General features: G+C 38.0%; 4 protein-coding genes across 9 annotated transcripts in view; all 4 read right to left on the minus strand.

Annotated features, from left to right (window-relative positions):
• Positions 1–640: 640 nt before the first annotated feature.
• On the minus strand, positions 641–180,021 carry SPTBN1 (spectrin beta, non-erythrocytic 1). Of its 4 annotated transcripts, XM_087717524.1 has the most exons (37): positions 179,688–180,020; positions 158,701–158,795; positions 126,918–127,110; positions 78,119–78,270; positions 63,998–64,171; positions 63,131–63,222; positions 61,946–62,026; positions 57,553–57,668; positions 54,982–55,094; positions 54,450–54,637; positions 53,256–53,373; positions 50,088–50,246; positions 48,994–49,296; positions 48,339–48,492; positions 46,549–47,419; positions 46,313–46,450; positions 45,084–45,840; positions 43,866–44,068; positions 40,731–40,821; positions 36,905–37,051; positions 36,470–36,733; positions 34,775–34,999; positions 34,556–34,645; positions 33,634–33,912; positions 32,541–32,671; positions 25,786–25,990; positions 24,873–25,247; positions 22,668–22,912; positions 21,174–21,312; positions 18,888–18,972; positions 18,105–18,301; positions 15,937–16,037; positions 14,806–14,869; positions 7,130–7,368; positions 4,435–4,608; positions 3,339–3,381; positions 641–1,973 (listed from the first exon to the last, which is right to left on the minus strand). In XM_087717524.1, the coding sequence occupies exons 3-37, from the start codon at positions 127,060–127,062 to the stop codon at positions 1,770–1,772; spliced, it is 7,062 nt and encodes a 2,353-aa protein (XP_087573650.1). In that variant the 5' UTR covers positions 127,063–127,110; positions 158,701–158,795; positions 179,688–180,020; the 3' UTR covers positions 641–1,769. The 4 variants fall into 4 exon arrangements, 3 of the variants coding, with proteins under 3 accessions (XP_087573650.1, XP_087573649.1, XP_087573651.1); XM_087717523.1 differs by lacking the exon at positions 158,701–158,795; XR_015696915.1 differs by lacking the exon at positions 158,701–158,795 and having other exon boundaries at positions 1,878–1,973; positions 4,435–4,570; positions 179,688–180,021.
• LOC148044934 (uncharacterized) lies at positions 65,576–72,422 on the minus strand. Its single transcript, XM_087717495.1, has 3 exons — positions 71,005–72,422; positions 69,294–70,922; positions 65,576–65,749 (listed from the first exon to the last, which is right to left on the minus strand). The coding sequence occupies exons 1-3, from the start codon at positions 72,205–72,207 to the stop codon at positions 65,576–65,578; spliced, it is 3,006 nt and encodes a 1,001-aa protein (XP_087573621.1). The 5' UTR covers positions 72,208–72,422.
• A 37,676-nt stretch (positions 180,022–217,697) lies between the features above and the next one.
• CIMIP6 (ciliary microtubule inner protein 6) lies at positions 217,698–229,410 on the minus strand. The gene is made up of 5 exons (XM_087718278.1): positions 229,352–229,410; positions 226,787–226,997; positions 226,005–226,158; positions 220,693–220,808; positions 217,698–218,216 (listed from the first exon to the last, which is right to left on the minus strand). Exons 1-5 carry the CDS (start codon positions 229,408–229,410, stop codon positions 217,833–217,835), a joined length of 924 nt encoding a protein of 307 aa, XP_087574404.1. The 3' UTR covers positions 217,698–217,832.
• A 14,161-nt stretch (positions 229,411–243,571) lies between these two features.
• Positions 243,572–288,358, minus strand: part of ACYP2 (acylphosphatase 2) — a 48,803-nt gene continuing 4,016 nt past the window's right edge. The window contains exons 3-4 of one of the 3 annotated variants that reach the window (XM_087717526.1): positions 284,894–285,003; positions 243,572–245,802 (exon numbers count right to left, since the gene is read on the minus strand). In XM_087717526.1, coding sequence (XP_087573652.1) covers positions 245,688–245,802; positions 284,894–285,003 — 225 coding nt within the window. In that variant the 3' untranslated portion in view covers positions 243,572–245,687. Of the gene's footprint in view, positions 245,803–266,899; positions 267,468–282,582; positions 283,464–284,893; positions 285,004–288,358 lie in introns of those variants that run through there. The other 2 variants (XM_087717527.1, XM_014072266.2) reach the window with 2 other exon arrangements.

Raw genomic sequence — 288,358 nt, forward strand, 5'->3', positions numbered from 1 at the left:
GCCTCCAATAATTACAGCAACAAGGAAGATCCTCTTTTCTGGAGAACTTTGCAGCATGCCAGCAGCAGCTGTGTCCAAAGTGACTAAGGCTTTGAATCAGACATAATATGCAGTTACACACATCATGGGAAGGGGATATGTTGGTTAGCAACTCAGTTATAATTAGAGGAATTTTTGTGGAGTTTTCAAGGACATGTACGGAAGCCAGTTGCTATTGCTATCAATCTTCTATTATTTTTACTGCTCTTCAATAAAACAATCACTTATTTACTGTTATTGTGTCTTAGTTGATAAGGTTTGTCAGTTAGGGATCCCTTCTTAGCCTTGCAGCTGACCTCAAGATTAGACTTCCCCTGTTGGAAAGGGAAATTAGGAACCCCAATGATAGCATGATCTAGGGAACTTTTTCAGAAGTTGGCGACTCAAGCTGTTGGAAAGCCTGATTAAAAAAATAAAATAAAATAGAAAGATACCAGGTATTCAGGAAAGCGGACAAGTGATTCACAAGACAGAGTAAGTCAGCAGCAGCTCAGGACTATTGCAAACAGATATCAAAAAGTTACTTCTTCATTCTGAAGATGGTATTATTGATAGAACAATTTATTTTTCAAATAACAAGAAAAAACCCAGCATATATATGTTAGTTTTAAAAGCATTTAATGACATAGCATATATTTAACAGATAGGGTAAAAGTCTAGAGGTACAGTTCCATATAACCGAAAGCCAGTTCCAGTACTATCCTGTCTACAGGCCCAGTCATTGAGAATTCATTCCTATTAAATGTAATTTTTTTCGATTGTGCAGTAAGATGAAAATTGTTCATTACAATAGTTACAGGTGACAGAGAAATGCACACTATGTATCAAAGAGCAAAGGTAATGGAGCAAAATTATAACACAGTGCAGCAGCTGACAAGCAAGTTAACCATTGGAATAACATTACTTTTTCCAGTAAATGCTTTAATTCCACTTTTACACTTAGTCAATGATTTTAAAAGGTTTTTTTTAATTATACATCTAGTCTTATACTTTTACTAGAATTATCTGAAACGTACAATATAATGTATTTCAGCAAAAAAAAAATTACAGATTATTTAAAACCATTATCAGTATGTGAAGTCCTTCTGGTTCAACATTCTTAACTGTCATTGCCAGATGCGGGTGGGGAGGTGGGGAGGGGGGCAAGGAAGCGTCACAATCGTGTTAATAATAGCCAGATGCCTGTATACAAATGGTATTGACTGGTAAGTTAATGCCAAGCTGCACTCTATTAGGGTAAAGAGAATACACTACCATTAGATTCGCAGTGGGAAGAATCAAGGAGTGAAGACTCAGCGCAACCGTCTCAGATGGAAGTGACAACTAAAACCAGCAAATTGTCTCCAAGGGGCAAGTGAACTTTATTAGCTCTGCTGCCTTGCATACCAATAACACAAAGTAGGAGTATTTTTTGTTTTGTTTTGAAGACAGCCTCAAAAAATTGAGGAACGGTTTCAATACTAAAGCCTAATCTATATTAACTTCACTTTAAGAAAAAAAAAAGGAAAATGTGGTTCTCTTACTCAACAGTTGCCCAATGCACCTCAGGTATTTATAACTTTAGAATTTTTTGAGTATGTTTTTTTAAAAAAAATGCTGTATAAATAAAAAAAATTAAATCATATTGAGGAACATTAGGCACGGAGAGTAATGTATTGGTTCTGAGCTTGCATGCTGGAATTCCACTGGAACGATCAGAGAAGTGCAGCGTGGACAAATAAGCAAGGAGTTCACTTCTTTTTTCCAAAAAGGCTGAACCTCTTCTCTTTGTCTTTCTCCCGTTTGCCAGGACTAGACTCACTGGTTACTGTCACGCTGGCTGGCAAGGTCTGGGCACGGTTTGAAGCTGGGGTGCTCTGTGTGCTTGTGGACAACTCAATTTTGTCTGAGGAGATGGCAGATGTGATGGCCTGGATCCATGTGTTCATTTCCTCCTTAAAATAAATGTTCAGGTTAACAAGTTTTCTAGGAATCTTAACTCAGTTTGCAGAGCAGTGGCCTTAACTGCTTCCAAGTCCCCATAAGATCCTTGGCCTTTTTTTTTGGGGGGGGGGGGTACAACCAGAAATAGCAAACACATCTTTCCTGGTAGCTCTATTGCAGAATTATCTTACTGACGTTACAATGATGCATCCACCTTCTAAATAGTTTTCCTTTTTTGCATCCTGAATCACTGCTTCCTCTCCCCCCTCCCCCCCTTTTATTCCCAGGTCAGCCTGATGACTTCCCTCTGCACTGCTGGCAGGGCAAACTAAAAAGCTAATTCTGCTGAGCAAAGCTCAGGCTCAGGAAGAATTCCCCATCTCAGGATCTGAGCTGCAGCCAAGACAGCTTGGTTTGGAGTTCTCCTCTGCCAAGTCAAAGGGAGCCTGGCAGAAAACTGACTTCCCCTCTCAGCTGCTACATCTAACTGGCTGTAGTTTAGTCTCTCAATTCCCACACTGGATTTACTGTACATGCCTCCATTGTTGGTGGAGAGGGAACTGAAGTTAACACCACTCCGAGGTAGTCTCCAGCTTGAGGAGAAACCCTCTCATAATTTCAAAGCTGCTAGCATAGCTGGGAGTTTGTTCAATGGAGAAACTGCAATTAACTTGATCGTGGGCTTTGCCTAGGGATAAACCCCAACAGGCTGCTTTCTGTAGCCATGTGGTGCAGTTTTTCACACATGCTCCTTTTTCTAGCTTCTGAACATGTCATGTCAAACAGATAGCTATAGCTATGGCTATATTTGCAACTGGGATGAACTAAAAGCCCAGAGGCAACTGCTCAAGATGGCAGAGCAGTCATCCCTAGAGGCTTGCACTTCCTTTAACTTAACACAGGATAGCTTTTGCATGTAGGGACAGCTTTGGGATGATCTGATGTATGACTTGCTTACCTTTCTGGACAAGAGCAATTCATGGCTGCTCAGTTCTGTAAAAGGCCCTGGCTCTAACCTGATGAGCACTGTTCATTTCCAGGCTTCCTCTGTTCCCAGATTTATCCAGGCAGAGGACTTATTTCTGGCAATAATTTGGTTTTTATTGTAGGATTGCAAATTTTAAAATGCCTGCATAAGCTGAGAGGTTTGCCAATGACCTCAGACTGCTTGAAACTGATTTGTCTGGGCAGAGCAGCACTAAATTTTCACCAAATGCAGAATTCTCTGGGCTTTCCCATAACAAACTTTGTGTCTTCCTAGTCACAAAACCCAGGGGAAATGAACCTACAGTTTGAGAACACCTGCATAGAGAAACAAAATATTGGTTACACCTTTATTTTTTTTTAAAAGGAATGAATGAAAGGAAAATACTTACTTCATCTTTGGCTTGGAAAAGGTATTCATTGCCATCAGTTAACCTGTAGTTCAGAATAAATTCACATTTGAATAGAGCAAATGTTTCTGTTATCAAAACAAGAGTTATACGAGATCTGGACCTTGTTCTTGTATCAATAGGCTAGACCCATGATGGCGAACCTATGGCATGCGTGCCACAGGTGGCACGTGGAGCCATTTGTCAGGGCACACAAGGCGTTGCCCTGTTAGCTGATTTTGGCCTTCTTTTGAGGCTGTTTTTCGCCCTCTGGAGGCTTCCCGGAAGCCTCCAAGACGCAAAAAACCAGCCCTACCAGCAAACCGGAAGCTCGGGAATGGACTTCCGGTTTGCTCTTAGGACCGTTTTTCGCCCTCCAGAGCCTTCAGGAGGCTTCCCTGAAGGTTCTGGGGGGTGAAAAACATCCCTATGGACAAACTGGAAACCACTTCTGGTTTGGCCATAGGGCCGTTTTTCACCCTCCAGAGCCTTCAGGGAAGCTTCCTGAAGGCGAAAAACGGCCCTACAGACAAACTGGAAGTCACCATTCCCAAACTTCCGGGTTCCCTGTAGATCCGTTTTTCACCCTCCAGGGGGTTCAGGGAAGCTCCTGAGGCCTCTGAAGGGTGGGGGAGGCTGTTTTCGCCCTTCCCAGGCTCCAGAGGCTTTCTAGAAAAAACCATGCCAAAAGCAAGAGGGGGGGGGGTATTGCTCATCACGCGCATACATGTGCTGGGGGATCAAAAGCATAGCATTATGGGTGTGGCACGCCGGCGCACAATCCCCCTGTGACCCCCCCCCCCGCTTTTGGCATGACAGCCAAAAAAGGTTTGCCATCACTAGGCTAGACTCACTGATGCATGTACCATCTGCAAAATTCACAGTCTTCACAAACATATACAATATATTCTTGCTATTGTGTGATGGAGGAACCTCCAGCATCCTGATCTGAGATATGCACACAATGAATATCATAACGTTCAGTTTAACCAAGTACATTAAACTTTGGAAGATAAAAGATTTTTAGACTGAATGTATGAATGTAGGCTGGAAGTAACTGCTTCACTTAATCTTTTGTCATAGAAATAAAGATTTTTACCTTAACTTGAATACGTGCTTCCTCTTCTTGTACTCCACTGCCACTTCACATACTGCTTCTTTCAGGCTCACAGGGACCTCACTGTGGTATGGAATGCCTGAGGACGCTGCTTTTGCATCTTTGTAGAAACCCATTTCTTGGTTGTTAATAACACAGTAAACATTATGCCATGATCTTGAGAGACAAAAGAAAAAGCAAAGCAAGCATTAAAATCATTGTCACAAACAAGCCCAATTTTCCTCTGTCTTCCTACAATTAAAGGCATTGAGTTATAGGTGTTTAGCAGAGAAAAAAGCAGCTTCATATCTAGGAACAATGGGTAGCATAATTTGGACAAATAGTAATTCTACAGTTTTCCAATATTTTGGCACTTTGGAAAGGGATGCTTTTGGAATGCAAATTGTCATGCATCTCAGAATTTAAAATTTTGAAACATGTTTTATTTGAAACACTGGTCACCCAAGTAAATGCAGTTAAAAATTTATATCCTATTGAACATTTCATATTTTCAGTTCAAATATCATTACTAATCACTGCTATAAGTGATTAAAAGAGAAAGCATATCAGTTAAAACTCGCTTATCGTAAGACAGTATATCAGCTGGTTGGCTACCAATTTTGAATGAATAAAATCCCTTCATTAGCGTAATGGCAAACAAAGAGTGGCAGCATATAGGATTGTTTTGGGCATATGAGCATCTGCATAGGTGTGAGTGAAATAATGCAATATGAATGATATTGCACAATAATGAAGGGCTGCAAATAACTAATAACAGCAGTTGTATGATACGCACAAGCCATTATTTTGATGTCACTATGGCTTGTCTCAGAGAGTGCTGCTTGGACAATGAAAAGGTGCTTCTCCAATATAATGACTTAAGAGTTCCTAAACCAAATTAATATTTAGAATGTAGATGTCTACTAGCAAGATTTGGGGAACCTTTCTATTCTTCAATAAAGTCTATGGGATCTGAAAGATGACATATATAGTTGCTAGGCTAAATCAGCTTTATACAATGTATGATCAATGTTGTGATTTAAGGCCAGCATATAGCCTCTTTGGTGATCAGGACAGGAGAGGCAAAAGGACATGAGTAGCAATCCTTTTAATAAGCTCTGCATAACTTGCAGAAAATTGATGTTATTGAAAATGATAATAAATTTTTGTTTTGATTGCCTGTTCCAGCAATCTCTATTACAGTTAGCCTATTTCTTATTCTGACTTAAACTTCAATCGAAGGCTCTATTTGTTATCAGAACCAAGGAAACATGATGTAACAAAGGTTTTTCTGCTGAAAGGAGGGAATTGTTGGCACAGAATCATAAATGATATTGCTATATCCCTGAGCAGGTAAGTGAAAAGCTTGGTAAACATCTGAAATTGACAAGCTTATTGCCATCAGAAAAATGTATTTTCTCTTCCTCCTGTCTGGAGGAGATCTAAACAAATTATAACCCAGAATTGCATATCTTCCTCTTTTATTAACATTCAGCCACTTTCTGAGGAAGTCATAGCAATGTTAGAAATCAACCTGCAACATGCTATCATAAGCCATATTGGCACTAAATAAGGACCCCACTTGGAGGTCAATGTGGTTCATTTGACACACACATTCGCCCATTTGTGCTGCTTACCAAAATAAATAATCACATTGCTGTCTTTTCTTGCCTCATTCTGATACCTTCTTTGCATGACACATATTGTGCATGTGTTATGCTATTTAATAATTTTGCTCACCAAAGTCTTACTATTTTAGAAGAAATATCACCTGAGATATGAAGAATATCTCTATACGTTGCACATGTATCTTAAATATAGTTAAACAACCAAATGAACTCTAATAATAATTGCCTTTAATTAATTTTTTCTCTCTGTTTAATCTTTGTATGTAGCCTTTTATAGTGCAGTCCCAAATGGGTCACTTGAAGGTACAGACCTCAGTCCAACAAAAACTGGGCATCAATTATGCTGGATTTTACATTGTGTTAGCAATTTTGACTCGCAATAATAGTTTAGTTCAGATTTGTTACACCTTTTTAAATGTTGAAGTCTCAAAGCTGGCACCTTGAATATGAAAGGCAAGTGCTCAATGCTACCATCTTTAAAGTAATTGCCCCTGTTGATTCTTTCACATGCTTAACTAGTCAGTTATCAACTTTGTGTTAGGGAAATACTGTTGTTTCCGTGAAGCTCATGGCAGTTTGACAAACAGTGATCTTGAACAAGACTGCTGGAAGGAAGACTACAAATACTTCTCTGCTATTAGAAGTAGAATGCTGATTTGGAGCGGGATTCCTGGGCGAGAGAGGGAAGGCTTTACAGAAAGTAATGAATGCTTCTATGTTGCATGTGCATCAGTAATGGCTTCCTCTTATCTTTGCTACCAGTTCAGAACTGGGAGTGTGTGTGTGCACTTGCTTCTCTTCTGCGCAGAGCGCCCATGTTGACCTCTGGGTGGGTGGGCGGAGCCTCCCACCGCTACTGGTTCACCCAAACTGGGGCGAACCGGCAGAATACCACTCCTGGTGTGCATATGTAGGAGTGTGTTGTGCCCACCTCTGGCACCACACAAGATTAAAGGGCCGAATAATCTACCTACATATATACTCCCATATGGAGAGCACCTGATTTGAGATGCTTGGTCAAAATAAAATCCAAAATGTTTAAAATTTCTCTCTTAATTGCAATACAATACCTGTTTGAGGCTTTCTTGCTATGTGATTCCCATTCATGCTTACGATTTAAGAAGCCCTCCATCTGGGCGGAAGGTATTTCTTGCGTTTTGGCTGGAAGGGTGGCAGCGGTTTGAGCCTGGAGGCTGCTCTTGGCTTTGCGATCAGCTGTCGGTGAAGGAACTGGACTTGTCTCTTTGGAACTTGTCCTCTGGTCTGCTGCACCATTGACCATTTCATTGGTTTCTCTTCCGTCTCCCATCTAAGAAACAAGAGGGAGACTATAACTGTCGCTCAATAAAAAGATATCACAAAAGTTTCTTTAAAAAAAAAAAAGCCTTAAATGTTGTTGCAAAACTTGCACACTTGGTGTCCCAAAGCCTAGATTGCTCAATAAAACTGTTCTCACATTCAGCTGGAGCAACAAGAGGCCAAAGGAATTAGAAGGTATCAATAGATTAGTACCCAATTGGTAGAAGTGAAGCAATGAAGAATGAGAGGGGGAGAACCCATCTGTGAGAGTTTTACTGCACTTAGCGCTACTGATCAGATCCTTTAGTTCGATCCAGCAAATGCAAACTGTAATCCAACAAGGATTTTTTCACTACTGACTACAGAGAATGTTCTTTGCCATCCCACAACTGGTAATGAGAGATAACTGGTAAATGTGTCATTCCCTGAATTGTTGCCACTTTGTTTAGTATTTTTACTTCTTTGAAACAGTAAGAATCTCACTTTTTTAAAGTTGGGAGAGAGCAGAAGAAACAGAAGCTCAAACTGATTTGCATCAGCTGTCTTTCAGGCATTAAAAAGTTCTGTAGCTGAATCAATGCAGTAACTCTTATATTAAACCAGTGAAGTAACATAGTCAGCAACATTGATAAAATACTTTGATTTAGCATTGAACTCTGTTTTAGTTTCTGCATATAAGCCACCCGCTGTCTCCTACTATTTCTGTCTTCCCCAAGACAGTATCTGCTATATATATTGGGGTTCCAACTCCCATAGGCCCCAACTACTATTTCTAATAACATTTAGGAAATCTGGAGACCATCAGTTTAAGGAATGCTGTCCTACCGCATCCCCAAATTGCCAACATAATCAGAAAGCAACATGCAGAAATTGGGAAGAGGATAGCATGCAATTTCATTATGTCCACCATTCTAAGGAACTTGGATTTTCAAAGATAGACAAGCTTAAAGGAAAGAAGGTGGAATGTAATCAGTCAAAAGTTACAATGTTAATTTTTTTCAAAGTCACAATCGCTGGACTTTGGAATTGGGTGGATTGGGTGCTAAAGGAGCCAGAAAAAAAACACTACAATCACTCAACATCACACTTCTATTTACCCCCAAACAAAGACAGAACCAAGGCTGTGGCCATCACTCGCTTTGTCGGTCATGTTGCCCGTTGTGTTGCAATTGAGTTGCCTAGGAGGGGCCAGCTCTGACTGGTCACTTCTTGAGGTCTTCATCAGCCATTTCATTCCCCTAAATCATTTATATCGGAATCCTGAAAGCTTTAATCTTTCACAGTGGTGGTTTGGTTCCAGTTGGGATAAATAACATTTATTGAGGTTTAGGGATTTTCAGTTCTGTGCCACAAAAAAGCCATTGGTAGCAGCCCAAAAAGGATTACAATACTGCAATGTGGGGATAATTATTAGCAAGTTAAAGCCTAGCACTGCTCAATGCTCTAGTAGTAGATTATGAACACTCTGTGTCATTTGTATATTGGAAACAAGCAAAGAATCATAAAGGGCATAATTACTACAAACATGTTTGCTGCTTTAGCCAGGCCTGGGATAATACAGAAGCAGCGGAATCATTAGGCAGCAAGCTATACATTTGCCAGTTTAGCTACAATTGTTTGATTAGATTTTTCTAAAGATGGCTATCAACTTTCCTGTAACTTCCATCATGGTTTATTTTCTAGTTACAAAGATTAACAGGGTTTTACCTCACACAAGAATTGAAAACCCTCAATTCTTTCCTCCTAGGTTTTATATTTACAGTAAAATTATGCTCTATATAAGGGTGTCTTAGTCTATCTGATCCCCCTACTAGAGGCTTAAGCAAATTAGTTGCTTTTAAAACCCTGTATTAGTACAGGTAGTCCTCAATCTACGACCCTAATTGAGCCCAAAATTACGTTGTGAAAAATTTGTTAAGTGAGTTTTGACCCATTATATGACTTTTTTTGCCACATTTGTTAAAGAGAATCACCGTAGCTGTTAAATTAATAACATAATTTTAAGTAAATCTGGTTTCCCCATTGACTTTGTTTGTCAGAAGGTTGCAAAAGGAGATCACATGTCTCTGGGACATTGCAACCATCATAAATGTGATTAGTTGCTAGGCATCTGAATATAAATAACGACCATGGGGATGCTACAATGGTCACACATCACTTTTTTTTAGTGTTGTTGTAACTTCCAACTATCACTAATGAACTGTTGTAAGTCAAGGACTACCTGTATTTCTATACTTTTGAGCCATTTGGAGGATCCTGCTTGGAATATTAATATTTATTTAAATATTGTATCTCTTTTCATCCCAATACCAACACCTACTGTTTTCATTCAGAAAACATACTGATTCCAATACAGTTTGCAAATTATACTGGGTTGCATTACTTTAGTTTAAGAACTTGGCAACATATGTGTTCTTTTCAAAAGACTTGAAACTTTTGAGGTTAAATACAAACACAAATGGACTAATTTGAAAAGGCCAACTAGACTCCCATCTGATTCAGCTGTGCTATTTTAGCTGTAAATTATCTCTCTATATTTGTACATCTCACAAAGTTCCACTAGAAATAATGGATCCTCATTTGGAGTACACATAGAATAATATAAAGTTGTAACTTTTCCAAGATTACAATCACACCCTGTTGGGATAAATGCTACTGAACGGCAAGCTTGTTCAGGATTGCATTGTAAACCATTTCAAAGCTTTTTACACCTAGCTTTTATCAAAGATCTTTTCCCAAAAGCTTCCAAATTCATAAATAGAGCAACTTACTAGTTTTAAACAGAACTCTAATTTCTGAAACTCAGCCGGGCTCCAATATTGAATTTTATCTCTAAAATTTTAAATCTTTCCTTAAAAGAGCTTATTACTTGTAGTCTATAATCAATCTATTGAACTAAACAAAAATATGGATAAATATAAATGCTTTTTAATATACGATTACTCCCCCATATTTATGTCTATTTCTCTGAATATGAGAAAGAGGCTTTTTTTGTTTTTTTGACGAATTAGGAAAACTTAATATGAATTTTTCTAGCATTAAGGAATGGAACAAATGCTCCATTGAGAATATGTGATTATTTAATTTACTTGCTTGCAGATTTTGAATATAATTGTCAATTAAATCAGAGTAGGCAATAAAAGCAGAGAAAATTATAGAAACTGTCCCAATTAGATTCCATAAAGTGGGAAGAGTTAAAATGTTTGTAAAAGAAAGAAAATAAAATACTTTTTTCATTTATCATAGTACTGTTAGCCTCTTAACCCTTTATCTACATCACAGGCAGTGAAACTGGGAGTGTTGCATGCCTATTAAATCAACAGCTGCTCCCCAGTTTGTGACAGTTCTGCCATTTAAATGATCATCACTATAGATCTTACTCTTGAACTATAGTTACTGGCAAAGTAGCTTAATTGTCTGTGCAGTCATACCCCAAGGCAGTGAAGAAATTTTCTTGGGATAGATGAGGCTACTGCAGGAACGCCTTGGAGTTTTGAGGCACTGAAAAAGCTTTCTAACTGCTTTTTGGTGGGAAAAAAATTATGGTCTATTTTTTTTATTAAATGCTTTAAACCATAAATAGAATAAAAACCCCTCCCCAAACGAATAAACATGTAGGCAAACTATGCATAACAACAAAAAGGTGGAGGGTAAAGAATGGGGCTAAATAAACTTTTAATTGAAACATGCTCTGAGCATGCAAAGACAATATCATGGTTGCTAAAGGTTAACAACAACAATGAAACAGATGGGACATAGGCATGTTATGAAAACACATTTTCATCACTGGAAGGTTAATCGCAAGTCAATTTAGTGGTCAGCTTCTTCTTCAGGTTTGCAAATTCTGACTATAAGTTGCAGTGGGAGGGGGGAGAGTGATATCCCTTCCTTGCTTTCAAAGTGCATGAACAAATATAGCATTGTCTTTTTCCTCCTGAGCCTCTGTCTCATTAGATGATGAATAATGAAGAGATTTGTGGAAATGAAAGGCAACCCATACATTCTTACAATCAACATAATTTTGAATGTAATTTTTAAAAAAAACCAGATTATAACCCATGATTATTGGAGAGAACTGCAGCATCTCTCTCTGAGATTAAGATCAGATATACTTTGTATTAGTTTTCTATTGATTATATAGCCAATTATTTTGAAGCTAAACGCTTCTTAGTCCCTTGTGACTGGAATGCACTTCTAGTTACTGCATTCTTTAATGCACTTTGAGGGGCAGAGACCAAACAGTAAGTACAACAGAAGACCAAAATATTAAAAAAAACATTGAATTACATAAAAAATTAAGAAGCTTTATGCCGATATCCTGATAAGAGAAAAGAAGAAATGTGCATGATAATAAAAACAAAAGTGTATTAAAGTATACATCCAAGCTTTCTTGCTTTTCACAAATTCCGCCAGATATTATTTTAATCCTTCCATATGACAAACGAAAACCAGATTTACTAACTGTAGTTTTTAAAGATAATTGTTGGAAACTACTCTATAGTTACAAATAAAATGCTTCCTGCAATAAAGGCGACTGAAAGGGAATACATTATGACAATCTTTCTTAATGTTCCAACTATCATCTATTATAGAAACCACCAGTCTACTATGTCATAATCTGGTTTACAAAATGAAATATTTTAATACACTAGTTGCACATTATTAATAAGTCTTAACTATCTTTAACTAATTTTGTTAACTGTTTTCAGCCTTGTCATTAAGGATAGTGAAACAAATACCTCTAAGAGAAGATTTAGAAGTCATCAAAAGATAGAAAATCATTCATATTATTATTTTATTTCAATACAGTGGATGGAGAATAGAGTAAATTTTTTCAGCCTCACATGCCAAAATAATGTGGTTGGGTTTGGCTACAATATACTTTGAATTGAGAAGGAAGTTGCTCTATCATGGGCAGTAAAATGTTTTTGACTGGCTTTCAGTAAAATCAGTTGTGTTCACTAAGAAAATGAAACACAGTTTAAACAAAATAAATAGGTGAATAAAACAAATAGAATTACTTTGCATTTTTAGCATGTGTATGTAGTTTTCTGATGTTAAGTTAAAGCAATAATTGGATTCCAGTGGGACCTTCTACTGCAGGTTTCACAAAGACGTAGATGGGACTACTATGGATAATTCCAAGTTTCTGAAGTAGCAATATAATACTCATACAATATTCCACTGCTTTCTTTTAAAAATAATTTAGGGGCACTTGGAGAGGTTACCTAAAATTTTTGGTTGCTGTCTAAGAACATTGCCTCACTCTCTCTAATGCTGGAGCCAGCTCCAAATTATTTTTTTCTTCCCCAATTCCACCCTGGGAGTCCCACATAAGTTCAACAGTATAAAATTTCATTCTCTACACATCTTACTTCTTCCCGCTATTCTTCATAATAGTCTTCTTATATGTCACACTTTGTGACATATAAGAAGAATATAGATTAAGTGCTAAAGTGTCAATCTTATTCTAGTCTTTTATCCTTTCCATATGAATATGACCATGCATATAGCTAAGGCCTCCTTCAACTAAAAACAAGTTGGGCATCAAGGATTACTATTTCATTTGAACATATGAAAAGAAATGTCATGTTCGTTCCCTTGGCCTAACTTACGTGGAACAAGGAGAAATAAAAACCGAGTGCAGAAATATAAAGATATATGCAGCTAAACATTGAAAAAAGGATAATTTAAAATGTTTTTTAATAGTTGCACAAAGCATCAATCTTAAAAGACCAATCACTATACTTGTTTTCTCAGATAAAAGTCCTGCTTTCACTGCTCATGATTTCAGCTTGAAAGACCTCTTGATCTGAGTGATAAGGCATAAGCAGCTCTGATTTTTCTGGTAGTAGTCACTGCTCTCTTGAGTCAAAACTTTTGATTTAATCACTTCTGATATACACTAGTGTAACATGATCACCTACATTTTGAGAATGCATAAAAGTTAAGCCATAAACAAAGATAGGTTTAATCACATCCAATCCTGAGATGGTAAGAGAATGCAAACAAGATTTGTAAACCAGCTTTTCATCAGGGATTTCTAGCCAATATGTCCTAGCAGATGATGTTGCCTAGCTTGGTATAAAACATGTACAAGAAAACCATCAAGCCCATGGAACACCAAAAATCCTAGCCTGTACACATGCATGTAAGAATGATCTCAGGTTTAGATGTCATAAAACCTTTCCTTCCTGGTCTCTATATGCAGCAGGTCATTCATACGATGGTTCATTAAGCTGGATGTTTGGTCTGAAAATAAAATGTGAAAGTAGCTCCTGGCTGTTACCTTGTTACTGGCTGTTATCTGCAGGCCCATTTTCCCTTGAATATGAATATGAATATGAATATGAATATGAATATATATATATATATATATATATATATATATATATATATATATATATATATATATATATATATATATATATATATATATATATATATATATAAATAAAAACAAGTAATGAGAGAGAAATCTTTTGTGTAACCGTACTGACTGTAACAGAATTTAGGATCAAGTCTGACATTTCTATACCTCGAAGCTTAATTCCATTTCTATATAAAGCATTCTGAAAGCAACTGAAGCATTCTGATCTCAAGGAATCCTTGTAGAGGTAAATCAAAATCAATCCAGTTGTTAGATAATTAGTTACTGCTAATTTCAGAACAATCTGTTGTTTAGCTTGTATTGTTGATTCATGATATCATTTGCTTGGAATGTCAATTGATATTAACCTCTAGATCATGGGTGTCAAACTCGTGGCATCATGTTTCTCATCACATGATGTTTTGCAATGTTTTTCACCTTCGCAGAGCTGGGGTGGGTGTGGTCTACATGTGATGCCAATTTGACACTCCTGCTCTAGATAGTATACCCATAGCCAGGTGGGTATCATACTGTTTGGGGACAATGCTGTTGTTTTGCTAGCATTTTGCTCTCAAACCTGTTAGTATAGCTAGAAGCATCATACCTGTCAGATTCTACTTCTTGTCTTCCATTTTGATGAGATTTCATTACATTTCAATTACTCACATAAAGAAGTGGCTTGAACTGCAAAAATTCTCAAGGCTATTAACAAAGTGAAAATCTCACAGTAAGAGATAATGAAATAAAAACAATGAAGCAATGCAACCAAACATCTGACAGCATCTAAAATATTAAATTCAAGGAATGAATGTATATATATATATATATATGTACGTATATATCCAGTATATGTGGTGGCTATTGGTTAAATAAAGCTTGGTAGCTTGAAGATATGGGAGAGAGAGGCAGTGAAAGGAACTTGAAAGTAAATAAAACAAGGAGAAACAGAAGAAAAAGCAGCCAACTGTCTTTCCCAAACTGCTTTGCACCTCAGAGTCCAGATTGTGGTTGGTCACTAGTTGTCCATCTACTATTAAAGTTTTTGTACTTTTGGTAGGTTTGGGAACGGTAACTAACCCGGGGAGATTCCTGGTCTGGTGGCAAACCATTCTGGGCAACCTGTTCTCCTTTTGTGCCATCCCTGTAGAAAGCAAAAGTGAATGGTAATACAAACGACAAGTTACTTTTAATTAAACAAGATATCTGTTTAAATCTGTCAAGAGCTCAAAATGTAATGTAACACACTTGGATTACCACTTTATTAAATCTTTGGAAGGTGAACTTTTACTTTGAATTCTTTCATCTTGATCTTCCAAACAGATTTTATTTTATTCCCTTTTTAACTTTTCTTTTCATATACTGATTTGTACAGTAGATGGAAAGCAGAATATAATTTTTTCAGAGAAGAACTTGCCTTCCTGAGAACAACATTGTGAAGACCTGAATTGTCTTTTCCTGAATGGCTGAATGCATCACATGCAAACTTCCCATTTCAATGTCTTTCATACACATAGCTAGTCCTAGCAAGTTTGAATTTCTAGCACCAAACACAGATATATCCAAAAGTTTTAACTTTCAATAGATGGATATTATTTCTATGCTAATGCAAGGTAATAGCTATTTACTGTCCCAATGACTTTCAAAACAGACTGAGAATGAACTACATCTATACTTAAATTTACCTTTTTTTAAAAATCTTTTTTTTTCCTTTTGGGTTTGTATGGCCTACACTGAAATTAAGCCAGCATGCAAACACAAAAGTGTGTGTGCTTGCTATATTACATGTGGCTTTTAATTCTTTTTGTAGCATTCAAAAAGAATGCACTCATTAACCACAATTACTGACAACTAATATAAGTTTATTTTATTCTGATATGAGGAGTATTTGAAAATTGTAGCGTAAATACTAAATTAGGTCTTCACTGTGGAAAATAACCGAAAGAGAGTTCCCTACTTAGATGTATGATATTGAACCATCAACTTTGTTGCCTAAGGTCTCCTGATTAGTATGGCTCTTGGTCACGTAAAGATTGCTTAACTCTGCATTGAAATATTTGTGATGAAACGGCATATAGCTCTGATCAATTAATATATATTTATTAAAAATATTCACCTACGGCTGGCTATCAGAAAAAACCTTAACTGAGCTTTTATATGAGGTTTTAGGTTTGCCTTTGTGTTACATCGTATCATTTTCCAGATACTCACCACTGAGACTCGTCCCCAGTTCTGGGGCTTGGCTCTGGAGAAGGAGGCTGTCTCTTCCGCTCCTCTTCCTCTTGCAGTCTACGTACTTCCAACAATTCCAACTGAACGGGAGGGAAGGGAATGAGATTGCAGGAGCAGAGAAGATTCAAGAAAGCAATAAATTAGGGTTCTTTCATTCACAAATTTAATTTCTTATCCTATTAAGCCCAGGTAGTGCGAGCCTCCTCATCTCCCATATCAGACATAATAGCTAGGCCAGTGTTTTTCAACCTTTTTTGTGCAAAGGCACACTTTTTTCATGAAAAAAAATCACGAGGCACACCACCATTAGAAAATGTTAAATTTTTTTAACTCTGTGCCTATATTGACTATATATAAAGTGTTTTTCCCACGGCACACCTTACACTATGTCACGGCACACTAGTGTGCCACGGCACAGTGGTTGAAAAACACTGAGCTAGGCTGTAGTAGGCTATTCTCAGTTGCAATTCATTGTATTCCAACTGAATAATCAAATTTCCCCTAGATCAAGGCTGTCAAACTCCCGGCCTTTGGCTGGATGCGCCATGCGCTGGCCATGCTCACACTGGGTTTAAGCGAAGGGGGGGAGGGAGTCCTGATATGTCATGTGATGCTGCTGTGACACTCCTGCCCAAATACTTCAAGTACGGGGAAACTACATTTCCCACAATCCATTAGACTGTATTTCCTGACATGTAAAGTACCCTAGCTCCTTTTTTTTCTCCTCAGGAAAAAGTCACTGGAAGAAATGGAATGGGATGGAATAAGAATCAAGCATTCTGCATAGGAAGGACAGCAACTGCTGTTGCTTTCACACCTCCAGCTGAGGTTTTAATCTGAGCTAGAAGTAGAGTTTTAGAAACCTCATTGCTCTTCTTTTTTGGCAGTGTGAGAGGAGGCAAAGATTATGAGCCACCTAAGCTTATTTACCCAATCTTTGCAATGCTGTTTGATCCTGACAGCGCTATCATTCCAACATCAGGTTCAAGCTTATTGACTTAGCAAGACATTTTAAAGTTTCAAAGCTGGTTTAAATCTTAATCATTTTGTAAAAGAAATATGCAATTGATTTGTATTAATGATGAAGTTTCATTGTTTATAGTACTGTATTAATAATGTTCATAACTCTTTTCATAACTCTTATATACCTTAGGATCAATTAGGATGAAGGCTATTTATTGCAGTATAAAAGATATTTTAAAAATTTACCCACAGGTGCTAATTTAAAATCAATGCAATTTCAGTGTCTTAATTAACATTTATAAACTTTTTAAAAAACTGTTATTAACACGAATATTTTAAACAGGGTATTACTAAAAAAAATTCAACAAGAAGGAATGCTTATTTTAATATACAGGTAGTCCTTGACTTACAATAGTTCATTTAGTGACCGTTCAATTACAGCGGTATTGAAAAAAGTGATTTATGATTGTTTTTCACTTACAACCATTGTAGCATCCCCATAGTCATGTGATCAAAATTCAGATGTGTGGCAACTGATTCATACTTACAATATTTGCCGTGTCTCAGAGTCATGTGATTCCCTTTTGTAATCTTCTGACAAACAAAGTCAATGGGGAAGCCAGATTCACTTAACAACCGTGTTACTAACTTAACTGCAGTGATTCACCTAACTGTAGCAAGAAAAGTCGTAAAATGGGGCAAAGTTCACTTAACAACTGTCTCACTTAATGACAGACATTTTGGGCTTAATAGGGGTCTTAGGTTGAGGACTACCTGTAGTCCTCAACTATACTACTGGCAAAAATCTTAAGAGATTGCCAGATGCCAGGATCTCTTCCGTAAAACTATTATGAGCTTGCCTGCAATAACACTGTAATAATTACACTGCCATTTTGCAAGATTCCAGCCATTTTAACTTGAATTTATATAAAGATTAGGATTCTGTGGGTGCCCTTTTGGGGCAATGTGATTTCTGCTGCTCCTTCTAATGCAATGTAAATATTTGATACTTCAAAGCGCTAACTATACTCACTTCAGACATATTGATTTTATTCTTTGATTAATGTAATTATGTTCAAAAAATATTGCTGATTCTTGATTAATGATTCATGTGATTAATTAGAGAATTTAATCAGATCAGGTAATAATCATGAAAAACATCTGATTTGGGTCTTATGACCTACCGTGGTAAGTCTTTCAAGTGCTGAAAATCTTTCATCCCAAGTTGCGGCTGATTTTTCAAAGGCTTCATGCCTCTTGATGAGCTTCTCCACTTCATCCACGCTTTGCCCTATTTCACGACTTGATAAATACGGCTCCTGTCCCAACAGCCAGGCCTCGGCAACACTGGCATCCCTTGAAAACTGGTGTACTTCCAGAACTACGTTAAAGTCAAAAACATACCATGTTCAGAGCTAGTACATGTTTTATAATTTATACTGTACTACAGGGATGGGGAAACCTGTCATCTTCCACATAGTGCTGAATTATAACCCCCAGCAGTTCCGGATAACACGGCCAATCCCAAGAGTAGATTTTTTAAAAACTCTTGCTGTGCTATGACATGTACATATCTCTTTTCTCTTTTAGGACCTTTGGTACAACTGCCACAAAAAAATAGAGTAAATATGAAAATATTTGGAAAATCTTTCCTTTGTCCTATATGTTTTTCATTCTTGTTTTAATATACATATTTACTTACTTATACTATGAATGTTTTTCTACTGTTTATCCTTCAACCTGCTGAAATAGGCTCTGACTAACAGGAACATCTGCCACAATACTTGTTTTAATCATAAACCTTCCAACATTAATAAATATTTTTACAGAGGGAGGGAGGGAGGAAGGAAGGAGAGAATGGAACAATCACTTGTAATCGTGCGATATGAAATACAATTCAAGGAAACTACAATTCTTAAAAAAAAAAAGATCATGCCATTATAAAAAGGCAGACATGGGATTCTTACTCAATCTCAGCCATTCCCATCTGTCTTCCCACTTGTCAATCATTTCTTTTCTTTTTTCTGTCAATTGCAGTAACTTCTCTTTTATCTAAAAGAAATGTTTAAAATGGAAATCAGTATCATGTACAGGCTTTGTAACTACTTATAACACAGTTGCTAAGCAACATAATAAATTAGACAGCATTACTGCCACAGCACTCTTGTGATAATATTTAGAACCCAGACCCAACAATAATGACCAATACATTTAATAAATGAATAAATAAAATAATGAATCAATTTTTCTTTTAACAGTAGGAAGAGGGAAAATGGCCTTCGACATTCATTAGTACATTTTTGAAATACTCTTCCATATGGAAATTTACTTACAACCTTCTAGCAATAAAGCTTAAAATGTATTATTTCACCAGGTACATTAACTGTGTGGATTGGATTATGTTTAAATTATATTTAAATTCTTACAACAGCAACAAGGATTGAAATTTTTGTTGCTAAGTAGTGCAGTCATAAATTGTGACATTAACTGTTGCTGTTAACTGAATCCCATGGCTGTCAGGTGAGACAATTTTTTGCTGGCTTCCAACAACCAAAGTCAGTGGGGAAGCTAGCAGGAAATGGCAAGTCCTAGACTGGCAGGCAGGTATGTGGCTTTTGCCGGGTGGGAGAGGAAGCAAAGGGGTGCATGGGGTGAGAGGGCCAAGGAGGCTGTACAAGGACGTGAGGGAAGGTCATGGACAGGGTATGAAGTTGCAGAATGTGAGCAGGTACATGAGAGTATGGAATGAGTTAAGACACACTGTCAGACTTGGAAGCCATCTTTTACATTGGGTCTTGAGGCCTGTCCCATTTTCCCACAGTAGAAAATGTGGCAGGCCTGAAGGCGCAATGTGAAAGATGGCTTCCAGGTCTGACACTGTGTCTCACACCCTTCTTAACAAGTCAGAGGGAAGTGTACAGAGGTGGGAGGGTCAAGTAGAGGTTTGGAATGGGGAGTGTGCACCAGAAGAGTGGCGCAGGTCAGGGAGGGTACATGAGAAGTATAGCATGGGTTGGGGGGCATGCACCAGTGGCTGGTGCTGCAGAAACTCGGTGTACAGGTGGGGGAGACTTGATTTTGTGGGGAAACTGGGAGGAAAGATTGCAATGGCAATAATAGGATCACAGGACACTGCAACTGGTTGTAGGTATGATGTGACCCAACCGGCAAACACTCAGATCATGATCACATGCCTGCAGAGGATGCTGGGATGAGCAGAACTCTGGGGACCAACCGTAACTACCATTCATTTGGCATGGTCCTAATTTCGAATGGTCACTATAACAAGCTGAGGACTACCAGTATTCTAAAGGTATAAGGACATACTGTATTTTACTTGTACTTCAGCACTAGTTTCTAATTAAGCATGAGCTTAATTCAAACCACAGGTAATCTTTGCTTAGAGAATGCCCAGTTAAAGTTACAGCAGTGCTGAAAAAGTAACTTTATGAATAGTTCTCCCACGTACAACAGTTGCAGCATCTCTGCAGTCTGTGACTGAGATTTGGATCTTTGCAACCAGTAGGCATTTGTGAGTTACAGCATCCCAGTCACATGAGCGCCATTTGCATTCCTCACAGCCAGCTTCTGATAATCAGAATCAATAAAGAAGCTGGCAATAAAATTGCAACACAGTCATGAGATATCTCCCTTAATGACTGCATCGTTTAGTGACAGAGTTGCCAGTCCCAGTTGTGGTTGTTAAGGGCTACTGGTACTTATTATCTGCAAATGCAAATTTAAAAATTCACCTATTCCTAGAAAGATGGATGGATGATAGATATGGACAGATGGACGGATGGATGGATGATAATGTCTTAGCAAGCAAAAAATATTTTACATTGGTAAAATCTGGTTTGAAGCATCTTGTGTTGCTGCTGTTGCTGTATTGTTATGTTATTACTGTTTGCTATTTTAGATAGTTTTTACTGTTGAGTTTCCATTATTAGCTGAAAATATTTTCATTGATGGTTGGGATGAAAACCTGGAAGCTTTTTTCCACAATTTAGTTATTATTTTTAATTTTTATTCTTTGTAAACAAATTTGATAAACTCTGGGAATATGAGATATACATTCATAGTTAGATGAATTGAGGCACAATTCAGTACAAGCCTACATAATGTCAAAGGTGAAGGTGAATGATATAAGTAATTGGAGTTTCAATGAGCAAAGGTAGTTCTTGAGTTTGACATAGCAATTTTTATGTATTCTTGGCAAAGTTGTCTCTCCGTAGTCAGAAAGAACACAGTACCTCTTCTGAAGCATAGTGTTTTCTTGCCAGCAATGATTTACCAAGCTCAATGCAGGTTGTAAAGCTATCATTTCGGGCGTCTATTTCTGCTTTGATTCCTTGATGATTATTCATCAGCAGTTCTACAGAAGAAACATCCCTAAAATAAAATATTGGTAATTTTAAATCCAAATACCAAATGTGTTTTAAAATCTATAAAAAGCACTGAAGCTAATCCACATTGGAGGCCTCAATCTTTCTTTCAGATAACAGCAATCCATTTTCTGAGTTGTGCCTGCTTGGCTCTACTTAATCCTATTTTGCTTTAACAGCCATATATGTTAAAAGCTAACTATCTCATTTTAAATGTGGAACTCACTGTTGCACAATTTCGCACCCTCCCTCCATTTTGGACAACATCCACCCAGAATTGGCACAACAATCTCTAATGATGGCAACATGGACTGCAGGGATTGCTGGTGCTAAGCAACACAATCATTGACATTGTGCTTTATGACTGCATTGCTTAGCGATGGATGGGATTCCAGTCCCAATTGCTGTCATTGAGTGAGAATTAACTGCAGTCCTAACTCTGATTCTGTATCCTGCAGTTGAGTTCGAAAAACTATGAAAGAACCAAATCTATTCCAGTCAAATAGAAAAGGTGCAATTATTGTTGAAGCAATAGGCAAAATTGTGAACCTAGAAATCTTGTTGGCCTCTTATAGCTGTAAAAGTACTTGTTTGTCCATGTGAAAAAATTGTACAATCTTTGATTGTATGGCACACTCAGTGGTATATTTGTCTCAACTGTCACTTTACACTTAGAAACCTAATGCTGTGAGCCACGTTTCAGTATCTGACTCTGATCTTGACTTCTACAATGTTGCTCCAGTTAATCTTGTGGATTGTCAGTTTCAGGACTGCCACCCTCAGGAATCATTAAACCAGAATTCATTTGAGGCTGATCAGCTACAGCTGGAACAATCAATGACAAGCATGACCTCTAAGCCCCAGGTCTAGCAGGGAGTGAACAACACTCCTCAATAAGAATCGTTGCTCAAAGGGTGAGACATGAGTATTTGTAGTTAGTTGTCTACAAACAGATTTAGTTTCTTTTGCTTTCAAGTCTTTGTGATTCTTGTTCCTGCTTCTTGCTCATCACTCTATGACTCTTTGATTGGCTTACTACCTAAATTCGCATTTTGTGACTCTTACTTCTTAGACTGTAATTGGCACTTTTTACCCAAGTGTGCTCTGTAGGGACTTGAATTACAATCCTGACTACCTAAACTGTAGTGAATACTTCAGTTCTTTAGAACTATGTCAACATGTTGATACCTGCAACCTTGAAACAGAACCCTTAGATCAATAAGTGCCCCATTATGTTCTTCATTAAATTTAGATTTGAATTCATCTAATTAAACCTGAATACTAACGATTTCAGAATGCAAGATAGATGTCATCTATACTGCTATGAAACACTTATAGCCTCTGCGTGTTAGACCTGCTTACCTTGGCTTTTCTTGGGCTTCAATTTGACGAATTACATCTTCCATCCAAAGCATGAGGTCACGGACCATACTGAAGAAACGGAATTTGTCACCAGTATCCACTAGCCTGACCCTGCGTCCTTCGCAGGCATCTAGCAAGGTTTTCCATGCCTCCAAAACCTCATTTTCCCGCTTCTGGATATCATCAGCTTTGTCCCCAGCATAGGCAGACTGAAGGCGGGTAGCATCCTCTTGGAGTTGCCTCACCTGATGTGAAAAAATGGAAATAAATCAGCCAAAACAATTATGTAGGCAAATACTTAAGATTATTTATACTTCTTTTATCAGCATGCTTTGCTGCAATAGATTTGTAACTGGGGCTTTATTTATACTGCAACCACTGAGGACACAGGAAAGCTGGAGAATCTGATAATTAATACCTCCTTTTATTTAAAAAAAAGATTTGAATCTAAACACCAAGTTTCATATATATTTTGAAATTATGCAGCCACACAGGCAATATATAAATTAAAACCTGGATGGTATACTGAACTGATGATTTCTAATGACTGAGTGCAAAGTTACAATGTCCCCATTCAGTGAAAATAGGTAAATGTGTTAGAGTTAAACAATCCATGAAATTATATGAGTTGAGTCCCTCTGAGCAGTACAGTAATTCAATTTCCTTGACATTGTGCTTTGGGGTTTAAAAGAAGGTTTCCACTGTACTATTTAATTACATACAAATAAATACATTCTGGCCCCATTTAGACATTGTACTGACAGAGGCAGAACTAAAAGTCTCCCTCTATAAGTTCTGAAATACCATCACCACTGCCAATACTACCAAACCTTGGTCCCCCATGCCAAACATGCACACATTAATGGGTGTGTGTATGTGTGTGTCTAATTTCTAACTTCTTAGGATATTTTAGGAAAATGTTTGGAGGTAGATATTGGAGTCCTTCCCCCTTCCTATCTATAGTTATGGTCTCTTTTTAAAAATTAAAATCCTCAACCAAAAAGCAGTTTAAAATCATACAGGGCTCTTCTATAATTTTTGATAGTCATAAGAGTATGTTAAAGGGGAAAAAGTTTTTTAAAAAATCAAAAAAAGTTCTAGAGAATGCCCGGCCACTTTATGAAAGTTACAACTAACAATCCTCATTGAAGGATTTCATAGAATTTATTTTCTATAGAAGAGCTTTTTTCACCACCCATCAACAAATCAAATCCCTATTCTAGCATGAACATTTTCCATGTACCAAAAAAGACAACGAATAGGTAAATTATGGAGTTTGCTGCCATCGAAATAGGCCTAATCAAATGCATGAATTATGGTTCTATCAGTGGCTGCTAGTTTTAATAGCTTTGTATAACCTGCCAAAATGTAAGTAGGACACCTTACATATTAATTGCTGGGAAGCAATGGTAGAAGTGGCCTAATAATCTTCTTGTGTTTGTGAGCTTCCCAAATGCATCCATAGACAACTGAGTGATACAAAATACTTGATAATGTGGGTTTTGCTTTAATTCAGCAGGGATCCTCTTATGTACTTTAAGCCGCCCAGAGTCACTTTGGATGAGACATGGAAGGCATAGAAGATAAATAAATCTGTAATATAGTGGAAACAAATGCCTCCCCAGTGTGTTTCTTTATTAATATATTATAATTCTTATTGTTTCTAATTGCTTGCAAATTTCCCAGAGTCCTTGAAGAGTGGGTAGCCTTAGGAATCAACCAAATAATATACATAAAATAATAAGACTGAGTCTACCCAAAACTCCATCAATTCCAGGCGTTTATAAAGGCTAGTTAAATGAATTCCTTCATGCTGCCAGAGAGTTTGAAAACAATGGCTATTTCTAACTATTCCTCTTTAGCAGCTGGTATTTATTTGAATTTTCTAAATGGATCAATTTAAATATTAGGCTGATCAATCTGTCTGTTCTCTATTACTGATCTCTTGATAATCACTGTTAACATCTTTTGGCAATAAGTTCTCTGATAATAATTATACAAAGAAACGAAGATTCCATATTATTATAAGGCTTTGAACTGCAGAAAAACACATGGAGGATATAACAATCAAGAAGAGAAAATAATGAAGAGAACTTTAACAAATTTGAAAAACCTGAACTCTTCTTTCCTGAATCCAAAGCCATGCAAGCTACAGGCTCTTCAATTTTAAAGCAATACAATAACATGTTTATTTAACATGCATACCTGTGTTCCTAAGGCCTGAATGTCATGTTCAAATGTTGTATGCATCCTTTGCAAGGTTTCTACTGTGTTCTGATCCCGCCCAAGTTCCTCAGGAAGCTTCTTATGTTTATCCTGTATTCGGCCAAAGATCTCCTTAGCATCATGGTAAAATTTGTGTAGTTCATAAGAGGCTGCAAGGATCTGTGTTCTTGTGTCAATGAGTTCCAAGAGGTCAGCCCAGGCCTCATTGAGACCATCTTTCCACTCAGCAATAGTAGCAGCATCAGAATGTCCAGAATTAATGAGTTCATCAGCCATGCGATTGACGGTATCAACACGTTCCTGTCCAATATTCCCCGTGTCTCGAGCAAATTCACGAAATCTCTCTTGCAACATCTGGGAGAAAAAGGATGTATGTGTAAATAAGCCTTGGATCAAGATGATAAATTGGAGGAAGATACAGCATGAAGACACATAGCTTACTGCTCAACTAATAATATACTGGATAAAGTTATATTCAAAAGGAAATGGACATTAATAAAGCAAAACTGCTGGCAATCCTGAAACTTCAAAATGGCTCGGGTCAGTTGGAACCCTGACAACTGTATCATATGTAATATATATTCTGACTCCTGAATTAATTTCTGTAACGTACCCAGCACATTTTTCTGTTTTTCATTACATATGATATTCAAAGCAATTAACAGAAGAAGATATTCTTCTTGTGGAAAGCAAAAATAATCATAGATAGGCTTTGGGCATTAGTGCTGGAAAACTGTTTCAATTTATCAGAGTGCTTTTAATATTTTTACATTAGCATTTTTATTGCATTTATGTTTTGGTTACAATTTTGTACATATCAACTATATTTTCCAATCTTGCACATTATCATAAAGGTGAATAAAAAAGGAACCTAAGAATCAAGGTTACTTACTGTCACATGCTCATAATCTTGTCCCAGTTCGTGAGACCCAGCTACCACTTCCCTTTCTGCTATCCACTGCTCCAAGTCATCCACCTCACGGTTCAGCTGGAATAGCCGGTGTCTCTCGTCCAACTTGCCCCTCCTCTCCTCAGAAAGGTCTTTCAGGCCTGCATAGAGTTTATCCACTTTCGATTGCCTCATGCTGATACGTTCACTGTGGAGACAAAAGATAAAAAACAAACTCCATCTAGACCTAGTTTAAATAAGTTCATATAAATATAGTCAATTATATAGTAACAACCCCCAAACTCTGCTAGACCAGAATTAATCTAATCAATCTAATAATAATCTTATAGCCCAAAGCACATATTCCAGTAGAAAGAAGTTCCCTAAAGATGGGCTTCAGCATGAGTCCAAAAGCTTGGAAGAGTAAATCTCTGGTCCCAGTGACCAACCCAGATTCGATCTTACAAGACCAATCTAACTTAATACTCTGCTGCCATAGTGACCAACCGAAAGCATTTTTTTTAATTTAAGAAGATATTTACTTAGCAAAAGCAAAACATCAAAGCCTCTCTTAAATAGATATATGTTTTGCATTGAGAGAGGGGCAACATATACATTTAATTTATTAGTGTTGTTGTTGTTGTTGTTATTATTATTGTAGTTGGTTGTAGTCAGCCAGACATTTAGACTGGACTTGACATTTTTATCCGCCTTGACAGTCCTTCCTAAGAACCTGGGATAGAGAGATATTATTTAAACGTGTTAAAGGCATTGTTGCAGCAGGTATCATCATCATCATCATCATCATCATCATCATCATCATCATCATCATCACAACAACAAAAGAATTGTATCACAGCGGCCAGTTGTTTCGCCGGATTTGGCATTGATTACTAGTCGGGCCCCACCCAGGAGCCTAGGACATTGTAACATATTTTCGTAATATGCGTGCAGATCCAAGCAGTGCGGCTTTTTGCATTTGACGGATGGTGGTTTTGTCAATTTTTAACTGTTTTAAATGTAATTCCTGTGCTTTTGGAATAGACCCAGTGTGCCGATTACCACTGGAATTATCACTGCTGTTTTGTGCCATAATTGTTGAATTTCGATTTTTAAGTCCTGGTATTTCGCGATTTTTTCATGTTCCTTCTCGGCGACCCTGCTATCACCTGGTATTGCGATGTCTATGACTGGTTCTCAACCAGTATGATGTCTGGTGTATTATGCGCCAGTATTTTGTCTGTTTGTATACGGAAATCCCATAAGATCTTGGCCATCTGATTTTCGGTGACTTTTTCAGGCTTTCCAGGTTCCCACCAGTTTGTTGTTGTTTTAATATTATAATTTTTGCACAAATTCCAGTGGATCATTTGTGCTACTGAATTGTGCCGCAATTTATAATCAGTCTGCGTGATTTTTTTACAGCAGCTGAGTATGTGATCAACAGTTTCATCAACTTCTTTGCAAAGTCTGCATTTGGCATCATCAGAGGATTTTTCAATTTTGGCCTTAATGGCATTTGTGCGGATAGCTTGTTCTTATGCAGACAGGATTAGTGACTCTGTTTCTTTCTTTAATGTACCTGTTGTTAACCATGACCAATTTGTTCACTGTCCACTTTATCTTTTATTTTTTCCAGAAATTGGCCATGCAGTGGTTTGTTCTGCCAACTCTCCATTCTTTATTTTATCACATCTTTTCTGTATTCTTGTTTCATCTGTTGGGCCTTCAGTAGATTTTTGTTCTTTACTTCGATTAATAGATGTTCTTGACCGGCGCAGTGGTTAAATGCAGCACTGCAGGCTACTGCTAGATCAGCAGTTCAGCGGTTCAAATCTCACCGGCTCAGGGTTGACTCAGCCTTCCATCCTTCCGAGGTGGGTAAAATGAGGACCCAGATTGTTGGGGGCAATATGCTGACTCTCTGTAAACCGCTTAGAGAGGGCTGAAAGCCCTATGAAGCGGTATATAAGTCTACTGCTATTGCTATTGCTCTTGGGCCTTCAGTAGATTTTTGTTTACTTTGATTAATAGATGTTCTTGACTTTCTTTTAAATAGTCAGCCAGTGCATGTTTTTCTTCTTCAATTGTTTGCTTCACTTGTAATAATCCTCTGCCACCTGATTTTCGGGGCAGGTATAATCTATCAGTATCACCACGTGGATGTAAACTGTAGTGCATTGTCATTAGTTTCCTGGTTTTTCGGTCCAAAAGGTCCAAATCAGCTTGTGTCCAGTTAACTATACCAGCTGTGTATCTTATAACTGGTATTGCCCAGGTATTTATGGCCTTGATTGTATTTCCACCATTCAATTTAGATTTCAAAATTTTCCTAACTCTGTTGGTGTACTCTCTCCTGACAATAGTTTTTACTTCTCCATGTTTGATGTTATCCAACTGCAGAATGCCTAAGTACTTGTAGGCTTCATTTTCATTGCATTTAATTAGTTGGCCATTGGGCATTTCAATTCCCTCACATGTAGTGATTTTGCCCCTTTTTATGTATACAGTGGCACATTTTTCCATGCCAAACTGCATTGAAATATCGGTGCTGAATACTCGGACTGTGTTTGTCAATGATTGGATTTCTACTTCTGACTTTCCATAGAGTTTCAAATCATCCATATATAGTAAATGCGAAATTTTTTCAGCTTCTTTGGCTGTTTGGTAGCCTAATTTCATTTTTTTAAAGATTACTGATAGTGGGATCATCGCGATGGTGAAGAGAAGAGGTGAAAGTGAAATGCCCTGGAAAATTCCTCGCTTGATATTAACCATTCCGTAAATCTCATTCCCTACTGCCAACTCAGTTCTCCATTGTTTCATCGCCTTTTCAGTAAAGGATGTAATATTTTTGCTAATGCCAGTTGTTTCTAAGCATTTTATGATCCAACTATGTGGCAATGAGTCAAATGCCTTTTTGTAATCAATCCAGACCATATTCAAGTTCGTTTTCTGTTCTTACAATTTTCTAATATCATTTTATCAATTAGGAGCTGATCATTTGTGCCCCTGCTCCTTCTTTTGTTGTCTTTTTGCTCTACTGACAAGATGTTGATAGTTTCCAAATAATCCATAATGTTATCTGCAATAATGCCTGTGAGTAATTTGAAGGTTGTTGGCAAGCATGTTATTGGTCTGTAGTTTTCAGGTATTGTTCCTTTAGTTGCATCCTTCTGAATCAGGTATGTTTTTCCAGTTGTCAAGCACTCATCAATTTGACAATTTTGTAAAATTTCATTCAGTTGCCTGGCCAATATTGCATGTAAACTGGTCAGATATATGAGCCAGAAACCATGTAATTGGTCATTTCCAGGTGATGTCCAATTCTTTCCTTTTTTTACTTGATTTTTGACCATCTCAGTTGTTATTTCTAATACTTGCATTTGTTTGTTGCCAATGCTTTTCTCAAAGTCATGTATCCACTTTGCTTCCTTATTGTAGTCCTTTGCATTTTCCCACAATTCTTTCCAGAATATTATTATTATTATTGTACAATTGTATCACAGCGGCCAGTTGTTTCGCCGGATTTGGCATTGGTTACTAGTCGGGCCCCACCCAGGGGCCTAGGACGTCGTAACGTATTTTCGTAATATGCGTGCAGATCCAAGCAGTGCGGCTTTTTTGCATTTGACTGATGGTGATTTTGTCAATTTTTAACTGTTTTAAATGTAATTCCAGTGCTTTTGGAATAGCACCCAGTGTGCCAATTACCACTGGAATTACCACTGCTGGTTTGTGCCATAGTCGTTGAATTTCGATTTTTAAGTCCTGGTATCTTGCGATTTTTTCATGTTCCTTCTCGGCGACCCTGCTATCACCTGGTATTGCGATGTCTATGATTGTGACCTTATTTTTCTCAACCAGTGTGATGTCTGGTGTATTATGCGCCAGTATTTTGTCGGTTTGTATACGGAAATCCCACAAGATCTTGACCATCTGATTTTCGGTGACTTTTTCAGGCTGATGTTCCCACCAGTTTTTTGCTGTTTTAATATTATAATTTTTGCACAAATTCCAATGGATCATTTGTGCTACTGAATTGTGCCGCAATTTATAATCAGTCTGCGTGATTTTTTTACAGCAGCTGAGTATGTGATCAACAGTTTCATCAGCTTCTTTGCAAAGTCTGCATTTGGCATCATCAGAGGATTTTTCGATTTTGGCCTTAATGGCATTTGTGCGGATAGCTTGTTCTTGCGCAGCCAGGATTAGTGACTCTGTTTCTTTCTTTAATGTACCTGTTTTTAACCATAACCAAGTTTGTTCACTGTCTACTTTATTATTATTTATTATTTTATTATTATTATTATTATTATTATTATTATTATTATTATTATTATTATTATTTACCAAACAATGAGTAATCACAGCTGCCAGCTCTTCAACTGTAGTTGTTATTTTTGTTATTATTATTTCTTCCACTGCTTTTACTCGGGAAATTGAGCTAGTTTTATTTTTTATTGTTTTTGTTAAAAATCAACATCTAAGCATTAATAGCATTTTAAAATGTTTCTGGCAATTCAGGCTGTAGCTTTATAAAAAAATAATTATAATAACAATTGGTATGCATGTATGTACTTAATGGAATTTCTGGGCTGTCCCACTTTACCTCTACACCACAGCTCTCATAATTCCACCAGGGAGCGCCCAGTTCCAACCTGCCTCGGGAGCCAAATCAGAACTGTGCGCAATTAATTAACTTATCTCATTAGCTCTAACAGAATGGGGTGACTATACTTTTAAGTTAACTTGTAATACAGCTGCTGGCTGTGGAAAAATAGTCACAAACACCCCCCTCCCACCCAGTCTCATAGCTTCATGTTCTGTTTTGCTAAAAGACAATATGAGAGAATGTTAAGATACATTCCAGATCTAACAATCTAATCCTATGACTTTTCACATGACCTAGAGGAAGGATATGAACTTGGCTTGGGTTGCTTGGATTTCTGCCAGTGCTGAATGCTCTTGATAAACAAATGGTCCACATTAATAAAAGGCACCTCCCAGCTTGTGACTTTAAACTTTCCAGAGGAAATTAATCAGATTCTATTAGATGGATAATTTCTTTCCCAACCAATGAACAATTAGAAGCATATACAAAAGGGGAATTTGCCAGAATTCAGACAGTATGAAGAATTGCAGAGGAAATTAAAACTGTTCTATTTCTCTGCTAGACTTTTCCATTTTTCTCTGACCCACTTGTCCTATGTGAATACTGATATGTTCTGTTAAATATGTGTACCCATGAATTATACAGTACACAGTTTCTTTTGTTTTATTTGATTTTTCTATTATATATTTAGCATTTGATTTTCCAATTCCAATTGCCTATTTCAGAAGAAGTAATTTTTGAAGGGTGAATAATTCTGCAGTTTGAAATTCTGATAAAAAAAATTGCAGGTTTTGAAGAAGAAATCAATATTTCCATCCTACTCTGCTTAGAAAACTTTAAACATCTACCTGACAGGCCAGTATATAATGTCAAGAAGTAATTACTTATTTTATACATACACACATCTCCAAAAGGAGTTTAGTTGTGGTGCCATTCAATCATAAAATGAAAGTACAATTCTAATAGCATTTAGAAAAAGACTGTAAGTATTGAGCAATTTTTTTTAGCAGATGTTCCATCACATCAAGAGAAATGAAGAAAGTCCATTACATTGGTTCTTCTCTCTCTGATAGTAAGCAATAATTTTTAATTACATCACAGTATGATAGCTACATTACAGTTAGAGAAACTGTAGGTTAAGAATCCATGCCTGATTTTTTTTGTCTTGCTTTCTTTTCTTTCCCCATTCCATCTCCCATTTATGTTACTTCTCTTTAGAACAAGATTTTTATTTCTTGTTTTTATTGGTCTCTATTCCTGGCAGCCTGTCCTACTGAAGAACGTGATATTTACTAGAGTGGAGGAATGAATAATTTTGCCAAAAGGATTCAGTGAATGATGAACTGGTAGTCCCTAACTTACGATTATAATTGAGCCTAGAATTATGGTCACAAGTCTTATCAGTTAAGCAGGTTATCATGTGACCATGACCGATGTTATGACCTTGTTTGCGGCAGTCAAGTGAAGCACCATGGTTGGTTGTTAAGCAAATGTAATATTAAAGTAATACTGGTTTCTGGCAAAAGGTCATAAATCACAATCTCATTACTGTGGAACACTGCAAACGGCTGTAAAGGTGGGATGGTTGCTGAGCACCCAAAATGAGATCACATGATTGGGAAGGGATGACCACCAGCACTTTGAATCTGTTCATAAATAGCTCTGTGGAGATCTTTTGTAATTTGAATGGACATAAGTTGAGGACTACATCTTGTAACCTATGCTAATTTGTTCATAGATAAGAGTAAACAATGAGGAAAATGCAATGCAATGAAGAAACAAACAGAGTTTCCTGGATTGTTCCAAAACTGCAGCTCAAAATTCCTTGAATACAGTTAATCACGGAAAACCATGGTTTATTTAAAACTGAAAGCACAAGCTTTCTAAGTCTCCCTCTGAATCCAAAAGAGTGAGAAAGTACCTAAGTGGAATACTTGAGCAGAACAGGAAATCTGCAGCTTGTTAGATCTAAATCGGCTAATTTTGCTGTTTGTTTTTTTAACCCAGAATAATTGTAAGTTTAGAAGAGCTTAAAAACAGAAAGCATGCTAATCTTAATGAATCACTCATCAGATCCAGCAGAGCAGTTCTTATAAGGCCTAAGAACAAAAGCAAATTATAAAGGCAGAACAGTAGGAGCCACCTCTCTGGATGATTATCTGCTACCAAAGTTCTGCTGGTCTTGGAAAGTTGGTGGACTGTCTCAGCATAGTCTTCTACAGCTTGTTCCAAAATCTGGTGTTTCTTCAACATAGAAACTGCACTTTGTTCATCCTAAAGTTTCAAGAGAAAACAAATCATGTTTATTAAATGGCAAATTATCCTAATTTGCAAATTTAGCAAAGCCTTTTCCTGGCCATTTGGTATGAGGGTTGTCCACTATTTGTGTTATATGATGTTAGGACATCTAAAAATATGCTTCTAAAGTATGCTAAATAGGAAATTGTTAACTCAAGGTTTACAGTTTCCAATGCTGCTAACTGTTACCTATGGAAAGTCAACCTACATCAAAAGTGCTGGATTATAGAGGACAGATTCAATCCTGGGCAGATTGGCTGTATTTAACCTATGATTGGACTTTCCAGAGCAGCACCCAGGAAAACTGACTAGTTATCTGTTTTGTAAATGATCGGAATGATTTAAAATACAGCTGTAGTACACCACAACATTTCTAATGAAAGTAAGTTAACTGAATGATACAGCAATAATGATGGTCACAAGATGGCATAGGTATGATGGGGCATAAACTACAATCCCAGTGACATGCCACAATAAGATGTATGTCAGGCCTGTTGCTCTTTTTCCTTGTGCTGCTTTTTATTTCTAGTTCAATAATTTTAAAATATTTTTATTGCTTTAAATGTGGGTTATTCAAATCCAAATACAAGAATCCTATCCTGAGTTTATGAAATCTGAAACAGAATAGTTCACCTTTTCTAGAAACATATATGTGTCCTTCATCAAAAAAGAAATAAACACAGCGAACTGAACTCAAGTCAAAAGATAGCAAGGTCAGGACTTCTACCTACCTATCTTTAATTCTATATTTAACATCCATATAGTTTTTAGGAACAAAAGTAAAGTATTTATACCTTATATGCATGATAGTTTTAATATCATGCTGATTGGGGAATTCTGGGAGTTGAAGTGCACACATCTTAAAGTTGGAAAAACATTGATTTAGCTCAATGACTGCTGATGAGCTCAGCTTCCTATATAGCAGGAAGCTGCCTTACCTTGGCCTTCTCTTCTGACATCATGTAGAGCTCCTGTTCACTCATCCAGGCTTCAGCTTCCGCAGCATCAAAATAATATTGTTGGGCTTTGTGGGATTCCTCAAGGCGCTTGTGGCGTTTCTCTGTCTCCTCAATCAGGAGGTTCCACAGCTGCTGCAAATCTGCGAGCCGCTGCTGGATTGCTTCGGCATTAAGGCTGCTGTCTGTAAGGATGTTTTGGCTCCTCTCAAAAATGTCATCGATACGAGGCTGGTGTCCACTGATTTCTTTCTGAAGTGTCTAAAGGGGTAGGGGGAATTTAATACTCATACTAAGAATAGTTTAACAAATGCTTAAAAGGAAAGATAATGAGAAGTCCGTTTCTAGACCAGCATTCTAACCATTACACAAAACTACTCTCATCTTGAGAACAAGAGATTGGGTAAAGATTAATTCATTGGATAAGTCAACACATATTTATGATTTAAACAAGTAATGCCCAAAGCACCTACATCTGATATCCATGTCAGAAGATTTTGTTGCAGAGAATCATGATGTGTGCAAAATGGGAGACTCAATCAGACATAAGAAATAAACCAGCTCACTGTGGTAAGTGGAGTAGATTCAAACAACTGTGCCATTTATTATCTTTGTAGTGGTCATAAAATAGTGTTGGTTTCTGTCACAGAAACTAAGATAGATTAGTTTCTATCAGTTGCATATAAAATATAGGAGCTATCTTATACAGATGATTAAAATACCTTTGTGTAAATGATGCTTTTCATTCATTAAAAAGTTAATATAAAAATATGACAGTGCAAAGGAAAAGGGGAAAAAAACCCAAGAGTATTCATCCACAAACTTCCCCCAAGATATTTAAGAAAAGAATCTACATTTTGAATATTTTGCCTATCTGAAGGTTGCTAACAGGCTAGCCTCTTACCTGGTTTTTCTTAATTAACAACTGAACAGTCTGAAGGTTGTGCCCATGATCTGTGGATGTGGCAATAGGCATCCTCTCTCCAACCCACAACTAGAGAGATAAAATATACAGATCAATATGGAATACAGACATGGGAAGGAAGTGTAACAAGAATTAAGAGATTGGGTAATAGCATTGTGTGCTATCCAAGCTGCAACTGAGAATAACGTTTAAACTCACAATTTCATCCTCGACATCCCGGTTGAACTGATGGATCTCCTTAGAGGCCAGTAGGTGAGCCTTCCTTTCATTCAAGGGCTCCAGCAGTTCCGTGAATTTCTTTTCCACTGTGTAGCGTTTACCATCAACTTCATCAGTATTCTTGCCTTCCTGACTCAGTGCCTGGGCTTGACTCTGCAGCTCCTCAACCTCTTTCTTACGGACATCCATTTGATTTTCAAGCATCTACAATGCAAATGAAAATGTAGATATTAATCCATTACTAAAGTGGTATTACTATCTAAGGATCATTAGCAAGACCATGAAACAAAAAGGTTCAGCCACTAATTGCTACTTATTTTTATACTATCCAGTGAGATTACAGCTCACTTCTATTTGGGTCATTCTAATGGTTTTTAAACAGCTTTCTTTTTTCTTCAAAAACCATATTCTAAGTGTTTTAGTTTGCCTTTCTGTGCAACATATTATTTACAAGGGAACCATTTCTGCTTGAATTTGGTTAGACTTAGACTACAAATATATATAGTCTGTTTTTCCATTGCTGTGCATTCTCAGATTTTAGTCTTCCAAACTTGTATTATTGGAAGGGTTTCTCTTTCCCAATGTTGTGTTACATTGGTTCTTACTGCTGTCAGCCACCTCTTAATAAATTGTGGTGCTTTTCATTTACGTTCTTTGGGATCCTGCCCAATACAAATATTTGTAGTTTAAATTCAAATTTTCTTTTCAAATTTTCTGGATGTTCTGTGTCATTCTTTCCAGTACTTTTGAAACTTTTTGCAAAGGTTCTGACATAGTTTTTTGTGATTTATAGAAATGTATGAGAGGAGAAATTCCCCAATAGCTTGGATGTTCATTTTGTCAAGCCCTTTTAGTCAAACTATTCAAAACACAATTTTGCAAAAAAGAAAAGAAAAGAAAAGGATGCACAAGTTTATCAAGGTTAAATATGTACCAGTGCCTATTTCAACTCTTGTTGTGAAAATCAACCCCAATTAACACCTTACATATTTGTCAGACAAATCTCTAGAATATGGAGGAAACCTATAGCAATGAATCAACCAAGGACAACAGTGCTATTTCTGTCCTCATCAAATGGACATAGTGTGAAAAAGATATTTTATAGACTTTTAGAGATTGTCACGAACTGTTGAAAATGAGCCCTCCGATATTTTTTTTCCTTGCTTTAGAAGGCAGGTGAAGAGATTTGTATTCAGATTACATCTGGGAAGCAAAGATAGCTAAATGCTATGGCTATGCAGGCTACAGAGTTGCAAACATAAATAATAGTTGGAACAGGTATGGTACGTATGTAGCATCTGGCTACAACTGCAGAGGGCAGCCCAACAAACTCCGGTGAAAAAAGATCTGCTTTAAATTGCCAGATACATTAGTTCCTTGAACATTATGAAACATTTCTGAATTCAAAGCATTGCACTGCACCACTAAATACCACTCAGCTTAGTAATATTTGATATATTTCATGTGATACATTTGCTTTTCTTAACAGAAGTATCTCAAATACCTAAAAATGATATAATAATGGAATACCGTGGTCAGCTTGAATACTATCCAACTGGAAAGGCATTCAGATAAATGTTTATCATAAAAATAAATTCATATGTATTTCACCATTTTTGCCCCCCTTTCTGTCCATTACCAAAGTGGCAAAGTTTACTACTCCAATGGCTTTACCTGTTGTTTTTTCAGCAAGATGTTGACACTTGTGAGATCTTTGCCATAATCATCTGATTGTATCTGGCTCTCCAGGCCATTCAGCCATTTATCTAAATCAGCACAGCTCTGTGTGAACAGCTCAGCCTTATTGGCATCAAAAAGCCGCTGAGCTTTTGTTTGGGTGGTGCTTTCCAGTTCTTGCCACATTTGGTGCAGGCTTGTCAACTTCTCTTTCACAATTGCTTCTGTTTCAGGCTTTTCGGCAATCAGCTGCATCCCTTCCTAAAATTAAACAAAATGGTCAACCAAGAAGAGTTAACTCAAGTTTGCCATAACCTGGTAATTCCACATGCATAGGACTAATTCACATGATTCTATGCTAGCATGTTCCTGAAGGGGCATGACAAGTAAGCCCAAATGCCTTTCCCAGAGCACCCTTCCTGTGTACCATACCTTTTGGATTTTGTCAAGCCATTCTTTGTTGGAGCCAAGCTCAGCCATGAAGGCTTGGTGTTTCAGCCACTTGCTATGAAGGTTCCGTGCTTCATCATAAGACATATCTTGTGCTGTAAGCATCTTCTCATTAATCCAGAGAGACAGCTGAAAAACGATGGAAATGTTTAACTTTAAATAGGGTGTATCCACAGCCATTAAAAACTTTCTGACAATTTCAATCAGCTGACTAAGTCCAGATGTTGGCACTCACATAATGGAAATACTGGTTTCCAATAGGATCTAATCTAGGCTCCAGGACTACAGGACATTATTCTGAGAAAAGCTTATATGTCTCATTTTATTGTAAACAGATAAAACTCCTTCTACTCTGAAATGTCTCTAAGAGTTGACTGAATCCCATCATGCTTTTCTCACCTATTTTAATAATTTTGTAATGATTATATTTTAGGATTTTTTTAATACTGATCTTAATAAAAACTGTAAACTATTTTGAAAATTGAAATTATACCATATGCTTTGCAAAAGAAATGATTCTGTAAAATCCCTTAAATCAAGAGCCGAGGTGGCGCAGTGGTTAAATGCAGCACTGCAGGCTACTTCAGCTGACTGCAGATCTGCAGTTCAGCTGTTCAAATCTCACCGGCTCAGGGTTAACTCAGCCTTCCATCCTTCCGAGCTGGGTAAAATGAAGACCCGGATTGTTGTTGGGGGCAATATGCTGACTCTCTAAACCGCTTAGAGAGGGCTGAAAGCCCTATGAAGCGGTATATAAGTCGAACTGCTTTTGCTATTGCTATTGTTATAAAATTCTTAATTCTACGACTGGAGGGTAAGAAAGAAAGCAAAAGACATTGGCTTTGAAAATGTCCAAAGTGAGGATATTTAAAGTACCAGTTCAGCATTAACTTACAGAGATCTATATTTTCAAACACCAATGTGGTCTTGGTTTCAACAGGAAAGCAGAACTGCTGCTTTCCCCTGCCAAAATTTCTCCCTTAGGCCATTTCACTTATGTATACCTTTATTTCATAACTCATGAAAAATAGTAAGGGGAAGACTTCCAAAAGAGAAGATGGAAATGGGAGTGAATTTAGGTCTCTTCCCATCTGTTACTTCTCAGCATGAAGTTACCCTCAGCCACTTTGCAGCTGGCTGGACCATCCCATACCCAAAGCTCTGCTGGTGCCACAATGTCTAGCTTAGCCTAAAAGCACATTTATAAGATTGAAACACAGTCACACATGGATTAAAAAAAGTCACAGACAGCTTAACCCAGTGTCAGCAACAGAAAAATCATTGAAGGCTCTATGCAAATTATTCAGAATTAATTCTGGTGGAACTAAATTCCTGATATACAGTGTGTGTGTGTGTGTGTGTGTGCCTGTACACACAGTTTAAAAGACCTTATGTCAACCTGATTAGAAAAAAACTTTTGCAGAAATCTTTGCTATGCAGAATTGTGGGGAGGACTGTAATGAGAATGGGACTCTTGCTTATTCAATGGTTGGTTGAAAAAAGAGTTTGACATAAAAGCCTTTTCTACTGAAATTCCCACCATTAATAACCTGCTTTTCATATGGACACCTTTGTCAGAAGAGACAACATTGGATGGTGTACAGTGTGGTCTGTGCACATTCAATTGTCAACACAGTGCCCTTATGCTAGCTGGATTTTAGAATGTTAACTGTGGCACAACTTTTCTCTCTGCCTTAGGCTAATAATCAAAGGCTTCATCTATGGGAATGGAATTTTGTAAATTCCATATAACAGGAAGTTGCTTTGACTTCTTCTTTCTGAATTCTCTAAATCTCTGGAAAAAAATTGGGAGTATGTGTAAAGGAGACCTATCACTTCTCTTCTACAGGCAAATAAAGAGGATTGGTTAGCAGTTCAATCTCTTGTTATTAACAAGAGACTTCTCCCAAGTAACTACTTCCAAATCTTGCTAACTCTTTTTCTGTAAGGTTAAGAAAAGTAGTACATTTTGAAGCTGCACATTCTGCATTTTTTTCAGCTAATCACCCCCAAGAGGAAAGTATGTCAACAGATCTGATTCATAGCCTGCAACAAATCTCTCCCACATATAAAGTCTTATCCAAGCAAAGGGAGTGGAGCAGAATGGGACAGCTAGGCCAGCCACCCTCTATTTTTGGTTGACAAAGACCATTTTTCATTCATTCATGAACATTTCCAAAGGTCACTTCATAAAAGGCTCGTTAAAGATGGAAATAAAAGGAAAATCTGCAATTGCGGGAATTTAGAAGAATCTGCCTTTCAGCGGGAGATAACAAAGAGGCCGTTCATGGCTTTGGGAAGGGTTCTTTTTGAGCCTTCAACTGGACAATAGCTGGTCTGCTCCCAAAGCAGCACCAAGTTCACTTTGAAGCTATATTATCCTGACTTACAGAAAGGGATGTTCTCAGGCTCCAGAAGTGGCAAAACATAGGTTGGGATGTGGGTGTCGATTCTATTTATGAGCAAAACTTTTGGAACAAAAGGAAGGGCCAGGAAGGTAGACAGAATAGTTCTTGCTATAAGCTACTCATGTTATGAGAAGCTAGGCTTTGCTGTGCTTGGTGCCAGGGTTGTTTGCTTCAACCTCACACAGTCAATCAAAACACAGAGATGTGAGGCACTTCTTTTATGTCCATCCCTGGTGACTCTTAAGTTCCATTTTTATCAATAGTTCTTGATCATGAATAATATTCTTGCGCTTTGATTACCATGCTCTCTGCCTCAGATCCTTGGTTCTCCGAAGCTGAAATCTACAGATTTCATTTAACTCGTTTATATCTGTCACATCTAAATTGAATGAGTGTGTGCACAAAATTCCCTTATATCTTATCAAGCCACAAGTCTAATAGTCTTAGAACTATTTATCTTGACTTGTAGCAGCTCTCCAATGTCCCAAGAAAATGAGAGTTTTTCTCATAAGAGATTAATGTGTGGACAGAATGGGTTCTCTTTTGGAGGGCTGCCTTCTTTTAATTTTCATTATTATTTCTCTGTAGGAAAAATATGATGGTTGCATCTGACTGCAAAATGTATGTAATTGTTAAGCAATGGAGGCAAGAATAATCTAGGAACTTATGATTTTGCATTTTAGTTTAAGTGATGTATGTATGTACGTACATAAATGGTGGGTTGCTGTGGGTACGGCCTAGTACGACCATACCGGTAGTGGCCGGGAGCAGCTGAGAGGCATACTGGTATGGTGGCTCGTTTGGCCCACCCACCCACCTGTGCTCTATAGGCTGTTTTTATGTCAAAAGGCACACTGCACATGCATGCACAGCGTGCAGTGCCTGTGCACCCCCCATGAAGCCGGTGGGTATAACAGGGGTAGTGGATTGCGCATGCATATGCAGTGCATGTCATGCACGTGCACAGCACATGTCAGGCTCGTGCACGGACAGACAGTGATTAACGTACTGGTAGCGACGGTAAGAGCAACCCATCACTGGTACATACTCACTCCATCCATCAATCCATCCATCTATCTAACTTTTTAACCACCCATTTCCCCTCACAGAGGGGCTCTAGAGGAAGGAAAACATAAGAGATCTTTTTAGAAGGCTTTTGGTTATTTAAATAAAATGGTACACTGTTGCTGGTTTAGCAAAACAAAAACAGGAATAATGAAAGCTATTAAGGACTGTCTGCCATTAGAGGTTAATCAATTGGTCTAGAGGTGATAGCTATCATCTGTTATTAATTAATGTACTGGACCTAAAAGACAGACTGACACACACACACACACAGAAGTACCTTCTGTTTAAGGGAAACAGAGGAATCATTTTCTCAATGGGTTAAGAAAACATACCTCTTGGCAATCTTGAAGAAACTTTTGAAGATCTCTGTTGTCTTTTAATCTCATCAGAAGTTCACTGGCTACTTCACGATTCTTTTTATGTCTGTATAAAAACAAACAAGACATTTTCAGTGCTGGAACTTTGAGCAAATTGAACACAGTCAGAATAGAAGCTGCACTTTTTGTTATTTTCTAACATTTAGAAGCTAGACTTTTTCTAAACACGCATAAAATCCCTTGAAACACGGGACATAGTGACAAGTCTTAAAATTTCCCTGCACACCAGAGGTGGATTGCTTCCAGTTTGGCCAAACTGGTAGTAGAATTCAGGCCTGGGTCGCAGAACCGGCAGCAGCCCCGACTTGCCACATCCCCGAACTGGTTCCCTTGTCACTGCCGGGCCGCTACCATTTTGGTTTTTAGTGACTGCTCGTGCGTGAAGAACAATTAACATTAAATATTAAACACACACATGAAGAGAGCACGTAGGTTGCAAACCGGTAGTAAAACCGGCAGCAATCCACCCCTGCTGAAGGTGGGGTGTTTCAAGAGTAACATGAAACACCTTCAAAATCATTTGTACAGTCATGATGGTGCTGGGGATTCAAACAGAGAATGCTGCTCATTTAAATAGAATGACAATTGAATTATATAAAAATATATCAAGTAGTTTCATTTCAAGCATATAACTATGTATATTTTGTTTGAGAATAAACTCAGTTTTAGCAATTAAAGAGAAGAAAATTAGGAAACACGAATAACTTATTAATATTTATGAATAATAAATAGCATATTGAGATGAGTGGCTTAAGAAATCTAAACAAACAAATAAATGTATGAATTAATTCAGATATATTGTTGGATCAGAGTTCCCATTATGGGGCTAATCTCACCCAATGTGCCAGTGCCACAGCAGAAAAGGTTTGCCTCCTGGTTCTGTCAGATGGAACTCCTTAGCTGATGGGACCTATAACATGCCTCTACCACTGGACTTGATGGGATCAGAGGTGGGTTGCTGCCAGTTTGGCCCATATCGGCGGAACTGGTAGTGGTGGTGGTGGTGGGAGGCTCCATCCACCCACCCAGTAGTGCGCCCAAACCAGTAGTGCAAAAATTAGCAACCCACCTCTGGATGGGATGGAGAGAGATGGTCTTTCAGATAATCTGACCTCATGCCATATAGGGCTTTAAAGGTAAAATCCAGTATCTTGAATTGGATCTAGAATTAAAATGGTAACTGTGCAACATATGGAGCAGAGTGTAACCTGTCTCCTTCTAAGGGCACACATTATTATCCATGCCACTACATTTTGCACCAGGTGAAGCTACCAGACACCTGTCAAGCTCAGGCTACGTGGAACATGTTACAGTAGCACATTTGAGCTGACCAGAAGAGGTGACAGTTCAAGAAACCCTGGGGAGCTACATGTGAATTAGTTTGAAAAATTAATTTTGTATTACATAGTTTCTAAAGAATGAATTTTAATACACAGAAATACAGATGGTTTACAGAAATTTTATAAAATTTGATTTTTTTCCAGTCTTCACTGGCTTCATAATATTTGTTTCATAACAAATTAATATTATGAATATTAATTATTCTTAAGTTAGATCTTCCTCCTCCTCTCACCCTCCCCCCCATGCATATCAAACAGGCAAGGAGAAGGTGGCTCACTTAAAATCATCTTTTGAATTCAAAATTCTGGGGTGGTGGTGGATCTGAACCAGGTACATTATATGTTTTAGTTGATTACTGTAGCAAGTGTATAACATCAGTTGGAAAGGAAAAAAAATCTTGCCAAAGACTCTTAATGAGAAAGAACCAACTGAAAAGCTATTTAATCTAGATGGCAAAATTCCATTAGGGGGCAGCAAACAAAGAAAACTACTGCTTTCTAGTGATTATCCAGATTTTTGCAGTGCAAATAATGGTATGGTTAGTTTTATGCTGTTCACTAAATAGCAAAGAAATGAAAAGAATATTTAAAATAAAATTACCATAGTAGCCCTTGTTCTTTAAAAATAAAATATTTTTATGGTGTTAGCTCTTAATAGTTTTTTCATCAAAACTCATACATAATGTAAATTTAAAATGATACTGGTTATAGATAATAGCATTTTTATTTCCTGTAAAAATTAATAACTGAAACTGGACCAATTTTTTTTCACTCAGCAATGAGATTTGTCACTAGGGCAAAACTTGTCCATTCCCCCCCCCCCAAAAAAAAAACCTGCATGAAAATTAAAATGCTTTGTCAAAATGTTCTGTTAATAATTCAATTGCATATTACAAATTTTTCTCACGCAAGGCATAGTTCCTCAAAAGCTCTTTCATAATCCTTGGCTATGAGTCAATATTCTATAAACCAACTCTCTTACCAAGTCAAGCACTCTGGTGGTTTTCATAATCCTTAAATAAAGTATAAGGCTTAAAATAACTTTGCAAGTGATTGTACCTATGTATTCTAGAAAAAGGAAGTTGTGGTATGTACTTTTAAGGGTTCCCTAATTGCAAGCAACGTTTGTTTTTGAAAGAGATGATTGCAGAATTAAACAAAAACAATTCAGATTGCTGAACATTAAAACAAATAACGAAGCCATCAAATATCAGTGATTCTTTAAGTCTATACTGGATTTAAAGAAAATGAGAAACATCAACTCAGTTTTTTAAAGGTTTGATTATTATATCTTGGTTCAATAAACTGAAATATGAACAAACGTTTAAAGCTATAAACACAATCTCTTCACGGTGAAGAAGAAAATTAAACAGAACATCTTCACTATGTTTTCTCTATCATGAAAAGTGGGAAACTACTACTAAGTTCTCTAACTGTCCTACAAAAAACAATGTCTTTTGTATGTCATCCTTTGCTTGTCTGGATTTAGTCATTAGGTTCTATTATTATTATGTACATTATAACTATATAATGTACATAATACATTATAGAGTGATTCAAAATAGAGTGGATCCAGGCTACATTTAATACCTTTAAAACATTTAAGATTAAATGGGTTTCTAATTGGAGATACACAACTGAATCAGAGACTGTCTATATTTAAACTACATACTCTGCTATTGTATTGTATTAAGTCATATTGTGCAATTGGCAAGCACACAGCTCTCCCAAATATTATTAATGAGTGTACCTGTCATCAATGGAGTCCACTTTCTCTTGGATTTTGTCTGAGTTGATATTGCCATCACTAACCAGTCTTCTTCCTGTCTCTACAACTGCGTTGATCTTCTCCTCGTTAGCATCCATTGTGGTCATGAAATCCTCCTGTTTTTTGATAGCAGCTTCTGCTCCTTCCAAAGTGGTGGGCATTTCAGTATGTGCCAAAACATATTCCTGTAATTAAAAAAGAGATAAAGTAAGATATAACTTATTCTACAACTTATGGCTGTTTAGTCTACGATTGACATTATCTAGGTTAACATAATACATTCAACCAAAGTAGTAGACTGATTTGCATATCTCTAGTGCAAATGACTTCTGTTGACCCAAACATACTCCCTGTGAATTTTTAAACATGTTTCTATATCTAAACAAACTGATTTCTAGATACTTGTTAATCTTGTTGAGCCAAAAGCGAATCTTCACAAATGTAAATCTGTTGGACCATTTACAAGACCATGCCACATATTTATAGTCACCTTCAATAGATATAGATAAATATAGATCCCAACATCATGATTTGGGGGATTGTGAATGAATGGCAAGCTCAACCAGATGACTTCCTTTTTTCTCTTCAACTGTGGCTTGAAGAATTCTTCCAGTACAAGATTATAAAGATTTGGGAAAACCAGAAAGCCTTTTATTCAGATACCCAATAAATGACAAGGGGAAAAAAACAGGGCAAGATATGCAAGATGAACATGAGTTTGTCACTCCTTCTTGATCCATCAGGTATCTGTTATCTGACTATAGTCGATAAGCTTGGGTAGCTTATCATAGCTTTGTTATATAAAACCTTTTTCAAAACACTTTTTGTCCATTCAGAAAATGGTTTCTTGAGAATAAGGATGACTACCTCATAGGCAAATATCTCAAATTTATTTTCTATCAATACAAAAATGTGCTTATTTTTTCATGTGGCTGGCTAAAATTTCGTCAGTTTAATCAGTTCACCAGAAGTGGAAAAAAGCTACCAATGTGTCTCAGAAGTTATCCTCCAAAAAGACAGTCAGTTTAATATCAATATTTTGGCATTTTAAAGCAAGAATGGGCATTGAGTGATCCCCCCCCCCCCGATATTGTTGAACTTCAGTTCAACAGAGAGGGATGAATGAACATTTGGAGAATCACAAGTTGCTCGAATCTACTTTCTGAGAATTAAAGCATCCTCGTCATGATAACTGCTCACCTGGTTGTTAAGAAATGCCTCTGCTTGCTTTGTGTCTCTAAGGAACAACTGGTAGGCATGGGACTGGGAGAGAAGATTCTGCCGATTTTCCCACATTTTGTGAAGCTCATTCCATCCAGTATCCAAGGCCTGCAGACGCTGGTGTAAGAACATGTACTGAGCATCAGTCTGACCTTGGGTCACCATCTCACCAATATCTCTCATTTTCTGATAGTCTTCCTCATAATTATTGATTTCATTCTTAATGTTTTCATGCTGTGTAAGCAGCTTTTCTGCTTCCATCAATGTATTGGGCATGTCTTCTGAGGCAATGGCTGTTTGGGTCCGGGAAAGCCAGGACTGGAAATCATCTAAGTCACGCAAAAATTGCTGCAGTTTGCTTGCCTCTCCCAAGGACTCTTCACGGTTCTTCAGAGTTGTTTTCATTTCTTCCCAAACATCATTGATTTCAGCAAGCCTAGATAGAATGGCTCGAGCCTGGTCAGGATGCTCCGATTCTAACTTTTCAGCCTCTTTCTGGAGATCAGTGAGCTTGGCTTCAATAGCTACCAAGTCACGTTCCATTCCAGTTAGCTTCCTCTGAAGAGCTATAACGCCAGCCAAGTCATTACCAAGCTCTTGGGTGGATTCAATAACTTTAGTTTTCTCCCTGATCCAAGATTTGGTTTCATTACATTCAAGATGATAGTTCTGGATACTGAGAGCTGAGATAAGAGCATCTTTCTTTATGTCCACCAGTTCCCTGAATTGGCTCCATCTAAAACAAAGATGTAGAGAGGAGGGGAAAAAACACTGAACTTCACATTTTCATCAGTGCTTCTCTATTCCACGTTTCAAAATGTAATATCCTTTTTGCCTCTTTATTTGTAGTTTTCAATATAATACTTTAAAATTTAACAACTATATTACTCTATCACATTCTAAAATACTTTAGAATCTATAAGAAGCGGGTGCAAATAACATTTGTTTAATTAATGTTGGCAAATAATTAGAAACTCTGAATAAAGAAAGTAGGCAAGCTTAACTAGGGTAGGGAGTGCAGTTTGGCTGACAAAAATAAATGCCAATTGATTATTAGTATTTTTCAGGAGCAAATGCATCTATTCTATTTTGAATGAACAACATGAACTATAAATAATAAAAGATACAACATCTGTCTGGCCCTAGATAAAATATGCCTTTAAAGCTTAAAAAATTAGATAAAAGGAGACCAGAAGCAAATACATTACCTTGTATTGAGCTTATCTTGCTGTGCCTTGATCTCTTTTTCATTTGGATGGCCATTGTGTATCAGCTGCCTTGCTATCTGATTGACCACAGCAACACGTGATGCTTGACTATTCATTTCTGGTTCTAAACTTTCAAATCTAGAAAAGGGGAAAAGAAAAGAAAGACCCAACAAGCATTAATGATTAAGCTCACAGCTCCGTGAACGTGGAATTGAAAAAGTTACAAGACCTCTTACCTGTGCTGTATCACTTCCAGATCTTCCAGTTTCTCAGGTATCTCCATGTTATTCAGCCATTGTTCCTTCTCATCAATCCAAAGTTCACAAGCATCTGCTTCGCTGAACATCTTATACAAAGCCAAAGTGTCTTGCAATGCCTGCTTACGAAGCCGGGTGAGTTCTGCAACCTCTTTGTACCGTTCCTCTATGCCAGACAATCTGCTCTGTACATCTATGGACTCTGCATACTCCTCTGGTAAGGCTTTAGCTTGTTCGTGCAGAGAATCAATTATTGACCTGTAGCTCGCAATCTCTTCAGCCACATCTTTGTGTTTCTTAACCAAGGATTGAGTTGAATATTCATCATGGCCAACATCATTGCTTGAGACAATTTTGAGGATATCCAACATCCACGTGTCAATGTCATCAGCATCAGCCTGGAACTGGTGAAGTAGGGAAGCTTCTTCCAGTCGTTTCTTCCGTATGGAAGAGAGCTGCTCCAAATTAGCCCACTGATTCTGGATATCTGAAATCCTCTCTCTGATCTTCTCAGACCCAAAGTGATTCTCAGCTATCATATCTTCCCCTTCTTTCACTGCTTGTTGGAAGTGACCACTCCGACCACTCATCTCATCTTCAAATGCCTTGTGTTTGCTAAGAAGTCGGACAATGCTGGTTAAGTCTTTTCCATAATCATCTGATGACAAGATCTGTTCCTTCTCTCTTATCCATCCCTCCTCTTCAGCCATTTCCCAGAAGAATTTCCAAAGACGTCGTGACTCTTCCAAACGAGCACGACGTAGTGCTGACAGCTGACATAGCTCTTGGTAACAGAATTCCATGTGAGCCACACGGTCTCGAATAACTTGTGGATCGCAGGGTTTGTAACCTTTCCCCATGCAGAAAGAGTACATAGAAAATTAGTTGCAAGAGAATATTACATTACTTACACCAACAGACATAGAGAATGCTAGTTCCTTAAAATCTGGTCATAGATTTTTCAATCTAAATGATTTCAATTTAATACAAACTTCAGAAACATCTCCAAGTACAAGTTAAAGCAACTCTCTGGTGGAACTTCAGTCATCACTCTTCATTCCTCCACCACTTACTAAGATGCAAATAGACAGTCCAAGTTCTATGCATCCAAAATCTTTTCAAAACAGGGAGCAAAATAATCTATTCTTCTAAAGGGTCCTTTAAAATTTCCTTCTGTGATGTGATGAAATAAATCAGCAAACTGTAGGAAATTCTGAAGAAACCCATGTAGGGTACTTAATTATCCACAACAGTTTTTTTTTTCTTATATAAGCCAGAAAGAAAAAATGGAAAGGAAAATTTGTGAAAAATGCTGGAACTGGGGCTGGGTCACCATAATTATTAAAACTGTTTTAACACATATTTTACTGGCCAAGAAATTAAATGCTGCTCTGTAACCAGTGGTGCCAACTTTGATTAAATACATATGGTTTCATGACTGTACACATCTTATCTACATGTGTTGTTTCTGCAAATGAACATCTTATTTAAATATTGCTGTGCTTGCAGCACAGTTATAAGATGGAATAGGCATGTCCAGAAAATCTGGGTGTGTATATGTTCCCTTCCACTTGACAGTTAGCTTTTATGTACTCACTGATCTAATTTATGTGGCTGCCCAACTCACAAAAGGTGACTTATAAAGGGTGGTTATAATAACCTAATAATTGGTATCATTTACCACTTTGAACACCTAACATACATGGGGTGACAACTGGCATCTATCAATAGGTCAAGTGCACATATAAGAGTGAACCCAAGTATCTTACCTTCCCCATCTGTAGCAAATTTCTGAGCAGATGCATTAACCCCTTTCACTCGCTCAGCCTGTATGGCAATGTCGGCTTCCACAAGAGCATGTTTCTGCAACAGGTCTTCTACCCCCAAGAGATGTTTGCCATAATCTTGAGACACTAGCAACACCTGGTTATAAATAATCAATTGGGGAAAGCATAAATTCCTAATTGTTTATTTTTTTAAAAAATGCATGATATTTTTCTGATTACTGTTTCATAAATATCCCTTCTTAGATCTTTTGTGCTTGCCTAGCATGTTCCATAAAATACAAATACTTTTGCAAATGTAGAACTGAGCACTTGACCAGGTTGTAAAATAGGGCATGAGTCACTTAACAATTTCACTGCTTAGCAATAAGAGTTCCGATTCCAACTGAGTTCATAAATCAATGATTAGCTTTAGGCCCAAAGATTTAATCCAAATGTACTCTACATTCTATATACTCTATATTCTAGCCTCCTTGTCAACTCAGAGTTGAAATAATGGGAACAGTTATAACCATAGAATCTGCATATCCTTTGTGGCTACTTTTATCTCATTGGAAAATGTGAGCAGCTGCCTAAGAAATGTATAATGAAAGCTTGCTTATTTTTCTGAACACAGTTGGCATACAGTTCTGCCATTTACCTTCATCTCATCCATCCAATCCATAATATAGAGCATTTCTTGGAAGATCTTTTGCAGACCAAGATTCATCTCTAGTCGTTGCCTGCGTGCCCTTAGTAACTCCAGGAGATATTCCCACAGGCGAATCACATTATCCTTCCTTGCAGTGATGCGTTTAATATCATGATAGTTCTCTGCTTCAAGTTCCCTGGCAACAGCAACCACTGCCTGGACTCTTTCTTCATAGGCTGCAATATCTGTCTCAATAGCTTCATGTTTCTTTGTTGCAGCCTCTACAGCTGGAAGATCAAATCCAAAATTGTCCTACAAGAGGAAGCATTAAGTAGATTAGCACAATGGTATTGAGATAGTTTACCATAAAGCCTCTTATTACACTTCTGCAGTTGTCATAGGTCTACCACTGGCTTAGGATCAAGTGGCCTTGGGAGGTAGAACTTGATCAGCAACTTATTTAAAAGATTTGGTTGACCTGTGATGTTTCCCCTATCTTGTTCCTCCAATTCTCCAACTGTGGCTTATTCAATCAGGCCTTGGTGATCAAACATGGCGTAGCCATAGTATGAACCCAGTCAGTGGTGTGCCTGTATTTTTGATAGGCCAATTGACTAATCAATGATGTTAAACCACAATCTTATACCATATTTTGCATTTGAAAAATGCAAGCACAAATCCTGATCATGTGGAACGGCGGACTTGCACTCATTTTTATTAGTAAACTTTAGTCCAGTTTCTTACTTAGTCATAATTCCCTGCCCTTTATGACAAGGCTATTAACATTTCTGACATGATGATGCCACTGTAGAGTTGTCTCTCTAAATGGTCTATGATGAAGAGTTAGAATTCAGTAAGGATTGCCATTTCTGGTAGAATCTTGCATTAACATCATTTTAGACTTAATTTTCTGTAGACAAACTGCATTCTCTGATTAATAGACACTAGTGCAAGGAAGTCGTTCATAAGTAATTCAGTGTAGGTTTGTTCACAATCCTGAAGGAAATGCAGAGAAACATGTCCATCCCCCTAATGCAAGTGAGAATTATCCCTGGAGGTTAGATAGTGCGGCTTTATTTGCTTAAATTCTTTAAAAGTGTCACCTGAGAAACCAGCCGTTGGTTTTCACTTAGCCAAGTCTCCCGCATAGCTGCCTTACGGTCGAATCTGCGAGCAAGTTGTTCCAGTTTCTCCTGTCGGATGAGCTCATTACGCAATGCCAGTTCTCTTTCATGTTCAGCTTTTTCCAGTCTTTCCCAGGCCTGAGTAAATAATTAAAAAATGTGTAGTTTACACAAAGGAAAAAAATTGGGAAATGTAAATGTTTATTTCAACACTGAATCAATATTACACAATAAAGTAATAAGGCAGTTTTGGATTGCTGGTATTATTTAGGAAACCTAAGAGGCCAAGCCCTTAATGCTGATGAAAGCATTAGAAGTATCAGTTGTACCATTTACGCTCCTATAAAATAGAATAAAATCTTATTGTTTTACCTGGGAGTTTTCCTCTCTGTGGTTCATTTGAAGGGTCCTAGATTCTGCATAGCAATAGTCAGATGCTGAATGACAAAACCTTATGGCTGACTCAGAAAAAGATAGGTTTCACTTTATAAAAGGAAACCTTTCAAGGACTCATGGCTACAGTGAAAAATCTGAAAAACTGCTAAGGGAGAAAAAATTGGATAGGACATCCTTTAGTCAGGATGCTATTCTTATCTTAGCAACATATGTACTTTCCCAAGAAATGAAGAAATGCATCCTGAAAACTTTCCACACAATTACAGCAGCAAATGCCATCATAGCAATATTGCAATAAAGCAAACTGATCCAGCAGAGGAAAAACAGGACATCACATCACAAGTTCCCTGTGCAGTTAATGCTCAGCACCCTTTAATCCAAAACGTTTGGTCAAATGTCTGTTTGAAGGAAAGGCCATATAAGATATTGCATGTTTTAACAGAATGCAAACAAGAGAATCAGTCTGTTTATCAGATCTTCCTTATAAAAATAAAATAAAACAATTCTCAATTCCTAATCAGCCATCTTGGGTTCAATCTTCAGATGTCCTGCTGTTTGGAACCTAAGGATATTTAAGAACTTACAAGCAATTTCACACATGAGAAATTTACTGCTGCAATTACGCATGAAAGCAACAGCTGCCCTGAGAATTCCAGCCAGGATGAAAAGGAAATTATAAAGTGTTATCCTTCTAAAAGTACATTATCTCTACTAGATCTTGTCAAACTAGTTGCTGTTCATCTGGTTGAACCAGTAAAGTGATTAATTGTCTTCTTTTCTAGCATCTTTGTTGCAGGGCAATAAGTTTCAGTAGTTTCATTATGTACTTTTTTCCCTTTGAACATCCTTTCTCTTGTTCCTACTTGAATGGGGAGTTTGCCTGGGCAAGGGAAGTCATGTAGGAGCATATTCTTCCTATTCATCCCAACACTCTTTTTCCATAACAGCCTTCCTGAAAACTATTCTCTGCAGCAGGTGATAGAGTACAGGCCAATTTTCATTTTTAAATTATAAATGGCTTCATTTTGATAAAGCTAAACGTGCATAGACTCAAGGAAACCAAATGATAATTTTAAAATAATGCATATTCAGTGTCCTGTATTTATAGCAATAGCACTTAGGCTTATATACCGCTTTATAGTGCTTTATAGTCCTCTCTAAGTGGTTTACAAGTCAGCATATTGCCCCCAACAATCTGGCTCCTCGTTTTACCCAATTTAACCTTGTGGAAGACAGACTAGAGTACATGATAATATCCAGAAGCAAGGCCAGGACAAGTCACATAAACACTTCTATAGTTCACAAAAATGACTTCCATTTTGTGATTAGGTTCTTGCATTCTCCATAAAAATCTAAGTCAGATATTTACTCCCTAGTGGCCTGTGTATGACAGACATCCTCTAGGGCAGTGTTTTGCAACCTCATCTGCTTTAAGATGTGTGGACTTCAATTCCTAGAATTCCCCAGATAGCATGGGGAATTCTGGGAGTTGGAAGTCCACATATCTTAAAGCTGCTGAGATTGGAAAAACGCTGTTCTAGGAATACCTCCTTTCTTCCATATTAAGTAAGAATACTGGGAAACTCAGTGGGAAGGGATGTGTGAAGAAGCAGAGATGAATCAGGACAGCTAATCCCAATAGTGGTTGCTAGAAAAGTCACTTTGAAAAGAAGACTGTGAGGTTGGGCTATCGCCTTATATTGATCTCCCCCCCAAAAATGTGGATCGAGAAACAAGAATTTCATTATACCATTCCTCTATTTTTGGTTTTGTTCGCCTACCACTATGTCTGGCTCCATTTTGTCTCAGGAAAAAAAATCATTTTAGCATGCACTTAATTTGGTTTTGCATTACTGAAAAAAAAAGACTGCCCTGGCAATTGGATACTTTGTTTCTTATTCCTCTTCTAACAACCAGGATATGTCATATTTTTTGCTCCATAAGATGCATTCCCTCCCTCCCAAGTGGGTGGAAATGTCTGTGTATCTTTGGTGAATAGCCGCCGTGCTGCAGTAATGGGGTCCTTTTACAGTGCTGAATCCTGCCTCTTCTGCCTTTGTCATTGCCCGCCTCGTCTGTCTCTTTTCTGCAGTACAGGAGTCAATAGGCAGAGCTGGCACATGAGAAGATACCTATCTGTAGTCTCTCAGGCTCTGCCTGATATTTTTTTTCTTGTTTTCCTCCTCTAAACGTAGTGTGCCTTATGGTCATGTGCATATTATGGAACAAAAAATATGGTATATGCTAACCTGGTACACTGCAGATGTGGTGAACTAATTCCTACTATATTTAAAAAAAAATATTTTAGATTAAAAAAATGGTTTGTTTATTCATATTCTGCCTTTATTATTTTTCTAAATAATTCAAGGCAGCAAACATGCTAATACTCCTATTTTCCTCAAAACAACAACAACCATGGAAGATGAGTTGTGCTGAGAGCGTGACTGACCCTAGTCACCCACAGCTGGTTTTCATTCACAGGTAAGACAAGAACTCAGAACTTCACCGTTTCCAGCCTGGTGATCAAAACCAAACTGGCTTAATTAATAGACAAGAATTAAATAGCCTGTGCTATCTAAGGATTTTTGATAGTTTAAGTCCAAACCATTTGGAAGTCACAATATGTTGTTGCGTTATATACTAGAAGTCCTATCCAGGATTACTGTTAAGTCTTCAAAGTCCTGATCATCCCACAGTTCAGTTAGTAGCACTGGGAGAACAAATCGATTAAAATTTTATATAAGTATTTACCTTGTTGATATCTGAGATGAGTTTTCCTTCTCTGGGCATATACACTTTTTGATTGTTAGCCCTCATTTTACTCTGGATGGTGAAAAGCAATACTTCCAGATTTCCTTTTTCTGTGAATCTGAAAAGAAAGCAGTGTGGGTAAAATCCAGGGGCATATATTAACTCTGCAAAGAAACAATAGGGTATTTCCATCTATATATGTGGATGCTTCAGATGAACAGTTATTGTAACCATATTAATCTATTCTGGCAAAATAAATAAATAAGGAATTGGTAACAAGGCACATGATGCATAAAACTACTAACAACTAGTTCAAATGACACTTCACATATTTATCTACCTGCTCTTGAAAGAAGCAAACCAAATTCTTTTCATATTTTCTTGCAACACTCAAATTTTTAATATTTTTTCTCTTGAATTAAAGAGTTAGCAAATTTGCAACCTAAATACCTTCTTACTATGTTAATGGTGAAGTCCCCAGTTAGCAGAATCAGGTACTTTAAGCATTTCAAAAGTGAAAATAATAGAAAGTGAAATAGATTGCTAAGATGATTTATTGCTATTATATGAATTATTTTGGATTAGACATAGTTATATGTTTTTATATTCCTTCCTGCAATTGGCAGTCACTTTTGGTTGTACATCTGCTCGTAGTCTGTGTTGCTTATACATTGCAATAGAGGCAAACACCCTTATTTCTAAGATAAAATCATGCATGCTCATGGCTCAGGTCGCTTACAGCCCTGGGGTCTTAGCTGCAGTCATACCAAGTGGATGGAGAAGGACTTTTACACTTAACTAACATGAAATGAGCAAAATACTTAGTTTAATGTAATTCTTCCCAAAAGAAAACAAAAAAGACAGTGGTACAGTGGTTAAGGCATTGGATTAGACACAGAGAGACTTAGTTCACCCTTAGCTATGGAAACTCACTGGGTGACTTTGGCCCAAGTCACTCTCTCTCAGCCCAATCCCACCAATGGGGTTGCTTCTGTGGGGAAAATAGGAGGGAGCACGTTGAGTTCCTGGATGAACAGTATAAATCTAGTATTTCACCAGGAAAACATCACTAGATTCTAATTGTCTAAGATTAACACATACAAATTGCCAGATGATTCCTGTTGTTTATTACACTGGGATTAATTAATTCTTCTCTCCCAACCCAAAAATAATGATATGGTAAATAAATCGTACTTGGACGGTTTTTCCACTGTGCGGTAGGTATTGAATGCTTGTAGCTGTTGCTGCACACCTATCAGTGAGTTAGCAAACTTGCGATTGTTCAGAATGATAATGGTTTGTTCAATCCACTCAAGGAGATCAGAGGCAAGAGACTCATATTTCTCAATCATCTTCTCGGTTTCAATTGCATTGTCAAGCACCTGTAACAAGCAGTTCAAGGCAGAGAGATAAGGGTCAGACTTCTTCAGACAAAAACTGTGGCAATATAAAGATATGGTGTTTACGTCTACGAGTTTGTATGTTCATGCAATGTATTTCACAGCAATCCAAAACAAGTGGGCAAATGAAATTTTAAAAATTGGGACTGCAGAGATAATGGATAACAAAAATGCACCTGCCCAAATAAAATGGTAGCATTCTTAAGAGTATTTAAAAGGGAATAACTAAATTGTGGCATTAAAATTTGCATAATGAAACTAAGTAAGCCTGCAAGAAAAACAGATAAGCATGCTACATTCCATTTTTAAACCCTTAAGATGAGTACCTTTCCAATTCGCTTTCCTTCAACAGCTAAGGCTTTCATCTTAGAAAAATAGTGGTAATATGTTACCACATAGGTGATAATGGACTTTTCATCTGGATGGTCAACACTAATATCTGAAAAGCAAACAAGAATCATTTTAATTCAGAGCTGGATAACCATAGGATCGTGTTGAAGATTCACTGATGCAAGGATCAGGAATTCAATCAGACAAGGCACTGAGAATAAATCAAATACAGAGTTTCATACAACCCATTTTCATACTGCAATGTCACGATATTCAGAATTTCTCATATACTGATATTCTAGCCGTGGTGGCGCAGAGGTTAAATGCAGCACTGCAGGCTACTTCAGCTGACTGCAGTTCTGCAGTTCGGCTGTTCAAATCTCACCGGCTCAGGGTTGACTCAGCCTTCCATCCTTCCAAGGTGGGTAAAATGAGGACCCGGATTGTTGGGGGCAATATGCTGACTCTGTAAACCGCTTAGAGAGGGCTGAAAGCCCTATGAAGCGGTATATAAGTCTAACTGCTATTGCTAGCCTTTGCTCCCATGTTTTTTTCTCTCATATTTTATATTTACAAGCATATAAAGTTGGTGAGACAGAAGAAGTGACAAGATTAATGACTTGGAATACAAATACCACACTTCCCAATCCGGACTCCAATACTTAAGCACCATTAAGTGTGTTTTCTTGCCCTTCTCCAGAGTATTAATAGCAGAAGATAAAGGTAGGGAAACACAAATCACAGTCTTATCAAAAAACAAAATGTATTTTTACAGATATGATGGGCTGAGAGTCTGAGCTAAACTTAAACCGCTGACTTTGGCTGGTGTAATGTTTAGTATAATGTTCTGTTTTAGCTTTCATTACGAGTGCTGGAGTTGAAAATTTAAAATTAAATCTTGACTGATTCCTTGGTTTGATATTTACTTGGACTCTATGATTTGCCTGAAAAAGCAGTTGATCATCTTACACACAGATAACAGAATGAAAGGCAGACTTCCATCAGGATATAGGTCCGTGATGGTGAACCTATGGCACGCACGCCCAAGTGGCATGCGAAGCCATGTCGCCCAGCACGTGCGGCCTTGCCTGCTTGTCTTCCAGGTTTCCTGATGCCCCTGCGTGCACGACAATCAGCTGTCCTTCGTGAGCGCAGCAGTGCTGAAAACCAGTATGCACATGCACACTGGCCAGGTGATTATTGGATGTGCATGCGCGCCAGAACCCAGGAGTTTGGCTTTTCTGGAGTGTGATCCCTTTGCATGTGCATCAATGCCGAAAACCAGCCTGTGCATCAGTGGTGGGTTTCAATTTTTTTTAGAACCTCTTCTGTGGGTGTGGCCTGCTTGTGTGAATGCTTGCTGGCCCATGTGACTGGGTAGGAATGGCTTGCTGGCCATGTGACTGGGTGGGAGGGTCTTGGCAGTCATGTGACTGGATGGGCGTGGGCAACTTGTAAAATGTGGTGAAACTCACTTAACAACGCTCTTGCTTAGCAACCAAAATGTTGGCTCAGGAACTCTGGCATTGAAGTGTGCAAGTCTTAAAGCTGTCAAGTTACAAGACCCCGTCATCCCTAACCCTTTAGAAAAAAAAACCCAGGGGTGTTCAAACTTAAAAGCTTTAAGACTTGTGGACTTCAACTCTCAGAATTCCTCTTCTCGCTCTTCATCTTGATTATGTGCGGACAGGCGGGGGGAGGGAGCTGGAACTGGTTCTAAATGGCACTGTAGATTTGTGGAACCTCTTCTATAGAAGAGGTTAGAACTGGCAGGAACCCGCCCCTGCTGTGCATGCACGCTGGTCAGCTGATTGTCAGGCGTACATGTGTGCTAGAACCAGGAAGTTTGGCTTTTCTGGAGCATGGCCCTGACGAGCGCAAATGTGATATTTCTGTGCGACCTTTTCGGCACTTTGTGCAGAAAAAATTCGCCATCACTGATATAGGTAATCCTCAATTTACAACCTTTCATTAACAGTCAAAATTATAACACCTTGGAAAAAATGATTCATGATCTGTACTCACTCTATCACACCATCTCTGATGTTACATGAACTCAATACAGGTGCTTGGCAACCAATTTGCATTTAGGTCCGGTTGCAATGTCCTATGGTTCCGGGATCACTATTTGCTACCTTTTTTGCTGCTTTCCAGCAAAAAATATGACACTGGGGAAGCTGGATTTGCTTAATAATTACATGATTAGTTTAATGACTATGGTAATTCACTTAACAACTACTATAAAATTGTTATATAATCAGATCCGATTCAACCTATGATTGCAATGATTTATAGTGGAAATTCTGGTCTCAACTGTGGTTATAAGTTAAGGATTACTAGTAAGGCAATCTGTGTAACTCAGTGAATGTAACAGAAAAATGGATTTGTTATCTGCCTCTAAAAATTATATTACCTTCCAATGAGCTCTCCCTCTGAGTTTTGTCACATTTTGTTAAACACATTTGGTTTAGAGATTAAAGAATTTGGAAATGAGGTTTTGCTGGCTACAAATGAGGCAGTGGATACAGGAAAACTAACATAACAGTGTTACTGTGAAAAGTTCTTACCTTCAGGATCCAGGAGTTTAGTAAGGCCAAGGTGTTGCTCTGCCAGGTTAAAAGCATTCTGCAGATTGTAGTGTGCATTTGATTTCTTCAGCTTATCAAAATCAATTAAATCAGGCCTAAGAATGTAAAATATATTTACCTAAATTTGTCCTGTATTATGCAGGAATATTAGCAAAGGAATCAGACAGATAAAGAATCAAAGTCAGTAAGAAATGAGACACGGAATACACTTTTAAACAGAGGCAGACTCATCTATATCACCTCTGGGGCAGAGAAAAGTACCCCAATACATACTAATCAAGAAGAATAATTCCACAAATGGAGAGGGTGGGGGATATGATACTGTGACATGAGAGAAAAATGACTTGTGAAAGATAAAATGCATGTATATACAGGCTGGAGCATGCAACTGAAGCAAACGAGCAAGGATGAAGTCTAAAATCAATCATTTGCCTCTGAACTATCTTAGGAGCAGACAGCAAAAGGGTTTTATATATGCAATTTCTCAGCCAAATTACCGATTGCAGTCTTTTAACGTTATTTCAATCATATTGCTTTTGTTTTTATTTTTAAATAATTACCTTATTATACAGGCCAAAACTGAACACAGCAAAAAAGATATGATGATGTACGGACTACTATTACATGAGAATCAAAAGCACCAAAAAGGCACCCCTCAAATATACGATAGCTCCTTGAGATGGGGAGTACGGTCAGTTCTTGGCGGACAAAGTTGCTCGGTTTCGATCGGAACTGGACTCCACCCCCGCAGATCCAGCCGAGACACAGGGGAATGACTTGGTAGACCATCTCTGGGTTGAGTTTCAGGATGTTGCCTCCGGGGATGTGGACAAGGCTATGCGAGCTGTGAGTTCCTCCACCTGCATACTGGACCCGTGTCCCTCTTGGCTGACTGCCAACAGCAGAGAGGTGACACGAGGCTGGATCCAGGCGGTTGTTACCGCCTCTCTTCGGGAGGGACACCTCCCCACCGCGCTTAAGGCGGCGGTGGTGAGGCCCCTCCTGAAGAAACCGTCCTTGGATCCAGCAGTTCTTAATAACTATCGTCCAGTCTCCAACCTCCCCTTTGTGGGGAAGGTTGTTGAGAAGGTGGTGGCCTTACAGCTTCAGCGTACCTTGGAGGAAGCTAACTATCTTGACCCCTTCCAGTCTGGCTTCAGGCCCGGTTACAGCACTGAAACCGCTTTGGTCGCATTGACCGATGATCTCTGGAGAGCCAGAGATGGAGGCTATGCGTCCATCCTGGTTCTCCTTGACCTCTCAGCGGCTTTCGATACCATCGACCATGGTATCCTTCTGCGACGACTGCGGGAGGTGGGGGTGGGCGGCACTGTTTTACAGTGGTTCTCCTCCTACCTCTCGGACAGGTCGCAGTCGGTGTTGGTGGGGAGGGAGAGATCGTCCCCGAGGCCCCTAACCTGTGGGGTGCCGCAGGGCTCGGTCCTGTCCCCCCTGCTATTTAACATATACATGAAACCGCTGGGCGAGATCATTCGGAGGCACGGGATTAAGTACCACCAATATGCGGACGATACACAGCTGTATCTGTCCGCCCCATGCCAACTCAATGAAGCGGTGGACGTGATGAACCGGGGCCTTGAGGCTGTTAAAGACTGGATGAGAGCTAACAAACTGGTGCTCAACCCAGAAAAGACCGAGTGGCTGTTGTGTTTTCCTCCCAAAAATTCGGCTAACGTTCCATCAATCAGGCTGGGGGGGGGCAAAATTTATACCCCTCAGACAGGGTCCGCAACTTGGGAGTCCTCCTGGATCCACAGCTGAGTTTTTGACCACCATTTGTCGGCTGTGACCAGGGGGGCATTTGCCCAGGTTCGCCTGGTGCGCCAGTTGCGGCCCTACCTGAACCGGGAGGCTCTCACAACAATCACTCGAGCCCTTGTGATCTCTAGGCTGGAATACTGCAATGTGCTCTACATGGGGCTGCCCTTGAAGAGCATCCGGCGACTTCAGCTAGTTCAGAACGCGGCCGCGCGAGTGATCATGGGCGCACCACGGTTCGCCCATATAACACCGATCCTCCGTGAGCTGCGCTGGCTACCTGTTGATCGTCGGGTGCACTTCAAGGTCTTACTTACCACCTATAAAGCGCTCCATGGTAGTGGATCTGGCTATTTGAGAGACCGCCTCCTGCCAATTACCTCCCTGCGTTCCATCAGATCGCACAGGGTAGGCCTCCTCCGAATTCCATCCGCCAGTCAGTGCCGACTGGCGACTACGCGGAGGAGAGCCTTCTCAGTTGCAGCTCCGACGCTATGGAACACCCTCCCCGTGGAGATCCGCACCCTCACCACAGTCCAGGCCTTCCGCACAGCCCTCAAGATCTGGCTATCCCGTCAGGCCTGGGGATAGGATTTATTCTCACCCCGCTCGAATGTTGAGTGAATGTTGTGTTTTTATGGTTAATTTCTTTATTCACATTTTTTTTTCTTTTAAGTCTTGTCTTGCACTCCCTTCCCCCCATTGTTGTAAGCCGCCCTGAGTCCCCTCAGGGAAAAGGGCGGCATATAAATGCTCATTAAAATCTAAATCTAAATCTAAATGGGCTCTGACTCTTTTATGCTTGCATAAACATGTGATTATAAGGTATATATATTGATATATACTGAGACCTCATCTATCAAACAGGGTCTGGGTGTACAAAGGGTAGCTCTGCCTGTTTTGGTGTAGCAGACTGCTAGTTACTGGTGTATCACCTGTTTTCCAGGACAGAATGGCAGCTATTACACAATTGCTGGTATTTGGAAAAAGGATTCACACTACCACAACCCATGTTGTTTTTACTGATAAACTCTGGTAAGAAAGATCGATTTTAAAAAATTTATAGCCATCTCCTGGTAAAGCACATGTCTATGGGAATTTTTCCTTCTCCCCTTTTGAGAGAGAGAAATCAACCTGACAATTAGATAAATAAAATCTAATTTCATTTTTTTAAAAAGAGAAAAATATATTTAAAAATTAGCTTTATGTAGTCATAAGCTAAACTTTCAATGATAAAGATTAAAAAAATGCAATGATTTAAATCTCAAACAGCACCTTAAAAGGCAATCTCTTATAGAAAAAAGTGAAGGAAAATATAAGCCTCTGGAGTAAATGCTGGTCTGCTAGTAATTTGAATGTGACTTTGCTCTAATCAGGTTTCAAGTTGCAGAAAACAAACAATTCCTGGGCATTTACAGAGAAAATAAATACCAGGACAGAATATTCAACTTTAAGCATACTGGACAAAGAGAAAGTAAAAATTAATTTTATGAATTTATGAATAGCTAACAGGTTTTTATGTAAGCTTTCAAAGATGGCAATTTTCCTGAAAAAGATTTTCCTCTATTTCAATTAGTCCTGAAGATCTTTTTCAACTCCTTGAGAGTCCACAACTAAGTCTGATGCTGTTGGGGAGATATAATGAACCTTGTTTCTCTTCTCAGCCTGTTTCCAATTTCTGCCTTTCTTTTTTTTAAAAAACAGAAATCGTTTTTCTCTCCAACAAAAAGGGGTGTGTCCGTGTGAATTGCTCTGTATATGTGATCTCTAGCTCTGTCTCATTCAGACTTCAGTATGCTTAAAGCAGTGGTGGTTTGCTCTTACCATTGTTACCGGTACACTAGTCGTGGTCTGTTGGTGCACACATCGGACGTGTGCTGTTCATGTGCCTGATGTGTGCTGCCCACCCATCCACCGCTTCTGCAACAACCAGCTGCTTGTTGGGGCTCCCGCAGGTGCCACACACTGTGCGCACTTTGACGTTTGCCATAGAAACAGCTATAGAGCGCGGGCGAGCGGGCCAAACGAGCCACCACACCTTTACACTCTCAGCTGCTCCCAGCCACTACCAGTACTGCCATACCGGGCCATACCCGCAGCAACCACCTCTGGCTTAAAGGCATATCAATTCTGAAGGACTGAGAATTGTATCAAAGAACGTGAGGTGGATACTTGCTTGCCCATACAACGTATACCTATTTCATATATATTTACAGAGTAGCTTGATCAAAAACACACAGTACATGTTCCAATAAGATCAAGGGAAAAGGACAGAAGTGCCAAATTGCAGCAGATAGGATACATCTCTGCAATACAATCCTAAGCACCTGAATGTAAGCCTCACTAAATATAGGTTTATTTCCATGTTTTCATGCACAAGATGGGGCTATTAGCATTTGTTCCAGGGTAAGGAAAATTACAGAATTAAGTTTTCAAAAAAGTGGTCTGGAATGAAGTCTGAAGAGGCAGACAGAGATGGAGAAATGCAGATTTCTCAGAAAGGAGATCTAGAACTTTCGGTTTCCATGAAATAGAATTCTGCATCATTGGTTCAGTGCTTAAAACTCTCGCAAACATTTCATCAAATGCCCACCTGTGTTTATGGATTAGTGCGTTGAAAGCCATGCCGTCCCTCCAGCTGGTGGTGAAGTTGTGAATGTTGACGTTGGGATAGCTGACACAACAAAGGACCAAAGGAAAAACAAAAGAAAACTCAATCAGTATAGGTTTAATGCTTGGAGACATGAAAAATGATAATAACCAGCTGCTTAAGGTACCAGATGTACTACTCAAGCACTCCCAAAGTATCTGCAGTCTTTTTCAAGTCAAGTCCTAAAAATGAAAACAGTATTTGTCCTCCCGGATAATGTCCAAGCCATCCTGTTTAAATATATCAATTAAAAGTCAGGAAGGATTCTGTTGCTGAATTTATTATGAACTTATTGACCACAAAGAAAATTGAATTATCATGAACCAGGAAATGCTCTGAAGCACTGATATCATTGTATATGAAAAGAGGATGAGCAGGGGATTACTGAAGTTTGCAGGAGCGTGAGGAGCCAGGTGAGAAAGGAGATCCCACAGAGAGGGACGCAAGCAAATGCCAGGACCAACACCATAAGTCTTTGGTGAGCTGCCAACTTGTGCAGCCTAGACAAGATGACTGATTCATGCCAAACTAGAAGCAAGAGGTTGGAACAAGGTTCTAGAACAAAACACCAAGAGAAGTAAGTGCAGCAGTTTTTCCTAAAACTGCCCATGTAGTGACACCTGCCCCATGGTTATCATACTTTAAGCATTAGTCTAATTAATCCCAATTGCCTTTAATACTGGCCATATTAAAGTCAATTGGAACTTCAGAAGATAGGTCTCATCCCAATCAGGGTACCAAGTGCCTCATAAGAAACCTGTGCTTCCAAAATTGCAAAATGTGGCAGGCTGAGGGAGATATAATGTGCAACTATCTAAATTATGTACCTCATAATTGTTGCTTGAGCAATAGCAGTAGCATTAACCATAGTACCTACAAAATATCGTGGGTCAGTTCACAGTGCTGCCAAAACATCACAAGATATGACATTCCATTGGATCATAATATATTATTATAAAAATATTAGCACATGCTTTTAAGTGGAATCCTTTACTTAATCGGGTCACTCTTTTCCAGAAAAGATATATGCACATAACTGCACACGTGCACACTCATTCACTCACACACACCTCCATTGCTACAGAATGCTGTATGGAAAATCTAGATGATCATTCAGTTCAAACTCACCCAGCTGTCTTCATCTGGCACCACAGGAGTAAGGCATCTTTAGCAGATTTCTTTTCTTTGTTATCTTCTGTTTCAACACTGATGTCCTGAATCTGGAAAGTCACAGGACAGTTATGACAGTGATGAAAAAGTAATTTTGCAATAACCAATCTCCACAAGTTTTTAAAGAAAAGTAAAGCTGAATTATGACCATAAGCACAGTTGCAGTTTTATTTAATGACCATATCACTCAACAAGAAGTTGCCTGTCCCAACTATGGTAAATAAATAAGGACTACCTCTATGGAGCAACAAGACAGATTTTGTTGCAAACAGGATCTATTAAATATTAAACGCCATGTATTTATGTTGTTTGGAGTGACATGACAAACTGAGATTTGTCAAAAACTGAAACAAAGGTTTCTGAATTCTTCCTCCCAGTTGCTGAAGGGAAGGAATGTAACACAAGAAGGTACACAACATTAGCTCATTTTCATCGCAACTGAAGCAATATTTTATCCAAAGACTTTTGTGAGACTTTTGACTGAGAATGATTCAGTTACCATGGAAATACCATTGATTTCCATGTGGTCTCATTTGATTTAAGATGCTGAATTTTGTTGGGTGGTACCCATGCCTTTCCAACAGGTTTAAACCCTTGACCTGATTTATATAACTCTAAAATAAAATGGCAAGAATAAACATGGTTGCTCTTATCCAAAAGGAGATGAGAAATGTTCAAAATAGAAAGGTAAATAACTAAATATAAACACTGTACATTTACAAAAAGTGATACATTAGAGCTTTGTATGTGAAGAAGTAGACGGGAAACAACGCAGCTAGAAACATAAGCCAAATGCCATTACAGTATAGATGATTCTGCATTTACCTGGAATCTCAGTATAATTGTCCAAATAAGTCCAAGGGTTAGCCTGTGATTTCCATCCACAATATCATGAGATCCCATGTTTTCAAGATGCACTCGCTGTTCTTTCAGAAACTGGAGAGCTTTGTCAACGTTTTCCAAGCAATGGATTCGCATCCTTCCCTTTGTTGGTTTGGGCTACATGGGACATTTTTAAAAATGAGGAAAAGAAGTAATAATGAAAAGGTAGTAAAGGCTTCATTATTTTAAGGAGATGTTATTATCAACTCTATCTCCCAGTGATTGTCAGACTTGGCAATTTTAAGATGAATGGACTTCAATTCCCAGAATTCCACAACCAGCACGCTATGATGTAGCAGGCTTCCCTATTCACTATTACAGATAAAACCATTTAGTTGCTGGCCATTAGAACAAGGGCCTTCTCAGTATTGGCATCCCAGCTAGGAACACCCTTCCTGAAGAGGCTAACCTGGAATATATTTTTCAGTAGCTGGTAAAGTATTGTTCGTTCTCCCAGTTAATGTATGGTGTTCAAAAATTGTTCTGAAACAATTACAAAGAAACGCTAAGAATTTCAGTGTTATTATTGCTAATTTTGTTCAACTATTTAGCTGGCTGTGTGGTACAGAGAATAAAATATTAATTCATTCAAGGGGCCATGTTTTATTATATTAAATTTTATTAAATGACTAAACCATAATGTTGAATGGACAAAACTTCAGCCCCCCCAAAAGATAAATAATGCCAAATCAAACTTTTTGTTCTGTGGGCTCACCAAACACTGAATGGGTGCATATGATGCTGGTTACGTTTAAGGAAAACATCCTGTTTTTATGTTTCTGTACTCACATTCCTTGCAGTGGTGAGAAAGTGCTAAACAAGCAAATAGAGCTTTGCATGCATGCAGTAATGAGAACTGGTAAGAGTCCAAGGAACACTGTCTGCCAAAATGTAAACTCTTTTTAAAAAGGTCAATCAGAGCTGCCGCCATGACTGATTGAGGAGACCTCAGGATTAAGAAACTTTACAACTTTTTTTGGAGTCTTTATAAAAATAAGACAGATGTTAGGAAGAAGAAATTAGTTACAGCTCACTTCCATAAAGGAACACAAAGGAGCAAGCAATGCTCCAGGAAGATAGTTAAGAGAAAATGTAAATTGTACACAACCACCTTAAGAGCATATGTCAAGTTGTTGCATTAAGAGGCTCTTATGTAGCTCATAAAAAGAAAAGGGGGATGATTCACTTACATGCAGTAAAAACTACAATTCACAACACTGCAGCTAATTAAAATGAGAACTATCGGGAGTTTATCTAGAACAGGGGTGTCAAACTTGCGGCCTGCGGGCCGGATTCCATGCTCACACCCAGTTTGGCAAAGGGGGAAAAGTTGTGATGTGTCACGTGACGAAGCCATAACAATGCGAGTTTGACACCCCTGATATAAAACATTTCTTCAAATGAGGCAGGATTATTTCTAGCCATTCCTTTCTTTTATACAGACAGATAGGCCAACAGTTCTCAATTCTGCTAGATGAGAGCATGGAAAGGTGATTGAAAACCAAAAGCTTCTCAACTGTTTTAGCAGATTATTTGGAGCAATTTCAAGCTAACTGAAAACTGATGGAGCCAAGATTTGCTTGGTTGGCCTGATAAATCAATCCTCTGTGTAGACAGACAGAAAGAGTGTTGGTTTTTGATGGCTCTGTTGCTTTCAATATCTTCAAACATGGCATCTTCTGTATCCATGGTATCCTTTTGAGAGATATGGGAATACAGTGGTACCTCAGTACTCGTTAATTGGTTCCAGGAGGCACAATGAGTAATAAAAATGGGATAAAATGATAAAAAGATGAAACAGAATCCCAACAAGACAAGAGATGCTCATTGTGTGGGTGAATTACTCCAGAATGGCAATAAATTTTCCTATTCTAAATGAGCTAACACTCTTCCAGAAAAGCAAATATACAGTTTGGAGATGTTTCTAAATCCAAAGGTTTCTCTTGTTTCTCAAATAATACAATAGCCAAGAATATATATGCCAATTGTTCCAGTTTCTGGACAATAATGCCTTTAAGATTATGGTGCACATACACTGACAACCTACATGCTTAACCATAAAAATGTACTCTATTTGGAGGTACCTTTGTGTCTAATCCAGAACTTTCAACTGCTTTAAACCTCAGCAGCCAATTTAGTTTTATAAAGAATAGAAATTGTATTACAACTCTACTTACAGTACTGGGCTGGCTACACATTTCCACACAAAATAGAAAGTGCTGGTCATTACCACTGAAGCTATTGGTGAGAATAGCTCAGTAACAAAACTCTAACTGAAGAGGTTTGCACAGAGTTGCCACAAGTTCATTTAAGTTGCCATCACAGCTTTATGGAACATACTTTGGATAGAGATGACATCTTTATTAGCTTTTATAAAGACCCTTAAAAACAACCTTTTGCTCAGGCCTTTACACTGGACAACTTTTCTAAGTTTTAAGTTTAATTATATGTGCAACTTGTTTTATTTATTTAACTTATATTCCAATTGTTCTTTGTGTTTTTATTTTACATTTGTTTTTAGTGTAAATTGTTGAGAGACTAATTGTGATTTATTAATTTATAGATCCCTATCTGCTCAGTCCTACTTACTTTGAGGGCTAAAAAGGGGCTGGGGAGGGCTGCTAAATGCCTGCCATTGTTTTTAAGATAACATCTTTGTTCATGTGAAGTTACAACATTACCAAGTAAGATTAGCCAGCATTTAGTATAAAAGAATCATATCCAAAATGCAGAGTTACTGAGCAAAAACCCTAATATTGACAATTAAAATAAGCTATTGGCAAAGGCACATCCATTAATTCTTCAAGGCACAGAGAATTAGTGTAGGGTGAATGAATAAAAGCAAGGAGATAGAGAAAGGCTTTGGTACTCAGTGTTGTCCACTACTCACTTAATAAACTAGTGGGTTAAAAAAAAGCAGGTCTGAGGCAATAACAGGGGTAAAATAGAATGGAAAAGGGCGTTGGTACTTACCTGATACGCCTCTTCTCATAGTGGGGGGAGGAGTATCCAGGATGGGTTTGACCTTATCCTCTCGTGATTGGTTTGAGTCAGATAAGCTCTTTGGGCTCCGCCCCCTGGCAGTGAGCATGCCCAGTTTTATGACGAAGAACTCCGACTCGTTGCATCATTCACTCCAGACTCTTGATTCAGTTTTTTTGCTTTTATTGTCTTCCAACATCAATAATTAAATAACAATATAAACACTGAACATAACACTTAGTTGTACAAACATAGTCAGGGAGGGACTGGATACTCCTCCCCCCACTATGAGAAGAGGCGTATCAGGTAAGTACCAACGCCCTTTCTCCATAGTGAGGGGGGAGGAGTATCCAGGATGGGACGTACCAAAGCCTGCACGTCCCTAGGGAGGGAGATCCCTGAGGCCATATGTCCCCCTCTCAGGCCTGTTGAGGCACGGGTCCTGCCCTGTGAACCGCCTGCAACACCCTGCGGCCGAACGAGGCCTCTGCCGAGGCAAAGGAGTCCAACTTATAGTTCCTAACAAAGGGAGAGGGGGAAGCCCACGTGGCTGCCCTGCAGATTTCGGCCAGGGATGCTTGTGTGGCCCAGGCCGTGGATGTGGCAGCACTCCGTGTGGAGTGGGCTGTGATATGATTTGGTGTCTGTAACCCCTGCGATTGGTAAGCAGTGGCAATGCAGGTTCGCAACCACCTGCCGATAGTGGTGGAAGTTACCTTATTACCCAGGGATCCTGGTTGGAAGGAGACAAACAGGGCTTCGGATTTCCTGTTTGGCCTGGTTCTCCTGAGGTAAATCCTCAGAGCCCTCCTAACGTCCAGAGTGTGCCACTTCCTCTCCAATGGGTGAGAAGGGTCTGGACAGAAGTTGGGCAAAATCAGTTCCTGGGCCCGATGGAAGCAGGAGCACACCTTGGGAATGAAGGATGGATCCAGCCGTAACACCACCCTATCTTGGTGAAAGACACAGAGATCCTCCCTGGTGGACAGCGCCTGCAGTTCGGATATCCGCCTGGCGGAAGTGATGGCCACCAGGAAAGCCACCTTCAGGGTCAGGAACTTAAGGGAAACTGTTTGTAATGGCTCAAATGGGGCGCCCGTTAGAGCGTCCAATACCCTGTGTAAATCCCAGGAAGGGTACCTGTGTACCGTAGGTGGTCTGAGGTTGGAGGCCCCCTTAAGGAATTGCCTGACCATGGGGTGGTGCGTCAGGCTCTGGTTTCTGCCACACAGGAGAACTGATGAGATGGCTGAGACCTGTCTCCTAATTGTGTTAGGAGCTAACCCTCTATCCAGGCCCGCCTGGAGGAAGTCCAGAACCTGAGGCGCCGTAGCCTGGATGGGGTTGAACCCCCGGGAGTTGCACCAAGAGTCAAAGGCCCGCCAAGTGGAGCCATAGATGCGCTCTGTGGAGGGCCTGCGGGCGGCCTGGATAGTCCTTATCACCCTGGGGGAGAAGAGGTCTTTCCTCAGGATGCTCCGCTCAACCGCCAAGCGGTCAACTGGAGCCATTGAGGATCCGGGTGCTCCAGCGCCCCCTGGCTGAGGGAGATCCTCTCCTGGGGAATTCTCCAGGGCCTCTCCACTGACAGAGACTGGAGATCTGCAAACCAAGGCCTCCGGGGCCAATGAGGAGCCAACAGAACCACTTCCACCCCCTCCTGAAGGATCTTCCGTATGACCCTGGGAATCAGGGGCAAGGGAGGAAAGGCATACAAAAGACCCCTGGGCCATGAGCTCCGCAGAGCGTCCGTCCCTTCCGCCCCCCGTGTCCGGTACCTGGAGAAGAACCTCGGGAGCTGAGTGTTGAGGGGAGTGGCGAACAGATCGACTTCCGGGCGCCCGAAGCGCTCGGCCACCTCCTCGAATATCGCAGGCTGTAGCCTCCACTCTGAGTTGTCCACCTCGGCCCGGCTGAGCCAGTCGGCCCTGGTGTTGTCCACCCCCGCTATGTGTTCTGCCCTCAAAGACCGGAGGTTCCTTTCGGCCCACTGACCCAGACGTTTGGCCTCCTTCATGAGGGCCCTTGATCTTGTCCCCCCCTGTCTGTTTATGTGAGCCTTGGTGGTGATATTGTCTGTGAGGACTAATATGTGCTGGCCCCTGACCGAATTCTGGAACCGTAACAGAGCCAGGCGGACCGCCCTGAGCTCCAACCAGTTTATGTTGTGAGTCCCTTCCGCCTGAGTCCACTCTCCTTGCGCCATCTGAGCCAGCAGATGGGCACCCCACCCACTCAGACTGGCGTCCGTCGTTACCGTCAAGCGGTCTGGTGTCCAGAAGGTTTCGCCCTTTGTGATCGCTGGGGATGTCCACCAAGCCAGGGAGCGGGAGACGTCTAGCGGGAGAAGTACCTTGGTCTGCGAACAGCTCGTGCGTCTTCGCTGGAACGGCAAGAGGAACCATTGGAGATCTCTGGTGTGGAGGCGAGCCCCCGGGACGATGCCAATGGCGGAGACCATGGTGCCTAGTAGTTTAGACAGAGTGGCTAGGGACACCTTGCGCTTTCTGGCTATCGAGGAGGCTAGCTGTCTAAGCGCTATCTGTCTGTCGGGTGACAGGAAGACCATGCCCGCCTGGGTGTCTATTCTGGCTCCTAGGTGAATCAGACTAGTAGAGGGGTGGAGGTGACTCTTGGCTAGGTTCACTGTAAACCCATGGTCCCTCAGGACTGTCATGGTGATGTCTAGGTCTTGCAGAGCGCCCCTAAAGGAAGATGACTGCAGGAGCAGATCATCCAGGTAACATTGGATGCGCACCGGGACCTGTCTCAGGTGCGCTGCCAGCGCTGCCATTACCTTTGTGAATACCCTCGGGGCCGAAGACAGCCCGAAGGGGAGGGCCCGGTACTGATAGTGATGACCCATGTAGCAGAACCTGAGGTACCTACGGTGATCCTGGGCAATGGGGATGTGCAGATAGGCCTCAGTGAGGTCTATGGAAGTGAGAAAGTCTCCTTGTCTAACCCCCTCCAAGATAGAGTGTAGGGAGTGCATCTTGAACCTCCTATAGCGAATGGAACGGTTCAGGCGTTTCAAGTCAAGGATCGCTCTCCAGCCCCCAGAGGCCTTGGGGATGACAAACAGGATGGAATAGTGCCCCTGACCCTGTTGCTCTGGAGGCACTGGCTGGATCGCCCGGATCTCCAACAGGTGTTGGATGGCTTCCTGCATCAGCAGCCTCCGGGTCGGGTTCTTAGAAACCGGACATATCCGGAAGAAGCTCGGGGGACTGGAAAGAAATTCGAGTGAAAGGCCATGCCTGATGGTCTTCTGCACCCATCTGTCAGAGGAGGTGAGGTCCCAGCGGTCAGCGAAGTGCGCTAAGCACCCCCCAATGGGGAGAGTGCTGGACCTAGCTTTAATATTTGCGGAAGGAGCGCCCCCCTCCGCCTCCTCCGCCCCCTCGAAAGGGCCGCTTCTGTTGCCTGCCTCTTTGCTGTCTGTCTGGGTACCTCTGTCTAGCAGGGAATCCCCCTTGATACTGCCTGCCTCCTGAGAAACCTGCCTCTGACCCCCTAAGGAAGTCCTGACCCCGAAAGAAGGAACCAGAGTCCTGACCCCGGGAGTAGGAGCGTCTGGGGTATGGAGTTGACCTGAAGCTGCCTTTCTTCTGGGCAGTGGCGAGGACCTTCCTCTTGTCCTTGTTCTCAACCAGGAACCGGTCCAGAGCCGAGCCAAAGAGGGAGTCCCCTGTGAAGGGGGCTGAAGCCAGGCGCCACTTGTGACGAACCTCCACCTGCCACTGTCGAAGCCACAGCAGCCTGCGTGATGCCACCGACGATGCGATCGCCCTGGAAGCGAATCTGGCTGCAGCCAGGGTGGCATCCGATGAGAACTGGATGGCCGCTGCCAGCCTGTTGATGTCCTGATGTGACCGGGCATCTGCTATGGGGGTGCGTTGCTGTAGCTCCTGCAGCCACAGCAAGGAAGATCTGATGATGAAAGAGGCTGTGGTGGATGCTTTCACCGCCCAGGCCGCTGCTAAATGGCCCCTCTGCAAGGTGAGGTCTGCCTTCTTGTCCTCCGCCTTCAAGGCATCCTCTGGCTCCCCAGGCATGTTGGTGGATGTATGAAGAGCCACAATTGGATCATCTATGGTGGGCTGTGCAAGTAGCTTAGCCAGCTCTTGGTCCACATTGAAGAACATCCTGTCTGAAGAGGAGGGTGATGGGCCCTTTGTAGGAGATGCCCATTGGCGCCTTATCAGGCCTAGGAAGGTCTTGGGCGTAGGAACAGTGTCTGCCTCGATGGACTGCTCATCAAAGATGTTCTCTGCTGAGAGGCCCTGGCGTTGGGGTGTGGCCTCCGCTGCTCTGTTGCCTAGCTTGACCGTTGCCTTGGCCTTGAAGAGCAGGGACTCAAACAGTGAGGGCTGGAACAACCCAGTGAATGTGGGTTTAGGAGGAGGCATGCCTTCATCCTCTGATAGCTTGAGTTCTCTGATCTCGCCTTCCTCACTTTCATTGTCACTGTCCTCCTGGGATGAATCTGAGGAGCTGTGAATCTCTTCCTCCTGGGCCTCTGGGAATTCAGGGGCCCTGGGGGTGGGGGGGAGGGGGGCCCCCTGAGGCTGTGGCTGCTGGAATGCTGCAGCCATGTATTGCTGAAAAGCCTGCATCATTAATTCTTGGAAGTTGGGGGCTCCTGTGGGAGGCGCTGGGTTGGGGCTGAAGCCCCCCTGAGCAGGGGGGGGGCTGCCCAAAAGGGGAAAGCCAGTAGGCAAGGCTGCCCCCACAGTAGGGGTGATAGGGGATTGCCACCCCTGAGTGGAGCCCCAAAGCCCCGAGGTGTCTATAGGGATCCTTGTTGGCAGGGCTGGATTCTCCCCTGAGCCTCCGCTGGATAAGGGAGTGCCTGAATTTTCCCCCCCTTTGCCTGGGGCGTTCTGATGGCTGGCTGCTTGGTTGCAAAGTCTCTCTAAAGCCTTATGCCTCCTCCGCTCGTATTTAGAGGGCTTGGGGGGCTTGTGACCCCTCCCTTCCTCTGGATCTGCCCTGGGGGAAAGGTGCTTGGTTTTGCATTTAGCCTTTCCTCTTCCCCCCCCTCCTCGGGCAGTCTCTGGGGAAGCCACTGACCTGGGTGCTTGTTCTTCTGCCCCTCCGGTGGGGCTGCAGTCCCTGCTTGCAACTGCCTGGGATTCTCCTTCCTGGTAGTTGCTGGGCGCCGCCATTTTGGACCACGTGGGTCCTCCCGGCTTCAAAATGGCGCCGACCGGCTTGCAAAGGGGCGCGAAATTTAAAAGTGCCTGAAGCGAGGCTTGAGCTCCTGAGAGCTTGCCACGTGCGCTCCCAGCCGGATTCTCTTCCTCCTGCCTCTCCTCCGATGCCGCTGTGGCCAGGAACAGCTTCTTCGGCTTCCTCACGATCCTCTGGCCACGTGGAGGCAGCGCGGGCGCTCCCGGGCGTTTGAAAGCCCTGGTTCCTCGCTCAACCCTTGAGGGGAGCAACGGAGCGCTCCAGCGACTTACAAGCCTCAGCGGTTGGGGCTGCCTGCTAGAGGCTTTTGCCCTTTCTCCTGCTGCCTGGTCAAGCTCCTCACTGAGAGACTTCGGATCTCCTCAGTGTCCAGGGCAGCCTGCCGCCCCAGGGGGGCTAGTGGCAGTTCCAATCTTGCAGGAGGAGGCTGTGTATAAAGCAGGGAGGCAAACTCGACGGATCCAAATGAATTTTCCTAGTAAATTCCTGGAGCTCTCGAATGAGCAACTTCTCACGAAGGTTTTGAGTCAGAAAACTGGGCATGCTCACTGCCAGGGGGCGGAGCCCAAAGAGCTTATCTGACTCAAACCAATCACGAGAGGATAAGGTCAAACCCATCCTGGATACTCCTCCCCCCTCACTATGGAGAACCTGAAGTTTTTTTTATTAGGAATTATGTTGGTGAAATACAAAAGAAAAATCCAGTATTTAATACTACATATACTTACAGCGGCAAGGATTGCCTTTGCCCAGAAATGAAAAAACATATTAATCCCAAGCGAAGATGAAATAATAAGAAAGATTATGGACTGTGCCAAAATGGATAAACTAACTAAAGAAATCCAGGGAAAGGAAGAATCAGAATTCTACCAGATATGGGATAAATGGTATAGGTGGATGGAGGAAAAAAACAAAAATCAATGAAAGAACAAAACTCAAAAATAATAGTTATGAGTAAAATAAGAGGGTTAAGAATGGTGAAATCCAAATGAAATACAATAGAAGGGGAAATAATATAAGGTGAGCGGTATCGATTGATGATTGCTATTATAAAGAACAGGAAGTTCCTGTTCGTATTGTATTGTATAAATGCGGTGTATGCCTAATTTGTGTGTGTGTGTATTTTACATGTTTGTTAATAAAAATCTTTTTTAAAAAAGCAGGTCTGATACTTGTGGGACTATTTATGTAAGAAAACATGAAACATCTTTGTATTTATAATATCTGATCCAACATTTTTGTCTTTAGCAATAAAATGAAATATTATTGGTAGCAGTTTGATTGTGGGTATATTATGTATTCATGCAGAATGGAGTGAAGCTCTTAGTTTGGGAGAAAGACAGTATGATGACCCTGGACTTGGAAAAGTAACATTCAATTCCTAGTCCAGAAAAATAGTCACACAAGTAATAATAAATAAATTCCAATGCCTGAAGTCAGATTATGAAACCAGTAACCTGGGATAAGAAAGCTGGATGGCAAGGAATGCAAACCTCCTCCTTGATCCACTATTGTATGTTTGTTTAAGATTTTGAGTTAGGAACTGGGCACACATAAACAAGGCAACTAAATGCTTTTTAATCTCCACCCCACACTGACATCACACACATACTCTTCATGCTGTAAAGGGCAAAATTCATCAGAGATTCTGTTTGTGTGAGCTGACCTTTGGGCTCACACAAATTATAAAGCAATTATTGTTAAAGGTTCAGTCATTTTTATGCAACAGCTCATTGTGTGTTGGTGTATGTGGTTGGAAAGGAAAATGCTATAGTCATTTTACATTCACAGAGTATTTTTACATTTTATATCCATTTGTCTTTTGATCCAATGACTTTATGAGCCAGATTTCTAATTTAAAATGTGCTTATTTCTCCAATTCATCTTTCCCCCTCCAGGCCTCCCAGGCTGCACTGAAATAATGATATTGGCTTGGCTGTCTGGAAATTCTTGAAAGTATAATCCTAACATATCTAAATGACACTAGTTTGGGGAAGGCTGGCCCAATGTCTTTACTAGATATTTTATTAAGTGAAAATAATCTCTCTCATTTTTCTCTGCTCTCTTAAAATACTCTGGATTGAGTGTACAAGTAAAGGTATGCAGAATAACAGAGTTGGGAAAGGACCTTGGAAGTCTTCTAAAATGATCCCATAATAAAAAAATAAAAAACCTCCACAACAAAAAAGTAATAACATCACTGGAGTTGTTCAGCAACATGACATAAAAATGATGGGCCCACTGAGTAGGTACAACTTGCTGAACACCAGACAACAAATAACTAGATTTTGAACCAACTTCGATTTTTGGCTGGTCTTCAAAATCAGCTCCATGTAGAAGCACTGCATAGTCTAACTGTGTGATGAGTAGAATGTCTCTCTCTATTAAGGCCTCCTGTACTCCAGGTAGGTCCACAAGTGGTGTGTACCAGTTGCAGGCATGCAAAGGACCTTCTGGATATGGTCTCCGCCTATGACCTGAGGACTAGTCGTGAGACTAGGAGAGCGCCAAGTCACAGACCTACTTCCTCAGGGAATGTGCTTTGCCTTCAAGATCATACACTGGAACCAATACAGGGTGGCAGCCCTGAAGATCCAAAGAAAAAGATGACCACCAATATACGATCTTTAAGGCAAAGCACAATTCCTGTGATGGATAAAAAATTCCATCTGGTTAGGATTCAATTTTAGTCTCTGTTCCATCCAAATCCCTGTGACTTTCAGAATTTACCCTCAAAATGGATGAGTTATATTTGCATTCATTTAGTCCAGTATTCTGAAGCCTTGTGACATATTTCCAAAAAAGCAAGGAAGGAAATGCAATATTGGAAATAGTTCTTAGTGATAGCTTATCTAAATTCTAGATTGCAAAATGGAGAAGCCCTTAGTTCCAAACATGCTTATATTGTACAGTATGTGTTATTTCCTGGTATATGCAATACAAAATAAATATTAGAATAAGGAAAAAAATAAGCAAAAAAGTTTCAAAAATGGAGTTTTTAAACAGAGAAATGTTAGCAAACTGCCTTATTTTGATGTTTATTTGTAGTTGAAGGTATGTTATATTTTTAAAGAATGGATTACTTAAAGGAATTGTGCTGAAAAAGACTTGCTGTATAAATTGTTAATTTTAAGATTTGCTCTTTTCATCCTTGAATGAAAATATGCTCACATTTTATCAGAGGGTTGTCATTTAAATGTACTTCTGTGCTACTTGGTATTTATGTTTGTTTAGTTAACTGTAGACTTTTAAAATGTTTATCATGAATGTTTTAGGATGAAGTGCTTTATAAACTACTTAGAGTCTGTTGACTGTAATACAACTAACACATGATTAAATCAATAATAAATAAGCTAAACTAAATGAGTATGTATTTATTTGATTCATACCTCACCAAATTGGTTATCAAAAAATAAAAAAACAATGCAAAAATAAGAAATATAGTGAAAATCAGTAATACACATTATTAAAAGCTGTTAAATGCATTCCATATCCTGGGAACTCGTCTTAGGAGCCCAGGAAAAAGGTATCTAAGAACAGAGGTATTTTCCTATTTTATTTTATTGCAATTTGGCTATTTTTTAAAGTTCAATATGGTAAATCTTCTGATGAAAGGTAGCTTATAAATATTTACATAACTAAGTATGTAAGTTACTCAGCACAGTAAAAGTCATATAGTAAGCAAATAACTGACAACAATACTAAGTACAATCAAAATCATTACTATAAAATAAAATTGTTGGAAGTTGAGAAAACAATGTACTTCATCCACAAATTAAAGATTCTTGGTTCACATCACAAAAATATTGTTGTTTTATTATATCCAATTCTTGGAGACTATCTAGACAAGTCCCTGCAATTTTTTAAAAGTGGTTTGTCATTCTTAGGGCTGAGAGAAAGCGAGTGGCCCAGGGTGGCTTTATGCCAAAAGCAGGACTAGAATTCAATCTCCCAGTTTCTAGCATGATGCCTTAAACATTACATCAAACTGGTTTTCAAGAAAGGAGTTAATCTGGAATAAAAGAATGTTTAGTTATTTTTTGCCTTGAATATGGGTAGCTCCAAGGCAAAAACAGATTTCTCACTATGTAGCTACTGTTTTATTCCATGTTGCAAAATGGCTGTTACTGAGTTTTTGTGGCTGTGAGTTCGGCCACCTCTGCTGTGAGCCATGTCCTTACTGATTGTTTAAGGCATATAGTTGCGTTCAAGTAATGCCTCTTTGCATGAAAGGGTGGTACACACTTTTAAGAGGCCAGCCTTGAATCTAACCAAGTTATAAAACTTTTGCTCAATCTCTTCTTTCGGAGGAAGGTTGTTAAGGTGGAAGTTCGCATTCAGAGGACTCTGCATGAAGTGGATTATTTAGATCCTTTTTAGCACTTAGCACTTATATACCACTTTACAGTGCTTTATAGCCCTCTCTAAGCGGTTCACAGAGTCAGCATACTGCCCCCAATAATTTGGGTCCTCATTTTACCGACCTCACAAGGATGGAACGCTGAGTCAACCTTGAGCCTGGTGAGATTTGAACTGCCAAATTGCAGTCAGCCAGCTGTCAGCCTGCAGTACTGCAGTCTAACCACTGCATCATTGTGGCTCAGTGGTTAGACTCAGGGACCTTTAGTCCAGGTTCAGGTCACAGTACTAAGATGTGCATGATAATGATCTTTGGACAGTGTGGTATGTGATGCTACAAATATCCTGGGTCTCTCAATGGCTTTCAATATTATCACCCACTGTATCCTTCTGGACTAATTTAGAGAATTAGGACTGAGAGGTACAGTTTTGGAGAGGTTGTCCTCCTTTTTCCATTGATGTTTCCAATCAATATTGGGGGTGGGGGCAGTGCAGGGAAAAGGGAAAGAGGTAAAAGAAGCTTACAGAAGGAATATATAACGTTCCTCTTTTTCTTCACGATAGCCACCTGTGAAGCAGGTTGGGCTGGAAAATAATGTCTGGCCCCAAGGGCTAAGAGTGAGCTAATTCTTGGCTGTCCCCACTTCTCGTCCAACACTTTAACCACTATCCTACTGCACATGCATTAGGACACATTTAGGAGTTGGTTTTTGCCTAAAACAAATCTATTATTTTATTTCTTGCTGTAGATATTTTTCTCAGATGCTGATGATAAAGGATAGGAAAGAATGCACTTTCTTTTGGAAAATATATAAAATAGTTTGGCAGCTTTTAAGATTTTCAACAGACCGGTGGTTATGCCACTTTTTATTATACTTCTGGAATAAATAGCAAGACACTCCCTCTAAATATATTTTATTAGGATTTTAAAAATGGGAAATGCATTTACTATACCATGAAGAAGGTAGGTTAGGAGAAATTACTCAAGATTCAAAGAACTTTCTTCAATTTTGCATAATTTCATAACCTCTTATTTCTAGTGGGGGACCTATGTTATGAAACACTCTATTGAGATGAAACTAGTCTCCCTAAGAACAGTTTGAAAGGGGATCAAGGATATTTATTCATCCAACTATTTTAGCATTCAAATGTTTTAAAGTTTAAAGTATCGGGTTTTTATTCTTATTTCAATTGCAGTTTTATGCTTATGACTGATGGGATTTACATAGGTCATCCAGTACTGTTAACTCTTTTTTCTAAAGAACTCTATAAATAAATAGAGGCTCCTTTAAAAACATCTTAGACCACTGAACAAGGCTCAGAAAATATGAAAATATTGTCAAATATTTCAACCAGTTATAAGTAGTGTAATAAAAACTTTTAAAAGGAGTGGTCTACACATCTAAATTAGCCCATAAAATATATTTAGTAAATATTTCAATTTTGTACTTTGGTTTATAAAAGGAAATTGCAAAAGGCTTAAGAGAACCAAGAGTTGGCATTGTAGTATCTAGAACAGAAACTTACAAGTCTCTCGCCTGAAAGAACTTCCAACAGTTTGATAAGCATTCGTCCATCACGAAGATCCGTGTACAAGTCTGTAATTCTACAGGATACACGTGCCAAGTGAGAGTTAACCCACTTAGTGAATGTCTTTTTCTGTACTGCCTCTCGCTCATCTAGTGAAGAAGAAAATATACAGTAAGGCTTAGTCATAAGAAACTATATTTAAAACACAAACAGCATCTGGACAAGACATATGTCTGATCATATTTCATAGCCTATACCGATTATGCTACTCATTCAGGTAGCTCAGTACCTTCAATTCCAACTAGAAGCAATTAACCAAGAATGACCCTTGACCCTTGATAATCTATATGCATGTGTTGCCACTTATTTGTTACCCTATAATTCTTAAACAAATTTCCAGACTCCAGAGGCAAAGATTTATCACAGATCATGATGAAAGCACAAGGTGAGTATAGTATGTGGTTCATCTCCCTCCTACAACCCAAAACTAACCTCATGTATTGTTAAAATTTTCTCCAATTTGCTGGCCTGGGTAATGATTGGGAAGGTAGTAAGCTTTGATCTAGTTACTTTCTCTCAGCCCAAGTCATATGGGCAAATGTGTGGCTGAGTGAGATTTGTTCAGATTTTTCAGAACAAGTTTTAGTTTGGCTACTTCAATCACTTACAACACGTCCAATATACAATGTTGTTGGCTCTGCACAAGCAGCAGCAAAGAGCAAAACCTTTTTAGTAATACTGCAGGGTACTTAACAATGGCTTGAAGATATAAAACTTCAGACTACTGTCACAACGTAATATATGAAAGACACATCCATCAGTCCCACAATCCATTATCCGCACTGCTTGCTCACTATATTTTTCAGTTGTGTATACAATAAGTGGCCATGTTCCAGTAAACAGATGGAGGGCTTTTTTTTATACTAGGAGCAATCCTGGGCCAATGCAAGTAGTCCTCAATTTACAACCATTTATTTAGTGATCAAAGTTATGACATTGTTGGGAAAAATTATTTAAAACCAACAGTCTGTGGTCGCATGATTGTGATCTGAGTGCTTGGTAGTCCCTGTGCATTTATGACAAAAACAACAAAAAATGCCAGTAAATCTCTGTAAGATAACTACCGTACCAATAAAACTTGAAAGAATTTTGTCCTTTGCAGATTTAGCTCATGTAACTAAAAGCTAAAAGGGGTAAAAGAAAACTAAGAATAGGTGTGAATTGCTTTCAAAACTGTACCAGGCTTGAAATTAATCAAATTGAACAGAAAGCCAAAAGCAAGCAGAATCCACTTAATTTTCAGGAATGTTTTCATGACTGTTTGTTCAGTCAACTTATCAATTATAATTGAGCTCCAACACCAGACAGGTCCATCATCTGACCATTTAATGTCTTTTATTTTACACACAAAATGACATACATTGTACATGGTGATAAAAGCATTTTGAAGTAGCTTCTAAGAAGGATTTGAAATTATGTCCTGTGTGAGCCCTTTTCAGATATATTTAATACCCTTTCAGAGCTTTTTATTACACTGTCATTATATCTGGAGGGAACGGTTTTGAAGGCACAGTTACCTTGTGGCAACAGGCAGAGTGATTAAATTTCTAATCTCTTTGTTCTTTCCAGTTTAAATATTTAATTGCTCTCCTCTAATATAGATTGCTGCAACATCATGGGCAGGTAACAGTCTAGGTCAAAGAAATGTAACCTGTGGCACTCCAAGTATTACAACATTACAATAGTCCCAGGGAGCATTCTGATGGGAGAATGATACTCAGAATTTTACTTCAGCAATATTTGGAGGGCCACAGGGCAGTGTGTCCCTCTAATCAACATAATGCCTCCAGGTAAATCAAGGCAGCAATTCCTGACAAAACTATAAGCCTCAGGGAAAGGATCACTTCTAAGGTTTTTTTTACCTTCTCCATAACCTTTATAGGTGGAAGCCAATTCTATATGTTACCTTCCATATATAGATATTTCTCTCTTATTTCCCAATGTTTTAAAATCTTGACCACACCAGGATAAATGTTCCTCTTTTTCCATACCATAAGGTAAGGTTGCTGAAGCTGATATAATTCACAGGCTGAAGAAGGAAGTACTTCATTACCAAGTGGAAACCACATTGCTAGCACTACCTTATTGAGAAATACAAATGAACTGATTCATGAAAATTGAGCTGCTCTTCACTGTTAATACCGTGTTTCCTCAAAAATAAGACAGGGTCTTATTTTCTTTTGACCCCCGAAATAAGCGCTTGGCCTTATTTTTGGGGAGGTCTTATTATTTTTGAGGTGCAGGAGGTAGCGAACGTATTGCAATATTTTCGGGGAGTGCTTATTATCCAGGGAGGTCTTATTTTCAGGGAAACAGGGTAGATATTTTCCTATGTGACTTAATAAGTATATACTAATTCCCCATGCATAGTGACTTAATAATTATAACTCTGTTTGGTGGCTGGTAACAAATCAACAAATCAATAGTTTATAAATATACTATGCTAATTATTATGTTATATTGTGAGCTCCCCTAATTGTTTGGAATCAGGAAGGACCTAAATTGAATAAATAAATACATCAAAAACATTATTTTTTAACTGCTCAGTAATAAAAGTTATTCTATCATATTGCAGAAATCTAAAAAATATTGCATATGAAAGTCTACATTGTTTAATATCTTTATATCCCACCTGGATACCTCTAAGTTAAAGTACATCTAAACCTGTTTAGCTTCAGCAAAATGATTAAATCAGACACTGGCATATTGTACAAGCAATCATGATGTCACTACACAAAAGATACAAATTATGTAACTTGCATCATTTGGATAGAGATATCATGACATATTATTTATTTCCTCTGGCTTTCCTTGCATATCTCTATAATGTTAGAGCATGTTCTGACATCAACAGAACTTTCAATATCCATAGAGAGGAGCCTTTCACAACCTGGCGACTTTTATCAATTGGGATTCTCCCAGTTTAAGAACAAATGAATGGACAAGGTATCTGTAAAGTCAAGCCGCCTTCGCCTTTTAAAGCCGTTACGCCCTGAGAGGGCTCAGAGGCAGAGACCTACAAAGGCTCTTTTGCCCCTGCAAGGAGCTTTAGCCAGCCAGGGTCACTCCCAGCATGATGGAATCAATTCAATCAAAGTACTCACAAAACCCAATATCACAATTATTCCTCTCAGCCTGGAACAAAGCAATGATGCATCTATCTGCATTGAGGGACTGAGTCGGAACTGGGCTTTGCCTAGCAAAAGGGGCGTGGTTTCAACAACGGTCAGGCTCAGTCCTCGCAATGAGTGGATGAAGATCAACCCAGTCTGGATGCTACCTCCACTGCTATGGAGAAAAGCTATATGTATTAGGTTTTCTTTTGTGACAGGTGATTTTGAGATCTCTCTGCAATCAGTGTGAACTGATGTAATTTGTACTGGAAACAGGAAGTTATCTGATCATCTCATAACTATGGAAGCTGATTGAAAGTGAAAAGGACAGTATGATGAATTATTCTAAGAGACAGTGATTGGAGAGGCAAATTGAATTGTTCAATAACTAAATTTCCTCATTTTTTCTCATTCCTCCTCATTTTTCTTTCTTCAATTTCTCTTTTAAGTTGGGCAAGAATAGATTTGTTTTAATTATGTAAGCCATTCTGGAAGTATGCTAGCCATTCAAGATAACCAATGATAATAACCGATGTGAGATCATTTCACAGATGGACAAAAGTATCATACGGAATAGGCGTGGCAGAAGACTATAAATGAAAATTTCTGAAGATTTCTAATTAAAGCCACAGGATATGGGTGGTGCAGCAAATATCTAGTACTTTGCAATAACATTTATCTCCCTGAATGTGCACAGGGAAAGAAAAGGGAAGGAGACAATATGTGCATCATGAAAGTGCACACAGCAGGAAAAGGGAAGTAGCTCTCAAAAGTTTACACTGATAACACAAACTTATCTCCAAGCAACACTAAGGACAGACATTTCCGTTGGACGGAAACCCCAAAGGACACAATGTTGTCCAAATAAAGGATTGGCATTTGAGATTTCTGGTTAAGGTTTGAAGAATGGAGGGAGAGGTCTCTCTAATGGATGTTTGATAACAAGTATTCCATATCTAAACAAATTAAGATCCAATACAGTGTATACCAGTAGTACCCATGCTAGCTGAGGGAATTCTGGGAGTTGAAGTCCATAAATCTTAAACTCACTTAAGTTGGGCACCCCTAATGCAGTTTATAAACTAGTAGAAGGTTTTTGACTGCTAATACTTTTGTGCAAATAAAACTGAAATAGGAAAGCAAAGAAGAAAAATCTCTAAGCTTTAGTATTTGTCATCCGTAAAAGAGGAGTGTTGGCTGTACCCAAAAAGATATTTGACATATTCTACTGAAAATTTTAAGACAGACTTCTCATAGTACACTAAAATATGGCTTGCTAATTAACTAAATTAGGATCTACTCAGAATTTTGAGATTTTTTGTGTGCTCTCACAAAACTGTTTCTGGTTGGGTTGCCCATTCACAACATAATTGCCAAGCAGGACATAACCTCCAATTCCTCTCCTCCTTTCCTCATTGCAGGACAGTTTCCATTGCCCCAGTTTATTTTGTATTTCTTTATATTTTCTAAGTAGGTAGCATATTTGGGGAGGATATTGTTTACACAGAATAAAGAGTGCCACTTTGAGGCCACATGGTCTTCTCAATGGTAGCGCCTGCTCTATGAAATTATCTTCCATGTAAAATATGTCATGCTCCACTGCTGCTGTGTTCAGAGATATTTTAAAAGTCCAGGTTCTATTATCAGTTACCCCTGGATGTTAACTACTCCTAATATGTTTTAATGGGTTATTTTTATTCTGGCTTCCAATTTGAAATATTATTTCATAATAAAATAAATTACAGGATTGTTTATACTGTCGAATGATACCAAAATATTAAGTGCTATTGGTGTTGAAGAATATACCTCTGTGCTGGGAAGAGCATGTCTCCCACACTGGCTGCAGAAAAAGAATACTTCAGAAGGATCTTTCTTTGTCTCTTCCTTGGGAGCCGTTGACTAATGTGAGAAATAGAAAGCTGGACTAAGACAAGCCCTGGACTGAGCTAGCAGACTGTTCTGAATGTGCATTTTGTGTTGGGATGTAAAAAGTGAGCCAAATTTTAATGAGTTATGGACAATAAATGCTTGCAGCTGTTGATGGACTTTAGTCCCATTTTATTTGTGTATTGTAATTCCCACCTGTTATCAAGAAAGGATTTATACTTTAACATGCTTTGAAACATCTTCTAAAATAATTGAATTAGCACAGAAAATACAATTATTATAGAGTAATGATGACTCTAGCCAACACATTTCCCAACTATTCAATTATCAGTTACCTGGCATTTGTATTGAGTTTTATAATTCCTTCTCTTATGTTCCCATAACCACAATAGGGTGAAGGTCACACTTTTATTCCAGAAGTAATGAATGATGCCAGCACTGACTTGCTCATATCTGTTCAATGATCTCAGAGCTGATGGAGAAGTTGAGCTGAAGTCCTAATCTGCTTCTCTGGTGGAATTTATGTGCTCATATTACAGATTAATACACACACAAGTCCTTGCATATGCAATTTCTTCTCAATACATCATGGTTAGCCCAGAGACAATTGAGTGAAACCATATTTTGAAGCTGAGTTATAACCCTGAATTGTTCAGAAACTTACAATCATAATTTCCTGTTTTAAATTTTAAAAAGACACCAATTTGATTGACAGCATACAGAATATTTTGACAGAATTGAGAGAAAGATCTATATATATTCAACTGATGTTTTATGGGCTTCTATTTCTTAAGATAGTCCTTGCTAGCCAAGTCCAAAAGCAGGTTTCTGAAATCTCACTTTGTGGGAAAGGTTTGAATTAAATCAGCTTATGTTTGCATAAATCAAACCTTTATCCTGGCCATCAAAGAGAGCAGGATTACATCAATGAGTACTGTAGTCACTGACTCACCCTGGCCACCTGATAAAAAGTAAGGTCAGCATTGTAAGAGAAGGAGGAACATAGGGCAAGCAACTAATTAGTTTTGAAGAAGCAGAATATTCCTTGGCGGTGCCATTTTCTCTCAAGAAGTGGAAGTATGCCTTCCATAAATTCCAGCAATTCCTAAAGATTTTCTTTACAAGAAGGCTGCCCTGCAAGGGTCAACAGCTTCTGTTGCACCTTTTCAAGTGGCTATGAAACAACTGTACCATATAAAGTTTTTATATGAAAACCAGTGTAAGTGCTGGCTGAGCAATATTTAGCTAGCAAATAGTCCAGGGATGAAAATCAGCAGGTTCTGACAGGTTCTAGAGAACCGGTAGCGGAAATTTTGAGTAGTCCAGAGAACCTGCAAACACCACCTCTGGCTGGCCCCCGAGTGGGGTGAGAATGGAGATTTTGCAATAACCTTCCCTCAGGAGTGGGGAGGGAATGGGGATTTTGCAGTATCTTGCCATGCCCACCAAGCCAGACCCAAGGAACCGGTAGTAAAAAAAAATCAATATCACCAGTGAAATAGTCCCACTATTTATAAAACCCAAAGTATAGCCAAAGTTACTGTATTTTTTATTGGGAAAGTCCAGCTTTAAAAATAAAAGGAGCTCTCTGAACAGCAATGATTCAAGCATCATTATACATAGCCACAGTGTGGTTTGTTATAGTTTGGTAAGCACAATAGGTGAATCAGACTTTGTGGTTTTAAAAAAACATAGTTTATGCTTAACAAATTTTGTGGAATTGGAGCAGAATGAATTATTCAATAAATTATGGTTAAGTAATTACTATAATTACCAAATTTGATTACTGATATCTCAAATGTGGCATTACACATATCAGAAGCAGACAACTTTTCTATAACTAGTTGCTTGTTGCTATGTACAATATTATTATTTTGCATTGAGGGCTATAGACATCATTATGATATGAAGAAGGCAGCATCATAGCAGTGCAGAATTTTCTATTTACAATACAATACAATGGAAGGGACCTTGGAGGTCTTCTAGTCCGTGACCAGACAAAACCGCGTCGCTAAAACCGCGACATCATGAACACGCCAACAACAGCGCGGAGACAACAGCGCGGAGACAGAAGGGCGATTTCAGTCGACAGAGGGGCGATTTAAGATAAGGTAAGGGTTAGGGTTAGGTTTAGGGTTAGGGTTAGCGTTACGTTTAGTTTTACAGCGTGCTTCTGTCGCCACGCTGTTGTCGGCGTGATTCTGCGCTAATTCATCGGAGCGCTTTAGAACACACGGTTTTGTCGGGCGTGGTTTTGTCGTTTGCCCTTTTGTCGGTGAACCCTTCTAGTCCAACCCCCTGCCAGAGGCAGGAAACCCTATACAGTTTCAGACAAATGGCTATCCAACATCTTCTTAAAGACTTCCAATGTTGGGGCATTCACAACTTCTGGAGGCAAGCTGTTCCACTGATTAATTGTTCTAGCTGTCAGGAAATTTCTCCTCAGTTCTAAGTTGCTTCTTTCCTTGATTAGTTTCCACCCATTGCTTCTTGTTCTACCTTCAGGTGCTTTGGAGAATAGTTTGACTCTCTCTTCTTTGTGGTAACACCTGAGATATTGGAATACTGCTATCATGTCTCCCCTAGTCTTTCTTTTCATTAAACTAGACATACCCAATTCCTGCAACCGTTCTTCATATGTTTTAGTCTCCAGTCCCCTAATCATCTTTGTTGCTCTTCTCTGCACTCTTTCTACAGTCTCCACATCTTTTCTACATCGTGGCGACCAAAACTGAATGCAGTATTCCAAGTGTGGTCTTACCAAGGCATTATAAAGTGGTATTAACATTTCACGTGATTTTGATTCTATCTCTCTGTTTATGTAGCCTAGAACTGTGTTGGCTTTTTTGGCAGCTGCTGCACACTGCTGGCTCATATTTAAATGGTTGTCCACTAGGACTCCAAGTTCCCTCTCACAGTTACTACTTATTTATTTTGCTTTTTTGCATATAACCTTTTCCTATATTACATTGCTTCATTTGATCAAATGCCAAATTGCCATCAATTTTAATGGAAAACCATCAAATGTGGTGGAACCATCAGAAGATCTGTGAGTCTGAAGTCCATATATGATCAAGGCAATGTGGACTGCCCATTTTTGGTCACATTCTGAGGTGTAAGAATTTAACTTTTTCAGCCTATCTTCCCAATTCCAAATCCCAAGTTTTTTATCACATAAGGTATTTTATCCATGACTTCCAGTTTTCCTAAAAGTTCCTAGGTTATTTTTTTTCCTACTGTGTTTCCCCAAAAATAAGACAGTGTCTTATTTTCTTTTAACCCCTGAAATAAGTACTTGGCCTTATTTTCGGGGCAGTCTTATTATTTCTGAGGTGCAGGAACTCCTTAACCGCGGCCTGCAGATCAGCTGATCCAGAGAGAGACGGAAGTTCTGTCTGTTTCTGGCACACTCTTGCCAGCCCTAGTGTCGTTGGGCCTGCTGCTCTTTTTGTGGCTGCCACTAAGAGAAGGGGCGCAGTAGCTAGGGTTTGTGGGAGTGATCTCTGTGAAGCCATTCCGCGTGGATGGCAGGTGCATGTGGTGCCATGGGACATGTTTCCCCCTTCCCCCCAGAAAATGGCGGGGACCTGCTGCTCATTGCTTAAATATTTTGGGGGAGGGCTTATTTTGGGGGCAGGGCTTATTTTAGCGCATGCGCTCAAAAGTCCGATTGGGCTTATTATCTGGGGAGGTCTTATTTTCAGGGAAACAGCGTACATTAAAAGGTTCAGGATTGCAATACAAACTGATTTGATTCAAGGAAGCCTTTACCAGCTAGTTCTGTTGATACTACAAAATAGCTCATGGCTACTACTCATCAACTGAAAAACCAAGCACAGCTGAAAGCAAAATTAAGAACTAAAAATTCGCCTAAACCAAACTTCCCCAACATAATGAGCTTCTTTCAATGGCTACTATTCTCATAATCCCCATCTAATTTCACCAAGGCTGATTGAGGATTATTGTAGTTAAATTCAATGCATTTCCAAACTGTTTGGAAGATTGTTTGGTCTGATCTAGACTTCAGAGTATTTATAGTAACAAGCCATGTACCACCCTTCCTGAATGCTCTCTTCACAAAGGATACATGGATTAATGCCACCCATATTGCATGGCCAGGAGAGGGGAAGTTTGCCAACTTTGTTTATTCAAAAAATACAACACAAATTCAAACTTTAGTCTGGGAGCAGCATCACAAGAAAACAACACACAATGTTTTGCCATGAGCTACAATCTGGGGAATGCTAAATTACAGGGTAGATTTTCAAAGGGAAGCAGCATGCTTATGGATACCCATATGTTAACAACAGCTATAAAAAAAGCCTTTTAATATCTGGTAATATATGTGATTTAAAATCAGTTTATATTGCCCCTATTCTCCACAGGGATAGCCAGACCCAAGTTCTGTGCCTATGAAAAATGAACTGAAATAATTATACAACACTTTTGTAAAATGTTTTGGAAATGACTGAATATTCAAATATTCAATAGAATTTTTAAAATCACTGTGATTGATTGATTCATGCACAGAACTGGGGCCTGACATGAGCAGAAATATAAGAATTCCCCAGAGCTACTTCCTTGAACATTACACCTTCTAAAATCATGATTGCAGAATTACAGGACACACATTTGTATTACAATCCATTTTTTAATTTTGTAAATGTGGAGAAATAATGGGGGAGGGGGAATGTTTCCTCCAGAGTAATTTATTGAGACAGAAGAGTTCACATAGACCTTTTGGTCCTGACCAAACTGGCCCTTAAAGAGAAATTTTAGAATTTAATCAGTGCCCAAAAGAACTGGGTTATAGGTATTATTCAAATAATGACCGGAATTGGGACTGGAATTTCCATTATAAGTCACTGTGGTCATGAATAAACTACCTATATTTTTGTTCTGATTCCTCTAAAGCTTTATAGCAATGTTAAAAACATTAGTAGTGGCTCATACTTTTTTTCTTTTAGAAAATAATGACTTTTTTCTCCCTTGGGCTACTTGATGCCATAATACAGGAGATTGGGCATGAGATAAAAATATTGCAGCATTTTAATTTTTTTAAAGAAGGGGGGAAACATCAGATTTCTAGGCAGCGGAACACCAAAATTTATTTTTAAGGGTCTCTTTGTACTTTTGAATTGTTCAATAAGATCACTAAAAGTTTGTGTTACAGCGGAAAGCAATGCTGTATAAGAGGTTATTCCCCCCATTAGCAAGCATATGAAATTGCGAAAATTAATTGTGCAGGGTGTAAATTATTCTTCTCAATGGTAAGAGCAGTTTGATAGCAGAACCAACTCCTTGGGGAAGTGGTTGTTTCATGATTGTTTGATGTGTTCAAATAGAGGCAAGATATGTATTTACCAGCAATAAATTTTGATTCCTATAAAAAAACAAGGAAGTGGAGCTCAATCTTATGCATGTTATTTATAAGTAATTCAATAGAACTGCAATCTTTGATAAGGCTACAATCTAGTGTGTTTGCTTTCCTGTATTATTGTACTTTGCCGAATTTATTTCTCTGGAATGATGCCAGGATTTCATTACAATATTAGCCAATTATCTTAATTACAATTGAAATAATTGAAAATGTTGCTTGGTTCTACTTTCATTATTTTCAGTAGGAATGATTCTATGTGATGAGATACGTCAAGTATGCCCCCACAAATTGACCTAGGATAGACTGTACCACTTTCTCACTTGAACTTTAGTACTACTACCTTGGAAGAAATAAATTATTTTCCATGTTTCATTTTCTCCATACAACAAATTAAACCAATATTTGGTCCTATCTGTTTATATCTTTATCTTCAAATGTTCTTTATAACCTGGGGTTAATGCCACAATCAAGAGGAATAAATAGAAAACATCACTGCAACTGCCACAAACTGCAAAAAAATCTGCTTTCTGCAAAAAGGAGCGATCTTAAGGCTGCCTACTTGCGCTCCAGACTGTTACTCCTCTTAAGCAGACTGCAAGGTTTTTGCAATTGGCTAATATGTTGGGTGGTTGGGAGTTGCGGGTTTTCAACCAAGCTCACAGCCATAACTGCAGCCTATTATAAAGACGCAAAGTTCAGCCAAATCTCATTTTTAATCATTTTTGGATATAATTAATTTAAAGATAAAGATAACTCAAGAGATCTGTGCAGTCTTCAAGAATCAGACGCAATTAAACAGGGGGGTGGGGGAGATTTTGATAGTGGGAATTTATGTCCCCAATGAGGGTAAGTATGCTTTATAAATGACTTGTGGAAAATTTAATGTTATTTTTAAGGAAAATTGGTGGTTGATGAGATAGAGAGATTTCCCACACCTGGATAAACTTCAGGGTGAAAAAATTAGAATCATTCATGGTAAATTACCAAGAATTGAAGGTTTTTTGTTTGGATGGACAAAATAGGGCTAGTTGAAATATGAAGACAGAAAATTTATAATTAGAAATGACACTGTTTTTAAAAAATGATACAGATCTTTTTCAAGAATACGTATGATTTGGATTTCAAAGAATTTGGCCACTAATGTTTCTAAAGTAGAAATATTTCCAAAGACTTTTTTAGATCATAATCCTGTGAGTTTGATTTATAAAAGAAATATAATTGTTTCAGATGGAGACTGAATGAAATACTGAAATTAAAGAATGTTTTAAAAATAAGCACTGATTCAAGAATGGTTTGGGATGCAAATAAAGCTTTTATTAGAGATCATTTTATACACTAATAGTGAACTTATAAAGAGTTAAGGGAAAACCTAAATTATAAGGAAGAGAAATGTTTCTCAACAAGTTGAAATTATCTAATAGAAATTATCAATGCTAACAGTAAGAAAAATTGAAATTAAAGATAAGTTATGAAAACCAAAAAAGAGTTTGCAAATAAACCAAGAAAGTGGCTAGCTTACAAAATGCAAAAAAAAAAGAAAAGATAATTATATTGAAATTACAAGAGGAAGATAATTATTAATAGGCAGTAAGGCAATACAAAAAGCATTCAATTAATATTATTACTATCTATATCTATCCACACAAAGTGACATCTCATTAAAGAAAATAATGAATGTATAAAGAAACAAAACTTATTGAGTATTAACAAGGAGCAAAGACAGATTATGAATGGATCTATAACAATAAGGGAGATTTCCAAAAACTACAAAAATATTACTAGGAATGATGCCTGGATAAGATGAATTATCAGATTCTTTATTATAAATGCTATAAGGATTAACTTTTGCAATCTGTACAAAATACCATGAATTGTCTCTTACAGGAAAGATGCCAGAGAGTAGGAAAGAAGCCAGTATAGCATAAATACCTAAAAATTTGACTTTAACAGGAAATTTATAAGCCAATATCATAACTGAATAATGACTACCTGTTGTTTACAACTATTTTAGCTGACAGACTGAAAATACTTTTTCAAGGAGTTATTCACGTGGAACAGTGTGGTTTTTACTTAAAAGACAGTTAAACGATAATGTTAGCAATGTGTTGGAAATTTTGGAATATTTGGAGCAACATAATGAAAAACAAGCTGCATCAATCTAAATATGCAGAAAAAGGTATTTGACTGTTTGAACTGGGCTTTTCTTGTTTACGTTTCTGGAAGATATAAATTTGATAGAATTCAATAAAATATAGATGATATTTTTTGGCATTTCACAGAAAGCACCATGTTAATGGGAATATAACAAAACCCGGTGATATAAAGCTTTGGGAGTTAGAAGGGGATGACCTGGATACTGTACAATGGTATCACACCAGTCATGCTATGTCTGAAATACCAGAGAAAGTGCACCATTTTAAGTCCCAGCATTGACTGGGAAAGAGGTAACTGAATACTTTCCTGCTGAAATAGACTTCTCCTACTATTTTTTTTTTACCAGGTTCCTCCTTATATAAAGATTGCTTTCAGACTGGAATTGATAATACGTTTGTGCAAAACACAGCTGGATAATTTGACATACAGTGTGCTATACAAATCCAGTACTGTACGCTTATAGGGCTTTGTGCACACAACCCTAAAAACAACAGGGGTAATTGCTTAAACCATGAATTAGCATACTGGGAGGGTAATGCTTAGTTTTACAGGACTAAATATAGCTTGGAGTGATTTTGGAATCTTGGAATAGGAGAAACCAAGAGGAGGGCTAAGAACAAGTCAGAATCAAAATATAATAATAGTTGCATATTTGTTATACAAGAAAGATTCACTGTACTACTTCATGCCCACAAGAAGGATCCAATGATGACCTTGATTCCAAGTCAGGACAAACTTGGAAGAAATTCAAGAAGGGAGAAGTTGTCATTTGCAGTTCATCACATGGAGCAGTTATAGTTCCAGCAATTTATGATACAGTTGTTGGATCAAACAGATTAAGAAATGGTTTAACTAGGATAGAGATGAGAAGAAGACTAGAAAAAGTAATTCAACTTTTTCATCCCATTTTTCATGAGGGAATCAGTACAACTTGCTTGCTTGTTTATTTATATTAAATTTATGTGCAACTCCTCTCATTAATAACATAACTCTGGGCAGCTGTTATGTTGTTGTTACATGTGGCCACACTCGATATTCAATGCTACATTAACAGACAAAAGACTTTATTATGGTCTTACAATAGTACCAATAGAACAATAAAAACAATGGACCTATTTTGCCCAAGTTGGAGTTAAATGGTGCTAAAAATGCCAGACCTGTATGTCCAACCATGAGCTAAAACACAAATAATAGAAAACATCCAGAAATGGATAATCTGTAACAGTAAAAAGGGAATGAGGCTAAAATTAATATAGTAACGTAAGAAAGAAGTAAGCATCAAATGAATACATTTAAGTAGTGCTACGTTCAGTATGTGCCTGCTGAATTTTGCAAGCAGCTATACAGAATCCTCAACCCCAGAAATGATCAACCTCTAATACAAATTGAACCCAGGCTGAGTCTGAGGTATGAAGGTATCTCTAATCAGGGCAAAAATAAGTTTATACCTTATAGAACGGACAATTTAGGATGACATTCTTGAGTTTCTATTTCTTCCATGTCATGAGGACAAAACCTTTCAGGCATTGGGTCCTTTTTACACTTGCCCTCCAGTACAACAGAGGGTAGTACTTAACAACTTTCCAGGGTAAAAGGATTTCTGTAGCTTGGTGTTTCTGTGAGAGGAATCCTGCAGGAGCCACTAAGAATTTGACCCTAACAAACCTAGTACCTTCCCGTATCTTTCTGATGTTCTATAACAATGTTTTGTCGTTTAATGGCTAGCCCTTTTGTGCTCCACCACTAGGAGAAGGGCAGAAGACTTAATTAACCAAATAAAGGACATCATTTATATATGTACACCAGGAAAAGTACCATAGTTGTTGATGAATAAAAGCTCAATTTCATTCCTAATCGCATCATTTCAAAGTTTTGTTGTAATTTTATTTTTGCAGTAAAGCTAGTAGTATTGCAAGACCTTTCACATGCCATGTTCTCTATATGCTTATTGTAAAGGACCTTGAAGTCTTTTAATTCAGCATTATCTTTTTTTAAAATCTCTTTTTAAGAGTGAGGGAGAACAGTAGTGTATTCAGAGTGTTTGTAGAGACAGATTGTTTAGTATTAGTTTAGCTACAGTAATTTTCTTTCACAAAGAATGCTTTCAACGTAGGACTGTCCTTATGTTGGGGACTGGACAAGGCCCTTTGTACTAGCACATATTTTATCAACTATTGTGACTTTAGTTTGCACTTCAAAAATCAGAAGCATGAGCAATAATCATCCATACAGGAGCAAACAGGGGGGGGGGAGGAGGCATTTTGCATTGTCTTTTTTTGGCAGAAGTGATAAGGCTTTTGAGATTTAAGAAAAGCTATTTCTAAAATACTTGATTTATAGATATCTTAAAACCTTCTTCCTAGCTTTTTGTCGCATGTCCATGGTCCATTTCTCAGGTCAACGAATGCCATTTAATGAAGTGAAATGCAGAATTGGGCCCAACTGGATAATCTTCATGTTCATGTCAATTGTGTCATGCCAGCTTTGCTTTGGTCTCCTGTATGAGTGTCTTCTGTATGGGTTAAAGTGGTAGCAGTGCAGGTAGTGTGGGATGCTGCTCATATCACCATAGGCATTTCTCATGCATTTTCTCTGTTATAAATGCAACCATCTTTTAGAGTGTTCAAAGTATTTTTAATTTTATTGAATGTTAATTGGGTCTTTTTAATTTTCCAAGGACTCCAGACAACAACCAAAAATGTTCCTAAATGAATTTCACTTCTGAACTTTTATAAAAGTTAGGGAGGCAAGCACAGTAAAATACTGTATATGCACTGATTTATCTCCTTGTTTTTGTGTCTAATTATGCAGAAAGCATGAGTTAATAAGATCAGCATATCAAGAAATCACTGGCCCTGTATAAGATGCTCACACAGAGTTGGGCCCATTGACACATCTGGGTTACATCGAAGACTGCAGGCTGTGCAACAGAAATAAGCCATCTTATGCCCTCCAGAATACAGTTTGCAGTTCAAGTAAGTCCTATTCATATATCCAAAGGTCAGAGATAATGGCTGAATTGCACTATAGATCAGTCTTTGCACACAGCAGCACACATACTCACAACCTTTGACTCCTCCCTTTCTCTTATGTATATAAACAGAACAGCCAATATCAAATACTCAGTCGTTTAAATATGGAAACAGACAACAAAGACACACACTGAGCAAAAGCACCTGCTGCTCAGATAAGCAGTATCTGTGAGTGAGCCTTCCAACATCCAAATCAAGGTCTACATTTTATGTTGATAAATATTTTAATGCTTTTTTTCCGACACCTTGACAGCTGTGCAATGAAATAATATATTTTCTCTACACCTAGAGCTAGAAAAAGTAATGAATGCTTTTGTATTCGATTAACCACAATTTACTATGGCATGAATCTTAAAACTGGTCGTCTTAATTATGTACAATTAAAGTAAGACAATATCAATAAATAAGACTGGATTTGTTCTACTAATAACAGATAAAATTAACCAAAACTTGATTGAGTTCAAACTTTACAGTATGGTACTATTAATCAAAAATGAAATTATATCTTTGAATTGCTACACATTCATATATTGGAGAAAGTGAATACATACATGAGACAGACTCATCTAATTGTAGTTTAGAGTTATGCTTGAACTAGCACAATATGAAAAAAAAAATCTAAGTGGAAGAGAAAAGATTCAGCTACTACTCAAAAGCCTGTTTCTTATTCTGCTCACTAATGGCTAAATATCAACCTTGATTTAATACGTATCCATGAACAGGAAGATATTTTTTCTCCTTTTGAGATCCACGTTATCTTTTGGAATTAATAAACCAGTTTATTGTGATGTTTTACCATAGATTTTTAGGCTTCCCTGGAGCATTGTTCAATGTTGCTTCTTGAGTTAAACACACCTTCTTTGCATTTCTCTTCCTGGTTGCACTTCACTTCTGTGTCTTCGCTACCTGGAATTATCCCCATCCTCCACTTTACACTTAACCAAAACAGAATCTTTGTTTTCACCTGGCACAAACTGCTTACAGTTGCATTATCAGAGCTGTAAGAGTAGGAATTCTTGAATTGTGGGTTAAGAGCAAAATGTTACAGGGGAGGGAGGGACAAGTGGGATCTTAACAATATAGCATTGCATGTTCCTATTCTGCTTTGTAGTTACAATTTTCAATTGGGAATAAATTACAAATTGAATCTCTTCTCTATCCCACTTTTCATTTGGCTGTATTTATTTCACACTGCTGATCTTTCTGCATCTCCAAAGTCATCAGATCACATTTGCTCTCAACATTTTGGCTTGACTGTATGTAAGTATTGTGCTAAGGCATGTTGCTAAATCTGTTTCATCCAACTCCTCCCACCAAAGCCAGGAACAAACCACACCATAGAAGCTCCTTCTATGTTTTGATTTATATCATGCCCATCTAGGGTTTATATCCCCAAACAAATCAGCATGAGAGAAATTAATACAGGCTTTGGGCTCATTAAGAAAACTAGACAGAGCTCCTTATTTGGAGATCAGGATTAAAAACAAACCAGTAAGCAAACCAAAGAAAGAGTCCCATGATTTGTTTATATGCTCTTGTAGGAAAAGAGTTTGTTTGATTAGAAGATTTGTTTGATAAGAAGAGAGCGAAAGTTTGGTGTAGTGGTTAAAGCATCATGCTAAAGGGGACTCTGGTTTCTGGTCATCTTAAAGCTACAGGACATGAAATTAATTTTGAAGGAACCAAATTAATCTCCAAAACTGAACACTTCAACAAGAGAAAAATTATGGAAGCTATCGAAATAGAGAAACACCCCCACATCATGAATAAATGTGATGATACGTCCCACATATCAGACATCTGGAAATCACCCCTAGTCAACCAGCGAGCCCCACCCACCACACAAAACAACAATGGGGACACAGCCAGCACCAATCTACCAATCATGATACAACTACACAGCCAATCAATCCACTTACTGAAACAAAACCAGCACTCCACACCCCACCAAGATTGATAGAAAGATGGCAACTCCGACCACGCTTTAAGCTGAAAACACCAGCCTGAAGATGGCGAGTGAGACCTCGCCGAAACTTTGCCAAGACAATCTCAATCTTACACAGAAAAAGACCTGAATGCAACAAGACCAGCAGATAGATAGATAGATAGATAGATAGATAGATAGATAGATAGATAGATAGATAGATAGATAGATAGATAGATAGATAGATAGTTAGTTAGTTAGTTAGTTAGTTAGTTGGGGGAGGTGATGTCCTCATTTTTTTTAAATCTTTCTACCTTTTTCTGTTTATTGTTATTGATAAATCAAAACAAGTTAACTAACTGCTTGCCCGCAACTAGGGGCTGAAATCATGCCGCCTCTGCAACTTTTGGGAAAAGCGCCTTCTATTAACTTCTAGACAAAGCTGGTATTTTTGTCTTTGCTTCTCCCTTACTGCATTTTATTTCCTTTCTTTGTTTCTTATTTGTTCAGTTGAAAGAAAGTGGACATTTCTAGGGCATATCACTCTTCTTCACCAATGGCACTAGAAATGAGAAATTATGGCACTTATGGCAGGATTCCCTAAATAATAGCAAACTTTGTAGCTTTTGAGCTGAGAATAGCATTGAGAAGACAGGTGACCATTGCCACTACTTCTTCCCTCCCTTCCGTGCTGGGAGGGAGGGAGGGAGGGATAGAAGAAAGGTCTGGAAATAATTGAAATGGTGGCAGAATGATCAAAATCAGCTTTCCTTCTCTTCTTCATGGTTGACACCATGACAGTCGATTATTAATAATTGAATCTATAAAAGATGGGGTAATGGCCTCAGGAGGAAGTCAGAAAATATCATTGGGAATATGGTAAGAGCACTGATGGATACTACCAAAGATCAGCCGCAAGAAAAAGAGGATTGCAACCATTGCAAAGACTTCAGTTAAGATCAAAGGACGTGTACGGTACTTATCTGTGATACTACTTGTAGTAGTAAAGATATAAGAGGAAAATTCTCCTTTTATAAGAGTGATTCTGGTCAGAACTCTGGGATTCTACAGTGAATGTCCAGGATTTAAAACCAAAGTGTTTCCAACTCTTCTAGGAGATACTAAACCTCAGATCTTTTGCAGAAAACTCTCTCCTGCCAAGCTACACCCCCTTTTTCTGTTGTATCATAAACAATAAAATTCTGAAATAATTATGTTGATGTTTTCATATAAAGGAAAAGCTATCTGAAATGAATTTACTCTAGTAAATGGCTTTAATTTCCCCTTTCTTTATTCAGCACAGTGGGATTTTCTGATACAGTCTAGTTACATTAGGAGCCAAAACATTATTTTAACTGTTTTGTATGCTTAAGCAGAGAAGGGTTAGAGATAGGCAGAGAAGCTCCTATTCTTTTTAAGCCAACTTTTTAGAGCAATATTAGATGACTGGGCTCTTTTATTTTGCTAGAACTGTGTTAACATCCTATGCTGAAACTGAATAACAGACATTTAATCCTTTCCAATTCAATTTTAAATGGGAACCAAAGGGTGATGGAGATGGAAACAAAAGGCTTTTGAAGGAAGTACAGTAATTAAATACCTATGCCAGAATCTTGTTCAGATTTGGCTGAGGGCAACAGCAGGACAAAGGTATACCATGAATACATTTGCAGATTCAGGCCACAGTATCTGGGCAAAGGAATACATGAGTAAATCTAATAAACTGGCCAATGTCAAGAAAGCAAGCTAGATACGAAAGGAAGGAGTTTCTGTAAATCCGTAATTTTTTTCTGCAACATTACAGTTTTCTGTTTCATAACACCTCTTCAGTATTTTCAAATAGGATATCTTTTAAAGGTGATCAGGATATAAATCCCAGGGTTAATAATCAAAAAAATATTATTATATAAAATTATTAATAAAAAAATAGGGACATGGTGGCTCAGTGGCTAAGATGCTGAGCTTGTCGATCAGAAAGGTTGGCAATTCGGCGGTTCAATCCCTAGCGCCGCCTAATGGAATGAGCTCCTGTTACTTGTCCCAGCTTCTGCCAACCTAGCAGTTTGAAAGCATGTAAAAATGCAAGTAGAAAAATAGGGACCTCCTTTAATGGGAAGGTAATAGAGTTCCGTGTGCCTTCGGTGTTTAGTTATGCTAGCTGCATGACCATGGAGACATCTTCGGACAGTGCTGGCTCATCAGTTTTGAAACGGAGATGAGCACTGTCTCCTAGAGTCGGGAACGACTAGCACATATGTGTGAGGCAGTGACGTGCGGTGAGGTTTATACCTGGTGAGGCTCAGCTGGGCATCCTTTTGCGAAACAGCTCAGCAGGGCAGTGGTCCGCCTCGGTTGGGGGGGGGGAATTTGCATCGCGGGAGCAACCAAGCGCCCGGGTCTGCAGCAAAGGCGCTTGGTGGCTCCCGCGATGCAAAGTGCCCTGCTGCCCCCCCCCCGCTGTCCCGCCCTGCATCCGCTGCTTCTCCAAGCTCCGCCGCTGGAAGTCCCGGATCGCCTCTGGGGGAAGGCTGAGTGAGAAACGGAGCGAAGCTTCTCCACGGCCTCCCAGCACTACGCAGAGGCTCTCACAGGAGCGCGTGCCAGCGGCCGGTGGCCCGGAGCAGCCCCGGCTGTGAGACAAGGGAGCGCTTAAAGTAGCCGCTGCCGCCGCCACCGCCCCACCGGGCGAAGGAGGGGTGGTGGCGGCGGCAGCTTTAAGCGCTCCCTTGTCTCACAGTCGGGGCCGTTCCGGGCCACCGGCCGCTGACACGTGCTCCTGCAAGAGCCTCTGCGCAGCGCCGGGAGGCCACAGAGAAGCTTCGCTCCGCTTCTCACCCAGCCTTCCCCCAGAGGCGATCCGGGACTTCCAGCGGCGGAACCTGGAGAAGCAGGCCGGGGCAGCGGGCGGCAGCAGCGGGGATGGTGGGGCACTTTGCATCGTGGGAGCCGCCAAGAGCCCAGGTCTGCAGCAAAGAGCCAGCCTCCTCCTTCTCTCCCACTCTTCTCTCCTCTGAAGCACGCCCCGCCCAACACAAGCGTGCTCAAGAAGACATGATTGGCTGCTTCCAGATCAGGAGGCGGGAGAATTAGTGCCTCTTTTCCATCTGAACTTCTTTGCTTTTTAACTCTTTCTTAACTTTTAGAAGGCGAAAAATACCTTATGGAAAAGAGGCCCCGAGTTCTCTTGCCTCCTGCTTTGGTTAACACTAAGCAGACACCAAGCCACTGTGAGCTGGAATCTGGTAGCAACTATCTTGGCTTTAATTATTTAAAAAAATATATTTAAATTTCTTTCTTTTTCCTGAGGAGACTGGTGAGGCTCCGCCTCCCTTGCCTCTAGTGACTGCACGTCCCTGGTGTGAGGGGAACCTTTACCTTTACCTTAATAATAAAAATGATATATAAACATATAAGGTTTATAAGATAAACCTTTCAACATTATTTGTGCAAGCTACTGAAAGGTTTGGAATGCTATTAAAAAATCAGGTTGACTGAAAGATACATATAAGCTTTAAAGGTTATAGATACTACTTGCACTTTTTTTGGAATACTTTCAAAATATGCTACACTACGTGTAGACCAATCCTGTGTGTGCTGTACTTTAGATGTGATGAACTATAACTTCCATTACTCATAGACAGCATGGGAATTATGCTGGAATACATTTGTAAGGATAATGTTGTAAAGAGAGAATAGAGAATATTCTTCATTGGTGGTAGAGAATAATAGGCAGCTTTCCGCCAGTTTTTGAAGAGCAAATTATCAATAAATGGAGGCTATATGAAAATAATTCATACCTTTGGACTGCTAAGAAGTTACATATGTGCTGTTTCTTCATTTATAACAAGACTGATCTCCTTCTAACTTAGGGAAGATCGTCATAGAAGTCCATATCTTGAAGTATGTTAAATGAACAACCTATAACCATGATGGTCGGTTAAAAGTTCTAGGAAATCTATGGCTGTTTCTGAAGTAACGAAGTAGAACAATGATTTTTGAAATTTGGAAAAGGAACAGGCAAGAGGCCAAAATAAACCATGAACTTGTGAGGAAACTGGCTGACAAACAAATGCTGGTGTGAGAAAACCAATTAAAAATGGAGGAGAGAAATGGAAGGGAATGCTTGGAATATTGAACTGGAAAAGGTCCTGTTGCTGGTCCCATTTCTTTATTATAGTCTGTTTTCTTTTTGCCAAGAATCATTTAAGCAACTTCACAACACAGTACCATTATACATAATAATAGTATCAAAGGTAGTTAACATGAAATAAAAACATGAAAAAAATCAAGATGAAGCAACAAACCAATAATTCAGAGAATTCAACAGACAATTACTGTGTTTTGTGGAATTGTGTTTCTTTTAGAAAACAAACAAAACTTCACTGTTTTTCTGAAACTTCCAAGTAGCTACTTCTTGCTGAAAATTGAACCTTAAAAGCCCCAGTACATTCTGGAAGAACCAACCAGATTAGGGACATTCTAATGTACCCAAGGGGTGAACTGGAAGAATTCAAATCCCAAAATATTCTAGTCAGAATGTAAGATACAAGATACCATTTGTATTAAATATTTTAGGCTCCTAAGGCAGTTCAGGATAAGGATGTTGCTGTGAAGTCAATAAGAGGCAATATGATGCTCAGCTAGAGACAGTATTTGCCTTTTCTCACTCATTTGAAATAAAGGGAAAACAATGAGTTCCAGTTTCAAAATTAGATGTAATTATAAGCTCTGTTGCTCATACAATACAGGTGGTCTTCGACTTACAACAGTTCATTTAGTGACCGTTCAAAATTACAACACACTGAAAAAAGTGGCCTATGACCATTTCGCGCACTTACAACCTTTGCAGCAGCCCCATGATCATGTGATCAAAATTCAGATGCTTGACAAGTAGTCCATACTTATGACCATTGCTGTCTCCGGCAGTCATGTGATCACCTTTTGTAACCTTTTAACAAGCAAAAATCAATGAGGAAGCCAGATTCATTTAACAATCACATTACAAACATATCAACTGCAGTGATTCACTTAACAAACGTTGGAAGCAAAATCATAAAATGACAGGCAAACATAACAAATGTCTCATTTAACAACAGAAATTTTGGGCTTAATTATGCTCATAAATTGAGGACTACCTATAAATGGATACATCAATTTCTCTGAATTAAATCTCCATTAGATTCCTGCAGCAAATGTCTTTCTTTCAAACGTGTCTTCTTTAAATGCGTTGCTGTGTTGGTATTGTAAAGCACCATTTTATATAATATTTCCAGTATTTTTCAACCTTTTGATCTTCTAGGACAGACATGTTCAAGGTAAAATATGTCATACTGAAATGTGTCAACACTCATCTGTTTTGTCTTGTAACCACAACTTATCTACCTACAACTTTCCATATACTTTCCATATATATGGCAACTTTCCATATATATGGCACTTTACAGAGAATCATAAGGTAAAGAAGATGTGGTTGACTAATTATTATACAGATAAAAGGTAACAGGACAAAACTAGTTTTTAAATGTTCCATGTATTCTACACTGCCAACCATGAATAACTAGCATGTAATCAAGTTAACGTTCAGAATACACTCTGCTTGACCCTTAAACTCTGGAAGGTAGGTGATCCAGTAAAACCTGAGATGCCAATCATATAAAATGTATAAGAAAAGGCTTCTTCAGATATATAGCGGGTGGGAGATAAATGGAATTTGAGGAAAAAAATAGCAAATGAAAATTTCTGAGTGATAAAATCCAAAATGATTAAAGAATATATTGTGGGTTTACTCAGTAATACTTTTCATAAATATGATATTTAGTGAAGCATGATATTTTCCCCAATTATGCTAACTATCAATTTTTGTCTATTTATCTAATAAAAATAAATTGAAATTTATTTATTTTCAACTCCCACAACTTAATTGCTTTATCTTGGAGTCAGATGCTTCTTTCCAAAGAGGAAACAGAAAGTCACACCTACTCATCTGTTTCACAAAGCCAAGCATAAAAATCCTGATCGTTCAAATGTATGAGAATAGCCAATTTCATTCCCAGTGTACAAATCAACATATCTGAATTATCAACTTATCCAGTCCACTATCAAACAAAGGAATTTTCTTCAAAAAAAAGTTTTAGCATTATCTTAGGATCTCATAATACCAATGGCAATGTTGTCAGCATCTTCTCAAGCAGCCCTCCTGAACCTTTTAAAGATGGTCCTTTCCATATCTGTAGAACTAAAAAGCCAAAAATGGAAAGGGACCCTAAACCTGTAACTCAAAATCATAATTTGGTGTTCACCAATTTATTTTCATTAATACACTATTATTTTTCTTAAATGTACTACTGAATGTAATACATTTATGTAAATGTATTACTGAAAAAACATTTATCACCAAGAGTAACTTGTGGATATTGACTTTTCATGGAATATATCACATTTGCAAAAAACTCCCAACCTCTACTCTTCTTCAACCAAACCAAGATCATGGCAAATGGATTTTCAAATAAATGTCAAATGGTCTCCTCCAAGAAAGCCCAGGAAATAATATTTTTATAGGGGAGGAAAGAGACAGAAATGAAAACTGAAATCTTTGCAACCAGGAAAAAAAAGTACTGTATATAACGTCAGTGAAAAAATAATGGTGAGAAGAAAACAGCTTGACCATATGGAAGATTTTTTTTAAAAAAAGAAACTGCATTTCAAAGCAATTTTAACAAATCATGTGCTTTATGAGTACACAGTATGCATGTATCTCAACTGAAGAATATCATGAGATTACATATTGTCTTCACGTTGCTAGGAAAATTCCTGATTGCATGTGATATTGCTGTTGAGAAACAAATAGTATACTTTAGGCTGTACTAAACATATGCTCTCAAAACAGTTTCAAATTCAATGCTTTCCACAAAATATTTTGAAATATGATGCAGACATCAACATTTATAGGTTGCTTCTAATGTTAAGGGTTTAGTATGTGGAGTCGGTTATTTCATGTTTTGTTAGGTTCTTTTATGCAATTCATTTTAAAAAGGTTTCTTAACGGCTGCAAAATCAATATAAAGGGATTTTATGAATAAAAGTCAGATACAAATTCAAGTGTTTGTAATTCAAACAGTTTGTTATTTTATCTTCACTTCACAATAAAGGCTAGTGAGTGTTTGGTAGGGAGTTAATTGGAGCTTTCTGCTAAGAACTGGAGTTGCTAAGGAAACAACTAGCAGCTAAGACATGTCTTATAATTACTTGATAGAGGTTGCATTTTTTTAGGGCCATCAAACCTTAAAATTAGCAGAATGTATTTAACTGAATGGACTCACTTAAGAAAACAACAGCCTTCAGATCCTGGGAGATTTGGAGTGCAAGTTGGGATGCGTTTTCAAAAGATCTTTTTGAAATTATGCACAAAATTAAGTTGATGGAGGGAGGGAGGGCTCCAATTCTTCCTTCAGATAGATACAGTTCATATGTAGTGTGTTGCGGCAATCATTCTCTCAACATAACATATTTATAGGAAGATATGTCTGAAAGTACAGTTGAAATCCCACCCCCCACCACTTCCAACATAGGCTTTCTTACAAAGATTAGTACAAATGTTTTGTAAAGTACAGAACTCATTTCCCCACCTACATTAGTCTATTAGCTAGGAACAAGGGGAAAAAAACTGGAAATATTCAAATTAATAGCAGTTTAGCCTTCATGCTGCTCCAGAGCATTAACATACAGACGGTTTTCCACCAGGTGGGGCTGGGAGTTTAAAAAGAAAAGAAAAACAAGCATCTTCCCACTTCCTGAGATCTAAAAGTTCAGGATAAGAAATTAAACGAGGGGTCCCAGACCCCCATGGATAAGCACTCGTCCACGGCATGCCAGAACTGGGCCATGCAAACAAGCAAAGCCCCATCTGTGGGATGCAGGCAGCACATGAAATCATGCTCCCTCTGGTCCACAGAAAAACTCTCTCCACAAAACCCAAAAGGTTGGGGGCTGCTGGTTTAAACTAAAGAAGGTTCTTTTCCTCAGAATTCATTAAATTGTGAAAAGGAGACATCTCCTAATTCTCTCCAACTTATCCAAATTAATGGAACAAATTGTTCTTCAGATGTTTGGAAGCAAAGCAATACTCTCTTCCAAATTATTTTCACATCCAAGGACAAAAAATATATCATTGCTTTTCACTTTAATTATAATCAGATATTACAGAGTCAACAGCAGAAATATAATTAGCCCTGGATTGATTGGCTCTACTCTAAGAACAGTCCTATTCAGCCATGAAGTTCAGTGGCATTGCTGAGAAAATAATTTTATTATTGCCCTAACTTACAGGACAGTTGTTACAAATACAGGGAACAGAAACAATCTGAAGAAAAATAAATGTGAGGGCTATAAATAAAATAAATTTATTCAAGCAATGTTATATACGATTATCAGAACATAAATTGAAGCTTAAAAGTATAATCTAGTACTGTAAATTAAATTTGTAATCAGAAACTAGGATCTTAATGAAGTATCAATTTGTTCATAGATGAAGAACCATAGAGTTTAGCTGTAGGACTAGTTTTCCATTTTTGAGTTGAAGGATATTAGTTTTCTGTTTTTATACAAAATAAATGACTGGAGGAAGTGTTCTTTCTGAACAATTGATCCAATTAAACAAGCTCCAAACAATGTACTGTTGGCTTTGGAAAGTTTGGTAGTTGTCAGCAATGACTTTGCAAAAGTATACTATAATTTATTCTAACCTTTGGTATGATGTGCATTCTTCAAAGATTTCCTGTATTTAAATCCTACTCCAAACATAATCTTTCAGCACCATTCCCCCCACATTCCAAAAGCCTCCACTGAAGTATGAAGAAACAATGATTTAACCCTTCTTCTCCCTACCACATTGTATTGGATTTGCAGATGAAATAACCTTCAATACTTTTCACAAAGAAAGAATTACAGAGAATTTCAATTTACTGTAATTTTGCTAGATAAACTGATACTTAGGAGTATAACTTAAATACATGTGTAATCAATGCCTTATTAAAAACACAAATCACATTCTTGAACCACAACATAATTGAAAATAGATAAGTCTGATTTTAGGACCACTTAGGAAGTGATTTCCTGACCACTTTTTAAACCAGATTTTTCACAGTGTCTGTTGATCCCAATTAGCCAAATCTCTACCACTTTTAGCCAACAAAACTAATCAAATATTAAGGAACTGAAATCCAAAATTCTTGGAGAGCAGTAATTAGGGAAGGCTGCCTAATGTCAAAATTTCAGTACTCCTTTCAGTAACAGGTTCAAAGCCACAATAGAAGTCAGTGAGAAATTAGAACAAGTTCCATGTGGTTAAAAGGTTGTGGATGTGGTTCATTTTCTAAACAGTCTTTCTACCTCCCCTCCCCCTACAACAGCCTCAATATAACAAGGGCATCCCAGTTTTCTAATTGGATGAACTTTCAAAATTTGAGTTGTGTTCTGGAATGGAAGCCATTTCCTACAAAGCATGGGGAAGGGGAGTAAAGGGGAAGGGATGACCTTGAGATTGCCACAAATCTTAATAAGCAGTTATTTCAACTCTTGTCATTTCTTGGTATTTCAATTTTTCAAGCAGAAACAGGAATCCTAAATACAAGAAACAGAAAATCTGCTTCACTTCACTGATTATGGGACTCCCCTATTTGTTCACCTAACACACTAACCATTGGAGAGTTTACGCAACACACTAATGATATTTCTGAATTAAGATGTTCTGGTTCCATTCAAATGCACCGAATCGTTGATTCTGCAATGAATCTGGTACTGTAGAATAGGTTTATGTAAAGCATTAAGTCACAAAAAACTACCCTAGATTACAACTGACCATCCTTAGCATGTTGCGGAAATTCAGCACATAGGAATGTGATGGTGAACCTATGGCACACAGGCCCGAAGTGACACATGGAGCCATGTTGCTTGGCATGCACGGCGTCACCCATTCCTCTTCCAGGTTTCTGGCACACATGCGCACTCGACGATCAGCTGGACTTTATAAGTGCGGCAGTGGCGGAACTGGAAGAGCTGGTCTTCTGTTTCCCGGCATGATCATGTGCACCGGCCAGCTGATTGGCATGCGCAGCAGTAACCAAAAGACTTGCTGGCCAGTGTGCCGGAAACCAAAAATTCCTCTTCCTTGTCGCGGCCCAGACAAACTATCCATCATTAAAATATGGAAAGCCACTCTTGTTTTTACTGGGTCAGGCAGCTTTTTTTTAAAAACACCCAAAGGCTGCTTATGTTGCTAGTTAGACAGCAACATTTTGAAGTTACTGGAGAGAAGGAAGGTACATTTTCTCCACTTGATTTTGTTGGGGAAGGAGGCTACATTTAAAGGTCTATAGAGATTGCTTACTGTATCAGCTTCATTTCTCAAAATTGTGGAAAATCATGCCACCATCTAACATTTTGCAACAAATTTCAGGAGCTTTGCAGATGACATGGGAAATGCTATACACATATGTACAGTACAAGCTGCACCCTCATTGCTATAGAATAACAATCCACCCCAGATAGGGATCTATCTCTTGGCAGTCAAAAGGCACCATGGTTGCACATTTTCAAAATAACGCGAGTATGAGGTGAAATAAGACTCAAATATAAAAATCTTATGTTCCATTATCATAGAATACAGCACTGACTGATTAGCAAAGAGAAAATAAAAAATGAGGGGCCGGAAAGAATTGAATTGATGTATCTCAGCACAAGGCAATATTTTGTTGCAGATATACTTGTATTTATCAAATTCCTATCTTTTTTACATTTACCTCAATTTCCACTTCCTTTATATTTAACTTTGGAACAATTTTATCAATTTGCATCTGGCACTGCAGTTATTTTCACAAACCTTTGCACAAGGATGAACTCAATACAGCGAATAAGAACACTAAAACAAACACCAATATAGAATCCTAACAACATAATTCTGTAACAAACCCAGAGTTGGGTGGTTTTTTTTAGTTCCTTTCTGTTTCTGGAGGAAACCGCAGTTCCCTGTCTGTGGGATGGTAGAGATTAAAAATAAGAAATATATTCTGTGTGGTTTGAACTTTTGACTTCCTTGGATAGATTTTGATTCCAGAAACAATGAGTGTATCTGTGAAGGAGCTACTGTCATTTGGAGCTAAGTCAGATAATACATTAAGTTGAGATTCCATCAAGGGCTGGTTTCATTGGTAACTAGAATTCTCCCCGGCTCCCCAGTACCATATTAACACAGAAACCAGACTCCATTGCTTCCAATATACTAAGGATTGAACTGTAAAATGATCAAAAATACTCTAATCAATCATGTAGAATTTCATTTCAAAACAGCAAATTTTCTTCCTGTCACTGTTTCATTTTGAATGGGGGAAAAATTAATGAGCACTGGGAAAGATCCTTCCCTGCTCTGGCTCCAAGATATTAGCTTAATCCAAATAGATGTGTTGTTGACTGCAACTCCTCCTAATCATGATGGGTCAGTTTTAGGAACTGCCCTGGAGCTGGAGGGCACTCGATTGAGGAAGACTGCCACAATCAATGGAATGCTAAGAATGGGATTACCCAAGTAGGCGGAAGATGTCTTGAAACACTGCATAATGGACCCCAATGGTGTTTTGAGGGCATGGAAGGATAGATAGATAGGCTTACATATTATCTAAGCAGAATCAGAGAGGAATCTTCTGATTAGTACCTGAAGGCTGTAAATCGCCAGAAGGGATTCAAACAAAAAGACCACTCCCTCTTCCCCATTTCCCTTGTCCTATTGTTCTAGATGGCAAGGTCCGAGTTAGCCTTTATCATGTTCCGATGGTTGAACCAAGAGAAGCTTACAATACCAGAAGACAGGAAAACAAGGTAATCCACTTCAATTTAAAGAAATACAACCCAATATCTATTATTTTGCAACCAATGCTTCTTCTGTCTTATCAGCCTTCATACTAAGGAGCATCAAAAATCACCTCATCGTGTTAGTGAGCAACATTTCATAGCAACGCCCCTTATGAGAGAGAGAGAGAGAGAGAGAGATGGCGCTTACCTTGCAACTGCTTGAATCTTCCTTCTAATTGATTATAATTATATGGCACTGAAGAAGTATAACCAGGGGACATGGATCCGGGCATGCTAGCTGGGTTCTGTAATTCCATTTAGAAGGGACGTGGTAGGATATTAAAATTCCAGCATACAAATAAATAATCTTTGGTGTTTCGTTAAAAATCGGATAGCAACCCTCACTGGGTGCTTTTAACACAAAATCTAAGCAGATCCCAGATTTTTTTAAAAATGTTTTATTTGTCCAGCTTGAATATCACATTCAAATTAAAAGCAATCCACGGACAGATGGTTTATCAAGGCATGCAGTTTGAAATGAGCACGATGTTTGGATTGCAGTCTCGCCACCCGCAATCTTAAGGCTTCAAATTGACTTCGGTTGCCAACCTTAATGAAATTAATCAATTAAGAAAAAACCAAACAAAAAATTCCAAGTCTCCCCTTCCTAGTTTCCAAATCGGAATCAAAGCCAACGCAGAGGTAGCATGGAGCCATCGGCGGCCCCTCTTCCCTCCTGCCTGCCTAACGCTTCCAGTAGCTCACACACACCTCAGACCTTCCTGTTCGTTTGTAATTTCTAGTAGCCACTCACTGTGTATTTAGTGATGATGTCACATATTAGCATAAAGCATTGTAGAGAGGAAGGGAAACCAAGACTGTACCAAAGACTGAAGGCGGTGGGTGGAGAACGGGGCGGGGTTATTAAGGAGGCACAAAGTTCCTGGAAACCAAAACCTCACTGCAAAAGGGACATGTCCCCACGTCCAACCCGGAGGCTAGGAATTTTGGAATGAGCACGTCCTTCCTGGCCAATCTAAATACTTGGGGGGGGGGGGAATGAATCACCTATGAAAGTGCACACGGTAAAGAGGCAATGGTACCTCCCGACACAACGCTGGTGGAATTACATCTTTTGTTAACAGCTTATTGTAACGGAAAAGTCTCAGATTACTATCGTTTCGAAAAGAGGACGCTGTTCCTCCCCTGCACTAGAAGGAAAGGGAAATTGAACACAAAATAGCAAACTCTTTGGAATGTTGTTCAGTATTTAGCATCATGCACGAGAAGAACTACTAGAAATGTAGACGTTGCAACTTGCAAGACTTGCAAATGGCATTTGGGGGGAAAGAAGAAAAAGGGTCCTCTTCACCTTGAAGTGTAGCTTTGATTTAATTGAGGATGCTAAATGTTTTGACATTTGGAAACAGGAGATGAAGCTTTCTGTGCAGTTGCATGCATGCGTTTTCATTAGAAAAACAAAGCTTTGACAAAATGCATTTGGAATATAATAAGTGTTTGTTCTGGTGTATTTATCAGGAAGAGTTAAGATGGCAACTTCCAAGATTCCAGGCTGCCAAAGAAAATCCTGATATATTCAGAGGGGAGGGGGGAGGCGGAGAGAGGGGAAGGATGGAAGGAAGGAGCTAAAACATTGTCAATACAGGGCAGGAGTTTCTTGTCAGAGTTCTTATTTCTTTTTAAATGCACGTTCTAATTAGCAGAATTGATTTTCTAAATTTGGAATAGAGTTGCAATGCTGTTCCTATGTTTATGTATTTTGATCCTGCATTTTCAGCATTTAAGTTAGGTTACAGTATTGGACTGTAAAGATTTCAAATTATCTTGTAACTGTTGCTTTGTGTGTGTGGTTAATAAAGTACTGTCATTGGGGAAAATGTATGTATTCCTGGGCTGAGCAGCACAATATAACAGCAGTTTATAATTTTCTCACCAGCAGAGATGGGGAGGTGGAATAATAATATATCTGGATTTTGTAAAAAATGTGGGAGAAACCTTTCTTCCCTAGAATCTATGCCAATATGGCCAAATGTTTTTTATTCCAATATTGGAGAGAGACAGAGCCAAATATGGACGAGTTAGAACCAAAACTTTCACAATAATAGAATTCTAGTTACATTATGGGGTGGGGGTGGGGATCAAAACAAGTGGGCTTTGAAATGTACAATGGCCTTTCAGTATCTTCTGAAGTCCATGTAAAATAAAGTCAAGTTTGCATCAGAACTTCGGGCCCCAGATTTTCCAAGATTGATGTATAACAAATGAGAAATAATTTTGAAACATTGTCTTGTATGGTTTACTATACATTATTAGGTTAAATGTTTCCTTATACTGGGTTAAGCTATCATGTTTGTCTAGTTCATTTCTCTATTGTGATCGATAAGTGTTTCCAGATGACTTTCATCATTCTATTGTCTATTTGTTGAAAATAAAATAAATTAAATCTGGAATGTCTGTTATAATGTGCATATGTTCCACCACTAAACTTTTATTTAATGTTATTTCAGTACATTTATGCCAAAATTTTCTACACAGTATAATATTATCACAGTTGTGAAAGAATTCAATCAATAATGAAGTGTTGTGTTATCTAAACTGGGATAATTTATTCCCAATTTTGGACCCTAGAATTAAAGACAATAATTATTTTATCTTAGATTACTTCCTGCTACACAAATATCCAGGCTTAAATTTGCCTCTTATCACAAAATTCGCATGTTCTGTTTTCACCAGCATACATTTTTGCAAACCCAAATTGCTTTTGTTTTAATCAAGACTTGCCTCGACTCAGCCTCTTTCCTATGCATGCAAAATGTCTGCTGCAATGCTACCATTTTTAAATAATACATTAAATGTGCAACTGCTTTGACAGATTGGCATGCAACATTAGGCACTTGGAATCAGGAGTACTTAATTGGTTTAAAAAATGGAGAAAGCCCATCATAAGCATTTTTTCTGGGAAAATAGGCAGGTTCATACGTTGTGTCAAGCCATAAACTGATGTATTTTTGGATTAGCATGTTATGATTTATACAACATGTTATATAGCTCAAAATGTTGTGCCAAGCTTACAAATTGTAATTGGGTACATTATCCAATGGTCATGGGCATCTGTTAGGAATGAGTGCTGGGTGAGGGGAAATGTAAATTGCATGCCTCTTTGTCAGGAGAGGGGTACTTTTCTTGCCAGATTCCTCAATGCTTTCAACAATGGCAGAGCTTCCAATGTACTTCCTGCACTGGAAAAGTTCTTAAAAATCCAGGAAGATATTCAAAAATATACCTGTCTTGAAACAGCCCATGTTGAACTGTATAGTGCATTTAAACATAAGGAGTTGTATTATGACACAAAATGCTTTAATGTGATTTTTATATCATAAAATGTTTTATAAAATTAACCAAATTTCAATTCCATTGAAGTCATGGATTTTGGATTTTAAATGCATTCTGTAAGGTAGCCCATTTTAGGTACCTTGGCTGAAAAACCTAAAGGTGCTTTTTCAAAAGGTAACTAGCCTTTTAGAAAATTGCCTTTGGAACAATCATTACCCTGGATGATTGAGAAGCTCCAAAGACATTTGGTTGAAAAAGTGTTGCCCTATGATATAAAGTTTCGTTCAGTTAAAGGTTGCAGACATTAGAGTTTTAGTAGTATATAGGTGATAGTTTGATCTGGGGGGAAGGGTAATACAGGTCTTTGATATGAGTCATTGGAGGGACTTGCATAAAAAGCTGAAAACCATTGCTTCAAGCTATAGTTTAATATCATAAGAATGAGCCACAGCAAACATCCATGTAGCACCTACCCGTTGCCTTTTTGATTCTCCAATGAAGCTACAAGGAGGAATTTCAATAGGCTGAGCTTGGAGCTTTTTCTAAACCCTAAGTGTAGTTAATGTTAATATGATGTGTATGGTACAAGCCAGTTTCATAAACCGTGGCATGAAAATGTTTGTCTGATGAAAGAAATCATGAATCTAAACAGAGAGCAAAAATCTCTCTCCTATGGCCAAAGTGGAAAATGCCTGTTGTGTGGTTGCTGTTTCAGTGGTCAGATGAGCCTTTCATTTTATTAAAGCTAACAGCCATGACCAGAGTTCTCATCCAGTTTTAAAGCCATTATCACATCTTGAGGCAGTGAATTTCAAAGGTGGCTTCTGCAACACCACGTTCCTTGGTGTTCTGGATTTACAACCCATTTTATTCTCCTATGGTAAGAGAATAGAGCTTAGGTTTCTCCTGTACAATTTCTTTCTTGTCCTCCTTATCTAGATGGATTTTTTTGCATTGTGGTTTAAGCAGGATGCCAGGAAAATCTAGCTAGCACATGCAATGATACATTTGTCACTCTTGAAATTGTAGTGAAAATGATTGGTTCTTTTGATCATCTCTGTATATCTGTATTACCATGCTGTTCAGTTGTAATAGCTGCTACTTTTTTTATACTACACTCAGTCAAGATTTCTACAGGACCCAGCAGCACATAACACCTGCAGGTATATTCATTGAAATGTCACTGCCCCACCCTTCACAAACAGGTGTTGCTATGCACCTTTGAACCACAAAACACTAAGTGCCAGTTAATATGCAGAGAGATGAATTAGGCTTAGACTTCTATCAGGACTCAAATTGCAGTTCTTTAATAGGTAGTTATGCCCTTGGCTAGATGCATAAAATAAATATCTGAAAGATTTGCTTATAAAGAAGTTGGGTAATAGTTTAAAATAAGGAAAACAGGTTGAAAAGTGGTTGAGTTCCAGGTTCTCTTCATATATTGTTATAAAAAGGTAGGAAAAGGCCTCCAACACTCGAAAAGTTAACAGTTAGTTAACAAAAAGTTAACAAAACTGCCAGAGATGGGCAGATGGTTTGCTCAGCTTCAGATGACAACTTGATATGAGAGCAAGAAAAGAGTTCTTCAATGTTTGATAGACCCAACTACACTACTATCTTGGTAAAAGTGCAGTAGTGAATTGCCATTATCTTCTTCCATAATTTCTTTCCAATCTGGAGATGGCCAATGAAATAATAAGTATATACTGTCTTTGGCATTTTTAAGATCAATGGGAACGATTAGGTACTGTCACCTCTGATGTGATGTAAGAGGTAGCACTGGCAGTCTGCATGCTGTATCTATGCCACATAAATGAGCTACTGCATGGCAACCAGACAGAACTATGTAGAAGGAGAGCATGAAACCATGATATGAACTTAATTCACAACTGAAACCTTTGCCAACTTACATTCAGAGGAAGGATCCAAAGGGCGGATGGGGAAACATATTCCAGCAAAGTTCATTCAGTTCAAAATTTTGAAATGCACAATTGTACATACATACACACACAAACACATGCATTCTTTTCTTCCCTATTGAATAAAAGGGAGGCGGGGGAACCCCTGCAGGGCAGAGCTGAAGAATATGCCCAATTCTTGGCGGACAAAATTGCTCGGTTTCGGTCGGACTTGGACTCCACACCTGCAGTTCCAGCCGAGGCACAGGGGGACCAAGTAGAACAGCTCTGGGTTGAGTTCCAGGACGTTACCCCCGGGGATGTGGACAAGGCCATGAGAGCTGTAAGTTCCTCCACCTGTGTTCTGGATCCGTGTCCCTCATGGCTGGTTGCTAACTGCAGTGAGGTGACACGAGGCTGGATCCAGGCGGTTGTAACCGCCTCCCTTCGGGAGGGGAACTTCCCCGCCGCACTGAAAGCGGCGGTGGTGAGACCCCTCCTGAAGAAACCATCCTTGGATCCAGCTGTTCTTAACAGCTATCGCCCGGTCTCCAACCTTCCCTTCCTGGGGAAGGTTGTTGAGAAGGTGGTGGCCTTCCAGCTCCAACGGTCCTTGGAGGAAGCAAACTATCTAGACCCCTTCCAGTCAGGCTTCAGACCCGGCTACAGCACTGAAACCGCCTTGGTCGCGTTGATGGATGATCTTTGGAGAGCCAGAGATGAAGGACATTCCTCCATCCTGGTCCTCCTCGACCTCTCAGCGGCTTTCGATACCATCGACCATGGTATCCTTCTGCGACGACTGCGGGAGGTGGGAGTGGGAGGCACCGTGCTACGGTGGTTCTCCTCCTACCTCTCGGACAGGTCGCAGTCGGTGTTAGTGGGAGGGCAGAGATCGTCCCCAAGGCCCCTAAATTATGGGGTGCCGCAGGGTTCGGTCTTATCCCCCCTACTATTCAACATCTACATGAAACCGCTGGGAGAGATCATCCGCAGGCACGGGATTAGATACCATCAATATGCGGACGATACTCAATTGTATCTGTCCGCCCCGTGCCAAATCAATGAAGCGGTTGACGTGATGAGCCGGGGTCTTGAGGCGGTTATGGACTGGATGAGGGTTAACAAGCTTGTGCTCAACCCAGAAAAGACCGAGTGGCTGTTGTGTTTCCCTCCCAAAGATTTGGCCAATATTCCAACACTCAGGCTGGGGGGTCAAATTTTACACCCCTCAGAGAGGGTCCGCAACTTGGGAGTCCTCCTGGACCCACAGCTGTCATTTGACCACCACTTAACGGCTGTGACCAGGGGGGCATTCGCCCAGGTACGCCTGGTGCGCCAGTTGCGGCCCTACCTGAATCGGGAGGCCCTCACAACAGTCACCCGGGCCCTTGTGACCTCTAGGCTGGAATACTGCAATGTGCTCTACATGGGGCTGCCCTTGAGGAGCATCCGGCGACTTCAGCTAGTGCAGAACGCAGCCGCGCGAGTGATTGCGGGTGCACCTCGATTCACCCGCATAACACCTATCCTCCGCGAGCTGCGCTGGCTGCCTGTCGATCTCCGGATGCGCTTCAAGGTGCTATTAATCACCCATAAAGCCCTACATGGCAGTGGATCTGGATACTTGAGAGACCGCCTTCTGCCAATTTCCTCCCTACGACCTATAAGATCTCATAGACTAGGCCTCCTCCGCATTCCATCGGCCAGCCAGTGTCGGCTGGCAACTACAAGGAGGAGGGCCTTCTCAGCAGTAGCCCCGACCCTTTGGAACGAGCTCCCCGTGGAGATTCGTACCCTCTCCACCGTCCGGGCCTTCCGCATAGCCTTGAAGAACTGGCTCGCCCGTCAGGCCTGGGGATAAGGATCGCCACCCCGCCCGAATGATGAATGTATGTTGCTTATTATTTTATTATATGTTGTTATCTTAATGTTGTATTCCCCCTTCCCTGGTTTTCTGTGAGCCGCCCTGAGTCCCCTCAGGGAAAAGGGCGGCCTACAAATGCTAATAAACCACTAAACCACTAAACCACAATTGTACATACATACACACACAAACACATGCATTCTTTTTCAGCAATGCCTTGAAATAATCATGAGATGCTCATGTGGCCTATGTTTTTCTTTTTCTTGGACTTGTCTGAAAAATGTGCATTTGGCTACAATTAGGTTAATTGATAACTTATATTTCCTCAACTTAAAAAAACTATTAGCATAATACTAGGCCTTGGGGTTCTAGATGGTTCTCCCTATTCCCATTTTATTATACCTTCACAAGAAAGCTATTAGGTAACTAAACTGAGAGACTGGCAAAGATCTACTAAGTCATCTACTAAGTTCAGTGCTGGATGAATTGGGATTTGAAATTGGAACTCTACTAGGCTACCCATCAGTATCACATACAGGCTCACTCAGAATGAAAAAGTTGACAGGGACTTTATAGATCACCTAGTTCACTTCCCAACCAAGCCCATAATGCCATGTCAACTATTCTCTAAAAATAACCAATATTAATTCTTAGTGTAGGTGAAAGCACCTGTGGCATTATAATCTATCTTACTAAAGTTGGGAGAATCTATTTTTCCAAAGTCGAGTACATAAACATTCAAAACTACTGATTTCATGTGGAATCATCATGAAAATAGAAAAAAAAAGAGGTGGTGATTAATATAAGCAGTTAATAATGTGCAAATCAGCCAGATATTTACATTTCTGGTGGTATAACAATGCAACAATATTGTAATTTCAGATTGCTTTCCAATAATATTTCCAGTTTTCAAAACAAATTGCAGGTAGCCCTTGACTTATGACCACAATTGAGCCCCAAATTTTTATTAAGTGAGAAAATTGCTAAGTGAATTTTGCCCGATTTGCCATAGTTAATGGAATAACTCAAATTGTTATTGCATAAAATAATAAATTGCAAAGTGTCTGAATTTTGATCACACAATTGAGATGATGCAATGATTATAAGTGTGAAAAATGGTCATAAGTTAGTGCTGTTGTAATTTTGAATGGTCACTAAATGAACTGTTGAAGTGAAGGACTACTTGTATTTGTTAATATATTTTCAACAACAATTTATCACTGAGATATTATAACACAGATACTTTCTGAGAATGTTATTAAAAAGTTCATCAACAGAGCACTCCACTAAGAGTCCCGAGAAAACCAATAAAACCCAGCCTTCTGTTGGAATTCAAAACTGCTAAGATTGGAAATTATACCATAAATGTGCAACAAAATGGCACTTAATGCTTGTAAAAAGTTGGAGAAAAGAGATGTTAAAAGAATAATCTGATGTATTTCAACATTTATAATCCCAAATGTAATACATTCCTTTCTGAAACAAATAAAACATGTATTTCCTAAATATTCCAATCCGCCCACACAATTTCATATATTTGCATTTGGGGTATTGTCTGTAATGTAAGTATAATGCTGAGATATTTGATGAAATATGGCACATACATTGTACAAACTGAAGAGCTGGAAAAATCCTAGATAAACTGTTAGCTAGACAGAAATATTTCAGCAGCTTTCTCCCCGCAATTTCTTTATATTTTTTGCATAGGAGAATATGATTTCAGTTTTTAAAAAGGCAGAATATTGCCCAGTACTGAGACATCAAATTATTATTTTTATAGCAGTACTGGTATAAAAAATGAAGTCACTTTAAGCAATGTATAACTGAATGATACACAATTTGAAGACCTTGTTTTATACATCCAATAAATGAAGTTCAGATAGGCAGCCTTCTAAAGGGAGAATACATTTCTGTTTTGAAGTAATATTCTTTTTCCAACCATATTGTTGGAAGAGAAACAAATAAGGATTGTGAGTGGATTGACAAAGAGATCACCTAGTACTCAATGGTAGGATTAAACCCTTGCTTCACAGTTTTATTTTCCTCACCATTACAACATCAGTTAATCTCTCGCAAAAAAGCCGGTTTGGAAGTAAGAAAAAGGAAGCACTTTTCTAATTTGAGTTTGGAACAAGCTCAGCTACCAATTACACTCTTGATACAGTATCCAAGCAACAGGCAAGAGGCTGAAAGGAATGGAATTCAAATAATAACTTTTTGCTCAATAAAAACAAAAGGTAAAACACCCAGAAAAAAGTTGTAGGCCAATCTCTTTTGGAAATAAATCCATTGCATATTTCACTTATGTGAAAATGTCTGATAAAGCTGCCCGCTGGCAATAACATAAAAAGATTAATTTGGCCTTTAAGTAAAGCTTGGCAAAGGAAAATCAACTTTTAAAACGATAAAGTGAAAGGGTATTTTTCTCCAAAATATTTAGCACTGGCTAGGTACTACACAATCGTGATCTGTGATTCCTTCACACATTCAGTGACTGACTTTATTTCTGAAGGTGAGTAAGTCCAAATTAAGTATGTCAAATTGTGAATAGCCACGTAGGTATCCTGAAGTAATCGAGGATCAGGTAGAAAAATTTATGCCTCTACATTTTACACTTCTCTGTTGTAAGGTCCATTTGTGAACTTGTGTTTTCCCTAAGAAAGCGATTCTTGAATTTCTGTTCTATAGATAGATCTTCTCATCCTTGTTTGCTTTTCATTGGCATCCAATTTGTCACTTTAGGAGTGCTAGATCAGATGGGGCAACGATCTGCTCCAGCAGGTTCTATCTATATATGGGTGTGCAATAACCTATTAACTGTTTCAAGAAAGTAAGTAACAAAAAGCCTCCTTAAACTACTTACTCCTCCGCTGTAAAAGGGCCCAGTGAAGTATTTGCTAAACTAAATGTCATGTTTCACATTTTTCATTATCTATTGAAGAACACACTAATATCAAAACAGTAGTTTAGCTTATTGTACTCACTGGTACCCATGTCTTCCAATCATATAACTGAGGTGACTATAGTGAACCTCAAAATCAAAATAATGATTTACTCCCACTTAGATAAGCTAATTGAGAAGCTCAAGATCCCCCTTTGTCTTCTCTGAATGAAAATCCTTTCTCCAGCCTTCAGATCTCCATAGTTGCTAATAACCCATTACAAAGATAAGCATGCCTGCTCTTATATCACCACTATAGTAAGTGCTTTTCCTCTCTCCTGATCAGCAGAGCTGGGCTAAGGTTAATGGTCTCCTTTTGAAGCAGACAGTGTTTTTCTCCTATTCAGCTGGTGTTCAAGCAGATATAAAATGCCCCATCCACTCAGTTTGGCAAATATCAACCAGCCTATTACTACTATACACTACTCTCTCTAAATGCCAAGGGACGCACAGATGTACACTTAAATAATATGCATCAGACTGATGGCTCTTGTAGCACTAGCTTTTGTCTTTCTCTTGATAAAAAGCTTCACTAATGCAAAAAAGGTGTGTGTGGGGCATACTAGTTGTTTGCAATTGCATCAGCTTTTGTGATTTCAAAATAGGCACGTGGATATAATTAATAGTGATGTTTTGAGTTCCTTCCTCCCCTATTCAAAATTTAGTTCCATCTTGAGGTAATTTGATTTCCTATTTTCATAGTTTTGCCAACTGCAATTTATGATATGAGATTAAAAACATTAGAATAAAACTTCAATTGTACTACAGCCTGGGACTGCCCATAAGTATTTTGTCAGTACATCTGTTCTATGTCTGGCCAAAAATATGGCCTCTAAATTGCTTTTTTAAATGTCTTTATAAGGCTAACTGGGGTTGTAAGATTATGAGTGCTTAAGGCAGTGTTTTTCAACCACTGTGCCGTGGCACACTAGTGTGCCGTGACATAGTATAAGGCAGTGTTTTTCAACCACTGTGCCGTGGCACACTAGTGTGCCGTGACATAGTATAAGGTGTGCCGTGGGAAAAACACTTTATATATAGTCAATATAGGCACAGAGTTAAATTTTTTAAACATTTTCTAATGGTGGTGTGCCTCGTGATTTTTTTCATGAAAAAAGTGTGCCTTTGCACAAAAAAGGTTGAAAAACACTGGCTTAAGGTATTATTTTAACCACATAAAACCCCTTCCCCAAATTCCAAAGATGGCTTTCAAAAGGCAACTGGACTGTCTTTGTTTTTTCCTTGAAGATGTTTCACTTTTTGTCCAAGAAACATCTTCAAATACATGTCATAGTACACTGAATTTTAAAGATCAACATTCAACTGAAACCACAATTTTTCTTGATTGGATTAATGCACATGTGTCAAACTCGATTGTGTCATGTGACATATCAGGATGTATCACAACATTTTTTGCCTTTGCGGAGCTGGTGTGGAAGGGTGGCCCATGCGTGACGCATCCAGCGCGCAGGCTGCCAGTTTGACATTCCTGAATCATTAATGAATAATCAATTAGAAAAGAGCCAAGGAATGTTGTTTTTATACATAATTACTGCTGCAAGACTATTACTATATATGTGAAGAAAGGGAAATATTGAAATACCCACATTGGAGAATTGGTTGGTGAAGATAACAAAACTATCAGAAATGAACCTGAGGAGCCGAGGTGGCACAATAGTTAGAGTGCTACTTCAGCTGACTGCTAGCTGCAGTTTGGCAATTCAAATCTCACCAGTTCAAGGTTGACTCAGACTTCCATTCTTCCGAGGTGGGTAAAATGAGGACCCAGATGGTTGCGGGCAATATGCTGACTCTGTAAACCGCATAGAGAGGGCTACAAAAGCACTATAAAGCGGTATACAAGTTTAAGTGCTATTGCTATTAGACAAAAATCAATAGCTACATTTACTAGTGACTGAAAACCCTTATGGAATTTTATTGAAAAAAAAGAGAAAAATTAATTTGTAATTTATGAGTTTGAAGATTAGAAAGCATAGCTTATGGAAAGGAGGAAATAATGATGTAGAGACACAGAGTAAAATGTAAACGTATTTGTCAAGATCAGAACCTGCTTCTTTAGTATCTTTTTATTTTCTTTTATTTCTTTTTCTATATTTCTTTTTCATTACTTGTCTTTATTCTTTCTTAATTAAAAATGTGTATTGTGTTTAACTTCAATAACAATTATTTTTTTTAAAAAAAAGCAGAATGTTTTTCCAATATTATCCAATAATGGAGTAATAGAGAAATAATTCATTTTTCAAACTAGGAATTCCCAACAATGATTTTTTTTAAAAAAGGGGAGGACATAATCCTTTTATTATTGGCAACCTCTTCTGTATTGTCATGGTTCTCCCAGTTACAATGTATCATTTTGTTCCTACCAATCATAAGCAAGCCAAAACATAAAGAATAGTTCTTTAACACTTTCAGAATTAATAGCCAGCTACATCTACATATTTCATTTGGATGAATTCAAACATCTATCCTCCTAATCCCATTTATCAAATCCTGGGCAAAATATGTATATGCTTCTGCTTATTTATTTGTTCAGTTCTCAATCAGCTCTTTTCCATGCGTTCTTTTTTTTACATCTTTCTCCATTCAAATAGGCATTCTGAAAGCTGAACAAGCTGGTAAATGTAGCTCTCTTCTCTTGCATGTGCATTTCACATGTACACATACAAACCAATCACTATATCTTATTAGATGGCAGGTAAGTTAGCATGTACAGTGGTGCTTAAAAGTTTGTGAACCCTTTTGAATTGTCAATATGTCTGCATAAATATGATCTATATGATCTGGGGGAGAGATGGACAGCAGCTTGGGTATGTCCCTGTTGTAGCCCCTCCCGCCGAGCTGCAGGAAAAACAACGTTGGTCCTTATATGAACGTTTCTTTTCTGCAGCAAAGGCGGGCGGGGCTACATCCCGCCCAAGATAGAGCAGAAAGGCCCGGCGAGGGGTGGTTGGGGTTGGGGAGGATGTGTGTATGATCTGTATGTGTTTTCCAGTTATTGCCTTACACAAGATTACAGTTTTTCAATTTGACCTTGAGGAAATTGGGAACCAATAAGGAAGGATGGTGACTTTAAGAAAATTCCCTCAGTCTCTGAACCAATCAGGCTGTGACTTAACCCTGTTGTAGCCCCTCCCGCCTTTGCTGCAGAAAAGAAACGTTCAAGTAAGGACCAACGTTATTTCGCCACACAAGTCATAAAATTAGATAAAGAGAATCCACTTAAACAAACGAGTTAAAAACAGTACACGTTTGTGTATGAAAATGTTCCAAAGTCAATTCCCCCAGGATCCTTTCCTCCCTCCTTTCCTTTCTTAACTTTCTAAATCTCTTCATCCTATTTATTTCTTTCAGACACTTTTTTAAAAAAGTTTTGGCTGTAGTACTCATTTCTATATCTGTTTTCTTCAATCAAATCTATTCTTTTACCATGACATCATCTGTAACAGTCCTGAGATAAATGTAAAATGTATCCCCAAACTTCTCTTGGCTTTGTTAGATTCATGCTAAATGATCAAGCACAAAGGTAAATGTTATTTACTAAGGTTAGATCCCATTTTATCAGAGCCCCAGTTCATTTTCTAATCTAGTGAGGGTTTTTTTCTTTTTTTAGAAGGAATTGTTCCAATTGGATAATGAACCTATTTTCCTCTATTAAATCTTGGAAATATGGATTATAATGCGTGGTGTAATGCTGGCAAGTGACTGGGAGTTAAAAAAAAACCTGAACAGGCCATTTTTCAAATTCCTCTTAGCCAACTGGCGGTATTTCCACAAAACTCAAAAATTTAGGCCAGTTTCAGAAAGCTCAAGAGTAAAATGGAATTTCTTGACTAATAAAAAGCAACAATGATTATATGCAGTCAAACATTGTAATTCATTTGGATATATATTAAATCCCAGAACCACAATAAAGGTGAAATATTCACATGTATAGTTATTTATTTTCTTTATTTTCACCTGGATTTTACCATGAATTCAAAACTACTCCAGATTATCTGGAGAGATTGTTTTGTTTATTCTGATCAAAATCGTTCTAGTATAGTTTCACCTTGAGACTGAAGAGGCCAGCTGGCCCTAGGATACCAGCCCTCGATTAAACAAGAGAAAATCTCAATCAGGCACTTTTCATTTTATGTTTCCATCTGCTACTAAGCAATTCCTTCAGATTCTCTTTGCATAACTTGACCTCTGGTTGTCTCTACTGCCTCTGCAGTCTTCTAAACTTTTATAGTACAAATATTACCGGTATTTAATTTAGTCTTGCAGATGTTTCACAGCATTTATATAAGAAAGTGCGGAAAATGACATGTCCCAGAACAACATGTTATAAAATGGGAAGGAAATTATAGTATAGTAAAAGACTAAGGCATTGCTGGTAGGCTCAAATTTCAAACTCAACTCTTAAACCAAAAGATTACTTCCTATATATTATTTACTGTTCAACCAGAGTCTGAAGTAAGCAATTAAAACCAATTAAGATATTTAAGTAATGGGATGTCTGTGAGCTTCCAGTGTTACTAACCTGATGCTGTCCAACTGCAGTTCTAAAATATTTGGAGAACATTACTCTGATGAAAGATTAACATGTCCTATTTGACCTAGGCTTTGTATAGACCTCATCCATGCTGGACATAGGCTGGGTTACACTTTGTGGCAAACTATGATGTGTTTTGGTTTATTTGCCACCATATTTTGAGAAGCTTAGTCAGTGTCGTATAAATCATGATGTATAGCTTAGCATGTGGTACAAATTTACCCAATTTGTTTTATTCAATAAATTAGGGATGAAGAACGCATGGGTTGTTCATATGTGAATTAAGTATTATATGTGACTGCTTTCATTAGCTAACTCAGGTCCTGGACCCAATTTTTTAGGGCTTGGGTAGCAATCTGCTCCTTAGCCATTCCATAGAATAATTTCCTCTCATTCCCCAAGAGCTCTTTAATTTGCTTCACCAATGTCTGTCTGTCTGTCTCTGTCTCTCTTTCAGAGGGAGAGGGAGAAAAAAATAACTTGGAGATCATGGCTGGCCATTTTGTGTTGTAAGCACGCAAGAAAAAATTCCAGCATCTTCCCAACTGGCATAGCCCCACCTTGCAGTATGTCTCATGCTGCTGAGGCATTTTGTTCAGAGGTCAGGAATGTTGGCAAGCTACCATGGGATTTAGGAAATCATTTACAGAGTGTGTTGAAATGACTATGCAGGGCATTGCCTCAAAAAGTCAGAGGAGCCTTACGTCACAATGACCCAGTACTCCTCACCTATTCCAATCTGTACTCCAACTATACAAAAACTCTTGGATCATGTGTGGACTCTCCCACATTGGATGAATTTAATATATCAAGGGCAGCAATTTGTTTGGAAGTGACAACCAGCTTAGAGCACTGCAAACTTCTTGACTTTTAGAAAGTAACACTGAAAGGTTGAAATTTTAGTTTCTATTTTCTTTCTTTGAGAGCTGAGTAACAATCATCAAAAGATTAGTATAGAGAGGACATTATACTGCCCTCTAGCTTTAGTAGGATTCACAACTACTATTATTGGCACTGTAGTTAGATACTTATATCCAAATGATACAAAATGACTGGACTGTTGTAGACATTGGTTATAGCCTGTGATAGTTCCAAGCTGATTTATGCATCTGAAGAAGTGTTCTAAATATACATCTATATACAGGCCAAAACAGTACTTTAAACTCAAGCCAGTGTGTTTACCAACCCACTGAGTTTTTCAGTTGTCACAAAATGTCCATAAATGTTGATCCTTTTAGAAGTGTTGAACCAAATTAGAATTCTTTTCTTTATGGTTTAAGAGAGTTGCTAAACCATTTGGCTTCCAACTTAGATTTATATTGATTTGAAACATGATCTCTTCTGATGCATTAAGCAATGTAACATAAAAATAATGGGATAATGATTTTTTCTTATCTCCCACTTTTTTTATGAATATGGTTTTCTGCAACCCTTATGTACATTACATTTAAGACAAATCCATTTTTGCCTGCTGAAAGTGAGAATGTCTCCTGTTATTTTGAACAGCTAAGTTTCAAAGTGTTAGTCAACTCTTTTTCAGTTTAATACAAATATTCACAATAGCTTCATTCTTTTCTTTTGACAAGCAAGAATAAACCAGGAGCTCTTCAATTATCTATGATTTCCTACTGGTTCTGGAATAAGGCAAAATGTTAAACTTCAATTTTGCCCTCTTCCCCCATTTTCAGAGGCAATAATGTGTCCTTTATGCATTCCTTTGTCCCTGCCAAGGTTCCTATCTAAACAATTATTTCAAGATTCTTTTAATTAAGAAAATGAAAGAGAAAATGAAAGAGAAGTTAGTATGATAGAGAGCAAAGACCATGTTCCGAGGTCTCCTATAGATCTAAAAGCATTAATAAAAATGAAGAATTGGTTGCTACTACTCAGTTCTTTTCCTTCTGACTACAGCAACCATTTTGTGAGAGTATCTATATTTCACTTTTAATACTTCTTACTGACCTCAAAAGATTAAGGAGCCTAGCCTACATTTCTTTTAAACTGAAACCATATAACTACAAAGCATAGCTGTAAATAGGTAAAAGATAATCCTGATCATCTTCTGCTTTATTCTGATTCTATGCTTGATCATAGTTGTTCAATACCTGAAAAGCATTTGCTGAAATCAACAGGTTGAATACAGGCAATGAAAACCATGTATAGTAATGTTCATGTCAGAGACTTTATAATAATAAGAGTTTTACTGTGAGAAGCAGGATTAACTATATCATTTATTAGGTGAAAGAAATAGCAGCTTTAAGCACTGTAATGGAATAGAATATAAATCAGAGCCAAACCAATGAAAGAACCTCTGTGGTGGGGTGATTTAAGTATTGGGTTAGAACAGTGATGATGAACCAGTGATGGGAAACCTGATGGTGTGTGCACTCATCGGGGCTGCAAACCCGGAAGAGGAGCTGCCCAGGAGGCATGTGCACATTGGAAAATGAACTTCCAGTTTCACTGCACACATGTGTGCCGGCCATCTAGTCTTCTGGTTACTGGCATGCATGTGCGCATGACGATCAGCTGGCCAGCACACATGTTCATGCCGGAAAATGGAAGACCAGCTCTTCCAGTTTCCAGCACTGCTGCATCCAACGAAGGTCAGCTGATTGTCACACACTCATGAGTGCCAGAAACCTAGAAGAGGAATGGGCAATGCTGCATGTTCCACGCATGGTTCCACATGCCACAGGTTTGCCATCATGGGGTTAGAACCAGGTTCATGTCCAGCCTTAAACATGAAAATTCACTAAGAGACTTGAGTTAGCCACTGATTCTCGATTCAATTTACTAAAGTTGCTTCTTATGAGGACAACATAATGCGAGCCTCATATTGCACCTTTCAAGAAAAGATGGGATCTAAATCTAACAATCATTTGTTCCCCCCCGCCCTTCTTTCATTCACTTATGTCCATTTCTCAGAGACTACCTGACAAATCCCTGCAATTTTCTTGGCAAGGTTTTTCAAAAGTGGTTTGCCATTGCTTCCTTCCTAGGACTGAGAGAGATTAGTCTAAGATCACCCAACTAGCTTTGTGTTCAAGGCAGGACTAGAATTCATGATCTCCCAGTTTCTAGCTTGATGCCTTAACCGCTACATCATACTGGCTCATATAACATATAATATTCATATTCACTCACTATCTATGCCATTTGCTGCCAGCATTATAATGTCTTTGAGTTATTCTCAGTGATGTTTATAGAGTGACCAGCAATGTAATTGGCTATTGAGTGAGTGAGGTTGTGATTTTGCCTCTAAGGAGGAGATCCATATAAAGATCAGCTATGGGAAAGGCGGCTGAAACACTGTATCTTTCTCTCATCTCAGTCAGCAGTTTATTAAACTACAGTGGTGGTGGGGAAAAAACTTTAATCCCCATTTAATTATTTGAAAATAGATTACATCTCCTAAAGAGTTCAAGGTCATCTCTTCTGTGTTCAAATTGATCTCTATGTTCTTTGTTGAAGCATGGCAGCAGTGAAGTTAGCTGGTATTAGAATATAATTGCTGCTGATATCAGAATTATGTCCATTTATTCTTTTGTACAGTTTCTCCAGTGCAAATTGCCATAAGGGACAACAGACACAGATTTGCATTACATGGGAATATAGGAAGGTATATATATCCCTGATGTGGAGATTATTGTTCCCATTAAAGTCACCCACAGCATCAAAAATGAATATTTCTAAATTTTTTGCCACATGATGACTCTTTCCCCTTACTGTTACAAATGCCTGAAAGTGCATAGTGAGAATAATACTTTATCTTGAAACGTATTTCTTCTGCTGAAACCCAGTATTTCTCAAATATTCAAGTAATTAAAGGTAGGAATTTGCCTTATGAAAGTCATACTGTTAGTTTTCTTAGTTCACTAATGTCAACATCGATTGATAGTAATTCTCTAGATCAGTGGCCTCCAATCTTTTGGGCACCAGGACCAGTTCCATGGAGATGTTTTTTCAGAGACCGGAGGGGACGTGGTTTTGCATACTGCCTGCATCCGTGGATGGGGCTTCACCTGTTTGCACGGCCTAGTTTCTGGCCTGCCACGGACCAGGTCTGGTCCATGGACTGGGGGTTGGGGACCTCTGCTCTAGATTTCAAGCAAGCTTGTATTCCAGGACTGAATTTAAAACTTTCTATATGTAAAGTTGATGCTTTATCACAGATACAAGATAAATTCTCTGAAATCAGCATTTCATTATTCTTTCTGGATTGAAATGTGTAAGGAATGTATTGCAGTACAAATACTTACACTGTGTTTTCCTATTATTTATAAATTGCACAGCACACTAAATTATATCCTGTTACATACATTATAATTATTTAATTCAATTTTCCCCAGCAGCATTCAAATTAATTAAAGTAGCTTAAAATTAAGAATCTCTGCTTGCATTATTTTTTTTCATTTGGTTTTAACACCGAATCACATTGCAGGTTATAAGGCATCAGGCTTTCAGGTCATGATTTGGGCCCTAAAACAAAACCAGTTCATTAAACCAGGATGTTTAAACCATGGTTTAAGTCATAATGGACAGATTCAAATATTGCCCCAAGCCAAGTGCAAACAAGCAGGCCACTTGGCGTTTATTTCATAAACTGAGATCATATAAACCTAAAAATGAAGTCTTTTTAAAAGATCATTCTTGATCTTTTTTGATCCACTTCCAGAAAGTTGTCTTTTGGTTTGAAATGTGCAATAATCAACATTATCTATTTATAATCAATCTTAGGCTGCACAGTTAACCCATTGCAGCAATAGCAATCAAAGCAAAATTTCTACCTGCTAAGGCTTTAATGCGAGACCTCTCAAACAGCCGAGCAGAACTATTCTCATTGTCCCATTCATCGTCCCAGCGGTTATTAACATCGCTATATTGCTGTTGGATTTCAATGTTGTCATAGTCTGTTGCCACTGTTGCTGTCATCTTGAATCTTCTCAAGCTGGTCTCAGCATCAGCTACTCCTTAGGAAATCTGCAATAAGGAAACAGGGGATTGAGGGTAAATAATTACTGGCATCATTTGGAAGCCTTTAAAAAGAGATAAATGCTTCATAAATAACATCAGCACTATCACTATCAGAATCCTCAGTACTTTCATGGCTGTGCACTTTCAAAGCAGTATTTAGCTGGGGCAGATCACTGCTGTGTTCCCAAACAGAGTGTGAATCATGGAGCTTCGACTTCTAGTGTAATTCTCCAGCTGCAAGTTTGGAGGCAAGCAGCTGGTTTTCACATCCTTAGAATTGAAGATGAGCTGATATTGTTTTTCTCTTCTCCCTTTACAGTATCAATGCCAGATAATAGTTAAAAAGAATTCAGTAACATTAAGGACTGATATCTGAGTTTATTTCCTTTCTGCCTCCCTATCCCTAAGGAAGCATAAAGAAGAGTAGCGAAGCAACTAAGGTTGTTGACTGAACATGGCAATTCTAAAATTCTTTATTAATTGCACATAGTTTGATGAGACTTAGTCATTGCAGGCAGTCTCCATAAAAATAGGGGTTTGGGCCTGTGCAAGTGAGAAGATGAGACACAAGTGATAAGGAGGAAAAGGCAACCTAATGTGTCCTGAGTAGAACACTTATAAATGCTGCTTGCAAAGGAAATAAAAGTGGTGAAGTAGAATGGTAGCAAGAATGGATGGGGAGTGCATTCCAAGTTCTCCCCCATCCCACAAAAACCATACAAATCCCTGAAGAACTCTAAGAGTTCTATGCAACCCAGTTTAAAAAACTCCAGTATAGAGATTCTTAGGATCACTGTGGTTTTGGCTGGCAAAATCAGTCACTCCTATCTCAGCTTGCACTTACTACACTTATACAATAGGCTCCATTTTTAATCATCCATTTTTAAATTGATCTTTCAAAATGCTAAGAACTCTTAAGAGTTTTCTGCATTTTTTATTTTTAGTGATCATCCATATTTTTGCAGTCCTAATTTTCATCTTCATACTGCAGGTGCTTGTATTCTCTGTATTACTTTTACAGCCATATTAGCAGAGGGAGTAACTTAGGATCGCCTATCATTCTTAGCAACTTCTTTTTGACTGAGAAATGTCCCCACAGCATTAGTAATTTGGTCAAAAATTCCTTCCTATAATTCTACTTTCAGTCTGCAGGCCTAAAAGCTTATGTAGCCAACATTTTCCCCACAGCCAACATTTCTCATGAGATGTTGCATCTGTTCTCATGCAGAAGTTCTCTGCATGAAAAATATCAGCAAATGTAGAAAAACACCAAAGGTTGCAGTTGTACAAACATCACCATGTTCTGAATCTACAGAATAGCAACTATGTATGCAGATTAACACAAAACTAGATGAAGGAATGAAGTTCCTTGCATAAGGGCATGGCTCATGACTGAAACTTTCTATGATGCAAGTCTTTAATGCAAGTATCATGTTTTTCATACTAAGACTATTATATAATTTGAGGACGTTCAATTGTCTGATGGTACTTTAAATGTACATTAGAATAAATTGTTCATGCAGCAAACAGAAAAGAAAGACTTTAGATTTCTTCTTGTTCCCTAATTAAGTATTTTCCTTTAGGGAAAAGGCCCAAATCAAAATGCAGTCAACTGCTAAACAAATGTATTTCAAGATATTTTAAAGAAGCAAGTCTACTCAAGAAATGTACATTAGGAATATGTTAGGTTTAGGGTTTTGTTTTGTTTTGGCAAGGTGAGATGGAAATTTTCCTGATAATTTCAGATTGAGATTTCATTTTCAAATGCATATCTTGTGTAAGAGGGGGGGGGGGGGAATCCAAAAATCTAAAGGAATAGAGAAAACTCAGCTCTCCGTTAGTAGTGGAAAGAATATATTTTCCCCTAATGCAAGAACTTTATACTTATAAATAGAATATGCGTACATAAATATAATATAATAAATATAATTTTATTTCTGCATAAGGGAGCACTATAAAAATGTTATCTGGATTTGGTCTAAAGTTCTGCAATACTTCCAATTTAATTGGAAAGAACAACTTCAGAACACAAATTTAGAATGCAAAAACTATACCTGCTGCAATTTGTTAATGCAATCATATGATTTTTCAAGATTGTAGAGATGCTATGAGACTGAATCCTGAAAACAGATGCAGCTACTTTAATGAGTTCCAGGCAGCACTGAGTTTATACTCTCCTGATCTTCAAATCATTTCCCCCCAAATAATCTGAAGTATTGCACTGCTCACTGTTCTTTCTAGCACCTTATTTTGTCCCATTTATAGAACAAGCCTGGGTATTTGGCTACTTCTCCTTTCTGTTTCCTGAAATGGTCAACATGAATCAGGAAGATTAGGAAAACCTTCATTGTCTGGAGGGCAATGGTGAAATATTGACCATAAAAACTACAAAACCAAACTGCTGTTGAGTGATCCGTTGTGCAGTATAAACATCATTCTGAATTACCAAATGTCCTTTCTTTTCCAGACACAATCAGAAATCTTTGTTTAGTTTTCTGACTAAAAAGCTCTCTCTCTCTCTCTTTTTAAATGAGCAGATAGTCTTCAGCCTTTATGACCTTGGGGAGGGAGAAAAAATTCTAAATATAGGGTACTCCTGTCTCTTGCCCTTTGCTGCAGAGAGCATTTCTCTTTCTAAATTAAAGCAGTGCTCAACAGTTCACCCATTTTAGTTTTATCAAGTTACTCCAATTCAGTGCTGCATCTCGATTAAATCCCCCATTAAATCATCCCTAGAGGTTGTCCCAAAGGTGCTTTTTCAAAAGCAACTGGACTTTCTTTGTTTTTCTTTAAGATATTTCGCTTCTCATCCAAGAAGCTCCTTCTTCTCCTCCCCCTTCCCCCGTCCTCCAGAACTGAAGAAGCTTTCGTGGATGAGAAGCAAAATGTCTTCAGGCAAAACAAAGAGGTCCCACTTGCCTTTTGAAAAAGCACCTGTGGGACAACCATGACCCGGATGACTGAGAAATTCCCTAGACATTACTAGTGATATGTTCAGTGGCAGGTCCCTTCCGACTATGGTACTGTGTCTCTAGAATTCTCTTCTCACCAGTGATGTCCTTTTGGCACAAACTAAATATGTTTTTGATTTTTAATGACCCTTGTATGACCTTGTGCCATAATATTCCCAAGCAACAACTATGCTAGTAGGGGATTCTGGGACTTCCAGCTCCAACATTCCTGCAGTCTACCAGGTTCAGGAAGGTTAGAGCATTCTGTTCTGCTCTGATTTGTTTGATTTTATTTTATTGTTTCATCTGACCGGTACTCCAGAGAGCTTTGGCAGCAAAAAAGCAATTCAGGCAAAACCATGTCAATAGGAATCCTTTTATTTTAATACCACACTTGCTTGTTCAGAACATTCAAGATTTGTCATGAGTGCTGCAATGTGCAAGCTGGCAAATCTAAACACTTTCTTTTTTTGCTCTAGCTAACTGATGCCACCTACTGACAACTGGATTATGTCACACCAGAAAGCAGGTACAATTTGCCTAGGGAAAAAATCCTTATGGAAGGTCAAGTGAGGTGAAGGAGCCATTGGATCAAGAAATATTCCTAGATTTTAATGGTTTGTTTTAATGCAGAAGAAAAAATTTAATTGCTACTATATCTTATTTTTTACTTTCTGCTGTTGCTATTTTATATCTCAAGTAATAAGAAGGAAAAGATCAGTTCATTTGCTTGCCAGCTATTTTTGTTTTTGCTTGCATTCATTTATAATGCAAACTCTTACCTAGCATAACATTCTTCAGGAGATAGTAATATCTACCTAACCAAAGGCCAACATGGAAAGCTGGATCTGGTGTAGTTGCCATTTGGATTGAATGGAATACATGTCCAGAGTTGTAGGTTAGACTGGGAAGTTGGGAGAAAAGAGTTTCTGTTGTTACCAAGAAAATTTCATGGACACATTTGCGTATTCATTAGGAACTGAATTTGATAATCTGGACAGTAAAAAAAGCTTAAAATTCCTTGTACTGTATTCCAGTTTTATCTGATCTGGAAATTTCTAATGAAGCACCTTGTTCTTTCCTCTGAAATACGATTTGCTTTAAACTGCAATTTTACACTACAGGATTGAAATTTCCCACAGAAAATACTTCACTGTCAGTATCTTCAGCCTGTATGTTGTTCTTTGGCTGGGAAAGAGAAGGCAACAATGGGAGAGGATTATGTAATTGCGATTAAACCACCTGATAAGAAGGTTGCTGAGCAACCCTGGCGATTCAACTGTTTGCCTAGGGCCTTATGTAAAGCCGATTGCATCAGTGGCACTTCCTTAGGCTGCACTGAATCTCCAGCAAGGAATTTCATGAATTAAAAACAAAACTCAAAGTGACTGTCTTCAACTTGTTACTCAAACAATGTTACTTGTATAATATGAATAAAAGCCATATCTTCATTTAACTCAAATGAACAATCAGCTGCATCAATTTAACACATTCTGATCAAACTGCACAACCCAGTGTTCACTATGGTATTCTCAGGACCAATCCTTACCTCACAATATTAAGTATTCAGTTTTTACCCTGGCCTTCCCGCTCATACAACGCTCAAAAAGGAAAGAATGGCACATTTGCCAACATTCCACACTGGCATCGTTTGAATTTCACATTGCCTAGTAACCAGCTTGTCTTACCATTAGATGGCATGAGACAGTTGTCTCAAGCAGCTGTGACTGGGAAATAACTGGCAGGGAGCAGCTAATTCCCCTATGCAAACTTGCTACTCTCCAGTAGGTGGAAAAAGCTGTTTCATCCCCAAACCAAAATTCAATTGTTAGCCTGATTTCAAAGCATGCCAGATCTTCTTGACACTCTTTCAGATGGGTAGGGAACACAGCTCTCAGGAATGTAAACCAAAAACTCCTTGTGTTGGCTGAGAATATGGTCTCAGGACATCTAGAGGGCTGCAGGAGGTCATTTTATGTACATTCTACATAAAGTTTGGACCAGTTTAACCTACGGCCACCATATTGTGGCCTTTATCCCTTTATTTCTCCATTTTTTGATGAAAGAGTCATATTTACTGTGATTGATGCATAATTCCAGATGCTGTATGATTGAAAATAAAACAATTTGCTATGCAACAATTTACCAGTTGTTCGTTTAAAAAAAAGGCAGTGTGGGAGGGATCCAAGGGTTAACTGCATGTCAGGCCTATCTAGTTTGTTCTCCGGAATGAGATAAACCCAAGGAGCCTTATATGAGTATTTCTCCCCCAAGTCAGCCATAATTTTATTTCTCTTGCAGTTTTTATAGCTCAGAAGACTATACACTATAATAAATTACATTATATATATCTTGAGGAATGTTTTCACTGTATGCCTAGCTTTCACAGCAGACATAGGGGAAAACCCATTTCAGCACTGTAGCCTAACAATATAGACTTACATCACTTACATAGGTGTTTCTGCACCCAAAAGAATCCATGCACAGAGAATAGCAAATAGCAAGGAGGAAATGGTTTGTCCAGCCTGCTATCTAAAATGCTGAATTCTCCATCTTAGATCAAGAAAGTTAGTGCATTTTAAATCAATAGCAGCACTAAATGTGTTAATTACAATTCGGAATCCTGAAGCACCACCAAATAGCAAACCTATTCTTTTGGAGGCAGACTGATTAGGTACTGTAAGTGAGTCCATGTAGGTGAGGTTATGTTTTCCCTACTCAACCAGGTTCCTCACCATCAATAATTGCCTTCTTCAGAACAGATGCCATAGCACTGTGTGTATGTATGTAAGTACAATTTAATATCTGTAGTTTCCATAATAAGTACTATATATTTCAAAGATAGAGAAGCAGTGATTTAAAGTCGCTTGCTTTAAAAACATATTTTGTCTGACATTTGTTTTCTGTTGGATGATTTTATTCTCATTCAGTGGGTGCTGTGTTTGCATATAACAACAGGAATTTGGCAGACCCTAGAATGCTACATAAAGGCATGCAGTTCATTTACTCTTTCCTTCACATTAGAAAAACAAAACAAACAAAGCAGGATCATAAACCAGAAATATATCAGGGATTATCATTGACTTATTTATTGTTTGGATATATAGTCAAACTAAATGAATTTGCCCTAAATAGCGAGAAGGGCATTATATAAATTTAATAAATACAAATAATAAATAATTTTGCAATCTTGTGTCTACTTAATACTTATTCAATGTCCTACATTTAATTCATTATTTGGACTCATATTATTTACAGATAGAGAGCTGTTTGAGGAATTCTACTGATTCTGAATTAGAAATGAAACTATTCTCACTTTTTTTTTTAATAAAACCATCTTGTTTTTAGCAGTATCATAATAGTACTGGTTAGAGAAATTTTCTACATTTCTTTTGCAAGATAATTAAATTCTCTATTCTTGGGAGACTCATCCATTTCTTCCATTTGGACAAATTTCAGAGATGGGAATGTTATGTTTTAAATGCATATAGTTATGCTAAAGGGAATTAACCTTTAGATGACCCTGACTGTTAGATTGTGCTAAAGTGAAACTAACCTTTACATGATTCCAACTGTTGGAAGGTAGTTCAGAACAATTATATGGGGAGTAGGTTTTTTCTAGTTCATGATTGATTAAGGCCCTGTTAGCCTAGAGTACCGCATAACGGTGTGAGCTCCCGTTACTTGTCCCAGCTTCTGCCAACCTAGCAGTTCGAAAGCATGTAAAAATGCAAGTAGAAAAATAGGAACCACCTTGGTAACAGCGTTCCGTGGACCTTCGGTGTTTAGTCATGCCAGCCAAATGACCACGGAGATGTCTTCCGACAGCGCTGGCTCTTTGGGTTTGAAATGGAGATGAGCACCATCCCCTAGAGTCAGGAACGACTAGCACATATGTGCATGGGGAACTTTTACCTTTGCCTTTTAGGTCAGGAGACAGACACCATAAGGATTACAGGAAAGCTATCTTATGATTGTGAGGTATAACAAACAACAGAATTTTGGATTACCCATCCTACCTTTATCAAGGTAGTAAGCCCCTAAATTTGAATTACAGAGACTGAATTAAATATTTAATATCACCAACTCATTAGTGTGTTTTTACAAAAACAAGGGCATACGTATAAAGATTTCCCTTGATATGAACGCAGACAGGGAGTATGGGCACATGGAAGCAATAAATCATTGGCATCGTCTATGTTTTAGTTGTTTATTTAGTTGTTCAGTGCCCAACCTGCTGATATCAGCAAGTGCTTTGTGGTAACTGGTCAGCTCTGATCAAACACAGCATCAGAATAAAGCAGGAGGCAGACTGAATTACCCCTCATCTGCCTAGAGATGCACTTTCCAGATATGTTAAGAGGACCTATTTCTGGAAAAAAAGGGGCTTTAACTGAACTATGTGGTAAACATTTTTCCCTGCATTTTTACAAGGTTATATACAGTAAATATGGAAACCATTATTTCCTTGTTTAGCTTCCTTTCTATGTGTTCGTTATTATCCCCCTTTTACAGTGAGAGGATGGAGTGAAGCACACAGACTCATTCATATACCTGAGGTACCTAGTAAACCCACTGGCAGAAGCCTACAGCTTCAGAGGCATTTATTTTTAGCCTGATTAGCCTGAGAGGATTTAAAATCCCACCTAACTGTCAAGTAGATATTACAGTTGTAATGGGCCTGTCACCAAAAGCAGCATCTTTATGACAAGCAAAATCCATATGAGGCTCTGTAGCTGCAAACTTTTACTGTGTGACCAATTTTCTTCTGTTGTAGGCCTATGAGATCATGATAGCAGCCATGGGACAGGAATTCTGGAGAAAGATCATTCTAGAGTAAGAAATGTCTGTCAGTTGAGATTGACAGCTGTGGTATTCAAGCTAATTTTTTTCAATGATGACACAACACTGTGGATCACTTTGTCCTAAATCTACTCTAGGTCTCCTCATGTATAAAGTTTAGATGCCTCCTGAAGTCTTACATTAGTTCTGTGATTATACTGCATTAATTTACTATGTCCAGATTATTATTTATTTCTTTAGTTTTAATCTTATGCCATTTTATGGTTAAATTGTTTCTAGTGTTTCCTCTGGTATGTCATCTTCTTTTTTTTAAGGCTCATAGGTCTTTTATCAACAATATTCTCTTCCTTAGTCTCCTGAGTCCAGTGGATATTGATTTAAGAGAGGTAACTGAGTGAACAGGAAACATTTGCTTTACAGACACCTTCCTGATTTCTATTTTTTTTTAAATATACACATAATTATCACAAATGCTGATTCAGTTTTCGGATCTGAAAATAGTAATTTTATATCTTCCGGAAGAGTATAATGGAATAGGGATGTCTGCAGATGTCGTTAAAAAAAATCAATTTGGTGGCCATGACGCTGATGAAAGTTCCAGCCATAATTGTGAGTTACACACAAAAATGGGTGGAGCTTTGATTGCACAATTACAGTTGCCATCTTGATTCTGTAGATAAACTTGAATTGGATGGTGTGCAGATACCTGAAATCGAGCCTGGTATCTTTGAATATATTGCGGTCATCATAATTAATATGCAATTCACTTCCTATTCTCAGGCTCAGCTGGTCTTGTCTGGCAAATGCTAGGCTTGTAAGTACAGTATTAACTGTGATGATATGCTGAGATTGTCACTGAACTGTAATTTTTAAAGTGACAGAGGATAAATTTCTGAAATACGTGAGGGCAATTATCAGTTTACTAAAATTAATATTAGCAATATTAATATGAATTAAGTAATTTTGTTTTATTTTTGTCCAGGTTCTGCTAACTTTTTGGAGTGTGGCTTTCATGCCATTCAAAGGCAGACTCTGGTCCTTATAAAACAAATCAGTAATGAAATTGTTCCACTTTTTTGCTTCTGCCAGAATTAGTATTAGCTAAATGCTGCACTTTGAGATACCTTGTGACACAAGAAGAGAAAATTCATAAGAAAGACATTTCTAAACCCATATACTTCGAAGTCTGTGTCAAATAATGAAACAGTCTCCTTTCTCTTGGCATCTCAAAACAAAATGAGAGAAATAGTAAAAAAAAATATAAGAAGAGATTGAGAGCAATGGTTTTTTTTCCCCACACAGCTTTCAAAGGCTATTCCCAAAGGGTGTGACGTGTATTTACTTCCACAAATAAGCCAAACTTTAGTGAATTTTATCTGATAAGAAAATAAGCAATTTAATATAAACCATCTGAGAATATGTTGAAGAAAAACACACAAATGTATACTTAAAACTTTCACTGGATAACTTTGGTGAATCAAGCAGCTGGTGTTTCAAAAGGAAAAGGTTATAGTTCCCGTAATTCAGCCTCAACCACATCTGGATTTATTTCACAATGCTCATACTAGCTGGGATTATCAATGTTGAAGGAGACAATGGGGCAGCCAAGTAGCTGCTGAGTATCAAAACTAAAAGACTTCAGTTCTATGTAAATTATCTGTTTCTTAATAAATCTATCACTCAGCCAATTGCACTTTCTTGAGTTGTGGAATAGATAACATACAGACATCGGAGGACAAAGGAGCTTCCCTCTAACTACAAACAGCTACAGTTAAAAAAGGGCAAAAGATAGCTGAGTTCTAAACTAAAGACATAAGAATGTAATATAATCCAATCTCCAGTGTTATCCACTGGAATTAATTGGTATTGCCCCAGAAGATACAACCAAAAGCAATAGCTTTCCACCCAAGATAACAGGTTCAGCAAAATATTAGGTAGATATCATGACCGTACAAGCTGTCAGCTAGTGAACCAGGCTGCACATGAAGAGGTGACTTTTTCTTTCACTGGAAATATTCATGGTTTACTAAGAGATGACATGGATCTTTTCCTGGGCTGAAGGAAATTGGACTAGATCACTTCTATCATCTCTGTGATTCTATGACCGGCTGAAGTTGTCTGATCTTCTAAGTATTATGTAAATTTATGTGGATCTACCTTACTTACTAAGAAAATGTTATCAACTTACAACTTGTTATTATGCAAACAAATGTGCACCAATTAATTGGTTCAATATTTTCTGAAATGTATTCTACAAATATGTTGACTTCTAAATTCCTAGGAATTCCTTTGATAATGCTCATCTGTGATCTAATTCCAATTAAGAAAGTTGAAGTCTGAATAGAGGGTACTATTCTAGTTTTGTGAAAGATTGGTTAGAGAAACTGATTTTTTATAAATAAAGAAAAAATAAATATGTGCTGGAGTATAAGGAACTTGCTAAATTCCATTCTGCTGCGATTCCTCAAGTCTCTGAAACTCCCTCCTGAAGAACTGGAAGGAACCTCAGAAATTGAGAAGGAAATGGAACTGGAAGATTCAGAGGGAGAAGAAAATTGCCTATGTGTCACTAGGAATCAACACCAGATATCATATAATCATTAAATTTTGAGGTAGCAACAAAAAAAATAAAAAGGTAATAGAAAATACAATAGTATTAATTATTTAAGAAGTAGAGAGAAAGAAATTAAAAGAAGATAAGCCTCATTGACAATAATAATAGCAATTAAAAATCTCCTAGGATGAGATTAGTTGATCTTAAGAATTTCTGATCTGCTAAATATTACCTCCTTCCTGTAGTGACACTGCCAAATAAACAGGCCAAGAATGTGTATACTTCTAATGAATCTGGCTCCCACTCTTAAATTCTCACTCTTTTTCCAGCCTAACCTTGTTAGGTTTTCTTCCAAATTCTTCTTTAATGGTTAGTAATAATGGGCGGCGGCAGCTGTGTTCCTTAAGTTGTGATGAGAAATGGAAAGACAGAAAAGATGATGTTTATATAAGAAGCAGATTGCTACAAATTGAGAATTATGTTAGTCTGCAATATTATAGTAAGTAATCTGGGAAATGATAGAAATATTTTAGTAATATAAGGTTTTCTTCCCCAGAAATAATGTGAATACTGCTTTAGGGAAATAAAATAGTCTTCCCAAGCTATTGCTCCCAGTCCCTGATCATCTTTAATGCCCTTCTCTAAATATGTTCCATATTCAGTTTGTAATTAAAATTATTCCAAGAAGTATTTCTTTATGGAAATGAACCACTTTATTATATTTTATAACTTTCTATTACATTTTATTTCCTAAATAAATATTATCACCAATTCATCTATGGATTGGTCCTGTGCTTCAACATCTGATTTGTGTTGCCTTAGATCTTCATCTTTCTTAAATTTCTTTTGGTTACTTATAGCTCATTTTCCAGCTTATCAAGATCATGTTGTCTTCTACGACATTAATTATCGCACAATTTTATATCATCTGCAAATCTGAAAAACATTACAGTCTTAGATTGGTCTGCAATTTGTTGGATTTTCTTTCCCCCCATTTTTGACTATATGTAATTTTGTCATCTTCTAGTCATCTGGCATTTCACCAGTTTTGCAGGATTTTAAAAAAGATATTATGTAATGGTTCAGCGAGCCCATCATCTAGTTCCATTGGAACCCTAAATAATCTGACCCTGGAAATCTAATATTATTCAAAGTAATACAGCAACAATCTCAATTTTGCTCCTTCATTCTGCTCTTCACAATTTCCTACTATGTGTAGGAAATATATAGTAGGAAACACCATGCACATACATTTCCTCTTCCCTGCCCCCACTTGCATGCCTCACATTTCTTTCCAGCCAGCTCCCACCACAATTATTATCTCTTCACCTTCTACTTTCCCTTGGAGACAAAAGATATTGCAGGCTATACCAGTTAAAGAAATACCATTCACAAATTTCATATTCTATAATGCCACTATCTTTACTTTCTTATCCACCACAACCTGGCCTTTTTGTTTCTCATAGTGGCCACCCAGATGCAGGAGAGAGAGAGACAGGCCATTCTTCTGTCATTGTTGCATTGCAACTATATTTGGAGATTTGCTGGCCTTAATTGAGAGGTTCAAGATTAATAACCCTTGATAGATCTGTCCTCCATGAACACACCTGTTTCCCATTTAAAGATCATGTAATGAATACCACAGCTTAACTGTTCACCGTCTTAAATACATATCTATGGAAATTCTCGATCATCCAGGTCATGGTTGTCCCAAAGATGCTTTTTTCAAAAGGCAATTGAGCATTCTCAGTGTTTTCTTTGAAAACATTTCACTTCTCATCCAAAAAGATTCTTCAAGAAAATCCAGATGCTTTTTGGAAGCAGCACCTTGGGGATGTCTTAAATACAGTGCTTGCTTTTGCTTGTTCTAAATCTTCCAATCAGCTTCACTGAATGGCAAAGCCCTACTTTTAAAAAAAAAATTGAGAAATGGAAAAAAATGATTTCCTGTCCACTTTTTCCATGTCATGCAGAATTTTATGTCTCAACACCCTAACTTTTTGAGGTAAGAAATGCATTATTTTCTCTCTAAAAATTCTGGATGTACTACCCTGCACATAGTTGACCTTACACTAGTTACCATTCTGCCAATGATACTAAATTTGAACCTATACTTCTGATAGTGAGATTTATTGTTACCATAATGATTGAAAATTTAATGAAAGTGAAGTTCCTGAGATACTGGTGAACTTCATCTGGATCACACTTCACTAGAGTTGGAAGTTCTCAGCAGGTTGCAATGCCTGATCTATTTTGTTGATGCCTAAAAGGCAAATAAAGTTAGTCCTGCTTAATGCTTGGATGAAAGATTAGCACGGTATATTAGGGCCATAGCTAGACAGAGAAATCAGCAAAGATCCTGGAAGAAAAAAAGGGTAAACCACTTCCATATTGTTGGAAGTACAGTCATCTGAAGTTAATTAAAGTTTGAAGCAGACATTTACTTTACGACTGAAAGAAAAAATTAACCAATCCAAGTTTCTATTCCAATTTATTCAGTTTTCAACTTCTACATGCATCTAGGAACTGGAATGAATTTTTATGAAAATATCTGCACTTTGCGGAATATTGTGGTACAATTTGCAACTTAAAAAATGGGCACAAAAATGTATTGTTTATGTCTCAAGGCACAAACAATACACTTAGTGTGAACTGAAATGAACAGATGCATTTCTGAGATGCAAAATATCTGCTTATTTCTGATTTAAAGAATGGATATTTGGAGGGGTGAGCAATGATATCTTTTATTGGAAGGTATCCAATTCAACAGCTGCATTACTTTGTGTCTTCTACAAACATGCTTGGAGTTAGCCAAAATGTCTATTTATGCTGGCTGACATCCAAGGTTTTATTATTATGTACTCTTAGTTCATAGTGAGAAATGTGAGCCAAGAAGAAAAATACACCCACTGAAGTTTCATAATTGGGGACATATGTTGTGGTTTCTGTAGCTTTATCCACCAGCCAGGTTATCACATATCACTTCAATCACCTGTTTGCATTTCAAGGGCTTTTTTTTTCTTTAATAACTGAGCTATGTCAGCTATGCTCTGCAAACATTCTAGACTGTCTCATTCAATAGATAAAGCGGCAACTCATTTTCCCTCTACAGGCCTGATTGCCCATTAGATTCAGACTGACAACTCTAATAAAAGCCCCCTTTCCCAGATAAATGGTTGGCTGAAACAGTGAAGAAATGTTCATCAGAAAATAGTTTAGGTCAGAACTACTTCAGAAAATGTTCTCTCTCCATTGTAAAGTGGAGGAGGAGGAAAAGAAAAGAGTGGGGAGAGTACAGGTTAACTCTTGAAATAATAATATCTGCTAAATATATTTTCATGGCATCTCTTTTTAATGATATCTGGATAGACCCAGAAGATATTCCAACATTTTAGATCGATCAAGGTGCAGCACTTCCTTTTTTTATTGTAAAAAATTATTCCTATATGGGGGGTGGGGGTGGGGAGAACAAACTTAGGTGCTAGTTCCAGTACTGCTTCAAAAAGTTGGAAACATCTTGTTTTCACAAAGAACTCAGCTATAAAAGGGCACTGTAGGACGACAATGTATTATTAAAGAACCTAACATAAAAGGGCTCTCAATATTGATTGCTGAAGGAATAAAAGTAGGAGGTAGCAATTATGCTCATTTATTGCTTACAGACTTCCCATGGACATCTTGAAGGGACAAAGTGCTGCAGGAAACTATGTTTGGTATCATACAGTTTGGCTCTTATGTCATCTTAATAGCAATATCACTAAATGGACAACTAGCACCTACTTATAAAGTAAAACAATGCAACATCCTCTAGTATTCAGTAACATTAATGAAAGCAGCTACACAGTACATAATATAAAATATCCCCAAATCTAATCACTGCAGCTCCAGAATCTCTAATTCCCAAGGGTCCAATGGGACAAGACCATTTTATTACCTTCCTAACTGAGTAAGGAAAAATTGATAAAGTGTCTTGCTTTTTACTTAAAGGTAAAGGTTCCCCTTACATTTATGTGTTAGATGTTCCTGACTCTAGGAGACGGTGCTGATCTCTGTTTCAAAGCCAAAGAGCCAGCACTGTCCAAAGACATCTTGGTGGTCATGTGGCTGGCATGACTAAATGCCGAAGATGCACAGAACGCTGTTATCTTTTTACTTATAGTAGTTTTATTGCAATTACAATTACTAAAAACTATAATTCAACATTTTTTTCTCTCCTTCCAATTTGATCAGAAATATACCGTATTTTGGGGAATATAAGTCACACTGGAATATAAGATGTACCAAGATTTTGAAGAGGCTCTCTGCAGACCTCCCAAAAATGGCCCGTTTTTCATGAAAATGGGCCCGTTTTTTTGTCAAAAAAGGTCATGCATAGCCTTTAGGAAGCTTATAGAGTGCTCCTGGGGGTTGGGGGGGGGTAAAATTGAGCAAACAAAACGCCCAGTATTCGCTCATTTCTGCCCTCCCCAGCCCTCAGCAGCACTCTGGAAGCCTCCTAAAGGCTATGCACAGCCAGTTTGGTGAAGGGGCGGGGTTTCGGGAGGCCAAAAATGCTGTATTCAGTGCATAAGACGCACCCAAATGTTCACCCTCTTTTTTGAGGGGGAAAAAGGTCCCTCTTATACTCTGAAAAATACGGTAACTGATGAGAGAAGAGATCAGAAAAGCTTTAACATCTTTTCCCTGTGTCAAAGCCTCATGTGTATTCTTTAGTTTTTAAATGGGTTTTCTGCAACTGCCAATTGCAACTCATCTAGCATGGTTAGTCTCTTAGTGTTCCATGTTGTGTTACAATGACATCATGAAAACCCCTTTCCTTAAAACAAGGTTACTTAACAATGGAGACTCAAACATGAACACTATCTATAGTAAATCTTTCTACTTATGTGTTCCTTCTGCATTTGTTCAATTACAAATAGGAATTTGATTAATAGAAAAGTCATCGCAAGCCACACATCAAAGACCTTATATAGGTACAGTCCTAGAAAATAATGAAGATGCAATTTACTTTGCATGAGGACCAAAAAAAAAACCAATTTCCAAATATTTCAGCACAGTTGGAAGGTGCAATTCTGAACTATTTTCCAGCAGATTCCAATTAGCTTCAGTGCACTTTCACATTTCTGGCAGGGCCCCCTCCCTTCCTCCTACACAACACCACTCCCAGAAAGTTGTTTGGATGGCGGGGAAAAACCTCAGGGGAATGGATGTTGTATTGGCAGCCTTTTTAGGATTTGAATTTTATATTGATTTCCTGGATCCACACCCCCACACTCCCAAAAAGAGTAATGGAAATATCAAATAAGCCAGAGCTGTCCAAGCCCCATAGCTCTTTGACCCCAAGATCAACTTCCTTCCTCTGCTCACAGTTAAATGCAAAGTCAAAAACAGATTTAGAGATATAAGCCAATCTCACAAAGTCCTTTTTCGCCTGTGAGCTCCAAATCAACGGACCTCCAGTGTCAGGATTTATCTTTAAAAAATAATATATATATATGAGTTTTACAACCCCTGGTAAGCCCCAATTATGGGAGGAAGCTAACTGCTTCCATCATCTGTCAATCGGCTCGTCACAAGAGTCCATCACAACAGAAACCCAATATTTTTACTGTTGCCTTTGTTATATTTATGTTTATATATATAAATAAACACACACACACACACACACACACACATGCTTTATTTACCTGCAAATCACACTGTACACTTGAACATGCATACTTACCCATCATGATATACTCATTTGTTATGCAAAACACTAAAAAGCTGCATGAAATTGTAAGAAATTAAATATTAATATTAAGAGATAAGAAAAAGAAAAGGACAAGCAATTTGTGCATTTCTCCATACCTTCCTTATTATGCAAACTATCATTACCTCCATCACTTTCAATTGCCATTTCATAATTTTCCTTTTGTTCTTTAAAATTCTCACTCCTCTCTTTTTTCAGAATCTAATCAACTCTACCCTACCCAAACTTTCTCAATCTTCTTCTTAACAATGTAATAATATGATAGTGTTAAATGATACTACTGTAATGAAAACATCCACACAATACAAAATCAAAATCACTTTTCATTTGTATATTTGTTCTGCAATTCAATCCTCATTCATTCTCGCTATATGACCAAGTCACTGCATACTGTTTCCATACTGCTGCTGAGTGCTGAGTCACTCCCCATTCATTTAGCATCTAGGCACTCTTCACTCTTTTTCTCTTTGTTTTAATGCTCATACTTTAATGCACATTAAGTAACCATTTCTGGTGTATTTGATTGATTTTGGGTTTTCTTGACATATCCCACTCTTATTTCTAGTTAACAAAATAGCCATAAGTATATTCTTATGCAGTCATCTTTATTTCTTTCAAAACTCATTCAAATCTTACAATAAAATAGGCCACATGCTAGCCACCTTCCTACAATATTTACATATCTTAAAATTACTCTATCCATTTCCCGATCTGTAGTAAATATTCTACCAAATTGATCTAGTTGAGGTGTGTCACAGAATTTATTATTTCTTTTGCATCAATTTGTTCTTGGAAATTAACATTTAAAGCGTTAATTCCAATTTAATTTCTTAAAACATTACTATACTTCCCACCCAAATTTCCAAAATATTCCTTCAAACATTTTAGTTTCATCCCAAATTATTTCCTCAGTCAAAATGATCCTTTTTAATCCTTTTCACCCACTTGCAAAATATTTTATGTTTATCAAAAATGCTGCCTCTTTTAACTTTAATGGTTGCCTTTCTTAACAATTTAATTCCTTGTATCTGTCTTTTTCTCTACATTATGCAATATTTTTCATCATTTGTAAAACATTCCACCTCTAATATGCTTGTCTCCCCCAGATCTTTTTCATTTCAACATTTTACCAACCATCCCTTTTATATTACCCCAACCACACTCATTAATCTATACAAGCGAGGTTCTCTAAAATGGACAGTGTCTTGCAAACCAACAAACTCTTGCCCATATTGCACAAACCATGAAATATGTATACAATATAGTGCCATATACTTAGGAAGCAAATAATTTAATGACTGCTAATAGCCAATATTTTATTACAATACTGTATGGCTGGACTTCCATATGGTACTGTGTTAATTATGATTTCTTGACTAATAGAAATGGCCTGGTTCAGCCATAAACTATGCTTTGAAACCACAACAGCACTATTCACACAGCATACCAACCACAACCAGAGAAATCATATAATGGTTTAATATGTTGTGTGAACCAGACAGACTCACTATGGTGATTAGAATATTGGAAAAAGAAAGTTGTATACTTTATTACCAAATTTCAATCCCAGTGCATTTTGAACAACAACAAAAAACCTTCAGGAAACAGTGAAAATAATATTAAAAAGGAGTTTTTCCTCCCCTTGAAATTAGGCACCATTGAAGTTGGGTAATAAAATTTATGTTTATTATACAACTGACTTTTTTATTTTCTTGGTTTGATGTGTGTTCTTCTGTTATCTCCCGTTTTAGATACAATACAAAAGGTTTCCCCTCCTATGGAAGTACTGACCTATGAGCATCAACAAGAACAAACAAAATGTTAAATTAAGGTCAAAGTCATATTTAATTTCAAACTCTGCTCTTATACTGGACAGCTTGATGTTTCAAAAAGCCCATAGGCAGGAAATGAGCATAAATGCTTCCTACTCAAGGATCCAAGCACCTTTTAGTTGCTTGATTCCAGAATACCATGATTAATAATAATCATGGCATTCATATATTTGTTTATTTTTTTCTAAAAGTTTTTAATTTTTAACATATATGTAATATAATCCAAAGTATACCAATACATCTTAACAAACATTTTTTGAATATTCAATAATATATCAATTCCTCTTGCCAATAAGCCTCTTCAATTTTTATTTGCTCTTCTGCTTTCCATACACCATATTATAGTCTATTTCATCTTCAACTCTCCTCCTCTCCCTCTCTCCTCCTCTCTACCTTCTTTCTTCCCATGCCCACTCTCTCTTCTCTACTTCCCCTTGCTCTTTCCCTCTTCTCTCTTTCCATACCTTCTCTCTCTCATCTTTCCCTCCCTTCTACTCCCCTCCTATCTCCTTTCTCTCTCTTTATCTCCCTTCCATTCTCTATTTTATATAGTGTATTTCTGCCTTTTAGCAAACCACATTTAATGTCAGTAGCATTAATAATTATATTCCCAAAGAAAAAAGAGAAAAAGGATATTTTCCGTATTGCTAGTTTTTCTTTTCCTTTTCTTTTACCTTTATACGAATTCCATTTGTTTCTCCCCCCCCCCCCACAACAACCTCTTTTTTGGATGCAGTGCAAGACAGATTCAAATTTCCCGCTATCCTCATAATACTGTTGCATACTTAAACATCATTAAGCACCCATATTTTGTCTCATCTTGTAATTTTAACTATATATTATTAGAAGTATTTCCAAATTTTCCCTCCATTTTCCCCCTCTTCTGATAACTTTTCCAACTAATATTTTTCTTATTTGTAACCCGGCATAATCATAATCGTGCTCTACATGGGGCTGCCCTTGAAGAGCATCCGGAGACTTCAGCTAGTCCAGAATGCAGCCGCGCGAGTGATTGTGGGCGCACCACGGTTCGCCCACATAACACCGATCCTCCGTGAGCTGCGCTGGCTACCTGTTGATCTCCGGGTGCACTTCAAGGTCCTACTTACCATTCATAAAGCGCTCCATGGTAGTGGATCTGGCTATTTGAGAGACCGCCTTCTGCCAATTACCTCCCTTCGTCCCATCAGATCGCATAGAGTAGGCCTCCTCCGAATTCCATCCGCCAGTCAGTGCCGACTGGCGACTACGCGGAGGAGAGCCTTCTCAGTTGCAGCTCCGACGCTATGGAACAATCTCACCGTGGAGATCCGCACCCTCACCACCGTCCAGGCCTTCCGCACAGCCCTCAAGATCTGGCTATCCCGTCAGGCCTGGGGATAAGACTTTACTCTCGCCCCTCCCGAATGTTGAGTGAATGTTGTGTTTTATCGCTAATTATTTTTACTCACATTTTCTTTTTGTGTTTTGTCCTGCACTCCCCTCCCCTATTATTGTAAGCCGCCCTGAGTCCCCTCAGGGAAAAGGGCGGCCTATAAATGTTTAATAAAAAAAAAATTCACCTTCCATTATTAATACATATCAGCTAGCTTACTATTTTTATTCACCTTAGTTAATTTACTTTTAATTCCTTTTTGCTTGCAATCCTTTCTATATCATACACACATATTACATTTCAGTGTTACAGTTAATTAAAGTTCACAATAGCATATGTTTTACAAATGTTTGTTTAATTTTCATATAAGTCATCCTAGTGGACATTCTTTGCTGCATTTTATCACTGCAAATTCTACAGACCTATCTACAGGAAGCCCTTATGACCACGATTGAGCCCAAAATTTCTCCACTAAGCATGAGAATTCACAATTCATGGTCAAGTGAATTTTGCTCCATTGTATGAGCAAACACAGTTGCCACAGTTGTTAAATGAATCACCACAGTTGTTAAGTTAGTTAAATGAATCTGGCTTCCTCGCTGAATTTGCTTGTCAGAAAGTCGCAAAAGGTGAGAGCACATGACCCAGGACATATAAATGCATACCGGTTGCCAAACATCTGAATTTTGATCATGTGACTGTAACAGCCCTAACTGTCAAAAACAGTCATAAATCACTTTTTTTCAGAGCTGCTGCAACTTTCTGACCTGGTTGAAAAGAATTTGTATCTATTTGTCCATATCCAGGCCCTGGCAGTCTACAAGGAATCAGGATTTCTATTCCCTTCCCTACTTGGTCCAAGATAAGCATAATCTGCATATTGATACTTTACTTTGAATAACCAGAGATATATTGTGGGTGGGACAGCTTTAATTATATGTAGTCATAAAGTATATTTTCTCCCCACCACCACCAAAAAAATAAATAGGTTCTATTTATTCCTATGGACAAAAAATAATGTTCTTTAGAACTCTGCACAAGTCAAATCCATTCGTAGAAGTTCAACGCAATTTGTACCTGTCAAATATAAATGTGAACATTAAAGTGCCAACCTGTCTACAGCTTCCAAGAGACCATTTAAGGTAAGAGAACAAGCATTCAAGAGGATCCGTCTCCAATTCTATATGTGCTAATCAATACTATACAGCATCAGTACAACTGAACCAAGGCCATTTGGCAATTTATCAGGAATAAAAAGGCTGTCTACCAAACCCTGTAGATAAGTGCACTACTTTAAAATCAATAAACAAAACATAGCATCATGATTTATCATCCATAACCTCATAAATGACCTGAAAGTTGCAGAGCCATATACAAGACCAGCATATCTTGATATTAAGATGAATGTCCAACTTTTATATCCATGTTTATATTGTACATTATGATGTACATTTGGCATGATAGTGCTAATTCCATTTCTATTTTGCTCTGCTTCTTTCAGAACATCTGCATTCAATCACACACAAACACAGAACAGTCTGACTAAAGCTAGTTTGCCACAGTTTGTTAGACAGTCTCTTGCCTAATGACAAATAAATTGCATATGACTCTCCCAAATGTAAGTTCAATTCTTGATTCATTGTACTAAACTAATGTTTGTTGTTTTGGCAACAATTCAGCAAGGGAATTTTAAAAAATAAAATTATTTTAAAAATGAGCTACTCCTTTTGACCTCCAGAACTGTATTACTTTACAACATAAATGGGACTTCATAGAATTAAGGCCTCCTGCCTGTCAAAACAAACCACGGCATGTATACGAAGGCAAAACCTGTCTTTCAGAAGTAAGAAAATAGTAATAAGGCTGGAACTTCACAAATGCTGAAGGGTTTATGTCTGCACTACCTAACATGGTAGATATTCCATTTGGATATGTGATTATCCATCACTGAATAAAAAAAACATGTTTGAAAAATATTTGAAAGACTCGAGACATGTGAACTTCAAACTTCCAGAATTCTCATCAATGGACAAGCTGGGTGAAGAATTCTGGAAGTTGAAATTCACACATCTGGCAAACCCCCAGGAAGGTGAACTCTAAAGTACAAGATTGCAGGCTATGATTGCTTCCAGTTGAGAACCACCTGCACTAGCAATGAAAACTGTATTTTTCTTTCCTTAATATATTTTTTCTGAAAAGAAAAAAGTGGAAGACATGGTGAGAAAAGACAAGAGAATAACAAAAGGGGATGGTGTCTGCATCCCATTAAAGCTCTGGAACTGTGGCTAAGCAAGACAAATCTTTATAATACTGCCTCATCTGGAAGGATCTTATGCTAATTAATTCCCAGTAATATTAGTAACTGTCATCTCTGAAGAAATGTTCCTCAGCCTCTGTCACGTAGCAGAGCCTGTCTCATCTCCAAAGGTCTTGGTGGAATCTTTTAGATATATTAAATTGTTGGGCTAGTTTAATAAGGGGCATCTTTTTAAACTATTGTGATTTTTGAAAATAAAGCTAACTGATCAACTAAATGTCACAGCTCTGATCATACCCATCCAATTTAACGACATTACTCTAGTTCAGAATTAGATTATTCTATTGGAAAAAAAATAGGATTGTGCTTATTTTAGACTATAAGTTACACATGTCTAGATTTGCCCCTACCCAGCCACAGAATTGCCTAAACCCCTGTGGACATAAGGAAAATGATTGGCTGTTTCAGGAGCCAATCATGAGAAGCAAATGCAGATGGCCCCTGTTAGAGGGGTACTTTGGACCTATGGAAGCCCTGGCCTAGCTGAGCCAAAGAGAATCTGTATTTGAATGGAATATAACCTCTTTGCAGGCTTGGCCAGCAAATGATCTTTTCTAGTGATCATTATGGATACTGAACTTAATGAACGATATGATGAATATTCAAGACTAAAGAAGTATATGCAGTCCACCTGAACACACAGGTGCATGCAACAGCATGCTACAGTGAATTAAAACAATGAACTGCCAAGAACCAGGAGAAGATCAAAGTATGACTGATGGATAAAAGAGTCAGGACATGAACTTCTATGATCATTAACTTCTCAAGAACAGCTAGCCTCTTCCCAAATTGACCTAAGATTGCAACAATATTCTATGACATGACTGAAGAAAACCAACTTCAGTTTATGAAATAGTAAATGAAGAGGATCTTAGAGGGTAATGTGGGAGAAGCATGTGAAACACATAAGGGTGTGCGAATAGTTTGTGAGCGCTTTTTCAGTCAATAACTTCCTGATTTATATGCTGTTTTTTGCTTGTTGCTTCTTGTTGTGGCTTTCTTCATGCTGAGAAATCTTTCTGAAATCTGCTAGCTACAAAACAATTTATGTTAATTAACTAATTAATAATTTAGAGAGCTTCTCTGCTTACATTAAATGGGAAAATTGTGTTGATCAGTGATCTGCACTTCTCATTAATTGTGCTAGAACTGAGAAATTAAAAGGACTACTGTATTCAAATTTCTGTTCAATAAACCATTACAGTCAATACATCGTGTACTGTTGCCTTTTGTGGTGATTATCCCCACTATCAACAAATATCCTGAGACGGGATGAAATAAATTCTCTTCCCCAAACCTTCCCAAGAGCCCTCTACTGGAGTTGTTTTACTGGAAGACAGTTTTCTTGTTACATCAAGTTGTGGACTATTTACATTAAAATGAAAATTTATCACTTAAAGTTGGCTACTATTTAAGCAGACTACATGCATAAATAGTTATTTTTATTTTATATCATAAATATTGTATGTTAATTTCTATGATGATTGGTTTGTTTCCATAGTTTGGAAATGAAAGATTTAGAGTTTCCTAAGTTGTTATGTCTGCCTTTAAAAAAAATGTCCTGCAAAGTTTCTCCAATGTCCAGGAAAGCATGCATACATCTAAAAGAAGCTGTTTGGAGCTAACAATAACATATTATTTCAATATGGGTTTCTAAAGAGTTACACAATTGATAGAAATCCCAGGCACAGATATAAGGATTTACAACCAACGAAAGAACAACAGAAAAGAAGCTTCCGGAAATATCTGGATTTCTACAGCTCTTTTCAATCTATTGTTTCAATTATGCTGACAAGATTTTTTCCCCACTGTCCATTGCCCAGTTTCACCCAGGACTAGGCTTATTGTTGCAAAAGTACTATAAGAAAGCAGCTCAGTTAAACAAAACTTTGACTTCAAAAGATGTGTACTTGCTTCAAAAGAAATGTATGTGTGAGACAATTTTCTGACAAGGAAATGGGGAGAGAAATCAAGACCTTTAAAATCGTCCAGCATGATCCACCCAAAAAAACCTTGCCAAGAAAAAAATGGAGTGGTAGGAAATAAACAATATTCTAGAAATGAAATATAGTTTGTACACAGATGTTTCACTGGCAGGGAGTTCTTGTGTAAGAAGACACAAGGCAAATCAACTCCATGAATCACAGCATTATTTCTTTAAGTCATCCAGAGGTATACTAAATATAAAAATAATAAAAAAGTTAATGACATGCCACATTCATTTGCGTAAGAGAGTTGAAATGAAAAGTGAAGTAGAAAATTTGGAATAGCTTCAGGGCAAAGAAATCCTGAGGGTTTTGCACAGAAGTGATCTAATTTGTGAAGAGGAAATTTAAATGGATTGGAGATGTTTTTTCATTTAAGAACAAGAAACTAATTGGGAAGAGGATCGCAGTTACAATAAAAGAAAGAAAACATGCATGAGGAAAAAGGGAGACAGACAGATAGGACTGAGAGACTTTGACCAATTTTATTTCTACCTGGAAACCATCTTAGACTTTTTGTGAGAAATAAAATAAATGAAATTATGCTTTTGGGATTTCATAAGAATTACATGGGATTATAGAAATAATGTGAGCGTTAGTTAATTTTAGAATAACAGTTTGATGTATTTTTTAAATCTATATCAGTACCAAAGAAAGCCAAAAGTCATTATTTTTATTTAGCTTCCTTCTTGACTTCTTTCTCTCTCTTTGCTTGTCTATTTTTCATCCTTGTTTTTTTAAAAATAAATAAGCCAGTAGAGAGAATGCTATGTACCAAGTGACACAATAGAGTGTAGATGGGTGATTAATAGCAATATTTGACCACATTGAGCAATATTTATGTTCTTCAGTTTCAGATGACTTGAAGGCAAAGATTACTAATTTCCAATTACAATCAATAAGAATAAAGGCCTTTACAACCTTAATTGACACATTTTTAGATTTTTCTGTTTGAATGTAATGTTGAGTTCTATTGCCAATGAATAAGGATACTTCAGTATTTTTTAACTGATGGGATAGAATATTGAATAGGTCTCAAGCACTCACATAAATAGTTCCTTAATGGTCATGCCAAACATTTAGATCTGTCATTTACTACTTTAACAGTAGTAATTGTGACTGGGTTACAATTGGACTAATGGAGAAAGAGATGGTTGGAAAGAATTGGCCATATCTATTTATATACTCTTTGAATTCCCAAAGAACATATGATCTTTTCCAACCTTTTTGAAGCATAGAGAGCTATTAAAAGAAGGATGGAGAATTAACAAACCTGGGGGAATGAATACAGAGCTCCAGTTTTTTTTTTTTTTCCATTCGATGGCATCAGTTTTTCCAATCAACCACTACTGACTACTACCTCTGAAACATTTGACTTAAAAGAACGAAAAGGTTTATACACACCTTTCTCTCATCATCATTCTTAGAAAGAGGTAAAATAAATCAGATGGAAAGGCACAGGAAAAAATAGAATAGAAAGAAATAGAAGCAAAATCTAGATTAAAGAAAGATAAAGAAGGGGGAGAGGAACTGGAAAGTAAGAGTTCAAAGATATTCTGATGATCTAGAGAAAGCACAATTTGAGTTACAAAGTGTGACTACTTTAAAAAAAAACCACAATAGCTATACACTCATCATGAGTGATTTTCAGCTAATGAAACCACCTAATCTCTCTCAGGATAGATACTGGGAGCATTCTTTCTTGTCTCAACCACGTAGGGTCGACAGATTCTACTCAAAGCAGATGGTCCCATAGGTAACAACAAACCAAGACATAAAGGGTTATATTAGTAATAGGACCTTGAACTGGGCACAGAAATCCATTGGTAACTTCTACAAAATAGCACTCCAGAAAGGGCATACCTGATCAATTTGTCCAACAGATAGACATCACTAGCTAGTAGATACCAACACATGGATACCAATGTTTAGTGATGGATGTGAGTTTCAATGCAGTCAGACACTGGTCTGGTCAGGACATGAGATATTAACTTCAGATCAGATATTGTTTCTAAATGAAAACCACATCCAGTGGTTACTTGGGAGAAACCTATGGTTGTCACAGCAGCTGGCTCTTTTCCAATTATGGAATTAGTGTCACATGTCTGGAAAGCATTAAATTTGGGAGGCTACGCTAAATAGTCTGGATTTTCTCTCCCTTATAGTCATTTTCTGAAAATATTTGTCCCAAAATATTTGTATAACTGCACTGGATTTCATGGCTTGAAAGCCCAAATATTTCAGCTTTTTAGCAGAGCAGTAACTCATTACTGTCTTTCAAAAAAAACCTTTGAATATTTCAAATATAACATATTTCATATACAGTAGAATGTAAAGTATAAGGCCAGGATTTGCAAATAAAACTGCTGAAGTCCTCACAACGAATGCCACAGGCCCCTCCATTCGTAAACCATGTTTTATTTAAGACTTAAAGTAGAAGCAGCTGCATGAAGCAATGCTGAAAAAAAATGCTGGCCAGTTGGAAGAAGTACAAGTCTAGGTCAAGTGTTGGCACCAGACCATCTGGAGAGAAAGAACTGAGTCCTCTAGCAGTGAGTGCTGACGTATGTCATATTAAGCTAGGATTTAAACCTTGGTTGAATAAGCCATGGAATCTACTTTGCATATAACATCATGCCACAGTTGCTAGGACAAATTTCATGCTAAACTAAAAACAATCAAATGATTTATCACCATGCCTGAACCCATCCACTGAACCCATTGCTAAACAAATGGGAGCATCCCCCTTAAGGATCATGTTACAGATGTAATATTCCCAAATCTCTTGAAGTAAATGGGGAAAAGCATTTGTCCTTTGTTTCCTAGAAAAATATATCTTAAGAGTGGGGAGCATACTTTTTCTTAGCATCCTTTGTTGACATCAGGTCAATTTGTTATTTCATAATGTATATTACATATAACTTGTTTTACTCCTAAAATAATGTTGGTTATATCAAATTACATATTTCATGTAATTTACTGAGATAATAATTAAACTACATTACTTTTGTTGATGTTATTGCAAATGAACTTGAAGCTGCTGAGGTTTAAGCACTGATGTTTATCTTCATTTTTCCTACTTTTGGGGGGCTTCTTTGTATCAACCATTTCCATTTCTTCTGATTCTTTTTAAATATGTTCATCTTTATGAACTTGTGAAAACTGATCGTTGATCAGCCCTTTCACATATAATTTTCGATATGTGAATTTCTTGATATAAATAAATTTCTTATATATTTTTACAATTCTGTGTATCTTTTAAAAATGTTTCCAAATCTATCTTTTGCTTTACTTTTCTAAGAAACAAACAAATGTACTAGTGAGGGATTTTTTTTCTCATTCTTTTCTAGGACCTTTTTCTTCAGATCATGCAATATAATTCCTAGGCTCTTCTTGGGAATAAATTGTTCATGCAGTGCTGATCCATGGTTAACCATTGTTATCATCAGTGATGATAAACAACCCAAAATATGAGTAACCTGTTAAATGTCAAATATGTTATTGATTTAATTTGAGCAAAAATGTTATGTTAGTAAGTAATGCTATAGTAAAAGAAGAATGGATGAAATTACAATTAAAACAAGACAGCAGTAGAAATAATACTTATGTTGCAGTTAATTGGTATTCTGAAAAGAAAAACTGAGCATAGCCAGATGGTTTAATTTGGCAGCTTGTTGCTCAGTAATGGAGAATAATAGTCTTTATTAATGTTAGATGGGTAAACAGACCAGCTTGATCTTCGACTCCACTCAAATGAATTACAATCTGGCTAAATAGTTGGTTCCTACTCCATTTGAAAGTACTGTCACCAAGTTTTAATTTTATCTGGAGAAAAATGGCTTCTCTTCTAGAACACACACAAATAAAACAGAATAAATCAAATAGATTAAGAGATCATAGCAGCAAAAATCCAGGTGACCTCCATATGGTAGCAAAAAACACAATTCTTTGCAATCAAGTGTCATGCATGTGGTCAAGGTTTAATCTGCTGCTTTAAAATTGAATTTATATATGTCTATGTGCTTTTGTGTGTGTGAACATGTTTTCTTTTTCCTCCCTCTTTAGCTTTTGTTACATTTCATAAGCAATAATTTTTTTTAATGTAGTGGTCAAAACTCAAATGTGAAAGGCTTACAGACTTTCCGAAAATATTTGGCTAACTCTGACAGAAGCAAATGCTTGTCTCAAAGACAAAACCATGCGTGCTAAGTACATACAGGCGTTATAGAGAAACTGCAAAAGACATACATGTTTCCTTTTCCAGATATCTTTATAAATTCTGTGCACTCTCCAGATTACAAGGAGTTGAATGTAGTTCCACTCTGTTTTGCTTGGATTTCTGTCTGGGCACCGTGCCACAATAATATTTTGAAAACGAAATTCTGTTCTGCATCAGAAAAGCCTTGGATTGGAGTAATAAAGAGAGTTGTGAAAATCAAATCTCTGTTGTACATCAGAAAAACACTGCTTTGCACAAATGGCCCTCTTTTGGAAATATAGTCCTGCCAACATCTCTGTACTATAGTACAACTGAGGCATTTTTCAGGGATAGGAAGGGGCATCCATTATACAGTGTTTTTCCATGCTTAAAAAAAATGCAGTAATCCAGAAGCATGGTACACAAACTCTTTCATGGGCTACTTTTCTTCTTGCAGGCCACCTGCAGTCTGAAGTAAGACAGTGCACTGTTGCAGCATGACATTTATTGTAACCAATTCATTGTGTCGCATTAAATAGACCGGCCTAAAAAGTGGAAAGATGATTGCAAAAGAACAACAGGTTGCTAGGTGAGATCTAGTCCTAAAATAATGGGAATGAATCTGAATATACACTCCTATTCCCATCCCACTGGTCAGGTTTATTTTAGTCTAAGTCAGGGCTTTACTGAAAATGAACCTGTTGATCAGTCAGGCAACCTACCAGGAAATACCACAACTGTGAACAATAAACTCTATCTGGATTCTTCCCCTTTGCAAAATGACCTCAGGAAAGGACCATCTGCAGTGCAAAATGCAGAGGGGAAGGGAGAGAGAAAAAATGCCTATTTCACCCTTTCCCCTCCAGACAGTTTTCCCTCTTCAAATCTTAAACTAGGCAAGGGAGGTAAACCTAAATCCAAAGCAGTAAGTTGAGTTTCAGAGAAAAAAATATTGGTGAGGGGGAAAGATTTAAGATCAGTCCTCTCATCCTTTTAAGATGTGAACAGCCCAATTCTAAAAGTCCTTTTTAAGAATGGGGAGACTCCAATTAAATTACACAGGTAGCATCAATTTGCCCAGTATGCTTCAACAGGATTTCTCCAACAGATTATGCTGGCCCTTTTCAATCTTATTTCTTATGTGTGTGTTGGCCTACAACCTCCACCATCTCCAGTCAAGAACTGTAAGTCCTACATGGCATAATAGCATACAGAGAGGCAAGTGTGTGCTACATATTATCATACAACATCATCGTAGAAGAAAACACTTCAACTACAGGCTGGCTAACCTCACTGGATCAGGGTGGGGATTATGGAAGGAAATCCAAAACTTGTAGGAAATTACTTAGTCACATAAATATGCATAATAATTCCTTTACAAAGAACTGCCAAGCAACACTGCAATTGTCTATTATGTTCAATAGGTTAGATAATGGGAACTAAGCTTGTAAAACTACTGGAGACAATGTGACTTGTCCTTTTCTACTTTATTTTGTTCATTTATACATCAAATGTATAAAGTTGTACATCTTACAAAAAGTGACTCTGGGCAGCATGCACACACACACACGTACGTCAAAGGCAGTCAAATAAAAAAAATTAAAAAGCACAAAACACACAAGAAGTTGGATCAGCAAGGGAGTCACTTCAAGATTTCAATAGTTCCCTGAGACTCCCAAGCCAGAAGATACAGACAGTTCTTGAGGGACTTCCAGAAAATAAGTAGAATAAAGATTATCTCACTTTTGGGAAGGGAGGGGGGATAGAATGTTCCATAGGCCACAACAGAGAAGTTCAGACTCCTGGGGTCCACCTAGTTCCCTAACAGATGGGACCTATAGCATGCCTCTTCTGCCAGATCTGATGGGACAGGCAGATGTAATCAGGCACAGGCCGTCCCACAAATAATTTTTAGGGATTTATCTCCAAGTAAGTCTTGGATGATATTTAAACTGCCTAAAGGGAGAGGCATTAAGTTGTTCAAAGCAAAAAACCAAAAAAGAAGTCATTATGTTATATTTACTAAGTTACACCTTTTCTCTTCCTTACAAACCAAGTTAATTAGAGTAGACTCATTTGCCAATTTTATTTATATTGCAAAATAATTTCTTTTTAAGACGTCTTATTGTGAAATCTGTGGGAAACTGGGGCTCCAGGGAAGGTCAGAGCTCATGAACCAAAACCAAGTGAGCAACATGTATGCTTTTATTTTTTTTACTAAAACCTCTCATTTCATTGGCTTGACACTTTTCTGCAGGCTTACTCAATCAAATCCAAAGATGAGAAACAAGGACAGAGACTGTCCATTTTCCTTTAGTAAGATAAAATGGCTAGTTTTGGTGCAATCAGGTAGCTTTTTCAAGCCCTTTCTCTAAAATCCTTTTTTCCCACACTATCCTTTTCCCTCCTTGCTCAAATATTAAAGTCAGCAGAAAAGACATAAAATGGAGTGGAAAAATAAGTGAGAAGTGTCTCTTCATATCTCTTCATTTCCCTTCTTTGGATGGAAAAAGTAGCCTGCACCTTATTCATTATCCACAGGAACTGGGGGAAGCATGGATAAAAAAACTGACTGCTGTCACCACTCATAACTTGACTCTCAAATATCTCACATTTTTTAGCTGGTACACATTTCAGAATGAATAGGTTTGAGAATCTAAGTGTTGATGAACAAAGATATCAACTCACCCCTGAAGAGAAGTGTGAAAATCCTCATAAGAAATATTATTCTATTAAATATTTGACATAAGCAGTCTGTAAGAAATGCTTGCTCTTATAAAGTTCAGCTGTAATAACAAATTCAATATTAGCTTCTAGTAAATTTAAGAAAAAATGAAAATCAACAATAGCAATTTAAAAAGATGTGGAGACTGCAGAAAGAGTGCAGAGAAGAGCAACAAAGATGATTAGGGGACTGGAGATTAAAACATATGAAGACTGGTTGAAGGAACTGAATCAGTAGTGGGTTCCTACCAGTTTGGCTGAAGCGGTAGTAGTTTGGCATCCTAGGTCGCTGGAACTGGCAGTGACCCAGGCCTGTCACACCCCCGAACTGGTTTTCCCAGTGGTGCCATATGCACCACCATCTTTTTTTTTTGCCTCTGCGCAGAGCAATTTTATTGCTCTGCATATCAAGCGTGCGCGCACAGTGCGCCTACAAGCAAACCTGCAGTAGTGACTGTCAGAACCCACCCCTGAACTGGGCATGTCTACTTTAATGAAAAGAAGGAGGGGGAGACATGATAGCAATGTTCCAATATCTCAGGGGTTGCCACAAAGAAAAGGGGTCAAGCTATTCTCCAAAGCACTTGAGGGTAAGACAACAAGCAACTGATGGAAACTAATCAAGAGAGAGAAGCAACTGAGAACTAAGGAGAAATTTCAATTAATTCCACAATTAATCAGTGGAACACCTTGCCTCCAGAAGTTGTGAATGCTCAAACACTGGAAGTTTTAAAGAAGATATTGATAACCATTTATCTGAAGTAGTATAGGGTTTCCTGCCTAAGCAGGGAATTGGACTAGAAAACTTCCAAGTCCCTTCCAACTCTGTTATTCTATTCTATTCTATTCTATTCTATTCTATTCTATTCTATTTTTTATATATTTGTAAAAGTCCAAAAGTCCAGTAGTAGTATATTTATTAGGAAACTTCCAAGCTTTTAAATTCCATTCACTCTTCATTTTTTAATCTCAAACAGTTATCCATTCCAATTGAAGTGAAATAGTTACAATAACACATTGTTATTGATATAAAACAAGCTGTGTCTGGACCTATAGATTTAATGAGACCTTTCAAGCATCCTTTTTGTGTGTATTTGTACCATACCACAGGGGCTTTGTTTCTGCTTGTGCAGCATGACATCATCCAAGTAGGAAGCAGTCAATGTGGTGTCCGTACTGGAATATAGTATGTAATATTTCCTATCAAAACAGGAAGCATATGTTACATTGCAATTTCTTCTACTTCTGTCTAAAAAAGTCTTAAAATCCGATTCATTTATCCTATATCATTATATAAATCAAAGTGGCTAATAACAAAGGACATTGGAACAACGTGATCATTAAAATGCCCTAATGGTATAGAAATATAATATTCCAAGACAAAAGTGATTGGAATTTACTTTTATGGGCTCAACCTAGCTTATTTTTAACTGGGTGTCCAAAACCTACTAAAAGAATCACTTGAAGAATACAAGCAGAATATAAACAAGAGAGGACAATCATTTAAAAATTAGAGAATGCATGCCTTCTGTAAAACAATACTCTTAGGCAGGGGTGTCAAACTCGCGGCCCGTAGGCCAGATGCATCATATGCTAGCCCCACCCTGCCCGGTTTAACAAAGAGGGGAAAGTCCTGATGTGTCACGTGACGCCACCGTGACAACACGAGTGACGCCCCTGCTCTTAGGGATTAATATCTTATATAGAAGGGGTAATCACACGCACACACACACAAACACAAACACACACATACAGCAATACTGTTGCCAAGAAAAATGCATGGACATATTGATAAAGTCACCAAAAATCAATTATATACCAAAGGAAATTATTTTTAATTTTCATATTACACTAGAATCATTCAGCATCAGGATTGAATAATTCCTTGGAGATCATCCACTACTTTAGCATTTTTGATTGATGACTATTCTGATTACGCCCTGCAGTAAGTATGGGAATAGCAGGCTGCTTATTTTTTACAAGCTAGTAAAACAAAGAAAGATCAATGTAGTAATATTTGGGAGCTGATTAGCAAGGCCATAGTAGAATCCAGATCATATTATATAGACTCACAGAATAACTCACACTATAAGATTCCTAGATTAATACTGGAACAAAGCACAAAAATACTATTTTATTATACTATTCTTTTAATCTACTATAGAAATTTTAGCATTTACCCCACTTAAATGTTTAAGGTTAATACCTATTGGTTTTATCATATTCTTCATTATAATTATAAATTAACACTATTAAGCAACTTCCATAAATTCACTAATATAATAAAAATCCTAAAATATCTTTATCTAAGTTGGATGATCCTGTGGGATCTCAGTGTTTGGCAGAATCTTGTTCCTTGTCATGTAAATTTTGGATATTTACATACATACCATGCGGAACATTCAGAATGTTTTGCATCAATGGCAGAGGTGGTATTCAGCAGGTTCTGACCATTTCTGGAGAACCGATAGCGGAAATTTTGAGTAGTTCAGAGAATTGGTAAATACCACCTCTGGCTGGCCCCGCCCCATCTATCCTCTGGCACCTGAGTCCAGCTGATTGGGAGGGAATGAGGATTTTATAATATCCTTCCACTGGAGTGGGGAGGGAATGGAGATTTTACAGTATCCTTCCCCTGCCATGCCCACCATGCCATGCCACGCCCACAGAACCGGTAGTAAAACAATTTGAATCCCACCACTGATCAAGTGGGCTAGCAAGTGTTGCAAGCATCTGTGTACAGGTGACATCCAGAAGAACATGGGCAAGCATTTTCTCATTCTCCATCCTAGCAAGTGAAAAGTATTTTCCCTTCTACCTGCAGGCAGCAATTGCTGATGGGAAGATAGCAAAGTGGGCAACCAAATGTCTCCAATATTTTGGGAGAACAAGTGGTTTAAAGCAATGTGTGGTTTGCAGATGAGCACTAAGTTGCTAGCAACTACCTTTGCAGAAATTCTGCTTTGATCTTTCTATCTCCCCATTTCAATTATTCTCCATTTCAGAATATATTGATGTGGTCACAGCCAATTCCCAAGAACCCATATCATGCCATTTTCTGCTCTACCCTAACATGCAAGGGCACATGGTAAAAGTCTGTCAACATCAGCAGGGACTAGCCTTCTGGCAGAAATTTCAACCTTAACTATCATTACCTATCCTTACTCAAGATCTGGTAGCAACTGTAGGTAGCCCTATCTCAAAGGAATGCATTGGTTTTGTCATGTTGAAGACTTATACTCAAACAGGGATGTCTGTCTTTCTAGTCCTAATTCCACTCCATAAAGAGATGGATTAGGGATTTGGCCATAAAATGCTTAATGGCAGCAAGAAAGTATTGTGCTCTTTTTAGAGAAAAATGAAACAATTACTGCACTGTTTGAGCCTTTTAGAAGGCCCTTATATAAGAAGGAAGAGTTCCAATATCTAAGTAACGACCAGAAAGAAGAGGAAGTCAACCTATTTTCCAAAGCACCTGAAGCAGAAGAAGAAAAAGAAACAGATGGGAACTAATCAACGATAGTACCAACCTAGAAATAAGGAGAGGGAACAATTAATTCAGGGGTGGGTTGCTGTCGGTTTTACTACCGGTTCCCAAACCCATGCTGTTCAATGGAAATTGTTCTGCGTGCATATGCAGAACAATTTACAGTAAACTGCACATGCGCAGTCACTAAAATCCAACATGTCAGCGACACCAATTGCGTCGAGCAAACCAGTTCGGGATGTGTGTGTCAGGCTTGGGTCACTGCCGGTTCTTGCGACCCAGGCCTGAATTCCACTACCAGTTTGGCTGAACCAGGTCGAACTGGCAGCAACCCACCTATGGATTAATCAGTAGAATGACTTGCATCCAGAAATTGTGGGTGCTCCAACACTGGAGGTTTTAAAGAAAATATTGGACAACCATTGGTCTGAAATGTTATAGGGTTTTCTGCTTGGGCTAGAAGACTTCCAAGGTTCTTTCCAGTGCTGTTATTCTGTAAGGTCTCTTCCTTTTAATTGAAAAACAAGTCATCTCAAGAAAGTTAAAATAGGCCATCTTATCAAATTATTGTCCAATTATAGTCTACTTTATGCTTTTTCAGAACATTATAGTCTGTTTAGTTATAGTTCAGTGCTACCTAATGATACAAACAGAGTGGGGCAGAGAATAAAAAGGCCTCCTTTTAGTTCTTGGGGACATGATAAAATCCAGAGTCATCCACAGAGTACGGCTGCTTCCTGTCTACCTAAGATGTCCCATGGAAGTGTCAGAAAATGGTGGTGAAATTAATATAAAAGTGAAAAAGGAGGCAAGCTTATTTGACCTCTTTCCTGGTGGGGATATACTCAGAAACTTTTCAGCTTGATATTTTTATGCATTTTATAGATCAGGATAAGCAACTATTAGTCAACTAATGTACCTCTAAATTCGTCCCATAGTTTATTTCTGGAATTACTGAAGGCCTGTTTGAAATTAATAGATGTGACATGTAGGGTAGTGTGGCAGTGGCTAGAATGCAGTATTGCAGGCTAATCCAGCCAACTGTCAACGGTTCAAGTTTGACTCAGCCTACCATCCTTCCAAGGTCAGTAAAATGAGGACCCAAACTGTTAGGGCAATATGCTGACTCTGTAAACCGCTTAGAGAGGACTATAAAGCACTGTGAAGCACTATATAATTCTAAATGCTATTGCTATCTGCTATTGCTATCTTGGGTGTTGCTATGTATTTTTCAAGAGGGTGACCCAACACCAGTTCCACTTACAAGAACAAGAATATTTTTAATCTCCATTCAATCCAATGCACTTTACAGTATAAATGTTTCACGTACAGTTTGTGCATAACACTGAATAAACTGTTCAAAAAGTTCAAGTGGACCTTCTTAAAGATTGGCACTATTATGATCAAACTCAGTCTGTGAACTCTGTTTTTTGGTTTTTTGGTCAATATAGCTAAATACTTATTACTAACTTCATAACAAATTCTCATTTTTATTATATTCTGTAGTTCTCAGTAAACTTTGTCAATGTAATTTATTATTTTTAAAGAATTTGCAAGATGCTACTAATAATATATTATGTATGCATTTCCCCATACTTGTTAACAGCACATTTTTTACTCTTTTCATGGTAAGCATTACTTTATTGTAGTTTAAATTATAATCTTAAATAATAATTTCATGGTTAATTTAAACCATTAGAGAAGAAAATTATTTAAAATATTTCTAACTTTTTTACTATTAAAATAAGTGTCATTTTTAATTGTATGCTATCTACAGTCAGTGCTGAATCTGATCTTTTTAATTGAAATTAATAAAATCCCTAATGACAGCTTCTTAATACTATTAATTATGCAAGTTTTAAGATCTAATGGGCTTGTAGCAAAGGTAAAACAGTACATTTTAGCACCTTGTCATCACTATGTAATGGAAATAATACCTGCAGTTTTGTTTTCTATGTTTTAATTAAATTAAGTAATTATGTAATTCAGTTATTCAAATTAAAATTCCAAAGCTCCCAAACATTTTTATAATGTTGAAAAAAAGGCATTCCTTAGTATATTTGTGTAAAATTACTTTCTCCCCCAAATTCCTTCTCTGACCCTGGACTGACTTTCTCTCTCTTCTGAAAGTTTTAAATGTGTAACAGTTGTATGGCCTTGAAAACCTGAATAACATCGAAGAAAAGATAAACAAGGTTCCTCCTCCAAATTGCCCACTAGGTGACAAGCAAGGAAACTGAGATTACTCTATCTGCATTTACTTATATGTGTTGATGGAAGTGCAATTCCCTTTCATTTATATTTGGTCTAACAAGGTAACGTACCTTCAAGCGACTTGCCTCATAGGTTGGCCAAGAAATATTAGGAACCTCTATGGCAACATCCAGACAAAAGTTGCCTGTAGTTACACAAGAACAGCTGAAGGAACAGGAAAAGTGTGGGAGAAACATCTTTGATAAATCCAGGGAGTGGGTTTCTAAAACCAAAGGATGGTGGGTGAAAGTAGGATGATTCATCTTCTGCAATTCCAAGAATGCATATTCAGTTTCAAGACACTCTAATTTCTTATTGTGAGTCCTTGTGCATGTCTGTGTGTAGACCTACCCACCCCAACATTCCAGTCATCATGGTCTCAAGACTCAAGTATATCTTTCAAAGCATGCAATAAATGCCTTTCAAAGTTTTTGACTTTAGCTTCTGAATGCAGCATCTTGCCCATGGAAAAAAAAAAGCTAGACAGTTTCAGAGTTGGGTAGGAGACCAACAGTAATTTCATGCTGCTCATTATTTTTACTCTATGTGTGTCTACGTCATTGTTTGTATTCCCCTCTCCTGATTTTATGTAAGCCGCCCTGAGTCCCCTCAGGGAAAAGGGCGGCCTATAAATGTTAATAAACTACAAACTACAACTACAAACTTCATGACTATGGATTAAGCTGGGCAAATGAAACATTAATTACTATTTTAAAGATGAACTGCAAAAAAATAAGAACAGTAAAGAAACCTACCATATATAAAAGTACTTATTGTATCATGTTCATCCTCCAATTACAATTATTGAATAAATCATAACCATTCACACAATACACTAAGCCATAAAACCTAATTTACAAAAGAAATGGATCAATCACCAATAACTGAGTTTAAACATGCTTGGGATAAACATATGTCCATCATCTGACAAAAATAAAAAATACATAAATTAAAAAGAAAATAAAAAAACAAAAACTCAAAGGGCAGGCTTGGTCTTTTTCTGCCATCAGTTTTCTTATATTTCTATTTATTGGCTAATCTGGTAGTGATCTTCCTTGTTTTCAGTTTTTTCCCAACACTAGTACTTCCACTACACATGGAAGCCATTTATATACAAAATTCAGGCTCTTAAATAAGCACCAATAGAATGTACAATTGGCTATGGACGAGAAGCACTAGAATGAATTGGATAATTGATGTAATTAATATAGAAAACTTCACAGATTTGTGCAATTATGTCCTAAATGTCTGTTTTAGGAATAATTACACAATATACATTTCTGCCTATAATTTTACAATTATTTATTTGGAGTTATTGGTGTTCTCTGGGCTAAGTTGTTTGCATGTTTCATTACTTGACTAGGTAACATCATCAGTGCTGATGATGTTATCTAGGTAGATTATGAAACATCTACAAGCAATCAAGCTCAGAGATAATATTTTTTATTGAAATAACTATTTATTCCAATGACTAATGTATTTTCCTATCAAGTGAAAACATACTATGTTTAACAAGGTGCAATATTCACAAGTGCTGAAAAAGAGGCTAAACACATTTATGACACTTGTTAAAATGGCCTAAAACAGGCATTTGCAACTAGTACAGGAGAGAAAAACAGCTTCAGGCCATCTAATCGCTTGTCAAAAAATAATCTGTGCTAGAAGACAGACAATTGTCCAATTATTTTGCCAACCTGACAGGTCACTAATCTAAGACAAAGCAGCACTGCATTGGTGTCCTCTAAGGTTCACAGAGAAAATATGGCACATTGTCATTAATACATGGTTTTGGGGAATTAGGTCCCACAGATCACCAAGATGTGCACGCACGCACACACACGCACACAAAGGTTTTCTCACATTACAAAGTAGCTCACCTTTCCATAACATAAGATCATAGTGTAGAAATCCCTACTTAAAAGTGAGAAAAACATTTGGAACCTGCTCCCCTTGAGAATACAGGTCACAAAGAGAGCAATTAAGTAAGTTCACATCAAATAAATAAACAATTCCCATTATTAGTGCCAAGGCAAGTAAAAATGATGGGCTGTTTTTTGAACTGGCATATATCAGTAAGCTATTTCTTTATCAGCACTGCTGAGGTTATGAGACTTCCCTACATAAGAGGGAAAATAACAGGGAACAGGTTGCCATGGTAGGCTCAGATTTGTTTTCAACTTATCTTTTGGCAATTAAATTTAGCATCCCTGGAATTGAGGCAGATGTTCATGTCAAAAGAACCAACCCACCAAAAAAGTCAAATGAGAGAAGAGTCAAGTCATTTTTAAGGAGGTTCCCTCCCTAAGTAATTTTTGAAAAATCTTTCTATTTGCCCCACCCATACCCCTCTAATCTTCATTAGAGCACAAGGAAGCCGCATTGGAAACTCTTTTACTTGTAAAGAAAATAATCACGATTCAACAGTATATTCTTAACATATTAGCTATACATACAATATGAAGCCCTGAGGCAAAAAAAACCCCTTGAAAATGGCCCCTATAAAACTCCTGAGATGTAAAGAATAATAGTTTTACTTAAGTGGCTCTATTCAATCAAAATATTAGGGCACATTTTACTAGCAATTGCTTGTGGACAAAACATTTCAAATATTTGAAGTTAAGAAAATTTTTGTAGCATTCCAGAAGTGTTTCAAACTCCAAACACTACTTCCCTGAGTTTGAAAAATCTGTTTTGAATTTAAAACAGGGTTGTTTCAATCTGACTAGAACATCTCCTGGAACATCAGAACACTCCATTTTGATCACAACTGTTTTTTAAGCTTGTATGGTTATAATATGAAATGTTTTGCATAACCCTAATAAAGATTATATTATGCAAAAACAAATACACGGGCATTCCGTCACACATCAAAAAATAAGTCCAGTTAGATCTGAATATGCTCAACAGACAATGAATGTTGAGTGCAGAAGAGAAAGAAGTGGACAGGTGACAGGAGAATGGCTTTCTAGAGAAGGTCAATACTTCACAGAGCAGATGCCATATCTGGAGGCTCTTATTAAAGCATAAAATGACATTAAAATATTTTGCCGCCACTCTTGCCAACAAGACTTATCATTAGATCGCCTTAATGGATCTGGGGAGATGGGCTAGCGTTCCTAGAATCAGGATTTATTGTTCTCTCTCCAGTTTTGGGGAGAGGGGAGAGGGGCTTGTGCTTGGTGTTCACCCAGGAATAAAATGCCTCCGCAAGCCCTAGAGACAGGTACAATGTCAGTGGAGATGTTATGGTAAGAAGTACCAAACCAGTGAGAATGATTTGATGGGCTGGAGGTAAGCAACTGATGAAGTGATGAGCCTTATTTTCCATTAAAAGATTCCTTCACTGAAGCAGCTCACAGCTTTCTACAGAAAGAAAGGCAAAAGACGCCTTTCAAACCTCAGGGTGATCATTAGATTTCAAGGTCATCTTCTGTTCTTGTTGCACAAAGAAGTCAGTCCTCCTAAACTCAGGCTGCATTCCACTGGCACTATAAATGCAGTGCTTAATTAGAAGGGTTGATTCCTGTCCACTCCACATAGCTACTCGGAATTCCTTCTGCCAAGAATCGCAACCAATCCTCTTCAAATGCTTTAATTAGATAGCTATGTATTGGCAAAAAAAAAAAAGTCAAGAAAAAGTGGGCGGAGGGAGAAGGGGGGGTGCCACAGTAAGTGTTCATTTTTAAGATTCCATGAAGATGGTAGTTCAACAATCACTGGGTTCACACACTAAGTGTTAATCTAAGTTGATTTAAATTTATTTTGCCAGCTACTCTGGTTTGTAAATCCTGGTTTCAACCACTGAATTCAATCAGTGATTTATTTCTGAACACTTAACAAAAGTTACATTTTTAACTTTGTTAAGGCCAACCTCTTTCTTATTAAAGAAGGGGAGGGCTTCTTTGGCACTGCATTAGTGGTAAAATTCATACAATATCTGTCTACTATTAATGTAATATTTTTCAGCTAAAAAAGAGCCATTCGTTGAATTATATTTGTCATCCTGCATTAATAGCTGGTCCAAAGTACACGTAAGTGTCCAGTCCACTTGTGTCTCTTTGTATGTGCAGTATTGAATGAATGTATTTGTATTCATCCTTTCACCTGAAGGATTCAAGGTGACATATGGAGTTCTCTTCAAAACATGTCACCCGCCCAGTGCTACTTCTTCTGTCAAAGATCTCCTAGCATCAGAGGTTAGAGAAGACAAGATAGATAACTCTTTGCCTTCATTTCAAACATCCAGGCAGTGTTTCTCAATCTTGACAGTGTGGACTTCAACTCCCAGAATTCCCCAGCCACACATCTTCAAGCTGCCAAGATTGAGATACAGGCTTCTTAGGGACATCTGCTTGCCAAGTGTGGAAAATACTGTGCTGGCCCATATAAGATAACCCAGCATGAATCTTCTCCTATTGCTAAAAATTGAATTTAGGCATATACAGATAACATGGCATGTCTCAAATTAATAAACCAGGACAGAACTGCTTAAATACAGCTAACGGGAATTTGTGGAATTTATATCGATGAAGATGTGGGTGAAATTATCAGTAACTCACTTTCCTTATTATGTCAATAGGGATTTTCTGACACTTGATTAATTTTGTTACTTTAATTGCTCTAAAACAAACTACTTCTCCTATTACTACTGCTAGCAGCAGAAGCAACCATTCTACTTCTGGCAGTTAATATAGAAAAGTTGGGGTTGCTTAATTGGCAACAGGTTGCGGGGACAATTCTATTTATTGGTGATAAAATTTAAAGATATACTTAAAGGTAAAGGTAGAAGTTCCCCTCGCACACACATGCTAGTCGTTTCCGACTCAAGGGGGCAGTGCTCATCTCTGTTTCAAAGCCGAAGAGCCAGCACTGTCCGAAGACATCTCTGTGGTCATGTGGCCAGCATGACTCAATGCTGAAGGCACATGGAACGTTGTTACCTTCCCACCAAAGGTGGTTCCTATTTTTCTACTTGCATTTTTACCTGCTTTCGAACTGCTAGATTGGCAGAAGCTGGAACAAATATTGGGAGGGATTCAAACAGCCGATCTGCCAACCTTTCTGATCAACAAACTCAGCATTTTAGCCATTGAGAGACAGCGTCCCAATACTTACTATATCTCTATTCTTCAATGCATTATAATTGGTAATGAAAAAGCTATTTAAAGCCAGATCAGTTTAAGGTGTTTACACAGTAACCATATAAAAAGTTAAAATTTTCTAAACAGTGAAAAGTTTCACCAGCCAATTTTTGTAAAAAAAAAGGAGGGGGGGAGACACAAAAGGAAAACCCAAACTATTGATTCATTTTCTTGTTGTTCCTATCTCCCTCTTTACAGGGTTAACTTTGCTAGAAACAAAATTTAATTTTGTATTTAATCCCAGCACGTAAAGGCTAAACAACATGCTGTTGTTTTATAAATGTAATAGCCTATGAAACTACAATGCATTCTTCATCTTCTCTATTGCAAAATAAATAAACCAAAGTATTTTTTTTTAAATTGTAACTATGCTAAATGTTAAGATGTTGCATACCATTTTGAAACATTTAAGGAAATTTCCAAATTAATATCTCAGGTTTGTACTGCATGTATAAATGAATTAATTACAATCAACCTAAGCATTCTTATTTAGAAGCCTCTAACCTCTGTATTTATGACCGACTACCCACATTGTACAAAGATGTTTTCCTTAACTCTGGTTATGGAATAAATCATATTGACTAGATCTGTACAATTTACTAAGCCATAAACCACAAATAACAAACCACAGTGGCCTGATCGCAGCTTAGCCTTACAGCTTGAATTAACTATTAGAAACCAGATATGTTAAATTATGTAATCTTTTGAAAAAAATAAATGGCTGACAGCTCTTCAATTTGTTTGTTATATTAATGGAATTGGCTAGTTTAAATGAGAATTTAACATACTAGCAATATTAGTCATCAAACACATCTGGATGTTCTTCACAGTAACTGAATGTCAGTGGTTTCTAAAGAAATTGTTCAGATATAGCAATAGCAATAGCAGTAGACTTATATACCGCTTCATAGGCCTTTCAGGCCTCTCTAAGCGGTTTACAGAGAGTCAGCATATTGCCCCCAACAATCTGGGTCCTCATGCAAATATAATTTGCATCCATTAAAAATCTCCACTGAGGATCTTGCCTCCCTCAAGCACGTCCTCTGTTTAGTTTCTTTCCCCTCATACCTAACTAAAATCTATTTACTCAAGGTGTCTCCTTCCTCAGTTTTACAGAAGTATTTTTATACTGCTGTCAAACCACTTTCTATTGTAGCTTTAATAAATGAATTTCTTCATACATACAATGATAATCACATTATAAACCATGCCATGAAATTTTAGTCAGAAGACCGTGACAAACATTCTGACTATACCTTTCTTTTATATCAAAATAAAATATAATGCATTGGAACTAATATTGGAACACTAAGAATTGAGTAAATTCTAATGTACTGTAGTTTCAATTGTATTTTGGGGTATCTTGACTTATCTTTAATAAACTTGGTTTTCCGTATGAATGTCCGGAAGAAATTATGTCATTGAAAAGAATACAACATTCTTTTTGTTTGGAAAATCAAGTGCACTGATTAAAAAAACAGATGTTGTTTTTTTGGAAAAGGAATAGATAATAGATCCTAGGGAGTGCAGAAAGCAGCCCTCTCTGATTTTGCCATGGTTTGTGTATTTTACAATAGGACGGATTCACAGAACACGCCCTACCATAAACCATGGTTTACAAATAACTTCTAGAAGATATCAGAAAATATCTAATTTGCCCTAAAAGAGAGTTTAAGGAATTCATCAAGAGTAAAGTTGTGAAAGACTTCTAAAACTGGGGAACGCTGAATGACAGCCTTTAATTATTTTTAATAAATGTTTGTCTGTCTACTCACCAGAATCCATCATTATAATAGATTGAAGTTGAAGATAAGAAAACAGAAGAGATAAATTCTTCCTCCATGAGCATTTCATGTTAAACAGGTGCAGTCATTGCCCTAAGGAACATCAGTGACTGAAGCAAGCTTGTTAATGTAGGACACTGATGTTGGTTTCTGACAATCCTAAACTACTCTCTTCTGGTTCTCTCAAAAGTGTTTTTTTTTCCCAAAAGGCAACTGGACTCGTTTTTTGAGGAAGAAGAAATTGTTTCACTTCTCATCCAAGAAGCTTCATCTCTTCTGGTTATATGCATTATTAAACCACGGTGATACATTCTCATGTATTACACAAAGCATTATGATTTAGGGATTTTTTTTATTTCATAATAATGCATTGCCTATTTAAAATAGTCTTTATTTTCCAGGATTTCTATGGCAACTTACATAAATAAAAACAAAATCAGAGACTATTGTAACAATAACAACAAACTCAAAGATAATGACAAAAAAATAACTGAATATTTTAAAATGCGCAATGTAGCATATTCTCAGGCAGTGAATAAAGATAGATCTAATCAAAAATAAGGTCTACTGATTTATGTAATTTATTCAATACATATTCAATAAAATCTGTTAAGTGGTTGAAAAAATAAACTGGGGGAGAGCAAGCCACTTTCACAAAATAATTTTTCCTGGATCATTTTTAGACTGGATCACTTTCAGGATTTTTTTCTTCTAATTGAACCACTTTCTCTCTGCAGCATTAGTAACTGCTGATCATGACAGCTATTTATAACCTCTAAGATAAAGGCAGCCCTCCTCTAAATACTCCTTGTTGAAACAATAATAGGAAATGCTTTGTGATTTGTAGGACTTTCCATAGGCATTTTCGTGTCAGTCACAATGAAATAAATCAGAATTCTCGGAATTGAAGTACATACATCTTCAAATTGCCCAGGTTTAGAAACACTGAATTAAACAAACCTTTGCTTTAATCCAAATGGGTCTTCTTTAAATACATAAGAATATTGATTTGCCCAGGTCCCAGATTGTACATTGTAACATTCGGGCAATAGCTTTGTGTAACTTAAAAGCCCGACTCAAAAATGCCTCCAGCCTTAGTTTGCCCTTGGGAAGACTGAGTTGTAATTGCCTAGCCTACAGGTGGCTAGCAATAACTTTTTCATAATTAAAACTCAAAATATGAATCACTTCCTTCATCACCAGTAGAACTCCCACAATTTCCAACATGTTCCCCCCCCCCCAAGCTTTACACAAAGGAATTGTGTCGTTCTTGTCCAATTCAAGATTGAGCTCCTGATTTACAGCAGACAGATTCTTACCTTAAGGGGTAGGCCTTTCAGGAAACCAGGAAGCATTTCCAGCTTCTAGAAGACCTGCTGTTGTACGGTTAGTTATTTCACACTCCAGAAGCACCACTGAAAAATCTCACCACCTTGACCAATTTAACTTCTAATGACTGCATGTAAAACTGTACAATGACCTTGGCACATAGTTTCCAAACATCATAATTTCAGATCTAAATGAAAATGCTTCAAATTCAATTACAAACAGGTGATTTGGAGTTTGTGTATGCATGTAGAATGCCTGTAGCATGTAGCATGTAGCATGCATGTCTAATGCTAGGTTAGGCAGCAGTATATTTTCCTGGAACCATATGGCAAGCCCTGGAAAAAAGATGGATTCTTTAACAGTTAAAAAGGGATGATATTGTTTCTTCTCTCTTGTGCTCCAAAGCATGTTTTGGGAATCAAATCACTGAACAACCTTATTGATAAATTTAGATCTCTGTTCCTGTTATTAAATTTAATAAGACTGAAAATAAAAGTGCATGTGGGCATGTTAAGGCATTCTCCAGTCCTTTAAAAATACTTAAATGCATATATCCCAGTGACATCAATTGCACTTTGGTTCCTCTAGAAATTTGATTTTTCACTTAAAATCCTGACTTAATTTCTGAGATCTAGGTAAATAGAACACCTTATAAGGCAGCCATGGCCCAGGAATTCTGGGAGTTGAAATTCACAGGTTATAAAAGGGTTATAGTCCCCCCCCCCCCCGTAATAAGGGCTGGAGGTAATTTACTAGGGTTATGTAAAATCAATAGGGATGCAAATAAAATATAATAAGTAAAATATTTTAAATATTTGTTACATTTAAAAAATATTTTTAAATTTTTGTTACAATCTACTGGCCATCAAGATTTTTGAAACTCACATATGGATTATGTAAGGCTTGGGGGGTGTCGTTTGTGAGAAATAATGTATATAGTAGGCCCCTTGTAATTTTACCATTTCAAAATTAAAAATAAATTTCCATTGGCTATTTTGCAGCAAAAGTGGAATAAAGATTGGCAGATCACACCCTGGAGCCCTGAGGACATTCTGAAAAGGAAAACTAATTGAGAAATATTGTTCTGCACTGAGTTGTCTTGTGGAATGAGTTTCATGTGCATCTAGCTCACTGAATTGCTATGCCAGTGAGTTGTGGAACATATTGTAAAATACAGAACACTCATGAATAACCTGCAGTTTATAGTATAGAGTAGCTGATTGAAGCACTGTACTATATATCCACACTGTAATTTCACTATCACAAACAAATGTTTTGCAGGTTTATATAAAGAATATGATGTAAACAGAGTTTGGGGATTCTTGAATTAACTTTTAAGAAAGAGTAAGCTACAAATATGGCTCTCCTAAAGTAAGCGGAAGGATTTTTGAGAGCTTGGCTTAGTGGTATATTCTTTGTGGGGCTGCTTGAGATTTCTGCTAATTAAATCTCTGGAATCTCCAGGGAAGAAGTGATGGGAAGTTCTCTGCCCAAGTCTCCAGGGAATCTACTGCATATCAGAGTAGATTTGCTTTGTCTGAAACCATGATCTAGGTCAGTATTTCTCAATCTTAGCAATTTTAAGATGCCGTGGACTTCAATTTGTAGCCAGCAGAGTTGAAGTTGAAGTCCACACATCTTAAAGTTCTTGAGGTTAAGACAGACCAAGGTGTTATAGTCCCACACATCTAAAAAGATGATCAAATCAGAAAAATGGCATAAAACAGCTTGCTAGGTTCTATTAGGATGTAGATGTATATAGATAAAATTAGATGGTTAAATTAAGAGCAAAAAAAAAAATTCTATTTCATCCCAAAACTATTATTCTCCAATCCAATTCAAGTGATTTTGAAACTTTTACTATGATATGGAAAAATTGTCTTTCATTTGTTTCAGGCAGCCATATTCTGATTGCCTTTGCCTATACCATTGCCTTTGAAAATGGAAAGTCAGCTAATTTAACTAATAGCACCTGGGACTGCCATAAAATCTTCTGTGGAATTATATAACAAGGGAAAAATATTCTGGCTTTCACAATATTACTTGATATGCTGGATTAAGTATCACATTCAGACCCAGTTTAAATTTCATTTTGGCAAACTGCATCATTTCCTGACCTATGAATGCAAATAAGAGTTATTCAAGAACATTCTGCCAATACAGAAAGTTACAGAGAAATAAGTAAGTGAAGAAGGAATTTAGGACTGTGGAGCAAATGAGTGGTTTCCTATCCTGCATCCTGATAAAATCTTAAAGTTTCTAAATGCTTCCATTGATGACTTGGGTCAGTAACTCTCTCAGCCCAACCCACCTGAGAGGATTGTTATTGAAGGGAAAATAAGAGGAAGAAGTTATATTGGATATGTTCATCCCTTGAGTTATTTGTAAAAATAATAAAGAGGGAATACAAATAAATTAAATATCCCACATTTCATCAATGATTGTTATAAGGAATTCTATTCCATAGGTAGGGATATGGTATGGTAGATGCAGAAAAAAGTCTTTGTAGATCAACTTTCCCCATCCTAGTGCAATCCATATTAATTATGGTTACGGAATTCTGAAAGTTGAAGTCTCAATATACCTCTTCAAGTTGCAGGTATGGATGTTGAAATACACATATAATCTGCATAACCTGGATTATTTTGATATTATTTTTTCTGATTAGAACTGAGGGTTTTTTTCCAACAATTTTGCAACTTCAAACAAATCCTTCTACAATAAGAATAGTGAATTTAAACTCTAAAGAATCATTAGATTATTCCTCTTAAAAGCGCAAAGGCTGTTCCCCAAGGAAGGGTATATATTTGAATGAATGTCTGTGTTGTAAATCTTAATTCTTCTCTGTGCCTGTGGGAAAGAGAATGAGATAAAGTATGTATGCTGTGTCACTCATGGGTCTTCCGCTGAATTTTCCATAACCTCATTAAGTGATTTTCCAAACAAATCTGCAAAGGAAAGTGACTTTCTCATAAGGTTCCAAGAAGAAAACAGCCAATGATTATCTAATCCTCCTGATCCTGAAATCACAATATCATTTGCAGATTATATGAACATTCAGTTTACTGGTTGCAATCAAGCAATGAATGAATTTGGAGACTTTTGTTGAACACAACATTAATTTTAACTAATTGGAGGCTGCAGCTTTTCATAGGGTAGTTTGTTTGTGGCTGAAGGCTACACTGATTAAATTCATTTCATCAAAACATTTGAACGTATTTAAAATGTATTTTTTTTTAAAAATCAATTTTTAAAGTACCAAAAAGTACTGAAATGATTAGGTCTGTATCCTAAAAGTAGATAGGACCACAATTTTGTGTTTTCCAAAATTGTTTATTTGTTTTCTTCTGTGGAGACTAGGTTAGTTTTTATATTTAAAATCTTTTCTTTATGCTAATCACCCAAAGAACAAAAAATTGTGTAGCCAATCTTCATCATAATGCTAAATTTAAACAGGGTAGAAATAAAATAAAGCTATTTTAAAATTGTATATGGTCTGCAGGTTTTCCCAACATAGTTCAGTATTTTAATTTCATACATTCACCAAAAAAAAGAAAAACTTAAAATACACATTTCTAGCTACTACCAAAAATAATGTGCACATTTTAATAAATGCATAAAAGTTTAGAGACATTTGCAAAGCTGTGTCTATTATAGGGATTATGACAACAAGCTCTATATTACAATGTTCCTCCTTCAAAACTTCCTTGCTGTTAACAAGGCTGTCACTGATTCAGTAGTCATTTTAAATTTCTCTAACACTTCGGAAGGTGCTCTCCTGTAGCACTATAGGCAATTAAAACGGTCTACTTGCCATTGCAAATCCCAGTGATGTAGGATCCAGTGAAGTCTGGAGGGGAAACAAATCAGGTAGCCTCCTAGTGCCAGATAACATTCCTATAGGAAAGCAAACTTGCACTTGGAACTCGGGTTAAATCTTTCTGCATTGCAGAAAAGCATTAAAAAGGCTGATTTGCTTTACAGGGTAGTTGTAAAGATGACTGGGATAAGATGTGTGAAGTGACATTACTTCATTCCTCAAACTTAGAAAAATTATTTCTCTGAACATGAACTCCAGAGTTATTATACTAGATTCAGATCCCAATGATAGAAAATTATGTGATCAACTCAAAATTATGCCATTTCATCAAGAAGGTGCCCAAGATTGCAGATTTTATCACAAAGACCCTTTTTGCAGTCTAGGACCTCGGCTCCTGATTGTTCCGTTGATGTTGGACCCAGTGAATACATGTAACCCAATTAAGCACAATTAAATAATATAAGTTTCTTAGGTCATACTACTTTAAGCCAGCTAATAACACAGGAATAAAAGGGTGAGGCTTCAACTGCACCGTGGCAGTCATCATCCTGACTTTCTTTACTCTCCCTTGTGTATGCACTTTTGTGTGTGCATTTATATATTTGTTTGAAATAAATATATCAGAAATTAGTTCAAATCAGCTTTTCTTCTGCTTAAAGCACAAGAAAGCTTCCAAAATGCAGTTTCTCCATCTGAAATGGAAAAGCACAGGAAAAGCTTTGTGACTATGTTCTGCTCTACTTATTAATTCTCCAATCTTTTTTTTTCTTAAGGCAAACACTGAAAGCCCTTGGTAACTGCTACTGACACCACATGCTTGGCTCTCTCTCACCCTTGAGACATCACAGTAGATACAAGTGTTTTTCTCAGGTGGGAATTTGCACTTGGTTTCTTAAACAAAATGCTTGATATACCCAATGACAGAGCCATGCTGAAGCCATTCCTTAAATTAAAATCACACATCATATCTCAACCTAAGCCATTTTTAAATCTATGTAGCCTTTATTTCCAACATCCACATGAGATCACATGATATACTATGCTAACAAAAAACTAATTAAGACCACAAGAACTGCAAATCTATGTTTTGTATCAACTTTTAATAAATCATAACCACTGCATATCAAGAAAGGACTGCCATACTGAGCAAGTTAACAAATCAGTACAGCACAGTGTTTTATCTACCTGAGTGACCAAAAGCCGTTACAAAGTTCAGGGAAAAGACATAATGGAGGTAAGTCACTTCTTCCTGCTTCAGGAAATAGGTAACTCCTCAGACACATTGATTCCAGCGATCACAGTATTCAATCAATGATAGCCAATATTACCTCTGAGTCTTTTAGTCTATGTCAAATATCTAAAAAAAATATCATAAAAGCTACTCTTTGTTTTTCCCATTTCCTGAACGGTCTTTTGCATGCATTATTTATGATACTGAACAATCTCACAATAAAAACATGCACGTTTAATCCTCTAACATACAGGAGTCCTCATTTGTGTACATTGCAAACAATCAAATTTAAGAATGCATTTTTTCCATCTACAGTATATCTAAAATACCCTTCTCCAACCTGGTGTCCTTTACTTGGACTTCAGTTCCCATAACTTCCATCCAGTATTGATCATAATGTCTGGAATTGATGATAATGTATGTATAAACAGAGTTAAGTTGAAGAAGAGCTGAAAGGGCAAACTCACTAGCTCCTGTTATAAGGGAAATTTTAAATAAGGATCGGGAAATTCTGGGAGTTAATTTCTAACTTATTTGAAAAGCATCAGTTTGGAAGGCTAAATTCAATGATTATTTCAGTTATATAGAATTTTCTCCTCTCCCTAGTCCACAGAATGGCTATGAAAAATGATAGACAAAGTCATTCCTCCAATGATAAACAGTCATATATTTTAAATGCTGAAATGCACTGTGTAATTTTTTTTCATAAGTTTTTATCCTTATTTAATTTGAAGGTATCACATAAATGTAAAAAATGCAAAACGTATAATTGTTGGTTTGAAAACAACTGTCATCACAAACTATTTACAAATAATAAACTGGAAAAAAAGTAAGGAAGCACATGGAAATATTTATGCAAGATGTAATAATGACCATCAAGTTGGAATTTTTCAACAAGTAGAAAATTAATGCTGGACAAGGCAAAAGATGGTTGCATATTGGATGGGTTCCCACCCTGTGCTAAGTCATAACATGATTTATTTGGGTTTGGCATAATATGTGCAAATCCATCCATTGCAGTTTGTAATCCATGGTTTATGATTTAGCTTGATAACCCAACTGTGACTTATTCAACCAACTATGATTAAAACAAGCTTAGTTTACGACGATATCAGAGGTAATATGCCAGCTGTTAAAGTCCATGAGCCAGAGAGCTATTGCCCTTATATTGTGGTGAGTTATTTAGGCATCTGATCAGCAAAATGAGGATCTAGATGGTTCAGCAAAACTCTTTTCGGTCATTTTTATGAAAATGTCATTTAAAAGTCATAAAGCCATCCACTATTTGGAGTTTTCTATAGAAAGAAACAGCACTGTGACAAGTAAATAACAGAGCAAAGTTAATCAGACACCTCCTTTTCTCCTGTTGTGGACTTTTACTCACGACAACCAGCTTTAATTTTATATCTCATTCAGCTTTGGATTTAGCAGGCTAGAGAACCACCCAGTCCAGTTGAAACGTGTCGTACTATTTCTCACCATCTCTCCCTACTATCCCTAAAGGAACTCCTCCCAATGCACACTACTTTTGTAGTTATCTGATTAATGTGTTTCCGCTGTAGTCTGGACTCCACCTAACTGCATTAGAGCTGCAGGACCGCAATCCCATTATTCCCCTCTGCCAAGGGGGGGGGGAACAGAGGGAGGGGGAGAAAGTGAAAATTCCAAGGGTCCCTATAGAGATATCTGCACAAATTGGGGAGGGGGTGTTGGAAGAGGTTTCCAATAATAAAGCATTGCTGAGCCAGTCCTTGCTGGCCAAGAAAAGAGGGAGGAAAAATTGGACAGGCTTCCTTAGGGTGGGGCTGTGATAAAGCGCAAGGGACACCAATTCATGCAAAATATATTCTGGAAAGCAAAGCAAAGAGTTATCAGTGCTTCCTGCATTGTGCTGCATCATTTTCCCCTGGACAGAAAGGGAGGATGGGTGGTTGGATGAGAAAAATAACATGAAAACAGTAAAATAATTTCCAGCCCCACTGATTCCCACGTACATATTCTTCCCCTCCTGATGCACCCTCATGCTTCTGAGAATAATAAACAGACTCCAAAGGGAGAATCCAACAATGAAAAAGGTGGGGGAGAAAGTATCTTCAAATATTATGTCACGGTAGAATTAAATAAATCCAATTATTAAATGAGAAGAGGGTCTGGGAAGGCGACTGTTCAGTGTTTATGATTATTACTGCTGTCACTGTATTATTTTCGTCATGATCAAAAGGTACTAAGGGGGTTAGTATTAATCTCTTTTCAAATAGAGCATTTCCATCTACAGAAACCTGTTGATGTATTAATAAGAAGGGGTGGGGGGAGTAGACAGAAGGAGGGAGAGAGTGAGTCTCCTCCAAAGCACTTGATGCGAAGAGATGGAGGACAGCAAAGAGGTTGGAAAGGGGGAGACCCGCGAAGACTGACCACGCCTGTTTTTGCAACCCACCGACGTTTAGAAAACCAGCAACCTGATTTGAGCCCTCCAGGTTACTTGTAGTTGCCATTTCACGTCATTTTATTTCTTGCTTAATATCAGCCACCCATCCCGGCGGGCTCGCTGCCGCCCGCCCACCCGATCCTCATAGGACTTCTGTCAGGAACCCTTTAGAAAACAAGATTTCAGTTTCAATGATCGCGGGGGGGGGGTTGGAGGGGACGGGACAGGCAATCCTCGTCTTGCAGCTCTGCGATGGTGGAATCACTTTCTTTGTAGAGAGAAAATTCCCCAGCACGGTGGCACTGGCTAAGGGAGGGCAAGCTCCCGGATCTCTGCTCGCGTCCCTGCAGAAGAGAATCCATCTATTTACTAACGCCGCAGTGCCGCCACTACCAGCCCCTCGGGCCAATTCTCCTCTTCCCGCAGCTCCATCAAACCCTTGGCACAAGAAACAAACCCTTGGCACAAGCCTCGTTCCCTGATCTCCGGCGCCCGTTCCTCCCCCCCCCCACCCCCGAAGGGATCAGGTCGAGACGAAATCCCCACGCGCCCCCTCCGCACCGCCACCCCCGACAAACGATCCCCAGATCTCTTTTCCCCCCCGAAGCGACATAGCTACCTCGTCTGAAGTGATGGCGGGGGTAGGTGGGTGGGTGGAGTGTAGGGTCCGCTCTCCTTCGTCCTTGTATGCAATGCGGTGCGCTGCCTTTCTCAGCAGTGACGGAGGAAGAGGAGAAGGAGGTGGGGATGGGTGCGTGACGATGCAGCAACAGAAGCAGCGGTAATCTCGGTAGCTGCAGTTGGGAAACCAGGGGGGAGGGGGGAGGCGGACCGACCGAGTTAGAGGAGAAGCAGCTGTGTAGTGGCCGTGGGGACGAGGAGCAGCTCCGCAGCAGACGAGAGCAGGGGATGGAAGCGGAGACAGGGAGTGGTGGACCTCGGCGAGCCGCAGCCAGTCAGCCGGCCTGCCCCCTCCGATAACCGCCCGCACAGCAACAGCTGCACTGACGGAGGGGGGGGATGAGAAAGCGAGGAGGGCGGGGATAGAGCGTTTGTACACGCGCGCGCGCGCGCGCGCGCGCGGTACCGCGCACACCCTTCGCAGAAACAAACACGCACGCCAAGCACGCGCGCGCGCTGCTATACAGCGCAAGGGCCCCCGAGGGCAGTCCAGCGTAGAGAAGGCAGGGAGGAAGGAAAGAGGGTTGGGGGGAGGCGTCCGTGATGGCAGCATTTTATCTTCCGCCGCTTTTCTGATCTGTTCCTTACATCGGACAGAGACAGACCCAGCCCAAATCGTGACATCCGGGAGACTTGGGCCTGCATCAACGCCAGTCGCCCGTCGCCCAAAAGTCCCCCCCCCCCGGCACGCATATACATTAGTTGCCCCTTTCTGTTATCTGCCTATCTAAACGGAAAAGATTTGCGGTGATGATGCGTTATAAGATGGACGTTTTTGAACTTTGGTGTTGGGAAAAGGTTCCCGAGAATACTGTGGACAGACAGCCAAATAAACGAATGGATCCCTCAAACAAATCGCCTCAGATTTGTTTCTCACTTGATGAAATAGCCAGGTTCATATTAGCCTACTTCAGACACATTATGCAGAGAGCCAGCACTCTGGAAAAGGCTCTAATGCTGGGAAAGGTGGAAGGAAAGAGAAGAGGTGGACAACCAGGCAGCAGGGTGGATAGAGTCAATTACAATAGTGATGGTTTTTTTTAAAAACCCTAGGTTATTGTGGTGTTTATTAAATATACAACAGAGAGATACGGGATGTATAAACGTAGTAGGGATGCACCTGTGTTCCAATGATATATTGTATGTGATGATGGGGTTTCCCCCCCCCCTTTTTTTCCTCTCCTTTTCCCATTGTTTTTTTTTCTATTGTTATGTGATGTTGTCTATATAATAAAAAATAAAATTATATATATATATATATATATATATATATATATATATATATATATATATATATATATATATATATATATATATATATATATATATATATATATATATATATATATATATATATATATATATATATATAATAAATAAATAAACTGAAGGAGCAGGTTAGGAAAAAATCATATATGGTCACTAGGAGTCAACAACATCTCTATCGCCTGTAACCATCATCATCATCATCATTATCATCAAGGGGTCTTATTTGATCACTAGTGAACTCCATGAAATCTCTGGGCTATATTAGATATCTTAAAATTTTATTAGATTATACTTGATCTGTTTCTCTAGAAATGAATACTAAAGATATTGGGCTTGATCAGACAATGATTTGATTTCATGTAAAGCAGCTTCCAGTTCCTAATCCACTGCAAATGTATCTGGAAGCAAGCCTTGCTAATTCAACAGGTTTGATTGACATCTCCATTCCTTTCACCTTCCTTCTAAAAACTGCAACTGGTCTCCTAGTTATAACTGACACTTCTTTTTCCTTTAATTGTTAAGAATAAACTAAGAAAGAAATGAAGCAAATAGGAAAATTAATAGGACTTTGAAATGCTTTGGATTCAATTCTAGAAAAGTGCATCAGAGCATACAGGTGGTAGCCTTGCAATTCCAGGAAGATGTAGTTGCTTTAAAGAATGACAGACAGAAACTATATTCTCTGCCTCTCACACACACATATACACGCTGTACTCACTGACTACCTGTTCAATTTTAGACATTGAAGTATCACTCAGCCATCACTGAAGATATGTAAAACCTGCTTGCAGTTATGTTATTGATGGATGACTGAAGATGTTCTAAATTGTTAGAGCAATAATGATGGTTTACCATGATGTGACAAGTCAGATGACGCTAAGGATTTTCTGACACAATGTGCAAAGTTTGCTGGAGAAACTGAGGTTGGCTGAGTTTAAACAATGTATCATAAACTCTGTTTTTCTAATATATATATATTTATTTTAATAAATAAATATTCCCCATAAATAGGGCAAAGCCATCTCTTATTGAATCAGAAACAACTTGTGGATACAAAATTAAGCACTTTAATAATCATTGTACAGTCATCTTTCACTCTCTCCTCGTGGAACAAAGAACTTATGAAAAAAAACTAATAGAGAAGCTGCTGACTGGCTTTGTATATCACCTGTGCAGAGCTTTTATGATTCGCTGCTGCTTATAAGTAGTGTGTGTCTCCCTCAGGGTTCCTGCCTCCACCATGAAACTGCTTATAGATGCTGCCTCTTCCTCTCAGATTTCAAAGTATTTGCCATCTGAGCTTTACAGGTTTACATTCTTCCTTCAAGTTCTTTTCTGACAGGATCTGTAGTGTGCTGTGCATCATCAAGTCAAAAACAATATTGCATTTTCAGACACACACACACACACTTCATCTGTAGGTGGTACATAGCCTAGAAATTGGATATTCACTTATGCAATACACAGATTCATCTTCGGACATAATGAGAGTGATATAAATAAAAGTGCCAAACATTTCACAGGCCAACCATGTGTTCTGTCATTTTCTTGAAGGACACCTTCAAGATCCCTGTTTCTTTCCTTCAATTCTTTAACTTTCAGATATATAACAATGTTTCAGATTGTACTTTGTAAAAAAAAAAACATAGAAAACATAGAAAAATAGGTTGCTGCCTTATCAAGGAAGCTATCTATGTAAGTTTCCACTTTTCTTTAGGTTTATTATCATGACCAGAATGATCCAATCCACAATCCATACCACTGTAAAGTTGTCTGATTATTGCAGAGATAGGCAAGCCTAGGACATATACAAGAATCTGGACAATCAATAGAATGCACATTGTGTTGCAATCAAAAAGAGTAATTTGATCCTCCATTGTTGACTTCTATATCTGAGGAGATGTGCTATGAAATCTTAATACAAAGGCTGAAATTCACACATGAAACTGACACTTGGTTTGGTTTGGTTTAATATATACCAAAAATTCAGTTTAACAGCTTACTCATGACAAATAATGATTTAAGATAAAAAAAATTCTCTCAATATGATATGTGAGCACAGCACATAGATGATTCTCAGATCACATTCAATAAAGAGTTTTAACTATTAAATAAACTATAGTTCTCTTATTCACATACCATACTAAGCAAACCAAACAACCATAGTGCAAATATGAACTCAGATGTAATGCATGGTAGCTTAACCTAGTTAGGTGTTACTCTACTTTTTGTTTTGCCCCGCAAAACCTATACAATTTATTGGATACTACAAATTAGAGTACAGTTACTAAGAATTGTCCTATTTGCAACAAAACTAAGCATTAATCTACATGCAGTGCAGTTATTTCTTGACATTTTTTCTATGTATCTTTATGCTGACAATAACAAGGAACCCTTAAAAAATCAAATATAGAACACCCTTTATATGTCATCCAAGGAAAGATAGTTGAGGTTATTGTGTATAATAAATATCATGATATTTCATGATATTTATTCCAGTTGTAGTTCAGGTGTTATCCAGAAGTAGCTATGAAACAGAATGAACAAACCATTGTTTGTCTTGAGTTTGATAACCATAGCATTTTCTTGTAAAATTTCTTGGTGTAACTATACCTCTTAGAGCATGTTAGCACCATATATCTTCTTATCCATCTCAACTGCATAATGGTCTTTTATAATGATTAGTTCTAAACTATTCAGAATCTTTTCTCTTAAAATTTGATTAAATATCCTGAATTTTTAGGCATACAGTACAACCTTATTTTTCATCTTTTCAGTTCTATAAATATTAGATTTGTTTTTATAACTTTGGTTTATTTGGCTGGATAGCTGTTGTAATAGGTATTGGATTTCATTGCTAATAAAAATCAAATTGTTATTTGAAATCTTAAAAAAAAACAGATAAGGCAATAGAGTTATATTGGCTGTTGAACAGTATTTAAAAAATTCTTCTCTGTTCTAATGCAACTGTTGTAACCATAATATGCAATGTTGGGATTTTTCAGTTTTGTTTGATAGCTTTTTGAGAAGAAAGTAGTGTTTAGCAAAATTGATTATTTTTGACACAGATGAATATTCTTCCTCTGAAAGTGTTATAATTCTCAGCATATTATTTCTATATATTAAAAGTGATTCTAATGATATACATAAAAGAAATCCTTCCCCAATATATTTCATCCATTTTCTAAAAAAGCATGTGACTCAGGATATCTGATTTCTGAATCTGCCAATGCTGTAGAAAATTCGGATTTTTCTAGAAAAAAACAAAATATTTTCTAGCACGGCATAATTAAAATACTTTTGTCATGACAGCTTTACAACAAATGAGAACCACATGCATACTACTTGAGCAATGTCCTGTTAAGGCACAATATATATAAAGTATAACAGCACTCATTTAAGTAAATGAGAGACCATTAAACAAAAGAAGATAAAAATTGAGGAAGATGGGTGGGAGAAATTTGAAATATAAATAAAGAAAAATGTGTTCTTTAGTGTCTCAAAATGTTTGATATGAAATAAGGAATTTAGGTTACAACAAAAGCAATACTGGTTGAATATTAGGGAAAACCACCTAATATTAACAGCAGCGGAACCATTACCAAAGGAAGAGAGGGTTGTCCCAAAAGTGCTTTTTAAAAAGGCAATTGGACTTTGTTTTTCCTTAAAGACATTTTGCTTCACATCTGTTTTTCCCATTAGAGTGCTAACGACTAGATGACTGCAAGAAATATAAATCCTTCCATCCTCCACCATTCAGTCAGAACCGAAGAAGCTTCTTGGACAAGAAGCAAAACATCTTCAAGGAAAAGCAAAGTTCAGTTGCTTTTTGAAAAAACACTTTTGGGGCAACCATAATCTGGATGAGTGAGAATCTAAGAGAAGGTAAATGCTAGATAGTGCTTTGTTAAATATTTGCTTTAGCCTGAATTCATGCATTGACTACGAAGTTGGCTTAAATGATGCTTATAAATCTATGGGATTGATAGCCAGAAATCTGAACAGCCTGTCTAAACCAATTCAACAAGAAAATTTTAGTAATATAAGCCAGACTTTGTGGTGACTTATTTCTTCTATAGTCCTGATACTCTTTTTCTCATTATCTTGCTGCCAGTAGGGTCAAGAGAGGTTTCTTGAGTGCAAATTGGCAATGCTAGTTTTTTTTTAATATACAGTACATAAAACATGACTGTTGAAACCAAAAGCTACCAGGTAAATATGTGGTAATTTTGTTCAATAATGTTATAAACAGTTCTATGGGAATGTTGATACTCTTAATGGTTATGCTTTTACTGTACAGGAACCTGTGCTTCATCAGGATGTAGATAAATAAAGAATCTGTTCTTTAAAAATCTAAATTGTAATGCATGTTGTTTTAAAACAGGGACAGAGAAAAGGCAACTCTCAGTCCTCCCGAAATGCTTGTTATCCTACTTACTATTTCTGTAGTACAGATAAGCTGGTCAGTCAGACTGATGAGGAAAGGCTACATTCCTATATACAATTATTATTGTTCAAGGTTTGGTCTTTGTTAAAAGGTTTATCCATACCTCTTACCTCCCTGCACTTAAATACATGTCTAACATAGCTTCTCATCTTTCCTGGTAGTTGTGATAGTCCTCAGGAAAGTAAGGCGAAAGAGGCTTCTATTGTACCAAGAAATAAATATAGAAAGCTGGAGTGCAAAAATGCATTTGGTCATTTGATAAGTAATTAATGAAAGCTTTGCTCTGCAGATTAGTTTTAATTGGTGACAGGAGACTTTAAGCAATGCTTTGGGAGTTGAAAATGCATTGCTTTATTTCCGAGATCATTTTTCTAATACAAGATTCTTCTCACAAATTTATGAACTTCAATTCCTAGCTGTAGCAGGTGTAATTATGAGATATGCATGAAGTTTAGGTCAGCAACTTCTAGAGCCGTGATGGCGAACCTATGGCACGCATGCCACAGAGCTGTTCCCTGTTGCTCTTCTGGATTCTAGGACACCGGCCACCTGGTCTTCATGTGTGTGGGAGTGCCAGAAACCAAAAGAGCAGCCGACTGGTGCGCATGTGCATGCTTGGAAGATGATGTCCTGTTTTTTGGTGCAAGCATGTGTGCCGGCCACCTGGTCTTCTGGTATGCATGTGCACGTGAAGACCAGGTGGCTGGTGCGCTGGAACCCAGAAGAGCAAGGGGAGCAGAGCTGCCAGCCAGGATGGGGCTTCCTTCCCTCCAGCCTGCGGTACTGGTGCACGTCCACAGTCTGGAGCCCTTGGCCAGCTTGGGCACGCGAGGCAGTGGGGCAGGGTTTGTTGGCTGGGTGGCTGGCTGCCCCACCCACTGCTCCTGCTGCTGCGAGGGTGCAGCAGTGGTTCTCACACTGCTGCTGCTGGCTGGGATGCTGCAGCAGCCAGGAGGAAAAGGAGGAGGAACTGCCATTGGGGAGGCAAGCTGTCCCAGGAAGCCCAGAGGAGAGTGCAGCATGGAAATCGTGCTATTAGGAATTCATGATGTTATTCAAGACTAAGCTAAGATTCATAATATTTGGTGGATTTTGGCAGCGCAGAAAACTCTGATTTATTTCTCAAGATAACCACTGTTTCATAATCTGAAATTTGTTGATTCACTATCTGATCCAAGTTGGCTTTGGAACTCATTATACATGTCTCAGTCTTAACCTTTGTCTTGTAAGAATCAAATAAAGAATAACTCTGCAGAAATATTTTAAATCTGCTCAGTTAAAGGCTTTGGGTTTCATACAACTGATTCTGCCAAAATAAAGGTATCCACTGCTTTCTCTGCAGTTCCACATGACTTTTAATCAACCCTGGAGGCTGAGAAGAATTTGTGGAGGAGGAAGTGGGTGGTATAGATTTGTACTGCATATATAAGCCAGATAAAGTTGAGAGGATAAGGTAGGGGTGACATCACACATTAAACATATTCAATAATATGTTTCTGCTTATAGATAATATTGAGCCTCTTTAGTCATTATATGTTGAACACATCATAATGGCTTAATTTACAGTTGATACAGTAAACAATACTAAGTCAAAAGGAAACAGAACACTTTATGACATGCAATATACAGTATGAACAGATCAAATTCTTTGCACAATAGTTTAATTATTCCTACAATTATTGAATACATATTATTTAAGACAAACTTTAACATCTTGTTAAATCTCTCTCCCTCCCCCTTCCTCTCCCCCTCCCCCTCCCCCTCGTTCTCTCTCTTTCTCTCTCTCTCTCTCTCTCTCTCTCTCTCTCACACACACACACACACACACACACACACACACACACACACAAATATTATTTGGGTTGAATTGCAATCTTAATGGTTCTGGAACATTAAAATCAATAGGATTTAAATTAGGATTAACATCTCACTGATTTCCGATTGTTGCAAGAATGAAAACAAACATATAAAGATTACTTAAATCGTATTAATAAATATGATGTTACAAATGAAATGCAAATAATACTTTCAACTTCCACAATAAACCTGAGGTGAGATTTTTCAGGACGGCTGAAAAAATCTTCAGAACACCAATGATGTTTCCCACAGAGGAAAATAATTTCAGTGATATTCACATGATAAAGTTCTATTGTACAAAATCAGTGGCTTCTTCTATCTTTCTGGACTGGAAAGCATATTACAGAGATTCCCACAGAATGGTCACTGAAGCAGGTATGGCATAAATCCATTTACCAGGAAGCAAAACTCAGGTGCTAGCCATCACCCAAAAAGACCCAAGCTGTATTATATAGCCCTTGTATTTAAAAGTACATTTTTCTGTGAATATTTCACAATATACAGTATATTCACATAATACCATGTTTGATACCATATTTTTATTAGGATACCATCCTAATACCATATGCTCAATTAGAATATATTTTAATGCTTTTGCTTAGTTGTGTCAAAGAACTTCTGCTGACTCCCACTGAGAAACCCATAGAAACCAATCACAATTAGAAGAAACTTGAAGTACAAGGTTGCATTTGAAAAGATGCTCAGATTGATCTAAGCCTTGAACATTTTAGCACTTTGTGACATTTGCCATCATTTTTTCTGACAGAGCTATGCCTTGAGGACAATTAAAATTATACCAGGCTAATCTTTTCTCGTGGCTTTGCAAATCTGCAGCTATTTAATTTCCACTTCCAGTTATGAGAAGAACATAAGAGGAAGTGGCACTGAACTGGTTTGAAAGGTTAAAATAGGGTTAAAATAAAATAACAGCCTCTCTTAATGCTAAATCAAATATTCCGGAATACAGTGTTCTTTCTCTGCGTCAGTGTCTGTCTTTTTTTCAATCAGACTTGAAGGGGACACCCATAGAAATTAGACTTCCTTCAGGATGTAAAATAACTTTTTGTCTTCTAAAAGAAAGGTTTGCTTATTTCATGATATACAACTTTCCATCCTAATCACCATCTCTCTCTCTTTTCCCCCTCTCTCCCTCCTTCCCCCCCTCTCTCACACACAAACAAACACACACACACACAGAGGGAGGGAGGGAGGGAGAGGGAGAATAAAAAGATATTGGAATATACCATCTAGTTCAGTGTTTGTCCAATGCCTAATGGATGAGTATGCAGATCCATTTGAAAACCTCTAGTGAGAAGAAGCCCCCACTGTTCTAAGCTGACTGGTCTACTGTTTAGCACCTCTTATCAAAAAAATCTTGATATTCAAAATAAAATTATTTTCTTTTAATTTCAATTCATTTATTTTTGTCAAACCCTCAGATTCAATAGGTGGGTTTGTCCAATTTTGCATGTAAAAACCTTTTAGATTTTGATTGGTTGCTGCTGTTCCTTCTTTTAGTTAAAGATACACCTAATTCTTCTAGCTGTTCCCTATTGGTTTTGCTTTCCAGACTCCTTACCATGTCCTTTTAATATACATATGATGCCCAGACCTAAACAATATATACTCCAAATGTAACATAACCAGCACAGGATATAATGGAGCTATTACTTCCCACGATCAGATTGTAATGTTAATGCAGCTCAAGATTGCCTTTTTAGCTGCTGTATCACACTGTTCAGGTGGTAACCCACTAGAAATCCTAGATCCTTCACTGTTGTCAAACTGGTTTCCCCAACTTTATGCCTTTGTGTTTCACTTTCTCTACAGAGATGAAAGACCTTGCACTTGTCATCCTTTAACAACATTTTGTGGGTTTGGCGTAATGTTCATATCTGTTGAGCTCATTCTGAATTATCTTCTAATGTATTGGCGAATCTCTGTGGTTTGTTGTTGTTGGAAATTTGAAACATATCCTTTCCAGTCCATGGGTTAGTTAGATCATTTATAAAAATGCTAAATAACACAGAAACAAGGGCAGAGCCCTGGGGAATTCAGCTTAATACTTCCCTTCAAGTTAATGCCGAACTATTTATGAGCACATTTTGGGTGTGGTTGTTCAACCAATTGCAAAGCTGCCCAATTTTTTCTTGTTTAAGTATTGAGAATATTTCGTCTTTCCAGTCTTCCAGTACCTCACCATTTCCTCAAGAGTTTGCAGAGATTATAGATGACTGTTCTTAGATCACTTCTACCAGCTTCTCACTACTCTGAGATGTAGATTTTTCTAACCCTGGAGACTTGAATTCATTTAAGATAGCATGTGTAGGTTCTTTCTTAGATCAGAATACCTTATGATAAACTATTGAGTCCAGACAAGGTCAAAAAGTTGCTATCGCTTGTTGAGGCTGTCACAGTGCTGACTAATCTTAAGAAATGTACAGCTTAAAGTAGAAAATCATATTCTTTGTATATTCTAGCAGTGGAGGCAGGAATGCTAATGATTTCCACTGTGGCCTTGCAGTCCATTTATTTCATTATTATTTTTATCTTGATGATTATATTCCACTTATTTAATCAGGGCAATGATACAGGTATATTTAGTCCCAGGCAATATCAGTAATATTAACAATAAACAAATTTCTCCCCATTTCAGTAAGATTTTAAAGTTAAAAATAAAAATGAACCAATCTCATTAATTTATTAAAAAATTAAAACAGAATAACAGCTATCCTTGCATTCAGTTTTAGTGAAATGCAGCTATATGCCAGATACATTTCAGAATAAAGTCTGAAAAAGTATGTGAGTTAAGCAGCCAAATAAGTTTGTTTACTAAATTAATAAATACATTAATCTAGATTGTTTGTTTAGCTAGATGCCATCTCATTCAGATATGTGGTCAAAAACTGAACACTTTATAAGTCTCATATTCAAATGTATCTCTTTTTTAATGTTATATAAAATCCAAATGAAAAAAATCTGAAAGCTTTAGATACCTACACTATACAACATGCTTCTTTTGATGTGTTATCTGATTTATTTAGGTGGCACAACCTTGTGAGGGAGGAGTAAGTTTACAGTTCTCATTCTAACTTTCTGTGGTTATACTTGTATGTAAATAGCATATATTTGCATCATATTTTCATATATACATGAATGGAATGTATATACAATCATGAAATGACTACAGCCAAGAGAGGTGTGTACTTGTACCTGATGTTCAGAGATAGTAATTGTTGATGAGCAATTTCAAAGCCCATGCTCTCCGAAGCAAGAAAACTCTCTGAAAAATTTTCCGAAGTTTTTTATTTCTTTTAAATTGACACTTACTGGTCAATCCTTCGAAACAAAGTACTTATTAGTTTTTGATCAATTTTATTTCTTGTAGCTTTTGATAAGTAAAAAATTGTCTTAGACAGACGACAATGCTCTGCAAAATAGGACATATGGCTTATATCCCACTCTATCTAATAATAGGGCTGGTGCTAGCATAATGGAACTGGGTAATATTAGATTCTTGCTTATAAAATATTAATCAGAAAGCTTGCCATATTTCTTCTCACACAGCAAATAGAGTACCATTTGGAGTTCTGGGAATGCAATCTCTGAAACTGAGAAGAATTGGCCCGAGCAGAATCCATGCTCATCAACTAGAGTGCTGAATCTAGGAATTTCAGATTATACTTATTTCTTAATTTGGAATTATATTTTTACACTGGAAGCAAAACTAGGATTCTAAACTTTACAATACTTCCTATTCTGAAAGATATGGAATCATCCAAACCAAGGTTGATTTTTTCCCCCAAGCAGCATATTAGATACTTCTGTAGTATCCTGAGTATTTTAACAAATTGCTTGAGAGATTCTGTCAGCACCCCTTCATTCGATAATCAGGAAAGAAGACCACAAGACTCCATTGCTAGAAATCAAGTGTACTTTTACTAATTATAAATGAACAGAAGCGAAGCAAAGCGAAGTCTGATTATTTAGGCGCGAAAGCGAATAATATATTGTATAATTCATTCCCCTCCCCTTGGCATCCCATGTACAGTCCAATCATAATTCTCCCAAGTGTCAGGTGTGAGATAACTTCGAAAGGCATCACTAGGATGGAATGCTGGTGCCGTTGGCCTTGGCGGGAAACACTCCTCCTCCACATGCGCAGTAAGGTGGACAGTTCAAGCTCCAGAATCTTCCTCCAGCACAATAATCAGTCCCCTCCCAAATACCATGCCCCCCTCCCTGTTTCAATGGCAGCCGAAGCAGCAGCAAAACGGAGGCTGACATCCTTCTTAAATGATAAAAATAACTCTTCATGTGTACGTGCCCTTTCATGCATCTTAGGATTACTAGTCTAAAATGAATGGATCTAATTGTTCTCTCTGACAGTTCATGGCTTTCAGTGGAACTGCACTGCTGTTTGCAATGGCTCTTTATTATTGGCCTGTTGATATCTGTTCTCCTTTTACTACATTATTATCCATACTCATCTTCCACTGACTGTATGCTCCTTTATTCTATGTTTGTCACTGAAAGCAGGAAATAATCTCATAAATAAAATCAATAAACCAGATTTCTGTAAGGATAGTATCTCCTGTAAAATGAAAAGTTTTCTACTGGAATGAATGGAGATGTCTAAATCTGAGGGGGGAGGGGCTTGTCAGTGTGTCTGCAGCTTATCAGAATTCCATTTGGACAGAGTTTTGTCAGGTCCAAAGAAAAGAACGGTGTCCTGTAGTTCAACTCCCTGAGCTCCAGAAAGGGTGGGGGAAATCACTTATCTAGCTTTTTAAAGATTGAAAAAAATATACTGTTCTGCCCAAAACATCAGATAAGCTACAAGCCATAGGATTGGAGAATAATATTTTAAAATGGTTTTTAAACAGTTTATTGTTCTACATTGCTTGTGGAATTTAAGATTTGATTATATCACTATTGAAAACAATGCGTCAAAATCCCAGCCAATTTCATATCAGCTGCATTACATGGTAGCTTCTTCCAGCATCTCTTGAGAGGATTTCTGGATGTACACTCCCAGTTGGAAGCTATTTTGAAAAAAAGAATGCATGATAGAACCTTTTCCATTTGCTTTTAAGCATAGATCCCCGTCTGTTTTTTATTTTATTTTATTTATTTGTTTGTCAAACATGTACAACAGGTATAAGTATGAACATAAACATGAACAAAGGAAGTAGATACAGACAAATGGGGACAGTAAGACAGGTAGGCTGGTGCGCTTATGCACGCCCCCCCCCCTTAAGGACCTCTTAGGAATAGGGTGAGGTCCACGATATTACATATAGTTTAAAATCGTCCTTAACTTTCTGGTTTTATAGTACTTTTCTTTATTAAATGCACAGCAATCATGCCAGAATTCAATTTGACACAAATTTCATCAACCACCCAGTTGAAGTAACAGTCAGGTGACCTTTAAGTGGTTAGGATCATCCCAGCACCTTTTGAGTATTTAACTTTGTGCAAGCATGCTCCCATTACTTTGGCCTCCAGGAGTACCCTTATTTGGGCTATGAGAGAGTTGAGATCGTTCAAGCTGAAATTTCCCCAATACCCACCAGTTTGTGAGTCAATAACCACCTTGGAGGCCTAAATCAACCTGAGTATAATTGACCAGTGGTGGCCAGTGGTATTATATCAGACAAAGTGTGAAAGACACAGACTGCTATCTTTCTGCTGCTTCAAGGTGCAACCATGGTTGTCAGCTGATAGCTATATGGCTTTAAAACATGGGCTCAGCACTCAGCATTTATATTTGGCCTGGGTGCTAGCAGTGATAGTATTCTCCAGCAAGCATGGTACTAGCTGATAGGGTAGTGAAGTGGAGAGCCAAGGTGGCGCAGTGGTTAAATGCAGCACTGCAGGCTACTGCTAGATCAGCAGGTCAGCGGTTCAAATCTCACCGGCTCAGGGTTGACTCAGCCTTCCATCCTTCCGAGGTGGGTAAAATGAGGACCCAGATTGTTGGGGGCAATATGCTGACTCTCTGTAAACCGCTTAGAGAGGCCTGAAGGCCTATGAAGCGGTATATAAGTCTACTGCTATTGCTAAAAAATGAGAGGTGGTGAAGGTTGGCCTTCCCCTTCATACACTTTGCTTCTGTGAAAGCAGCAGCAGCAGCAGCAGCATGAAGGCAGTAATTCTATCAGCCTTGTTCCTGAGGTGGGTGAGGGTAATGATGTGAGAGCAGTGATTTTGAAAATTATCTTTAGAACGTGGAGATTAGCTCAATTTCTGAACCCTAATTCTAATCTTGAACTCTTTCATCTAGGCTGGCCCAAGAAAAGAATATAAGAAGTCTTCCAGTTTCAGATAAGCATTCTTTGAACCACAAAGTTTTCCTGAGTTCTAGTATTTTCCTTAATCCTTTGTTTCTGAATCCTAGTTTAATCCTCAGGTCTACTCCCTGGTTTGCCCTCCAACTTTTGAGTTTGTCCCTTGGCACTTACTTTCTAGCTCACCTAAAACTGATGCCCATTGTGCATTGATATTGTACCATATTACACTCGTCCATCCAAGATACCTGGTTGAATAACTAAGAGGAAGTTATGTGAACACAAAGCTAGATTCATATATTTGATGTGACTCGTTTAGTTTTGGCTTCAAAGGAATTTATCATGGTAAAAAACAAGGTTATTACTAGCTTTATGTTTGAAGCAGATCATTCTGGCCTGCTCAACAAATCATGATTTAATCAAGTTGTTCAGAATTAAGACAATCTATTGTAGCAACATGGGGTAAGAATTTACACCATAGTTTTTTTAAATTTAACTATATATTTTCCAATCTTGCTTTAGAATTTTTTGATTTTGCTTTCCATATCTGCATGGGAAAAGATGGTGTGATATACCAACTGCAGAGTTAGGGCTGGGGAAATCCAAGTTCGTCTTCACTCAGCAGTGAAGGTTACTAGATTACTTTGGGACATTTACTCTCTCAAACTCTTACAATGATAAAATTGGAGACAGAGTATCTACACTGTTTTTATATTTCTCTTTTCCATCTTTGTGCTTTTTGAGATGAAAAAGTGGTTGCTTTCTTTTATTTCAAAGAGATGACTGGTAAGTTTCTATATATTTCTCATTTTTCTCCAATATTTAGCTTATTATATCCTATTTCTGCATCAATTTGCAATTCTATTAATAATGGGAATATTTGTTACAGATACATTTTATGCACTTTTGTATGAATTTCCCCCTCCAATATATTATCACATGCCATTTTTGAGTTCTGCATATGAACTCCAGTGATGTAGGCACATATATATATATATATATATATATATATATATATATATATATAGATATAGATATAGATATAGATATAGATATAGATATAGATATAGATATAGATATAGATATAGATATAGATATAGATATAGATATAGATATAGATATAGATATAGATATAGATATAGATATAGATATAGATATATATGTTTTCTGAGGTTTTCGCGGGTGTTAGTATGTAGGTCTCTAGTTGTTCGGGTTTTCTCCCGCGTAGAATTGGATATGTCTTTGCGACGTTTCGACGAAGTCACATTCGTCATCTTCAGGCTGCTGCTGACTACTTCAGGTTTGGTGTTTCCAGGAGTAGTGTGGGATCTTGGCTGTTTGTCCCTTATAACTGCTATAAGGGACAAACAGCCAAGATCCCACACTACTCCTGGAAACACCAAACCTGAAGTAGTCAGCAGCAGCCTGAAGATGACGAATGTGACTTCGTCGAAACGTCGCAAAGACATATCCAATTCTACGCGGGAGAAAACCCGAACAACTAGAGACCTACATATATATATATATATATATATATATATATATATATATATATATATATATATATATATATATATATATATATATATATATATATATATATATATGATTTGTTCCTTTGGCAGTGAATTAGAAGCATGACTAGACCCAGTATGCAAATGTGTTGATGCACTTTCAGGTCATACCTGGCCTATCACATGTGAACAATAACATCTCTCCCCCAAAAGCTAAAGATGGGCATAATTCAGCAATTAATAATAAGCCTTAATTGCTGCTTAGAAAAAAGAACTTCCAACTAAATATTTGTAGTCCTGAAATTGGAAATCCCCGACACAGCAATATGAAATTAATAAACAAGTCTTCTATCCCTTTCTTGCTTGGTGACAATTTACTGAATGGTATTTGATTATGAATAGAGATACTCTTCTATTTTTTAAAAAAAAAATCTTAATTTTACAAAAAGGAATAGAGAAATGACAAAACACAAAAAAGCAAGAAAGAAATACATAGAATACAAACACAAGACAAAGAATAGGAAATAACTATCAATATATGTCATATTAAATTAGGCAGCTTTCTAAATCTACTTTAGGGAAAAAATACATTTTTTGCATAATGTCACAAAATATCGTGAAATCTGTGCCACTGAAGAAATATAGTCATGTTTTCATTAGTAGATAAATTTTTATTTTCAAAAAAGCATGTCTCATTTTCTTTCTTTAAAAAAAAAAGTTTTTTATTAAACATAAATTAAAACATCCTGGCAGAATCTATTCCATTCATGCTAAAATATCAAGTTATACCTTATAGCCATCCTTTTTTTACATTTGATCCATATCGTATTTACAAAAAAAAAAAAACTAACCTATTTCCAGTTGTGTTGGTTTGTGTTTATCTTATACATTCTCACGTTTATCATTTCATACATAATTCTAGTCTCCAGTCTATGAATCTTGGCTCATGCCTATTTTGGGCTTTCCCTTTTATATTCCAACCATTGATAAAATTTATCCCAGATCTTGTAATATTCTGATTCATCTTTATTCTTCAATTCCCATGTCAATTTATCCATTTTAGCGCAGTTCAAGATTTTCCTAATTATTTCCCCTTCTTGTGGAGTTTCCTTATTTTTCCAATTTGGGGCAAAGACCATTCTTGCTGCCATAATAATATGAATTGTTAAAAAGATGACCCCCTTGTTGTATTTTTTGTTTATAATTTCCAAGAGAAATAGTTCTGGTGTGAATTCTATTTCCTCTTTGGTTATCTCTATCAACCACTTTTGGATATTCTGCCAGTATACTTTGGCTTTTTGGCATGACCACCACATATAGTAGTACGAAGGCATGTCTCATTTTCAATTAAAAATAAATTTTGTTTTAAGGAATTTGTGCAAAGGACAACAGTCTTTGGTCATTGAAATATTGTTTCAAGGGTCAGTGACAACTGCTACAAAGAATGGGATTGTGACTGGAGTTGGGATTTGCTTAATTTTGGTTTCCACCTGTTCCACTCACAAAGCCTTTGATCTAAGTATTAATTTTTATGCATACTGGAGGTTATGTATGCCTCTAGGATCTCATCCAAGGTCCCTGAAACCAAGTTGTATTAATTAGTGTAGGTTAGTAGGCTTTGGGTGAAGTTCATAAATATTCAAGGCCATGTTTGCATGAAATACACAAGCATAGGAGTCCTAAGAATGGAAAATGCCTCCTGGGGACTATTAAACTAGAGACATTGACTGCTTCAAAAATTGAAGGGGAAGAAGATTTCTCAAATATTTCAGTATATAATATGCGGGTGCGAAATGACACTTTTACTCTACATTATGAAATATGCTTTTTTTTAAAGCATCAGCACAGAGCAAGTAGGATAAAAGGTTACTATTACATGTTATGATTACTGCTGTACCAAGCTTTCATGATCACATTAAAACTGGGAAGATTTCAGCTGAAATAATAAACAAGCAAATGAATCTGGCAGGAAATAGTGACTATAATTTAAAAAACACATAATTAGATCTAAAAAGAGTATGGAAACACAGGAAAAAAGATTATCTCCCACGTTCCACACTTTTAATGGCAGAAGTTAATTGCCCAGCAGATAACACCTGATTATTTAAAAAATAATTTGACAGTACAAATGTATTTGTTTGCCCGGCAACAGTATTTTGTGTAGGACATTTTGACTGCAGTAAATAATGCTGCATAAATGATATGAACAAAAGGCTGCTTGGTCACATGTTTTGGCAGCTGTCTTCATTGTGAAGTTATCCTAGAGAACTTGGCTGGAGATTTATTGCATTGCATTAGGTTGAGCAATGGACTAACCTGGCATTGGGTAATGATTGAGATTCCCCCCCCCCTCCAAAAAAATCACAATTAAAGAGCAGCAGTTCTAATCAATGTGTTTTGGAGCTTTAATGAGAGGAATCCTGCTTCTAATGGTTTGAGGAATGAGAAAAAAAGAATCTGTGGATCTTGGGAATTCTGTCTGGTTTTTTATTTGTGTGAAGGAATAAGATTTATAACAACCAAGTAAGGAAGGATTGACATCTCAAGAGAACATCATGAAGAAATTAACCCCGTCTGTGGTATGTTACAATGAGATTTTATAATGTAAATACTGAACCACGTGACTCAGAGTGCCAAAATACTCTCCACTTCTGGCTAGCTTCTTTCTTGGATTCCTGGATTTCATCTGAGATTGATCCTGGCTTGTCTGCAACAAACCAGCTTTTCTTAAATCAAAGTCAAAGAATTCTTTGCTTTTTTAAAGCAAAAGACACTGCCCCCCCACCTCCAAGACATTGGAATCCTTACCTAACTTCTTCCCTTTTTAGATACTTTGCCAAGCTTCAAATTAAAAAAGGGGGGGGAGCAAGGATGGGGAGGGAGTTGCAAGCCTGCTGGCACCAACAATGTCTGTTCCTCTGTATTTGCACACTGTCTCTGGCTACAGGTTCATGGAACAGCCAGTGTTTGTCATTCAGGGAGCAGCTGCTGCCCTGAGCAAGGAAGGAAGCGCCAGTCTTGGACTTTGAAGCAATTTTGTTCCCTTACAACTCAGGAAAAGAAGGGCTCTTTCAGCCTGGAACAGGGTTTCAGACTTGATCTTTAGCCAGTCTACTGAGCACAGAGAAGTATTTTAATTCAGATGACTGCATTTTTACACTTGCTGCCTGCTCCAACTTTTCTACTTCCTTAGCCCTCAAGGTGAAAAAGTCAAGCGCTGAAAAGTACACATTCAAAATAATTGGCCTTCATCTTTGCTACAAATTATATAGAACATACAAGAATGCAGTTGGAAGGGACCTTGGAGGTTTTCTAGTCCTACAGGTAGTGTCCAACATGGGCTGCATCCCCAGTTGAATCTAAATAATGGCCCAAACACACCATTATGACATTTTTATTCTGCAGTATCCCTAGGATGCTCTTTTTACTGTATCTCATCCACAGCCAATGAATACAAAAGGTTAAATCACCATTAGCAATGCTAGTATTAAGGGTTTTCCCCTTATTCTGACATAATCGAAGGGCAATCTCTGTTGACTTTGGTCACCTATTATTTGAAAATAAAGTTAAGTACAGGTAGTCCTCAACTTACAGCAGTTCATTTAATGATCATTCAGAGTTATAGTGGCACTGAAAAAAGTGACTTATGACTGTTTTGAACACAGCAGCCGCCTCATGGTCACATGATCCAAATTCAAATGCTTGGCAACTGACTCATATTTGTGACGATTCCAGTATCCCGGGGTCACCTTTTGCAACTTTCTGACAAGCAGAGTCAATGAGGAAGCCAGATTCATTTAACAACTGTGTTGCTAATTTAACAACTGCAGTGATTCACTTAATAATTGTGGCAGAAAAAGTTGTAAAATGGGGCAAAAATCATTTAACAAATACCTCATTTAGCAACTGAAATTTTGAACTCAATTGTGGTCATAAGTTGAATACTATCTGTAACTAACAGTGATTGGAAACAAAGATAGTAGAGGTAAGGAACAGCAGTGGGAGCAGCTAATTTCATTCTGGTATGATTTTCTACCAATTGAGAGATTGGGAGGAAGGGATAGAAATAGATGAACCAAGACAAAAGCATTCATTCTCTCCCTTCAAATATTCATTGGACCAGAGAGAAAATGATTTCCATGCCTTTTTATCTGTCTTATATAAAACAATCCATGTTAATCTTTCCCTCATGTCCTACTGCGCTCCCTTATTATGGTAGTGGTGGTGGATGCTCCTGGGAGGGATGAGCAAAGAATGTCAGGAGTGCAAGCCAAGAGTATATATTCCCAGCAGGGTCAACCAAGGCATGTTATCTCAGCCACCAGCTAAAGCAAGCAAGCATCTATATTGGGCAGCAGTAATATAGGAAGATGTCAGAGGCAGATTATCACTTTAGTGACAATAGCAATAACATCAATTCATAGTAAGCCATTCCCATATTTTAACCAAAAAACACCCACATTGATTTTTAAAAAATCACCTACATTGTCAATATAGTGACAGATGATGAGCTGAGAGAGAGTGATTGCCCAAAGTGACCCAACCATCATTCATGCCTAAGGCAGGACTAGAACTCACAGTTCCCTGGTTTCTAGGCTAGCACATTAATCACTACATCAAATATAGCAAACCAGAGATGAAAAATCAGTCAAGGTTCTAACTAAGCTATGTCAGCAAACCTGGGGAATGAAACAGTGGCCAACATAAGGGTATATGGCAAATATTATAGATATCTTTAATTTCACATGCAAGCAAAATAATGCTTAGGATCATCTAATGCAGATTAGAGCTCTAAATGGAAAAAAAAGAGATGCCAGATGTTCAAGTTGGATTTAGAAAAGGCAGAGGAACACATGACATATGTAATTGCTTATGCATGCTGGATAATTGAAAAAGCTGAAGAATACCAAAAAGAGGTTTACTATGTGCTTCATCAATTATAGAAAAGTCTTTGATTATGTAGATTACGTCAAACTGTGGAATATGGTCAAAAAAAAAAAAGAGAATCGCAGAACATCTTATTGTCCTCATGAAAACTTATATGCAGGCCAGCAACACACAGTACAAACAGAACATAGTGAAATATACTGGCTCCAGGTTGGCAAAAGAATGTAACAAGGCTGCATATTCTCCCCTTATTTATTCAACCTGCATGTGAAATGTATATGATGGTTTCCTGAATTGGAAGAAAATAAGCATGGTTTTAAAACTAGAGGAAGAAATGTCAACAATTTGTACTATGCTAATGACACAGCCCTGATGTCCCAAAATGAAAAGGATCTGCAAGCCCTAATACTAAAAGTCAAAGAGAACAGGGAAAAGTGTTCACTGCCTTAAGTTATTTTTAAAAATAATAAAGGCAGGATATAAACAAATAAATAAAAACTAAAATTAAATATAAAGAAGATTAAATTAAGGACAACAAATAGAACAACCAGCTTTCGAACTGAAATTAAGATATTGAAGTGATGGATACTCTTTTAGGAACAACCATCAATAGTAAAGGAACAAGCAATCAGGACATATGCTGCGGCTTAGCACTCAGTAGAGCAGCTATAAAGGTCTTGGAAAAGATATTCAAATGCCATAATATGTTTATACTTACAAAGCTCAGAATCATGCAAGCCAGGGAGGCATGGCAGTCAGTGGCTTAATGACACTGGGTATGGTCTCTGCTCCAATGATTTGAGCCCTAGCGCTGTGTGGCAGAGTGAGCTTTCATAACTTGCATCAGCTTCTGCTCATCTAGCAGTTTAAAAGCATGTTCTATGCAAGTAGATAAATAGGTACCACTTTGGTGGAGAGATGAGCTGGTACTCTATGAAGGTGGTCAGATTCCTGCAAGCTCTGAACCTACCCATTTGTAAGAAAGCTCAGGTGGAGGGAGGGGGAGCCTTGCATGCAGGAAGATCCTTGTTTTTCTGGTGCAAGCTAGCTCACCCTCCTGTGGTGCACCTTGGGAAGCCCTTAAGCATATGTTTACTAACACAATTAGTAAATTGGCAGCAAAACTACTATTCTGTATTAGCATTGTAGTCTCCTACTAATATAACAATGCCATAGCTAATAATAATGCAAGACATGGTATTTCTTGTGACTTCTATGGAAGTAAAAATTAGATTTTAAAGAGGCAGGATAGGAAAAGTATTGATGCTTTCAAATTTGGTGTTGGAGAGGATTACTGAGAATATCATGTTCAGCCAAGAAAACAAACTGATGGATCATCAAACATCTCAATCCAGAGTTCTCAGTTTTGGCACAAATGGCAGGGCTCAAATTACTCTACTTTGGACACATTATGCAAAGACCCAGATTTCTGGGAAAGGCTCTAGTACTGGGAGAGGAAGAAGGAAAGAGAAGAAAGGGGACAACCAGCAGCCAGCTGGATGGACTCAGTTACAGAGGTGATGATCACACAATTGGGAGACATGAAAGAACAGGTTAGGGATAAATCATCTTGGGTGGAAAAATCTATGTGGCCACTAGGAGTGAAAAAGACAGTGTTTTTTGTGCAGCAGCAGTGACAAAACTCATTGTCCTCATTTGCTTCTGAAGGGAGATTCCTTCATAATTCTTGATTTGATTGTCCAATTAGTTCCTCTATAGCTGCTTGGTAACCTCGGAGATCTGGAAGCCATATTTCTAGGTTAAAGAGGTTATTTAATTTGTTCTGCTTCTCTTTAGTGTTGAGAAAATATTATTTCTCTCGGAAATTAAGCATTTGGTAGCTGTAAATTTATGGTGGCCAGAATGGGAATACTAATTAGCATTTATTTGTTTCCGAGTACTTTTATTTAGGCTGTAAAGAAAGCTGCAATAAATTGGTGATTTTTCAAGGGACCGGAAAGAATTAGTTACACAATGGCTGTTTTCCTGTTTACTGATAGTTAATTCTGGTTGCTCAATTAACCAATTTGTAATAAACCAAAAGAGTTAGGGCAACATATACCAATCTAAAATTTGGTTATGTAACTCTCTGTTCTTTGCATTGTATGTTAGTGTAAAATTTCTGTATAGCAATGATTTTAGCACTCAGAAATCCCCAGCCACACATGTTAAAGTTGCCAAATTTGGCAAACATAGTTCTATAGAGTATTTTGCTTTAAATGTGCAACAAGCCCCAGATTCCATCCTTGGGGTAATAGGATTCTCACTCTCTTTAGGACTCTGCTGTATCACTGATAAAGTAGACAATAAAAGCTTGTTGGACCAGAGTGCTGATAGTATGGCACATTGAAAAGGCAGACACAAATCTCTCAGCAATGTTAATCATTTCTAAATGAAGGAACTAGTTTATTTTCTCTCCTTAGCACTGTATTAATGTATAGGCTACTAAATATGGGCAACAAAGCATTGTATGGGCAGTAAATTGCAATGAGTAAAAACAGAAAACTCCAATTCTTTGCTGCCATCTGAAGCCATCCAGAGTTTTGCAGCCCAAATATGGCAAGCCTGCTGTTGCTAACTTTTATATAACATCTCCACAGTCTTGTTAAGTTGTATCTTCAGATAATGCAGCCTTTCTAATACTTCCAGAGATCTGGAGCTACAATATGCATCAACATTGTTCGTTTATATATTTAGAATTTTACATGCCACCCACTTCCTGAGCCATTTCGAACACAAAAATATAGTAAAGAAAATAATCAGAGAAAATTGTGAAAACAAGAAAAATAACACAAATTCTTAGCAGGAAAAAATTAAAAACATATGCATTAAAAGGCCTGGAATAAATATTTTCTTAGAGCCCTTCTAAATTGTAGGATTTTCAAATTGTAATAAAGGCTGTTATAGCAAGACCTGAAAGGAATGTCAAAGTAGGGAAGATGTTTATTGTAACATCAAAGTCCAAATCCTGCCCCTTTTGAATATGCATTGTTATGATGTTGTGGGAAGTTATCATCCAGCCCTCTCCCAGAAAAAATGAAATATCCTAGGAAATATTGAAAAGGCAGAATGTTTCTCTGGATGTGAAAAGAAGTATGTTTTAAAAGACAGAATAGTTGCCTGTAGCTTTCTGCCTACCCCCACTTTGTCAATAGGCCCATTAAGACTAGCCAGGCTAGCCCTCTTTACATAATAAAGACTTCAGCAGCAGCTACAGAAAGGCATGATTGGCCTTTTACTCAGATCTCCACATGGCATCTGAGAACTCATACCTGGATTCAAAACAGCCTAGAGAGTAGCCCCCTGCATGGCACCATGGGAGTCTGACAACCAATCAGAATACATTTCTTACACAGGAACAGGAAAAAGAGAGGTGGGACTAAACAGGGTATAAAAAGTCTAGCAAGCCCCTTCCTCAGCCCTTTTTTCTTCTTCTCCACCAACATTAAAGCATGTGATCACTTTTTCTGTTCAGGGCTCAAGCCATGTGGCCCTGTCCAACAATAAACCATCTTTCCAAGCAGCCTCCATGTCTCCAGTGTCGTCTTCCCCACTTGGAGCTGAACCCAGAAGGACATTTCTTTCAACAATGTCATATTTGCATGCAGGAGTGGGCCCGGTTCAAATAGACCATCATCCTGCAGAACCTAATGGGGACTTGCTCCCCTTCCATTCATTCCACAATGCACATCCAGCACAGAATATCAGCACATTTGAAAGATACCCATTTTAAAAATGCTGGAATAATGAATAAAGATGGAAAAGAGTCATACTAATGAAGAGATCCTATTGAAATCTACATTATTTTGGATAAGAGATACTGGAAGGGAAACATTTCATAGGGATGAGATAAAAACACAGTAGATTTATTTATGTATTTAACTTTGTTTTGGATGCAATTAATTATTAACAGTTTGACATGAAGTTGGACATGCAGCTGGATACAGTCTAATCAAGATATCCCATTGCTAACCCCAGTAGCCAAATAAGGCTGAAACAAATCAGAATTTTCAATATTGATAATTGGCCATTAAAGTTTATATTGGCAGTTTCATACAACATGTTCAGTTAAAATATTGTTGGGTATTTTTTTCTCTTGGGATTCAAAAAGCATGGTTAAGTTAAGATTCAGTGTGCTATAACAATGCAGTCAATTTTGTTAATTCAATAAACAGTGATTTAATTAACTATGAATTAATAAGTTCCATGAACACTACTTTGAAACCTTAATCTTTGGGAAGTTAAATTTAACTTTTGCCCACTTTGGGCAATGTCTAGTTGTAGATTGTGCTTTACCCAGCATTATATCCAATCATCTTCCACTGTTTTGCCCTGTTTGGCTTTTTCCATGGGCAAGGAGCCCTCATAGGAAAAATGTTCTCCACTCCTGCCATAGATAACAACATTCCTGGTCAACCAGAATTTTCTTGTTAGGCTAAGTTTATAGCAATAGCATATACTGCTTCACAGTGCTTTACAGCCCACTCTAAGCAGTTTACAGAGTCAGCATATGGGTCTTCATTTTAGCCACCTGAGAAGGATAGAAGGCTGAGTCAACCTTGAGCCTGATGAGATTCGGACAGTCAAATTGCAGCCAGACAGCAGTCAGCAGAAGTACCCTGCACTACTTCATTATAACCACTGTGCCACTGCTGCTCTTATGCTTTCTTTCCAATATTATAACTATGAAGTTAATATCATATGGCCACACAGGACACAAGTTTATGAGATACAACATGGAGAGTCCAAGTAAAATGATTATTTTTCATGGTAGGCAGCTCTATGAGGTGCCACAGCTTGGAAATGATTTTAGAACCCTTGCCAATAGGCTACAATCCTCAAAACCTTCTCATTCTCTTGAGGTCTTCAGTAGTCACGTTATCAGTAATCAAACTAGTGAGATAACACGTTATTTAAGGAAAATTACTTTTAAGGTCAAGTTTAACTTTTGATGACTTTGTAGGGACATTCATATGGTGGTTTGAATAATTTTGCTATCGCTGCCTTCTAGAATGTATTTTTTGATCTCACAATCTAGGCTCTGTAATGCTTATTCTTGGTAAGTACTAAGAACTTCCTTTTGCTTGGTGAAAACCTTTGATTTGCTTTTGAACAAATAAACAAACCAGAGCTTAAAGTTAATGTAGAGCCTATAAGCTTGTAATGATGGGTTGTATAAGTAGCAGTGGCTGCTTTGCTTAATTGTAAAAAGTCCTAATCTTACAGAAATGAGCAATTGGAACATTTCTATGGGCAGCATTGTCAAAGTCCTTGCTGCATACTGCTGTCTGAATGAGGAAAGTTGAACAGGAAGGAAGACATTAAAGCCTTTCCCATTAACCTAGAGCACAAAATGTCCCCTTTTATCCCCTCCTAGCTTCTTTGAAGAATTTCTTTTAGTCCACACAGATCAGTAACCCAGCTGGAGAGTTTACTCAGCTGCTTCTGAGGTAATGCCTTTTGTCTGGGTTCCTACAATGCTTTTTAAATGTTAGGAAAAGTCACTGCACATATTGGATAGTGATGTGTAGAGTTCAGGCATCAAATACTGAGGATTTGTCAGAGATTTATTAAGGTGAATTGTCCTAAAATGCCATGGCATGGCTGGGAGAAATTTCAGGACAGCTCCAAACCATTCTAGAGGAAAAAGGTAATAATATTGTCTAGTTCTGGCTTATTAAGTCAAACATCCAGTCAAAGAGAAGATTTTAGTAAAAGGTAGCATATAGGCATGGAAAAGAGCATAAAAGAGCCCTTTGTGGCATGAGATCAGGTTACCTATAGAACTAATTTGTCCCACCGATATCAATCTGTCTTGCCCAATCAGGCAAGGATGTTGCAGATGTCATCAGTTAAAAATTTCAGTTGAATCCAGGAAGAGAGCCTTCTTGGCCATTGCTCCAGTCCTATGGAACATCTTATCTCCAGAGCTGAGATGGACCCCCATCCTTCTGACTTTACAAAAATATTCAAGACTTGGCTCTCTCAATTGGATCTAAGTGTAATTTGCAAACTCCCGGCCCATGGGCCGGATGTGTCATGCCCTGGCCATGCCCATGCCCAGTTTATCAAAGGGGGAAAAACTCCCAATATGTTATGTGATGCCGCCGTGATAACATGAGTTTGACACCCCGACTTAGATGGTGCTCACACCATTTCTTTAACTTTTACATTTCTAACCTCTATTTGTAACTTTTAATTCCTTTTAAATGTTATATTGATGCATGTTTTTTATTGTAAATCGTCCAGTCATTTACTGTAAGTGGTGTAGAAATGTGACAAAAATCAAAACAATTGGTTTGAAAAAATAGATGACAACTTTTCAGGCTACAATAGAGAACCTGTGCCCTCAAGATTTTGCTGAACTATAAATCTTATTATTCTTACCAGTTATAGCTGGCTAATACAAGCTATCATCTAACAATCTCTAGTAACCATGAATTTTCCATCTCTACCATATGACAAGTCAATGGAAGTGTCTGATTCCTTTCCATCCCCCAAAGAACAGTTAATTCATCTGAAGATAGAAGGAGACAGATTATGTTGAGGCAGGGGATGAAAATAATCTAACCTTTCTGCTAAATTGTAGATGTCTCTTGGATAAGGTGACCAGATGTCCCGCTTTTGGCGGGACACCCCTGCTTTTTGATGCATTTTCCCGGGTCCCACCCGCTTTTTTAAAAGGCACGCTTTTTTTGGCGCTCGCAGCTCCCGCCCATCAGCTGCTGGGCTGGCTCATCGTTCTGTTCTATGCTACCACCTACAAATTTAAGCCAGCCCAGCCTGCCGCTCACTGATTTGATTGGCTGGACTTCAGCCAATCAGTGAGCTGGCCAACCAGCTCACTGATTGGCTGGATTCCTTAGCTGAGGACGCATGCGCGAGTCTCCATTTTATTTCGTCTTTGTTTTGGGCAGCTGCGCTTACTCACTGGTGGTGAGTAAATCATGTTTTGTATTGTCTAATTTGGTACCGTGGGAATCGGGAGGCGCTGGGCTGGGGGAAGGAGACAGCCCCCTTGCAGAGTTCGCAGCCAGCCCCTGTGCTGCGCTGGAACGGGCGGCAAAACCTCTGGAACCACGTGGAAGTTCTCGGGTGGCTGCTCCCTCGCTCTCCTTTGCCGCCCGTTCCAGCGCAGCACAGCCTGTGCTTCCTTCCGACCTTCCCGCAAATGCGCCGCGCTCTCCAGAAGGGCTAGGACGGGTCCGGCGGCTAAGCAACGCGCGGCCTTCGCCGGGACTGACAGCCGCGGCGAAAGTAGCCCCCGCCGGCCGCCCTCGCTTTTGTCTGCTGGGTAGTGAAGGCGGCGGCGGAGGAGGAGGAGGAAGCAGCCCGGCGTCGCTGCTCACCGCGCGCTCCCTCGCTCGCGGCCAGGCTTTGGTGCTGCCTTTCCCGCTCTGTGCGTGCTGCCCAGACCTCTCTTCCTTCCATGAAGTCCGTTCGTGAATCAATGGGATTCGCCGCGGAAGGAAGAGAGGTCGGGGGAGCGGCAGACGCCAGCAGAGAACGTCCCCTCGCTTCTGGGCCTCCCGCTGCTGTCCCGACCTCTCTTCCTTCCGTGGATTCCATTCGTGAATCAATGGGATTCGCCACGGAAGGAAGAGAGGTCGGGGGAGCGGCAGATGCCAGCAGAGAACGTCCCCTCACTTCTGGGCCCCCCGCTGCTGTCCCGACCTCTCTTCCTTCCGTGGAGTCCGTTCGTGAATCAATGGGATTAGCCGCGGAAGGAAGAGATGTCGTGGCAGCGGCGGATGCCAGCAGAGAACGTCCTCTGGCTTCTGGGGCTCCCCGCTGCTGCCCAGACCTCTCTTCCTTCCGTGGAGTCCGTTCGTGAATCAATGGGATTCGCCGCGGAAGGAAGAGAGGTCGGGGGAGCGGCAGACACCAGCAGAGAACGTCCCCTCGCTTCTGGGCCTCCCGCTGCTGTCCCGACCTCTCTTCCTTCCGTGGAGTCCGTTCGTGAATCAATGGGATTCGCCGCGGAAGGAAGAGATGTCGTGGCAGCGGCGGATGCCAGCAGAGAACGTCCTCTGGCTTCTGGGGCTCCCCGCTGCTGTCCTGACCTCTCCTCCTTCTGTGGAGTCCGTTCGTGAATCAATGGGTTTCGCCGCGGAAGGAAGAGAGGTCGGGGGAGCGGCGGACGCCAGCAAAGAACGTCCCCTCGCTTCTGGGCCTCCCGCTGCTGTCCTGACCTCTCCTCCTTCTGTGGATTCCGTTCGTGAATCAATGGGTTTCGCCGCGGAAGGAAGAGATGTCGTGGCAGCGGCGGACGCCAGCAGAGAACGTCCTCTTGCTTCTGGGGCTCTCCGCTGCTGTCCTGACCTCTCCTCCTTCTGTGGAGTCCGTTTGTGAATCAATGGGTTTCGCCGCGGAAGGAAGAGAGGTCGGGGGAGCGGCGGACGCCAGCAAAGAACGTCCCCTTGCTTCTGGGCCTCCCGCTGCTGTCCTGACCTCTCCTCCTTCTGTGGATTCCGTTCGTGAATCAATGGGTTTCGCCGCGGAAGGAAGAGATGTCGTGGCAGCGGCGGACGCCAGCAGAGAACGTCCTCTGGCTTCTGGGGCTCCCCGCTGCTGTCCTGACCTCTCCTCCTTCTGTGGAGTCCGTTCGTGAATCAATGGGTTTCGCCGCGGAAGGAAGAGAGGTCGGGGGAGCGGCGGACGCCAGCAGAGAATGTCCTCTGGCTTTTGGGGCTCCCCGCTGCTGTCCTGACCTCTCCTCCTTCTGTGGAGTCCGTTCGTGAATCAATGGGTTTCGCCGCGGAAGGAAGAGAGGTCGGGGGAGCGGCGGACACCAGCAGAGGACGTCCTCTGGCTTCTGGGGCTCCCCGCTGCTGTCCTGACCTCTCCTTCTTCTGTGGAGTCCGTTCGTGAATCAATGGGTTTCACCGCGGAAGGAAGAGAGTTCGGGGGAGCGGCGGACGCCAGCAGAGGACGTCCTCTGGCTTCTGGGGCTCCCCGCTGCTGTCTTGACCTCTCCTCCTTCCGTGGAGTCCGTTCGTGAATCAATGGGTTTCGCCGCGGAAGGAAGAGATGTCGTGGCAGCAGCGGACACCAGCAGAGAACGTCCTCTGGCTTCTGGGGCTCCCCGCTGCTGTCCTGACCTCTCCTCCTTCTGTGGAGTCCGTTCGTGAATCAATGGGATTCGCCGCGGAAGGAAGAGATGTCGTGGCAGCGGCGGACGCCAGCAGAGAATGTCCTCTGGCTTCTGGGGCTCCCCGCTGCTGTCCTGACCTCTCCTCCTTCTGTGGAGTCCGTTCGTGAATCAATGGGATTCGCCACGGAAGGAAGAGATGTCGTCGCAGCGGCGGACGCCAGCAGAGAACGTCCTCTGGCTTCTGGGGCTCCCCGCTGCTGTCCTGACCTCTCTTCCTTCCGTGGAGTCCGTTCGTGAATCAATGGGATTCTGTTAAGGTTACAATTGGATGTGTTGGACGAATCTTAAAAGATGAAACTTTTATTAAAACGTTTGACTTAACTAATAAACAAACTAATCCAACCTAAATGTAGAGGAGGAGAAGAAGGGGGGGATTTAAAAAGAGCAGAGGAAAAAGAAAAGAAAGCATGAAGAAAACATAAAGAAAGGGATGGGAGGGAGGGAAGGAAGGAAGGCAGTTTATGTTGAAACAGAAAATATTATATAAGGAAGAAAATGGAAATAACTTAGGAAGGAAGGAAGGAAGGAAGGAAGGAAGGAAGGAAGGAAGGAAGGAAGGAAGGAAGGAAGGAAGGAAGGAAGGAAGGAAGGAATTGCACTTAATATTGAAGGAAAAGAGAATGAAGGAAAAAGTATTAGAAGGATTGAAAGAAGGAAGGAGGAACAAAGAATTACACTTAATATTGAAATGGAAAAGAAAATATAATGAATGAAAGAAGAAGTATAGGAAGGAAGGGAAGGAAGGAAGGAAGGAAGAAACAAAGACTGTTGAAACAGAAAAGATAATATAAGGAAGAAAATGGAAAGACGTATAGGAAGGAAGGAAGGAAAAAAGGAAGACAATGTTGAAATGGAAAAGAATATAAGGAAGAAAATGGAAAAAATTATAGGAAGAAAGGAAGAAATGTACTTAATATTGAAACAGACAAGGGAATGAAGGAAAAAAATATTGGAAGGATTGAAAGAACAAGGTTTTCCTTGTATGGGATTGATAGTGTCATTCTTAAATTTATTCCCCAAAATTTTTCCCATTTGTCTAGTTCAATGTTATAGCCAAAGTTCTGTGCCCATTTTATCATTGGTTCTTTTACAGTTTCCAATTTCCTCTTCCATTTGATACTTCAAGAGGAATTTGTATATTTTCCCTATCATCTTTCTGTCCAGACTTTGAATAATTTTATTCAATTTGTGTGGTTCTGTTTCAATACCATATATTTTAGTGTCTTTATTGTATTTAGTTTTAATTTGGAGGTAGGTTAGCCAGTCACCTTTCATATTCTGATCTGCCAATTCTTCAATTGTTTTTAAATTTCCCTGTCTGTCAATTAGATCTCTGTATCTTAGAATTTTGTTCCAATCTGTAAAATTTGGGTGTGTCGTTCTTTCTGTTGGTGATAGCCAATTTGGGGTTTTCACATAGTGGATTTTTTTGATTTTGAGCCATTGTTGCAGTAAAGTTCTAATTAAATGATTTTGAAAGTATTTGTGCGTTTTATGTTTGTCATTCATTCCATAAGAAATTATGCCAGCCTGCCTGCAGGTCATGGCCTTCTAAGATCAGAATTCTTTTATTCTTTAACTCAATCCAATCCTTCATCATTGTCATTGTTACTGCAGTTGCGTATATATAGGCTCCCTGTGTGCTTCCATCCATCCCTACGAAGATCTGCTGACTCTGCCTGCCTGCTGGTAAGTGAGCTGGGTTTTTTCTTTTATTTTTTTAATGTATTTTAAAATAATATTTTATTTATTGTGCATATGATTTTTAAAAATAGTGTTATTCTGTGTTGATTCTTTTTTTAAATTGTCTTAAACTATTTTAAAAAAGATTCTATCCAAAATAAATTGAAACAAGCCATTTTTAAAATTTCTATGCACAATACTTTGAAATGGACTCAGGAGTCATGATTGACACTGAGTGAATTTGCACTTTTAATAATCAGGAAGATACAATGGCATTGAAAAAAGTGACTGATGACCATTTTTCACACTTAGCGACCGTTGCGACCATTTTTCACACTTAGCGACCGTTGCAGCATCCTCATGGTCACGTGATCAAAATTTTGTTTGGCAACAGATTCGTATTTATGCTGGTTTCAGTGTCCTGGGGTGACCTTTTGACAAAAAAAATTTTTTTAATCAAGCCCCCCCCCCCCCCGGGTCAAGGGCGTCCCTCTTTTCCAATCTGAAAATCTGGTCACCTTACTCTTGGAGTATCATTTATTTAGGATGACCGACAAATACCGATGAAATATATCCAGTCCCTGACATCTATTTGTCTGACTTATGCAACTAAATTATGATTTGGTTGTGGTTGCTTTTCGTGTGGCAAATATTTAGCAAGAAACAAAATACATGTGGGATCTATCAAAGGAGGAGAGGCATTTTTGAGGGCCAGCATCCATGAACTATTACTTTTTATGAGAGCACTTTAACCATTCACATTCCAAGTGGAAACTCTGAGATTCCGTGTATCTCTTTGTTACTAAAAAAAATCCCTGATCAGTTGTCTCCAATCCAGTGTCCTCTGGATACATTGCAGAAATTGTAAACCTCGATATCTCAGGGGGTAACAGAATGCAGAAAGCTCTATCAGCCTCTGCACAATAATACAGGCTTTATTCCAGTTTATGTCTGTATGCTGCCTCTTTTATTTCTGCTGACAAATAATTTCAGCTGCATCAGCTGCCACACAATTACTTGCATGCCATTGTGTGGGTTGTTGATTTAATTATTTTTTTTCACAGTTCATAACAGGACAGGCCTAGCTGGTCTGGAGTTCAATCACTGCTTAATGCAAGTGAGCGCTTTTTTTTTTTAAAGATTCTTTTGCAGAATAGATTTTTAGAGTTCCTGGAAGCTTGCCTCGTACAAACATCCTCCTTAATGTAGTCGAGGGAGCTCTAGTCATGAGAAATGAAGGACAAGATTAATGTTGATGGAAATTAGCAACTAAGGCAGACAAAGGAAGTTCTTCATCTCCAGAGGAATACTCCCCTAGTTACTATTTAGTGGAATAGTCACTTTAGCCATTTTCTTGGACAACTTTCTCCTCTTAATGTTTGCAAGATTTGTTCTGCCCTGTTGTTTCAAGACTGGGAGGAAGCACCCTCCCCCAAATATTTGTGCACATTTTTTGTGCACCGTATTGTTTTCAGTAAAACAAGTGGACTTGTTTTGTAGTCATCAAGACTTTTCAAGCAGTTTTCCATGGGAAATATAGTCTAATCTTCATTTGCACTTTTCTCTAATACAAATATTTGTCTTTGTTTTCCACATATATTTTACTTTTTTGTTTTGTTTCAGTGAGGTTTTTTTTTTTGCCTCTGAGTCCAATTCAGGGACTGGTTTTTATCTAAAAATGGATGTTTTGTGACATGAAGACTCATCTTCCAATTAAATCTGCTTAGCCTCTTGGGATTTGTGATGAGTCCTATTTTTAGGGAGCCAATGGTTGTCAGGGAAAGTTTGCTGATTAGTTGGTTTGCTAAAGTTATGGAAACACTGTGCAAAGGCCATCTCCTGCTGCAGCTTCTGTATAAATCTGCCAAATGTTTGGTTAAGTAGCTTCTAAAAAACAGTGTTATAGTTAAACTTTCAAAAGCAAAAATAATTTTTAAAATTATCCAGTTGCACACACATGGACTTCATAAGAAAAATGACCAGACATGTATTTTTAGGGACCCATTTTAACAAAAGTTTATTAATGTGGAAATATTTCACTCATAGAGATTTCTGTTATTTGCCTGATTATCATTATGCAAGTTTTTCTAATTGCCTAAGGGTGTCATTATGCTAATACCCACTTGTTATTTGCCTTCATTTATGTCAGTTAAGTAATGATGTCATGAACACAGACATATATGTGTTCACCTTTATTTGTGTTTCTCAACCTTGGCAACTTTAAGATACGTGGCTTTCAACTTTCAGAATATCTATAGAAATAATTAGTTCCCAGGTGGTAGGTTTAATTTTACTTAATCTTACAAGCCTACATTATACCCTGGACCTAAAATGGCAGACTAGTTTAGGAACCCAGCAGAGATTAATTTGAGAGGCTGACTGGACTGCATGGGTTTTAAGCAACCAAAGGGCAGAGCCAAATCCAAAAAGGATTAGGGTTATTCATTTTTCAAAATTTCAGACATCCTTGTGTACACTGACTTTATTTTTTTTGGTATATAATTTTCACAATTTTAAAAACAAACCTAAGTCTAATATAATGTAAAATGGAGTGAATTTTTTTTAAAAAAACGAGAAAACCTAAAGGTGCAAAAAGAGTAAAAGAAAAATTGAAAAGAAACAAAATACACAGAAGGGCTTCCAATCTCCCATGCAGCAGTTATAAGTACAATTATACATTGTTTCTCTAAAGTTATATTGTGAGCCTCTTCTTTCTAATTCCATTTAATCATCAAAACCATTAAGCGTAAGTATTTTTATGCAAAGAGTTCATAAAGGGTTTCCAATCACTACTAAACATTTATTATCTTTTATCTAATAAAACAGGTCACTTTGGCCATTTCTGTGAGTTGTATCATCTTCAACCATTCCTCTGTTGTAGGCACTGCTAATTTGTTCCATCTTTGTGTATAAAATAATCTTGATACAGTTAGCATGTATAAAAACAAAACAAAAAAGTTCTATCCCTTTTCCCCCACTGCTTACCAATCCCAAAAGGAAAAGTTGTAGTTTTAGCTGAAAGTTAATCTTCTGAGTCACGATATGCATTTGAACCCAAAATTTTCTAGAGGTATTTTTTTGTACACTGACTTTCTGACACCACACAGCAGGCTTGAACAGAATGCTCTTGCCAAAAGTCTGAACTGATTACTTGCAGAAACCTTTCAAAATCAGTCTAAGGGCTACACAAAATTAAACTGAGGCAGCTGTTTCCTTATAGAGGCTGCTTCTGGCCTAAGGGGGTCTCTTGTTCTGTGGCTCCCCATCCCATCAGCTACTCCCTCCTCTTAAACTATGAGATAATATTGATGGAAGAGAATGTATGATGAGATTCTTACTCAATGTGTGATAATATACTTAGATTACCAGTTTTTAAAAGGTGAGGGTAGACTGACAGCAAACTGAGGGAATTATCAGCCAGAAGAAGCTATGGCAGCCCTGCTCCCATTGTACCAAGATAAATTACCCAACCCTGAAACCAATCAATATGAGTACTATTACTTTAGCATTCTCAGTGATAATCATCATGGCTGGGGAATTCTGGGAAGTGAAGTCCACACAGCTGGCTAATACCCAGATGGGAAATCTATGTTAAGAGACTTCCAGTTTATATATGATACACTGTTGGTTACCTATTCTAGCCCTGTGTCACATCAGGATTTCTTCAGGCTAAATATCACATTACTAAAATTGGGGATTAAATCAGGAGCTTTCTGAAATATCCCCTCTTCCCAGTTACCATGTCATCTCCAATATTGTAGCTCTATAGAATAGGGAATGGGGCAACTAGGTAATTCCCCTGGCTCTTGGATTAAAAAAAACCTATTGCAAAGGCTTCAAAGAAACTTGGGGTTTATATGCCATAAACAAATTTCTATTCCCTGTTGAATAAAAGCACGATTGAAGAATGCAAGACCATTAAATGAATTCATTCATATGTGAATCTGTATGAACTCTGATCTACTGGTAAGGTCCCACTTCAGATGGAGATGGAGTTAGTTCTACTAAAAGCAAAGTATTCTTGGTTGTAGTCTGTTGTTCACATAGCTCTCTTTCTCTCTGTCTTGCTTTTTCAAAAGCAGATTTACTTTCAATGATGCTTTGAAGCAAATGAGTAGTGTATGACTGTTTTCTGAACTCATTGATTTACTGGTATAGTGCTATTATTATTAACAATATTACATATATTGCTGTTCATTTGTATTATCCTCTGGGCCAGTTAGTGACCTAGTCACTTGTTCCCTTTTGGTAAAGGCCTGACAGCTTAATCCAATCTTCCAGCATGGGAGAAAGCAAAATCCTATCTGAGTGAAAAATTCAGAATGGAATCTGCAAATATTCAAACAGCTCTTTCACATTCAGGTCTTAATTTGAATTTGGCTACTATAAATCCTTGGTCCCGACTGGAAGTTTGCTTTGTAAACAGGAGTATTCTTACTTCCACAGAAAACCCCATTGGCCTTCAAGTGTATTCCTGAGATGAGGAAACCAAAGAGAAGAATATGAAATATGGCATTTAGAGCTGCATCAGGATGTGTTGTCTGTCTTCTGCCACAAATAGTTTTTACTAACTCAGATAATCTTTGGATCTGTGTCATAGGGAGTGGTCAATATTCCTGTTATTCTAAACAGCTGCCGTCTGTCTTTGCCTGAACGCAATCAGGATGGAGGGTTGGCAACAAGACAAGCAAAGCTCCATAGTGCTACTAACTCTTGGGTGATTCTTGCTGTTCTCCAGATTTTAAAATGTGTGAAAATACATAAGTAACACAAAATTAAATAACACAAAATTAGTACAAAGCTACATTCTTCCTATGTTATCACATGAAGACAAGCCACACAAACTCATTTCTTATTAAAAATAGTTGAAGGCTCATTTGTAATTAAAAATATGTAGGAAGATACCTGTTGGATCAAACTACTGAATTCTTTCCTGAAAAGATTTCTGATGTGTAGCAGATAGTGCAAGATTTATTTATTTTTTAAATTTTCTGTGTGCTTAACCTTGGCCACCTTATTTTAATTATAGTGTACTCTGGATTTTCAAGGATACCTGATTCCATTCCTTAGCTTCTGCAATTACGGAAAATGTTACCAAGCACAAATATAACTATATGATATATTTTTATCCAGGCAAATACTGTATTTGAATTAAGATTTGGATTAACTCTTATCAAGTATATCAATCATACACTGGAGGTGATGAAAGTGATCAAAGCACATTCCTTTTCTTCCCTGTATGGGTGTATAAACAATACACCCATATAATATGCATAACATAAGCAGTATTGTAAAAGAGACAAATGCATAGAGTATACATGTAGCATAATAGCAATAGTAATAGCACTTAGACTTATATACTGCTTCATAGTGCTTTACAGACCGCTCTAAAGTGGTTTACAGAATCAATGCCCTCAACAATCTGGGTCCTCATTTTACTGACCTTAGAAGGACGGAAGGCTGAGTCAATCTTGAGCCAGTAAGACTGCAGTCTAACCACTGCACCACCACAGTTCTTATAATGGACAATAGAGGTCCCAAACCTTTGAATTTCTAATAGTGTGCATGAACAAATGAAAAGCATTATTTTTAGAGATTATTTATAAACTTTTACAAAGAATTTGTCTTATCACTGTTAATGTAATATAATTTTATCTGATCCCACACAGATCTTTTTAAAACTCACCTAAAAAGACCTCGGGAAAGTTTTTTGTAAAAACATTGCTAAAAGTGTTATATGCTGTTTATGGCATGCTATGGTAGTAAGCTAATGACTGGGATAAATCTATAAATATTTCTAAAACTAGTCTGCAGATGTGACTAGAGATCAAATCCAGTTCAGGAAAATATTTTAGCAAATATAAAGGTTGTTATAGAGGTGTTCTTCCTGACTTCACTGAACAATGGAACATAGTTTATATTCTGTTGAACTTTAACTGTCACAAAAATAGCAGTTGCTTCTATTAATTACAGAATGACACCATCAAGCATCTAAAAAATCATATTTCTTGCACCAAAATATAATAGCCTTGCATTTTTAAGGATATGCACTTTGCAAACATCAGATGGATTTCTAACATGCAACATCTTACTAAACAATCTAGAATGCTATGGTGAAATATGGAAAATATCAGGATTTTTTTCATACCTAACATTATTAGTGGTTAACTGACTCAGAACTGGTATTCTTAATTAGATATTAGTCTTTCCAGAAAATCATTTTGCATAAGTGTATGCATAACACCACACCTTTAACAATTGTTGATAAGTAAAACCAAAAAGTCTGGATAGTGGATATGGTGCAGAGAATCATATTCCTATTGCCATATACTGGTAAGCCATATAAGAGCTGTGGTGGTGCAGTGGTTAGAATGCAGTACTGCAGGCTACTTCTGGTGACTGCCAATTGCCAGCAGTTTGGCACTTCAAATATCACCAGGCTCAAGGTTTTCTCAGCCTTCCATCCTTCCAAGGTCAGTAAAATTTTCTCAGCCTTCCATCCTTCCGAGATCAGTAAAATGAGGACCCGGCTTGTTGGGGACAATATGTTGACTCTGTAAACCGCTTAGAGAGGGCTGTAAAACATTGTAAAGCAGTATATAAGTCTAAGTGCTAGTGAAATTGCTATATGGCAGTACTGTATCTGGAGAAAGAAATGGAGAAAATCATAAAGTACAAAGACCTACAAATAAGTAGAACTACTGTGGCAAAAGAAACAAAGATTTTATTATTTAATAATAAAAAGATAGGTGGCTAAAAGTGCCAAATCCTATCTAAACACTTGGCTGACTAAGCGAAACACCATAATGATTGCATTAGTGAAAGAAAGTAAAATATTCATAGGGCATTTTATGGACATCTAGTTTTTATAGTCATAAAAACATATTGTGTTACAATTATTCTTTTAAATGGTTTGCTGATGTCAGTCAGTGTTTAGTAGTATTGAAATAATACCAGGGAGACTCTTGTCATCCAGACAATTCTAGAGTACTTGAGTGTCAGGTATTGGTGGTACAGCTTCACAAAGAGGAGGTAACAGGTTCTGTGGTTTACTAAGGGAATTTGTTTCCGCAGAGCTAAAAGTATCATTCACTTTGTCAGTTTGAGGAAGCTCCGGACTCTCCTGGTCCATTTCTGGAGTTCTGGGGTCATCCTTGGTTTCCAAATTAATTGCTGGTTTTGATAAGTCTGCATCAGAATGAGGTGATGTCTTCTGGGCATCAAATGAATCAACGTGGACTGAGGTTATACCATTTTGTACTGGAGTTCCTTTTTCTGATTTGAGGTCCTCCAGTAAGTCTGGCCCCTGTGTAGAAGGCATTATCTTGTCTGTTTTTTTCTCTGTCAAAATAATTGTGCCCTGTTTCTAAAAAAGAAAAGAAAAATAATATATTAATTGGGGGAACTTAAGTGGGGAGGCAGAGCTATAAGCAGACTTAATTTATAAGTTCAAGTTTTGGAATAATATCCTTCTTGTCTCCTCTGGTCCACAACCTACATTTTTCTTAGCAGAAGAATGACTTAAGCCATAACATCTTTGGAACTGCAAAATCCGGGAAGGGTAAAACAACATGTGAAAAGAAAAATGCACCTCCCAGATTGGACTTCCATTCTCTTCAGTTCCAGGGTTCTCTTGCTCACAGCATGTGTGGCTCACTTCTTATTTTTGTTGGGCACTAAATTTCATTTCTTTCCTATGTCCATATGGATACAATTCTGAACTGTTTGCTTTTGCAGTAGGAAAAATTTATGACCAGTTCCCAAATGACTTTGACCATTACAGTCATAGGAGAACAATAGGATTATTTAAAAAAGAAAACAACGAAAGGAAAATAGAAAAAAAACCTAATAAAAGAAATTGAATTCAGCTTCTCATAGATTGCCTCAGATAAAAAATATTAAAAGATTAGTTTGAATATTATGCTTCTGATTTAACTAATTGATTGTTGACCCTATTTTCTTCAGTTTGATTGAATCTCCGTGATCTTTCCTTCAGGTGAGATTTGGCCTCTTTCTCATCTATTTCTTTTATATCTTAGTTTTTTAAATAGTTCCTAGCATCCAACCTCCTGATCTATGGTTTGTATCATAACTCAATGTTAAATATTGTAGGTATCCAAAAGCACATTCCACAATTTAGTTTTCAGCATTCTGTCACACTTCAGTAAAATCAGTGGGTTGTGGGGGGAAAAGCCAGGTTAGAACTATGCAGAGTTGACTGAGCCTGGCTTTTAAAGGCTGCAGTCTTTAGGTGTGAGCTAAGACACTGAGCTCGTCGATCAGAAAGGTTGGCAGTTTGGTGGTTCGAATGCCTAGTGCCGCGTAACAGAATGAGCTCCTGTTACTTGTTCCAGCTTCTGCCAACCTAGCAGTTCGAAAGCATGTAAAAATGCAAGTAGAAAAATAGGAACCACCTTTGGTGAGAAGGTTACAGTGTTCTGTGAGCCTTTGGTGTTTAGTCATGCTCACCACATGACCACAGAGACATTTTTGGACAACACTGGCTCTTCGGCTTTGAAATGGAGATGAGCACCGCTCCCTAGAGTCAGGAATGACTAGCACGTATGTGCGAGGGGAACCTTTACCTTTATTGTTTTTTAATGGCTATTTGAAAAAATCAAGGACATTTTTATAATATAACCAAAGAAATTATCAGAAATTATATTTTAAAAGCTAATACATTTGCTTTAAAAGTCATAAAACTGAATATAAAAAACCATTTTGTTGGTATTATGTTTTAAAATTAAAGCAGTTTTTTCATGCAAGTGGAAATTTTTAGATTTAACTGTTTTGTAAGCAAAGGATTTATTTCTCTTTAGCTGAAAGATAAAGTGATTACAACATTTTGTAAGTTGCTTTTGTTTGCCTTGAAAATTTTTTTTAAAAAGTTTGGAATTGTGGATGATAGTCTAGCTGGGCATAGTTCTACTGAATTCACTGAGGCATGTTTCAGGTAAATGCAGCGTTAAGGTCTTTTTGTAATATGATGTGATTCAGGTCAGTTATTGTCTGATTATTGTATGCTTTAAGAGGAATCTATGTTGCTTTTGAAGGAAAGAAAACACGTGACCCGTCAAAACCGCGGAGGACAAAATCGCGCTCGACGAAAGCGCGCATGTGACATCATCACAGCGCGACGAAAAAAAGTAAAAATTTAAATAAAATTAAAATTAAAGCAAGCCGATTCACATAAAGGTAAGGGTTAGGTTTAGGGTTAGGGTTAGGGTTAGGGTTAGGTTAAGGGTTAGGGTTAGGTTTAGAGCGTTAGGGTTACGTTTAGCGTTAGGTTAAGGGTTAGCGTTAGATTTAGCGTTACGTTAACGGTTAGGTTTAGGGTTAGATTTAGGGTTAGGTTAAGGGTTAGGTTTAGGGTTAGGTTTGGGGGGGTTAGGGTAAGGTTTTCGCTTTATTTTTACATTTTTCGATCACAGCGCGATGTTTTCGTCGCGCTGTGATGACGTCAAATGCGCGCTTTCGTCGAGCGCGATTTTGTCCTCCGCGATTTTGTGGTGGAACCAAGAAAACAAGGGTGGAGACTTGCATAATAGAATTGATTGTTGTCCCCAGTATTAGGAACTCCCTCTCTTTTGTTTGTTGCTGTTTTGCCCAGGGATCTTGGTTAAGGCAATGAAATAGCAATACAGCAAGCTCAGTGCTTGATACTTTTTTCTAAAATCATGGGGACACTGAGACATCAGGTATACTAATTACAAATGTCTAGCAACGTTAACATGAATGATAACATTCCTTGGAGCTCAAACAATGTATTGGAGACTTTGAAATAAACACATACTTCTTGCTTCCTGATTAATGTGAATAGCACAGGATGCACATTGCTTTACCTTTCCCTGATAGGGGATGCAGGGAGTTGCTCTGGCATCATAGTTACATTTGAAAGTGAGCTGCTCTTGGAAAATTCTCGGAAGGCGACTCGGCAGTTGAGGAGATGCAAGTGGAACTGTGATTAAAACAACAACCACAAAAGAAAAAAACACCTCACAATTAAATAGATCATATACTTTTATATAAATGTGCAATAACATATATGAAATGCATCGATCATGTACAACAGAATGAAGTTAGTACAGGTGGCCCTCAATTTACAAGCATTTAGTTAGTGGCTGTTCAAAGTTACAACAGCACTGAAAAAAGTGACTTGCAGTATGACAGTTACAGTGACTTACAGTATGACTTACTGTTGATAAACTTACGGCACTTACAGCATCCCATGGTCATGTGCTCAAAATCCAAAAGCTTGCAACTGGCATGTAGTGATGGTTGCAGTGAAACAGTGTCATGAAACAGGTTGCAACCTTCTTACAAGCAAAGTCAATGTGGAAACCTGATTCACTTAACAGCCACGTTACTAACTTAACTGCAGTGATTCTTTTAATAACTGTGGCAAGGCAGTTCATAAAATGGGGCAGGATTCACTTAATAATTGTCTTGCTTTGCAATGGACATTTTGGGCTATGGTTGTAAATCAAGGACTATACCTGAACAGTAGTGAAAAGAAGGAGGGATTAATGAAGAAGTCCCACATTCAGAATTCTCTTTCTGCTATGGAACTTGCAGTATATCCTAAACAATTGCCTCTCAAAGCCAGATTATTCAGGACAAAGTGTCCTGCGATGTTATTGCAAGCAACTCTTTGTGTTTTCAACTAGCGAATGCAATATAATCTTCTCCCACCTGCATGTTCAGCCTACCATTTCTTCTTCCTTATGGTATTTAGGTACCATTCAGAGGAGGAAATTGTTCAAGAGAGAGTGTCCTCTCTCTCATTCTCTCTGTCTCACATATACACAAATATAAATGCACCAGAGGTGGTATTCAGCCAGTTCTGACAGGTTCTGGAGAACCGGTAGCGGAAATTTTGAGTAGTTCGGAGAACCGGCAAATAGGCTGCCCCGCCCCTGCTGCCTCCCAGCCACCCAGCTGATCTTCTTTTGTTGCCCTGAACAGGAGAACAGAGCTGGAAAGCAGGTTAGTGGGGTGGGATGGGAATGGGGACTTTGCAGTATCCTTCCTCTGCTATGCCGACAAAGCCATGCCACAGAACCGGTAGTAAATTTAACCTGTTCTGTAGCCCAGGGTTGTTGTGAAGTCTGGGTTCCTTAGACAAAGAGTGGAGTACAGGTATAGTATGTATATAGAAGTTGCATATAGTGGAAGTCTTTTCTCAGAGAAACATGCATGGCCTCTCATAGTTAACATCTTAGAAGGCCTGGATACATTTTTATTTCTGCCTGAAATTTAATTATTATGTTGTTCTTGAAAAAATATAGTAGCTACTAATGATTTGAAGTACATGCATAAAGCAGCTAAATAAATCCCATTGTACAACTTTTGGGAAACCAACGCTGTTTTCTATTTATGATGAAATTGCAAAGGTCTTAGGTGATATACTTAAAGTTAGATTTACAGGAAGGAACTGTATAATAAACTTATAAAGCTGTTTTACAATGAGACAGTCCATTACACATTCGTTTTACTATCCTTTAGGTGCCAACTCTCTTACTTCTTTACTCCAGTTTTTGGCAGTATAATTTTTTCATTACCTTTTATTTGTAGTTTTTTGTCAGATGTTGTTTAGTTTTGTTTTAGTATTGTATTTTAAGTGAAATGGATGCCATGTTTGATTACTAACTAAGGAGGTAATAAAAGACTGGATATCTCATAAATTTGTTGTTTTGTTTATCACAGTGCTCCCAGTTCTGATTGACCATAATTTCCAAAATTGGTTCTAAAGTCTTTTGCTAACTCTGCAACTATAGGTCCTTTGTAACTGGGAATTCCAGACTATGCTTGAGATCTTTCCTGTGAAAATATGCATCTATGAGAAACTATGTCTCTATCTCAAAATTTCTCCCATCAACAGCAAAGAACTGATAGAGGAATAACTGGGGGAGGGAGTAGCGGCAAAAGTCTTCAGGCAAAATATGTAGTTAATTTATTTATTTACTGTATATTCATGCTTAAGTCACATTATGATTGTCTTCCAGTTGTTCCATCGGCTCTACCCAGAAATTTAACAACATATTGAGATGTTGCATTGTATCCTAATCAACCTCCCCTGTTCCCCACACCAATAGACTGATGTAATAAGGTTTGGTGCAATTATCTTTTACAATATAAGTACACAAAATAGGTAAACTTAAAGTCTTATTTGAATCATCATAATTCTTGCTGACTACATGAGCTTACACAAAAGTTAACAAACAATGGGTGCCATCTGATTAAAGATAAATCAACTGAAGGCATAACTATGAGTCTATAGAGAGAAGGGCTGCCATAAAGAAGAGGGAGTCAAGCTATTCACCAAAGCACCTGATGGTAGGACGAGAAGCAATGGGTGGAAATTAATCAAGGAGAGAAGCAACTTAGAACTAAGGAGAAATTTTCTGACAAAACAATTAATCAGTGGAATGACTTGCCTCCAGAAATTGTGGGTGCTCCAATACTGTTTTTAAGAAGAGATTGGATAACCATTTGTCTGAAGTGGTGTAGGGTTTCCTGCCTAAGAATGGAGTTGGACTAGAAGACCTCCAAGGGCCCTTCAACTCTATTATTCTATTCTATTCTAAGATGCCGAGGGAAATATTTTATTCCAGTAATTTCTGAACGAAACAGCAGGGCTCTTTTAATATATAAGTTTTGCTCTACATATATATTTAAAGCGGTAAGTACCAGTAGCATTCAGAAATGGATTCTCTAATATAGAGTTAAACCATTAACATTTTTCTTTTTAAGCATAATTTACTGATGATGTGTGATAAATGTACATGGTAAGAGACTATCCACTCACGAGAATACTCAGTTAAGAAAAGTATGTGCTCTCATTTAGTAAATTTAATTGATGTCACAGAAAGATTGGGGAATTCTCATTAAGGACAAAACAAATTTCTGTTAAATGAGAATGCATTCTTGCTAATTACATGAACATAAAAGGCCTTGATGCATCAGTGGAAGATCTAACTCCAACCTAATTTTCATTGTAAGAATTGCCACAATCGGCAGGCACCGAATGATTCATCCAACAGTGGCCAGAATCCATCATGCTTAGGGTTTGAATATACTTTCCCTTTTTAGGATCGTGACCATGGGTTCAAATGAGTTTTTATTCATTAAATAAATACATTAAAATGGCAAAATTTAACATTATTTAGAATTTGTAACACTTTTCTTCCTATACTGCTCCCATCTTAGAGCAGAGCTAGATAAATATCTGTCAGGACTAGTTTAAGAGGGAAGCTAAACCAGTTTCTGGGTCATCAGGATGTCTTTTCATCTCCTGTAAAAATGCCCATGAAAAAGTCATCACTGTGCTGGGGCTCTTGTTGATCTCAAAATAAGGATCAAAATGTTAACTTGTACTTTCAGGTTAGCTTTCAACACCTGTACAATCTGAAAGAACAAGCCATAACTGCTTACATAGGATATCTTTTTGTGATTAACCCATTAACAAAAAGTGCCATCAAGTTCAGCATCTTTCAATAAAGGTTCTTTTTTTCTTTCACTAAGCTGTGGCCAAACATCTTGCTACATTCAGAGTCCTTCAAAAGTTAGCGGAAACATTATGATAGTTGACAGCAAAAATGAATGTCTACATCAGGGCTGGCCTGCGGGCCTGATGCATCAGGTGCTGGCCATGCCCACGCCTGGTTTAGCAAAGGAGAAAAAAAGTCCTGATATGTCATGTGACGCTGCCATGACAACCTGAGTTTGATACCCCTGGTCTACACTATGAAATAATGAAGTATCCCCTCTACTTGAACAAAGAGAAATTATGATAAATTCTAGTTATCAAACAGGAATTGTTCACTCTTTTGCTGAAGTTAACCAATTTTGTTGTATTTAAGTATAATGACAATAAAGATTATACTTATACTTGAACACCCTTTTGTTCTGGAGAATGAAATAAAAAAGAACTTTTGATTTCCTTTCTCTTCTTTTCTTGTGAGCAGACTGTAATGTTGACATCTAAGTCTGGTTTTAGGGTCATTTTTAGAACAGAGTCTTTATGAATTGTATTAATGTAAGCAAGCCATTCTAGTTTTTGTGTTTCAATCCTCTGTTCAATCCGCTTTTCTTCTTTTCAACTGTCCTAATCTTGTTTTGCTTGTCCTGATTTATGAAGGAATGCAAGCCACCATATGAAGGCTTATTTGGAAGTAATGTATGATGGGATTGACTCTCTGGCAAGGAAGGTTAGAATTTCTTCCTCCAAGAAAAGAATAGCTTATGACCATTGCATGTTATTAGCAAGGTTGCTTGCCCCATTCCACTAACCATCATCCATCTATAGTGCCAAATCAAAATATATGGCCCTAGGACATAAATGAGACAAAGTTAAAATATGGCTGAGAAATCTGCCTGAAATGTAGAAAGATGACACTGTCCAGTGGTAGGGAACTTGTTCTACAGGTAGAAAGTCACAGCAAAGGGCAAAATGGCTGTGTATTGGATAAAAAGCAACACAGTAAACCTAGAGTGGATTGCAAATCAGAAAGAATTTTGACCTTCAATGCATCATAAGAATGTAAGCGCTACAGTGGGTCATCTTTGTATCTCAATTAATCCAGCGTTTGGTTCTTTTGGTGGTTAATCAAATGGTTTTTGGGAAGCAGGATATGAGCATATCTATGGACAGATATAAATTAACTTTGTTATGCTTTGTACATTCTTTTTCTATTTTATACAGTGCCTCAGAAAGTAATGCCTCTTGAGACTCTATTGGCATATGTTTCAATGATATCACTACCAGTACCATACAGACTAATTTATTTGAACAACATGGTTCAAAATAAGCCTTATAATATATAATAAACAAAACAGATGTTTCCCCTGTGAAAAGGTGACAGTGATTAAATGGGTACAGAGGAAGATTATACAGTACAATATTTTGGACGATGTGCAAGTGGTGTTTAGCTTATGGGAATATAGTTTTATATACTACTCTAGGATACAGCAAATATGTTTAGCAGTTGTCAAAAAAAAAAAAAACCTCCAACAAGCAGTACTAAATAGTGTCTGGCCATTTTTGGTTCTGATTACATCAGTGTTAGGCTTTCTTTACTTTTCATAATAGTAAGATTAGATCAGTCTTTTTTGATAACCGTAGAGTCCAGTCCTTCTAGCACTGTAGACTTACCTATTCCTTTTGAAGGTTGTAACTTAGAGGGATGTTTAAGAGGCCGAGACAAAATACAGTTTGGCTTCTGGAAATCATTCCGGTGAGTGCTCTGCTTGTCATAAGGTGGTTTAGGGCGCTGTACAGTGGGTTCAAAGGTCGGCCACCAATGAGACTTCACAAGCAATAAAAAGAAATGAGTTCATCAATATCACAGTTCTAGAGAAACAAGAATTGAGATCCCCAGGGACAAGCTATATGTCAATTATCCAAGCCAGGTTTGGGGACAATGCTAAAGATTAATGTACGAGTACAGGCTTAAGTGTTCTCCCCTTCCAGCTCCCAACCCGGAAAGAGATAAGACATATTCTTTTTTTTTTCTTTTTCATTTTTAAACTACTGTAAATTATAATTATTAGAAACTGAGAGACTGTGAAGTCTGCTCCTTTCTCTCTCTGTCATCCCAACCCACCTCACTGGATTGTTGTTGTGGAAAAATAGGAGAAAGGAGCATTGTTTTTGAATTGAGAAATTTAAAAGGGAATACAATTTAATAAACAGAAAGCTTAAAAAAACTAAAACAAATTAGAATCAGCACAGGCTACTTTCACAAATCCTAATTTGTCCTGATTTGAGTGCAATGGCAAATTGTGCCTTGTTTTAAATATTGAATGTTTTCAAATGTGTTCTTACAGTTATGCTATAGCATTGAAGAGTGTGTGTGCTGCAGTCCAGATTTTGCCTGGTATCATTTGTATGAGTTGGACTTCAGTTTCATTTTATAATAATTAAATAGTAAGCACCTGTTTTGTTTTTGTATCCTCTGTTTCCATATATAATACTGGCTCATTTATAAACTTGGTATGCATTCTAAGTAGCTTTGCATGTTGTGGTTGAGGATTATTGCGCCATTCTAATAAGTATCTTTCTTCTTTCTTTGGTGTACATTCAATCTTGTCTAGAATATTATTTCTTTCTGGGACTTGAAGGTTAAATATTCTGAATGTATCTGGGCTAAAAATAAGAAAATGTGGAAGAAAAAATGGAGGAAGAAAAGAAGGATGAGAATGAAAGTTAAGGTTAAGATTGGGGAATGCTTGTTCTCAAATAATAAAGGCAATACATTATCCATCTGATGTACAAATTTAGGAACGCAGGAAAGTATATATTGAACCATTAATCAAAGTAACCTTCTCCACAGTTATCACTGTTAGTTGTAGTCAAAAGCATCTAGTGCAGGGGTGTCAAACTCGTGGTGTCACATTGTTGTCATGTGATGTATCGTGACTTTTCCTCCCTTCACTAAACCAGGGGTGGGCATGGCTAGCACATTACACATTCAGCCTGTGGGCGGCGAGTTTGACACCCCTGATCTAGAGGATACTCAATAGAAAAGACTGTTACCTGAGTCCTTTAACAAGAGATACTGTGGATTTAATCTGGAAGTTATGTATATCGTAGATATGAATTGATACTAAAGAATGAAATCCTTGCTTTTCTTGTTCAATTTCTAATACTGTAATATACCTGGATATAATATCCAGGGACGTGCAGGCAGGGGAGGCAGGGGAGGCGGGGCCTCACCAGTGTCATGAGGAAAAGAAAAGAATTTTTAAAATAATTAAAAAGGCTTAGGTAGTTGCTGCCAGACTCCAGAGTCACAGTGACTTTGAGTCTGCTTAGTGCTAACTATAGGGGCGTGATCCTATGAAATGGTCCCATGGTCAAGGCAGATTTGGTATGAAAGTTCCCAAAGTGATAATTTCTATTTATTTCTTTTTCTACTTCTTAAACGCAGCTAAAGTGAAATATAGAAAAGGACTTTTTTTTAAACTGGAAACTTTCATCCATGCTACTTCTCACATTTAAATTACTGTTTTATTGAAACCAATAATAACATTTGGCCAAAGAAATTCAAATGCAGAAAATGGAATGCGGGAAAGTTTAAAAATAAGCCACTCCCACAGGACATCCATAGCATTGCTATATTGGCCAGGGGTAGAGATGTACAATTGGATATTGTCAGCATATTCATGATACTTCGCCCTATGGTGATGCATGAGCTCATCCAGTGGTCTCATATAGATATTAAATAGAAAAGGGAAGATCACCAACCCATGTGGCACCCCACATATCATGGGCTGAGAGTGAGATCTCTCCACCCTAATCATCACCAACTGGAACCAACCCTGTATAATAGGGCTATAGATAGATATAGTCAATAACATTCCCCTGATGTCACTGATACAATCAGAAGTACCAGCAATGCTAGAGGCAAGATTTGATGTTAGCAATTTCAAGACTTATAGCTATTCACAGCTCTAGTACAGAACTGCCAGGACTGTCACCTTTTGAGCAAGAAATCGGAAATATCCCTGCTTCATTCATTAGAAATGGCTGTCCGGAAATCCTTCTTATAAAATACATGAGCCTGGCTGTCACAACTCAACATTCCTCCCTCCCACCCATGTTTCCCATTCCTGATCTTTCACTCTCTCTGTACCTCCTTCCCTCCCTTTCCCATCAATTACAGCCTCTTACCCCCTGGCCTTATTAATGACTTCCTGGGAACATTCCAGACATAACCATCTCCCTACTATTCTTAGATTCATGATCTTATCAACAGCCTCTGACACAGTAGGGCAACTCGGCGTCTTCATCACCTTGGCATATATAGGGTTTGGCCCAAATCTCTTCCTCTAATTGCTGTTATCGCTTCCCAGCCAATTCCCCTCAAACACCCTCCTCAACTTTCTTAAGATAAAGTCTGGCATCCATCTCCATGCCTGATTATCTGAAAGCTCAGATAACCCCACCCATCTTGCCATGGCTCTCAGTGAGCCCCCATTTCTGGTAGTTTCCATATGTGGTAGACTAGAAATCTGACCATTCCTCCAGCATGACCATGCTGGATAGGGGCAATAGGTCTTGTAGTACAGCACCTGCAGAGAAACATGTTACAAAGTTTACTTTTGATGATGTATTTTCTATAAGACAGGGAGTGTAAGACATCACAGTGCAATTTCGGGCATTTTCAAGGGAAGAAGCTTGAATGATTTTATGATGAATTCTCCCCCCCCCCCCCATGATTGTGTTAGCAAAAACCGCTTCACCTGTCCAATTTTGCCTTACTTGATTTCCTTTTACCACCAAAATATGCTGCTGTGTTTGGTTTGTCTGATTAAAGCAATAAATTGTATTCAGCTGCTTCTCTCCAAACCCTATAAAGCTTGGAGAAGAATAGGTTCGCACAAACCAGGATAAAGATTCTGATTTTTTAGAATATTGTGTTTTGAGGCAGAGACACCACACAACCCACAACTCACTCATGGGGGACACTTCTGGAAGACCCAAATCAGAACGCTTACTACTGATGCAGAGGTGCTCTTTTCCGCCGACTAAATCTGGTCTCCATCATCTGATGCATGACGGTGGCCCAACAAGGTAGGGGAGAGAGAGATAACTGGGAGAAAGGGATCCAATATATAGCTCCCTGCAAATTTGCAAGGCCTATCGTTTCAAACTGTAGCCCCAAGTTTTAATGTTGAGTGGTTGCTTAGTGACCAAGGCCCAATGGGAGGCAGAGATAGAATGTGAAGGGCGGAGTCTAAGCAACTGACAACCTACCTTGGCCAAGTTTGAATAGTGCCAGGTGGTTGAAGGAGAAAAGGAATACCCAACTGCTTTGAGGGTCAGTTCCCCTATTCAACATTAAACTTTATGAGACTAATTTCTGAACAGCTCAAGACAGAACTGCAGTGTAACAGACAGCACAGTGGCACATATTGTTAGGAGTAAAATAATATTCACCGTGGTTTTCCTACAACAATCACACACACACACACACACACACACACACCACACACACAAAAAAACCACTTTTTAATAGATATAATTGCTATATCTTTCTGGCCCCAGTAAGACACTTCAGCGGCCTTAATCTCCCCGCATGCCTCTGAAGCCTGTTCTGCATTTTTTACATTTAAAAGATAAACTTTTGAATTAGGAAAAAAAATAAAATAAGCTGACATGCTTTGAGACAAAATGCCTGCCTCCAACCTCTCTAAGTTCCAGAATTTCTCTTGTTCTCAAATGGGCCCAATAAAAATAAAATAATGGGTGGTTGTACCTTAGCGTTTTATTTGGCTGTGTGTAAAAATGTTTTTTTGTTTAACTCCTAGTAACTCTGTGAACAGCAGGGACGTGCAGTCAGGGGAGGCAGGGGAGGCAGAGCCTCACCACTGTCATCATGAAAAGAAAAAAAATGTAAAAGGAAAAAGGCAGAGATAGTTGCTGCCAGAGTCACAGTGGATGACTCTGCTTAGTGCTTAACTGTTTAAAAAAGCCTCAAACGCCCTCTACAGGAGGAGGCAGGAGAACCACGTGCTCATCTAGTCTGACTTTATGATCACTCGAGCAGAGTTAAGCAAGGGTTAAAAGCTGAAAAAATCCTGATGTAGATGAGGCACGTGGTTCTCTTGCCTCCTCCTGTAGAGGGCATTTTTTAGAGGCATTTTTAACAGTTAAGCAGAGTCATCCATGGCGACTCTGGCAGCAACGAGCCCAGCCTGACCTCAGCTCTTGCTTTTTTCCTTTTACATTTTTACATTTTCATGATGGCAGGCAAGAGCAGAGTTGAAATCCTCTGTGAAACAGCTGGAAAAGAAAAGATACATGTACGTGTGGGTCGGAGGGAAGGGGAGGAATTCAAACTTAATCCTCCTGGTGTAACTTTATGTGTGTGTCTGTGTGTGTGTGTTTGTTTGAGATGAGTGAAGAGAGGGAAGGGGGTAGGAGAGGCAGGGAGGGCAGCCTGCCAGCTAAGGCGGGCGAAAGTCACTTTCTTTCGCCCGCCTGTGACCACAGCAGCCCGTCAGCAGTGCTGGCAGGCTGCCACAGACACAGAGGCGGGCAAAAGAAAGCGGTAGCCTGCCAGCACAGACCGGTGGAAGAGACTTTCTTTCGCCCGTCTGTGTCCGTGGCTGCCATGGACACAGAGGCAGGTGAAAGGAAGTGACTTTCGCTGGCCTGTGCTGGTGGGCTACCGCTTTCTTTCACCCACCTGTCAGAGCTCAGGCAGGCGAAAGAAAGAAAGAGCTTTAGACAGTGGGATGTCGGGGGAGAAGACTGCCTCACCAGCCATAAACCTCACCGCATGTCACTGGTGAACAGATTCCTGAAGGTTTTTTTTTTTTCTCCAGCAGTGCAGAAGTTGCTTCCTATTGCTTTCTACCATTTTAAAAATGTGTTTGGTGTTTGGTATAGGATTGTATGTTTTAATAAACTTTAAACCTTAAAATTCCATCAAATCAGATTTTTTAAAACTTTCCAGTTTACCCTACAGCCCTTCAAGGAATCTCATCTAACTAAATACTAACTATGCTTGACCTTGCTTACCTTGGTTCACACCTTGACCAAGCTTGCAAGGAGTGCCCTGAGTGGCAGATAATATTTGAGTAATTCTGTGCTTTGCTGTTTATTCTCCATACTGCAAATAGTGGACTTAGTTCTCTGTACTATTAGGGGCATCTGCCCAACATACTCTCAATATCTTAAATTGCCCACCAGTGCAGGAGACTGGGAACTTCTCAGTGATGTGCTTTTGCAGGTCATGGCTTAGGAAGCATCTTGTCTGTTCACGAAGAGGAGAATGCTGAGTATAAACTAACCAACCAATTTGACTCAGCATAGTTTCTGTATCAACTAGCAATGGTTTCCTGTGTTTTGGGGTGGGATTTTCCCAGACTCACCATGACAATTGAGACCTTTGCAGGCAAGTATGTGTTCTATCACAGATAAAAGGTTTACTTTTTTCATAAATATTTGTTTTATTGTATTGATAAGTCTGCTTTTGGGTTTTATGACAATGTTTGGTTTAGATTGTTTTCAACAGTTTGTCAACAGTACTGATGTTAGAAAAGATGAGATACACACTTTATCTGCAAATTCATAAACAAACAAGTCTGCCTTAGTTCACTGATTTATAAAATCATAAGAATTGGATAGGACACTGGTCCAAATTCCAGTTTGGAATTTGTCCTTGCTTTTTGAGTTCCATACCATGTTCCCCCCAAAATAAGACAGGGTCTTATTTTCTTTTGACCCCCGAAAGAAGCACTTGGCCTTATTTTCAGGAAGGTCTTATTATTTTTGAGGTGCAGGAGGCAGTGAACACAGTCACCTCACGCCTCCCTGTTGGGCTTTTGCTAATGGCTTTTGCGGCAGCCATTAGTGTGACAGAAGTGACGTGGTGGCTAGGATTGCTGGAGTGGCCATTAGGTAAGGATGTCTGGGATGTGTGGGGCATGTTCCCCCTCCGGCCTCACACATGCGCACACCGGCCAGCTAGTGTTCAGGTTGCCGGCACTCCGGCATGCACACGCATTCCGGTTTGGGCACTCAGTGCCAAAATGTTTCACCATCATTGCCCTAGAACAGTGCTTCTCAACCTGTGGGTCGGGACTCCTTTGGGGGTCGAATGATCCTTTCACAGGGGTCGCCTACGACCATAGGAAAACATATTTTTGAAAAAATACGGAAAACATATAATAATTTTATGGTTGGGGGTCACCACAACATGAGGAACTGTATTAAAGGGTCGCAGCATTAAGAAGGTTGAGACCCACTGCCCTAGAACATAGTTGCTATTTTTTCTTGTCTAGGTAATCTTTCTCTCCTTTCTGCATGCCTGTTTATAGGATCTCCTTTAGTGTTATGCTGGTAGGGAACATATTTATCATATACCCAGTGATCTGTGTACTGAGGAAATCCACTGAGAAGGCACTATTAATATATAATTGAGATATGGAGGTAATTATATGTATTTGTCACAACCCCAGCTATAAGTAGCTTTGTAATCAGAAGAATGATAAAAATAAATATGAATGCATTTTCTCTCTGAGCTACCTTAAAATGAATTTGGTTCCTCCTTTAGATGTTAGAAGACTACTGAAGCAGGGCAAAGATTGCCAGAGTACTTGGCTGAGCTATAAATGGCCAGTGACATCAGACTTAAAATAAAGCCTCATAAATCTTTGCCAGACTTGAATAAAAAGAAATCTCAGTATCTTGGTTCATTTTGTTTAGACTTAATTATGCTTTTATTTCTACACGTTCTCTGATCTCAACATAATTATGATTTATTTTACATTATGGAGCAATAGAAAACTCATTGTCCAATGTTCAAACAATATTGCACCATTCATGCAAATGTAGGGCAGTTCTAAACATGGTCAATTGCTCATTATTGTAACCTGATTGCTGCAATGCTCTCTACATGGGGTGAAGTTAGAAAGAATGTGTAGATTGCATCAGAAAAGGAAAACTGAAGTGCCAAGTTTTTCTGTGTTCTTTTTTTTTGTAACTGGGTTTATTGTTTTTATTATGTATGTGTGGTTTGTAAGCCAGCCATAGTTTGGTTTAAGATAAGTGGCTATACAATTTTTTTAAACAAATAAATGGGGCCACACTTAATTTTCAACTAATCAAAACAAGACAGTTAGACTGATAACTGTTATTGAGAATTTCAGCCAGTGCTTAAAGATCCATCTTAGTGCTTTCCAAACTTTGCACCTTTAGGATGTGTGGACTTCAGCCCCCAGAATTCCCCAGCCAGCTAGCAGCAACTGTTAAGAGACTCTCCAGCCAAACAATATAATCCTGGCACTGAGTTGGGTCGACTTCCCCTCCCCTGATGTTCAGTTGTAATATATTCTCATACCAGTGCTGCTCCCACCTCACTGAACAGAGTACAAAGCACTGTGAAGAGGTATATAAGTCTAAGTGCTATTGCTGTTGCTATAAGCACCAGCACCAGCACCAACACCATCTGAGCAGCCAAAGGAGGTAGGGCAAAACAGCAAGCAGCAGCCACAGTTCCCTTTGCCCTCTGAAGATGAGGGCATAGAATTACTGCCTCCTCCCTCCCAATGCAAGAGCTCAACAGCAAAGAGAGTAGAACAAAGGGCTCTGTGAGATTGCTTGTGCAGAAGGAATCTTGCTCTGCTAAATGAACTACAGCAAGGCCATTTCTATTAAAATGGAGCCCCAAGCACAAGCTCACTGTTGACAAGAAACCACCCGTTAATTCCCACTCCATGTGCCTTAACTTGTAAACCTTGCAACCCTGACTTGGAATCTGGATTGGCTGATAAATCTACCATAGGCTTGACCCTTGGCCATCATCTAACATTCCTCCTATGTGCCATGTTGATTTGGAACACTTGTAAGCCAAACTTGCTGAAGTTTTGGGAAAACCTACCTCTATATTGTTTTTGTGTTTGCAAGCCCTCTAAAAAGAACAAAACCATACATTTATCTATTTGTGTGTCCTTAGCCTGGAACAGGATCCTTGCCTATTTAGAAATAGCTGGCAGTCTAAGATTCGCAGTCCTTTGTGGTAGAAAAACCAAAACTATGAATGTTAATACTACTTTTATTATAGGATGACAGCAGGGGTGGGATTCAACCAGTTTGGACCAGCTCGGGTGAACTGGTAGCTCCGATGATCAGCTGGGGAGTGAACTGGTTCTCTCTGATGATCAGGTGGGACCGCACACCCCTGCACTTTACTTACCTATATCCTCTCAGATGATGTGCGCAGCAGAGTGGATTGCCACGCCTCAGCTGTGTTGCTCCCCAGAAATAATGTAGAAGGTAAGTTTTGTTAAAACTTGCACGTGTGAAGCATGCGATCACCAGTTGTTAAACTGGCAGGATCTCACCACTGGGTCACAGGCACGGAATCCTGAAAATCTGAATGTGTCTCTCCTAGGGAGGCTCAAGTCAGAGACATTTTCTCAAATTACATTTCTGTTTTGGACTCAAGTTTCTTTTATCTGACCATTATCTTGTTTGCAATTCTTCCTCCTGTTCTTCAGTTATTCCTGATGCTAAGTCACAGAGTAGGACTAACAGGACCCAAAGTAGAAATCTACCAAAACAATGGAAGCTCATTTGATTATTTTTGGGCTGCCTCCTAACCAGAATTCTCCATGATATTGTGGGCAAAAATTAGAGGAGAAATGATATATATACCATCTGAAGCTGCTAGAAGAAAGACAAGTAATAAATGTAACAGATAACTAATTAATTAATTAGGATTTTCAGTATAGTTTGCATATTTTTAAATTATCAACCTCCTTTCACACACCTGATCCCAAATTACCAGTGGGATGTTGTATAACAATGGACAAATGTTCATGGACATGTGTATAGGCAAATAGAAGAAGAGGAATGCTAATATATTTCTATTTCTTCTGTAAAAAAAAATCAGTTGTTTGTTTGGGCACAAATCCAGAGGAGCCTGGGGGTTATGAATAGAATGAGGACGTAGTTATTGACAAATTTGAAATTAGAAGAAAAAAAGCATTGAGTAGCTAATAATTGTCTGTGATCAGCTATTGGATTAAAAACAACTTTCACTGGCTGACGTTATCTGTAAGTCCTAGATTTACAGCCATAGGCATTGCTGGACACTATCACTTGATGTCTAAATAGATCTGTAAATAGTAAAAATAGCCCCGATCAATTCCAGGCACATGTTGAAATGGGATGAGAAAGACAGACAGGAAGGCTGGTGTTTTGAAAGACTGATGAATGTCTTTAGGCCTTTACAAACCTATTTTATGTTGTTTTTGTAAACTAATTTGTGACTTAGGATAAATAGATTTAATAGAGAACATCTAATCTAATTGTTTTCACGTTTTCTGATAAATTATCATTTATTATAAAAAACATTGTTATTAAAAGGTGTATTTTATAGAAATACTAATGTCATGAAACCCTCACTTTTATTCTTTCTTTTAAATATAAAGCAGAATTATAGGAATGCAATTTTTGGGGAATAGTGATGAGGAATTGGTGAGTACTTAACCTATTTTAACACTATGTAAAATTTTACCTCTTTCAAAATGATCAAATATAGCACTTTTTTTTCCTACTCTGAGTTCTATTTATATATTTATAACGGTACACATAACAGCTAAATTTGTGTGTGGGAACAGCTACCTGGGAGTGGTTTTAAGTGCTCTGCTGGCCTTCAATTAGAATCATGGCTTTTTCATTCGGAAAATATTATATGTCTGCTACATATAACTATCCAAGTTGGCTACTTGAAACAGCCAAATTTTGTACAGGGGTGAGAAATTGGTGTCATAAAAACACAAGGTTTTTTAAACTGCATTAATGGAGCCACATCAAAAATGAAGTGTGTCTTCTGACATTTCTCCAGGAAAGGTACAATATATACAATAAATATACTACAATGGGCCATGGTGTCTTGAATTTCATGTGATTCTAGGCTTGAAATATCCAGTCTATATGGTTTCAGCCTTGAATAGGATTCCTGAATGTCAGGAGCTAGTAGCACATAGGCACACTTCTATGATTAGCACAAACAACAAAATAGTGGAAAAGTAGAAAATATAAAATATATTCTCTATTTTATAAAAATCTATGAAAATAGGGAACATATTTCCTATGCACCTAGCAATTTGAAAGCATGCAAGTGCAATTAAATAAATAGGTGTTCTGACCCTCTCCTCCGTCCAGTAACGAAAGCCGAAACAAGCTTAATTAGAATGCCCTTTAATAACAAGACTAGAATCTCGGTGGCTGAAAGCCAAGCAAACAAACAGATAAGGACCTTGGCAGCAATCCACCCTGCCAAGTTAGTTATGTTCTCTTTAGTCAATGCATTGACTTCTGCAAGAAGGGCGTATCACAAGCAGTCTTTTTTATAGTCTGGAGAGGAGCCTAATGATCATCAGCTGAGCGCAATTACCTCCTGTAATTGCGTAATTGCTCCTGATGCCAAGTAGCTCTTCGATGGCGTGCATCCAGGAACAACTCATTGCTGGCTTCTGGATCACTCTCTCTTGTCTTCTCACCACTGGTCCAAGGCTCAGGCGCCACCTGGTGGCCAACCAGTCTCTCTGTGCCCTGCTCGGAGTCGGAACCCTGTCCAGGGTCCTCCACATCCTCCAGAGCCGACTCATAGTGCCTCTCACTGTCGGAGTCTGGTGGCAGCTCCAACGGCTCCTGCTGGGTCACAACAAATAGGTATCCCTTTGGTGGAACATAACAGCGTTCTGTGCTCCTCGGCATATAGTCATGGGGGCCACATGATCACAGGAGCTCTCTTTGGATGATGTTGGCTCCTTGGCTAAGAAATGGAGATGAACACGGCCCTCTAGAGTCAGAAATGACAGAAACTTTTACCTGTACCTTTACCTTTAGAGAACATATGCTTATTTGTTTATGAAATGTAGAGTTTTCAGAATCCATTTCTTTATTTCAAAATATAAACCATTGGATTTTATTATTGTGTGAACCTTGGGTTAATGGTGATGTGAGATGCCTTCTTATGAAATGAAATGCAAGGTGTGGGTGTGAGTGGATGGCTGCAGCCTAATGCATGCTTCGTAAATGTGCTCAGCAGCTCAGAAAAAATAAAAGATAGGTAAGGTGCAGTGTAAAGAACATCCCAAGAAACCTGAGGAAATAGTGTGCATCAACTTTTAGAGTTTTTCTGTGCTGCTGGTTGTGGAGTTATAATGTTTATCCCTAGAAACTGCCAAGTGTGGTTGGGCAAATGCTTAGCAAGGGGTGCTTTGCCCTCTGCAGAAGTACCAATGAGACTCCCTTTTTAAACTTTCAAAACAGCTATATCTTTCGCTTTTATGCTCACATCTGGCAAAGCACTATATCAGTGTTCCAAGTAATGCATCCCCCAAAAGCAGAACTCCAAGGCAGGTAGATTCCTCAAAGAACATATTTATTGGGTACATCATATTGACACAGCCAGTGAAAACTAACTCTAAAAGTTTCTGTGGTTTTATCCTAATTAAAAGAGCAAATATTTCCCTCCCCAGATGTCACGGGTCACATTGTCTAATGGAAGTAGCTGGCTGGCTGCTTGGTCGCTCCTCTTCTCTTTCAATTGGGATTGAAAGAGACCTATTGGAATGACCTTGGTTCCCACAAGTAAACTCTTTGTTTTGACTGTTAGTCACTCTATCTACTCCCCCTCCCTTCCCCTTTCAGAGTTTGTGGTAACTATGAGGCAGCAAAAGATGGCTTCAACCAGGTTCGCTTCAGAGTTGACATACTACTTCTGAATGCCTTGCAAACCCATATTGTCCAAACCATATAGGATTGAGTGGCATAAACATTTTTTAGATAATAATGCTTTATTTATGCTAAATGGGTATTTTGTGACTGGTAATGTCTCTCATGGCAGCCATTTTATGAAAATGATTATAAACATCCCTTTTTAAAAATAATAAGTCCAGTTCACTGTAATTGTAATTGAGAAGAATAAAATGGTTATCTTAAGAGTGTAAAATAAACCAGTTCTCTTAGAAACATTTTTCACATTTCACAGGGATCATTAAAAAGTTGGAATGGTCACCGAATGTGGCCTGTGTCCATAAGCTGCAGTCCATTGTATCTATATAATATACATTTATTAAATTTTAAGATAAAGCTTTAAATTTCCTTGGGTTTAATTCCCCAAAAGGGTAATGTGTAATGGTTTGTTGTTAAGAAATTTGCAAATAACACTGGGTATAAGGTTTAAACCACCTAGATAATCCAGGGGCAGCAAGTGGAGGCTGGAGAGCTAAATTCTAGTTTAGTTATCAGGTTTGTTGACAAAAAGATGACAGGGGTGCTATGAGCTCTCATAATAGACAAAATTGCAAAGAGAATAGGATGCTCTGCCGTATTTATCAGAGTTAAGCAGAAGTCTCATTACATCTTTGTTAATACTTAAATGCATCATCTACAACAGTGGTGTCAAATTGGCATCGTCATTGCCTCTTCACGTGATGCATCAGGACTTTCCCCTCCTTCGCTAAATGGGTGGGGGCGGAGCCAGCACGTGACACATCTGGCCCATGGGTCATGAGTTTGACACTCTTGATCTAGAATCTAGATGATATAATCAATGTGAGAATACATACATTTGTTCTCACTATCCAAAGCTGAATTCGTTAAGATCCAGGCAAGCTATTCTGCTGCAGTCCAACAAAATTAGTAGATTGACTGTTCCCTCCATTTCTTAAAATACTAGAATTGATGGGTGCTAGATTTTAAAATTTTAACAATGGGTACTAGATTTCAAAATTCAGAGTACCCAAGGAAAAGGATAGAAGCTATGGCTACAAGCTTTTAGAAGGTTAAACTAGTTTATTTTTCTATCATGTTTTCCAGATATGTGAAACAGATTGCAGATTCTCTAACAGATTGCAGAATTTTCTAGCTAAGTAATCTGCAAATAGTAATTCTGCAAAACACCAGGTTGATGGAGGTTGGGTTGACTTGTGTAGGTTAATTCCATCAATATTCAGTTATTACCCATGATCACAATGTGGCTTTCTTCTTTGGAAGCATATGCTTAAGTAATGGAAAGCTGTTGACTCTATACATGGTTTACCCATTGTGGCTAGGCAATGCTGGAGGTAGACTGCTGAAGCCATTGAATCCTGGTGGAATTATTCAGTTGGGTTATTTATTCTAAAGCACATTAAATACATTAGGACATGTCTGTCATGTAAAAGTTTTGCCTTTAATGGTTGCTAATGCATTTGGCAGCATTAGATAAATGAATGTTTAATTATAGCCAACACAATAAAGCTTGTTCACCTGTATTACAAACCAAAGCACAATAGGAGGTTAAACAATTGTCCATAATATTCTAGAACAAGAATTAATCTTATTACACTATTTCTACATTGTCAGTACAGCTGAGTGATTTTAAAACTATAGGCAAGAGCTCCATAATAAAGGCATCAGGTAGTTTAAAAAGTCAAGATGGCGACTGTAGCCATACAATTGAAGCCTTGGCCTCTTTTCCCTTTCTATTATATTGTTATAAATCTTGAAGCATTATAGTGTTTCAATATTTCAATAATTACCCTATACTTACTATTGTATTGATTGCATTCAGCATTGCAATTCTGACTAAAGGAAATCATGCAGCTTTATCTATACAAGCTTTTTTCCAATGAAGCTTTATATGACTGACAATAATGTTGAATATTATTTCCTACTCCCCCCACCCGCAGGTATCTAACTATTTAATACCTTCACCTGGATGTCACAGTTTTTCAAGAGAGAAAGGGCTGATTGATGGGATTTTACAAGGAAGGTGTCACTGCTGTGGAATCTTTGCCAAAAGAAATATAGCTGGAGTTTAATTTTATGCTTTTAGCAGTAGCTGAAAATTGTGATGACAAATGTTATTTTTCTAAATTTAACTGCATAATTGGCTACTTCTGTTTTCACTTTTTTAGAAGTCTTCCTTTAACCTACCACTGTACTGAAAGTTTAATAATTTGGAAAAAAAATATTAAAAGCAAAATTAAAATGAATGCTAATTCATTTGGCAGCATTTTAAATGAAGACATTCATTTCTGCATTTAAAGGTGTGTTGGGTATATTTACCAGCTTGAGTTATTTCTAAAATAAAGGTGAGATACAAATAAATAATAAATTCTAGCACGTGCTTAAAGTTTTTTATGTGTTTGTTCATTTTATCATTTATATTTTATTTAAGATTTTAACTTGGCATCAAAGCAACGTTTTCAACATATAACAGATGCATCTACAACTAGCCTGGATGGGTTGAGTCAGTCCATTGCCTGAAGCAACCACTTTGAAGTTGCTTTCAGTAGTGGAGATCAATCATGTAAAGAAGCTGGGCAGAAATGAGGCTGTAGCTGATACCTGGTAGGCCTCATAGTTGAATAGTGGCTTCCTTTCTCTCCCTGTCCCCATCCCCTCTAAATCTAGCACAGGGGTGTCAAACTCAATACCCATGGGCCAAAGTAATATTGAAATAATATTCAATGTTATTGTCAGTCATATAAAGCTGTAAAAAAGCTTGTATAGGTAAAACTGCATAATTTCCTCTAATCAGAATTGCAATGCTGTATGCAATCAATACAATAGTTAAGTATAGGGTAATTATTGAAAATGAATGTTGAGCTGGCCATGTCCCCTGGCTAAGTCCCATCCCCCCCAAGGTCAAACACAACCCTGATGCGGCCCTCAATGAAATCAAATTTGACACTCCTGATCTAGCATGTTTTAATAAATTACAAGCGATCATTTTTCTCTATTATGTTTAGCACTATTTCCTAACCTTGATAACTTTAAGATGTGTGGACTTCAACTCCCAGAAATCTTCAGCCGACATAGGAATCAATGTCCATAAATATTAAAGGAGCTAAGGAGCTAAGGTTGAGAAACACTGGTGTATTGAAATCCAAATTATAGTTTTGGGCAAATTGTTTCAGGGTGTGTTTCAGTTATACTTACAGTTTACTATCAAAGAGACACAAAGAGTTGTTTTTATATGTATATTAAATGTTTTTTAAAAATAGAGATAAAACAGTTTTTTAAAAAAAAGGTGAAAAGAGGAATGAGACCAGTGTTCCCTCTAAGCTGTGCGCCTGCAGGGCCGCGCACATAGCAAGAAAACACCGCGCACGAGTTTCAAACTGCAGTGCAGTGTTTCTTTAAATGTGACTGAAAATATCCCCCTGCAGAAGGGAGAATTCCCATTGGTCCTATGGGGCTTCATCGGTTCCTGGGAAAACGTGATTTGCTGGTTGTAGCCTACGTTACTCTGCATATCCAGGGTTTTTCAGGCATTGCGTTGTCTGAAGCCCCGTTCTGGACTGGGCAGTCTTTCTGCGATCCCTTTGCTTCGGGCAGAGAGGGAACCAGCATGGAATTGGACTGCCTGAGCCAAAGGGGTCCACGGGATCTTGAGACTTGATTTTTGAGCAATACCAATCCATTCCACTCTTTCTTTCCCTTTCTGTTCTTCTTCTATCTTCCCTTCCTTTTTTTCCTTTCCTTTCTCTTTTCCTTTCCTTTTTTTCCTTTCCTTCTTTTCCATTTCCTTTCCTTTTTCCTTTTCTTCTTTCCCATTTCCTTTCCTTTTCCTTTCCTTCTTTTCCATTTCCTTTCCCTTCTCTTTTCCTTTCCTTATTTCCTTTCCCTTTTTCTTTTCCCTTCCCTTTCCCTCCCTTCTTCATCTTTTCTTTTCTTCTTTCCCATTTCCTTTCCTTTCTCCTTTCCTTTTTCCTTTCCTTCTTTTCCATTTCCTTTCCTTTTTTCTTTCCTTTTCTTCTTTCCCATTTCCTTTCCTTGTCCTCCCCCTCCCTTCCCTTCCTTCCTTCCTTCCTTCCTTCCTTCCTTCCTTCCTTCCTTCCTTCCTTCCTGGGGGTCTGAGGGAGACAGAGGGAACCCTTTTCCTCCTTGCCCCCCTCCCCAACATCTGCTCTGATGGCAATTATGGATAAAAAAAATTCAGGTGCTCAGGCATGAAAATGTGTCACTCAAACACTACTTTTGAACACCGAAAAAAATTTAGAGGGAACATTGAATGAGACATGCCTTGACAGAATTGAATGATGCTGAGAGATCCAACAGAAACAAAAGGGAATTCTCCTTAGTTAATCCCCAGTATAAGTCACTGACCAATGCCACTCAGGTTATTTATGTTTCTTCATCCAATCTCAAATTAACACTGAAAGGGTCCAATTAATCTTCATTATCAAATAAAGCTTGGGACTTAATTATTACTAATGATTCTGAGATATTGTTTGGAAAAATTATGTTATTGAATGCTGTATTCAATAGACATTTAGAACCTTAAGACTGAGTTACCCATCCCTGAAGAAAACACCTACAATACCTCCTATATTGTCTAGTTTCTTTGTGGCAGATTTTTTATCACAATTCACAAGAGTCCAACAAGTAAGCAGTTGACCTTCCTTCTCTAAGAGATTCATCCTATATTCAATTAAACAAGAATGAACTCATTCATAAAACTGAGTTAGTGTCCAGCTCATTTACCACTCCAATGAATACACTTTTAATGACTATGAACTATTTCTTTGGTAAAATGTTTTGGCTTATGCCCTGGTCTGCTAGATGTAGGGCATTGACAGTTTTCATCCATTTTTGCATGGATGTTCTGAATGGATCGATTGCTGTTCTGGATGTTGCTCTATGCCTCCTGCTTTTTTCCTGAATTATATATTAATTTCTTATATTACTGCCCATTAATTTTTGTGAAAATTAGCTTCCATGAAATTTTAGCACTTCACACCATTTTTTTTTAGCAATAGCAGTAGACTTATATACCGCTTCATAGGCCTTTCAGGCCTCTCTAAGCGGTTTACAGAGTCAGCATATTGCCCCCAACAATCTGGGTCCTCATTTTACCCACCTCGGAAGGATGGAAGGCTGAGTCAACCCTGAGCCGGTGAGATTTGAACCGCTGACCTGCTGATCTAGCAGTAGCCTGCAGTGCTGCATTTAACCACTGCGCCACCTTGGCTCTAGAAATATTTACTCCACTGATCCCTTGACCATATTTTCTGAAAACCTTTTAGCATCAGGAGAACATTTTTTCACATATTGCTCACTCTGGTTATACTGGATGGGAGTATATTAAACTGGGAGATGCTCTACTAGAATTTCTGATTCATCGGTTTTGAAAGTTTGCTCAGATAAGGAATGGGTTTAAATATACAAACATGACAAGCAAAAAATTGAGATCCATAAAATAATTTTCCTATGTATTTTACCTAACATTTGAAACACAGAGATACCTATGGGATTCTGTACAAATCTTACATTATCTTTTTATTTCCTTAACATATTAAGCAACAGAGAATGAGTAAAAAAACCTTTTTTTTTTTAGAATTATTGTTCATATTCATTATGGCTGAAAAGAAAATACAGACTGGTTCCCATCAGAAAGATATTCTGGCTAATGAACAAGACCTACACTTGATCTTTGCCATTTTGTATTTCAGATTTACAAGGGTTGTCCTTAAGGAGTTTAACAAAGGATGTTTGTAGATGATCACAAAAGCCGTGTGTGTTTGGAATTATAACAACTTACTAAGCAGGCAAGAACTTGAATAAAAGAACCAATGGAAATTAATCTAGTTGTGGAAAAAATACTCTTTTTCATAAACATGGTAGGCCTTTTCAAGTGCCCATTTGAACTAGCAATGAATTCATGCTTTATTAATGACTCAGATCAATAGTTTCCTGGGAATGCCTGCTTAGATGATACATATAAATGTCAGTAGTTTTGCATATTTGCAGTTTGCCAATATTGTTGGCACAAGTGAAAATAGACGATCCATTGTTATTCTATCCTGCCTTGATATTTGAAGGAGCAAACCTAGAGTCAATGATCATATATAATGCCATGGAAAATGCTCAATTTTCATCTCTGGAGAAATAAATATCCATCTTTTTTTCCATTAGCACACTGAGAATAACTCATAGAAGCAACCCGGAAAAGCTCTTCTCGCTTGGATCACATATGCTCAAAAAAATAATTTTCTCAGATGTTATTTTCCTTTCACTGGACACATTTAAGTATTTCCTAAGCTGGAGATGTCAGAGGTTGGTATAACGGCCACTTGTCAGAGCTCACACCTCTGCGAGAAGCTGTTTCTTGATTTCAGATTACTCTGACCATCTGTTCTTCTATTTTGCTTTACCTCAATACAACAGTAAGGCAAAAAGAGGAACGTCAATAAAAATAGAATAAAAGATTAGTAAGAAGGCCAAGGTCATGGAACCCCTCCCCTCCCATTGTATGGGTAGTACCAAGATGAAAACAGAAGAAACAAGGAGTGGAGCAACAAAGAGGAAGTGGCTCCATCCAAACAAGAGTTAAACTAGTTTTATGACACTCAAAATTTATTTCAGCACAGTTACCTCATGTGCAAAAATACCACCAAAATTTAATGTGATAAATTTGGTATTTTCCATCTAGGAATAATGATGACAGGTAGCTTCTGATTTGAATACTGTTGGGAGAGGAACACTCATTGGCCAGAGAACTAAATAAGGTTTTAAAACTTGTTTTAATTTGTTATAAAACATTTGGTTTAGAGTGTCCAGAATTAAATATTTAAGGTTTAATAAATTATTTCACTGAATGCAGTCATATATATTAGTTTTAAGATGTAAATTCATTCCACTCTTTCATTTGGGACAGATCCTTAAAGCTGCAGGCATATATTTGTTTGTTTATTTGTTTGTTTATTATATTTATATGCTGCCCTTTTGTCCCGAAGGGGACTCAGGGCGGCTCACAACTCAAACCAGGGAAGGGGGATACAGACAAAAATTAAAAAACGACACATAACAATGCATAATTTAAAACACACGACAGTCATACCATTTGAGACGGGGGCAACAGCTCTTTAGCCCAGGCCTGTCGGAACAGCCAGGTTTTAAGGGCTATGCGGAAGGCCTGGAGGGTGGTAAGGGTTCAAATCTCCATGGGGAGTTCGTTCCAGAGGGTCGGAGCAGCCACAGAGAAGGCTCTCTATACAGTATAATTACATGGACTAAACCTGTTGGATACAGAAGGAGTCACTTCCAAGTAAATATGCACATGATAGCAAAATGACATGCCTAATAATACCCAGATTGGAAGAAGTGACCTTAACCAGGGGTTTATAAAGTATCCGTAAAGAAAAAAAAAGTTTAACCAAGTGATACTTTTCTTTGCCTTAACACACCATATACCGGTAAACATTTGGCCAGAATGTAAATATGATCATTGTCACATTTTCCTAATTTGCTTTAGGGAGACATAGAAAGTTTGATGCAATGTGAGAAATAAAGATAATTCTATGATTTGTTTTTTTTTTAGTATCTGGTGGTGAATCCAGAGAATTCAAGTTTTGAGATTTCCTTTTCGTTAGAAAAATTTGTCCGGTCAATGCGTGAGCTAGGACTTCCAACGCTGGTCAGCCAAGCTTTCCTGCAAAGGGGAAAAAACAATAGAGGAATCAGAGTAATACAATATTGTTCATGCTTCTGCTGTTATATTTTGCTATTGTAGAGTGTTGAAGATGTGAGAAAGCGAAGCAATATAGTTTTGCAGAATTCAGAGGGGATTTTATCTATTTTATGGATGTTAAGACCAAGGTTCTTAAAAACAAGAAAGAATTCACACAAATCCTATGCACATACAAGCTATGTTGACATGATCTAAGTCAGCAACTGAGTTCCATGGCAGCAAAAGATATTAGATTTACTTCTCTATAGTGCTTCTAAATGAATTTTTTATTTTGCAATTGCATGATTTGGAATTACCTATGGAGGCTTATGTGACCTTATGTTTTCTCATTCCTCTATATAATATCTTTTAATTTGTAGTGCTAGTAAACTTGGAAGCATACATAATCAGATCCCTAGTATCTATTCAGTACTGTACTCTGTATGATATGTAAATTACACTTTAGTGTAAACAGCCTGAATTGGAATATTAATGAACGTAACTTCTAACATAATGTTAATGGTGAATTTTAATTTTAATGAATCTATGGATTTTATTTTAGGTTTAGTAAAGGAATAAAAAAAAGAACAAAAATAAATTATTATCTGAAATAGTTGGAAGGCTGAACATGTGATATCTTTATCAAAAAGCCAGTAATATTTAAAAGTATGTTACTTTACCCACTCACTATAGGCTCAATATAGATTTATCACAATTTCTGAGAATGTCAATACATTTATGCCCAATACTCAATTATTTCATAATTCTGGAATTTAATTAAATTATTTTAGTTTTTCTGCAGTCTGAAACAGAGAACAGATCCAGAGTTGAACTTTGGAAATGGAAACATCTGACAGAAAAAAGAACAAAGGCTTCATATTCAGGAATCTAGTACTGTGGTATCCTGTGGTGCTAGTGAAAAATAAGAAAAACTGAAAGTACTTTTACGGGATGGCAAAAAAAAATTGAGAAGAATAGAAAAAGTATATTTAAAAGCTCATGCCACATGAAGAAGTTACACATATTATAAGCTTTTTCCAAAAGTTACTCATACCCCCATGGATAAACTGAATTGTATTCTTCGTAAATCGATTATAAATGGGATTGGTTGCTTGTTCCATTTTATCTTCTGTTGTGCAATTCATGTCCTGTGATAGAAAATGATTTATCTTTTTCAAGATTTGTAATATGTAACCAACACACTCGAGGACTCCTGGTGTGATTGCCTTATTTTAAAAAGGCAAAATAAAATAATACATAGCTTTAAAAGGCTGTGCTTACAGAAAAGGACAGAGTATTTTAGCACACTCTCTACCATACCAAGAAGATCGGTTGACAAGCATAGAGCATAACTATGTAACTAATTGAATTAAGGAGTAGGAAGGCTCTGTAGGTATCAGCTAAAACAATGGACACCTCTTCATAGGTTCTGCAATGTTGGAGAAGCGTACAGCCATAGTGACAAATGGCTATTCAGTTTCTGTTTAAAAAGCCCCTGTGTTTTTCTTGCTATATTTATCTGTTGGCTTCTATTTCTGCTTGATTCTTGATTCTTGTTTTTTGACAGTCTTCAGATATTTGAAATTTTCTTTCACAATTCTCTTGAACCTTTACTTGTTTAGGCTAAATATATTGAGCTAGACTTCCCAGCATTCTGTCTTTATTTCCTAAGACTTTGTTTGTTAGTGTCTTTAAAAACATGTTACTTGTTTTGTCCAGGTAGAATCTGCCCCCTTTCCATGGTCTAACTAGGAGATGATGTTGGGGATACCTGTTCCTTGGGAAATCAAGTATCAGGAGATGACTTCCTTAATGGTTGCCCCTCACCATGGAATAGCTTGCCCCTGATCCTAGATGAACTCTACCTTCAGGATATTGATTCTTTTAAATAGCGACCTAGAACCACTCAACAATACTATTTTAATTTGAGGAAGGGTATTTATGGCATTTGAATTTTTTGAGAAGCCTAAGTGTAATACAGTAATTAAATTTTTTAAATATTATGTTTGCATGTACTATACATGGACTTGTAAAAATATATTTCCCTGGAATACGAAGATATTGGTATAAAACTGATATGATGATTCTTTTTCTTTAGCAATTAAAAAAATACATTATTCTGGGCTATCTCTCTTGAACACTGTTACAAAAACAAAAGCTTATAAAATATGGTCTAAATTTACGGCTGAGTTTCAACTACAAGCTTCTCAACTTCTGACCCTTTTAAAGCCCAAAGATGATGTAAAAAACACTGCAATATGAAATCTATTTTAAATACTGAAATATCAGAATGAAAATTTTATTCTTTAAAGTGGGGGAAGAAGTGTGCAAAATACACTGCTAGATAAACCAAAACATCTCAACCCCAATAAGCTTTATTTTGTTTGAATGGACCTCATAGAAAGCTTTTCCAGGGGTTAGCCATCAGAAGGAAAAATAGAAATAAATATTAATCTGCATGTGTTTAGCACTAGTATGTTGGTGAAAGGGAGACGTTATTGATATAAAGCAATCCCCAGCATTTTTCAGGGAAATCCTGTAATTCAGTAGGAATTTTGCATGAGTGTGCTTTGTTAACTCTTTTGCCCCTGAACTTAAATTCAGGGTTCAATTTTAAATGTACAGCATTCAGGAAAAGCATCCTCCATTTAAAATTTCTAATGCTGACTGGCCAAAGGACAACAGGCATGCTATCCTTTTATTTTGTAGGGTTTGATTCTTCTCTATCGGACAGGAAGCATGCACCCACGCACATATAAATATGGTGGTGATGACTAGAATTCTGTGTCCCACAGTGATCAACCGGATATATTTAGTAAGTTTACAAGCATTTGAACAGCTGATAATTTTCTTCCACTACTACCCATTGACAGCTAGTATTTAAGACATGGTGATGATGATTCAGAATGTGGCAGACAATTATCAAAACTGCTAATTGCTGGTAGCATAATGTTCCCATAGTTCCTTCACAAAACCAGCAAAATCAGGGTACTACCACATTCATTGTCAATGAATTCATAGTTTAATGTAAAGATATGCTCTCTCACAGAACTAAAAAGGGAAGCAGACAAGGAAAATGGTACATTCACATGTCTTCGCGGGCCTGATGGGAAAAAATAACAATCACAAGAACTGGCAAAGAGCCTGCTGTTAAAAGAGTTATCTGAAGAAACTTTTAATGTTGCAGTTTTAATATAATACAGTTTTGTTGGGTATGGCTCAGAGGAATAGGGAAGAACTCTGATATTTTTTATGTTCTTTAGTCTAAACGTTCTGACCCTTTTACATACACATCTGCTTTTCTTTATCTTTCATGTTGAGTTATTTCAAAGTACTCTGAAGAGTGAGGTCCCCTGAGATTTTTTTTTAAGTGTTTGGATCTGTAGATTTAAACTTGTTAAGAACATAGAAGACATTACTTTGCCAGAGATTTTGGTCTGTGGAGTGGAAGCATCAAGCAATTACACTGAATATACTCCAGGAAGAGAAAAGATATAGCATATCCTACATCCTACAAAAACACCAGTTCAGCAGCCGTAATGATATGGACTAGCATATGGATGAATTTAAAATTATTCTTAAGAGGGAGAACTGTCTCAAGTGTCAAGGGCTGACTGGAACAGAAAAAAACAGAATTATGCATGCTGGGAGAAAAAAACTATATAGGCTGCATTTGCTGCCTTTTGTTCCAAGCCTATCTACCATTGTCAAATCCAATCAAGATAACTGTTTCATCAGACCTATTGAAGTAAGATTCAACTGCTAGTTCAATTACTTTTTGTACATAGAATGAGGAGGTAGGTACATCTTGGTCTTCAATTCAGGCAGCAAAATGTCTTTGAGCTTTTTCTGACAGCAAGTTAATTAGAAATACTAATCGTAGTAGCATTAAACCTATAACTTTATAGGTTTGTTTATAAGGATGATGCAAATCCATAAAACATCACATTATTAATTGGGCCTCAGTGGAAAAGCTAATCCCAATTTTAATGATTATGTAGAGTTACACAATATTAAGATAAGCATCCACTATGTGTAAGAAACCGATCACCTATAACAAGAGTTTGTAAACCATTCAGATTTTCATTCAAGATGGGTGGCTAAATAAATGTTTTAACGAAGTAAAAAAATATAGAACTTCACCAGGATAGATACATGGTTTCAAACTTATAAGGCTGCACATACTGTGATAGAACTCAAAGGTAAACAATTTTTTAAAGTTCATTTCAGCGGAGAGCATAAATTGGGGTGCCCATTTCTTTGTAAATCTAGAGCTGTCTTCTCCACTGAAGCAAAAATAATAGATACATTGTCAGGACTGGAAATAGCTAAAACTGATTTGCAATCTTAAGAGATCACATAAATTCCTTGCTGGCAATCTGAAGCTTGCAAAAAGAATGTATGCACCTTGCCATTTATAATCTGTTTAGAGAGAGAATATAAAGCCAGATATTACAAGATCTGCATCATCATATGACATTAGTACTTGCTCTTAGCTACTGGATATATAACACTGTGTCCTGTCAAATTAAAATATCAGGAAATAAATATTCTTTTGACATTGGTATCGTTGCTATCATTTCTTTATTATCCTGCTTATTTTGTTTGCAGTTTTGAGGAAGTCAGCTAAATTGAAGAAATGAGTTTGTTAGATTTACTGTGATGAAGTACGTGTGAAGTCCAGTGCTGGATTCCTGGCATTCCAATGCCCATAGATAATGGAAAACCTAGATAACGTGAATGTTATGTCCTGCTCATGCTTTGGAATGAAAAAACAAAACATTTTTTTTTAAAAGGTAAGAGGAGAAAACTGGCAGGTGTCTGAATGGAAAGTCCTTGAAAAGAGTTCAAGGGGTACTCTGGAAATCATCACATCCTTCCTTCCTTGCCATCTGTACTATCTTTCACCAGACAAACACATAAAGGTTAAATATTGATATGGCAAGCCATATTTCTTCAAAAGCTTTATAAAAAGAGATAGTTGCTCTTGGACATGGCTCAAAAAAACTCACTTTTTTCATCCATCCTTGCAAAATTTGTGCAAAAGCAGAAGACTGTGTATAGCTGAAACATGGAAGTCACTTAGGAAGAGCTCAAAGTGAAAAGGTTGCTCTCTATCCATACTCTCAGGAGTATACCAAAATTAATAGATCTCCACATTGCATCTGGATGGTTGATGTCCATCAAAGTGACAGGAATATGAAGCTTATTTGATTATGTTTCCTAAGAGCTACTTTCGCTATGAGGTAGGTACTGCCTTATACTTCCTACCATATGTCCGTATGTTTGTAGTTAAATACAAAATGGAGGAGCTATAAATTTCTGGTGTTTTTACTATTCTTGCCACAAAAGAAGCCATGATTATTTACAAAGCCTACCTAGGCACTTCTGTAGGTCATGACTGCCTTTGAGTTCTTATGCTGACGTATGCTGCTTTTCTATTGGTATGGGCAACACTTTACAATGGGTTTGAGAGTTCCTGCTCCAAATATTTTAAGCTAGGACTCATCATTGTAGTCACTCAAAATTGTATGAGATTGCTGAAATCTAGTATGTAAGTTTATAAAATCTCATGACTATAATAATTTGATTAATAATAAATAAATTTGCTTATGATGTCGTAGACGTTCTCATGCAAGATCTCATGAAGTTTGGAAAAAGAATATTTTAGGATAATGTTAAAATCTGGTGAGAATTAGTAACCTGCTGTCTTAATTTTTTTAAAAAACAGATCTTTTTAAATAGAATGATGTTGACCTTTGCCTTAAGCCATTTTTTAAACTGGATTCTTTCATTCAGCATTTATTTAAAGAGGAAGAAACAGATAACACAGAATAAGGGCTCCTTTTTTTTAGATCACCCTATTTTATGTCCTCACAGTCACTATCTTTCCAATCTTTCCAATTAGGTCTGCATTTTATTTTATTGTTTTTTTTATTAAAAAGCTTACAGAAGAAAAAAAAATATATGTAGAACCATCACAGGACCTGTTGTTTCAAACAGCCATTCACAATAGCTCCAATCACTGAACTAAACTGAACAATGTGTCTTGGACCAATTTCAATTCACCTACACAATCAGTGGCTTCAATGCTACTCCATCTCCATTAAGCACATACTCATTTTGTTTGTTCTTTATTCCTTCAACAGTCATTGAATTGATTTCAAACTGCTTCATTTTTCCAGGCTCACATAAAAGCCTGAAAAAGGACAGTGCTTCTTTAATGAAGAGGATTTCCTCTGAATCATTTTGAAAGCAGACAGCTCTATAAAACATATCAATTAAAATACAGCCCCAAGAGTTGCTTCATTACTTAGGATTGACCACTCCTCTCCTGTTTCCCAGGCCAGCGACTTCAATGGCCAACAAAATAGTGGTGTCATGACCTGGATGATTGAGTGATTCTCAATCATCCAGGTGATGGTTGTCCTAAAGGTGTTTTCTTTCAAAAGGCAACTGGACTTTCTTGTTTTGCTAGAAGATGCTTCACTTCTTGGATGAGAGAAAATCCAGTTGCCTTTTGAAAGAAAGCACCTTTGGGACAAAACAGTAGGGCCATATGAAACAGTACAAAGAAGGTGAGGAAGTGGGGAGTGAGAATATTTTATGTCTTTAAAGTTTTGATATGCCTCCTCTGTCTAGTTAGTATAGATGGAAATATACGTATATTTACTTGGAAAGAGGGATGTAGATTTGCTTGGTACACATTTCTTTGCAAAGTTATCAAAAATGCACTTCACAAACCATTACGCAAACTGGAATGGAATACAATCCCTTCCCCAATGTCTACACAGGTAGTCCTTGACTTACGACCACTATTGAGCCCAACATTTATGTTCCTAAGCAACACATTTGTTAAGTGAGCTATACCCCATTTTTACCACCTTTTTTGCCACAGTTGTAAAGTGAATCACTGCAGTTAAGATAGTGACATGATTGTTAAATGAATCTAGCTTGTCAGATTGACTCGACTTGTCAGAAGGTTGCAAAACGGGATTACATGTTCCTGGGGACACTGGAACCATCATAAATATGACCCAGTTGCCAAGTGTCTAAATTTTGATCACATGTCCACTGGGATGCTGCAACGGTCATAAGTGTGAAAAATGGTCATAAGTAACTTTTTTCAGTGCTGTTGTAACTTTGAATGGCCACAAAATGAACTGTTGTAAGTCGAGACCTCCCTGTATTAAACTGGAAAACACATAAAGATACATTTATTAAGTTAAAGCAAGTATGCATGAGAGTAGAGGGCATTACTTTCAAATACTCAGAAAGGGCCATGCATAAATGTATTATGTATTAGATATGTATGAATTTTTATAGGGATGTTTGTGCAGCATTCGCATTTTGAAACAGAAATGGGAAGTTACAGAATTTGTAGTCAGGAAAATAAGCACATACTATCCCAAAAATACTGTATGTGGTGCAACTGCTGTCTGAAAAGATTGCCAATCTCTACAGTAGGAAGAGTACTTAGGACTGTAATTTTAATATACACTTTGCATAAGGTTGTACTGCATATCTCATTTCATTAATTTTGTTAAACTGCAGCAATGGACTATTTGAATGGACTACTGAATTGTTACACCGAGGCAATTGCACAAAAATGTGCTGACTGTGAAGGCTGTGTCAGTTCAAATAAATCAGGAGCAGGCCACATTGGCCAATTTCTTGACTATCAAATATTGACAATAGCAGTTAATTTTCTAAAATAACTATATGAAGCATAAGCCTTAGTAAAAACCAGTGACAAAATGGGATGATAATAATCCAGGAAAACACTGAACATTTAGGCATAACCTAAATCTAGCAGTAGTTCTGTGATGTTGCCATCATATATAATACATACCATATATTTCTATATGGCATGGTGCATATATATGATGTAGATATGTATACAGATGGCAGAAGGCACAATATTTGTCATAATTTCTAAGAACTAGTGAAAGACATGTAATGCACTACACCAGGGTGTCAAACGTGCATCGTCACGGTGGCATATCGCAATTTCTCTCCCCTTCACTAAATCAGGTGTGGGCATGGCCTGCGGGCCTTGAGTTTGACATCCTTGTACTAGACCAGTGTTTCTTAACCTTAGCAGCTTTAAGATGGGTGGACTTCAACTCCCAGAATTCCACAGCCAGCAAAGCTGGCTGTGGAATTCTGGAAGTTGCAGTCCACTCTTCTTAAAGCTGCTAAGGTTAAAAAACATGGTACTAGACTCTAAAAATTAAGCAAGGTAGGACAAGATAGTGGGTTGGGCAAATTATTTTTTAAATGTAATTGAATTAAAAGTAAATTTACAGTTTGAAAGTAGAGGTAGTCCTCGACTTACAACAGCTCATTTAATAACCATTCAATTACAATGGCACTGAAAAAAGTGACTCATGCAATTTTTCACACCTACAACTGTTGCAGCATCCCTACAGTCACATGGTCAAAATTCAGACACTTGGCAACTGATTCACATTGATGACGACTGCAGTGTTGTGAGGTCATACCTTTTGCGACTTTCTGACAACCAAAGTCATTGGGGAAGGCAAATTCACTTAACAACCTTGTGACTAATTTAACAAATGCAGTGATTCACTTAACAACTATGGCAAGAAAGGTCGTAAAATCACTTATCAAATGTCTCACTTAGCAACATAAATTTTGGACTCAATTGTGGTTGTAAGTTGAGTACCATCTGTAGTTAAATGATAATTTCCCATACAACAAAATTACCTCACATCAAAATGGCAACCACTGAAGGGCATATGGCACTGGGACCTCAGTTTAAACATGCCTGATATAAAAGAATATATCACTCAAAAAAAAATATGCTTCCATGACAACATGAATTGTTGTTAGTTATTTCCATCAATTGCCCAGTTCACACATTGTTTTAGTCCATATTCATGCAGGCATGCTGTAATATGGCCGGAAGAATGAAACACAGCTAAGAACAGATGGACAAATTCTTATGGGAACTGAATCATCTTGTTTTCATTGCTGTGTGTCCCCAAAGGCCCATCAGAAAACAGGATAATATTTCACTGCTAAACAAATGGGAGAAATAAGATTGGCTTACAGATCCTACTGTTATTCTTTCCAGAAACAATGGCCTACATGTTTCCAAGAGACAATCTACCAAAAAATAATTCCAAATAATGTTCACCTTTGATTTGCTTGTATTATGTTCAGCTTCTTTAGTAGCTCTCAGAAATTTCAGGACATTGTTAAAAGGGTGTTTCATTTCACATTAAATCATTTAAAATTTTCTATAAATTTTAATATTCTTTGCAAATATCTTGTTTCAAATGTTGTTGCTAGTCTTCATTTGCCTTTCTAATTTTGCCCATGTTATTCTTGAACTCAATTGTTCTCATTGCTGTAGAACTGCAGCAAAATCATTCAAGTTTCTCCAGGATGCCATGACGTAATGTCTGATTTCATGATGCCTCAAAGACATGGAAAGTTTTATTAGATGCTATAACCATCCAGGCCAATTACCATGCAGACAAGAATAGATGATGGCAGTGAGGAATAAGACAAAAACGGTGCCAAAAATAGCTTCTGTCTGTTTCCGAACATAACGCGACATGAGAGACTTTATTCCTAACTTACAGAAAACTGCTGGGAATCCTATTATGACACAGGTAGGTGGGCAGGTGGATAGGTAGGTAAATAACAGAGGTGTATATTTCTCTTAATGAGTAGAGTTATGGAATTAAGGATGTCTGCTATAGTTGTCACTTAACTAATTTTGATTTACAGGTAGTTCCATTGCTATGAAACATGGTTGCTAAGTGAGGTGCAACCAGTAAGGTTTTGTTTCCACATCTTTGAGGTATATAAAATCATACATTATTTTTTCCCATGGTTATTATGCAAATCATTGTATTTCAGTGACTCACACGGTTGTTGAGCGAATCTGGCTTCTCTCACTGACTGCACTTGTTGGAAGCCAGCTGGATAAGTTGCAAATGGTGATCACATGACCCCAGGACACTGCAACTACCATAACAACATGCTGATTGTGAAGCACTCAGATTTTGATTATATGACCGTGTGGGGATGCTAGATGTAAGTGTGAGGACTGGTCAGAAGTCACTTGTTTCAGTGCTGTTGTAAGTTCAAACAATCACTAAATAATGATTGTAAGTAGAGGACAAACTGGGTTGGAAAAAGATTAGCTTCCTTGACATTAGTACTACTGCACAAAAGAGGGAGACAGTGTCCATTTAAAAAGCATTAAAAATCAGGGGTATCAAACTGGTGGCCTGCAGGCCAGATATGTCACGCACAGGCCACGCCTACATCAGCTCCACAAAGAGGAAAAACATTGGGAAACGTCACGTGACGACAACATGACAGGGCAACTTTGACCCCCATGTATGAGATGGTATCAGCAGCTTCCAAAAATTATATTTCAGCCAATGTTGTCATAAACAGTGGTGTACCTAGCATATTTGCCACCCGCAGCAGATGGTTTTAAAAAAGCACCTTCCTCTATTACTAAGAGCCAGTTTGATAAATGGTTAAAGGCACCAAACTAGAAACTAGGAGATGAAGCCAGTGCTTAGAAGAAGGCAATGGCAAACCATTTTTGAAAATTGGTACTAAGAAAACAGTAGGGGATAGTGATCAAAATCCTTTCCTCTATCTAGATGCACTGCCAAACATCTAATCAGCATATCAGTAGCAGTGCCCCAGCTCTGCTAGCTTCCACATCATATTCAACAGCAAACCCTTATTGTCTCTGTACCCAGGAAACAGACTGTTCCCACCTGGCACACCACAGGGCACATGATTAATATGGATGGATGGATGGATGGATGGATGGACTGATTGCCTTTATCATTCTTACAAATAGTCAATGAAACAAACATATCAAACATATCTTCCGCCTCCTATTTTTCCCACAACCATCTTGTGAAGTACATTGGGCCAAGAGAGTGACTGGTCCAAGATCACCAACTGCTTTCAGGGCTAAAAAGGCACTTAAATTCATGGGGGTTCCATTTTCTAGCCTGGTGTCTTTAACTACAAGACCAAACTGGTTCTCATATATTTATGTATTCTTAATGTATTTATTTATTAGATATTTAAATGTAATTTATTTCAATACTTATTAAATAAATCCACTATTTTCAGAATAGAAGAGGGGATGTATGTTAAAAGAATCTTCTCAAAAATTCCCAAAGCAAAACATTTTATTTATTATCTTTCTCACATTTTACCAAGATATAACGGGTGACATAAAAAGGATGTTATCTCACACTATAAGGACACTTACTAGTATTCAGCACAATTCATGTGGGAGGCTAGAGATATTCTGGCTGAGCTAAGAACACAAGGGCTAAGGAGGTATGGTGTGGCTCAGTATAGATAGTCCTTGAATTAAGACCATTTTTCAACGTCCACCACAATTATGATGGTACTGAAAGTTTGGGTAACAAAATTTGGATGGCAATCAACTTGCACATAAGTCTCTTAAGTTAAAGCATCCCATAATCACATGAACACTATTTGCTACCTTCCTTGCTGACTTCCTCCAAGCAAAGTCAATAGGAAGGCAGGAAGGATGATCACAAGCCGTTGGGGTGAGTCTCTCTCCCCCTGCCCACCCACCCCACTTTATTTTTCTACAGTCCAATACAGAAACATTGGCAAAAGAGCTCAAGGATCTACTGTGCCATAACCAAGGAGTCACAATATCAGAGTTTCCCTTGGAAAAGACTTCAGTGCCATTATTCTAACAAGCTGTTTGAAATCTCCATTCTGTGAAAATGTCACAAGCACTATTTGTACTACCAGTTCTATCACTGGTAGTCAGAGTACTACCAATTTTACTAGAAGTGAAACTTACTAGTAGTTTTCCTTCCCCCATAGTGATCTGCAAAACTGCAGCTTGGGGTGTCTTCTGGAGACTGGAGCATCTACATGTAGCCCAGAAGTGGGTTTCTCCCGGTTCGGCATGGATCGGGCGAACCGGTAGTAGTGGTGGTGGGAGGCTCCGCCCACCCACCCGAATGCTTCTGTGCATGCGCAGAAGCATTGCACGTACACAAACACGAGTGAACCGGTAATTAAAAAAAAGGAAACCCACCATTGATGTAGCCTCTGATTTTCTTCTGCTCACTGAAGTAGTCTCATTTGAACAGGGGAGGTTTAAAAGCTACTTGTTTTTGACCTGGGACCCTGCCTGGATAACGGTGGTGTAACTTGTTCTAATGCACTTCACCTTAGTCTTAGATTCTGATTCCCAGCTTTAGTTCCTGACTTCCCTTTTCATGGCTATCCGGATAGGTCCTAACCATTTGGCAGAGTGAGAGGGAAATATACAGTACAGAATTGGTAAAGTATTATATAGTAGAGCAGAGGCCCCCAACCTTTTGGGCACCAGGGACCGGTTCTGTGGAGACAGGTTTTTCCACAGACTGCAGGGGGTATGGTTTCACATGCTGTCTGCATCTCACAGATGGGCTTCACTTGATTGAGTGGCCCCGTTTCTGGCATACTGTGGCCCAATGCCAGTCCACGGACTGGGGTTTGGGGACCCCTGTGGTAGAGGATGCTGACCCAGGGTGAAAAAAAATTCATCTTCCAGTTCGGTTGTTTCAATATGTGGAATAGCCTGAGGGTATCATCCTTGCCTCGAGTAGCAAAATAACTCATCAAGTCCTCAAACTGTCTAATACCCGGATCTTTATGCATGGCTGCATAAAGAACTCTCTGACAAATTAAAAGACAAAAAAGATAAGTATAAAAAGTGGAAGGGGGGGGGACATAACTAAGGCAGAATATCAGCAAATCGCCCGGGCATGTAAAGATGAAGTGAGGAAAGCTAAGGCTCACAATGAAGAAAGGCTTGCCAAAAAAATAAAAAATAACAAAAAAAGCTTCTTCCAACATGTTAAAAACAAGAAAAAGGTTAAGGAAACAATTGGTCCATTTCTGGGAGAAAGTGGCAAGAAGGTGACAAGCAACAGGGAGAAAGCAGAACTATTTAACTCATGTTTTGCATCTGTCTTTACACAAAGGGATAAAACAGTCCCAACCTATCAAAAACAGCACCATAAAAATCAGATTAGGAACACAAGTTGAAATAGGGAAGAAAATGGTAAGTGAGCACCTGTCTACCCTAGACGAGTTAAAATCACCAGGACCGGATGGATTACACCCCAGGGTTCTGAAGGAACTGGCAGACGAGATCTCAGAACCACTGAACTATATCTTTCAGAGATCCTGGAGCACCAGGGAACTACCAGAGGACTGGAAAAGAGCTGATGTGGTTCCCATCTTCAAAAAAAGAAAAAAATAGATCCAAGAAACTATAGACCTATCAGCCTGATCTCAATACCAGGAAAGATTCTGGAAAAGATAATCAAGCAACGAATTAGCGGACACCTAGAAGCAAACAAAGTAATAGCCAAAAGCCAACATGGGTTTGTCAAAAACAGATCATGCCAGACTAATCTTATTGCATTCTTTGACAAAGTGACAAAATTAGTAGACTAGAGGAATGCTGTTGATATAAATGACTTGGACTTCAGTAAGGCATTTGATAAGGTACACCATAACCTACTACTAGATAAAGTAGAAGAATGTGGGGTAGACAGCATCACCACCAGATGGATTTGTAACTGGCTGACCAACCACACTCAACGTGAAGTCCTCAATGGAACTAGCAGTAGCAATAGCAATTAGACTTATATACCGCTTCATAGGGCTTTCAGCCCTCTCTAAGCGGTTTACAGAGTCAGCATATTGCCCCCAGCAACAATCCAGGTCCTCATTTTACCCACCTCGGAAGGATGGAAGGCTGAGTCAACCCTGAGTCAGTGAGATTTGAACAGCTGACCTGCAGAACTGCAGTCAGCTGAAGTAGCCTGCAGTGCTACATTTAACCACTGTGCCACCTCGGCTCAACTGCATCTTCATGGAGGGAAGTATGCAGTGGAATACCCGAAGGCTCTATTTTAGGCCCAGTACTCTTCAACATCTTCATCAATGATTTAGATAAGGGAATAAATGGGGAACTCATCAAATTTACAGATGACACCAAGTTGGCAGGAATAGCCAACACTCCAGAAGATAGGCTAAAGATACAGAAGGATCTTGACAAACTTGAACACTGGGCACTATCTAATAAAATGAAATTCAGTGGTGAAAAAAGTAAGGTTCTACAGGCAACAAAAATGAAATGCACAGGTACAGTATAGGTGGTACCTTGCTCAACAGTAGTAACTGTGAAAGGGATCTTGGAGCCCTAGTGGACAACCATTTAAATATGAGCCAGCAGTGTGCAACAGCTGCCACAAAAGCCAACACAGTTCTAGGCTATATAAACAGAGGGATAGAATCAAGATCACGTGAAGTGTTAATACCACTTTATTGGTAAGGCCACACTTGGAATACTGCATTCAGTTTTGGTCACCACGATGTAGAAAAGATGTGTAGACTCTAGAAAGAGTGCAGAGAAGAGCAACAAAGATGATTAGGGGACTGGAGACTAAAACATATGAAGAATGGTTGCAGGAACTGGGTATGTCTAGTTTAATGAAAAGAAGGACTAGGGGAGACATGATAGCAGTGTTCCAATATCTCAGGGGTTGCCACAAAGAGGAGGGAGTCAAACTATTTTCCAAGGCACCTGAGGGTAGAACAAGAAGCAATGGGTGGAAACTAATCAAGGAGAGAAGCAACTTAGAACTGAGGAGAAATTTCCTGACAGTTAGAACAATTAATCAGTGGAACAGCTTGTGAATGCCCCAACACTGGAAGTCTTTAAGAAGATGCTGGATAGCCATTTGTCTGAAATGGCATAGGGTTTCCTGCCTAGGCAGGGGGTTGGACTAGAAGACCTCCAAGGTCCCTCCCAACTCTGTTATTGTATTGTATTATTGTATTGATACATTTAATGTTAACTCATCTGATATTATTCAAAGATGTAGTTGTGTGAAGAAGAACTGGGGATTATGACATAATCCTCAATTTCTCTTCATAGAACTACATTTTCCAAAGTTATCTGACAAAGGAAATGACTAGTAATAATTTGACTCTTTAACATGGATTTATGCTTAATAATTTGCAATTTCCATTACTTTAGATAAGAGATTTTTGTCTACCTACAAAAATGGTACACTACTGTGCTGATTATATCAAAGAACACAGAGGATGATATTGAAAGGGTTATTTGAAATAGAGATGTCATGATTTTAATTAAATCCAAGTCTTAAGAATATTTTTAATACATAATATGATTCTTCCAGGGTTCTTTAACAAAGACTATAGTTTGGAACAAATGGAAGCTGGATGGAAGCTGATTTGGCAACAAATATATTCTGAATTGGGATGCCAGTCTTAAAAGCTCTAATTAGGCCTTTATTTTGTAGACTTTTCAGAAGGCCTTGTCTGATGTTTGTCTGAAGAATTGGATGAAAGAACAATCTAGAATGTGAGAAATATAATGCAGCATCTAGTAAACAGTGCTGGAAGACTGACATCTAGTGTTGCAATACAAAACAGCAGGTTTTGGGTAAAATTATATTACATATAAATCATAGAACCACAAATAAAAGCAATGCTTTTCTTTCATATTTATATTATATAACTACCTTGTTTATTATGGTGCATTGACTTGGATATTGACTATGGCAATGTTTTGTGATTCTTTTTGATGAGAGAAATAGGGAAAAATTGTTACTGCCAGAGTGATACTATGCAGGGTAGCTAAAAGGACAGAGATCCTGGGGGTGGGGAAAAGGTGGGGGGGGGGAGTTAAAGCACCCTATGTTCAAAAATGTGGGTGGATGCCAATCACCCAAATTTTGATCTGGTGGCCGCAAGGGCACTGCAATCATTGTAACTTCAGAGCCTGGGAGTAAGTAGCATTCATTCAATGTCACCATAACTTTGAATGGTTGCTGAACAAAAGGTGGCTAAACGTACAATCTCAATTGGAACCATAACTTCCATTATTAATAATGAGTCTGTTAAGTGAGTCATGCCCAACTTTACACCCTTTTTCCCCATGGTCATTAAATGAATGGTTGTTAAGCAAATCATGCTATTATTAAGCAAATTCAGTTTTCCCCATTGACATTGCTTGTCATAAGCCTCCTGGAAAGCTTACCAATGGCAATCATATGACCCCAGGATGCTGCAACTGTCATAAATACTCACTGTTTCCCAAGCATCTGTGGTGGAATGTAATCTGGAGTCCCAGGAGGGAGAGACTGCTTCTTAGAAGGCAAAGAGGCAACAGAATTCAGAAAGTCTGGCAGGCAGGAAAAGAACTAAGACAACCCCTAGCAGTTCACAGAGTATATCTATAGTTATGTTGCTTTAGTCTGGCAAGATTCTGTCTATAGGTCAAATATTTTTTTAAAAACTATTCAAAAGTAACTTCACGTGTCGCTCTTGAGACCTGGCGTCACCTTAATTTTGATCATGTGACTGTGGGGACGCTGCAACAGTCAAAAGTGTGAGGACTCTTTAGAAGTACTTTTTCAATGCTGTCATAACTTTGAGTGGTCATAAATCGAGAATTACCTATAGTCTGCATTCACTGGGAGAGTCCATCTGAGACCCTGAACTTTCTTAAGTTTCTTCTGCTAAACTGACTTTGACCAATCTGAATTATCTTTCAAGTAGTTTTCTTTTATCCAGTTATTATTATTTATGTATATAGTGTACGTGGAGTACGTAAATAAATAATAATATTAATAACTGGTTATAAGAAAACTACTTGAAAGATATTTCAGATCGGTGAAAGTCAGTTTAGGCTTTATTTAAATCTCTTAAGATTCCTTCTCCCCAGAATGGGCACCAAGATGCACTTTAAAACACAGCTATGATTTGGTGGATATACAAGAACTTGACCTCTCCTTTAGTCTTTGCATATCTGATACTTTTTATATATACTTTCCTTATATCCAATTCCACTGCCTGATAAAATCTTTGCCACCTGGAAATCTCCAGGATTACTTGTACCAGAAGTAGACACTGGTGAGAAGCATTTTAAGAAGCTTGTTATTGTGGATGTTTGACAGCAGGTTGCTAAAATTAACTGTAGATTCACATTTGTGCTTGTCACAACTAAGAAACAGGGCTTCTTAGACACTATTTATATTCTCTACTGGAGACCTCAGAACTCTGGTTAATGGAAATCAAGGCTTGAGTTGTCACTATGCATTGTATTAAAATAATATTTAAGCGGGCTTACAGTAAATGAAATAAACACAAAGTTAGAAGTTTTTGCTGTGAGAGGTCTTGCTGAACTATTATCTTCCAACTCTACCAAATAGCATGATAAGTGATAAAGGATATCAGTTTGGCAACATCTAAAAACCAGGTCTTATCAGGTCTTGGATTTCTAAAAAAATATCTGAATATTGTAGGCTATGTTAGTATGTTAATATCAAAGGTGGTATTCAGACAGTTCTCTCCAGTTCGGGCCAACCAGTAGCGGTGGCTGCAGGAGCTCCACCCACCCACCCTGACATAATGCACAAGCACTGTGCATGCATAGAAGGTGGTGTGCATGCGCAGAAGGAAGTGTGCATGTGCAGACGCAGCACACGCAAGCAAAGCAAACACGCTCACATTTGCAAACTGGTAGAGAAGGTAAGTGAATCCCATCGCTGGTTAATATTGTATTCTATACAATATTACAATAATGTATTAATTACACACATGCTTCTTTGTCACCCAAAGGACACTATTTCATCAGCAATATCTATCCATAACTGCTTCTATGAATTCCTGTAAACTCACCCTTGCATTATCTGTGATAATAAATAGCCATCTTGTTTTTGTTGGCCTCTTTTTCCAGTTGGCTTTGATTTTTCCAAGTATTGGGGTCATTCTTTATTACCCTTGCTTTCACATAGTGTACAACATATTTAAGGTTTAGTTTCATTATTAGTGCTCACAATGAGCAGGCTGCTACTACATTCTTGTAGTGCTTCAGGTTAATAATTTTCTCCATCATCACAATTGAAAATAATTCAGTTTTGTTTGCTTAGTCTTTCTGATGGCTCAATTTTAAACCCATATTTCAACTTGAAAAAGAAGAGTTTGATGATATGTATCTCTGTTATCAGTGTGATATTGCTGTCCTTTTAATGTTTTATTAAGATCTGCCATAGCTTTTCTTTGTTTCTTTGTATTATGGCTATACCTTTCTTGAGAATCTTTTGAGTTAGGACAACAGAGTTGTACTACTGCAAAATCACCTTCCTATAATTGTATTATATATGCTTTGGCTGTTGACATTTTTTCTAATACTGAGAGGTCCTTGGTGCTCTCTGAGCTTAGTTGTTTTCTTGCAGATGTTTCATTAGCAAACTAGGTAACATAAATATTTATAGGTAATAAAATATCTGCAAGAAAACAACTAAGGTCAGAGAGCACTAAGGTCCCCTCATTTCAACCATGAGCTATAAATATTCCCCTTTATTGAGAGAGGCTTTTGCATCTTACTTTCAGAAGTTGTGGGTACTCTATCACTGGAGGCTTTCAGAAAAAGACTGGACAATCATTTATCCGAAATGGTATAGAGTTTTTTCCTTGAGTAGGGGTTGGATTAGAAGACCTCCAAGGTCCTTTCCAACTCTATTATTCTATATTCTCTCTCTTCTTTCACATTAAAAAGAAATTCTGAGGTAAATAGCTTTTCCAGCAATTTTTATTCAAATTTTGCTTGATTTTAATCAAGAGAAGCACTTTCTATTACATAGTCTTCACATACTGTACATTAAATAAATATAGTGTTGGTGCATTATTTTTACATTTTGAACCTGCTAGTTCCTCTATATTCTGTTTTAATTATTGCTGCCTGGACATCATAAAATTTCTTTAGTAAGCAGATGAGGTAGCTTACCCATAATTTGCTGTGATCCACAGACTTAAAAGCTTTGTTTAATCAATAAAGCAAAAAATAGATTTCTACTTGGTATTCTTTTGTCTTTCACATTATTTATAAGTACTTAACAATGTAATTTCAGGATTGCCAGTCAGTTCTGAATGCTCCTTGCAAAAATACGTACGTACACTGGATTCATACATCGCATTAAGTCATAATGTGACTTGATATTTTGGCTTAGTACCGTGATGGCAAACCTATGGCACGTGTTCACAGGTGACAAGCCGAGCCATTTGTTAGGGCACACCAGACGTTGCCCTGTCAGCTCCAACGCACATGCGCATGCTTGCCAGCTGACTTCGTCCTTCTTTTTTGGCCGTTTTTCGCCCTCTGGAGGCTTCAGGGAAGCCTCCTAAAGGAGAAAAACGGCCGTACGAGCAACCTGGAAGTTTGGGAATGGTGACTTCTGGTTTGTCCATAGTGCCGTTTTTTGCCCTCCGGAGGGCCTTCGGGGGGGGAGGGGGCTCCTAGAAAGCCTCTGGGGAGGGTGAAAAAAGTGACCCAAAAGTGGGAGGGGAGTGCACATAGCATTATGGGTAAGACACACCCGTGCATGACCCCCTGCGCTCCCCCTGCTTTTGACACGCAATCCAAAAAAGGTTAGTCATCACTGGCTTAGTATATTCTTGAATCTAGTCATAAAGATTTATGAATTAGTATTATATAAACCATTGTTTGTGACTGAATATTATTTGTGAACTAAGCTGTTGTAATTTTTTATAAACCACATTTAAACCTATGTATGACACATGAACACACACACACACTTACGTTTTCTATACAGTATTTTCCCACATGATTCTATCAGATGCCATGAGGACTCAATCCAGTGGTGGGATACAACCAGTACGCCCTGGTACAGGCGTACCGGTGCCTTCTGGGAGCACAGGTACTGTTCTGGTACGGTGCTCCGGAGGGCCTGCCTGCCTGCCCACCCTCCCCACCTGTATTTGAGCCGATTGAGGCTTACGGGCACAGAGCGTACGTTGCCTGCACGATGCTCCGCCAAGCAGCTGGAGCATCGTGGGCAGTAAGTACGCATGCACATGCTGTGCGCATGCATATGGTGGATGCCCAGGCCCGTTGCACTGTACTGGATGCAATGGGATCCGGAACCAACCACTGACTCAATCATTTTTAAATCAAGCTCTTATGTTTTGAATGAGAGCTGCAAGGCAGGGGTGAAATTCAGCAGGTTCTAGAGAACTAGAAATTTTGAGTAGTTTGGAGAACCTGCTGGCCGCAGAGTGGGATGGGAATTGACATTTTGCAATATCCTTCCCCCAGGAGTGAATGGGGATTTTGCAGTATCCTTCTCCTGGAGTGGGGTGGGAATGGAGATTTTGCAGTATCCTTCCCCTGCCATGTCTGCCAAGCCATGCCCATAGAACCAGTAGTAAAAAAATGAATTTCACCACTGCTACAAGAGTATATCTATAAAGAACTCCCTAATTATCAAACAAACAAACAAACAAACGAAAAGCCTAAGTAAAGTGAAAAGTATCATATGGGATAGCTGAGAATGCTGCCTGTCCTTTGCCAGTAATGTAGAATTATCATGCACGCCTCCTTTCGTTCACCTTTATAATGGCCAGGCATCTATTTATTAAGTAGCTCATTCTTTGTCTGCCTCTTTACAGTGCCAAACTGGCACTTATATGTGCTCAATAATTATTAGTAATTTGGCATTCCTAATTTGGTTGTGCACTCTTTTCTCCTTTTCATGTCATTTTACTTTACTGCCCTTCCCATGAATCTTCATGTTGAGTTAAAGCCTTCTCAACAGAGCATTCTTTCTCTTTTTACTGAAGCCAGAAGCCTTTTATTATCTAAACAGCTCCAAAACATCTTTGAGTACCTTTGAGTGTGGGGAGGGTGACAAGAGAAAGAAGCCCTGTTTTAAGTAAGCTTTGTTGTTAGCATTTCTCCAGCAAGCATCTAAAATAGAAGGAATAGAAATAGGCAAGGCCTACCAGAAACAAGAATGTGAAATTACAAATCTGCATTAGTTGTGATAATTCTAATGGTGGCATGTGCCATTTCAACTGGAGTGATGGTATAATGGGTACATACGTTACCCAAATGCATTTTCAGTGTTGAACTATAACATGAAAGGCATGGTTATATTTGTATGTTAAGATTCATGCACATAACTAAGTGCAGCTAAGTGCAATGATGTTTTCCATCCTCTTTATGATCAATACAAACTTTGGGGGTAGAACATTATAGTAGAAACTGCCATTCATGCTGATTGTGTGATACAAAAATATAGACACTGACAAGTGATTTAAAAAAAACACTATACACAGTCTGCATATTTACATACATAAGCCTTATATCACACCCCAATTTTTCAGAGATGTTCTTCCAATAGAACAAAAATTCCATTAGAATGGAATTTTACGTGTCTATTAACTAACATAGATATGATCTTCCTCTTGTCATGCTTATGTCCTGTCCATCTGGTTCTCTGCATGTTGCATTCTGAAGTATTCCACATTTTGTAGTCAATGAAAAGCCATGAATTTGTTTGATACTTAGGATTAAAAATGAAAACCTTTAGGAGAATGGTTCTTAGCCTTAAGAGCCATGAAATTACAGGAAATGGCTGTGATTTTTTAAAAGGATGTTTACTACTCCAGCCTTTCACTTCTTCAGCTAAATGGGAAATTAACAGTAGTAATGGGAAACAGAAGGCCTGTGGGTGGATTGAGATAGAAGCCAATGCCTGCAAGAAAAATATTTCAGGATTTTGTGGAGAAGCAATTATTTTTACAGTTTTTTTTTCCAAGCAATAGCTATATATTTCTCCCTACAAACTTTAACTTGCGTTCCACTTTGAGCCATCTTCATCACTTTTTAAAATAGTTGAATATATTGTACATCTTGCTGTAATTAATGTTTAACTGTTCCAATATTAACTGTTCTATTCTTGGAATTATTCATAATGAAAATTAATGGCATAGATTGCTACAATAGCCAGTTAAACATTGTGATTCTAAGATTGCAGTAATAAAATCTAGAAGTTTAAATAATTTGGAGGCAAAATAGCAAAATTACACACGCACACACACCCATTTTCTTTCTCTCTTTTTTCTCTCTCCAAATGCTGGTGGTGGCAGAGTGGCAGTGGTGGTGGTATCAGGTTGGAGAAGATCCAATTCCTTTTACATTTACAGACTTTAAATCCTGAATGTGATCTAATTGTATAACCACTCTGTCCAGGACATCATTGTCACCTTTCTAAAATGTCGAATACATATGAATGATAAATTGCATGATTGGACTCCTTGGGGAGTATAGCAACCTTGGAATCTGATGTTAAGGAGTTAGACTGAGGGAGAGAAGGGGATAAGATAGGCGAGGCCTCTGTGGGGCAAGCCTGAGGGAGAGAAGGGGATAGGAGAGGATCAATGGGGCCAGCCTGAGGGAGAGAAGGGGGAGAGGACAGGGGAGGCTTCTGTGGGGCAAGCCTGAGGGGTAGAAGGGGAGAGGAGAGGCCAATCGTAACCACTCATTAATTTTCAAGCTGTAAGTGTTGGTTTAGCAAGCCCGATTACATAGTTTCGTAGCGTGGCATGGGTATCCAGCTAGTAAATAAATATAAATACCAAGATAAGTTTTAAAATCACACATGCATTCTAAGTCTCAGCTGCTTTTAGGCCCACAAAACTCTGGGTGGACACACCAAAGACCTTCAAATGTTATTACCAAACTGCAACTTTTAATATAGTAGAATAAGGGGATTATTAAATACATGACTGGAAAATAATCTCATTAACCATTCTGTAATTCTTTTGTTATATTTTAATTTAACTAATTCAAATAGTATTGGGTCTGGTCTTTTCTCACTGTTCTTTGATTTTTAACATGCTATTTAGAGGTCAAGTGTGACCTTTGGCCAACCCCCCCCCCCCCAAACCATACACTGTCACCTCTCTATTATAAAACCTAAATATTTAGATGAACTTTTATATTAAAGTAACAAGGAAGATAACTATTATTTTAAGTCATTCTTTTAATTTGGCAAAATCAACACTAAATATATTCTCTGCTACTCTTGGCTGTGATGAAACATTCTTTACCTGCAATATCCTTTAAATAGACAAATCTATTAGAAATCCATTTGATCCTCTTCTTTCTTTAATGTCTAAAAAGAATTTTAGAGAAGGAATCTATTTTCTGGACATCATAGATAATTTATCAAAGTTTATACCCTCATAAAGGCTAATGCATTTGTACCAACAATGGCTTTTATTAGAAAAGTTCATTTACAGGGCCTGTAACATTAACAAAATAAACAAAAAGAAATTCAAGCAGTGACAAATCATGCAAATTATTTGCAATACAATATATGATTTTGAGAGGTTTTATGTATATAAAAGGAATAATTTCTGAAGACCTTGGTTTGATTTTAAATCTAAAAATACTGAACAATAAATAATACAAAGTAATTAGTAAGATATTAATAGTAAAATACAAAATATAAAAATACTAAAAAGGAGTCGGTGCAGTCTGTCTATGCTCTGGGGAATGGGGAAGGGTCCCATATTTGCTTCATTGAGTAGAGTCCCGATCTTCTCTTCTTGTTACCCCAGTACTTTTATTATTTATTTATCTTTGTACCGAAGGACAACTCAGGGTACCTTACAATATTAAAAGGATTAAACTATATAAAATCTATACACAATACAAATAAATGATTTACAAAAATATAAATCATACATGCTATTCCCTGTCGTTTCTAGCCCTGAATCAAGTGCATTGATATGCTTTTCTGAAATATTGAAGTGTCTAATGCAAAGTTTAATTTTCTATAATATTCTTTTATTTCTGTTTTTATACTTTGGGGATACAATCATTGCTCATTAAAAATCAGGAACGAAAGAGAACATGTGGTCTTCAACTTATAACCATTTGTTCAGTAAGCTCTCAAAATTATGATAGCGCTGAACGGATTTATGACCTGTACTTAAAGTTATGGCTGCTGCAGTGCCTCTGCAGTCAAGTGAATAAAATTCAGGTGATTGGCAATCACCCACTCTTATGACCAACATTAGGGACTCTTTAGCTGTTCCTATCCACTTATCTTCTCCCTATTGTGCCCCTTTGGCCTCCTTCCCTCCTAATATAGGCCTTGGAGCTGTGTTCTGCCTTCCTGGGTACCACACCTCCTCCCCGTCATGGCTCGCTCCTCTTATCTTTTCTGAAGATCACTTTTCCCAAACAGAAGCAGCTAATGTATTATATGCCCTTCCTATACAAAAGTCATGTAATACCATCTTGGAAGTAAGATGCCATTTTGGGAGCTGCAATACTCACCCATCTTTGGAAAAGGTAAGTGAAGCAAGGTTGTGCAAGAACTTTCAAGGGATGGGTTAGCCTCTGAGAGGCCTGGTGTAGTCACGTATGAGTTGGAGAAATGCTCTAGTGTAGGCCTATGGCAGGCTCCCAGGGCTTCTTTATTATTTCAGAGGGGCCTGGATTTAATTGATTTAAATTAAGGAGGATGAAATGTTAGACAATTTCTAAAAAAGCATTGTAATACTTTGATAACATTGCTAGCTTGAAGCATAGGGAGTCAAGCAAGCAATTGGAAAGATGGGATTAAATTCTCCGCATGGGTAAGACTTTATTGTTCTTTCAGATTGTGCTGTCCAGTGTAATTGTTTGAATTTATGTTTCCTAGTTGACAATATTAATATTAATACAACATAGTTCTTTTGGGTTAAAAATAAATCCTAATTTATAAATGGTTATAATTTTAAAACCCAAGAGTTAAGAAAACATACAGTCTGGGCAATCATTGCATTAGTTCAAATCTCAATGCAACAAGGAAATGTAAAAAACAGATTCATTTGTAAATGAGTTTTGAAATGTGGAAATTGCCACTGGCTATCAATAATGTAATCTTCCACATCCCTCAATATTTCTAGCACAGCCAACCAGAATATATAAGTCCCTAAAGATTGCACATTCACTCAAATACATGTAGGAATCAATAATAAAATGACCAAATGGAAAAAGGGGCTGGGCTCCTTTGCTTTTAACATGCCTTAACAACTTTCTGAGAATGTGCATCCTGGCTACAATAGCTGGGTAGAACTAAAGATTGAGTGAAAGAGCAAACCATTGCTATAAATAGCATCTGCACTGAAGTCTCTTTCCATAGTATGTAATCACTTGCTCCATATTCTGGTGCCAGGCATTATGTTTTCCATTACTGCTGCTGTGCGTTGATATGGAGCAGAGATAGGGAAAGGCACAAAAAGATGACACAAAGGCATGAACCCCACAACTGTAACCCATGAAAACATATTTATTTAGGTTTCAGCGATCTAGAATCTGGCCTTATGAATACTACATCTCCTAAACAACTGTTATTGTTCCTGTCATTTGGACGTTTGCAGATTAAGATATCGCTTCTTTAAAAAAATTTAATTTTACATTTAAAAAAAATGTAGCTTCAGTTTGAAAAATGCTGACAGCAAGCTTCCTTTTTATTACATTTGAAACAATACTTTAATACCTTAATAATACTTTACATAATTTAAGCAATCATCTACTTTAATCCATCTGCTGCAACTGTATTTTCATAATGCATACAAATCTTTTGTACTTGCAGGAGAGCTATTTTAGGTATGATGTGTGTCAGCTACAGCCACAGCTGTTGCATCTGCTAGATTAGATGCAGATTTCCAATTTCCAAATTTCCATCTTTCCAATTACAGAAAGAAACAAAATATTCATTCTTATTAAGGTAGGATAGTAACAATACAGAGATATCTGGCCATGTAAACATATTCATCAGTGGTAAGACCAATGAGAGGATGCTGAAATGATTCATGCAATAAAATATAAGGTCTCCTTGGTGCTCAAAGACAAACAATTCATATTCCTCCTTCCCCTGCCCTAGTATTTGTTTCACATTATGCTAAAGAATAATGAGTTGTTATTCTTTTTACACAAAACCTTGCTGCAGGACAATTGAGCAGAATGTGTTTCTGAGGGTTGTGAGAAGATGAGGCACAACAGGTATGTAACAGTAAGACGCAAAGTTGTGCCCTCTTTCTGGAAGCATTTTTGTAGGCATTTCAGTTTTAGTGGGCTTTTGAAACTTGTAATTCTGTTTTGCTAATTTGCCAGCAGTGGAAAAAAAGGAAACGAAATTTCTGGCGATTATGAAGATTCTTGTCTGTTGTTCAGCAGATGAAGGTGTGGACCTTTACACTGCACATAGCAGTTGATTCTTGCTCCAATCTTGCTGCCATGACAGTTCCTCCCACTGTTACTGAGAGTTAAAACTTGACTTAAGAAAATGGAAATGATGGATTTCCCCAGTTTTAAGTCAATATTCTAACCATAGAGTAGTTCCATACTGACTCCCTTGAGTATTTGATCTTTCTAGTCCAATGTGCATTAAAGTTGTTGTATAGACCCAGAGTTATCACATGATTGCAGTAATATAGCATTGTTACAAGAAATGGAAATGAGGAACAGTTTGATATTGATTTAAAGACTTTTTATGTTGCTCTGAGTTTTTAAAATCAAAATGTTTAAAAAAATCAATACACATGCACATGTAGTAACTAAAAGTGTATACATATACAAGTATGATTACGGTGCTTTCCCATCACTGCTTTTATTAAAGGAAAAGAATTCCCAGAATTGTTTTCAGCTGGAATTGGCAAATGTAGATTCATAAAGTTTGGAAACTGGACTTTTATTTTCTACAATTAGAAATAAAACATGGCCTTAATAATATTACCATTGTTATCAATATGATGCCTGTACTATTCTGTTTAGATCTGTCACAGTTTTACATTCAAGTAGTGGGCATCTCTTTGTGAGCTAGAGACCATTCTTATGGAAAGTATCACCATGTGTTCCTCCAGCTATTACTGGCTGGCATTGACTATTCTTTTTTTTTTTAAATAGTCAGAAAAATCAGACAGGCTTTTACACAGTTTTTCACTTTCACAAGAGATACCTTAAATCTCACTTCTAACCTGCAAGTGATATCATCAGCATGTCTAAAATTGTTCATGTTTCTTCCCACAGTTTTAATTCCATTTTTTCTTTTGGTACTTTTCATTTTTTCCACATATATAAATAAGGTGATAGGATAGAACCTGAGTACATATCTTTCCCTATTTTGAACCGTATAGTTCCTCCTGATTCTACTATAATAGTTGGTTGGTTCCTTATTATACGGTATGAGGCTATCTTTTTTTTAAAGCTTTCCTCAGCTTTCATATAGCTACAGAAGCAGCCAATCCAATGTACTGCATTGCAGACAAAAAAAGAAATTCTATCATCTCCTCAAAGTCATCTGCTTGGCACTTTTTCTATCATGCTAATCATTTCATGCCAACTAATTATTATAAAAAATGTAATGTTAAAAATGAATGTCTGGCCCTGTTTGTTTCCCTCTTCTTACCCAGACTTATATAAGCCTGGGGACAGGAATGATCTTACTACTGTTTTGGGGTGACTAGTCACAATAAAATTGTGTTAAATTGATAAATACTTTCAGTATCTCTTACATGGAAATTAAATCACCTTGGCTAGATTGTGCAAATTAAGTGTGAATGAAAAAGATGTGCTAAGTATACATTTCTTCTAATATTTAGAAGTGTTGGAAAGTGAAATAGGTAATAGATTCTGGCAGATTCACAGAAGTTGAGAACCATGCTGCTATAATTCAGAAAAAGGAGCAATGGGGAAGAAGCTAATAACAGTGCTTACTAACTTGCGGCATTTCCATTCAAAATGACCTTAAAACCCCAAGAAAAATGTTGTGATTCAGATTCTCTAAAGCACATTCTGAAAATTCTAATTAAAAGATTATGTTAAGTCTTCAGCTGGCATATAGCATTTGTCACTTTCATTCAAATGACGAAAAATAGCCCCTGGGGAATATCTGTATCCTGGAATCACAACCTTTACAATGTCTGCACTGGCTAAAACTACCAGATCCAGACTGTAGAAATACAGCCAGCAAGTATATAGCAGCAAAGAATCATAAAAAAGGGGAAGGAAGGAAGGAAGGAAGGAAGGAAGGAAGGAAGGAAGGAAGGAAGGAAGGAAGGAAGGAAGGAAGGAAGGAAGGAAGGAAGGATCAGGATTTTTGCTAAACAGATCTGATTCCAAAATAATGATCCAAATAATGTTGAACTCAGGAGGTTCCAACCTTGAATTGGTATGCTAAAAGATTCTGATGGATAGAACATATTCAAAAGAGATCAAATAAAGACAGAAGGAGTCTACTGAAATAGTGGTCCATATCCAAGATACCTTAGAAGATATTGCATACATTCAAGAATTTCTAGTACTAGAAGATAACGTTAGGTCAAAACTCCAATACCAAATTGGAAATCTACAGGAAGAGATTGAATACCTACTGAAATATGGCAGGCAATAGAAAAAGAGTCAGTAAAGGTTCTAACCAAACTCTACCAGCAATTCTGAGGAATGTCAATTAATTGAAAGAGGTGAGTTTACATTCCAATACCCACCCCCTCAAAAAGATTGAACAGGGTATGCAATCTATCATACAATATTCTTAATCTCACATGCTAGCAAAAATAATGCTTAGGATCATCTAACGCAGATTAGAACCCCACATAGAAATTCCAGATGTTCAATTTGGCTGTAGAAAAGGCTGAAGGACACAAGACAGTAATGTGATGCATGGAGAATAATTGAGAAGCCAAAGAAAACTAAACGGAAGTCAGTACATGTTTTATCAATTAGAGAAAAAGCTTTGTGTCAATCACATCAAGCTGTGGAAAGTACTCAGAAAAACAGGATCCCAGAACATCTCATTGTCTTTCTGAGAAATGTATATATGGGTCAGGAAGCCACAGTACAGACAGAACATAGTGAAACAGTCTGGTTCCAAGTTGGCAAAGGTGCGAGACAATTATTTATTCAACCTAACTATTGAATAAATATTAACGGAAGCTGTATCAGAAGATGATGAATATTTTATAACTGGATGAAGTTACATCAATAACCTGAGCTATACTGATGAAACTATCCTGATAGACGAAAATACAAAGGATGTGCAAGCCCGAGTAATAAAAGTCAAGGAGCAAAGTGAAAAAAATGCAACTAAAATTAAATATCGGTAGTACTTCAATCATGAAAGCAATTGGATCCAAAACTTGCATTACTAAGCCAAGTGGTCATAAAGCACAACATCATGTGACTGCGTCACTCAGCTATGAGAAATCCCAGCAGTTCTAATCATAACCCCAACACTTTGAAGATTGTTGAGAGGAGAGAATCACAAGCAAAGAATGTGGTGAGTGGGTGGCACAGGGGAGCAGGGGGTGCTGCGAGCAGGTAACTAGGAATCACGGGACAGGCTGATGGGGCTACAGGCAGATCAGCAGATTGAGAAATTGTCTTCTACCATTTCAGTTGTAATACTAGGCCCATCTAGGCCAATCCTGCCCATTCTACCAAACTAAGGCCTCTTCAAGATATCAGTAAGTAGATTTTTTATATTTATTAGTCACTGCAGATTCCTGGGACTGAGCATAAGCTACTTCTATTTATGCTCAGATGAGGGTGACATGAGCAGCAATGTTCAACTTGTGTACCAATTGGGTCCGTTTGTGGACCTCAAGGTTTTGCTCATGTTGATTTATGCCTTTTTAATTGCGTTTGGATTACTGTAATATGCCTTGATTAGAGCTTCTCTTGATGTACATTTGGAAGCTGTAGCCGGTCCAGAATGAAGTAGCATGGGCAGTAGCAGGTGCATCTTGGTATGTTATGGAATATGTGGGCGACCTTGAGGAAAAAGGGGAAGAGATGCTGCCTAGGAAACTATCAGACTGGAGACGGGTAGCTGCCACTTGATTAATGGTCAGAGAAAGAAATTTAGCAACTTGCCCCAGTTGATCAGGCAATCAAGAAGCAGAGGTGGCATTGGGAAATCTGTACCTTTAAAGATTCTATTCATATAGCATTGCAATAAAATAGAATTAGCACATCTAGTCATGTTCCCATCCAATTTACCTGCAAGGGTTGACATGGCAGGCCTATACAACACTGTGGTTCTATCACCTGCACTGGCTTCCATTAGGCTTTGGGGCATGATTCAAAGTGTTAATTATCATCTACAGTATAAAAGCCATACATGCCATAGAGACTGGATACCTTCTGAGCCTCCATATTCCCATTGTATCTGCTTTAGTAGAAAGGGAATGCTCTAGTCCATCCTACCAAAGTATATCATCAAGCTGGACCCTGAAGGTGTGTCTTCTCTGTAGCAGTTCCTGCCTTGCGGAAAAGATAGTTCTGAAGAACTACATTTCCCAGACATTTAGGCCAGCAGATTAGTCATGCTCAACTCTTGATGTGATTCAATGATTGAGGTGTATTATTTACCTAGGCATCATGGGTTATGTCTATGGAGATCCTCGACTGAAGAAGCTTCTTGGATGAGAAGCAAAACAGTTTCAAGGAAAAAACCAAGAAAGTCTAGTTGCCTTTTGGAAAAGTACTTTTGTGACAATCATCGGTTATGTTTGTTATTATTGGTTTTAATATTTGCATTCTGCCCAGGAAGGGGCGTGATGGCTCAGCAGTTAAAGACACTGAGCTTGCCAGCTGGACAGCTCCTACCCACTAGTAGTTCAAAAGCATGCAGATAGGTACCACTTTGGTGGGACGGTAACAGTGTTCTATGCACTTCAGCATATAATTTTGCTGGCCATATGACAACGGAAAATGTCTTTGTCTGGCTTCTCAGCTAAGAAACAAAGATGAGCACCACCCACTAGAGTAGGGCAAGAATGATCAGGGGAAGCCTTTAACTCTATTCTGTTCAGAGTCATTAGTGTAAGACAAGTGGCCATATACATTATTTAAATAATAAAACAAACAACTATATTGATTAATAGGTAAATTTGCTGTTTTTTAGAGTGGGTGTTATGTACTGGATAACAATATACAGATATGTAGAGGTACACAACTTTCACTGTCTTGAGTGCTGTACTGAGGTTTGCATAACATATTTAGGGCCAAGTTTTAGAAATGAAAGGATGCATAACTAAAAGTGATCTGATTTGAGCTGATAATGGCATATTCTAAGAAACAGAATCACAAAGCCTCAATTTGTATGCTAACTTTACCCTCAAAACAGAAAATCAAACATTTTTTCCTAAGCTGTTTTGGGGGCTGATAAGATAGTTAATTGGCAAATATACCAAAATAATTGTTGAAAAGCCCACTGTATCACAAAAGACACGAAAACAATGAATACTGGTCAGGTTTAACAGTACTTTAGGAGGTTATGCAAATCCAGCCTGTGTGGTTAGGTAAAGTTTCAATATATCACAGACTCTAAGGTATTGGATTAACAGAATTAAGTCAACCATTGTTAAACCAGCATGGTTTTAATTCTATTGAAATGCAGTATTTATCAAGAATGGCTCTATTCAAATTGTTCATCAGGTGCAACATTTATTCTTTTCAACCTCTTTCAGCTCCTAAAATCATGTCTGCATTTGGTTCCTGATCTATGGGATAAATTTACCCCCACCTCCAGCAAGCACCCTGCGTCTTCCAATGAATTATGTTGCAGTGTAAATGTAAGGAAAACTCATACTAAAAAAGGTATGCCTGTCAAACTTCTGCAGGTTGCTATAGCAATAAGCACAACAGTTCCTTTCTTCTTCTTCTAGGGATTATAAAGTAGAGCAGTGATTTCAAGAAAATAATGGGGAAACTCAATTTTTGCAGTAAAAATATTGAAGCAATTTTAAAATGATGTTATAAACACATGTATTTGTGGCCATAGAATATTGGGTTTTTTTTAGCAAAGAGATGGTCTTTTGTAACAGGTAATATTTCCTCAATGAGCACAAGTGACTGGAAGGCATTTTTCCCCAATGGTTTTGAATGATAAATAATAACTACAAAAATATCCTACCAGCATGAGGAGTGAGATTAAATAGTGAGAATGAATGTTTATAAACTACCCAAAAGTAAAACATTGTTTAGCACTATTTTTGTATTCTTAAATCAGTGTGCTAAAATAAATTGACCTTGGATACTATGTAAGGTTGTAGTGGAAACAAATATTATTCCACACATTTTTAAGTACTCCTATAAAAATATACATTTAAATATTTATAGTTTGGTGTGAACTGCTAAGCATAGTGTTATAAAGAAGAATGCTATACACTTTTTTTTTGCTCAATGTTTCAGTTAAAAAAAAATCAAAGGAGAAGGATGAAAAGAGGTAGGTCGGTACTATTAATCCTTATTTAATGGGATCAAAAACTCATTCATTAACCTCAGTGGTCACTAAGTGGAAAAATCGCATGACTGTGACTGTGCATACAATCTTACTTCAGCTTTGCTTTGCTTTAGAGACCTGTGAAGTTTTTAAATGTGAGCATTGGTCACATTCACAAGGTTACTGTTACTTTTTCATCACCTGCATAATTGCATAGTGTTTCTGTCTGAGGCAGTTGCTAAACAAGGTTACTAGCATTTGCAACTCAGAGCTTTGTTTTCAAGTGTCCCCAAGCATTCGGACAGAAACAGAAACTCAGGCTGGGAGCAGGGATTCTGGGAAGAGCTACATGTTCAGAATTGCATTCTAAAAGACCATGGCAAGGTGGTAGGGATAAGGGTGTTTTTTAGAGTGGGCATTTTAGCTGATTTGTTTGGTTTGTCATGTTCTTAGCTCTCAGAATCTGGATCTTGCCTCAGTCTTAACTGGTGAGTGCCTTTCTATAGCGTAGGAACAAGAGAAAAGGGGTCTCGTGTTGATAAAAGAGACAAAGCTCACTGCAGAACAGTTTAAAATGAATACATAGGCATCCAAAAGAAACTGCAGTTCAGAAGTTACTATTATCCATCAAACAGCTCCATCTAGAGATCTGTTAGCAAGTTTAAAAATAAAACCCATAACCCTAAGAGCATAATCAATCCAGTGCACAAAATGCATTTCTTTTCATTAACTGTATATGGCAATAAACTGCTAAATATTTGGGATGCCAGGTACTGTAATAAAATCTAGAACAATGCCTTTAGTGCATAGCTTCATATATGCTTCATATATACCTACAGTGCCATAGACATAGGCAGTGCCTATGTCTATGGCACTGCATCATCAGTGCCATAGGCATAGAAAACTGATGGCAGAAAAAGACCCAGTGATCCATTGTGTCTGCCCTTTGAGGTTTGTCTGTCTGTCTTTTTATTTACCTATTATTTTCAATTATTAATTAGTATTAATATTTTATTAGTATAATGGTTTGTCGCAGTTAGCCAGATGTGCAGATTGGATTTGGATATTTTTATCTACCTTCCCGAGGACCTGGGATAGGCAAATATCAATGTTTTGTGGTTTTAGAGGTATGGCCACAGGATATAAGCTGTTCTGAGTAATGCTGCCTTTTGCAATTTACTGATGGTGAAATTGTTGGATACAAAAATGTCTTCCTGTATTCTTATAGAACATCAAATAAGTGTTTACTTCTTTACTCTAATACCTTTGTTTAAACCTTGTCTGAGGCTGATGAAAAAAGGTAAAACTTCTTTGAAATTGGGATCGACTTCTCATGACCAATGGATGCTAAATTTCCTATTAACAGTGTAAGACTGATTTGTCACTGGTTTTTCTCAGATTTTTTTCATACCTGCCTCTAGTCTAAGCCCTGGGTTTTTTTAGCAGTTCCCCATCCAAGAACTAACCATATCTGACTTTTCTATAACATCAGTCATGGTTGGCTAGGAGCTGCCTCCCTGCTATGACAATTGAAGCTGATGTTGCGATCCAAATATCATTACAGTATTAAGTATTGTTTGCAAGGACAGGAAAGAATGGTAAGAAATGAAGGGTATATGTTTGAGAGCATTTGAATTCTGTATCTGTCAGTAGTTTTCAAGTCTTCATTGATAGAAATGCACAAATCTGACCAAGCACAGGCACAGCTCACATCTGAACTATAAAGTAGCAGTAATAGCAGTGAAGTGCTCATACTCTTCTACTTGTCAGAGGAGTGTTATACAGTAGCCTTGTGTAAAACTGCTCGCTCCTTTTAGAGTGCAAGAAGAGTTGCTATCTAGTTGTAGTAAGTTCTTATCACAGCATTTTGCTGATATTCACCATAGTTCTAATACTTTAGGGGCAGAGTCTAAAGTTGCATCACTTCTTGCAGTTTATATGAGAGTCCTTAACCTATAGATTCCAGTGGAATAAATAGGAGCTAAATGTGCTTTCACACTGATGGCTTGTATTCATACCCATTCAGACTCCTTAAGGTGGCTGGGGTAATAGAGATGAGCTGAGTTCAATACTTCTCTGATATAGGGTGATGGCAACCGTCCTTAAAGAAGTTGTGGTGCCCTGACTCCAACTTTCTTTTGGGGAAAAATAGTGTTTATAGAATATCTTTAAATTGATAATTTAAATCAGAGGAGTCAAACATGCAGTCTACAACAGCCTAGTTCAGTTCCCCAATGTTTCCAGCTTTGCCTACCGGCGGGGGAGAGGGGAGGATAGTTCCATGCGAGTGACCAACACGCATGCGCACAGCAGTTCCATTTGTACAAGTTGTGTGCATGCAGGCCTGCCCACTCACGCAAATGGAGTGTGCACGCACATGCTTTCCCACTGCTTCTGCAAGTGAGGATGCGCAAGTGCACTCATCAGCCATTTCTGTGACCTGGTTGCAATCGCTTCATGCCCCACTAGAGGGCCATTGTGGCTCAAGTCAGATTTAAATGCAATTAGGGAATATTTAACAAAATAATATACACATAAATATTACATTTAATATTTATTAATAATAAATATTATTATTGCTTTAGTATTAATAGTTTATTCTGCTAAACATTTTGAAATCCATGCAGATTATGATAGCATATAAAAACAAATATTAATATTCTAGTCCTTTTTGGAAGGTTCACAGTATAAGATTGAATAAAGTTGACTGGAAACAATTACACTGTCTAACATACCTGAAGAATATCAGACTGGTAAAAATATAATTATTCTGATTTCTACTCCTAGTTGTACATTCCAGGAGAAAACCGGTTTCTTAAAACCAGGTAACCAAATATATGTTCACATGAATTATTATACATCAGTGATCCTAGCATAGCCATACCATTTCTCCAGTGTTGTAATTGCTTCTCATCAGTCACATCTAATGAGTCACTTTGATTTATTGTTTTGTTTTCTCTGTACTTAATGCTTTGATTCTTTTCTTTCAGGAACTAGACTAATAAGCCTCCATTCTGCCCTCATCCATTTCCTCTTGGCAAATGGCCAGATCTAAAATTTGGCTTTTAAAATACTTACATTTGACAAGCATGGTTTACAATAAAAATTTTACAGTATATTTTCTCCTTTCAGCAAAAAGAAATGTTTTGTTTTGGGGCTGTGATAGATAATCATGCCGTGTCTAGAATATTATCAAATGTAAAGGGCTCAAGAATGGTGTGGCCCCCACTATCCTATTTCAAACTTTTGCATTTTTCCCCTATTGATTCAATTTGGATTAGGCTGAATTTCTTCTTGTTTAGATTGGAAGGCTTTGGTTTACATTTATATAAATGTAAGTTTGGGTATGCAGTTAACATAGACTTCAAACAACCAAAGCAATGTCTGTATATACTGTACATGGAGGGTTATGCCTGCAGTTATATCCCTTTTAGGATCTTTGACCTGCCACACTCTCTCTTATTTCATTATGCTGTTTCATTAGTGTAGTAGTTGGGAGGGGGTAATAGAAAGGAGTAGAATTGTGGAATGTGTTGTTGTCATTCTTTTCTAGAAGCCCAAGGTCATCTTTTGTCTCCGCACCTCTGCACGTGACCGGAACCAGCTGGGTGGAGATGCCAGCATGGAAGAAGATTGGGCCATGTGATGGATTTGTGGATGTGGGGACAAGATCATGAACTTTCAACTGGGTGGGAATCCTAGGTAAGTTCTAGAATTGGGATTCCACAGATGTGCCAAGATGTCTGACTTATTAAATTTGAATTTTAAGGATCGTTTTGCCTTGGACTCTGATTTAATTCTGCATGATACTTGGAACTCTGACATTATCCCAATTCTCGAAGTTACCTAGGATTCCCACCCAGTTGAAAGTTCATGATCTTGTCCCCACATCCACAAATCCATCACATGGTCCAATCTTCTTCTTCCACGCTGGCATCTCCACCCAGCTGGTTCCGGTCACGTGCAGAGGTGCGGAGAAAAAAGACGACAAAATCGCTTTGAAGCCTGAACTATGGATAGGAATCAGAGCAACTCTGGAATGAAATCAAGTTGTTAATAATGGATATTAAAAAAAAAAGACTAACAAAGATAATGAGAAAAAAGCAAACTTGAAATCAGAAAAAATGGTGGAAACTGCCCAGAAGAGAAGCCAAGCCTAGAAAAGAGCAATATTATAATGATGTCTATAAAAAACATCAAATATAGAAAAACAAAGGAAGTCTTCCAAAAGATCTCTGAACTCAGAAATCTCAGATCAGTTTGTTAAAAGATGCTAATGGACAGACCAACCTGTTCAAAGAAGATCAAACAAGGATGGAAGAAATTATCAAACAAGGATGGAAGTCTGACAGAAAAGATGTCAACATCCAAGAGTCTTAGGAGACACTATTACTAGAATATGAAGTTGGATCAGCACTTCAATCATTACCAAAGTAGAGAGCTACAAGAACTGACAATTCCCCTTGGAAATATAGAAAGCAACAGAAGAATTAATAAAGGTTCTAGCCAAATTATGGCAGCAAATCTGGAGAACATCACAATAGCCCATCAATTGGAAGAGGTCAACCTACATTCCAATACAAAAAAGAGACATAGAGTATGCAAACTATTATACAATACACTTTTTTGACATGACAGCAAAAGAATGCTTAGGATCATCCAACCTAAATTAAAGCCCTCATGAAAAGAGAAAAGACAGATGTTCAAACTACTGTAGCTTTAGAAAAGGTCAAGCAAGCAATATAAGACATTATTGCTGATGCATGCTGGATCATTGAGAAATTAATTACCACTAAAGAACACTAAAAAAGAATCAGCATGTGCTTTGATGGTTATAGAAAGACCTTTCATTGTGTCGTGTGCAGTGTCTTTAGGAAAACAGAAATCCAATAACACCTTTTATAATTAGAAATTTTTAATGTAATAAACTACACATAAGAACAAAGATAGAAAATAAGAAATAAAGAAGAAATTGAAAACAACAAAAACGTACACCTGAGCCTTCCACCATTCTTTCTATCAAACAACTGTCATCTTAAACTTGTCCCAACCTCTTTATTTCAGACATCTGACTACCTCACTGTTTTCATGCAAAACCTATACCCAGGTCAGGAAGCCACAGTACAGACAGAATATGGCAAAAACAGACTGGCTGCAGATGGGTGAAGAAGCGAACAAGGCTGTTTGCTCTTCCCTTATTTATTCTCTCTAAATACTGAGAGGGTTCCAATTAAGTTATGATAAAAACAACAGAGGAAGGCGTTGAATGCTTTAATATGTACATAAGAGTTTTATACCAATATATACTCCTAATGTATTAAATTGTATATTACATTTACAAATGATAACATTAGCATTGTAAGTGTTTCGTTTTGCTGAGTTTCTTCTCCATCTCTCAGTCCTCATTAGATTGTAAGAAGGATAACATTTTTTTTCTTGCTGGCTGATTCTAGTTGGACTGCATTTCTGAAAAGATTGTGAAGCTGTAAAGTGCTGCTACTTCTTTCATAGCTATAATTTTAAGATCTTGTTGCTCACTCTAACTACTTTAGTTTCCCCTCCTTCACAGATAATTGGCTTTACCCTGTTTCCCTGAAAATAACACCTCCCTGGATAATAAGCTCACTCAAGCTTTGAGTGCATGCGCTAAAATAAGCCCTCCCAAAAATATTGCAACACAGTAGTAGCCATGAGGGGACCATGCTCGCCGCCTCCTGCACCTCAAAAATAATAAGACCTACCCGAAAATAAGGTCAAGCGCTTATTTCAGGGGGCAAAAGAAAAAAAAACCTGTCTTATTTTCAGGGAAACATGGTAGTTTTTCAAACACAATTCTCAGCCCTTCCAGGTAAATAAGACAGAAAACACAACTAGATGAGCTAATTCTAATTTACCATAATGTTACATTAATATTCTTGCAAATCTGAAGATACAGACTTCCCACTCCACTTTTAATTGATCAGTTAGAGTGGGTCTTTCCTAAGTTTCTTTCTCTGACCACTAAGTCACTGGGGGCTCCTACCACTCTTGTCTGATTGTTTCCTAGGTAGCATCTGTCCCCCCTCTGTCCCCCAAGGTCATCCCCACATTCCATTTCCAACAACAATTTCCTTTCTCTCTTCCACCAACAGCATACCATGTGCCTTCAGCATTTTTCTTTTATCTCCCTTCAGTACAGGTGTGGTCCTTTTCTCTCTTAAAGTACCAGGGACCACAAACTATAAGGAGAAAAAAAATCACACTATTAGCCTTGAGTTTTTCCTTACACGTACACACACACACAGACACACACACAGACACACAAGTATATCTCTGCACCTCTACCTGTCTCCTGTTTATCTATCTAGAAGCCAGATTAGAAGGCAAGCATGGCTTTAAAATTGGAGGAAGAATTATCAGTAGCCTGCATTATATTGGTAATATTACTCTAATAGCAGAAAATACAAAAGATTTAAAAGCTCTAGTAATAAAAATCAGAAGTACTAGAAAATTTGTGATTAAGATTAAATATAAAGAAAACACAATTAGTGACCAGTACAGCAACTAACTGAATTGGAAAAATAGGGTGCCAACAAAGTAGAGGTACTTCCCTTCTGGAAGATTTTAGATCATAAGGGAAACCTATGACCTTTCAAGTGTTCCTGAACTACAATTCTCAGGTCAAAATTGAGATGTCTGGAACTGTACTTTAGTTCTCCATTCCTGTTCTAGCTTGCTTGAAGTTTCAAGTTCTCATTACCAGAGTTTAGTTTTCTTCTGAAGAAAATTCATTCAGTTAATTGTTTACATTTCACCATCCCTAGAAAGCTTGTTCTTTATTAATTGGCAGCAGCATTTGAATCAAACGTAGCAATTTAGTGAAGCTAGCCAGCAGACCAAGGAAAGAGTGTACTTACATCTCATTCACTTTCTCTTCTGGACCTTGCACTTGTCCAGTAACTGTTCCTTGTCTGGTATTTTTAACCCAGCCAACTATACCCGCTTTCCTAGCTTTATCCTCTGTGTACTGGTTTGGAAAACAAACATAAGAAGATATAGTCAGCATGCATTCAAGATTTAAAGCTGTGACAGTACATGCAGTCCTAGACTTAATGACTACAATTGAGCCCAAAATGCATGTTGCTAGGTAAAACACTTTTTGCCCCATTTTGTGACTTTTGCCATTGTTGTTAAGTGAATTACTGCAGTTAAGTTAGTAACATGGTTTTTAAGTGAATCTGATTTCCCCATTAATTTTTCTGGTCAGAAGGTTGCAAACAGTGATCACATGATCCCAATCATCATAAATATGTGTCAGTTGCCAAGCATCCAAATTTTATTATATGACCACCGGGATGCTGTAACAGTCATAAGTATGAAAAACAGTTATATGTCACTTTTTCAGTACCATTGTAACTTCAAATGGTCACTAAATGAATGGTTATAAGTCAAGGACTACTTGTACAATTCAGTCTCAAAACTTGTGTTTTATTCAATGACTTGCTTTTTAATGGCCTAGTCTTCTTCTAAAAGACCAACAATGTTAAGTCTTAAATTTGTTTTTGCTACTTCTAGATTTGGCAGTAGAATTAACCTCATGTTCTCAGCTGCATATATATAGAGCATGGAATCATAGGGTTGGAAGGGACCTTGGAGGTGTGTGGGGTGGTTTTCTAAAATTATACTCAGAACATTTTCCATAAATAAGAGATATGATTATGTTAAAGAGTCACACAGGTATTTGAATAACTTCAAAAGCAGGAATCAAAATAGATTCAAATAAAATTTAAAAGCAACATCATTAATAGAACTAAAACAAAAGAAAACTAAAATAAAATAGTATTAAGTAGGTGTCAGACTTTCCCCCTAACAATTTGGATTGGAAGCAGTTTACACAAAGAACAAGTCTTTCAGAGTACTTATTAATAATATTTATTTAGAAGAAAGGGTAAATCACAGTACGGGAATTCCAAGAAATACTTTATTTTCCATGAGAAATCTACATACAAACTTTCTAATGTAGCAATCCTGTAGTCTGTATTCTTTTTTTGTTTAATTGGTTATTTATTTAAGGAACTGTAAAGTCACACAACTAAAAATATGATTCTGGGCAGTACTTTACAAATGTAAACAACCATGTATTATAAAGCAAACAGGATATAAAGCATAGAATATATAATGGAAACTAAATAGGGTAATTGACTCCCCTCAATTGGATGCAAATACTGTATATGGAGAAAAACTCAGGTCTTAATGACTTTTTTATAGGTAAGCGGAGTTGGAGACTGTAATATATCTTCCTAGACTCGTAATATAACTGTGTTTAAATTAAGGCCCCTTGAATAAGGGGGCAGGTATTTTGGCAGAAAGATGTGGTAGAATGTGGACCAGAATCACAGAAGAAAAAGGCTCTTTCCAGCAAGCAAAGAGACAAAGAAGTTTGGAATATTTGATATGTAGAAAAAAAAATGAAGGTGGACTCCCCTTAGCATTTGCAGGGTATATTAAATAGTTATAAAAGCAGATAAATGCTTTAGTCTGGCATGACTGCTGTCTATAGGCAAGCAACAATAAAAAAATAACACAGAAGTTATGCCATTCTTGGTTCCTTGGGCCTAACATAGGCTATCCCACAAGTAGCTTGGTCATATGCCATGTATGGCTTTAAAGGTGATAAACCAGCACTTTGAATTGCATCTTCTGGGAGCCAATGTAGAGTAATCATAAGAGTGTAATGGCCTGCACCCATAACTACTTGAACTGCTGCATTCTGGATAAATTAAAGATTCCAGATAATGTTCAAGGCCTCATTACATTAATTCAATCAAGAGGTGACTAAGACATAAGTGACCCTGAGCAAATCCCCTTTTATCTGCAACTGGAAGATAAAACTATACAAAGACCCCTATGGCAACAGTGCTATCTGCTCTTTGAGCAGGACCTAAGAATTTAGAAGGACTCCCAGCTTGCCCACTAAGATCCAGTGATAGAAACATTCCAGTTCCTGGATCTGGAGGACCTAAAACCCATAGCTACTTCATCTTTGCAGGATTAAGCCTCGACTTTTCTTTTCTTGCAGCCTCTGCACACCCTGAAAGAATATTGACAGCTTTATTTATTGCGGATAGAGATATTCAATGATGAATCATAAATGTATTGGAGATACTTCACTCAGTATCAATAGATGATATTGCCCAGTGGCTTCATGTATTGTATATATTAAAAAGGAGGTAGTGCCCTAAGTACCATCCTAAAGCTGAAGTCTATTGCTCCATGTTCTCTGCCAACCAAAATGGTTTGGGATCTGTCCTGAAGGAAGAACTACTGCAAAATGAGGTTTTCCAATAATGATACAAAAAAGAAGCTGAGGCACTAGAAAAAATGTAGAGAACAGCCACAAAGATGACAAGGGGCCTGGAGGATAAATCATACAATAAACAGCTAAGGGAACTAGGTATGGGCAGTCTAATGAAGAGAAGGTTTGGGGAGATATGAAAGCAGTCTTCCAATATTTGAAGGGATGTCACAGGGAAGAGAGCATCAATGTATTCTCCATAGCACCTGAAAGAAGGACAAAAAGCAACAAGGAGAAGCTTGTCAGAGAAAGATTCAACAGGGAAATAAGGAAGAATTCTTGACAGTGAGAACTATTAATCAACAGAGCAGTTTGCCTCTGAGGGTCAGGTGCCTCATCACTTCAGGTTTTCAAGAAAAGATTGGACAATCATTTGTCTAGGATGATATAAAGACTCCTGCCTTGGGCAAGGTATTGGATTAGAAGACCTCCAACATTCTTTCCAGTCCTATAATGCTGGATTCCAATATTTTATTAGTTTATCAAAATATAAAATACCAAAATACAAAGAAAAAGAAAAAGAAAAATAATGGGAAACTAAGGAAGGAAAAGTAGAAGAGAGAAAAGTGTAGGGCAAAGGGGAAAAGAAAAAGAAAAGCATTGACTTTTTGATGCAGTAGAATAAGGTAATAACATAAAACCTCAACTTTTTACGTATACAAATTTCTGCAGAAAAACTGAAGTAAGGAAAAAAACCCTTCTAATTAATTAATACACAGCCTCACCCCATCTCATAACTGCTGAGAAATGTGTCTGCTTAAAAAAAAGGTTTGTGTGTAGCACATCACAGATAACTACTATAAACACCATTCAACTTAGGCCATCAAGAATATGACAAGTCTTTTGCAACTACGCTCTTATCTACACTCTGCCCCAATCAAAGTCCTCTAATGAAGCATTTCACATGAATGCTGCAAATGTTGTTATGAAGTTTAGGATCTGAGCTATGGTTTGTACTTGCTTCAAATACAATAAGGGCCAGGCTTTCAGATAAGTTTGTTCTGAGCCTGGCACATACAGTTTCAAG

Source organism: Thamnophis sirtalis, unplaced genomic scaffold (genome assembly GCF_051295495.1).
Source record: "Thamnophis sirtalis isolate CommonGarterSnake01/CBP01778 unplaced genomic scaffold, rThaSir2_p1.2 scaffold_6, whole genome shotgun sequence".
NCBI lineage: Eukaryota > Metazoa > Chordata > Lepidosauria > Squamata > Natricidae > Thamnophis > Thamnophis sirtalis.

Bases quoted from the DNA above. Each gene is read 5' to 3' on its own strand.
- LOC148044934 (XM_087717495.1), bottom strand. From the start codon at position 72,207: ATGGCGGCGCCCAGCAACTACCAGGAAGGAGAATCCCAGGCAGTTGCA. The intron at 70,923-71,004 runs GTGAAAGCATCC...GCACCCCCATAG, and splicing joins ATTTAGCAGCGGCCTGGGCG to CAGATGCCCGGTCACATCAG. The intron at 65,750-69,293 runs GTAACGACGGAC...ATCTCTCAAAAG, and splicing joins GGACACCAGACCGCTTGACG to GATACCATGGATACAGAAGA.
- SPTBN1 (XM_087717523.1), bottom strand. From the start codon at position 127,062: ATGACAGCAACAGTGGCAACAGACTATGACAACATTGAAATCCAACAG. The intron at 78,271-126,917 runs GTAGAAATTTTG...CTTCTTCACTAG, and splicing joins TCGCATTAAAGCCTTAGCAG to ATGAGCGAGAGGCAGTACAG. The intron at 7,369-14,805 runs GTTAGTTACCGT...CTTGTTTCTTAG, and splicing joins CAGACCAGGAATCTCCCCGG to ATGGGAGACGGAAGAGAAAC.
- CIMIP6 (XM_087718278.1), bottom strand. From the start codon at position 229,410: ATGCATCAGATGATGGAGACCAGATTTAGTCGGCGGAAAAGAGCACCT. The intron at 220,809-226,004 runs GTAAGTCTACAG...TTTTAATCACAG, and splicing joins ACAACCTTCAAAAGGAATAG to TTCCACTTGCATCTCCTCAA. The intron at 218,217-220,692 runs GTAAAGCAATGT...TTTCTTTTTTAG, and splicing joins GCATCCCCTATCAGGGAAAG to AAACAGGGCACAATTATTTT.